This window comes from Scyliorhinus canicula, chromosome 18 (assembly GCF_902713615.1).
Source record: "Scyliorhinus canicula chromosome 18, sScyCan1.1, whole genome shotgun sequence".
Taxonomy (NCBI): Eukaryota; Metazoa; Chordata; class Chondrichthyes; order Carcharhiniformes; family Scyliorhinidae; genus Scyliorhinus; species Scyliorhinus canicula.
Genome location: NC_052163.1, coordinates 131,346,261 through 131,634,618, shown reverse-complemented (window position 1 = coordinate 131,634,618; position 288,358 = coordinate 131,346,261). Strand labels below are relative to the sequence as shown.

At 46.3% G+C, this 288,358-nt stretch overlaps 2 protein-coding genes across 7 annotated transcripts; both read right to left on the bottom strand.

Annotated features, from left to right (window-relative positions):
• Positions 1–53,884: 53,884 nt before the first annotated feature.
• On the bottom strand, positions 53,885–198,068 carry LOC119952965 (casein kinase I-like). 2 transcript variants are annotated; one of them, XM_038776610.1, is made up of 13 exons: positions 197,950–198,068; positions 143,823–144,254; positions 129,467–129,507; positions 126,912–126,981; positions 114,598–114,746; positions 112,760–112,994; positions 108,129–108,214; positions 101,709–101,793; positions 97,118–97,266; positions 94,651–94,731; positions 84,248–84,352; positions 71,862–71,968; positions 53,885–57,068 (listed from the first exon to the last, which is right to left on the bottom strand). In XM_038776610.1, exons 2-13 carry the CDS (start codon positions 144,004–144,006, stop codon positions 57,014–57,016), a joined length of 1,347 nt encoding a protein of 448 aa, XP_038632538.1. In that variant the 5' UTR covers positions 144,007–144,254; positions 197,950–198,068; the 3' UTR covers positions 53,885–57,013. The 2 variants fall into 2 exon arrangements, with proteins under 2 accessions (XP_038632538.1, XP_038632537.1); XM_038776609.1 differs by lacking the exons at positions 129,467–129,507; positions 143,823–144,254; positions 197,950–198,068 and having other exon boundaries at positions 97,118–97,263; positions 126,912–126,976.
• Positions 198,069–217,150: 19,082 nt separating this feature from the next.
• Positions 217,151–267,103, bottom strand: LOC119953301 (secretory carrier-associated membrane protein 4-like). Of its 5 annotated transcripts, XM_038777429.1 has the most exons (8): positions 267,038–267,055; positions 255,730–255,752; positions 242,202–242,249; positions 239,659–239,787; positions 227,575–227,731; positions 227,368–227,469; positions 222,706–222,823; positions 217,151–217,481 (listed from the first exon to the last, which is right to left on the bottom strand). In XM_038777429.1, exons 3-8 carry the CDS (start codon positions 242,206–242,208, stop codon positions 217,305–217,307), a joined length of 690 nt encoding a protein of 229 aa, XP_038633357.1. In that variant the 5' UTR covers positions 242,209–242,249; positions 255,730–255,752; positions 267,038–267,055; the 3' UTR covers positions 217,151–217,304. The 5 variants fall into 5 exon arrangements, with proteins under 5 accessions (XP_038633357.1, XP_038633356.1, XP_038633358.1 ...); XM_038777428.1 differs by lacking the exon at positions 255,730–255,752 and having other exon boundaries at positions 267,038–267,103; XM_038777430.1 differs by lacking the exon at positions 267,038–267,055 and having other exon boundaries at positions 255,730–255,768.
• Positions 267,104–288,358: the final 21,255 nt, after the last annotated feature.

The window sequence follows — 288,358 nt, the reverse complement described above, 5'->3', positions numbered from 1 at the left end:
GGAAAACACAAATGACAACACCCAGGCTGGGAAAAAAAAATTAACTGTGTTCTAACCCAACCGGAGGTCGTGGGGGCAACAACCTCAGAGGCCCAGTGGCCTCAGGATGGGGGGACGGAGATAGATCCCGGATTCACTGGGACATAAATACCCCAGCCCGAGTGGGGACAGGCGTGGGAGACACTTCAGGGAGGAGGAGTTATATTGAGTAGGTGAAATAAATATTGAGTTTTCTAACAGTAATTGCTTCCGTGTGGTCGCTCGCTGGGAACTTTAGAAACTGGATTTGTCTTTCATAATTTCATTAGTACTTTCCCACTTTTAGATTTGCAGACACTGGGCATCATTCCAGAAACAATATACACAGAATGTGACTGGAATAAATTCATCTGAGTACATGGAGTCGTATCAGTAAATGACTGTGTTCGGTAAGTGAGTGTGATTCCCTCTGGCAAAGCCATATACTACCTCCTCTGACCTGAAACAGACATGCACTCTGTCTTCCTCTTGAACATGTCAGTTTCTATGCTTCCTTTCCTATGAAAGCTATCTTTGCTGTCTCTGAGCAGTTTTCAGAATTAGCAGAGTCACATCACACCCCCACACATTGGGGGCAGCAGGGTAGCATGGTGGTTAGCATAAATGCTTCACAGCTCCAGGGTCCCAGGTTCGATTCCCGGCTGGGTCACTGTCTGTGTGGAGTCTGCACGTCCTCCCCCTGTGTGCGTGGGTTTCCTCCGGGTGCTCCGGTTTCCTCCCACAGTCCAAAAGATGTGCGGGTTAGGTGGATTGGCCATGCTAAATTGCCCATAGTGTCCTAATAAAAGTAAGGTTAAGGGGGGGGTTGTTGGGTTATGGGTATAGGGTGGATACGTGGGTTTGAGTAGGGTAATCATGGCTCGGCACAACATTGAGGGCTGAAGGGCCTGTTCTGTGCTGTACTGTTCTATGTCTATGTACACCGCTGGGAAACATTTTCACATGGCATTGCTGAATCTTATCTGATCCTTACTTTATCTTCCTGGGGGATTTTCACAGTAACTTCATTTGAAGCCTACTTGTGACAATAAGCAATTTTCATCTTCCAGCTCAGAATGTTACAAATCAGTATTTCAGAAATGATTGTTAGGTTTGTTGTGTATTCAGAGGGTCTTTGATGTTTCCTCAGAAGCTGCCTTGTAGCTGAACAGAGGCACTTCAAAAAATATTTTATTAAGGCATTTATAGTTTTAACAATTTTAACCATCAGGTATCAAAAGGAACTAAACAAGATAAACAACTCACCCAACCAGTAACAAACCCCAGCCAACAAACAGGGCCTCCTTCCCCAGACCCCTTCCACACCGCTGTTAATCCTGCTATAGCTACTCAGACTAGCTAACCAGTCTGCTACAATCCACGTGGTGGGTGTGATGTGTTTCAATCATCCCTGTGTACTCACTTAGTGTCTCCACTGGAAAGAGGAAGATCATGTGTGCTGTGTCCTTATATATGGGTTGGTGTAATGCCCCCCTGTGGTAGTGTCACCTCTGTGTGTGTCTTGAATGCCCATTGGTCATGTCCTATCTCACTGACCTATTGGTTGACTGTCTGTGTGTCATGTCTCTGGTGCTTCCTCTAGTGTCTAGCTAGTCTACATGTATTTACATTAACCCCTTGTTTATTTACAGTGATGCATATCACCACAGTAACCTCCTGACGTTGGCTGCCAGATGCCTCCCCTTCACCAACCCCATCTGGTCCTCCCCTATCGCCCCTAGCACACAGTCCCCTATTCTCGAGGCCAAGATCTCTGCCAATAATTTGGCATCTACATTTAGCAGGGAAATCGGTCTGTATATTGCTCCGGGTCTTTCTCCCGCTTCAAAATGAGGGAAATCGAAGCCTGCGACAATGTCAGTGGGAGCACACCCAACTCTCTTGCCTCGTTAAACACCCCATTGACCCCTGCTGGGTCCAACACTGAGTTCCCTCTTTCATCCTTTACTTTCCCAATCTCCCTTGCCGCCTCCTGCTTCCTCAACTGATGCGCTAGCATCCTGCTCACCTTCTCCTCGTACTCATACACCTCCCCTCTTACCCTTCTCAACTGCCCCACCGCCTTACCCATGGTTAACAGCCCAAACTCCATCTGCAGCCTCTGCCGCTCTTTTAACAGCCCTTCCTCTGGGACCTCTGCATACCTCCTGTCCACCTGCAAGATTTCTCCACTAGCTTTTCTATCTTCACCTGCTCCGCCTTCTCCCTGTGTGCCCGAATCAAAATAAACTCCCCCTTGACCATTGCCTCCCAAACCCTACCTGCCGAAACCTCCCCCGTGTCATTAATCTCCACATACCCCCGGATGGCCTGCCTCACTCGCGCCCACACCCCATCCTCCACCAACAACCCCACATCCAACCTCCATTTCAGGCGCTCCCCCACCCGCCCCCCTGCTTCGCTCACCCGCAGGTCCACCCAATGCGGGGCATGGTCCGACACCGCTATTGCCGAATACTCAACATCCACCACCCCCGCCAGCAACGCCTTATCGAACACAAAAAGATCTATTGGCAGCACACCTTGTGCACATGGCAGAATGAAAATTCCTTCTTCCTCGGTCTCCCAAATTTCCATTAGGCCCCCATGAACCCCCTTAGCTCCTTCGCTGTTGCCGACACCCTCCCCGACCTCGAACTTGACTGATCCAGTCTTGGATCCAGAACCGTATTAAAATCCCGACCCCCCCCCCCCCCCCACCATAATTAGCCGATGTGAGTCCAGGTCGGGGATCCTCCCCAGCACCCACCTCAGAAATTCAACATTGTCCCAGTTTGGGGCATAGATGTTCATTAATACCACCGACCACTGGCATCCCCTCCAGTTTCCCACTCACCATAACATACTTCCCCCCCAGAGTCCGCCACTATACTTTGTGGGCAGCAGGGTAGCATAGTGGTTAGCACAATTGCTTCACAGCTCCAGGGTCCCAGGTTCAATTCCCGGCTTGGGTCACTGTCTGTGCGGAGTCTGCACGTCCTCCCCGTGTGTGTGTGGGTTTCCTCCGGGTGCTCCGGTTTCCTCCCACAGTTCAAAGATGTACAGGTTAGGTGGGTTGGCCATGCTAAATTGCCCTTAGTGTCCAAAATTGCCCTTCGTGTTGGGTGGGGTTACTGGGTTATGGGGATAGGGTGGTGTGGGCTTGGGTAGGGTGCTCTTTCCAAGGACCGGTGCAGACTCAATGGGCCGAATAGCCTCCTTCTACACTGTAAATTCTATTTAAATTCCCACTTCAAATGCCACCTGCTTATTGATCAACATCGCCACCCCCTTCGTTTTAGAATCCAGTTCCGAGTGAAATACCTGCCCAACCCAAGACAGAGATAGATAGGTTCTTGATTAATAAGGGGATCAGGCGTTATGGGGAGAAGGCAGGAGAATGGGGATGAGAAAATATGTGCCATGATTGAATGGCGGAGCAGACTCGATGGGCCGAGTGGTCTAATACTGCTCCTATGTCTTATGGTCTTATGGTCTTTTACTGAGGGGAAAGCATCCAGTGGAGACCATATGGGTGGAACTGAGGAACTAAAAAGAATCTAAAGCTGTAATGGTGTAGTCTATCGACCCCGAGGGAGCTGGTCTGAGGTGTTAGATTGTATAAAGGCAGAAATTAAGCAAGTGTGTAGCAAAGGCAGAGTAGCATTAATGGGGGATTTCAACTTACACACCGACTAGGAGAGACTGACAAGCACCTGTCAGAAAGGTAGTCGGCTGGATTCTCCGTAGCCCAACGCCAAAATCGTGATCGGCGATCAGGTGGAGAATGGATTCCAACGCCGGAATCGGGGCAGGCAGTGGTTTGACGCCAGTCTGCGATGCTCAGCCCTCTCCAAACCGGCATCATCGTGATGCCGCCGTGCACCATTGCAATGTCGTTGCCGAGTCATCAGCCAGCCCACCCGCAATGCTCCGACCCTGATGGGCCGAGTTCCTGATGGCATGGGCCACATGTAGTCCCAGCGGTTGGGAACCTGGTGTTCCAGCTGCGGACAATGTCCAGCGCTGCCACACTCATCTGGGATCCGTCCACTGGCCAGGGGGCTTCTGCTAGGGCTGGGGGGACTGGCGGGGGTGGACAGGGGGTGAGCTGTGGGGTCGGGGTTGGCAGGTTAGGATTCCAGCACAGCCAGCGCGACCTGTGCAGGACATCAGCCCTGCACATGTCCAGCCCCGGACCCGGCGATTCTCCGGCACGATTCATGGGTGTTTCACGCAGTGCCAGTGCTAGCCCTTCACCGGTACCGGAATCGGTGAAGGGTTCGTGCCAATTTTCCGTCAGTGTTGAGAATAACCCTGAAGATGAAGCTGATATATACAGTTTAAACTATATCAAAATAGGAAAGGCACTTCAATAATAATTGTGGCCATGGTAAATGGTCAGCTGCTTGAATGCAGGTGGACGGGGGCCTCTGCTACAGTTGTAGGTGAGCAAATGTATCATTACCTGTTAGGTGGGATCCATGAGCACAATGCTCGTAAACTAACTCAGTCAGCTCAATCACTCCTAATACTGGGATTCCAAGGGTCAGCTCTGAGCGGCCAGGATGGTTGGAGATGTTTCAAATTAACAAAGGAGGCCTTAGGAAGAAGTTTTTAAAAAGTATCACGTTGGGCAAGATACAGGGCCATGAAGCAAAGATTTAAGTGGAGCCAGAGACCACGTCCAAATCTTTTAGAGATTGACCCATCCCCGATGCCTTAAACTAGAAAACTGAGTCTGAACTCAAACCATTGGAAGGATTAGCTATCATCAAACCTGTACAGTTTTCGGAGTGGGCGGTTCTAGTCGTGCCAGTGGTGAAGCCAGATGGAACCATCAGAATATGTGGAGACTACAAACAAACTGTGAATCAGGCAAATTGGACCGGTACCCAACACCAAGAATTGAAGATTTATACAGCATATTAGCAGGAGGGACTGGTTTAGCTCACTGAGCTAAATCGCTGGCTTTTAAAGCAGGCCAGCAGCACGGTTCGATTCCCGTACCAGCCTCCCTGGACAGGCGCCGGAATGTGGCGACTAGGGGCTTTTCACAGTAACTTCATTGAAGCCTACTCGTGACAATAAGCGATTTTCATTTCATTTTTCAACTTATGCCAAATTTGATATGAGTCATGTGTACAAATAATTAGAGTTAGATGAAACATTCCAGGGAATTTGTTACCATATATACGAACAGAGGCTTGAATGAATATATCCAGCTACCCTTCTGAGTCTCATCTGCTGGTGCGATACTCCATCTGACAATGGAAAGTTTACTACAGGACCTACCCAAGGTGGCTGCCAACTAGATGATGTACTAATTACAGAAATGTCTGAAGAGAAGCACCTCACAAATCTCAAAGAAGGTTTAAAGAGATTTAAGAAGGCCTGAATAAGGCTGAAATGAGAAAAGTGTACCTTACAGGCTCAGGAAGTGACGTACTTGGGATTCAAGATGGACGCCAAAGGCTGCACCCGATGGAGGAGAAAATCAAAGTGATTAAAGATGCACCCCCCCCCCCCCAAAAAAAAACATCAGAATTGAAATCCTTCTTAGGAACTGTAAACTATTCTGGTGGATTTATTCCCAATCTCACCACATTGTTGGCACCGTTACACACTACTCAAGAAGCACCAAAGATAGTGTTAGAAAGAGCAAGAGAAATAAGCCTTTGAACAAGTAATAATTATCTCTATTATTGTCACAAGTAGGCTTACATTAACACTGCAATGAAGTTACTGTGAAAATCCCCTAGTCACCACATTCCGGCGCCTGTTCGGGTACACTGAGGGAGAATTCAGAATGTCCAATTTCACCTAACATCACGGCTTTCGGGACTTGTGGGAGGAAACCGGAGCACCCGGCGGAAACCCACGCAGACACGGGGAGAATGTGCAGACTCCACATAGACAGTGACCCAAGCTGGGAAGCAAACCCGGGTCCCTGGCGGTGTGAGGGAACAGTGCTAACCACTGAACTGTCGTGCCACCCGTTTAATTAGCTTTACAGTCATCCAGTTTCTTGGTCCATTTCAACCCATCAAACAAGTTCATTCTTACCTGCGATGCGTTTCCTTACGGAATAGGTGTAGTTTTGACCCATAAGATGGAAAATGGTGCTGAATTGCCTATCACCTGACCAGTGCTGAATAATCTTATTCTCAAATAGAAAAGGAGGGACTGGTTGTGATATTCGTAGTCAGAAGATTCCAGTAATATGTTTGTGGACAGAATTTCTTAGTCATTACTGACTACAAACCCCTGTTGGGGTTATTTAGGGAGGACCAGGCCATTGCCCTCATAGCGAGGGTCCAACACTGGGTTCTACTGTTGGCCAGGCTACCACATTTCGACTGCAGTACTTTGAGCCATAATCCTCTACCTCAGCCTCCACCAGGAACACTGGCGATTGTTCGTGCAAAAGGACCCCTTATTGTCCCGTGTTATGCTCCTCTTGCTCAATGTGGGAGCTCAGGGACATGGCTGATGTCTCTGGCTCCTTCATGTGCGGGAAGTGTGTCCAGCTGCAGCTCTTGTTAGACCGCATGATGGCTCTGGAGCTGCGGATGGACTCACATTGGAGCATCTACGATGCTGAGGAGGTCGTGGATAGCACGTTTAGCGAATTAGTCACACCACAGATTAGGATTGCTGAGGGAGAAAGGGAATGGGTGACCAAAAGGCAGAGAAAAAGCAGGAAGGCTTTGCAGGTGTCCCCTGTGGTCATCTCCCTCCAAAACAGGTATACAGTTTTGGATACTGTTGGGGAGATGGCTCACCAGGGGAAGGCAGTAGTAGCCAGGCTCATGGCACCGTGGCTGGCTCTGCTGTACAAAAGGGCAGGAAAAAGAGTGGAAGGGCTATAGTCATAGGGGATTCAATTGTAAGGGGAGTAGATAGGCGGTTCTGTGGTTGAAAACGAGACTCCTGAATGGTGTGTTGCCTCCCAGGTGCACGGGTCAGGAATGTCTCAGATCGGCTGCAGAACATTCTGAAGGGGGAGGGTGAACAGCCAGTTGTCTTGATGCATACAGGCACCAATGATATAGGTAAAAAACAGGATGAGGTCCCACAAGCAGAATTTAGGGAGTTAGGAGCCAAGTTAAAAAGTCGGACCTCAGAGGTAGTAATCTCAGGATTGCTACCAGTGCCACGTGGTAGTCAGAGTAGAAATGAAAGAATAGGCAGGATGAATGCGTGGCTTGAGAGATGGTGCAGGAGGGAGGGGTTCAGATTTTTGGGACATTGGGACCGGTTCTGGGGGAGGTGGGACGACTACAAATTGGACAATCTACACCTGGGTCTGACTGGAACCAATGTCCTTGGGGGTGCTTTTGCTAACGCTGTTGGGGAGAGTTCAAATTAATGTGGCAGAGGGGTGGGAACCAAATGAGGAGGTTAGTGGACAGTAAAGATGTAGTAACTGAAGCCTGTAAGGAACTAGATCATGAAGTCAGAGTGACTAAGGGGAAGAGTAGGCAGGGAGCAGATGATGAACGCAAAGGGGCTGGTGGTCTGAGGTGCATTTGTTTTAATGCAAGAAGTGTAGTAGGTAAGGCAGATGAATTTAGGGCTTGGATTAGTACCTGGGAGTATGATGTTATTGCCATTACTGAGACATGATTGGCAACTAAATATCCCAGGATATCGATGCTTCAGGCGGGATAGAGAGGGTGGGTAAAAGGGGTGGAGGATTTGCATTGCTGGTCAGAGAGGATATCACAGCTGTGCTGAAGGAGGGCACTATAGAGGACTTGAGCAGTGAGGCAAAATGGGCAGAGTTCAGAAATAGGAAGGGTGCGGTAACAATGTTGGGGCTGTAGTACAGACCTCCCAACAGCAAGCGTGAGATTGAGGTACAAATATGTAAACAGAGTATGGAAAGGTGAAGGAGCAACAGGGTGGTGGTGATATGAGATTTTAATTTTCCCAACATTGACTGGGATACACTTAGGGTGAGATTCCAACATCGGGAGACTAAGTCCCAAAGCCAGAGTGAAACCCAGTGTGTCTCACTCCGGCGTCGGAGGCCACTCCTCGCCCCCTATTCTCCCACCCCCGGGGGGCTAGGAGCGGCGGCGCGTCAATTACGCGCACCGGGCCTTGGCGCCGCATGAAAGCGGCGCCGCGTAAATGACGTCAACCGCGCATGCGCGGTTGCCGTCCGCCCCGCGGGCGCCCCGCAAGAAATCCCGGATTGATATTACGGGGCGGCGGAGGAAAGGAGTGCCTCCTTCAGAGAGGCCGGCCCGCCGATCGGTGGGCACCGATCGCGGGCCAGACCTCTTTTGAGGCACCCCCCCGGTGCTGGATCCCCCCCCTCCCCCCCACAGGCCACCCTGACAGCGTTCCCGCGCTGTTCCCGCTGGCGGGAACACGTCGTATTGGGCAGGCCGCTCGGCCCATCCAGGCCGGAGAATCGCTGCTCGCCCGTTACAAATGGCGAGCGGCAATTATCCGAGCGGCCAGCCGTAAATCTCACCGTAGCGGTTTGGGGGGGTGGGAGAATCGCATGTGGGTGCCAGGGCGGCGTGGCGGGACTCGCCCGGTGCCCCAGCAATTCTCCCACCCGGCGTGGGGGGGGGGGGGGGGGGAATTGCGCCCTTAGTGTCAGAGGTTGAAATGGAGCAGAATTTGTAAGGAGCATCCAGGAGAGTTTTTTAGAGCAGTATGTAAATAGTCCAACTCGGGAAGGGGCCATACTGGACCTGGTATTGGGGAATGATCCCGGCCAGGTGGTTGATGTTTCAGTCGGTGATTACTTTGGGAATAGTGATCACAATTCCCTAAGTTTTAGAATACTCATGGACAAGGACAAGAGTGGTCCTAAAGGAAGAGTGCTAAATTGGGGGAAGGCCAACTATACCAAAATTTGGCAGGAGCTGGGGAATGTGTATTGGGAGCAGCTGTTTGAAGGTAAATCCACATTTGATATGTGGGAGGTTGATTAGAGTGAAGGACAGACATGTCCCTGTGAAAATGACGGATAGGAATGGCAGGATTAGGGAACCATGGATGACAGGTGAAATTGTGAGACTAGCTAAGAGGAAAAAGGAAGCATACATAAGCTCTGGGCGACTGAAGACAGACGAAACTTTGGACGAATATCGGGAATATAGGACCAATCTGAAACGAGGAATCAAGAGGGCTAAAAGGGGTCATGAAATATCTTTAGCTAACAGGGTTAAGGAAAATCCTAAAGCCTTTTATTCATATATAAGGAGCAAGAGGGTAACTAGAGAAAGGGTTGGCCCACTCAAGGACAAAGGAGGAAAGTTATGCGTGGAGTCAGAGAAAATGGGTGAGATTCTTAACGAGTACTTTGCATCGGTATTTACCGAGGAGAGGGACATGACAGATGTTGAGATTAGGTATAGGTGTTTGCTTACTCTAGGTCAAGTCGGCATAAGGAGGGAGGATATGTTGGGTATTCTAAAAGACATTAAGGTGGACAAGTCCCCAGGTCCGGATGGGATCTATCCCAGGTTACTGAGGGAAGTGATAGAGGAAATAACTGGGACCTTAACAGATATCTTTGCAGCATCCTTGAACACGGGTGAGGTACCGGAGGACTGGAGAATTGCTAATGTTGTCCCCTTGTTTAAGAATGGTAGCAGGGATAATTCACGTAATTATAGACCGGTGAGCCTGACGTCAGTGGTGGGGAAGCTTCTGGAGAAGATACTGAGAGATAGGATCTGTTGCCATTTGGAAGAAAATGGGCAGATCAGTGATAGGCAACATGGTTTTGTGCAGGGAAGGTCATGTCTTACCAACTTAATAGAATTCTTTGAGGAAGTGACAAAGTTAATTGATGAGGGAAGGGCTGTAGATGTCATATACATGGACTTCAGTAAGGCATTTGATAAGGTTCCCCATGGTAGGCTGATGGAGAAAGTGAAGTCTCATGGGGTCTAGGGTGTACAAGCTAGATGGATAAAGAACTGGCTGGGCAACAGGAGACAGAGAGTAGTAGTGGAATTGAGTTTCTCAAAATGGAGAACTGTGACCAGTGGTGTTCCACAGGGATCCGTGCTGGGACCACTGTTGTTTGTGATATACATAAATGATCTGGACGAAGGTATAGGTGGTCTGATTAGCAAGTTTGCAGATGATACTATGATTGATGGAGTTACAGATAGTGAGGGGGACTGTCAGAGAATACAGCAGAATATAGATAGATTGGAGAGTTCAGCGGAGAAATGACAGATGGAGTTGAATCCGGGCAAATGCGAGGTGATGCATTTTGGAAGATCCAATTCAAGAGCGAACTATACGGTAAGTGGAAAAGCCCTGGGGAAAGTTGATGTACAGAGAGATCTGGGTTTTCAGGTCCATTGTACCCTGAAGGTGGCTGCGCAGGTCGATAGAGTTGTCAAGAAGGCATACGGCATGCTTTCCTTCATTGGAAGGGGTATTGAGTGCAAGAGTCGGCAGATCATGTTACAGTTGTATAGGACTTTGGTTCGGCCACATTTGGAATACTGCGTGCAGTTCTGGTCGCCACATTACCAAAAGGATGTGGATGCTTTGGAGAAGGTGCAGAGGAGGTTCACCAGGATGTTGCCTGAGAGGTTGAGTAGATTAGGATTATTTTCATTAGAAAGACGGAGGTTAAGGGGGGACCTCATTGAGGTTGACAAAATCATGAGAGGTATGGACAGGGTGGATAGCAAGTAGTTTTTTCTCAGAGTGGGGTCTCAATTACTAGGGGTCACAAGTTCAAAGTGAGAGGGGAAAAGGTTAAGGGAGATATGCGTGGAAAGTTCTTTACTCAGAGGGTGGTGGGTGCCTGGAACGCATTGCCGGCGGAGGTAGTAGAGGCGGGCACGATAGCGTCATTTAAGATGTATCTGGACAGATATATGAACGGGCAGGAAACTGAGGGATACAGATCCTTAGAAAATAGGCAACAGTTTCAGATGGAGGATCTGGATCAGCGCAGGCTTAGAGGGCCGAAGGGCCTGTCCCTGTGCTGTAATTTTTCTTTGTTCTTTGTCACGATTCAAGAACATGGTTCTTCACAACAGTGGTTAGCACTGCTGCCTCTCAGCGCCAAGGTGGCACCCTACTCACTGAGAAACATACTCAACCTTGTGAGACCCACCATCTCCAGCAGGTAACTTTTAATCAGTTACATTATCTGTCAAGGAACTGTCAGAAGCACAACTTCACCTTGTGCATCAAGTGTTGCCCTAATATTTGTTTGCAAAAGATCAGTGTGAAGGTGCTGCACTAGAGAAAATCCCAAATGTGGGCAGCTCAGCTTTTAAAATAAACAAAACCCCATATTCCTTGATACTCCAATTTGAGGAGGCAGCCAGATTTACAGGCAGATAGCAAAACACAGAGGCAGATGTCACACACACGCCAGCACGGTGTTACCGGCGTTACTGTACATGCTGCTGCTTGGTGCTTACACTACCTGGGCCATGACCAGTCCACATTACTGTGAGAGAACAAATCCAATAACACACAACTTCAAAAGACCAAAGTCAGGATTAAACTGACAAGATACATCAATTACCAACTCCACAAGTTCAATTAACTTTTAAAGCAGGTGATGCATTATATTTTGACCATATTTCTATCCTGAAATGGGGGGGGGTGGATGGGCATTGACACGGAGAATCTGGTCAAACAGTGTCAAATAGAGCAACACTTGGCATCTGTGATCCGTCCACATTGCTCAGGGTTTTAGGGATATTGGGTTCTAAATACTGGGACAATTTAAGGGTTAAAGCCTGGGGTTATAGTGCAATGGTCATGTTTTTAAAAAGGATTTTCTTTTGTAAATGCCCGGGACCTTCTAGGAAACACCAGATGAAACTGACCAGAGGAATGTGGATTGACTGCAGAAGTCCCTCGGGGGGGGAGGGGGGGGGTTAATGTGCTTTTAGCCTGCAGAGATAATGGGCGGGGTTCTGTGTTCCTGAGGATAAGTGTTGACGTCGTCGTAAACGCCGTCACATTTCTCGACGGCGTCAACATGCCCTCAAGAGCAGAAATTCTATTCTGACCCCTACAAGGGGCCAGCACAGCACTGGAGCGACCCACGACGCTCCAGCTGCCGATCCCTGGCTTCAAACGAGCACCGTGGGTCTGCGCATGCACAGTGGCACCGGCGCCAATGCACGCATGCACAGTGGCTCCCTTCCTCGCGCCCGCACCGATGCAACATGGCATAGGGCTACAGGGGCCGGCACGGAACAAAAGTGGCCCCCAGCCCAACAGGCCGGCCCACCGATCGGAAGGCCCTGATTACAGGCCAGGCCACAGCGGAGGCCCCCTCCCGTGGTTGGACACCTCCTCCCCCTCCACCAGGCCGCCCCCAGATGCATCCACGCCAAAAGTCCAGCCGGCTAAGAGCAGGTGTGAAGGCGCCGGCGGGACTCGGCTTTTTTAGCATTGCCGCTCGGCCCCTGTAGAGCGGCCCCTGACTGGCGCCATGGCAGCCGAATGGCGCCAGTTCTCCGCTCTCCGGAGAATCGGCGTCGGTACGCGCCGGTCCCGTCGATTCTCCGGCCCGGCCCCGGGGTTAGCGAATCCCGTCCAATTTGTTTTTCAGTTTGGGGAGATGAGATCATTGCTAGGTGGAGTCCAGGAATGCAGAGGGGTAGTTAGTTTTTTTGAGAAGCTTTGGGAGAGAGAGGAGCTGAAGTCTAATCTGCCTCACCCTGAGTCCACAATTCTCTAACAATAGGATATTTATAAAAGAGTAATAATATTTAAAGCAGAGCAGTCTTGGCTTGGGTTAAGGAAGAGGCTGAAACAACCCAGTTGAAGCAGCTATTTGAAGGTATTCAGCCAGAGTCTGATGCTTATACTGTTTTATAAAGCAAATATAACTGTATGCCACGTTGATTTTAAGATAGATTGAGAACAGTATATTTCTTTTGCTGTTATTTTATGAGAAATTGAATAGTAGTGTTTAAGGGGTGATTGTAAGCTGTTATTTTCGGGTGCGGAGGTAAAGAGTTGAATATTGTATTCATAATAAAATTTTGTTACCAAAGTCCTATTTCTTCACGCAATTCTTTGAGTGAATCATTCTTTCCGCACAGTCTTACAAATAAGCTAAAATATTGGCGTTTTGGCCCCGTTCCTAGCCACTGTTGTGCTCTGGTCTGGTCTGGAATCATAATACTTGAGAGATGCCAGGTCGCCCCTGGGGAAGACTGCACATCGGCTTTGCTGGCCCATTTATGGGCTCCATGTTTGTGCATATCATTGATGTCACTCCAAATGATTGGAAATGAAGTTCACAACCTCATCAGCAACGGAAGAGAAATTGCGACTGACATTCGCCACACATGACTGTTTGGTCTCAGGTAATGGGACTACTTTTACAAGTGAAGAATTCCAACATTTTATGAAGACCAAGGCGTTCAACATAGTCTAACTGCTCCCTATCAGCCTGCTTCAAATGGACTGGCTGAGAGAGCCGTCCAAACATTCCAGGCTGCCGTGAAAAGCTGCCACTAGACACTCCCTCACTACACCACAGGAGTCTCACCCACCGAGCTGCTAATTTGAAGACGCATTAGAACAAAACTGGACCTAATATTTCCAAATTTGGCAGTGAGGGTGGTGGCTAAACAAAACAAACAGAAAAGATACCACAATTCAAAGAAGGTTTAAAGAATATTTGTGGTGGGTAATTTTGTTTGTGAATAATTTTGGTACTGGCCCGAATTGAGTCCCGGGAATGGTTGTGTCCAATAATTCCAAACAAATATGTTGGACTTTAACCGAGTGTTGTTAGACTTCTCACTGTGTTATAAAGGTAGACGTTCAAGGGAGGAGGTTAAAAAAGCAACTGAACACTTGAGGAGAGAAACACACCAAACTAGTGAGACATCCTGGCCCCAGTGGACTTGTCAGCGAGATGGATGCGGATGACGTCATGCGGCAGGAAGCTGCCCAGAGGACAAACTCAGTATTGTTCCAGGGGAAACTGAGAAAACTACCTCCATGGATAAACCTTCACCTATCGATAGTCAGCCTGTTGAGGGCCAAGCTTGTCACCTCTACTGCTGAAGCTCCCGGTGGTGAACTGTGTCGCTCTCAAATAATTAAGAAGTCTCCTGACTGACTTACCCTATAAGAGACTATTTTCAGAGCCACTTGTACATTTTTGAAAATAGTTCCTTTGTTATTTGAGAATGTCAATCAAGGACTTAAAAGGGAAAGGATGTGGTAGTGTTCCCTTTTAAGGAGGTGTGGCCCCAGAGAGTCATATGACCTAATCGACCAATGGGGCTGGAGCGTGTGAACCCTGGGGGGGGGGCGTGGGTTTACAGTTAGGAGTTTGGTATATGGTAGCTTTTATTTCTCTCTCTGCATATAGTTTCTTAATTTAATGTGTCATTCATTTATTGATCCACCTGGTGGTCGATCGTCTATCAGGAAATTACAAAGTTGCACTTTCAAACCTTGACATGGTCTTCTACAGTTTGAGGTAAAGCACTCAAGCCCCAGCATTCCTAGGATTGAGTGGGGGAGGCCAGAAATTTCCGGCTTCACTAAAGAAATTCAGTTTTAGGATGTGAAGTAACCGCTGTGTTCATAAGTAGCAGCAAAGGAGTTAGGACAGGGTGATGTAATCCAGCTGTAATTCTGACTTCCTCCTTCCCACATCGCTCCTTGACATATGACCTTGTTCATAAACTACAATTTACCAGGGCACATTTATCAAAGCGAAAACATTTGATTATAGGACATTGCTCAAATGTTGGCCATATCTTGGGACTCAGTGCAAGTATTGCAAAAGCAAATTTTATCTGGGAATATTATGTCTTCTGTGTTGGCCTTGGAAATGATTCTTTATCAACACAATTCGACTAAGCATGGAGGCTACAAAGTGGGATCCTTATTAAAAATTATCTCACTCAACATTGAATGTTATTGCAGGAAGGTGATGAAGAGGATCAGTGAGTCAGGAAAGCAGATCATCAGGCAGTATTAGGGGTGAACAAACTTTCCCATCATGATCTTTCCAGACCACTGAACCCGGGTACACCGTGAAATATTTCCCAGTAATTCGATCTAAGCATGCTGTGATGATTTAATGATGCGATGAAGGAACATTGTTCCTTGCTACAGTCAGAGCTGGAACCAAAATTCACAGTCCAAACAATAGCAGAGAAAGTGACCACTGTTCTCACTTTTACACCTCTGGCTCATTTCAAGAAACCACGGGGACAATTTTCTGTGCATTTCACAATAAGGTAAATAAACAATGCAGTCTTCACAAAATGAGACAGTTCCTAGACACAGCTGATATTATTTTATTAGTGCCGCAAGTGGGTTTACATTAACACTGCAATGAAGTTACTGTGGAAATCCCCTAGTCGCCGCATTACGGCACCTGTTCGGGTACACAGAGGGAGAATTCTGAATGTCCAAATTACCTAACAGCATGTCTTTCAGGACTTGTGGGAGGAAATCGGAGCACCCGGAGGAAACTACGCAGACACGGGGAGAACGTGCAGACTCCGCACAGACAATGAACCAAGCCGGATATCGAACCCGGGTCCCTGGCGCTGTGAAGCAACAGCGCTAACCACTGTGCTACCGTGCCACCCATATGATTCATGTGACCATCAAAATTGTAATTCTCAGGAGTTGTATCAGCTAGTGATTGTACCATTGGGGCATTTCACAACTCAAATATAAACCGCTAACAACTTCCAATCTCTTAATGGGAGCACATTTACATTGACAAGCACAGCTTTTTACACACATTCATAAGCTCTCATGATGCTTAGGTAGTTCACTACACCAGTTCAACGTCAGTAGCAAGTGCAAAGAACAGGTGGTCGCTGGGTGACAGAGGATTCTCACTACTCCCAGAGTTTGATGCCTCTTCATAGACCCCTGAATGGTGCAGACGATATCTACAATGGAACATGGATAAGAATTGAACAAGCCATGGAATACTATAAAGAATGAAAAATAGATCCAGGACTATCTTGAGGTAAGCGTTCAGCATCAGTTCATGAATTATGGTAGCATGTTGCAAGATCCACAACTTACATTCAGGAAAGGAATGAGTTGGATGTTCTGGAGGACACAAGAGGGTTAATTTTGAGTCAATTACATTGTTACAGTTAAGAGAAACAAGTGGTCGATATTATTTTGAGTGCATATAAATAGGGGGCAACCAGTGTGGAGGGGGACAAGGAGAGGGGAGCATCCGACCCAACTGTGTATCCCTCTACTGCGGCTACGTTGGCAACTGGGTGGCCTTTGAGAGGGAGCATGTAGTGTCTAAAGGCCTTCCACAAGCGGTGGCTCAGTGGGGGTGGAGTGTATCATTAGCCCTGGGAATTATATTTTAATTTGGTTTTGTAAGTTTATTTTTGAAATGTTGATTTTTTTTTTTCTAACTTCAGACCTTCCGTGAGCGGTGGGCACCATGGGAGCTGGGGTGCGCCATCACCCACGAATGGGATTTTGGTTTAGTTAGGTCAGTTTCCTTCTACGTTTTTGTCTTTGCTTTCGTGCCCCACCAGGGGCTGTTATCCCTATTCATTAGTTTATTTTATTGAATAATTGTTTTATTATTAAAATAGATTATTAATAGGAGATGGCTGGACTGGGTGGGAGGAGAGACTGAACAAGTCAATAAACTCTCAATAAAAAGAAATTCGGTCCCTTTTTTCAGCCTCACCAATCAGCTTGGATCCTATTAACAAGTGAGCGTGATAATCGTACAACGTGATAACGTTAACAAGTGAGCATGATAATCGTACAGCGTGATAACGTTAACAAGTGAGCGTGATAATCGTACAGCGTGATAACGTTAACAAGTGAGCGTGATAATGGTTCAGCGTGATAATGTTAACAAGTGAGCGTGATAATCGTACAGCGTGATAACGTTAACAAGTGAGCGTGATAATCGTACAGCGTGATAACGTTAACAAGTGAGCGTGATAATCGTACAGCGTGATAATGTTAACAAGTGAGCGTGATAATGGTACAGCGTGATAACGTTAACAAGTGAGCGTGATAATCGTACAGCGTGATAATGTTAACAAGTGAGCGTGATAATCGTACAGCGTGATAACGTTAACAAGTGAGCGTGATAATCATACAGCGTGATAACGTTAACAAGTGAGCGTGATAATCGTACAGCGTGATAATGTTAACAAGTGAGCGTGATAATCGTACAGCGTGATAACATTAACAAGTGAGCGTGATAATCATACAGCGTGATAATGTTAACAAGTGAGCGTGATAATCGTACAGCGTGATAATGTTAACAAGTGAGCGTGATAATGGTTCAGCGTGATAATGTTAACAAGTGAGCGTGATAATCGTACAGCGTGATAACATTAACAAGTGAGCGTGATAATCATACAGCGTGATAATGTTAACAAGTGAGCGTGATAATCGTACAGCGTGATAATGTTAACAAGTGAGCGTGATAATGGTTCAGCGTGATAATGTTAACAAGTGAGCGTGATAATCGTACAGCGTGATAACGTTAACAAGTGAGCGTGATAATGGTACAGCCAACGCTGTGGACACAGGCCTGAGAAACAGGGAGCTGCCATCCACGCTGCTGGCCACACAAGTTCTTCTCTGCTTTATTTTAACTTTTTTTTTCTGTGTTACCCAAGGGCTAAAACATGCAGGCTGCTGCAGAATACTTTGCACCTGTTGAGGTGGAAGTTGTTTTTCTTTCAGAGTATCCAAGCCCTGGGATGAATATAAGATTGAATTCTTGTCCATGGCAGCCTGGGCTTTGCAAAGACAATGGATTCTGCGGGGTGCTAATGGAGTGCTTCCATGTGCTGCCTCTGTGTAGATAAACAAACTTTGAGGCACAATTAGCAGCTTCTCCTCCTTCTTGGACAGTCCCTCAGCATTGAGGATGACTTGTTACCACTCCGGGGAGGTGGGTTCTGTGGCAGCTGAAAAGTCCAATCCTCGATCCGCAGACTCTGCCACAGGTTTGGCAGGGGGTGCATGATGAGGTGGGTGGCTGGAACGCTCTGCATTCTGCGCTCTCCTTCCACTGTTTACGATTTCCCTCCATGTGCTTCACCCTGTGACGCTCGAGGTGATTGGCGCCTTTGTGGATGCTTTTCCTCCGATTCCCACATGTCGATGGGGATATTGCATTAATTCGGGAGGCTTTCAAAGTGTCCTTGTAGCATTTCCTCTGCCCTCCTGGTGATCGCTTGCCCTTGCAGAGCTCGGTGTAGAGCACTTGTTTTGGGACCTTTGTGTCGGGCATGGCGGGCAACATGGCCCGTCCATTGCAGCTGGCCGAGTGTGACCAGTGCTTCAATACTGGGGATATTGGCCTGGGGGAGGATGCTCACGTTGGTGCGCCTACCTGCCAGTGGATTTGCAGGACTTTGCAGAGGGAGCGTTGGTGATATCTCTCCAAGGATTTGAGGTGTCTGCTGGGCATTGTCCATGTTTCTAATGCATACAGGAGGGCAGGCACCACAGCTGCTCTTCAGACCATGAGCTTGGTGTTTCGTATAAGGTCTCGATTTTTGAATACTCAGTTCCTCAGGCATCTGAAGACTGCACTGGCGCATTGGAGTCTATGTTGAAATTCGTCGTCAATGTCTCCTCGCACCGAGTGGAGGCTCCCGATGTTTGGGAAATGATCCACATTGTCCAGGGACTCACCTTACATCTTGATGGTCGGGGATCAGTTTAGTGTGGCAGGAGCGAGCTGGGAGAGAACCTTTGTTTTCCAGATGTTTAGTCTGAGGCCCATTTTCTCATATGCCTCAGTGAACGATGGTTTGTAGCTCGGCCTCTGCGCACGGACAGGCATTGTGCAGCTTGATGACAGAGGCTGGGTGATCTTGGTTCTGGCCTGAAGGCTTTGGAAGTTGGAACAATTTCCCGCTTGTTCAGTAGGTTAGCTGCTCTCCAGCGGGGAGCTTCGGGGTGACGGGGTGGAGTGTTGCTGCAAGGAAGGTGGATAAGAACGTTGGTGTGACGACGCAACCCTTTGTGACCGCAGCTTATACACGATTTGGGTCTGTGGCGGATCCATTGGTGAAGATCACGGCTTGCATGTCATCGTGAAGAAGGCGGAGAATGGTGACAAATTTCTGCGAGCTGCCAAATATGAGATGTTCTACAATCCCGCATGGTTGACAGAGTCTGTGTGAGATCAAACCACAGCATGTGCAGAGGTTGATGCTGCTCCCTGCACATTTCCTGGATTTGCCGCGTGCTGAGGATCATGTGCATTGAACCTCTTGATGGGCGGAAGCCGCACTGAGACTCAGGGAGGAGTCTTCAGCCACTGGGAAGAGGTGGTTGAGGAGCTTCTCACAATAAACTTTCTCATGGCGGAGAGTAGGGAAATCCTGCTGTAATTTCTGCAGTTGGACCCGTCTCCTTACTTGAAGATGGTCACCATTAACGCATCTGTGAGATCACCCAGCATGCTTCCTTCCTTCCAGACAAGGGTAATGAGGCTGTGGATTTGTGTCCAGAGTGCCTCTCCGCTACATTTTAGTGTTTCTGCAGGAATTCCATCTGCTCCAGTGGCCTTGTTGATTTTCAGCTGTGGGGTGGCTTTTTTAAACTCACAATGAGCTGGGATTGCTCAGCCTGGGGAGCGTGTTGCGGGATGGTGGCGGGGAGCGTGTTGCGGGATGGTGGCGGGGAGCGTGTTGCGGGATGGTGGCGGGGAGCGTGTTGCGGGATGGTGGCTGGGAGCGTGTTGCGGGATGGTGGCTGGGAGCGTGTTGCGGGATGGTGGCTGGGAGCGTGTTGCGGGATGGTGGCGGGGAGCGTGTTGCGGGATGGTGCGGGGAGCGTGTTGCGGGATGGTGGCGGGAGCGTGTTGCGGGATGGTGGCGTGGAGCGTGTTGCGGGATGGTGGCGGGGAGCGTGTTGCGGGATGGTGGCGGGTAGCGTGTTGCGGGATGGTGGCGGGTAGCGTGTTGCGGGATGGTGGCGTGGAGCGTGTTGCGGGATGGTGGCGGGGAGCGTGTTGCGGGGATGGTGGCGGGGAGCGTGTTGCGGGAGTGGGCGGTGAGCGTGTGCGGCTGGTTGCGGGGAGCGTGTTGCGGATGGTGGCGGGGAGCGTGTTGCGGGATGGTGGCGGGGAGCGTGTTGCGGGATGGTGGCGGGAGCGTGTTGCGGGATGGTGGCGTGGAGCGTGTTGCGGGATGGTGGCGGGGAGCGTGTTGCGGGATGGTGGCGGGGAGCGTGTTGCGGGATGGTGGCGGGGAGCGTGTTGCGGGATGGTGGCGGGAAGCGTGTAGCGGGATGTGGCGTGGCGCGTGTTGCGGGATGGTGGCGGGGAGCGTGTTGCGGATGGTGGCGGGGAGCGTGTTGCGGGATGGTGGCGGGGAGCGTGTTGCGGGATGGTGGCGGGGAGCGTGTTGCGGGATGGTTGCGGGTAGCGTGTTGCGGGATGGTGGCGGGGAGCGTGTTGCGGGATGGTGGCGGGTAGCGTGTTGCGGGATGGTGGCGGGGAGCGTGTTGCGGGATGGTGGAGGGGAGCGTGTTGCGGGATGGTGGCGGGGAGCGTGTTGCGGGATGGTGGGGGGGAGCATGTTGCGGGATGGTGGCGGGGAGCGTGTTGCGGGATGGTGGCGTGGAGCGTGTTGCGGGATGGTGGCGGGAGCGTGTTGCGGGATGGTGGCGGGGAGCGTGTTGGGATGGTGGCGTGGAGCATTGCGGGATGGTGGCTGGGAGCGTGTTGCGGGATGGTGGCGGGGAGCGTGTTGCGGGATGGTGGCGTGGAGCGTGTTGCGGGATGGTGGCTGGGAGTGTGTTGCGGGATGGTGGCTGGGAGCGTGTTGCGGGATGGTGGCGGGGAGCGTGTTGCGGGATGGTGGCGGGGAGCGTGTTGGGGATGGTGGCGGGGAGCGGTTGCGGGATGGTGGCGGGGAGCGTGTTGCGGGATGGTGGCGGGGAGCATGTTTCGGGATGGTGGCGGGGAGCGTGTTGCGGGATGGTGGCGGGGAGCGTGTTGGGATGGTGGCGGGGAGCGTGTTGCGGGATGGTAGCTGGAGCGTGTTGCGGGATGGTGGCGTGGAGCGTGTTTCGGGATGGTGGCGGGGAGCGTGTTGCGGGATGGTGGCGTGGAGCGTGTTTCGGGATGGTGGCGGGGAGCGTGTTGCGGGATGGTGGCGGGGAGCGTGTTGCGGGATGGTGGCGGGGAGCGTGTTGCGGGATGGTGGCTGGGAGCGTGTTGCGGGATGGTGGCGGGGAGCGTGTTGCGGGGAGGTGTTGCGATGGTGGCGGGGAGCGTGTTGCGGGATGGTGGCGGGAGGTGTTGCGGGATGGTGGCGGGAAGCGGTTGCGGGATGGTGGCGGGAGCGTGTTGCGGGATGGTGGCGAGGAGCGTGTTGCGGGATTGTGGGGGGAGCGTGTTGCGGGATGGTGGCGGGGAGCGTGTTGCGGGATGGTGGCGGGGAGCGTGTGCGGGATGGGGGCTGCGGGGGTGGCGGGAGGGGGTGGGCGGGAGCGTGTTGCGGGATGGTGGCGGGGAGCGTGTTGCGGGATGGTGGCGGGGAGTGTGTTGCGGGATGGTGGCGGTAGCGTGTTGCGGGATGGTGGCGGGTAGCGTGTTGCGGGATGGGGGCGGGGAGCGTGTTGCGGGATGGTGGCTGGGAGCGTGTTGCGGGATGGTGGCGGGTAGCGTGTTGCGGGATGGTGGCGGGGAGCGTGGTGCGGGATGGTGGCGGGGAGCGTGTTGCGGGATGGTGCGGGGAGCGTGTTGCGGGATGGTGGAGGGGAGCGTGTTGCGGGATGGTTGCGGGTAGCGTGTTGCGGGATGGTGGCGGGGAGCGTGTTGCGGGATGGTGGCGGGGAGCGTGTTGCGGGATGGTGGCGGGGAGCGTGTTGCGGGATGGTGGAGGGGAGCGTGTTGCGGGATGGTGGCATGGAGCGTGTTGCGGGATGGTGGCGGGGAGCGTGTTGCGGGATGGTGGCGGGGAGCGTGTTGTGGGATGGTGGCGGGTAGGTGTTGCGGGATGGTGGCGGGGAGCGTGTTGCGGGATGGTGGCTGGGAGCGGTGTTGCGGGATGGTGGCGGGGGGCGTGTTGCGGGATGGTGGCGGGTAGCGTGTTGCGGGATGGTGGCGGGGAGCATGTTGCGGGATGGTGGCGGGGAGCGTGTTGCGGGATGGTGGTGGGAGCGTGTTGCGGGATGGTGGCGGGTAGCGTGTTGCGGGATGGTGGCGGGAGCGTGTTGCGGGATGGTGGCTGGGAGCGTGTTGCGGGATGGTGGCGGGTAGCGTGTTGCGGGATGGTGGCGGGGAGCGTGTTGCGGGATGGTGGCGGGAGCGTGTTGCGGGATGGTGGCGGGGAGCTGTTGCGGGATGGTGGCAGGGAGCGTGTTGCGGGATGCTGGCGGGGAGCGTGTTGCGGGATGGTGGCGTGGAGCGTGTTGCGGGATGGTGGCGGGTAGCGTGTTGCGGGATGGTTGGCGGGGGGAGTGTTGCGGGATGGTAGCGTGGAGCGTGTTGCGGGATGGTGGCGGGAGCGTGTTGCGGGATGGTGGCGGGGAGCGTGTTGCGGGATGGTAGCGTGGGAGCGTGTTGCGGGATGGTGGCGGGGAGCGTGTTGCGGGATGGTGGCGGGGAGCGTGTTGCGGGATGGTGGCGGGAGCGTGTTGCGGGATGGTGGCGTGGAGCGTGTTGCGGGATGGTGGCGTGGAGCGTGTTGCGGGATGGTGGCGGGGAGCGTGTTGCGGGATGGTGGCGGGGAGCGTGTTGCGGGATGGTGTCAAGGGCGCTTGTGTCGAAGGCTGTGAGTTGGTTGAGGAGGTCCTCGAAGTTCTCTCTCCTGCAGGAATTGACTGCTTCTCTGTCTTTGATGAGCACCTCTCTGTTTTTGGCTCTTGGTAGGGTGGGTCCCTGGGTACACGGACCATAGATGGTTTGATTGTACTGAAGAAGCCGCGCATATTGTGATTGTCGATGAGTTGCTGAATCGCCTGCGCTCTTTCCACCCACCATCTGTTCTTTAGGTCGCGGGTTCTTTGTTGCTCCTCGGCCTTCCGTTGTCTGTCTGCTTGTTTCCTCTCACTCGAGTTTGTGAAATGTTTTCCCCTTCCTCCTGTGCACAATGTGGAAGTGGAATCATGAATCCTCTTTTGAAATGAGCCCTCACTAACTCACTGTCATCCAATAGCTTTTTTTCTTTTGAAAATTCTTTTTCTTGTACTTGTGTCTGTTGCGTTCAACCAGATGATTCACTGATGCCCCGTTATATATAATCTCTTCTTGTCACGAGTAGGCTTCAATGAAGTTACTGTGAAAAGCCCCTAGTCGCCACATTCCGGCTCCTGTTCGAGGAGGCCGGTACGGGAATTGAACCCGCGCTGCTGGTATTGTTCTGCATTACAAGCCAGCTGTTTAGCCCACTGTGCTATACACAGAACACAGAACATTACAAACTGTACAGTGTCCAAGTATTTACTTGAGTTATTTTTATACTTGGGGCAACAATGATTTCCTTGGAACTCAACGATATTTCTCCCAACCTTGCTCCCGATGGATGAGCCTCAAATCCATGGATGGTTCCTTCTTCTGCTTCACAAAATCATCGTCAAAAGGTGTTCTCCCGTTTTTTATTTACTGTCTCAATCTCATCGCCAGTTTCTCTTTTGTTAGATTCTTTGTTGTAGCTGCGAATAAAATCAGAGATAATAATAACAATCATTATTGTCACAAGTAGGCTTACATTAACACTGCAATGAAGTTACTGTGACAAGCCCCTAGTCGCCACATTCCAGCGCCTGTTCGGGTACACAGAGGGAGAATTCAGAATGTCCAATTCGCCGAACAGCACATCTTTCGGGACTGTAGGAGGAAACCGGAGCACCCGGAGGAAACCCACGCAGACACGGGGAGAACGTGCAGACTCCGCACAGACAGTGACCCAAGCTGGGAATCAAACCCTGGTGCTGTAAAGCAACAGTAACCACTGTGCTACCGGGACACCCACGTTGAGTTTGTATAACATTGTGCAAGGGGTTTATTTACAAGTGGTTGCTTAAACAGGTACAGCTTGAACTCCACAAAAGTTCGGAAAACATTCTGATGACGTCATTGTATTGGCAGGGGGGGTGGGACGCAATGCAGGAAGTCAGAGGGTAGTAAAGAGGGGACAGAAACAGAAGCCAGTAAGGAGACAAGTGGAAGGCAGATAAACAGATTGAACTGCCTAGTATGGCAGGGGAGTGGGAACCAGAGCAGTAGGTCAGTGGGAGAAATAACTGAGGGAGAGCTACAGACTAAGGCCAGTAAGATTAAGAGGAAGAGCAGGCAGGGAGTGGCTGGTCAACACAGTGGGGCTGGTGGGCTGAAGTACATTAGTTTCATCACGAGGAGTATTTCAGGTCGGACAGATGAATTTCGAGCTTGGATTAGTGCGTGGAATTATGATGTTGTTGCTATTACAGAAACTTGGTTGAAAGAGGAACGGGATTGGCAACTAAACATTCCAGAATTTAGATGCTTCAGGTGGGATGGGGGGGGGGGGGCACACAGGGTGGGGAAATTGCATTATTGGTTAAGGAGAATATCACAGCTGTGCTGAGGGAGGACACCTTGGAGCAGTGTTCTTCAAAGTCGGGGCCAGGACCCGCGGGTGGGTCACAGGCGGGTGTCGGGGTGGGTCACAGGCGGGTGTCGGGGTGGGTCACAGGCGGGTGTCGGGGTGGGTCACAGGCGGGTGTCGGGGTGGGTCACAGGCGGGTGTCGGGAGGGTTGCGGAGCCGTTGTCCGCGGCGCTCCCAATCACGCAAATCCCCGCACAGCCGCCGGCTTTTCATAACGCCGGCTGCAACCGGCCGCAAACATGTTGAAAATAAAAATTTGGCCACATTGCGCGTGATGATGACTCCGCCCTCCACCCCTTGAGGGGAGCTATAAAGAGCAGTCGCCCTAACAGACCAGTCACAGGCAGGCACTGTTCTAGTTGATTAAAGCCACAGTTTACTTCTACTCCTGGTTTTGTGTGAATTGATGGTCACATCAATTTAATCAATTACAACGCCACAATGGAATCGGCCCTCAAACCTGACCGACTGGAACTCGATCCGCAGGCCGTGGAGGCAAAAGAGATTTTATCGGACTGGCTTCGCTGTTTCAAGGCCGACCTCGCCACCTCCTCCTCGCCTTCCACCTCCGACGAACAGAAGCTGAGTCTCCTCCACGCACGGGTGAGCCATCAAATCTCTGTTCAACTCGAGGAAGCCTCCACCTATGCAGACGCCCTCACAATGCTAGAGCGCCTCTATGTAAGGCCCGTGAACGAGGTTTACGCGTGGCATCTCCTCACCACTCGCTGCCAGCGTCCCGGGAATCGCTGGAAGAGTACCTACACAATCTCAAAGTCCTTCCACGAAGCTGCAACTACCAGGCCGTTACGGACACTCAACATATGGACCTCGCCAGTCCTGGACTCCTACGTGACTGGAGTCAGGTCCAACTACGTGAATCAGCGCCTACTCGATAAAGGTGCCCTGGACCTGGAAGAGACGGTAAAATTAACCTCCTCTCTGGAAGTAGCCAAAGCCTTAACGCGTTCCCGTCCGATCACGTGACCCCCTCGTGGACCAAAGAATACCCCAGGCCTGTGCCGCCCGGCTGCCCGCCCACCACGGGGGGCTACCCTGTTATTTCTGTGGCCAGCCTCAACACCCCAGGCAGCGCTGCCCAGCCCGGAACGCCAACTGCAGTGACTGCGGGAGAAAAGGACATTTTGCTAAAGTTTGCCCAGCCAGGTCCAAAAACTCTAAATCGCAGGCCCGACCCTCAGACTCACAGACCAGCAGATCCCGCAGTGTGGCAGCCTGTCTGCCAGCTTCGCCACCCCGGACGCGTCATTGGCTTCGTGCTGTCCATGGGGGCAGCCATCTCCAAGCCAGCACAACATGTGTGACTCACAGGGCCCGCCATCTTGGCCATCCTCACCCACGCGGCCCACCACATGCGATTCATGGGAGCCACCATCTTGGCCGCCATCTTCCTTACCGCCCGACACATGCGAGCAACGGGGGCCGCCATCTTGGGACCACCCCAGCACCTCCGACCACGCCGGCTACCCGCAACTCAGCGCGGTCACCCTTGACCATTCGCGACCCAAACACCTCCGGAGATCTATGATGACCATTCGGGCAAACAGACACAAAACGCCCTGCCTCTTTGCCTCTGGGAGCACAGAGAGCTTCATTCATCCGGACACGGCAAGACGCTGCTGGTTCCCAATCTTCCCGGCGCATCAAACCATCTCCCTCGCCTCCGGGTTGCACTCGGTGCAGGTCCGAGAGTGCATTACCGCAACCCTCGCAATACAGGCCGGCGAGTACACCGATTTTAAATTATATGTGCTCCCCGAACTCTGCGCTCCTCTTCTATTGGGACTGGATTTCCAATTTAACCTCAGGAGCCTCACCCTGAAGTTCAGCGGGCCCCTACCCTCACTCATCGTTTGTAGCCTCACGACCCTGAAGGTCGACCCTCCCCCGCTCTTCACAAACCTCACCACAGACTGCAAACCAGTCGCCACCAGAAGCAGGCGGGGGGAGTGTGAGGGGGAACAGAGGAAGCGGGGGGGGTATGAGGGGGAGCAGGGAGTGGCGGGGGGAGTGTGAGGGGGAGCAGGGAGTGGCAGGGAGAGTGTGAGGGGGGAGCAGGGAGTGGCGGGGAGTGTGTGGGGGAGTGTGAGGGGGAGTGTGTGGGGGAGTGTGAGGGGGAGTGTGAGGGGAGCAGGGAGTGTGAGGGGGAGTGTGTGGGGAAGTGTGGGGGGGAGTGGCGGGGGGAGTGTGGGGAAGTGTGTGGGGAAGTGTGAGGGGGAGTGTGAGGGGGAGTGTGTGGGGGAGTGTGAGGGGGAGTGTGAGGAGGAGTGTGAGGGGGAGTGTGAGGGGGAGTGTGAGGGGGAGTGTGTGGGGGAGTGTGTGGGGGAGTGTGTGGGGGAGTGTGAGGGGGAGTGTGAGGGGGAGTGTGTGGGGGAGTGTGTGGGGGAGTGTGAGGGTGTGAGGGGGAGTGTGAGGGTGTGAGGGGGAGTGTGTGGGGGAGTGTGAGGGGGAGTGTGAGGGTGTGAGGGAGAGTGTGAGGGTGTGAGGGGGTGTGTGAGGGGGAGTGTGAGGGGGAGTGTGTGGGGGAGTGTGAGGGGGAGTGTGAGGGGGAGTGTGAGGGGGAGTGTGTGGGGGAGTGTGTGGGGGAGTGTGTGGGGGAGTGTGTGGGGGAGTGTGAGGGGGAGTGTGTGGGGGAGTGTGAGGGGGAGTGTGAGGGGGAGTGTGGGGGAGTGTGTGGGGGAGTGTGAGGGGGAGTGTGAGGGGGAGTGTGAGGGGGAGTGTGAGGGGGAGTGTGTGGGGGAGAGTGTGAGGGGGAGTGTGAGGGGGAGTGTGTGGGGGAGTGTGAGGGGGAGTGTGTGGGGGAGTGTGAGGGGGAGTGTGTGGGGGAGTGTGTGGGGGAGCAGGGAGCACAGAATGTTGCTGCATGCGGACGATCTGTTGTTATTTGGTTCGGACCCATTGGAGAGTATGGATAGGATCTTGGGAATATTGGAGAGGCTTGGGGCCTTCTCTGGGTATAAGTTGAATGTTGGAAAAAGCTTTGGAAGTGATGCCGTTGTTGTTGCCGTGATGCAGGAACCACAGGTTGAAGCCGGGGGAGATGGATGGGATGTACAGGGAGGGAGACGGGACTCGAGAGGGTGAGAGACTTGTATCTGGGGGGGTAGTTTGTGGTCTTGGATGAGTTGTGGGAGAGGTTTGGGATGCTGAGGGGGAGTGAATTAAGATAAATGCAAGAAAGGAGTGGAGGGCATTTGCAGGTTTCTGGGCTTTGGCCCATTGGATCAATTGCTGCTCCCGGATGAGTTGGGAGAGGGTTGGGTCGGGGATGTATATGGGTCGCTGGGGAAACAGGTGATGAGGACCAAGTATGGATGGGAGGGGTGTCTGTGGTGTGGTGAGTGAACTCAACCTCCTCCTCCACACGGATGAGCTCGATTCACTTCAAGGTAGTGCACAGGCTGCATATGACTCGGGCGAGGACGACTGAGTTCTTTCAAGTGTGGCCGATGAGTGTGAGAGGAGCCGGTGATTGTTCTGGGGTTGTGAGAGTCTGGAGAGGGACTGGGAAGCGGTGTTTGGGATGTTGTCCAAGATTGTGGGAGTGGAGGTCAAGCCAGACCCAATGATTGATTAATTTATTGTCACATGTACCGGAATACAGTGAAAAGTATTTTTCTGTGGCCAAGGGAACGTACACAGTTGACAAAAAGAATAATCGACAGAGTACATCCACAAACAGTGATTGGTTACAGTGCAGAACAAGGGGCCAAACGAAGCAAATGAGCAAGAGCAGCATAGGGCATCGTGAATAGTGTTCTTACAGGGAACAGATCAGTCCGAGGGGGAGTCGTTGAGGAGTCTTGTAGCTGTGGGGAAGAAGCTGTTCCGATGTCTGGATGTGCGGGTCTTCAGACTTCTGTATCTTCTGCCTGATGGAGGGGTCTGGAAGAAGACAAATCCTTGGTGTGAGGGGTCTCTGACAATGCTGTCTGCCTTCCTGAGGTAGCGAGAGGTGCAGACAGAATCAATGTGGGGGTGGCAAGCTTGTGTGATGTGTCGGGCTGAGTTCACCACACTCTGCAGTTTCTTGCGATCTTGGGCTGAGCAGTTGCCATACCAGGCTGTGATGCAGCTGGATAGGACGGTCTCTATGGTACATCTGTAGAAGTTCGTGAGAGTTGATGCAGATATGTCAAATTTCTTTAGCTTCCATGGGCAGCAGAGACATTGTTGCGCTTTCTTGACTGTTGACGACGATGATGGCGATCCTTTGGGTATCAGAAATGCCTGGCTGCTGGAGGGGAGGGGAACTGATGCTGTGGCCTTTGCCTCTCTAATTGGCTGGTAAAGGATGCTGTTGAATTGGAGGGCGGATACTCCACTGGGTGTGCTGACTTGGCTGCGGGACTTGTGTGACTTTCTCTAGTTGGAAAAGATCAAATTTGAGTTGAGGGGATCGGAGGAGGTTTTGAGGCAGGGTAGGATTGTTCATGACAATGTTTGAGGAATTGTTTGTCATGGGGTGGGGGTAAAAGTTGTACATTGTGGCTTGCAAGGTGGTTGAGTGTGTTGTGTATGTAACTGCTCTTTTTACACACGTTTGCAACAAAATATATATTTTTTTAAAGTCCTGTCCCTCACTCAATCATGACTCTGTGATAACAATAATATAAAACTCCCTTTGTGTTAATCAACGCCCGCAGTCCATCGGCTTTATCTGTAAGACCCCTTCTATTAGAACATAGAGTGCAGGAGGCCATTCAACCCATCAAGTCTGCACTAACCCACTTAAGCCCTCACTTCCACCCTATCCCGGTAACCCAATAACCCCTCCTAACATTTTGGTCACTCAGGGCAATTTAGCATGGCCAATCCACCTAACCCGCACATCTTTGGACTGTGGGAGGAAACCGGAGCACCCGGAGGAAACCCAAGCAGACACAGGGAAAATGTTCAGACTCCGCACACAGTGACCCAACGGGGAATCGAACCTGTGACCCTGGCGCTGTGAAGCCACAGTGCTAACCACTGTGCTACCGTGCTGCCCATTAAAACAAATGCCATCCAGCCATGCCTCAACAGGTCTCTCTTCATTCTGCCTACCAGACCAACTTGCTTTTTCTTTATTTGGCTGTGCAACACTTCCTGTTGTACCTCCTCCACTCCATCACCCACTCCCTGCCAAATTCATTGTATTATGACTCAATGTTTCACGTTACTGTTGACGTCAGTAAAAGTCCCCTAACTGCAATTGTGAGTTTTTTTACTCGCCGATTCCTTTCTGCCACTTTGCAAAATATTGCACTGGTGAATACGGCAACTGTACTGTGACATTTGAAAGAACTTTTACAAAAGAAAAATGCATTTGATCAGTTGGAGTCGGACCCATAGATGACACTGCTATTTCATCTTCCAGATCAAAATTTTTCCTATACTACCTCTAGAAACTTTTCTTACTTTAAACAAGAAATCATGGTGAGTAGTCACCTGCTTCAGCACCAAGTATTTAGTAGCTTTCATAACTTTTTTGAACTATTTACAAGTAAATTAAAATCAAAGGCTGCCCTCTCCTGCTTCCACGGTGAAATGCAACCTCAGCATGTGGCACCTGTCAAATGGAAACCGTCTCAAATTCATGTTTAGAATGAGCTGGTCTGAGGACAAGAACAAAACACAATTTGTAGCATCACTGCTCAACAGATTTGGATGAAAAGGACACTATCCTCTAGATCTCATCTTTACAATCTTCTCACTTCAGTATCTAATGGTTTCTTGAATGTGTTCAGCATCTCAGCCTCAAATAGCTTTCCCAGCAAAGGCATTTTCCAGGTTTGATCCGTGCTTTTTTGCTCTGCCACATCAGAAGACATTGATTTGGGTTTCTCTAATATATGATCTATCTTGGGACTTCCTTACAGTCTCCTCTGAGATATGTCATAGCAAAGCTAAAGATCTGTAGCGTAATTTGTCGTACTTCAAAGCTCCAAAAAGACTGGGAAAACTGGACCAGTTTATTTTGAGAAAATATTGAGCACAAAGAGTTTGAACATCCACATTGCATACATGTCCAAATCTTCTGCCAAGAACATGTTAATCGCAACGTAGGAGAGTTGAAACATTTTTTCTGAAAGTTACCTGGACATTGAAATGTTTTAAGAGTTTCAGCAAGTGGTTGAATAAAATCTATCCTGGATCAATTTTCCTTTAAAAGATTGAAGGGTGTTGAGGTGAGAAACAATATGCATTTCATCAGCAAAGAAATGCATTTATGCCCACAACCTTCCCTCAGAACTGCCTTTAATTAACTGGGGAAGAGGGAGTGAGCAGGAATTGGCCTGCGCCGATCCAGATCCGTTATCTAAACTTGTCGCCTATTTTCCAAGGATCTACTTCCCTCTGTTCCCCGCCCGTTCATATATCTGTCTAGTTGCATTTAAATGATATCGTGCCCGCCTCTACCACCTCCGCTGGCAAAGCATTCCAGACTCCTATTTATTGACTACAGCTCCGCCTTCAACACCATAATCCCAGCCAAGCTCATATCAAAGCTCCAAAACCTAGGACTTGGCTCTCCACTCTGCAACTGGATCCTTGACTTTCTGACCAACAGACCACAATCAGTAATACCGGTGCCCCGCAAGGCTGCGTACTTAGCCCCCTACTCTACTCCCTGTACACACACGACTGCGTGGCAAAACTTGGTTCCAACTCCATCTACAAGTTTGCTGACGATACGACCATAGTGGGCCAGATCTCGAATAACGACGAGTCCGAATACAGGAGGGAGATAGAGAACCTAGTGGAGTGGTGTAACGACAACAATCTCTCCCTCAATGCCAGCAAAACTAAAGAGCTGGTCATCGACTTCAGGAAGCAAAGTACTGTACACACCCCTGTCAGCATCAACGGGGCCGAGGTGGAGATGGTTAGCAGTTTCAAATTCCTAGGGGTGCACATCACCAAAAATCTGTCCTGGTCCACTCACGTCGACGCTATCACCAAAAAAGCACAACAGCGCCTATTCTTCCTCAGGAAACTAAGGAAATTCGGCATGTCCACATTAACCCTTACCAACTTTTACAGATGTACTATAGAAAGCATCCTATCGGGCTGCATCACAGCCTGGTATGGCAACTGCTCGGCCCAGGACCGCAAGGAACTTCAGAGAGTCGTGAATACCGCCCAGTCCATCACACAAACCTGCCTCCCATCCATGGACTCCATCTACACCTCCCGCTGCTGGGGGAAAGCGGGCAACATAATCAAGGATCCCTCCCACCCGGCTTACTCACTTTTCCAACTTCTTCCATCGGGCAGGAGATACAGAAGTCTGAGAACACGCACAAACAGACTCAAAAACAGTTTCTTCCCCACTGTCACCAGACTCCTAAATTACCCTCTTATGGACTGACCTCATTAACACTACACCCTGTATGTTTCAACCGATGCCAGTGCTTATGTAGTTACATTGTATATCTTGTGTTGCCCTATTATGTGTTCTCATGTATTTTCTTGAATTTTGTTTAATTCCCTTTTCTTCCATGTACTAAATGATCTGTTGAGCTGCTTGCAGAAAAATACTTTTCACTGTACCTCGGTACACGTGACAATAAAGAAATCCAATCCAATCCAGTCACCCTACACCCTCTACGTAAAAAATGTTCCACACACATCTCCCTTAAACTTTCCCCCTCTCACCTTGAAATCGTGACCCTATGTAATTGACACCCCCACTGTTGGAAAATGCTTGTTGCTATCCACCCTGTCCATACCTCTCAATTTTGTAGACCTCAATCAGGTCCCCCCTCAACCTCCGTCTTTCCAATGAAAACAATCCTATTCTACTCAACCTTTCTTCATAGCTAGCACCCTCCATACCAGGCAACATCCTGGTGAACCTCCTCTGCACCCTCTCTAAAGCATCCACATCCTTCTGGTAATGTGGCGACCAGAACTGCACGCAGTATTCCAAATGTGGCCGAACCAAAGTCCTATACAACTGTAACATGATCTGCCGACTCTTGTACTCAATAGCCCATCCAATGAAGGCAACCATGCTGTATGCCTTCTTGACCACTCTATCGACCTGCATTGCCACCTTCAGGGTACAATGGACCTGAACTCCCAGATCTCTCTGTACATCAATTTTCCCCAGGACTCTTCCGTTGACCGTATAGTCCGCTCTTGAATTGGATCTTCCAAAATGCATCACCTCGCATTTGCCTGGATTGAACTCCATCTGCCATTTCTCTGCCTAACTCTCCAATCTATCTATATTTTGCTGTATTCTCTGACAGTCCCCCTCGCTATCTGCAACTCCACCAATCTTAGTATCATCTGCAAACTTGCTAATCAGACCACCTATACCATCGGCAGATCATCTATGTATATCACAAACAACAGTGGTCCGAGCACAGATCCCTGTGGAACACCACTAGTCACCCTTCTCCATTTTGAGACACTCCCTTCCACCACTACTCTCTGTTTCCTGTTGCCCAGCCAGTTCTTTATCCATCTAGCTAGTACACCCAGAACCCCATGCGACTTCACTTTTTCCATCAACCTGCCATGGGAAACTTTATCAAACGCCTTACTAAAGTCCATGTATACGACATCTACAGCCCTTCCCTCATCAATTAACTTTGTCACTTCCTCAAAGAATTCTATTAGGTTTGTAAGACATGACCTTTCCTGAACAAAACCATGCTGCCTATCACTGATAAGGCTATTTTCTTCCAAATGTGAATAGATCCTATCCCTCAGTATCTTCTCCAACAGTTTGCCTACCACTGACGTCAAGCTCACAGGTCTATAATTCCCTGGATTATCCCTGCAACCCTTCTTAAACAAAGGGACAACATTAGCAATTCTCCAGTCTTCCGGAACCTCACCCGTGCTCAAGGATGCTGCAAAGATATCTGTTAAGGCCCCAGCTATTTCGTCCCTCGCTTCCCTCAGTAACCTGGGCTAGATCCCATCCGGACCTGGGGACTTGTCCACCTTAATGCCTTTTAGAATACCCAAAGCCTCCCCCTTCCTTATGCCGACTTGACCTAGAGTATTTAAACATCTATCCTTAACCTCAACATCCATCATGTCCCTCACCTATTTCCCCTGACTCCACACGTAAATTCCCTCTTTTGTATTTGAGTGGGCCAATCCTTTCTCTAGTTACCCTCTTGCTCTTTATATATGAATAAAAGGCTTTGGGATTTTCCTTAACCTTGTTAGCCAAAGATATTTCATGACCCCTTTTAGCCCTCTTTATTGCGCGTTTGAGATTTGTCCTACTTTCCCGATATTCCTCCAAAGCTTCATCAGTTTTAAGTCGCCTCGATCTTATGTATGCTTCCTTTTTCATCTTAGCTAGTCTCACAATTCCACCTGTCATCCATGGTTGGAAATCTTGCCATTTCTCTCCCTCATTTTCACAGGAACATGTCTGTCCTGCACTCTAATCAACCTTTCCTTAAAAGACTCCCACATTTCAAATGTGAATTTACCCTTAAACAGCTGCTCCCAATCCACATTCCCTAGCTCCTGCCGAATTTTGTTATACTTGGCCTTTCCCCAATTTAGCACTCTTCCTTTAGGACCACTCTCGTCTTTGTCCACGAGTATTCTAAAACTTATGGAATTGTGATCGCTATTCCCAAAGTAATCACCATCTGAAACTTCGACCACCTGGCCAGGATTATTCCCCAATACCAGGTCCAGTATGGCCCCTTCCCGAGTTGGACTATTTACATACTGCTCTAAAAAACTCTCCTGGATGCTCCTTACAAATTCTGCTCCATCTACGCCTCCAACACTACACAAGTCCCATTTAATGTTGGGGAAGTTAAAATCTCCCATTACGACCACCATATTGCTCCTACATTTTTCTATAATCTGTCTGTATATTTGTACCTCTACTTCATGCTCGCTTTTGGGAGGCCTGTAGTAAAGTCCCAACAATGTTACTGCACCCTTCCTATTTCTCAGCTCCACCCGTTTTGCCTCAGTGCTCGAATCCTCCATTGTGCCCTCCTTAATCACAGCTGTCATATCATCTCTGACCAGTAATGCAACTCCTCCACCCCTTTTACCTCCCTCTCTATCCCTCCTGAAGCATCTATACCCTGGGATATTTAGTTGCCAATCTTGCCCTTCCCTCAATCAAGTCTCAGTAATACCAATAACATCATATTCCCAGGTACTAATCCAAGCCCCAAGTTCATCTGCCTTACCTGCTACACTTCTCGCATTAAAACAAATGCACCTCAGACCACCTGTCCCTTTGCGTTCATCATCTCTTCCCTGTCTACTCTTCCCCTTAGTCACAATGAGTTTATTATCTAGTACCTTACTGGCTTTAGTTGCTGCCTTTACTGACCTCTAACTTCCTAATCTAGCTCCCATCCCCCTGGCAGATCCTGCCCATACCCACTATCATTATGGAATTGTCCAAAACTGAAATTGAACTCGTTTTAAATCTTTGGAGATTTCACTAGGAGCAAACTTGCATTTTATCAAATGCAAAATACTGCAAATGCTGGATTCTGAAACAAAAACAGAGAACGCTGGATAAACACAGCAAGTCTATCAGCAACTATTCGGAGAGAAACAGTTAACATTGTGTCCTCTGTCTCTACTGAAACGAAGGACAATAGGTTAGAAGTCTAGGAGCTTTAACAAAAAGTAGCAACTTTTAAGAAATGCCAGAAGGCCTGTGTATGGAAATAAAAATAAAAAGGGGGGGTTTAAGATGAAGGAGAAAGGTGATAATTTGAAGTTGCTGAACTCAACTTTGATTCCCGAGGGTGGCAACATGCCCAACTGGAAGATGAGGGGCTGTTCCTCTCGTGCCGTGGCTTCACTGGAACATTGCAGCAGGCAGAGGACAGACATGTGGAGCAGGACGGTGAGTTAAAAGCTCAACTCACACCTACTGCCTCTTTGAAATCTTCTGTCAAGAATGAAAGAATTTGCATTTGAATTGTACCATTTATAACATCAGGATGTCCCGAAGCGACTTCCGGTGGTGGCGATGACGTAGGAAGCCGCACATTTGGGAGCTCCCGTTTTAAACGGACTTTTTGGCTCTTTTTAGAGCCCAAAACGGAAATTTTTCGACGTCTCCCGGTGGGAGGTGTGCTGATCGACTTTCCCTGCAGTCCATGACTCGAACTCGGAGTGGAAAGGGGGAAAAAACGTCAGCAGCTCCCCAGAAAAAACAGGGGAAGGAATCCAAGATGGCGGCCGGCGGAGCTCCAGAGGAGTGGAAACAGTGGGCCCAGGAGCAACAAGCTGCTCTCCTGCGCTGCTTTACAGACTTCAAGGCTGAGGTACTGAGCTCTCTGCAGGAAACGAACAGAAGGCTCTCGGACATTCAGACGACCCAGGGTGCTGCCATCAAGGAGTTGCAGATGCAGGCCACTGAACGAGAGGAGGAGGCCGGGATCCTCGTGAGTAAGGTGGAGGGGCACAAGGCACTCCACAAGAAGTGGCAGGAACGCTTCGAGGAACTTGATCACAGCATGAGGCGGAAAAATCTGCGGATCTTGGGCCTTGCGGAGGGGGCTGGAGGGGTCGGACCTGACAACCTACGTGGCTACGATGCTGAACTCGCTAGTGGGGGCCGGGTCTTTCCATCTGCCCTTGGAGCTGGAGGGAGCCCACAGAGTACTGGCCAGGAGGCCTAAGGAGAATGAACCCCCGCGTGCGGTGCTGGTGAGGTTCCACCGGTTCAGTGATCGGGAGTGTGTGCAGCGCTGGGCCAAGAAGGTGAAGAGCAGCAATTGGGAGAATGGGGTAGTACGGATCTACCAGGATTGGAGAGCGGAGGTGGCTAAGCGGCGGCCCGGGTTTAATCGGACGAAGGAGGTGCTTTACAAGAAAAAGATAAAGTTCAGAATGTTGCAGCCCGCGCGCCTGTGGGTAACTTATTCGGACCGGCATTATTATTTCGATTCCCCGGAGGAGGCGTGGGCCTTCGTGCGGACGGAGAAACTGGACTTGAACTAGGGGTTGGGGGTTGCAGGGTCGATTGTAATACTTTACTGATGGATTCTGCTGTTGCTGTGTTCTCTTTTTTTTTGTACTTTTGAAATTTTGATATGGGTATTTATGGGGGTGTTGTTCTGTTATGTTTTTTTTGCTGTGGGGCATTGTTTGAGTTTTGTATCTTGCGGGGAGGGTTGGGGGGGTTTGTTGTATCCTATGTCGGGTTGGGGGTATGGAGTGGGGCTGGTATTTGGGAGCTGCGTCAGAAGGGTGTGGTGGGGCAGGGCGAAAGCGCGGGCTTTCCTCTGGTTTCCCGCACTGCGGGGCTGGGGGGAGGAGATGATGACGGGGGAGGCGGGGCCTTAACTGGTTCTTCCCCGCGCTGGAGCGGTGCCTGGAGGAGGGATAGATTGGGGGATGATCCCACTTTGGGAGGGGTCGGGTTATTGGCGGGAGTTTCCGGGGTCAGCAGAAGTTAGCTGACCCACGGAAGAACAATGGAGGACGGTTCGCGGCTAGGAGGGTTCCTAGCCTGGGGGGGAAGGGAGGGGGGGAAAGGGTTGTTGCTGGTAGGGTCAGGAAGGTGGGGGCCGGGGGGACAGAGGTGACGTGTTGTCGCTGTGGGGACTGGGTCGGCAGTCGACGGGCTATGGCTAGTCGACGGGGGAGGGGGGGGGCGGGACGCCCTCTGATCCGGTTGGTCACCTGGAATGCGAGAGGATTGAATGGGCCGGTGAAGCGGTCGAGGGTATTTGCTCATCTGAAGGGGCTAAAGGCAGATGTGGCAATGTTTCAGGAGACCCACCTGAAGGTGGCGGACCAGGTCCGTCTGAGGAAGGGATGGGTGGGGCAGGGTTTCCACTCTGGGTTGGATGTGAAGAACCGGGGAGTGGCGATTCTGGTGGGGAAAAATGTGTTGTTTGAGGCATCGGAGGTGGTGGCGGATAAGGGGGGTAGGTATGTTATGGTTAGGGGCAGGCTACAGGGAGAGAAGGTGGTACTTGCTAGTGTATATGCCCCAAATTGGGATGATGCGGGCTTTATGAGGCGTATGCTGGGACGGGTCCCGGATCTAGAGGCGGGAGGTCTGATCATGGGGGAGGGGGGGGGGGACTTCAATACGGTGTTGGATCCTTCACTGGATCGGTCCAGCTCTAGGACAGGTAGGAGGCCGGCGGCGGCCAAGGTACTGAGAGGGTTTATGGACCAGATGGGTGGGGTGGATCCATGGAGGTTTGTGAGGCCGAGGGCACGGGAGTACTCTTTCTTCTCCCACGTACATAGGGTCTACTCTCGGATAGACTTCTTCGTGGTGAGTAGGGGACTGATTCTGAGAGTGGAGGATGCCGAGTAGTCGGCCATTGCAATCTCCGACCACGCTCCGCATTGGATAGAGTTCGAGATGGGGGAGGTGCGGGACCAGCGCCCGTTGTGGCGGTTGGATGTGGGGTTGTTGGCGGAGGAGGAGGTGTGTAGGAGGGTCCAGGCAAGTATTGAGGGGTACCTCGAGGTGAATGATACGGGGGAGGTTCCAGTGGGGGTGGTCTGGGAAGCCCTGAAGGCAGTGATTCGTGGGTAGCTGATATCCATCCGGGCACACAGGGAGAGGAGCGAGAGGAGTGAGAGGGATAGACTGGTGGGAAAGATGCTGGAGGTAGACAGGAGGTACGCAGAGGCACCAGAGGAGGGACTGTTGGGGGAGAGGCGCAGCCTGCAGACTAAATTTGATTTGCTGACCACTAGAAAGGCGGAGGCACAGTGGAGGAAGGCACAAGGGGCAGTGTACGAACATGGTGAAAAGGCGAGTAGGATGCTGGCTCATCAGCTCCGCAAGCGGGATGCGGCTAAGGAAATTGCTGGAGTGAGAGACAAGAGTGGGAATGTGGTGCGGAAGGGGGTAGAGGTGAATGAGGTCTTCAAGGACCTTTATGGGGAACTGTACTGATCGGAGCCAACGGGGGAGAGGAGGGGAATGGAGAGGTTCCTCGACGGGCTTTCTTTCCCGAAGGTGCAGGAGGAGAAGGTGGAGCGGTTGGGGGCGCCGATTGAGCTGGAGGAGCTAGTTAAGGGGATCGGGCAGATGTAGTCAGGGAAGGCACCGGGGCCGGATGGGTTCCCGGTGGAATTTTATAAAAAGTTTGTGGACCTAGTGGGCCCCTTGCTGGTGCGGACACTTAATGAAGCGTGGGAAGGGGGGGACTTTGCCCCAGACGATGTCGCGGGCGCTGATCTTGTTAATTTTAAAGAGGGACAAGGACCCCCAGCAGTGTGGCTCATACAGGCCCATATCTCTCCTTAATGTGGATGCCACGGTGCTGGCAAAAATCCTGACCACCAGGATAGAGGACTGTGTGCCAGGGGTTGTACATGAGGACTAGACAGGTTTTGTGAAGGGAAGGCAGCTGAACACGAATGTGCGGAGGTTGTTGAATGTCATCGTGATGCCGGCGATTGAGGGGGAGGCAGAGATAGTGGTGGCGCTGGATGCGGAGAAGGCCTTCGATAGAGTGGAGTGGGGGTACTTATGGGAGGTGTTGGGGAGGTTTGGATTTGGTGAAGGGTTTATTAGATGGGTAAGGCTGCTATATGAGGCCCCGATGGCGTGCGTGGCCACGAATGGGAGGAGGTCGGAGTACTTCCGGCTTTACTGAGGGACCAGGCAGGGTTGCCCCCTGTCCCCCTTGTTGTTTGACTGGCAATCGAGCCGCTGGCGATGGCGTTGAGGGATTCAGAGAGGTGGAGAGGTTTGGTGCGAGGTGGGGAGGAACATAGGGTTTAGTTGTATGCCGATGACCTGTTACTGTATGTGGCGGACCCGGTGGGAGGGATGCCGGGGGTGATGGAGCTGCTAGCTGAGTTTGGGACCTTTTCAGGTTATAAACTAAATTTAGGCAAGAGTGAGGTGTTTGTGGTGCACCCTGGAGACCAGGAGGAAGGAATTGGTAGGCTCCCGCTTAGGCGGGCAGGGGAGAGTTTTAGGTACCTGGGGGTGCAGGTGGCCAGGGACTGGGGGACTCTTCACAAACATAATTTCACCAGGCTTGTAGATCAGATGGAGGAGGAGTTCAAGAGGTGGGACATGCTGCCATTGTCGTTGGCGGGGAGGGTGCAGTCCGTCAAAATGACGGTGCTTCCGAGGTTCTTGTTCCTCTTTCAGTGCCTGCCCATCTTTATCCCCAGGGCCTTCTTTAGGAGGGTGACTAGCAGTATTTTGAGCTTTGTGTGGGCACATGGGACTCCGAGAGTGAAGAGGGTGTTCCTGGAGTGAGGGAGGGATAGAGGCGGGCTGGCGCTGCCCAACCTTTTGGGGTACTATTGGGCGGCCAATGTGTCAATGGTGCGTAAATGGGTGATGGAGGGGGGAGGGGCGGCGTGGAAAAGAATGGAGATGGCGTCATGTAGAGGTACGAGCCTGGGTGCCATGGCAACGGCGCCGTTGCCGCTCTCCCCCAAGAGGTTTACCATGAGCCCGGTGGTGGCGGCGACCCTAAGAATCTGGGGACAGTGGAGACGGCATAGGGGGGAAACAGGGGGCTCGATGGAGGCTCCATTGGATGGCAATCATCGGTTCATCCCAGGGAACAGGGATGGGGGATTTAGGGGGTGGCAAAGGGTGGGCATCAGTAAATTGAGGGACCTGTTTATTGGTGGGAGGTTTGCGAGCCTGGGGGAACTGGAAGATAAATTTGGGCTTCCCCAAGGGAACATGTTCAGATACTTGCAGGTAAAGGCGTTTGCTAGGCGACAGGTAGAGGGATTCCCTTTGCTGCCCTCGCGGGGGGCGATGGACAGAGTGCTTTCGGGGGTGTGGGTCGGAGAGGGGAAGGTGTCTGACATCTATAAGGTAATGCAGGAGGTGGAGGAGTCGTCAGTGGAGGAGCTGAAGGCTAAATGGGAGGAGGAACTCGGGGAGCAGATAGAGGACGGGACTTGGGCGGATGCCTTGGAGAGAGTCAACTCTTCCTCTTCGTGTGCGAGGCTTAGTCTCATCCAATTTAAGGTGCTGCACCGGGCCCACATGCCCGGGACTAGGATGAGTAGGTTCTTTGGGGGTGAGGACAGGTGCACCAGATGTTCGGGGAGTCCAGCGAACCACGCCCATATGTTCTGGGCATGCCCAGCACTGGAGGAATTCTGGAAGGGGGTGGCGGGACGGTGTTGAGGGTGGTTGGATCCAGGGTCAAACCAGGGTGGGGACTCGCGATTTTTGGAGTTGCGGTGGAGCTGGGAGTGCAGGAGGCGAAAGAGGCCGGTGTCCTGGCCTTTGTCTCCCCAGTAGCCCGGCCAGCGCCGGCCCTAGGGTTGCTGGCGCCCCGGGCAAGCTGAACTTCGGCGCCCTTGGGGGGGGCGAGAGGGGGGCGGGGCCGAGAGGGGGGCGGGGCCGAGAGGGGGGGCCGAGAGGGGGGGGGGCGAGGGGGGGGCGGGGCCGAGCTGAGGGGGGGGGCGGGGCCGAGCTGAGGGGGGGGGGGGCCGAGAGGGGGGGGGCCGAGAGAGGAGGGGGGGGCCGAGAGGAGGGGCGGGGACCCGGGGGGGGAGCGGACCGAGCGGGGGGCGGACCGGGGAGCGGACCGAGCGGGGGCGGACCGGGGGAGCGGACCGAGCAGGGGCGGACCGAGCGGGGGGCGGACCGAGGGGGGGCGGACCGGGGGAGCGGACCGAGCGGGGGGCGGACCGAGGGGGGGCGGACCGGGGGAGCGGACCGAGCGGGGGGCGGACCGAGGGGAGGCGCCCTGGGGGAGGGCGGCCACCGCGCATGCGCTGATTGGCACAGGCCCAACTGCGCATGCGCGGGACCCGATTTTTTGGCGCCCCCTAGCACATGGCGCCCCGGGCGACGGCCCGTGTTGCCGGTGCCTTGAGCCGGCCCTGAGCCCGGCGGAGGATCTTGCTGCAGTGGAAGGATGCGAGGCCCCCAAGTGTGGAGACCTGGATCAGTGACATGGCGGGATTTATAAAATTGGAAAGGGTCAAATTTGCCCTGAGAGGATCAATACAAGGGTTCTATAAACGATGGCAGCCTTTTCTGGACTTCCTGGCTCAAAGATAGGTATCTTGGTCAATAGCAGCAGCAACCCGGGGGGGGGGGGGGAGGGGGGTGTTCCTTATTGTAGTTTCTATTATGTAACTTAATATTGTGTTAATTTGCGTAGTTGTTAATATGCTGTGTTGTTCATGGAGGTGGGGCAAATGTTTATGATTGCTAATATTATTGTTATTTTTGGTACTTTATTATGGTTTGTTGTTGTATAAATTCAATTATTTTTTTAAAAAAGGATGTCCCGAAGCACTTCTTAGCCAACAAATACTTTTGAAATAACAATAATACTTTTAATTAGTGTAACAAGTAGGCTTACATTAACACTGCAATGAAGTTACTGTGAAAACCCCGAGTTGCCACATTCCAGCGCCTGTTCGGGTCACAGAGGGAGAATTCAGAATGTCTAACGGAGCACCCGGAGGAAACCCACGCAGACACGGGAAAAACGTGCAGTCGCTTTTGCATTTTAGGAAACCGATTTACACAAAAAGGTTCCACAAGCAGCAAAGTGATAACGAGCAGATAATCGTTTTGTTGGTTAAGGGTCAAATATTTCTCTCCAAATGGAGAAAATCAAATTCACCATCCGAGGATCAGAAGACGGCTTCCACAGAACGTGGGAGCCATTCCGGGACCTGTTTTGTGGCCAACGAACAAGAGGAAGAATAGCCAGGAAGCCAGGAACCAGGGGAAAGCAGCCAAAGCATGAGAGAGAGAGATAGGCCGGGAGGGAGGGGGTGTGGGGGGTGGGGGACAGCTAAACCTAAGAGGAAAGAAAGGTGAACCACGGAAAGGGGGGGGGGGGGAAGAGATAGGGAACAAGAGAGGAGAACCAGGGAGGTGGGGGGTGAGGCAGGGAAATGAGAGCCGGAAGGAAGGCACGGGATACAATAACGAACATGACATCTCCAGGAGTAGGGAACGAGGAGAACGAAGACGAAAGACGGGAGGAATGGCAGAAGCAGAGGTGAGCGCGAGACAGCAGCGAGATCCGTCCGACAGAAGCAAGCAACAACAACACCAAACCCATTTGAGTATTGCCCACTGTAATTGTTTCTCCGGCACCCGAATGTATATTTGCCTCCCCAGTCTCCCCCTTTCCCCCCGCAGTCGCCTACCTATATGTTGTAAATAATTTACCCAGGTGTACAGAGTTGCCGCTGTCGAGCTGGTGCACAATACCCTACCAGTTATTCTATTTTATTTTTTACTGTTTTTTTTTTTACTATTTACTATTTTCTCTTTGGTATGTTTGGGTGTGCCCTTCTCTTCTATATATGTGTGTATATATATATGTTTCTTATCCTGTGTACATAACGGTAAATACACTTTGTTCATAAACCCAATAAAAAACATTTATTTTTCAAAAGGGACAAATATTGACCAAGATACTCAGAGAATTGACATGTTTACCAACAAGACTATGTTCTATGTTCTATTAGGCAAATGGACGATAAGGGAATAGTGTAGAGGGACTTTAGAGGGGTTTCACAGGACGGCGCAACATCGTGGGCCGAAGGGCCTGTACTGCGCTGTAATGTTCTATGTTCTAAGACTATGGGATCTTTCATTTCAGCCTCAGTTTGAATGGCTCTTCTAAAAGTTGCACCTCTGACAATGTAACACTTCCTTAGCAACGCAGTGATGTGTCGACATAAATATGTTCTCTATTCTCTCGATGGGATTTGAACACAATGTTCAGATAGGGGCCAGCATGGCACCTCTGAGCCTTTTGGTTTGAAATTTTGACAGACCCTGTAAGAAAAGTTGCAATTTATGAAAGTACAAAATCAAAAAATCGATGACCCGACTAGTTTTAGAAATTGATGACTATTTGGAAGCCGGAATTTAGCAATCTAAAAAACATGAGGCTGCATCAAAGTCCAGTTGCAACAATTTTGCAACAGCCCTCCTGCCTGCATCAGAAGGATATGTTTAAATCCCACTCCAGAGACTCGAGCACAAAAAACTAAGCTGATACCAGCTTTCAGATGGCATGTTAAGCCCAGTCCATCTCAATTGGATGCAGAAGATCCCATGACACAATTTCGAAGAGGAGGAGAGTTACCTGTGGTTTCCTGGCCAATATTTATCCCTCAATCAACATCACAAAAATAGATTGATCATCACCACATTGCTGTCTGTGGCATCTTGCTGTGTGCAAGTTGGCATTTCAAACGTACTGCACTGGCTGTAAAGGGCAGCACAATAGCATAGTGGTTAGCACAAATGATTCACAGCTCCAGAGTCCCAGGTTCGATTCCCGGCTTGGGTCACTGTCTGTGCGGAGTCTGCACATCCTCCCCGTGTGTGCATGGGTTTCCTCCGGGTGCTCCGGTTTCCTCACATAGTCCAAAGATATGCAGGTTAGGTGGATTGGCCATGCTAAATTGCCCTTAGTGTTGGGTGGGGTTGCTGGGTTATAGAGATAGGGTGGAGGTGCAGACTTGGGTAGGGTGCTCTTTCCAAGAGCCGGTGCAGATTCGATGGGCTGAATGGCCTCCTTCTGCACTGTAAATTCTATAAAATTCTATGAAAGCATTTCGAGTTGCCTTGAGGTTGTGAAAGGCACTATATAAATGCAAGTCTTTCTTTCTTGCTTTGCATTAACTTCAACTAAGGCGTAAAGAAAGGTTGATGGACTTCCAGTGGCTGCCATGGTGTGAGTGGTGGCACATTTGGGTGGCTCCTGCTTGTGGTGGTGTTTTTGGACCTTTTCCCAGGATAACAGGTGGATGTGTTGATCAGAAAAGGAGCAGGAGGGATGGAAGGAGAGAATGTCCCTCCGGTGGATGGATTTGTGCCAGGGGTGATAGGGGAGGACCAAACAGTTTCATGAAGGGCCGGCACCTGGTGGCCAACATTAGATTATTAAATGTGACAATGATGTCCTCCGAGGGATGGGATGTGGAGGGTGTCATCGATGCGGAAAACGCCTTTGATCGGGTAGAATGGGACTATTTGAGGAAGGTTCTGGGGCGGTTTGGGTATAGTTTTGTAGACTGGGTCCGTCTGCTGTGCAGGCACCGGTGGCGAGTGTGCAGATAAAGTGTGCAAGAGACCCTAGGTGTTCAAGTGAAGGCAAGATCTAGCAGAGGGCAGCAGAGCAGAGCTACTGATTGGCTGTTCCGGGGAGATTTGCATACGTGCAATGCGGTCAGCGTAATTTGAAGGTGGTTTGTGGAGGGGCTGTTGTCAAGTGAGTTAAACCCGAAACACTTCCTCAGTATCCCCCCCCCCCCCCCGCCTCTAACCAAAAAAAAACAACCGTGGTTGTTGGGAAGGTAAGTTTATCTCTTAAAAAACTTACCTTGAAGGGTGACATCACAGCAAAGCAGTAACCTGATTGGCTGGTAAGGAAAGTGCTCCAATTAGCAGTAGCTGGGAGAAATTTAACTCTGTGCGTTGGTAAATATTGTGATTGTAAGTAAAATCCTTATTCCTTTCATTTATTCATTTTTTGATACTTTATTTGTAATCAGTTAAGGTAAAGTGTGAAAATGGCGGGAGATCCCAGACCCGTGTTATGCTCCTCGTGCTCAATGTGGGAGTTCAGGGACGTGGCCGATGTCCCTGACTCCTTCATGTGCGGGAAGTGTGTCCAGCTGCAGCTCCTGTTAGACTGCATGACGGCTCTGGAGCTGCGGATGGACTCACTTTGGAGCATCCGCGATGCTGAGGAGGTTGTGGGTAGCATGTTCAGTGAGTTAGTCACACCGCAGATTAGGATTGGTGAGGGAGACAGGGAATGGGTGACCAAAAGGCAGAGAAAGAGCAGGAAGGCAGTGCAGGTGTCCCCTGCGGTCATCTCCCTCCAAAACAGGTATACCGTTTTGGATACTGTTGGGGGAGATGACTCACCAGGGGAAGGCAGTAGTAGCCAGGCTCATGGCACCGTGGCTGGCTCTGCTGCACAGAAGGGCGGGAAAAAGACTGGCAGGGCTATAGTCATAGAGGATTCAATTGTAAGGGGAGTAGACAGGCGTTTCTGTGGTCGAAAACGAGATTCTCGAATGGAATGTTGCCTCCCGGGTGCTCGGGTCAGGGATGTCTCCGATCGGCTGCAGGACATACTGAAGGGGGAGGGTGAACAGTCAGTTGTCGTGGTGCATATAGGTACCAACGGTATAGGTAAAAAATGGGATGAGGTCCTACAATCAGAATTTAGGGAGTTAGGAGATAAGTTAAAAAGTAGGACCTCAAAGGTAGTAATCTCAGGATTGCTACCAGTGCCATGAAACAGTCAGAGTAGAAATTTAAGAATAGTCAGAATGAATACGTGGCTTGAGAGATGATGCAGGAAGGAGGGGTTCAGATTTTTGTGACATTGGAACCGGTTCTGGGGGCGGTGGGACCATTACAAATCGGATGGTCTACACCTGGGCCGGACTGGAACCAATGTCCTAGGGGGTGCTTTTGCTAACACTGTTGGGGAGGTTTTAAACTAATGTGGCAGGGGGATGGGAACCAGATTAGGAAGTTAGAGGTCAGTAAAGAGGCAGCAACTAAAGCCAGTAAGGTACTGGATAATAAACTCAATGTGATTAAGGGGAAGAGTAGACAGGGAAAAGATGATGATCGCAAAGGGACAGGTGGTCTGAGGTGCATTTGTTTTAATGCAAGAAGTGTAGCACGTAAGGCAGATGAATTTAGGGCTTGGATTAGTACCTGGGAATATGATGTTATTGGTATTACTGAGACTTGGTTGAGGGATGGGCAAGACTGGCAACTAAATATCCCAGGGTATAGATGCTTCAGGAGGGATAGAGGGGGAGGTAAAAGGGGTGGAGGAGTTGCATTACTGGTCAGAGATGATATGACAGCTGTGATTAAGGAGGGCACGATGGAGGATTCGAGCACTGAGGCAATATGGATAGAGCTAAGAAATAGGAAGGGTGCAGTAACATTGTTGGGACTTTACTATAGGCCTCCCAAAAGTGAGCGTGAAGTAGAGGTACAAATATGTAGACAGATTATAGAACAATGTAGGAGCAATAGGGTGGTTGTGATGGGAGATTTTAACTTCCCCAACATTGAATGGGACTCATGTAGTGTTGGAGGTGTAGGTGGAGCAGAATTTGTAAGGAGCATCCAGGAGTTTTTGAGAGCAGTATGTAAATAGTCCAACTCGGGAAGGGGCCATACTGGACCTGGTATTGGGGAATGATCCCAGCCAGGTGGTTGAAATTTCAGTTGGCAATTACTTTGGGAATAGCGATCACAATTCCATAAGTTTTAGAATACTCATGGACAAAGACGAGAGTGGTCCTAAAGGAAGAGTGCTAAATTGGAGATAGGCCAACTATAACAAAATTCGGCAGGAGCTCGGGAATGTGGATTGGGAGCAGCTGTTGAAGGGTAAATCCACATTTGAAATGTGGGAGTCTTTTAAGGAAAGGTTGATTAGAGTGCAGGACAGACATGTTCCTGTGAAAATGAGAGATAGAAATGGCAAGATTAGGGAACCATGGATGACAGGTGGAATTGTGAGACTAGCTAAGATGAAAAAGGAAGCATACATAAGATCGAGGCGACTCAAAACTGATGAAGCTTTGGAGGAATATCGGGAAAGTAGGACAAATCTCAAACGCGCAATAAAGAGGGCTAAAAGGGGTCATGAAATATCTTTGGCTAACAAGGTTAAGGAAAATCCCAAAGCCTTTTATTTGTATATAAGGAGCAAGAGGGTAACTGGAGAAAGGATTGGCCCACTCAAAGACAAAAGAGGGAATTTATGCGTGGAGTCAGAGGAAATGAGTGAGCTTCTTAATGAGTACTTTGCATCGGTATTCACCAAGGAGAGGGACATGATGGATGAGGCTAGGGATGGATGTTTAAATACTCTAGGTTATGTCGGCATAAGGGGGAGGTTTTGGGTATTCTAAAAGGCATTAAGGTGGACAAGTCCCCAGGACCGGATGGGATCTATCCCAGGTTACTGAGGGAAGCGAGGGACGAAATAGCTGGGGCCTTAACAGATATCTTTGCAGCATCCTTGAGCACGGGTGAGGTCCCGGAGGACTGGAGAATTGCTAATGTTGTCCCTTTGTTTAAGAAGGGTAGCAGGGATAATCCAGGGAATTATAGACCTGTGAGCTTGACATCAGTGGTAGGCAAACTGTTGGAGAAGATACTGAGGGACAGGATCTATTCACATTTGGAAGAAAATAGACTTATCAGCGATAGGCAGCATGGTTTTGTGCACGGAAGGTCATGTCTTACAAACCTAATAGAATTCTTTGAGGAAGTGACAAAGTTAATTGATGAGGGAAAGGCTGTAGAGGTCATATACATGGACTTCAGTAAAGCATTTGATAAAGTTTCCCATGGCAGGTTGATGGAAAAGTGAAGTCGTATGGGGTTCAGGGTGTACTATTTAGATGGATAAAGAACTGGCTGGGCAACAGGAGTAGTGGTGGAAGGGAATGTCTCAAAATGGAGAAAGGTGACTAGTGGTGTTCCACAGGGATCCGTGCTCGGACCACTGTTGTTTATGATATATATAAATGATCTGGACGAAGGTATAAGTGGTCTGATGAGCAAGTTTGCAGATGATACTAAGATTGGTGGAGTTGCAGATAGCGAGGCGGACTGTCAGAGAATACAGCAAAATATAGATAGATTGGAGAGTTGGGCAGAGAAATGGCAGAGTTCAATCCAGGCAAATGCTAGGTGATGCATTTTGGAAGATCTAACTCAAGAGCAGACTACATGGTCAATGGAAGAGTCCTGGGGAAAATTGATGTACAGAGAGATCTGGGAGTTCAGGTCCATTGTACCCTGAAGGTGGCAACGCAGGTCGATAGAGTGGTCAAGAAGGCATACAGCATGCTTGCCTTCATCGGACAGGGTATTGAGTACAAGAGTCGGCAGGTCATGTTACAGTTGTATCGTACTTTGGTTAGGCCACATTTGGAATACTGCGTGCAGTTTTGGTCGCCACATTACTAGAAAGATGTGGATGCAGGGTGCAGAGCAGATTCACCAGGATGTTGCCTGGTATGGAGGGTGCTAGCTATGAAGAAAGGTTGAGTAGATTAGGATTGTTTTCATTGGAAAGACGGAGGTTGAGGGGGGACCTGATTGAGGTCTACAAAATTAAGAGAGGTATGGACAGGGTGGATAAGCAACAAGCTTTTTCCAAGAGTGGGGGTGTTAATTACAAGGGGTCATGATTTCAAGGTGAGAGGGGGAAAGTTTAAGGGAGATGTGCGTGGAAAGTTTTTTACGCAGAGGGTGGTGGGTGCCTGGAATGCTTTACCAGCGGAGGTGGTAGAGGCGGGTACGATAGCATCATTTAAGATGCATCTGAACAGATATATGAACGGGTGGAGAACAGAGAGAAGTAGATCTTGGAAAATAGGCAACAGATTTAGATAAAGGATCTGGATCGGCGCAGGCTGGGAGGGCCGAAGGGCCTGTTCCTGTGCTGTAATTTTCTTTGTTCTTTGTTTATGAATAGGGAGTAAATAGAGGGATGCGGACCGAGTTAGGGCAGAAGGTTTTTCTTTAGTTCGGGCATCACGATCGGCACAGGCTTGGAGGGCCGAAGGGCCTTTTCCTGTACTGGGCTTTTCTTTGTTCTAAAATGAGTGAGCATCATCGGGGGACGAGACGGGGATGTCCACTCTCCCCATTGCTCTTTATCTTGGCAATGGCGTAGAGGGACTGGCAGGGGATAGTACCGGGGGGGGGGGGGGGGGGGGTGGAGCATAGGGTCTCGCTTTGTGCTGACGACTAGTTGCTGCATATTTCGGACCCATTGGGGGGAATTATGGGGATATTAGAGGAATGTGGCTGGTTTTCGGGGTATAAATTGAACATGGGGAAGAGCGAGGTCTTTCTGATCCAGGTGAGGGGGCAGAAGAGGAGATTGGGGGAGCTTTCAGGTATTCAGGCCGCGAGAGTGGGAGCAGCTGCACCAGTTATATTTGGCTTGGTGGTAGAGCAGATAGGGGATTTAGGAGGTGGGATGCTCCCCCATTGTCATTGGCGGGGAGGGTTCCGACAGTAAAGGATAACGGTTCACCCGAGGTTTTTGTTCGTATTTCAGAACCTCCCGATTTTTATTCCCAAGTCATTTTTTAGAAAGGTGAACACGGTGATTTTAGGATTTGTGTGGGCAAAACCCTGTGGGTGAAGAAGGTGCTTCTGGGGGTGGGGAGGGGAGAAATGGTGGCTCTTCTAAACTTAATTTACTACTGGGCGACAATTATTGCAATGGTCAGGAAATGGGTACTGGGGGAGGGATTGGTGTGGGAGCAGATGGAGGCAGCCTAATGTAAGGGCACGAGTTTGGGGCACAGTTAACCGGCGGCCAAGTACTCCACAAGCACCTGTAGTGGTGGCAACAGCACATGGGATTGGAGGGGGCATTGGTGTGGGCACCAATTTATGGCAATCACCGGTTTGCTCCGGGGGGGGGGGGGGGGGGGGGGTTGTGGATGGGGGGTTTTGGGGGTGGCAGCAGGCAGGGATCGAGCGGTTTGGGTATCTGTCTGCACCATGTTCTTGAAAATACAGAAAAATGTGTCATTTGGAACATGGAAGTCTGGCAATATCTGGTCTGAGAGGATACAGGGAAAGATCCCACAAAAGGTTAATAGCAGCTGCAAAGAGCAGGATTGTAAAATGCAGATTATCAAACACACAGGTTTCATGTGGTAAGCTAAAACAATGGCTCACACCTTCATGGAATGTAACTATCTCAGGAAGTATCTGGAAAGGCATGAATGAGAGTTTCAATTGACGAATGTTTAAAACAGGCAGGTCTTTCAGTTAAATTTTAGCATACAGCTAAAAGCAAAGTCTCACACCTTAATTGAAATAAACTCTTAGTAAACAGCTGGAAAGGATGGAAGATGCTCAGTCGAATTTGGTGTAAATTCTAAAGTGCAAAATTCTATGGACATCAAGTCAATTAAAAGAAAATTGGAGACGACCTGTCTACGGGAGACACAATTTGAAGTCAAAATCAAAGGCAAAGTTATGAGCTGGGGACAATTGGAAAATTAAGCGATTCGAAAGCACAGAAGTGGAAGTAACACCTATTGAAACCAAAGGAACTTTGAACATCACAAAGGATAATGTAATCAGATCTGAGGTGACGTTATGCCCAAAATGAATAATTAGTTGTATTCAAATGTTTACATCAAAGATACTTTTTAACAATCAAAGGGAAATAAGTTAATTTACAATAAGGCTCTAAAAGCTTAATAATTGTTAGAAAGAGAATATAAACCCAGGGAGCAGCAGCAACAAGGACAGAGCAAAGAAAAACAGCAACAGGAGAGAAGGGGAGGAGAACTCAGAGAGAGAGAGAGACAGAGAGAGAGAGAAACTCGGTCATGGGAAAGACAAGGCAAGCAGCCGAGTTTAAACAGTTATACATCTAAGGAAGACTAATTTAAACAGGAGTCAGAGTCAGCTTAGAGATAACTAGCAGAGTTAGCTCTTATAGCTCAGTACATGGATCAACAAGACACAGCAACAGAGCTAACCAGCGAATACATCCCAAAATGACCAGAATTCAAAGAAGATTGATTGTCAAGGTGGGCCTGAAGGTCCCTTCAACCAACAGGAATAATCCAGAAGCAAGATCTTTTTACCTTTCTGTAAAGAAAGTGTTTGCAGCTTTTAAAAGAAAAAATATAATAATAAAATAACTTAACTTAACCTGAAAAAGTGGTTTATTCCTGAAAGTCTACGTTACTTACTTAGCAATGCAGGACCCAGGACATCGATGCTACTAAGTGGTAAGTAGATAAAATCTTCGGTGAAGGTATGGGTTATACCGGGGGATAACTTGAAAATATAGTTTGACCTGAATGGCACCCACCGAAGCCTGCATCGGAGTCAGGGAGTGAGAATCCCTGTTCACCATTTAGAATATTGGCCCTTTTTGGTATAGGGGGAATTCTAAGAATAGTGGTGTGTTTTCAAAAACAGTTTATAGACGGGGGCTGTCTGTGCTCGGAAGAGTTGGAGGAGGAATTTGAGGTTCCGTTACCTGCAGGTGAGGGACTTTGTACGATGGCAATTATCAACCTTTCCGCACCTGTTGCCCCAGGGGCTGCAAGATAAGGTGGTGTCGAAAGCGAGAGTAGGGGAGGGGAATGCATCAGAAATTTATCAGGAGCTGATGTACTGGGAAGGAGCCCTGATAGGGGAGGTGCAGTGGAAATGGGAGGAAGAGGTAGGTAGGGAGCTGGAGGCTGGGTTATGGGAGGATGCCCCGAGGAGGATTAATGAGTCTTCATCCTGCGCTAGGCTTAGCCTTATACAATTTAAGATGGTCCACAAGGTACGTATGACTGTGACTCGGATGAGCAGGTTCTTTGAAGGGGCAGAGGACGGTGTGGGTGGCGTGCGGGAGGGCCCGCCAATCATGTCCATATGTTTTGGGCGTGTCCGATGTTGGTTGGTTTTGGGTGTGAAGTTATCCGTGGTGTTAAAATTTATAATATAAATGCCTCAATAAAATATGTTTCAAAAAAAGGTTGATTACCTTAAACTCAAGGACAAAATATCAACATTTATTATCAAACACAAATTATGTACCATATTTGCGCTTTGGCTACGATAGTATATATCGGATTAAAACAAAACAAAAAAGACCTCACTGTTGGCACTTCATGTTTAATGGCTTGGGGCCGCACGGTGGTGTAGTGGTTAGCACTGTTGCCTCACGGCACTGAGGTCCCAGGTTCGATCCTGGCCCTGGGTCAGTGTCCGTGTGGAGTTAGCACATTCTCCCCGTGTCTGCGTGGGTTTCATCCCCACAACCCAAAGATGTGCAGGCTAGGTGGATTGACCACGCTAAATTGCCCCTTAATTGGAAAAAAAATAAATGGCTGCTAAGAAAAGTTTAATGGCAAAATTCAGTATCAAGCCTACATGGATGTAATTTAGTTAAATCACATGCTTACCACAGCAGAAGAGCAGGACAAGGTTGGTCAGTGGAGGAGGAAATGTATTAATCCATTAAACACCTTTATTGACCACGTCTCACAATGTATACCCATGCATTGTTATATGTGCTAGTTTCATATTGCGGCGATGCCGGCGTTGGACTGGGGTGGGCACAGTAAGCAGTCTGACCCAACACCAGGTTAAAGTCCAACAGGTTTGTTTGGAATCACTAGGGGCTGGTTTAGCTCATTGAGTTAAATCGCTGGCTTTTAAAGCAGACCAAGCAGGCCAGCAGCACGGTTCGATTCCCGTACCAGCCTCCCCCGACAGGCGCCGGAATGTGGCGACTAGGGGCTTTTCACAGTAACTTCATTTGAAGCTTACTCGTGACAATAAGCGATTTTCATTTCACTAGCTTTCTCAGGCGCAGCTCCTTCCTCAGGCGAGTCACCAGATGAAAGAGCTACGCACCGAAAGCTAGTAATTCCAAACAAACTGTCGGACTTTAACCTGGTGTTGTAAGACTTCTTACTGTGCAGTAAAATGCAAAAATGTAGCTAATTACTGTAAATATTTAATCCAACTGGATAGTTTTGTAACATTTCAGAACGTTTAGTTAATACAGCAAGGTGTTTAACATCTCATAGAATCACAGAATCTACGGCACGGAGTCAGGCCCTTTGGCCCATGCCAACCACAAAGCCCATCTAAGCTGCATTTGGCCCATATCCCTCGAAACCTTTCCTATCCATATATCTGACCAAATGCCTTTTAACTGTTGTCAATGTCCAGCTCATTCCATACGTACCATCCTCGGTGTAAAAACGATGCTCCTCGGGTTCCAATTAATTATTTCTCCTCTTAGCTTAAACCTTTGCCCTCTAGTTCTTCATTCCCCAACACTGGGGGAAAAGAAACTTGAGTGCAATCACCCTATCCATGCCTCACATGATCTTATTCACCTCTATAAGATCTCCCCTCAGTCTCCTACGCTCCAGTGAAAAAAGTCCCAGCCTGTCCAATCTCTATAACTCATCAATCCTGGCAACATCCTTGTAAATGTCTTCTGCACTCTCTCCAATTTAATAACATCTTTCCTATAGCAAGGCGGCCAAAACCGAACACAATACTCCAGGTGGGGCCTCACCAAAGTCCTGTACAACTGCAACATAACTTCCCAACTTCTAAACTCAATGCCCTGACTAATGAAGGCCAGGATGCCAAAAGCCACCTTCACTGCCCGATCTACCTGTGATTCCACCTTTAGAGAACCGTGCACCTGAACTCCAAGATCCCTTTTCCACGATGCTCTCTAAGGTCCTACCATTCACAGTGAAGGTTCTACCTTGATTTGACTTTCATCTGAATGAATAAAAAATGAAACACACAAATATGAATTGCTTGGATTCCCTTTATTTGGTTCTTCTCACTTATTACAGTCACCAAAATTAATGACAGCATAATAAAATTGCTCATGTGCTTGTTGTGGATAGGGACCATTTTATGTCACGTAAGTGTTAAATTACTGGGCAGCTTACAGAATGCACAGTTCAACCTTCTCAGTTACAGTGCCATTCTGAGCAGTATTGTTTATCACAAAAAGGTTACAAAATCCGAACCTAAACATTAGTATACATTTTAACTGTCACAATAATATCCATCATGATAAATTGCATTCCGGCCAATAACAGACCAATCCTAGCAGAAAAGGCAGCGGCTGAATTTTGCAAAACATTGCACAACATGCTGGTAATGCCACTGTTACCATGACATCATTTGTGACTCCTCTTTCTATCCATTAAGTGGAAATGGAGATGATTCACAGTCAAACTCTTGGTCATTTCTGGCAGCTTAAACTGCTCACATAAATTTTTGAAAGTCTATATACAACAGTAAGTATTAAAATAAGGTATGACCGTCAACAGCCCACCAAGCAATAGGTTTATATTTTTAAAGATACTCTCTGTTCAGCACTTGAGTCAGTTTCTCTATCCAAGGGAAAGTAAACATTGGCTGTGCTGAATTGAGATCACCAGGATGAAAGTGCATGTTTTAGGAAATTACAAAATCAGTTCTGCCTTCTCTCAGGGCTGGTCTATAATATCTATCTGTAAATTAGTTTATACTTCAGAGTGGGAATTTAATAAAAATACAACTGTGCAACACTAGCCTCAGCTGAAAACCTTTGGGCAGTCTCACATACCTGACATGTTGAATTCTCCATTTTCAGAAAAAAATGTAAAAGTTCACAAGATATTTGTGAACACAAAGCTTAACATTATTTCAGAAAAATACAATAAGCATAATTTTCACCGAAAATTTCTTCATATTTTCACTTGTGGAAAGGACCAGCAAATTAGGTTTCAGGAGTGCTTTAGCCATATTGGCCAAACCAACCCTCTGAATAATCAATGATACTTTGGAAAGAAAATTTTTTAATGCAAGAGTTATTTCAGTTTATTTCCATACAAAAACCATCACTTAGTACTGTAGCTTTTTCATTAATATATTATGATGCAAGCATATCAAACAATGTTTACCATGGAGACCAGGGCTAACATTTTGTTCCTGTGTTGCCCTCTTTGTATCTCATTGGCAAATGGACACTATCCACAACATTTAAGCATTCAATTTTTTTTTTAACCAACTAAAAACTGAATATTACAAATAAAATGCTGCACATGGTTGTGGATGAGTGTTTCTCTGCAGCAGAAATAGTCTGATTACTGCACCAACAGAAACAACTTCAGTAAAGATGACTCACAGTAAAGGATGTAACCTAGAAGCTGAGTTATGTGCAGGACACCAATGGTTCACTCTAGGTAGAAGTTCATAATCCAAGTTTTACTTGTACCTACAGTTACCGAGAATCTATTGAGATGGACAATCAATCACCAGCTCAGTCTGGTCAGGGGTCCATTTTAAGTACCCTAATTTCCTGAGAAAAACCTGCAGCTTTAAAATAAAAGGGAAATAGAGTGGGTCCTAAAATGGTGTAACATTTTTAATGAAATGTACTTCAATGTAAAAACAATGGATTTTCGAAATAAAATTGTGCATAAAATCTTTGTGGTTCGACATACCAAAGATATGGTTATCCGAACAGCTTACAGCACATTGAAAGCAAGGATGAAGCTGGTAACTGGTAAACCTCTGAAATCAAGATTTACTTCAAATTAATTTCAATAGCTGTGGCTTCCAATTGAGAAATTGAGGTACTTTGTCACTAAGTTTCCATGAAAGTCATTGAAACCTGAAGAATTCTCCTAGTTGTCTGATGGGCCTGACTTAATCACGAACAACTCTTCTTACAATGAAAATTTCATGATTTCTCAGAGTCCTTTTGTTTACTTTTAACTCAACAAGCTGAATTAGCTCAACAATTTTGTCTAGAAGCATTCCAAAGTGCTTTGCTGTAAACTTGCTAATGCCAAATGCTTTGAAATACAATATCCTTGCCTCTTACCTTGAGTTCCTTTGAGTACTGGTGACAAAACTTCAGTGATCTCTCATTCTATGGCATGACTAAGACTGAAGCCTCCAATTGTACAAAACCCTTCCCCTATTGACTGGGTCACTTTGCCTAGATCCAATATAAACGGTGTCTCCATAAAAAGACCATTCACCTGTGCTGTGTCTGAAGTGCCCCTTATCGCATAGTCCAGCTGCTAGAATTCAGACGATGACCATCCCCTGTTTATATAAGGCCCTCGTGTCATCTGGATCTCAAAAGTTCAAACTAGATCTGAATTTGAACAAATTTCAGTTTTTTTCTGTGAACGATCAAGTCCTAACTCTACCCAGTTTAATAATGTAACTGCTTCATTTACATTTTTGCAAACATTATTACATTTAAAAACATGCTATGTTTCCTACCATTTTTGTATTCCCTTAGAAAGGTACATTGAAACAGTTTTCACACAATCAGATCCAAAAGCTCTTACATACAGTTATTGAAAGTGCAGTTAAAAGGTGAGGAAAGGCTACAGAGAACTTCCTCATCCCAACAGTACCCACCGACAGTGACTAAACCACGCATTCAGGTTGATCAAAACAAAAAGGGAAAAAAAGAAAAAGATGATTGCATGACTTGCAATTATAACACTGGAGATGAGAATGGGGCATGTCTTGAGTTGAGTTTCAAATTATATCAGCAGCTTCAAAAATCTTGAAGTAATTGTTGCTTTTTCGTTCTGGAACTTTTAAAAAACTTGAGCTCGACACTGCCTTGATCCCACTTGGAGAATTAATGCTACTTAATGCAGATTTCAGGTGTTAATTTCAAAGACGATGCTTTTGTGGATTCCCACAGAAAAGGAAGTAAAAACGTTTGCATGGTGCATTTGCCAAGTCCACTAGTATGAACCTCACAGGAGAAAAGAGTACCAATGTGAAAGGCCCAAAGCGCTGGACAGAAAGGTCATGATCTTCGACAACAGCAGATGCCACAAAAGGGATGGATTTCTGAATTTATCACTGTAAAGTTGCAGAACACACTTGTAAATCTCACAGCAGTTTCCAGAGTCACTTATGGCGCTGAATAGTTTTCCTCTTCCGCCTCTTGAAGAAACAACAGCACCTTAAAAATGAAATGCACAATTACTTCATGAATAAAAAAAAGTCTCCTCTGCTAAGGTTTGGTAGACTGCAAAAGAACACATTGTGCCTGTTGGTATCAACCAGCACTAGATTGCCACCAGAATCTGACTCTCTCATTTCTACAGGAAATGATGGTGATTGAAGATGTCATAGAGCCATAGATGTTTACAGCATGAAAACAGGCCCTTCGGCCCAGCTTGTCCATGCCGACCAGTTTCTATCACTAAGCTCGTCCCACTTGCCTGCATTTGGCCCAGATCCCTCTATACCCACCCTGTCCATGTAACTAACTATTTTTTTTAAAAGGGAAAAATTGTACCCGCTTCTACCACGGCATCTGGCAGCCCGCTCCAGATGCTCACCACCCTGTGTGTGAAGAAATTTCCCCTCTCATCTCTTTTGTATCTCTCCCCTTAAATCTATGCCCTCTTGTTCCAGACTCCTCTACCTTTGGGAAAAGATGTTTATTATATCTTGGTAATGGCCAAAATAGAAAAGTGAACATAGTGGATGGTGGATTTTATTTCTGGTCACAGACATGTTTAGGTTTTAATATATTTATGAAGGATAAATTAACTATCACACAGACAGAGGAAAAGCAGCTTTATACATTACAAAACCTTGTGCTTACTAACATGATACTAATGTGAAAGAACCTATCATATTTCTGCTTTGGGCATGGAGTGCTCTCTTCTCAAAGCAGACCGAAAATAAATCTGCCTTTACTGTTAAAAATGATGCAAACACCATAGCTTCACCAGAATAGCCCCACTCAATTTTTCTCAGATTGTGTTGACTTGTGAGCAAGTTTTATGTTACTTGTGCCCACTAACTGCTGAGTTAAACTATTGCAATTAATTTTACATTGGATTCATATAACCACCAGAAAGGGGAGTTTCATCTCATCAATCTCATGCCAGAGGTTAAAGGAGTATAAACATTAACCCCACTGACACACCAAATTCTGTTTCTTTACCAATAATAAAAACTATTTCACAAAGAACATACTAATTAACAGTGTCAGATGTAGACATTTAGAACATTGACCAGATATTCCATATCAGATTTTGATGTGTACAAGACATTCAATATTGAATGAGAAACAAGATAGAATCATAAAATTTACAGTGCAGAAGGAGGCCATTCGGCCCATCGGGTTTGCACCAGCTCTTAGAAAGAGCAGCCTACCCAAGCCCACACATCCACCCTATCCCCATAACCCAGTAACCCCACCCAACAGGAAGGGCAATTTTGGATACTAAGGACAATTTATCACAGCCAATCCACCTAACCTGCACATCTTTGGACTGTGGGAGGAAACTGGAACACCCGGAGGAAACCCACGCAGGGAGAACGTGCAGACTCCACACAGACAGTGACCCAAGCCGGAATCGAACCTGGGACCCTGGAGCTGTGAAGCAATTGTGCAAACCACTATGCTACCATGCTGCCCTAAAGATAACCCAAGAGTTTATTTGGAAAGTAATCAACGGTGATATGGTTAGATCTGTCTTGGGATACCCACACAGGTAAATGCCCTGCACCTTCACTAACATGTTGAACAGTTAGTTTATTGCTACTTTCACCATGTTTGGCCAAATCGAAGACTGATTCCCAAGTGCAATAGGCACCTTTCAGCCCAAAATTGACTTGCAATAAAATTATTATTCAAAAACACCTGTGAGTGGGCAATTCAGGCTTTAGTTTTCCCCCTATTCTTACAGGAAAGTATCTATTTTCACTAAACATTTTCTTTCGATAGAACAGCTGAGATGGAACTTTAGTATGTGGGAGAATAATGCTACGAACTCACATCCCATGATACATCAGTGTGTCACTGTCATTGTGAGTGTACCTTTAAGAAATGGGTGTTTATCAAATAGCTGCAGTGATGTCAGAGTGTGGGTGGAACTGGACTGTCTGTATGTTTTACTTTCGCTTTGGGTTGGCAGCTACAGGGTGTGTTTGGTTTTGTTTTGCAGATTGGGAGCTGCATCCAGAGAAACAAGGTGTAATTCTGATTTCTTTCTGCATGAAAGAAATGTCTTCAAATCACTTGCTGCTTTAAGTGATAACTGCTCTCAGTAGAGAATTTAAACCTGATCTCTGTGTTAAAGAGGTTATTTGTCTTATGGATGTTGTCAGGAAAGATTAAGGGTTACTTATAGAGTACTGTATTCTTGGGGGGGGGGGAGTAGTTATCTTGATAGTTGCTAAGTTGTTTACTGTGTGTTTATAAAAATGTTAACTGGATTTCATAGAATAAACATTGCTTTTGTTTAAAAGTACTCTTAGTTCTCTGTTGCATCACACCTATAAAGTGGGCCCGTGTGTTCCCCATAACTACAATCTATTAAAAGTTGTGGGTCAGGTGAACTCCATGATACACTTTGGGGTTCTCTAAACCCTGGCCCATAGCAGTCACATGCATTGAACCACCAAACCTATCCTTTTGTGGCTGTATGTTTAAGGAAGTCTATAATTTCCCATAGAATGGGGAGGGAAGAATTACATGACGAGTGATCCTAGACCATACTGAACACAGCCACAACTGGGAATAATTTTTAATAATGACGAACTCTCAATAGTCAAAATGAATTAAAATGGGAAAGGAGGAGAAACGTTCTGAAGTAATAATCTTTCCAAAATGTGATTCATGCCCAAATATTTCAGAGAGAAATTCAAAAATGTTGAAGTTTTGCGGGTGTCCTAGATGGTCCACATTACAACACAATTAAATTGACTTCATTATCAAGACATGGAGCCATCAAGAATCCCCACCTGTGACCAAAGTGCTGTGAAGGTTGAAATTGGTCTAATTTCTGCCGCAAGTACAGATAAAAGTTTTTGGATACTTGGAGTAAACCACATATTTTGATTCAAGAAGTGAGGAGGAGAAAAGTGGTTCAGACCCAGTGCCTGAATAACTGACTTGAGCTATTTAGAATTCTACACCTCCAACATCATTTCACCTGCAAAACACAGAACTAAATGACTGATTTGCTCGTAAGCCATTTATAGCTCAAACAGATTGGAGATAGAATCCTCAATCCCTCTCTCTTCCCCCTCTGCTCTCTTTAATGAACCCATTCCATTCTGAATGTGCAGATTCTGATGAGCTCTGTTGTAGAAAACATGTCATTGTGTAGATTAGCAGGAACAGAATGTAATACAACTGTTACTGATGGAGTCTTTGTAAAGCTGAATATATTAAATACAATCAGCTTCGAGTGCAAAATGTATTTTGTGGCTTTCAAAACACACTTATTTGCAATTATATTCAAAAATGAATTGCTGTCCATTTTTAGCACAAAATGTCATTGTCAAATTAATAAGCTTTTGCAATTGGAAAAAAGCTTCAGAACCACGTACGTGATTTGTCTTGGATATAAATCCTGTGCTAGGACACCCTGGGCTAGGTTCCAACGTCTCTTGACCTGGAGTCACAAACTATTTGAATTGACCAATAATTCTTAGTAAAATACCCAAATGTTTAGTCCTTGGCTGCCCAATGAAATGAATGAAAATCGCTTATTGTCACGTGTAGGCTTCAATGAAGTTACTGTGAAAAGCCCCTAGTCGCCACAATCCGGCGCCTGTTCGGGGAGGCTGGTACGGGAATCGAACCGTGCTGCTGGCCTGCCTGGGTCTGCTTTAAAAGTCAGCGATTTAGCCCAGCGTGCTAAACCAGCCCCAAATAATTAGTCACCAGGTTTGTAAATTTAGCACAATTATTTTTTATTTATGACAATAATAATGAAATAAGCATTAAAAGGAATTAAATGTTATGTCACAGACTTTTCATTAATAAATAAATAAATCACAAACACATATCCATCCATCCCCATTGTATAAATTCCCTTCCAAATCTCTACTGAGGTAAATAGGCAAATTTAGAGTACCTAATTATTTTTGTTTCCAATTAGGGGCAATTTAGCATAGCCAATCCACCTACCCCGCACATCTTTTGAGTTGTGGGTGTGAAACCCACGCAGACATGGGGAGAACGTGCAAACTCCACACGGATAACGACCCCGGGCCGGGATTCTAACCCAGGTCCTCAGCGCCGTAGTCCCACTAACCACTGCGCCACATGCTGTCCCGGGGTACTCTAAATTTATAATTAATATAATTATAATTGTAGGTAGCAGATGAGGAGCGTATCAGCAATGATAGAATGGTGGAGCAGTCTCGATGGGCAGAATGACCTAATTCTGCTCCTATACCTTATGAACTTATCAGCCACGATAATAATGAATGGCGGAGCAGGTTTGAAGGGCCAAATGGCCTCCTCCTGCTTCTATTTTCTATCCATGCTTCTATGTAAGAGGCACTATGGGCCTTTAAAAGGATGTGGGTTAATCAGCCGTTTGCATGCTGTCACTTCAGTCATTGCTGTCCTAATCAGGATTAGTTGATGAAATGCTATTATGTATATTGTCCTTCAAAACAGGCATTCTCTGGGAAATATTTGCAACTGAAGTCAACGGCAATTAACCTACAAGAGGCTGTAACAAATTACTTTTAGAAAAGTCCAATTCGCTTTTGTTACGTGAGGGAGATATTAGGAAATTGGGTCCAGAAATGAAACTCCAATGTAGCAGGCAACTTAGGGCTTAAACAGACTGAGGGGAAATACAACTTGCTAGTATAGAGTCAGAGGGATATGCCCACACCTGTGGTGTTACACTGTCCCAGTCAGACATAAACTCATGAATGGAAATACACAGGATACCGCAGATCCATTCCTGTCTGACCAGATATTAGCCCATTGCAGAGTCTCTGATGGCCTCTTTGTCTGTCAATGGGAGGTTGGTTGCATATCAATAGCATGGCTATGTCTTTTGTATAAACTGGAATGGGCAATCAAACAGCCAAGATAATGCTGATGGGTTCAAGCCTGGAAACACCAGCAGAGTGTCTTTGATTGAGGGGCTGGGGGAGCTTAGAGAGAGAGAGCGAGTGCGCGTGCATGCTGTGCTGAAAAGATACAGAGGTGAAGACTTTGGAAACCGACCGAGAGATCATGAAAATTGCCACCGAGGCAGGCTTTGGAAAAGGGTTCTGAATGAATGTCTCCAACAGAAGAAAAATTCCATTGTAAATGCAAATATTGCCGTTGTCTGCTGATGCAAGTGACTGGAGAGCTGCATGTTCTGGAAAGTGCTGTTTAATGGGAACTAGTGTGTTAAAGTTAATAAACTACATGTAATCTGCTACTGCTAGGGTTGAAGTTTAAAAGTTTAAATATTGTTTCCTTTTGTTTTAATAAAGTTTGTTTCTAAAATAACCAAGCTCTATTTCTTATATTATCACTCCCAGAATGAATCGATCTTTCCACACCGTCTTAAAACTTGAAAACGTTTTGGCTCTGATTCAGTCTCTCTGCTGAGAGCTGACCAGGCGTCAGTAACACTCTCTTCTGATTTGCTGACTTCTTTCCTATCTTTGGAAGAATTACTTGCCATCTGTTCAGGGTCAATTAGTGACAAGTCTATTTGGCAACAGTTGTTTATCGTTTCTTCAAAGTCAGAATCCCAATCGGATTCAGAACTCTTGTCTGAATCTTCATCACTGTTATTACTATGAGACTCTCTCTCTTTTGCTTTTCCGGGCTCTTTAATGCTTTTCCCTCTCTCTCTCTAATACCAACCTCATCATTTCAATTTCCATTTGAAAGGCTTTTCCTTTTTGCTGCATCTTCATTTCTTTTTCTTGCATCTCTAATTGTTTCATTTGTAACTAGATTTTAGCTAATTCTACTGATTATTGCCATGACCCAGGCTGTATTTATGGTATTTCTTTCAAATTTAAATGCTGAGCAATCACTTCAGTTAACTCTACCTTTCTAACTTTAGCTGGCGCCTTCACCTGCCAATTTGACTAGCTTGTCTTTCCAAAGCTCTTGTAAATAAATCAAAGACAAGTTGCCAATCTGAAGAAAAATTTTAGCAGCTTCCAGAACCTTATATTGCTACAAACCTGGTGTCTCCTTTTAATTTATATTGTAACCCAAACTCCGCCTTCCAAAGATCCCGGAACCGAGTCTTATAAATTATAAATTATGCCATGGCGCCCTGGGCTAGGGTGTGGTCAATTTCAGCCCCTTGACCAAGAGTCACAACACAAGTAAATTAACCATTAATTCTTAGAAAAATACCCAAATTCTTTGGCCCTTGGCTGCCCAATAATTACAGTCACCAGGTTTGTAAATATAAACACAATTACTTTAATTGATAACAAGAACCATAATGAAATATGCAGCAAATACAACTGGTTAATTACTTCCTAATTTCTAAACCCCCACTTTAACTTGCCCCCACCCCACACGACAAACTAACACAGAGTGGAAGAGAGGGGAGAAAATAATACAAAAATAAGTGGTGTGATTCTCCGTTAGCCGATGTCAAAATCAGGGCGTGCGATTGGGCGGAGAATAGCTTCCGACGCCAAAATCGTAGCAGGCATCGGATTGACAACAAACCGTGATGCTCAGTCACCTCGAAAACGGAGTCAATGCGATGCACGCAGTGCGCACTTTAAACACCATTTCCATATCATTAGTGGACCCACCCACGATTCTCCGCCTCCGATGGGCCGAGGTGCTGTCAAACATCGTGAACCTGGCGTGGTAGATGCTGAGAGAGACAGTAGTGACAGTGCCCAGCACCGCCATACTTCGCCGACAGTCGTGCCGCTGGCCGGGGAGCTTCTGCCAGGACTGGGGGGAGTAGTGGGGGGTGGCCAGGAGGTGGGCTGTGGGGTCGAGGTGGACGGGTACACAACACTATTACCGCAGCCGGCAAGGCAGCCATGCAGCTGCGCATGCTGCTGACAGCCTGTTTTAAACCTGGTGCCCTGGGTCGTCTAGGTGACCTCCCATGTCACCCCCCTGGGTGCCCTCTGGCCTCAGCCGATCCATCAGCTGTATGTGTGCTCCAGCACAACCTGCCCATCTTTTCAGCTTCGATCAGTGTGCGTGAGTGTGTGTGGGGTGGGTGTGTGTGCGTGGTGGGGGGGGGGGGGGGGGGGGGGTGTATAGTTTAAGCACGGCTACAGCTTGTCAGCCCTGCGAGTGTCCATCACGGACCCGGTGAATCCCGCACTGCTTTTCAAGGGATTTGATGGTGTTCCACGCGGAATTGGTGCAGGTGCGGTGCCGATTTTCCTGAAATAAAGGTCCACGGATTCTCCGTTGGTGTCAATACTTAGTCAGCAAAATGGAGAATCCAGCTAAAGATTTTTTGTTTCAGATGGTTGTTTCATAAGAACATAAGAACTAGGAGCAGGAGTAGGCCATCTGGCCCCTCGAGCCTGCTCCGCCATTCAATGAGATCACAGCTGATCTATTTTGGGCAAGGAATTTCATAGATTCACAACCCTTTAGGTGAAGAAGTTCCTTCTGAGCTCAGTCCTAAATCTACTTCTCCTATTTTGAGGCTACGCCCCCTAGTTCTGCTTTCACCCGCCAGTAGAAACAACCTGCCCGCATCTATTCCCTTCATAATTTTATATGTTTCTATAAGATCGCCCCTCATCCTTCTAAATTCCAACGAGTACAGTCCCAGTCTACTCAATCTCTCCTCGTAATCCAACCCCCTCAACTCTGAGATTAATTTAGTGAATCTCCTCTGCACACCCTCCAGTGCCAGTACGTCCTCTCTCAGGTAAGGAGACCAAAACTGAACACAATACTCCAGGTGTGGCCTCACTAACACCTTATACAATTGCAGCATAACCTCCCTAGTCTTAAACTCCATCCCTCTAGGGATGGGCCAACAAGGGGCGAGGCCACATTGGATTTGGTACTGGGTAATGAACCCGGCCAGGTGTTAGATTTAGATGTAGGTGAGCACTTTGGTGATAGTGATCACAATTCGGTTATGTTTACTTTAGCAATGGGCAGGGATAGGTATATACCGCAAGGCAAGAATTATAGCTGGGGGAAAGGCAATTATGATGCTATTCGGCAAGATTTAGGATGTATAGGATGGGGAAGGAAACTGCAGGAGATGGGTACAATCGAAATGTGGAGCTTTTTCAAGGAACAGCTACTGCGTGTCCTTGATACGTATGTACCTGTCAGGCAGGGATAAGTTGTCGAGCAAGGGAACCGTGGTTTACTAAGGAAGTTGAAGCACTTGTCAAGAGGAAGAAGGCGGCTTATGTTAGGATGAGACATGAAGGCTCAGTTAGGGCACTTGAGAGTTACAAGTTAGCCAGGAAGGACCTAAAGGGAGAGTTAAGAAGAGCGAGGAGAGGACACGAAAAGACGTTGGCAGATAGGATCAAGGAAAACCCTAAGGCTTTCTATAGGTATATCAGGAACAAAAGAATGACTAGGGTAAGATTAGGGCCAATCAAGGATAGTAGTGGAAAGTTGTGTGTGGAATCAGAGGAGATAGGGGAAGCGTTAAATGGATATTTTTCATCAGTGTTTACACTGGAGAAAGACAATGTTGTCGAGGAGAACACTCAGGTTCAGTCGACCAGGCTAGATGGAATTGAGGTTCAAAAGGAGGAGGTGTTAGCAATTTTGGAAAATGTCAAAATAGATAAGTCCCCTGGGCCAGATGGGATTTATCCTAGGATTCTCTGGGAAGCCAGGGAGGAGATTGCAGCGCCTTTGTCCTTGATCTTTATGTCGTCTTTGTCGACAGGAATAGTGCCGGAAGACTGGAGGATAGCAAATGTTGTCCCCTTGTTCAAGAAGGGGAGTAGAGACAACCCTGGTAATTATAGACCTGTGAGCCTTACTTCGGTTGTGGGTAAAATGTTGGAAAAGGTTATAAGAGATAGGGTTTATAATCATCTTGAAAAGAACAAGTTGATTAGCGATAGTCAACACGGTTTTGTGAAGGGTAGGTCATGCCTCACAAACCTTAGTTTTTTGAGAAGGTGACCAAACAGGTGGATCAGGGTAAAGCTGTTGATGTGGTGTATATGGATTTCAGTAAGGCGTTTGATAAGGTTCCCCACGGTAGGCTATTGCAGAAAATAAGGAAGTATGGAATTGAAGGTGATTTAGCGGTTTGGATCAGTAATTGGCTAGCTGAAAGAAGACAGAGTGTGGTGGTTGATGGCAAATGTTCATCCTGGAGTTCAGTTACTAGTGGTGTACCGCAAGGATCTGTTTTGGGGCCACTGCTGTTTGTCATTTTTATAAATGACCTGGAAGAGGGTGTAGAAGGATGGGTTAGTAAATTTGCAGATGACACGAAGGTCGGTGGAGTTGTGGATAGTGCTGAAGGATGTTATAGGATACAGAGGGACATAGATAAGCTGCAGAGCTGGGCTGAGAGGTGGCAGATGGAGTTTAATGTGGAAAAGTGTGAGGTGGTTCACTTTGGAAGGAGTAACAGGAATGCAGAGTACTGGGACAATGGCAAGATTCTTGGTAGTGTAGATGAACAGAGAGATCTCGGCATCCAGGTACATAAATCCCTGAAAGTTGCCACTCAGGTTAATAGGGCTGTTAAGAAGGCATATGGTGTGCTAGCCTTTATAAGCAGGGGGATTGAGTTTCGGAACCACAAGGTCATGCTGCAGCTGTACATAACTCTGGTGCGGCCGCACCTGGAGTACTGCGTGCAGTTCTGGTCACCACATTATAGGAAGGATGTGGAAGCTTTGGAAAGGGTTCAGAGGAGATTTACTAGGATGTTGCCTGGTATGGAGGGAAGGTCTTACGAGGAAAGGCTCAGGGAATTGAGGTTGTTTTCGTTAGAGAGGAGAAGGCTGAGAGGTGACTTAATAGAGACATATAAGATCGTCAGAGGGTTAGATAGGGTGGACAGTGAGAGTCTTTTTCCTCGGATGGTGATGACCAACACGAGGGGGCATAGCTTTAAATTGAGGGGTGATAGATATAGGACAGATGTCAGAGGCAGTTTCTTTACTCAGAGAGTAGTAGGGGTGTGGAACGCCCTGCCTGCAACAGTAGTAGACTCGCCAACTTTAAGGGCATTTAAGTGGTCACTGGATAGACATATGGATGAAAATGGAATAGTGTAGGTCAGATAGGCTTCAGATGGTTTCACAGGTCGGCGCAACATCGAGGGCCGAAGGGCCCGTACTGCGCTGTAGTGTTCTATGTTCTAGCAATGAAGGACAAAATTCCATTTGCCTTCTTAATCACCTGTTGCACCTGTAAACCAACTTTTTGCGACTCATGCACTAGCACACCCAGGTCTCTCTGCACAGCGGCATACTTTAATATTTTATCATTTAAATTATCCCTTTTGCTGTTATTTCTACCAAATTGGATTACCTCACATTTGTCAACATTGTATTCCATCTGCCAGACCCTAGCCCATTCACTTAACCTATCCAAATCCCTCTGCAGACTTCCAGTATCCTCTGCACTTTTTGCTTTACCACTCATCTTAGTGTCGTCTGCAAACTTGGACACAATGCACTTGGTCCCCAACTCCAAATCATCTATGTAAATTGTGAACAATTGTTGGCCCAACACTGATCCCTGAGGGACATCACTAGCTACTGATTGCCAACCAGAGAAACACCCGTTAATCCCCACTCTTTGCTTTCTATTCATTAACCAATCCTCTATCCATGCTACTGCTTTACCCTTAATGCCATGCGTCTTTATCTTATGTAGCAATCTTTTGTCTGGCACCTTGTCAAAAGCTTTCTGGAAATCCAGATATACCACATCCATTGGCTCCCTGTTATCTACCGCACTGGTAATGTCCTCAAAAAATTCCACTGAATTAGTTACACACGACCTGCCCTATATGAACCCATGCTGCATCTGCCCAATGGGACAATTTCCATCCAGATGCCTCGCTATTTCTTCCTCGATGATAGATTCCAGCATCTTCCCTACTACCGAAGTTAAGCTAACTGGCCTATCATTACCTGCTTTTTGCCTACCTCCTTTTTTAAACAATCTCCCTTCTCATCCTCTGAAGGACCAATATTTACCTTAGCCACTCTTTTTGTTTTATATATTTGTAGAAACTTTTACGGTCTGTTTTTATATTCTGAGCAAGTTTACTCTTATAATCTATCCTATTCTTCTTTATAGCTTTTTTGGTAGCTTTCTGTTGCCCCTAAAGATTTCCCAGTCCTCTAGTCTCCCACTAATCTTTGCCACTTTGTATGCTTTTTACTTCAACTAGATACTCTCCCTTATTTCCTTAGATATCCACGGTCGATTTTCCCTCTTTCTACCGTCCTTCCTTTTTGTTGGTATAAACCTTTGCTGAGCACTGTGAAAAATTGCTTGGAAGGTTCTCCACTGTTCCTCAACTGTTTCACCATAAAGTCTTTGCTCCCAGTCTACCTTAGCTAGCTATTCTCTCATCCCATTGTAATCTCCTTTGTTTAAGTACAAAATACTAGTGTTTGATTTTACCTTCTCACCCTCCACCTGTATTTTAAATTCCGCCATATTATGATCGCTCCTTCCGAGAGGATCCTAACTATGAGATCATTAGTCAATCCTGTCTCATTACACAGGACCAGATCTCGGACCGCTTGTTCCCTCGTAGGTTCCATTACATACTGTTCTAGGAAATTATCGCAGATACATTCTATAAACTCCTCCTCAAGGCTGCCTTGACCGACCTGGTTAAACCAATCGACATGTAGATTAAAATCCCCCATGGTAACTGCTGTACTATTTCTACACGCATAAGTTATTTCTTTGTTTATTGCCTGACCCACCATAATGTTACTATTTAGTGGCCTATAGACGACTCCTATCTTTTTCGCCTTACTATTCCTGGTTTCCACCCAACTCGATTCAACCTTATCCTCCATAGCACCAATGTCATCCCTTACTATTTCCCGGATGTGATCCTTAAATAACAGAGCCATACCACCTCCCTTACCATCCACTCCAGAAGCTACACCACCTCCCTTACCATCCACTCCAGAAGCTACACCACCTCCCTTACCATCCACTCCAGCACACTGTCCTTCAAACCAGGCTATCAGGTTAATATTTCTGCTTTCCTGTATATAATGGGTTTCACTGTAGATTCATTCAGGTCTCTGCAGTTTCAGAAATACAACCACTTTTCTGGGGAAGACACTCCCTCCTCCCCCCCACCCAACCAGTGTCAAGGGACCCAACTTTGTTTTCCTTAGGTCTCTGAAAATCATCCCACTCAGGCAGGATCCAATCACCCACCACCTGTTGCCAGGCAGAATATGGCCTTCTGGCCAATTCATTTCCCACCAGCCACCCAATCGAATCGAGTCCCACCTCACCCATTGCTTGAAAATTAGCAGCATATACTATGTTGCAACTTTTTGAATGCCTCATTCACTCTGCTGCTCGACTTAAAGATAGATTTCCATTAAGCGTCCATGGATCAAATAAATAAATAAATATTCTTGATTGTCACAAGTAGGCTTACATTAACACTGCAATGAAGTTATTGTGAAAAGTCCCCAGTCGCCACATTGTAATTGCTAATATGGAAAGATGTGTCATTTGAAACATGGAAGTCTGGCAATATCTGGTCTGAGAGAAACATGAGAGGATACAGGGAAAGATCCCACTAAGGGTTAACAGCAGCTGCAAAGAGCAGGATTATAAAATGCAGATAGCCTTAGTCAAGCAGGCTGAGCAAACACACAGGATTTTTGTATGAAGCTAAAAACAATGATTGAAATTAACTACCTCAGTAAGCATCTGGAAAAGCATGGATGAGGGTTTCAGTTGAGCTCGGTGATAAATGTAAACCTTTTAAGTTATAACCAAGTGGATTTTTAGCAGTATGCTAAAAGCAATGATTCACAACTTCATTGAAGTAAAATTAGGTGTGAAATTCTGCTAACACCAGGTAAATTAAAGATAATTGGAGACTATCAATCTATGAGAAACATAATTTAAAGCCAAAATCAAAGTCAAAATTATGAGCTGGGGACACAATTGGAAAATAAAACTATAGAAATGACAGGAATTAAAAGTAACACCTCTTGAAATCAAAGCATTTTGAATATCACAAAGGAACTTTGAACATCACAAAGGAAACAATGTAATCAGAGACCTGAGAGGTGAGGTCATATCAAAATGAACACTTAGTCGTGTTAGAAAAATTTAGATTAAAGGTACCTTTTTCAATTCTAGTGAAATAAAAGTTACTTTACAGTAAAGTCATAAAAACTTCATAACTGTTAGAAAGAGAATATAAACCCAGAGACCAGGGCAGAAACTACCAGAACTCAGAGAAGGAGAGAAGGAACAAGAGAAGCAAGCAGAGTCAGCTTACAGTCAGCTCGGTTATGGGAAAGGGACAGAGCCAGTAACCCGAGCTAAAACAGCTAATACATCTAAGGAAGACCAGAAATTAAAGAGGAGGCAGAGTCAGCTCAGAGATATCCAGCAGAGTCAGCTCTCACAGCTCGGTACATGGGAAAGATAGGACATAGCAACCGGGCTAACCAGTGAATACATCTAAAGAAGACCAGATTTTAAAAAGAAGATTGATTGTATTTGGAGACGACCTGTCTACGGGAGACACAATTTGAAGTCAAAATCAAAGGCAAAGTTATGAGCTGGGGACAATTGGAAAATTAAGCGATTCGAAGCACAGAAGTGGAAGTAACACCTATTGAAACCAAAGGAACTTTGAACATCACAAAGGATAATGTAATCAGATCTGAGGTGACGTTATGCCCAAAATGAATAATTAGTTGTATTCAAATGTTTACATCAAAGATACTTTTTAACAATCAAAGGGAAATAAGTTAATTTACAATAAGGCTCTAAAAGCTTAATAATTGTTAGAAAGAGAATATAAACCCAGGGAGCAGCAGCAACAAGGACAGAGCAAAGAAAAACAGCAACAGGAGAGAAGGGGAGGAGAACTCAGAGAGAGAGAGAGACAGAGAGAGAGAGAAACTCGGTCATGGGAAAGACAAGGCAAGCAGCCGAGTTTAAACAGTTATACATCTAAGGAAGACTAATTTAAACAGGAGTCAGAGTCAGCTTAGAGATAACTAGCAGAGTTAGCTCTTATAGCTCAGTACATGGATCAACAAGACACAGCAACAGAGCTAACCAGCGAATACATCCCAAAATGACCAGAATTCAAAGAAGATTGATTGTCAAGGTGGGCCTGAAGGTCCCTTCACCCAACCAGGAGGGCCCAGAAGCAAGATCTTTTTACCTTTCTGTAAAGATAGTGATTGCATCTTTTAAAAGAAAAAGAAAAAATCTAATAGTAAAATAACGTAAAAGTTTTAACCTGAAACAGTGGTTATTCCAAAGTCTACTTTACTTACTTAGCAATGTGGGACCCAGGATCGATGCTACTAAGTGGTAAGTCGATGAAATCTTCTGTGAAGGTATGGGTTGTACCGGGGGATAACTTGAAAATATAGTTTGACCTGAATAGCACCCACCGAAGCCTGCATCGGAGTCAGGGAGAGAGAATCCCTGTTCACCATTTAGAATGTCCCCCTTTTTGGTATAGGGGGAATTCTAACAATAATGGTGAGTTTTCAACAACAGTATGCAGAGGGAGAATTCAGAATTCTCAGCTGGTACGGGAATTGAACCCGTGCTGCTGGCCTTGTTCTGCATCACAAACCAGCTGTCTAGCCCACTGAGCTAAATGTGCCTTGATAACAGCAAAAAAATAAAGAAAGGGGAATAAAGAAATCAACAGGCTGGACCCTGACACACAAGATATGATGTATCACTCTTCTTTTCAAAGCATACAATAATTAAGAACTTTCATTTGTTTAATATTCAAAAATAAAAGAAATCTTGTTGAAGGTTAGGAGAAATTCATACTTGGTGTTATCTGCCACTTCAATCTCTGCCGGGGCAGTGATGGGTGCATTGGAGTGTCCTGCTGTGGGGTCATCTGTGTTAAGCTCTCCATTTGTTGAACTCACCACCTTAAAAAAGAATACAGGAAATAATTTGAATAAATGTGTAATTACCTACTACTTATTATGTATGATGTCCTGTATATTCAAAGAATCGAGAAAAAAAGTCCTGCAAGTGATGAGTCCAAATCACCCAAAGTTTCACAACTATTCTCATACCCAAGAGACGGACAAATCTAATTAAAAACAGAAACTGCAATTCCAATCAAAACAACCAGAAGCACCCATTGTTAATAACAATCTGAGATCAGATGGAAGTGTTGCAAAAATAATCAACATTAGTCAACTATCAGTATTTAACAAACGCTGCGCAAAGATCAGCAAAGAATATTTAAAAGCTACACAGTAGCGATGAACATCTCATGGATAGATGTCTATTTACTTTAATCAATTTATGATATATCTATTTATGTTATATCCATTTCTGATACTAGCATGTACAAAGAAAATATAACTTCAAATCGTAACAACAGTGTTTCCTGCCTTCAAATCTATTTTTAAAAAAATATTTTATTGCTGCCTGCAAATCTTGATGTGCCAAATTCCTGATCTGAACTCTGTTGTTGTGAGGAATCACTTGTGAAGACCAGAAAACCTCTAGCGATGGAGGAGGAATTCGGAGTGGTCAGTAGATTTGGGCCAGCTGGTAGTTTTTTAATACAAGAGAGGATGCCGAACAACAGTAACTCCAGAGGCTATAAGGAGACAAAAAACAGGAGAAACAAGCAGCCTTTACAGCAGATGCACGAGGCGAGAAAATATCACAGGCCATTGACGAGTACGTTACTAAGAACCGGTACGGGGAGGTCTTACCTTCCACGCTCTGAGGCGCTGAAGGCTGTAATCAGGGGTGAATTTATTGCTTACAAAGCACAGAGAGATGTGGAAGAGAGGGTGGTAAGGCAACAGATAGTCGACTCCATACTGGAGGTAGATCGGCGATACTCCGGGGCTCCGACTGTAGAGCTCCTGGCAGAGAGAAAGAAGCTACAAATGGACTTTGACCTGCTCTCCTTGAGGAAAGCAGTGCACCAACTACGCCAGGCACAGGAAACCCTGTACAAACATGGAGACAAGGCTAGCCACCTGCTAGCTCGCCAGCTGAGAAAGCAGGCAGCCACAAGGGAAATAGCCAGATTAGAGACAACAGAGGCAAACTTGTAACGAAGCGGAAAAGGTCAGCGAGGCATTCAAGACCTTCTATCCAGGGCTCTACACCTCCGAGCTCCCGGTAGGGGAATTGGGGGTGAAGCAGTTAATTGATGGACTGGATTAACTAGTTGTAGGGGAACATAGGAAACCAGGACTGGAAGCACCACTAGAACAGGGATAAGTCATGGACAGCATCGACTCTATGCGGTGGGGAAGACGCCGGGGTCAGATGGATTCCCGGCGGGCTTCTACAAAGAATTTGTGGCAACACTAGCCCTGCACTTTCTGGAGATGTTCACAGAGATGCTGGCGAGGGGGACCCTGCCACCTACGCTAGCACAAGCATCAATCTCTCTGAATATACTGGCCAAGATCTTAGCCAAGCGACTGGATAACTGCGTTCCAGAGGTGGTGATAGAAGACCAGATGGGATTTGTTAAGGTAGATTGCGAACATCAGACACCTGCTAAACATGCTATTGACCCCACCCAGGGAGAGGACACCAGAGTGCTGGACTCAGAAAAGGCCTTTGACAGTCGAACGGAGGTAACTCAGAGGTACTGCAGCAATTCGGGCTTGGAACAGGGTTCACCGCCTGGGTGAAACTCCTGTACAGCACTCCGATGGCGAGCGCATGGGGGAACACCACCAGCTCTAAGTACTTCCAGCTGCACAGAGGCACAAGGTAGGGGTGCTCGCTGTCCCAGCTGCTGTTTGCCATAGTGATCAAACCACTAGTGTTCAAACCACTAGCGATCAAACCACTAGTGATCGCGCTTAGGGTGGCAAATAATTGGAAAGGGACCTGGAAAGGAGACAGAGAGCACAGAGTCTTGCTCTCTGCGAATGACCTGCTCCTCTGCGGCTCAGACCCACAAAGCAGCATGGAGGGAACCATGGTGCTGTTGAAAGAGTTTGGAACCTTCTCAGGCTACAAACTCAACCTGAGTAAAAGTGAGATCTTCCCGGTGAACCTGCAAAGGGGAGGGGAAGAGCTGGAGGGATTACCATTTAAATAGGCCCTAACCAAATTCTGGGGATCCAAATTGCCCATGACTGGACACAAATCCACAAGTGGAACTTGACCAGCCTGACAAGTTAAGGAGGACCTGCAGAGATGGAGCCCACTCTCCCTGGCGGGGAGGGTGCAGATGATCAAAACGATTGTACTGCCCAGCTTCCTCTTCAGATCCATACCGATCGACATCCCCAAGGCCTTCTACAAGTCAGTGGTGTTTGTGTGTGGTGGAGGGGAGGTGGGGAATCTAGGATCCCCAACAAAGTTCTGCAAAGAATGGAAGCCATTCACCAATCTGTTCCAAGACCTGTTTGGAGCCAACATCCAATAAGCCAGATGGGGGAATCTATAGAAGAACCATAGACACAAACAAAAATAAAGGGGGCGGGGGGGAAGGAAACAAAGAGGCACAGAACCCAACTATACCAACCACATAACAGTATACAGAGCACCACGCCACCCCAACAGGTCCGGGCAGGGAGTCCAGGAGGAAAGGGGGGAGTTGGGAGCAGGAGATCTAACCAAAACTAGGCACCTGCTGAAAAACATAAAATTGTAACTGATGTATATAGCGAATAGTAACCAATGTATGTCGTTCCTGTGTGTTTTCACATTCATCTTCGCTTTGTATAAAAATAAAAACTCTCAGAAAAACATTAAAAAAGAGAATAAATTATTTGTGGCACCATTAGCAATTCTTAATCAGGTAGATTTAAGTTATTTGGAGGCGCCTTGTTCATTCAATAAAATTTGAAAAGGGGGGACCAAACTTCAGATTCTTCCCATTTACATAAACATAAGAACATAAGAACTAGGAGCAGGAGTAGGCCATCTGGCCCCTCGAGCCTACTCCGCCATTCAATGAGATCATGGCTGATCTTTTGTGGACTCAGCTCCACTTTCCGGCCCGAACAGCATAACCATTAATCCCTTTATTCTTCAAAAACTATCTATCTTTATCTTAAAAACATGTAATGAAGGAGCCTCAACTGCTTCACTGGGCAAGGAATTCTATAGATTCACAACCCTTTGGATGAAGAAGTTCCTCCTAAACTCAGTCCTAAATTTACTTCCCTTTATTTTGAGGCTATGCCCCCTAGTTCTGCTTTCACCCGCCAGTGGAAACAACCTGCCCGCATCTATCCTATCTATTCCCTTCATAATTTTATATGTTTCTATAAGATCCCCCCTCATCCTTCTAAATTCCAACGAGTACAGTCCCAGTCTACTCAATCTCTCCCTGTAATCCAACCCCTTCAGATCTGGGATTAACCTCGTGAATCTCCTCTGCACACCCTCCAGCGCCAGTACGTCCTTTCTCAGGTAAGGAGACCAAAACTGAACACAATACTCCAGGTGCGGCCTCACTAACACCTTATACAATTGCAGCATAACCTCCCTAATCTTAAACTCCATCCCTCTAGCAATGAAGGACAAAATTCCATTCGCCTTCTTAATCACCTGTTGCACCTGTAACCCAACTTTTTGTGACTCATGCACTAGCACACCCAGGTCTCTCTGCACAGCAGTTTGTTTTAATATTTTATCATTTAAATAATAATCCCTTTTGCTGTTATTCCTACCAAAATGGATAATCTAACATTTGTCAACATTGTATTCCATCTGCTAGACCCTAGCCCATTCACTTAACCTATCCAAATTCCTCTGCAGACTTCCAGTATCCTCTGCACTTTTTGCTTTACCACTCATCTTAGTGCCATCTGCAAACTTGGACACATTGCCCTTGGTCCCCAACTCCAAATCATCTATGTAAATTGTGAATAATTGTGGGCCCACGCACTGATCCCTGAGGGACACCACTAGCTACTGATTGCCAACCAGAGAAACACCCATTAATCCCCACTCTTTGCTTTCTATTAATTAACCAATCCTCTATCCATGCTACTACTTAACCCTTAATGCCATGCATCTTTATCTTATGCAGCAACCTTTTGTGTGGCACCTTGTCAAAGGCTTTCTGGAAATCCAGATATACCACATCCATTGGCTCCCCGTTATCTACCGCACTGGAAATGTCCTAAAAAAATTCAACTAAATTAGCTCCAGATAATATGGGTAATCAAATTCCCAATATGTCACTGGTCTTGGTTAGATCATTAGTAGAAAGCTCATCAGTGCTGGAAAACTGGACTGCTTTAGCTCTAGCAGACAACCTACGCTTAGAACAGTTAGTTGCATCTCCATCTGCAGAGCTGGTGTGATGCACGCATGCAATGAAAAATTTTTCTGAAATTAATTTCTTGGTAGTTTCATTTTTAAACATAAGCACAGTGTTAGGTTTTCATGCATGCCAAACATCAGGTGATTTATCCACCTTCAGACCTTGCAGCTTCTCCAGCACCTTCTTGTTAGTCATAGCCACGACACTCACTCTGACTCATTGAAGTTCTGGTATGTCACTGGTATCTTCCACCGTGAAGACTGATTCAAAGTACTACTCAGTTCCTTGACCATATCTTTGTTCCCCATTATTACTTTTCCAGCCTCATTTTTCCAGTGGTCCAATGTCCATTCTTGTCTCTTGCTTACCTTTTATATGTCAAAAAACTCTTGAAATTGTCTTTAATATTACTGGCTAGCTTGCACTCATATTTCATCTTTCCACCTCATTGCTTTTTTTTAAGCTGTCCTCTTCTTGCTTTTAAAAGCTTCCCACTAATCCTCGCCACTTTACTTTTTCTTTTACGCTGTCCTTGACTTGCCTTGTCAGCCATGATTGCGTCGTGCTCCCCTAAGCACGTTTCTTCCTCCTTGGGATGAATTTCTGTTGTGTCTCCCGAATAACCCCAAAAAACTCCTGCTATTGTTGTTCCACCATCTTCCCCTGGAAGGCTCCCCTTCCAATCAACTCTGGCCAGCTCCTCCCTCATGTCTTTGTATTTGCCTTTATTCAATTGTAATACCATTACATCTGATTCCAGCTTCTCCCTCTCAATTGGCAAGGTGAATTCTATCATATTGTGGTCACTGCCTTCATGGGTTCCTTCACCTCAGAGAAATCCTCACTAGCTACAGGTGATGTCCCAGAGGGCTGGAGAATAGCTAATATTGTTCCTTTGTTTAAGAAGGGTAACAGGGATAATCCAGGAAATTATAGGCTGGTGAGCTTTACGTCAGTGATAGGGAAGTTATTTGAGAAGGTTCTTCGAGACAGGATTTACTCCCATTTGGAAGCAAATGGACTTATTAGTGAGAGACAGCATGGTTTTGTGAAGATGAGGTTGTGACTCACTAACTTGATCGAGTTTTATGAGGTGCTGAAGAGATTGATGAAGGGCAGTGGATGTGATGACAAGGTCCCTCATGACAGATTGGTGCAGAAGGTGAAGTCACACGGGATCAGAGGTGAGCTGGCAAGGTGGATACAGAACTTGCTCCGCCATAGAAGGCAGAGAGTAGCAATGGAAGGGTGCTTTTCTGATTGGAGGGCTATGACTAGTGGTGTGCCGAAGAGATCAGTGCTGGGACCTTTGTTGTTTGTAGTATACATTTAGGACAGAGGTGAGGAGAAATTTATTTACGCAGAGTGGTGAGCCTGTGGAATTCATTACCACAGGAAGTCAAAACATTGTATGGTTTCAAGAAGCAGTTAGATATAGCACTTAGGGCAAAGGGGATCAAAGAATATGGGGGAAAGTGGGATTAGGCTATTGAGTTGGATGATCAGCCATAGGGTAGCAGTGGAAGGGTGCGTTTCTGAATGGAGGGCTGTGACTCATGGTGTTCCGCAGGGATCAGTACTGGGACCGTTGCTATTTGTAATATATATATACATATAAATGATTTGGAGTAAAATGTATTCAGTTTAATTAGTAAGTTTGCGGATGACACAAAGGTTGGTGGAATTGTGGATAGTGATGAGGACTGTCAGAGGATACAGCAGGACATAGAGCGATTGGAGACTTGGGCAGAGAGATGGCAGATGGAGTTTAAGCCAGACAAATGTGAGGTATTGTAAAGTCTAATACAGGTGGGAAATACAGTAAACAGCAGAACCCTCAAGAGTATTAACAGGCAGAGAGATCTGGGTGCACAGGTCCACAGATCACTGAAAGTGGCAACGTAGGTGGAGAAGGTAGACAAGAAGGCATACGGCATGCTTGCCTTCATCAGCCGGAGCATTAAGTATAAAAATTGGAAAGTCATGCTGCAGCTGTACAGAACCTTAGTTAGGCCACACTTGGAATAGAGTGTTCAATTCTGATTGTCACACTGCCAGAAGCATGTGGAGGTTTTGTAGAGGGTGCAGAAGAGATTTACCAGGATGTTGCCTGGTATGGAGGGCATTAGCTATGAGGAGAGGTTGGAGAATCTTGGTTTGTTCTCACTGGAACGAAGGACGTTGAGGGGCGACCTGATGGAAGTCTACACGATTATGAGAGGCATGGACAGAGTGGATAGTCAGAAGCTTTTTCCCAGGGTGGAAGAGTCAATTACGAGGGGGCATAGGTTTAAGGTGCAAGGGTCAAAGTTTAGAGGAGATAATAATCTTTATTAGTGTCACAAGTAGGCTTTACATTAATGCTAAAATTAAGTTAGTGTGAAAATCCTGTGTGAGGGACTTTTTTTTTATATAGAGGGTAGTGGAAGCCTGGAACTTGCTGCCAGAGGTGGTGGTGGAATAGTGACGTTTAAGGGGAATCGGGTTGGTAGCGGATCCCAAGGAAAGGAATTTGTGGAATGCCTACGAGATGGTTTTTTGGGAGCAGTTGAGGTAGAGCCCACTAGGGAACAGGCAATTCTGGATTTGGTGATGTGCAATGAGGCAGACTTGACAAATACACAAATTGGATGGGAATAGAGGGATACAGACCCCGGAAGTGTAAAAGGTTTTAGGTTAGACAGGCTGCATAGTCAGCGAAGGCTTAGAGGGTCGAAGGGCCTGTTCTGTGCTGTACATTTCTTTGTTCTTTAGTTCCCTGATGAAGTCTGCCTCATTACACATCACCAAATCCAGAATTGCCTGTTCCCTAGTGGGCTCTACCTTAACTGCTCCCAAAAAACCATCTCGTAGGCATTCCACAAATTCCTTTCCTTGGGATCCGCTACCAACCTGATTTTCCCAGTCCACCTGCATATTGAAGTCCCCCATGATTATTGTAATATTGCCTTTTTTACATGCCTTTTCTATCTCCTGATTTATTTTCTGCCCCACATCCTGACTGCTGCTAGGGGGCCTGTACATAACTCCCATCAGGGTCTTTTTTTCTTTGCCATTCCACAACTCTACCCACACAGAAGCTACGTCATCTGACCTATATCGCTCCTTGCTATTGATTTAACTTCATTCCTTACGAACAATGCAACCCCACCCCCTTTGCCCATCTGCCTGTCCTTTTGATAGGACATATATCCTTGGATATTTAGATCCCAGCCCTGATCCCCTTGCAGCCACGTCTCGGTGATGCCCACAACATCGTACCGGCCAATTTCAATGTGTGCAACAAGCTCATTTACCTTGTTTCATATATGGCGCGCATTTAGGTACAACACCCTTAGTCCTGCCTTGACTGCCCTCCCACTATTTAGTTTAAAGCCCCATCTACAGCCCTAGTTATGCAGTTCAGGTGGTGGCACAGTGGTATTGTCGCTGGACTAGTAATCCAGAGACCCAGGATAATGATCTGGGGACCCGGGTTCAAATCCCACCGCAGCAGATGATGGAATTTAAACTCAATAAAATATTTGGAATGTCTAATGATGACCATGAAACCATTGTCGATTGTCGGAAAAATCCAACTGGTTCATTAATGTCCTTTGGGGAAGAACATGTGCCGTCCTTACCTGGTCTGGCCTACATGTGACTCCAGACCCACAGCAATGTGGGTGACTCTTAATTGCCCCCTCAAGGGCAATTACGGATGGACACAGCCTGCGCTGCCCACATCCCATGAAATTATTTTAAAAATGAATTTTCAAGGACTCCCAGCATGATTCAGGCTAACGCCATCCAACAGTCGATTGCTGTCTCTCTCATCCTTTCTAAAGTGAGATACCCAAAATCACCATAGCTACTATTTTTACACAGGAGCATTGTCGGACATTGCGCCCCTGGAAGGATGTCAGCAATTGAGAGAATGCTGAAAGGATTTACACAAATGGTTTCAGATGAGAGACTTCAGTCATGCGAATAGATCAATGAAGCTAGGGGCAGCAGGGTAGCATAGTGGGGCAGCATGGTAGCATAGTGGCTAGCACAGTTGCTTCACAGCTCCCACACACCAGGGTCCCAGGTTCGATTCCCGGCTAGGTCACTGTCTGTGCGGAGTCTGCACATTCTCCCAGTGTCTGTGTGGGTTTCCTCTGGGTGCTCCAGTTTCCTCCCACAGTCCAAAGATTTTCGGGTTAGGTGGATTGGCCACGCTAAATTGCCCTTAGTGTCCAAAAAATATTAAGTGGGGGTGACTGGGATAGGGTAGATATGTGGGCTTCAGTAGGGTGCTCTTTGTAAGGGCCGGTGCAGACTCGATGGGCCAAATGGCCTCCTTCTGCACTGTAAATTCAACGATTCTATGATTTAGAGAAGGTCCAGAAGAGATTTTATAGAGTGGTTCAAAATCATAAGGGACCTGCACAGAGTAGATTGAGTGAAACTGTTTCCATTGGGTGTAAGAGTCAAGAACCAGGGGATACAAAATTTAAGTGTTTGGTAAAAGCAGAGACGGTTTGGAACAGCGCCCTCCTTCCCCAGTACTGGTGCCAATGCCCCTCCCAGAAGAATAACAGAAAATTCACCACATAGGAGTTTGCAAAGAAACACTTCAGCACAATTGTGGAAACACATTTCAACAGGTGCGGTTAGTTTGTTGACTGTGCCAGGTGAACAGCAGATGGAAGCACAATTTAGTCAGCTGTAGCAATTTTCCTCAGAGAAAGTGATTTCCAACTGATGTAGGTGATTTTCAGCAGTTTCGAGCATCTTTTGAGGCGGCAGAGGGAGATCTGAAAAGTCATCTGAGGAAGGAGCAGTGCTCCGAAAGCTAGTGTTTGAAACAGGCATGTTGGACTTTAACCTGGTGTTGTAAGACTTCTTATTGTGCTCACCCCAGTCCAACGCCGGCATCTCCACATCATGACAAAAAGGGAGATTGCCCTAGTGTTTTGCAGGTTTGTAAAACAAACATATTGGAAAAGGTTGAACAAGGCACCAAAAATAAATGCAGCTGGGAATACAGATCACCATCATTACCCTGTCAGATTGACAGTCTACACACAGGAAATCACAATTTGTCAGCACTTATCAACCGTAGCTCAGTGCTAGCTTTCACCTCTGGAACAGAGAAAGCAAATTCCAGGTTCACTATAAAACAAACACAACCCATGCCGATGCTGTAATGCTGAGGGTGTGTTGTACTGTTGGAGGTGCTGTCTTTCTGTTGCAATATTAAACCAAGATCTCATCTATGCTCCAGTGAACCCAAAAAATCCTATGCCAATCTCTTGAGAAGCAGATTTCTCTCCAATATTCTAGCCAATCCTCATGACTTAACCATCAATATTCAAACAGATTCATCTGCCATTTATCTCACTGTTGTTTGTGCGATCTTGTTCTAATGGACACTGCACATGCAGTTACACTTCAAAATAATTAGTTGACTCTGAAGTGCTTTGCAATGGCCTGTCAAGCAAGGCACTATATTCATGTATCCCTTCTTTTCAGTACATCTCAAGACATTGACCACCTCGGCTTCAATGTGCACATGCATATTTAAAATTATCAAAGCGTACAATGGATTCAAAGTTATTGGTGTAAGATTCAGAATGCACATTCTAATGCATGGTCACACTTTGGTTCAAAAAGAAGATGGTTAGTACTGGGAGGAAACATCCGGAAAGATCCAAATATACAACACCGTTCATAATCAGCAAGTGACAAATATATAGATTACTAACCGGCTTATTAGAAACAGTGAATGGAATTGAGATTCAGATCAGCCAAAATCCTACTAAATTGCAGAACAGGCTCCAGGTGCTCAATACTACCTCTGTTCCTCTGTGAAGATAGTAATTTTGGTTTATTTTGGGTATCTTACTTTTGGAAGGATGAGTCAGCAATCGAGAAGATGCTGAAAGGATTTACGCAAATGGTTTTAGATGAGACACTCCAGTCACATGAATAGATCAATGAGGTTGGGATTTAGAGAAGGTTGAGAAGAGATTTTATAGAGGTGTTCAAAGGGGCCTGGACAGAGTAGACCAAGAGACTGTTTCCATGGGGGTGGAGAGTCAAGAACCAGGGGCCACAAAATCAAAGTGTTTGGGCAAAAGAATCAGAAGGGACGTGGAATCATCAGAGAATTCCTACAGCGGAGGAGGCCATTCGGCCCATCGGGTGTGCACTGACCCTCCAAAAAGAACACCATACCCAGGCCCATTCCTTGCCCCATCCAATCTTTTGCGCATGAAGGTGTGATTTATCATGGCCAATTCACCTAACCTGCACACCTTTGGTCTGTGGGAGAAAACCGCTCACCCGGAGAAAACCCACGAAGATTCGGGGAGAATGCGTAAACCACACAGACAGTCACCCAAGCTCGGAATCGAACCCGGGTCCCTGTCGCTGAGAGACAGCAGTGCTAACCAATGCCACCGCACTTGTAAAAAAAACCATTTGTTCCCGGCAGATATTAGGATATGAAATGAACTGCCCGAAAATGTGAAGGCAGATTCAATTGTGTGCTTCCAAAGGGCATTGGATGGCCATCTGAAGAGAAACAAAATGCAGGGTTACAAGGAAAAGGTGGGGCTAGCTGAATAGCTCTTAGAGATCCGGCAGAGACACAATGGCCGAATGTTCTCCTTCTGCGCTGTAACCATGCTATGATTTTAACCCCTAAACCATCCCAAGAAACTTCAGCAGAGGTCCATTTTAATTATAGCCCAACACCTCAAATGAATTCTGTTATCATAGAATCCACAGCACGGAGACTGGCCCTTTGGCCCAAACTGGTCCATTCCAACCAAAAAGCCCACCTAAGCTAACCCCATTTTGCCTGAGTTTGGTCCATATCCCTCTAAACCTTTCCTATCCATGTATCTGTCCAAATGCCTTTTAAATGTTGTCAATGTCCCTGGCTCAACCACTCATTCCACCTACGTAACACCCTCTGTAAAAAGGCTGCTCCTCAGGAACTCAATATAAATCAGACATTGAACCTAGAGCCTTGCTGGTTCATATTTAGGGCAGGTTATGATACTGCTCGCTCTTTCAATGTTTGACAATTAGGGATCTTGGCTAGCTGCACAGATTGCTGGATTGTCAACCATTTGGTTTACACCAAAATCTGAACAGAAATCCAGAAGTGTGGCATATTTGGTTTTCTCCATTTCACTAATTTTAGTAGATTAATAGATTAGCAGCACTCTGATACCATACAGTAAGAAGGGCAGCACGGTAGCATGGTGGTTAGCATAAATGCTTCACAGCTCCAGGGTCCCAGGTTCGATTCCCGGCTGGGTCACTGTCTGTGCGGAGTCTGCACGTCCTCCCCGTGTATGCGTGGGTTTCCTCCGGGTGCTCCGGTTTCCTCCCACAGTCCAAAGATGTGCGGGTTAGGTGGATTGGCCATGCTAAATTGCCCGTAGTGTCCTTAAAAAGTAAGGTTAAGGGGGGAGTTGTTGGGTTACGGGTATAGGGTGGATACGTGGGTTTGAGTAGGGTGATCATGGCTCGGCACAACATCGAGGGCCGAAGGGCCTGTTCTGTGCTGTACTGTTCTATGTTCTAAGTCTTACAACACCAGGTTAAAGCCCAACAGGTTTGTTTCAAATTACTAGCTTTCGGAGCACTGCTCCTTTCTCAGGTCCGGAGCATTTAGCAGTCTTACTCTGCTCACCCCAGTCCACGCCGGCATCTCCACATCACTAATACTATACAGCTGTGTAACCAACTACTTATTACCACACAGTTAAAACTGAGTATCATAAATAGATTACATTATGAACTTCACAAGAAATCCAATTATAATGCAGAATTAAAAATGGAGAATACAAATGCTAGGTTCAAAGAAATTAAATTTGTTTGCAAGGATGGCACATCAGCTTTATAAGCAACACACCAAAGTATGGTTAGAATGTGCAAGCAACGCAGAGAGTACCTGTACGGAACCTCCGAGTTTGTCTGATGCCAGATGTGTTCCCAAATGTTGTGTACTGGGCTGACAGCTGGATTGAGGGTCCCAAGCTCCATTGCGATCTGCCAACTGCCCATGTTAAAAAGGGAAAAAAAAAAGAGAAAAAAAACAAAACAAAAAAAAACACAAAAGTAAGGAGAGAATCATGCTCAGGCAAGCAGATACAGCAATTATATAAAAAGCAAAATTAGTAAATCTGCCAAATTAAAATTGCAAAGTGCATTAGAAAATAAGTGACAGTGAAGATGACAATGAGTTGAGGCAATATCAGTGAGCGAACAGAAAATAATAATGGTTAAGGTGCAAGAGCAATTCTAGCATAAAGAGAAAAAAAACCCGACCTCCATAAAAGCAACCCATTTATTATCCCTAGCTTTAGAACTCTTTTTAGGGTTTGGAAAAGCTTTCACTTGCCAACGTGTCTTTGTATAGAGTTGGCCAGCCAGAAAAGACGCGGTAGGAAAATACTGGAGCTGTACATAATAATTAACGTGCTAAATAAAATAAGTTTTGTTTTTCTCTATAACTTGGTGTGGACTCCTTTCGTTGCCCCTTACAAAAGAGATCTATCGCCTTCTCCCACTAAACACCCACGTTCCCCTGTTAGCCAGTATTGTAAAGTTCTCTCTCTTCTGGTGTTGCCCCTCCCTCCTTTAAATAACAAAGAACAAAGAAAAGTACAGCACAGGAACAGGCCCTTCGGCCCTCCAAGCTCGTGCCAACCATGCTGCCCATCTAAACTAAAATCGTCTACACTTCCTGGGTCTGTATTCCTCTATCCCCATCCTATTCGTTTATTTGTCAAGATGCCCCTTAAATGTCACTATCGAGTTTATTCAACCGCTCCTCATAGCTAATTCCCTCCATACCAGGCAACATCCTGGTAAATCTCTTCTGCACCCTCTCTAAAGCCTCCACATCCTTCTGGTAGTGTGGCGACCAGAATTGAACACTATACTCCAAGTGTGGCCTAACTAAGGTTCTATACAGCTGCAACATGACTTGCCAATTCTTATACTCAATGCCCCGGCCAATGAAGGCAAGCATGCCATATGCCTTCTCGACAATTTTACAACAGTGGAGGATAATAAGTCATCAACTCTCTCCTCAAAAAAGCAACCTTTGGCCCATTGTCCTTGACAAACTAAACTCTAATCTCCAACCCACCTTTCCTTTCTGAAGTTCTTGAATGTGTTGGTGCCAAGCCTATTGCCATCTTTTCTGGAACACTGCTTGAATGCCTCCAATCAGATTTTTGCCCCTGCCATAGTACCAAAATGACTCTTACCAGAGGCCTTATGGGACAGTGACAAACGAACTTTTACTCTTCGTATTTCTCGACCAGCTAAAGGCTTTAACATGGCTGACCAAACCATCTTCCTCCACCGCCTCTCTACTGTTGTACTGCTGGGTGGGACTGCTCTCATGTGGTTGCCTCCAGAGGGACATTATTTTTCTTCTGCCCACTGTCCCTCGGTGATATCATCCAAAAGCAGAGCTAGTTTTCACCTGTAGGCAGACATCATCCAGCTCTAGCTCACACCTCTCAACTCCTCCACTGTTGTATACCTGTCAGGCAGCTTATCCAATAGTACTGGATGAGCGGAAATCTCATCCAATTAAATATCCAGAAGACTGAAGCCATTGTTTATGGTCCCCAACAGTCCCTGGCAACAGTCTGAGATGAAGTCAGCCTCTTCTTTGGCATCATATTTGACCCAGAGATTAGCTTGTGACCTGATATTCAAGCTATCACGAAGACCGCCTATTTCCATCGACACATCAGCCTACTTTGCCAGTTTCATTTCTTCTCCTCATTCATGCCGTTGTTACCTCTAGACTCAACTATCCACTTGCACTCCTAATCAGAACTCCCAAGTTTCCCCTCAGTAAATATGAGTCATTCAAAACACTGCTGCCCAATGCCCTCAACTCGCACAAATTCTCATTCACCTTTGTGCTCAGTGACTTACAATGGCTCCCGCTCAAATTAAATCTTGACTTTAAAATTCTTACCCTGGCTTTCAAATCCCTCCATGGCCTTGCCCCTTCCTATCTCATGTCATCTCCTCCAGCTCCACAACTGTGTGAGGTGCCTGCGCTCCTCTCATGCTGGTTTCTTGTGGATTCTCAATTTCAATTGCTTCACCATTGGTGCCTGTTCCTTAAGCCCCAAAGTTCCAGAATTCCCTCCTTACACCTTCCTTTCTCATTTAATATGCTCCTTAAAACCTACCCTTTTTGAGCAAGCTTTTAGTTACTGACCTAACCTCCTTATGAGGCTCGCTCGATATCATCCTTTGTTTTATGATGCAGCATCTTGGGACATTTAATGACATTACAGGTGATACAATACTTGTTGCTGCTGTAAATTGTTACTATGTTCCAAATACACTGCCATATAATCTAAACTTGCAATATTAAAAGTATATTTCGATCAAGTAGCAAATGCGATCAGAAAACAAGTGATCGGATTAAGTGGGTCACTTTTAAAGCATTTTGAATAGATACCATTTAGATATATTTTTACTGATAGCCCACTAAGCTTTTACAAAGAACACAGCACAGGAACAGGCCCTTCGGCCTCCAAGCTTGCGCCAATTATGTGCCCTATCTAGATCAACCGCCTGTATCCTTCTATACCCTGTCTGTTCATGTGTCTATCCAGATAGGTCTGAAAGATCACTAGCGTATCTGCCTCAGCCACCTCACTTGGCAGTGCATTCCAGGCTACCATTTCCAAAAAAGGCCTCTAACTGCTCACTATATCTATGTCCCTAATAATTTTATAAACTTCTATAAGGACACCCCTCGCTCCATCTCAATCCCAGTTTATTCAATCTCTTACTCATAGCTAATACCTTCCATACCAGGCAACATCCTGGCAAACCCTTTCTGTACTCTCTCCAAAGCCTCCACGTCCTTCTGGTAGTGCGGTGACCAGAATTGGACACAGTATTCCAAATGTGGCCTAACCAACGTTCTATATAACTAACATAACTTTTGAGCTTTTATACTCGATATCCCGTCCTGTGAAGGCAAGCATGCCATATGCTTTCTTTATCACCATTTCCCGTAGCAGCCTCCCCGGACAGGCGCCGGAATGTGGCGACTAGGGGCTTTTCACAGTAACTTCATTGGAGCTTACTCGTGACAATAAGCAATTTTCATTTTCATTTCATCTGTGCTGCCACTTTTAAGGGTCTGTGGGCCTGCACAGATCTCTGTGTTCTGCCATTTATTTTATAGCTCCCACCTGAATTGGATCTACCAAAACGCATCACCTCGCATTTGTTCGGGTTAAATTCCATCTGCCATTTCTCTGTCCAATTTTGCAGCCTACCAATATCCTGGTGTATTCTCTGACAAGTTTAATGTTTTGGTTAAAAGCAACAATTTCAATGCAAGTCTAACCATGAATATGAATTTGAAATTTATACTCACTTCTGCTCTAAATCAGGACAGATGCTAAACAGAATTAAAATGACGAAGGGTTTAAAATAAAACTAGTAAGCTACTGCTGGATTTAAACTCCAGCTTCTTCATTTGTCTTCTATTGTGTTTAATCTCGAGTATATCATAATATAGTCAAATGGAACATTTTTAGAAAATGGTAATGTTTTTAACTTTGAATGTTATACCTACACTGTCCATTATTTATTTAGTCTCTTGCCCCTTTTTAAGCCCCATTTCTCTTTCAAAACCTTTTGCTTGTCTACAGATTGAGCTGTAAATTCAGAACTCAAAAAGTGACAACCGAGCATACATCTGGAAAACATCCTGAACAAAAGACTTACAGTCAAGGTCACTGAGTCAAGGTGATTGAACCAAGTTGAACTCCATCTGATGATACTGGATGTCAGAGTTTTTTTGTGACTTGTGTCACACGGAGGAATCATACTCAATGGTTTCATTCAATGGTTTTGATGTATGAAAAGCAGATATGGTTTAAACATCATGGTTCAAGCTGCAGCTATTATAATATTTCCCGATCATCTGTAGCTAACTGTTTTGAATCAACTATTCAGCTTTGTTGGCCCACAGTTACAGTTATAAACAGCTGTAAATAGTTGGAAGTATGAACACGATTTATCTACATTTTAAATGCCAACCTCTTTAAATGTAACTTAAAATTAAAGCACATTACAAGCTATAATAAAGGGGCTGCACATTACCACTTAGTTACACTCTAGCATTATGGATCAATTCCGGCTGACCTCACATCAACTGTTTGGATCCTTCCTGCCCCATGAAACAAGGTAAACAGAAGCTAATGTCCAGACAAGAAAAGATGATTTAAAAACCATGAACATGATTCAACTGAACCCCAACTCGGGAATTATATTTATTCTCAGACCCAAAATACCAAACATGTAAATTTGCACCTGAAAGATTAACAAGGCAGTTTATTCTTGCTCTGTTTTTGACATTTCACTGATGCAGTCCCATTCTGCTCGCATTCAAAATGAGTTACAGCCACCACAGAACTGTTGCTTTCATAATCGAGAGGTCTCATAGGAAATGACGCCACAGTCCCAGAGAACCACAGGCTGCTCTCCCATTTGAGTGTAAATGTTGACCATAACAGCTGTTCACCAGTGAGACACAGAAATAACATATCAGCCATTGGGGTCGGCTATAATCTTACAGGAGGAAAACTGAACTCTTTTTAAAATTAGAATCACCGTGCACCTGGCTCTATCATCATTCCCGTACCAGCCTCCCCAAACAGGTGCCGGAATGTGGTGACTAGGGGCTTTTCACAGTAACTTCATTTGAAGCCTGCTTGTGACATTAAGCCATTTTCATTTTCAAAACCAGAATGAAAAACCTGCCCCACACACCCTTTGCGCAGCCTCGTCTGATCCCAGATACACAAGTGTCTTGTTAAAAAAAAACTACATCCGAATTTAAGTTCTTGAGGTGAGCAAATGCCCTCAACCCTCATCACTAGGCCATTCAAACCCTTAACGTTCCAGGTGACCAAATGGATTGGAGGTCTCCTACCATCCCTTTTTCCAGAGTCAGCCATTCCCACCAAGAGAGATTTCCCAAGGGATACCGAAAGGGTAAAGCAAAATCCACCCAAGAGGCCATCAAGCCAAGTCAATAGACTGGACATGGTCAGCAAACCATCCCCAACCCCTCCCAACAACACCATTATCATTAAATGTGACCACATCAAATGTGAATAAGAGAAAGGAAACCAAAGATTTGCCCTAATTCTAAACCTGCATTTAACAAAAATCAAACAAAACCTCTCAGCTCATTATCTAAAAAAACATTACAATGAGCTGCAGCAAACCCTCCAAAACCACTCCAATTAATTAACTCCCCAGTTAGCAGGGAGACTCCCACCTGGAGAAAGAGGAAAATAGATAAACATAACTTTGATAAAGAGATGGGAGTCCCAACAAGTTATTAGCAACAGAATTGTCCACACAGGGCCCGGTTACATTTCACAAGGTCCTCGCTCCTTTTTAGCTGGCTGTACAACGGCCGTCCTTTTATACTAGCGCTGGGTTAACTTCGTCTAACGAGCACAAAATAATCATCCCAGCTGGATGAGCTCTGTGCAGGTTATTACAATAACAAAATAGCAAAACCCCATTTAACTTGTGCACCCCACCAGCGATTAAATGTTGTATCGAACAACAACATTGAAAAAAGGGAAGTTATATATTAACACAAGAACCCCACATCGTACAGAACCCCAATTCTAATCGAGGACTGTAAGAACTTAATCCCAAACACAAGAAAAAATATGAAATACAAACAATACAACATGTCCGTCGACAGAGTCAAAAAGCAAATTACAATGTGGCCAACTTGCGCTTTTTAACAAGAGTCCGCAACTCTGCCATGTCAAAAAACGTATTTTCCCTCAAATGTTACTCTGAGACGAGCTGGAGAGACCATCCCGAATCAAACTCCACTTTTGTCCAGCACGGCATTGACTGCGTTGAACGCAGGTCTTCTTTATGCTGACTCCGTGCCCACGTGATGATATAACCTGATGATGGACATAGAACATAGAACGATACAGCGCAGTACAGGCCCTTCGGCCCTCGATGTTGCACCGACATGGAAAAAATCTAAAGGCCATCTAACCTACACTATGCCCTTATCATCCATATGCTTATCCAATAAATTTTTAAATGCCCTCAATGTTGGCGTGTTCACTACTGTTGCAGGTAGGGCATTCCACGGCCTCACCACTCTTTGCGTAAAAAAGCCACCTCTGACCTATATCTATTACCCCTCAATTTAAGGCTATGTCCCCTCGTGCTAGCCACCTCCATCCGCGGGAGAAGGCTCTCGCTGTCCACCCTATCTAACCCTCTGATCATTTTGTATGCCTCTATTAAGTCACCTCTTAACCTTCTTCTCTCTAACGAAAACAACCTCAAGTCCATCAGCCTTTCCTCATAAGATTTTCCCTCCATACCAGGCAACATCCTGGTAAATCTCCTCTGCACCCGTTCCAAAGCTTCCACATCCTTCCTATAATGAGGCGACCAGAACTGTACGTAATACTCCAAATGTGGCCGTACTAGAGTTTTGTACAACTGCAACATGACCTCATGGCTCCGGAACTCAATCCCTCTACCAATAAAGGCCAACACACCATAGGCCTTCTTCACAACCCTATCAACCTGGGTGGCAACTTTCAGGGATCTATGTACATGGACACCGAGATCCCTCTGCTCATCCACACAACCAAGAATTTTACCATAAGCCAAATATTCCGCATTTCTGTTATTCTTTCCAAAGTGAATCACCTCACACTTCTCCACATTAAACTCCATTTGCCACCTCTCAGCCCAGCTCTGCAGCTTATCTATGTCCCTCTGTAACCTGCAACATCCTTCCGCACTGTCTACAACTCCACCGACTTTAGTGTCGTCTGCAAATTTACTCACCCAACCTTCTGTGCCCTCCTCTAGGTCATTTATAAAAATGACAAACAGCAACGGCCCCAGAACAGATCCTTGTGGTACGCCACTCATAACTGAACTCCATTCTGAACATTTGCCATCAACCACCACCCTCTGTCTTCTTTCAACTAGCCAATTTCTGATCCACATCTCTAAATCACCCTCAATCCCCAGCCTCCGTATTTTCTGCAATAGCCGACCGTGGGGAACCTTCTCAAACGCTTTACTGAAATCCATATACACCACATCAACTGCTCTACCCTCGTCTACCTGTTCAGTCACCTTCTCAAAGAACTCGATAAGGTTTGTGAGGCATGACCTACCCTTCACAAAACCATGCTGACTATCCCTAATCATATTATTCCTATCTAGATGATTATAAATCGTATCTCTTATAATCCTCTCCAAGACTTTACCCACAACAGACGTGAAGCTCACCGGCCTATAGTTACCGGGGTTATCTCTACTCCCCTTCTTGAACAAAGGGACCACATTTGCTATCCTCCAGTCCTCTGGCACTATTCCTGTAGCCAATGATGACATAAAAATCAAAGCCAAAGGCTCAGCAATCTCTTCCCTGGCTTCCCAGAGAATCCTAGGATAAATCCCATCAGGCCCCGGGGACTTATCTATTTTCACCTTATCCAGAATTGCCAACACTTCTTCCCTACGCACCTCAATGCCATCTATTCTAATAGCCTGGGTCTCAGCATTCTCCTCCACAACATTATCTTTTTCCTGAGTGAATACTGACGAAAAGTATTCATTTAGTATCTCGCTTATCTCCTCAGCCTCCACACACAACTTCCCACCACTGTCCTTGACTGGCCCTACTCTTACCCTAGTCATTCTTTTATTCCTGACATACCTATAGAAAGCTTTTGGGTTTTCCTTGATCCTACCTGCCAAAGACTTCTCATGTCCCCTCCTTGCTCGTCTTAGCTCTCTCTTTAGATCCTTCCTCGCTTCCTTGTAACTATCAAGCGCCCCAACTGAAACTTCACGCCTCATCTTCACATAGGCCTCCTTCTTCCTCTTAACAAGAGATTCCACTTCTTTGGTAAACCACGGTTCCCTCGCTCTACCCCTTCCTCCCTGCCTGACTGGTACGTACTGATCAAGAACACGCAATAGCTGTTCCTTGAACAAGCTCCACATATCCAGTGTGCCCAACCCTTGCCGCCTACGTCTCCAACCTACACATCCTAAGTCATGTCTAATGGCATCATAATTGCCCTTCCCCCAGCTATAACTCTTGCCCTGCGGGGTATACTTATCCCTTTCCATCACTAACGTAAAGGTCACCGAATTGTGGTCACTGTCTCCAAAGTGCTCACCTACCTCCAGATCTAACACCTGGCCTGGTTCATTACCCAAAACCAAATCCAACGTGGCCTCGCCTCTTGTTGGCCTGTCAACATATTGTGTCAGGAAACCCTCCTGCACACATTGTACAAAGAACGACCCATCTAATGTACTCAAACTATATCTTTTCCAGTCAATATTTGGAAAGTTAAAGTCTCCCATAACAACTACCCTGTTACTTTTGCTCTTTTCCAGAATCACCTTCGCCATCCTTTCCTCTACATCCCTAGAACTATTAGGTGGCCTATAGAAAACTCCCAACAGGGTGACCTCTCCTTTCCTGTTTCTAACCTCAGCCCATACTACCTCGGAAGAAGAGTCCCCATCTAGCATCCTTTCCGCCACCGTAATACTGTCCTTGACTAGCAGCGCCACACCTCCCCCTCTTTTGCCCCCTTCTCTGAGCTTACTAAAACACCTAAATCCCAGAACCTGCAACAACCATTCCTGTCCCTGCTCTATCCATGTCTCTGAAATGGCCACAACATCGAAGTCCCAGGTACCAACCCATGCTGCCAGTTCCCCTACCTTATTTCGTATACTCCTGGCATTGATGTAGACACACTTCAAACCACCTACCTGAACACTGGCACCCTCCTGCAAAGTCAAATCTGTGCTCCTGACCTCTATACTCTCAATCTCCCGTACCCCAAAACTACAATCCAGGTTCCCATGCCCCTGCTGAATTAGTTTAAACCCCCCCAAAGAGCACTAACAAATCTCCCCCCCAGGATATTGGTGCCTCCCATAAAGTCTTAAAACATCATCAAAAGGTCTGTTGGATAAATGACAACAGAATGTTGCATGCTGAATAGGCAGAGTAAAAGACAAGTGTATGCTAATACCAGGTAAGTGACCCTATGTATTTTCCAGCAGAAAAAGGAATGCAGATCAATAGCAACACAGTTGCTTGTGTGTGATAGCATGTAAATACTTGTATGTTTCAATACGCACAAGGACATAAGAAATAGGAGGCAGTGGCTCTCTGCCCATGGAGTCTGCTCTGCTATTCAATAAGATCATGACCTCAGCTCCACTTTCTTAGCTGCAATGACACAAATATCAAATTCTGAAGTAGCACTTATTAATTTGAATTTGACCAAATATTACTTTCGATATAGTACGTGGAATTCCTTACTGTAACCTACTGCATAGAAATCATCATCGCTGAGCTTCTCCCTTGTATGGCTAGAGTTTCACTGCACAACTTTAATTGTCTGTCATAACAATAATTTTGTTTCCTGGATTGGATTCTACTCTAACAACGATTTTTGAAATATTCGCACACAAGCAAAGATTCCATCTCAGGCACCAGTATTCTGCTAGGACTGCAGTACAAATAAAATTTGTACTGAGCACATATTGATAGAATTGTGCTGGTGAAAACCAAATACAATACAAAAGCCTAAAGAAACATTTATTCACCGGATGAGCAAAATACTGACAAGCTTCAATTCGTTACTCATCCCAAGGTGCTGCTTGTGAGCATTTATCTTAAGCAATTCTTTTACAATTCAGTCAACCCAAGGTTTGGGACTAGACTCAGAGAGTAACAGATTCTCTTCCCTGAAAAGATTTGCAAACTAGTTGAGATTTTATGACAATTCAACAACTGTCATTGTCATTCCTTTCTGTTGCAAGCCAAAAAATAGATTATTGTGTTGAATTTAGTTTCGCAATTCACCATGCTAGGATTGAACTCTCAACCGGAGTTACTACAGGCCCAGTAACAGAGCGGTGATATTATCCTCCACCACTACACTATCAAATCTCCTGGTGTGGCATTATCATGAAAACAGTACAGGAATGTAACAGTTGAGACTTGGGAGTTTCAAGATTTGAAAGTATTTTACTACACGTCACTAAAGCAAATTTCAAACTGGCAAAACCAGTTGCTGGTGGAAACAGTGAAGTATACTATTTATTGCGAACACCCCCAGTTCATATACTAGTATAGTTACCAGGCTGTAGCCATACATTTACCAAATTCATGAATTCTTCCAACATTGAAATATTACATGGAAGCTCCCACCGCTATGAGGAAAATATTCATCAAGTTCTTACCTGTTTGGTTTGTTGTGTTGCTTTATCGCGGTTGGGTGGCGAGAGTGGTATGTCAGCGTGGATTGAACCAATAGGAGTTGGCTAAAGTTAATGAAAAAAACTTGCATTAAAAAACTCCTTTTTCTGTTATCATTGTTGTGGGTCTTAGTTCAGACAAGTTACAGGAAAGAGCAATGTTTAGCCCTAACTTCAGGAAAGTGGGTTACAAGCAAGGCTTGGATTCTAGCTTTCAAGGGGGAATGTAAGAGGGGGTTTTAGAGAGGGTAAAAAGAACAGACAGGAGTTCGAACTGAGGGGAAGCTCGGAGGGGTTCTACAAGTCATGGGCACTATTTATTATGCACTTTCAAGAACTGGATAACATTGAACATTAGTTGGGGGGGATGGGTGGGAGGGTTGGGGGGAGGGAGGTATGTATATTAAAGATGACTATGGGTAATCCCCGATTCCTTTTTGTCATTTGTTTATGTTAGCATGTGGGGTGATGTCTGGGGGTTGGTGGGAGGATGGGATCGTTGTTATTATTATGGGGTTTGACATATTTGTTGTTGCTTATTGTTTGTTGTTGGTGGATGTAAATTCGGGAAAAAATGTGAAAAAGGAGAATAAAAATATTTTTAAAAAAGAACAGACAGGTTTAATCTTTTATTCTCTTTCAAATTAAATCACCATAGGTAGAAAATGGTAAATGGCAAGTTAAAGATGAAGAGTTATATTATGGCATTGAAAATGGCCGGAGGAGAACTAAAAAAATGATTTTTAGCTTAAAAGAACGTCAGCTACTCGGACAGGTGCAAGGCCTAGTTTAGAGGAGTTTAGAGATGTGCGATGCAGGTTTTTTTTCCCCCACGGAGGGTGATGAGCGCCAGGAATGCGCTGCCAGGGGAGGTTTTGGAGGCAGATACATTAACCGTGTTCAAAAGGCATCTAGACAAATACGTGGATAGGATGGGTATAGAGGGAAACGGAACTCGGAAGTGCTGACGGTTTTGGCCAAGGGTGGTGTCACGACAGGTACAGGCTTGGAGGGCCAAAGGGCCTGTTCCTGTGTTATACTGTTCTTTGACATTAGAGGTATTGGTCCAGATAGACTTACTGGTGATCTGACAGAGGTCTATACAGTAATTAAAGGGGTTGGTAGCATCCCTGTGGCTCGATTATTTCAGTTTAAACATATTCGGAAGGATCAAGGAAAGTTTAGACTATGTAAGAACAGGAACAGACTGGATGTTAAGCAGTTTTTTTTTCCTAGACAGCAGTGGGCCTCAAGAATACATTAATTGCTATTTGGTGTGGTGGGTGCTGATGCCCATTATACCCTCAAGAGGGAGCTGGATCATTCACAAATGGGGCAGACACAGCATTATAAATGTTTTTCTATGTAACACTTGGCCCATGTAATGTCCTGGACTAGTTTGGCCATCATGGTGCGGGACAGGTTTTTGGGATAAGCTTCTGTATTCACAGCATAGGTAAGAGGAAGTGGAAGGCAGCACGGTGGTGCAGTGGTTAGCACTGTTGCCTCACGGCGCCGAGGTCCTAGGTTCGATCCCGGCCCTGGGTCACTGTCCGTGTAGAGTTTGCACCTTCTCCCTGTATCTGCGTGGGTCTCACCCCCATAACATAAGATGTGCAGGGTACATGGATTGACCACACTAAATTGCCCCTTAATAAAAAATATGTAAGAGGAACGGGAGGCCAAGGACATCCTTGGGGATCTGGAGGCGGTACTACCGCTCCTCCTGGCCCATAGGTAATGCTATAATAGCTGGTTAACGTCTCGAGCCAGTAACTCCCCTCCCTTTTACCACCAGGTTAAGTCACACAACACCTGTAAAATAAGTGGATGCCTAATGCAAGTTCATCAAATGAAGTTTTTCACCTTTCCATAGCAAACCTGCTGCCATTTATGCAGCAGCTTAGGGATGCGTTCACTTAAAAAAAAGAATCCTGAAGGCATCAACTCTTGCTGGTTATATTTCTATGCATATTGATTGTTCCCTGATATATTGCCAAGTTCTTCATACGCGAATACAGACAGCAAATACCAGCAGGTATTCAAGTGAAAAGGGCATTGCTGCTGATCTGCAAGCTGATGTATGCTGGGAAGGGTTTACTCAATAACCATCAAGAGTGAGAAACCTTGAGTGGCCTCCCTCTCTCTAACTCAAAAGTACCAGGGTAAATTATAGTGTCTTCCCCTTTACCCTGGTTAAAACTAGCTAATGTAGCAAAGACTGAGTTTGACCTGGCAACTTGCTGTTCTGTATCCCTCAGCTGCTTTCCAACCAGAGCCGCAATAGGAGTGAAGTTAAAATCAGTTATGGATCGAAACTAGGATTTGTTTTTTTAAAACCAGCTGTCGCATATTAAATGGTTCCCTATTTTTTTTGCAGTTTTTAGGGGTTCAGCTTACAAGACAACTTCATCAAGTTTGAAAGCCAATTGAAAATTTGTAGAATACTTACTAGTGGTTTGCCAACCCAGTCATATTCGTAATCAAACACAAAGCCATTTCTATCAAACAAATCAGTGAAGAGTTTTCGCAGGTATTCATAGTCTGGTTTCTCAAAAAAATCAAGTCTTCGTACATAGCGGAGGTACGTTGCCATTTCTTCTACAAAAGAAGGTGATATTAAATTGAATTTTACACCTCATTATATTCATTAGTTACTTTAAAGAAAAAGGACACTCCAGGAATAAGCAGAATCAGTGGACCATTCCTATTTAGAAGCATTTCAGCTGTATTCTATTGATCCCTATTCCATCTATTTCAGCAGTTAAAAGTGAAGCAGAGACACTACATTTATGTACTATGGATGCCTTTGGAGTCCATGTCTTAATCTTGCTCCTTAGTTTGTCTTTAAATCAAATGAAACCCATTTGTCTTCTTTTCACTTTCTAAAAGGACACATTCCATTTCTGTCTTGAGCACACCTCAAGTATAATTACTTAATCTTTACCTAGAAATGAAAATATTCTGGGAAACGTACTAACCACAGATAACATTTACTCTTCCAGCCCTCCAAGTCTACATGGCAATTCAAAAGGAACAATAAACAAAGCTTACACAGTGTTTGCTTGGTTCACCTTGGTAGCATTCTCACATCAGTGTCACAACCGGAGTCCAAACCCAATTCTAGGACCTGAATGCCTAACTAGGCTGACTGAGAACTTGGTCTAATATGACTTGATGAGAGTCAATATGGATGCGTAAAGGGAGTTGCCATCTAAGTAACCTAACTGAATCTTTTGAGAATTAATATCTTAGATAAGGGAATGTCCATAAATGGCTGGAGAACTTAATAAGTACTTTGCGTCTGTCTTCACAGTGGAAGACATGAGTAATATCCCAAAAATTATAGAGGGTCAGGGGGCTGAGTTGAGTATGGTTGCCATTACAAAAGAGATGGTGCTAAAAAAGCTAAAAGGTCTTAAAATTGACAAATCTCCTGGCCCCGATGGGCTACATCCTAGAGTTCGGAGGGAGGTGGCTGAAGAAATAGCGGAAGCGTTGGTTGAGATCTTTCATAAATCACTGGAGTCAGGGAAAGTCCCGGACGATTGGAAGATCGCTGTTGTAACCCTCTTGTTCAAGAAAGGATCAAGACAAAAGATGGAAAATTATAGGCCAATTAGCCTAACCTCGGTCGTTGGTAAAATTCTAGAATCGATCGTTAAGGATGAGATTTCTAAATTCTTGGAAGAGCAGGGTCGGATTAGAACAAGTCAACATGGATTTAGTAAGGGGAGGTCGTGCCTGACGAACCTGTTAGAATTCTTTGAGGAGGTGACAAGTAGGTTAGACCAGGGAAACCCAGTGGATGTGGTTTATCTGGATTTCCAAAAGGCCTTTGATAAGGTGCCACACAGGAGGCTGCTGAGTAAGGTGAGGGCCCATGGTGTTCGAGGTGAGCTACTGGCATGGGTTGAGGATTGGCTGTCTGACAGAAGGCAGAGAGTTGGGATAAAAGGTTCTTTTTCAGAATGGCAGCCGGTGACCAGCGGTGTCCCACAGGGTTCAGTATTGGAGCCGCAGCTGTTCACCATATATATTAATGATCTGGATGATGGGACTGGGGGCATTCTAGCGAAGTTTGCCGATGATACGAAGTTAGGTGGTCAGGCAGGTAGTGCTGAGGAAGTGGGGAGGCTGCAGAAGGATCTAGACAGTTTGGGAGAGTGGTGCAGGAAATGGCTGATGCAATTCAACGTGGGAAAATGTGAGGTCTTGCACTTTGGAAAAAAGAATCCAAGCATAGACTACTTTCTAAACGGTGAGAAAATTCATAAAGCCAAAGTACAAAGGGATCTGGGAGTGCTAGTCGAGGATTCCCTAAAGGTAAACATGCAGGCTGAATCTGTGATTAAGAAAGCGAATGCAATGTTGTCATTTATCTCAAGAGGGTTGGAATATAAAAGCAGCGATGTGCTACTGAGCCTTTATAAGGCTCTGGTTAGGCCCCATTTGGAGTACTGTGTCCAGTTTTGGGCCCCACATCTCAGGAAGGACATACTGGCACTGGAGCGTGTCCAGCGGAGATTCACACGGATGATCCCTGGAATGGCGGGTCTAACATATGATGAACGGCTGAGGATCCTGGGATTGTATTCATTGGAGTTTAGAAGGTTAAGGGGAGATCTAATAGAAACTTACAAGATAATACATGGCTTAGAAAGGGTGGACGCAAAGAAACTGTTTCCGTTAGGCGAGGAGACAAGGACCCGTGGGCACAGCCTTAGAATTAGAGGGGGTAAATTCAGAACAGAAATGCGGAGACATTTCTTCAGCCAGAGAGTGGTGGGCCTGTGGAATTCATTGCCGCGAAGTGCAGTGGAGGCCGGGACGCTAAATGGCTTCAAGGCAGAGATAGATAAATTCTTGATGTCGCGAGGAATTAAGGGCTACGGGGAGAATGCTGGTAGGTGGAGTTGAAATGCCCATCAGCCATGATTGAATGGCGGAGTGGACTCGATGGGCCGAATGGCCTTACTTCCACTCCTATGTCTTATGGTCTTATAAATAACATCCATACGGACTTCCAAAGGGCATTCAATAATATTTCAAACAAGAGACTATTGGCATAAATAAAGTGCATGGCATTGGATGCACCCCATTGACGTAGGTAGAGGATTGGTGAGAAGGCAAAGTATGGTCTCATTAAGGGTGTAATTTACAGCGGTCCTTCTGGATATGATCCAGGGCCTTAGCTTTTCACTATATCAATGGATTAATGCGAGGAATAGAGTTGCATATCCAAGTTTGTTGTAGGTGGCAAAACATGCAGCTGGTGCCAGAAAACTGAAAAGGGTAATTGATAGATTAGCTGAGTGGGCAAAATTGTGGCAGATCAAATACAATTTTGGTGAATGTGAAGTCATCCATTTTGGACACAAGAAATATAGGTCAAGGTGTTTTGTAAATTGTAACAATCTGAAACTATGGAGATCAGAGAGACAAAGGGTCGAAGCACAGAAATAACAAAGTTGGTGGACAAGTACAAATAGTTGAAAAGACTATCTCAAAAACGGCTGGACTAGAAAGGGGTGAAAGTTATGGTTGTATAAAGTTCTCGTTAGACTGTATCTGGAAGGGTGTTGAATTCAGGGTGTTGCACCTCGGGAGGATATTAGCTTTAGAAAAAGTTTGACACAGTGTAATAACTTGCACGTGGCATGCCGGAGATTCATTTAGCGGAGGATGATTGTTACCTTGTCCTGATTGACCGGGAATTAACCATCACCCGCTGGATGAATCTCAGGCATGCCACATGCAGATTAGTAGACCCTTCCCGATGAAGGTTGCACTGTTATCGGACACCAACACTTGGGGATTCCATGGGCACTGAATGTGTGCCTCAGCCGGTCTACAGTTGCCTTCGTGGTCACGGTCTGCACCTTGTGGACCTCAAGATACTTTGGGGTCCACCATGACGAGGAACATCACCCCCTTGAATGGACCGGCAAAGTCTGTGTGGACCGGGACCAAGGTTTACCAGGCCACTCCCAAGCGTGCAGAGCAGCAGGTTCTTCTGGGGCCTTCTGGTTCTCCCGGCAAGGGCCACAGTTTTGGGCCACCTTCTCAATGTTGGCGTCTATCCCGGGCCACCAAACGTAGCTGCGGGCAAGCATCTTTATCTTGGATTCCTCCAGAGGTCTTGTAGCAAAGGCAAGCGACCGCTTCCAGGACGTCCACCTGTATCCCCCATAACAAAACGCCGTCCTCACTGGCAGCACCGGGATTGTCCTCACTGGACCAGGAATTAATCATCCCTAGCTGGATACACATAGAATCATTGCAAGGCTAAATAGGTTAAATTCTGAAGACAGGTGCATTGATCAATTCTGCTCCCTTGTGCATAAAATGTAAGAATGGATCAGACTGAGGTGTTTGAAATGATTAATGAATTTGAAAGGATAAAGAAAGGGAAGCTACTCCTCGGGTGAGAGCCCTGAATGAGAAAACTTAAAATTATAGATAGACTGTTCAGGAGTGATGTCAAGAAGCAATTCTCTCTAACACGTCCACATCACCCCATCCAAAACTACTGTTGAGAACTGACAACTGAAAGTGGCAAAACTAAGACCAATAGATGGTTATTTGTCAAGAGTATTAAGCAAAATGGCAGCAACACAGATAAAATGGAGTTGAAACTCAAATCAACCATAATCTAATTGAATGGTGGAACAGGCTCGAGATGCTGAATTGGCCTAACCCCTGTTCTTATGACACTCCTATTGTGTCAGAAGCACAGCCTTTTGAACGAGATATTGAACTTAAGAATGGTCTGCTTAAGGGGACAAAACACTCCTCATATCTTGGGAAACATTTCTCTCTCCACTAAAACAGGCTTAATCACATTGACGTTTGATGAATTTTACCATGGACATAATAACTGGTGCATTCCCTTCATAACTAGTGACACCACTTCATAGTAGTTAATTGTATCTGAAACACTAAGATGTGTGAGCGACATAGTAAGGCATTATGTTAATGCAGGGCTTTTCATTCTTTGCAGAGGTAGTATTAGGTCTAATAGAATAAAAAAGGATTCAAACCTGGGAAGTTGTCACATAAGACTTCAACTGGGGTAGCTCGTTTGGTGTCACCTATTTTCTGGTACCTTTCTTTTAATGTGTCAGCCTATAACAAACATAATACAATCATAGATATAATTAGATACAAGTTAAAACTAATCGAACACCCACAAATACCTGATATTAAGCAAGATCTTCCATTGCAATTGCTCAGTCACAGCATGTGCTAAAGTGCAACATCTGAATTGTGATGACGAAAGTGCGACTGGAAGTAGTGCACAATCTATATGAAATATGCACTATACAGAAGGTCTTTCACAGATGGTGGATAGATATTAGATAAGTAATTTTGAACTGTAATATTTAATTTTTAGTTATTTCATCTACAAGACTAGAAATTATTTTTGGCAATGTTAGCAAACAAATGTTTGCTCAATGTTCCTCGAGTATGTTTAATGTGAACACAATCCTGCTTGAAGCAAATATATTGACATCAAACAACACCATGGACAAGTTTGGTCGCCTCGTGGGGAAACTATAATTTTTTTCAATTCATTTACAGGATGTGGGCTTCGCTCGCTAAGCCAGCATTTATTGCCCATTTCAAGTTGCCCTTCAGAAAGTGGTGGTGAGCTGCCTCTTGAACCTCTGCAGTACATGTGGTGTAGGTACACCCACTGTGCTGTTCGGGAGGGAGTTCCAGGATGTTGCCCCAGCGACAGTGAAGGAACGGACGATATATTTCCAAGTCAGGGTGTTGAGTGACTTGGAGGGGAATCTCTCGGTGGTGAAGTTCCCAGGTATCTGCTGTTCTTGTCCTTCTGATGGTAGTGGTCATGGGTTTGGAACATGCTGTCCAAGGAACTTTGGTGGGTTACTGCAGTGCATCTTGTAGGTGCTACACACGGCTGCCACTGTTCGTCGGTGGTGAAGGATTTGAATGTTTGTGGAAGGAGTGACAATCAAGTGGGCTGCGTTGTCCTGGATGGTGTTGAGCTTCGAGTGTTGTTGTGTTGGAGCTGTAATCATCGAAGCAAGTGGAGAGTATTCCATTATACTCCTGACTTGTACCTGTAGATGGTGGACAGACTTCACGCCGGGGTAGGGGTGTGTGTGTGTGTCAGGAAGCGAGTTACTCTCTGTAGGATTCTAGCCTTTGGTACCACATTATTAATATGGCTAGTCCAGTTCAGTTTCTGATCAATAGTAACCCCCAGGATGCTGGTTGTGGGGGATTCAGCGATGGCAATGCCATTGAATGTCAATGGTGGTTAGATCCTCTCTTGCAGGATGTGGTCATTGCCTGGCACTGGTGTAGCGCGAATATAATTTGCCACTTGTCAGCCGGTGACTGGATTTTGACTAGGTCTTGCGGCATTTGGACATGGACTGCTTCATTATCTGAGGAGTCACGAATGGTGCTGAACATTGCTGTGCAGTCATGCGCAAACATCCCCACTTCTGACCTTATGATGGAAGGGACATCATTAATGCAGCGATAAAGAAGAATATGATGTAAAACAATGAATGGTGGCTACTCAGACATTCAAACATAATACAGCAATGGTGGTTATTGGGACACACAGAAGGCCAGTTATAGGTCAACAATACTTTATGTTATAGTGTACTCTACAACAAATCATAGAATCCGTACAGGAGGCGGCTATTTGGCCCATCAAGTCTGCACCGACCCACTGATAGAGCGCCCTACCTAGGCCACTCCCCTGTAACTCCACCTAATATTTGGACACTAAGGGGCAATTTAGTATGACCAATCCATCTAACCTGTACACCGTTGGACATTAATATTTGACGATGAACATTCAGAATGAAATTAACCTATTGTACCTGAATTTCATTAATATGGGAGAACACTTCATCATGGAGAAATGAATCGGATGCCTTATTCTGGTTTTCAGATGAAAACTATAGGTGTACCAAGACAAGTTAAAAATGCATATCCACGTAAAAAAGTGTTCTTTTAAAAATGTGGACAACAAATTAAAAGAACGGAGGAAGGAAGGTTGTTGATGAAGCAGCTGAAGATGGTTGGGCTTAGGACACTATCCTGAGGAACTCCTGCAGTGATGCCCTGGAGCGGAGATGATTGGCCTCCAACCACCACAACCATCTTCCTTTGTGCCGGGTATGACTCCAACCAGCGGAGAGTTTTCCCCCTGATTCCCATTGACTCCAGTTTAGCTAGGGTTCCTTGATGCCAAACTCGGTCAAATGCTGCCTTGATGTTAAGCGCAGTCACTCTCACCTGACCTCAGGCATTCAGTTCTTTTGCCCATGTTTGAACCAAGGCTCGGTTAAAGTCCAACATGTTTGTTTCAAACACTAGCTTTCGGAGCACTGTTCCTTCCTCAGGTGAAAGGAAGATGGAAGGAGCAGTGCTCCAAAAGCTAGTGTTTGAAACAAATATGTTGGACTTTAACCTGGTGTTGTAAGACTTCTTACTGCGCTCACCCCAGTCCAACGCCGACATCTCCACATCATGAACCAAGGCTGTAATGAGGTCAGGAGCTGAGTGGAACCCTGGTGGAACTCAAGCTGAGCGTCCGTGGCAGGTTATTGCTGAGTAAGTACCACTTGATAGCATTGTTGAGGACTCCTTCCATCACTTTGCTAATGATGGAGAGTAGACTGATTGGGCGGTAATTGGCTGGGTTGGATTTGTCCTGTTTCTTGCGTACAGGACACACCTGGGCAATGTTCCACATTGCCGGGTAGGTGCCAGTGTTGTAGCTGTACTGGAACAGCTTGGTTAGGGGTGCAGCAAGTTCTGGAGCACATTTCTTCAGTACTATTGCCGGAATATTATCAGGGCCCATGGCCTTTGCAGTATTCAGGGCCTCCAGCCATTTCTTGATATCACGTGGAGTGAATCGTATTGGTTGAAGACTGACATCTATGATGCTGGGGACCTCTGGAGGAGACCGAGATGGATCATCCACTCGGCATTTCTGGCTGAAGATTGTTGCGAATGCCTCAGCCTTGTCTTTTCCCCAGATGTGCTGGGCTCCTCCATCATTGAGGATGGGGATATTTGTGGAGCCTCCTCCTCCAGTGAATTGTTTAATTGTCCACCACCATTCACAGCTGGATGTGGCAGGATTACAGAGTTTAGATCTGATGCGTTTGTTGTGGAATTGTTGAGCACTGTCAATTATTTGCCGGTTATGCTGTTTGGCTCACTAGTCCTATAGCGTAGCTTCACCAGGTTGATACCTCATTTTTCAGTGTGCCTGATGTTGGTCCTGGCAAGCACTCCTGCACTCTTCATTGAACCTGTGGTATGCATAACTTTGAATGTGGAAGGAAATCTTAAAAACCAACACAATTTATTTCAAAATCATGAGAGAAGAGGAGTTTTCCCTCACAAAATTGACAATTATTAATATACAATTGGTTGGTACAAACTGTAAAACAAACATCTATTTCTGCATGGTGGCTGCAAGAAGCACTGGATAACCAGAGGGGTCTGAAGGGATAGCTCTGGCATCTGACATTTAAACAATTGGTTTCAAAAATCAAGAGAATACTGTTGACACTGAACTTATTGCCCATCCCGTTGCTCCAAAAAGGCAATAGTGGATCCTCTTCTTGAACTTCTGCAATGCACATGATGGTGATGCGCCAGAATTCCTGGTCTTTGATCCAGTGATAATGAGGCGTAATTTGGAGATGGTAGTGTTCCCAAAACATTGTTACCTTGATCTTGTCTTTCTCTATAATAGTGGTTCCAGGGCTAGATGCTTGCATGGTGAATTACTACAATGCTTGATGCAGCTAAAATATGCCTGCAGTGGAGGAGGTAGATATTACATTGTCAAGTGCCAAGCAAATGGACTACTGTCTCCAGGATATTCTTGAGATTTACATGTTATTGCAGCTGCATCAAGGCAGGTGGCGAGAATGCCATCAAACTCCTGGCTTGTATCTTATAGAGAAAAAACCTTAAAAAAGGTCAGAGCATCAACCACAAGTCACTCCACCCTTTGTAAGTGAGAGTGGTACCATTGAATCCCAGGTGTTGGACTTTTATGTTGCAAATGGTTACAACCTTGCATTTACGATGTGCCAATGTCACCTGCCATTTTTCAGTTAGAACATAGAACGATACAGCGCAGTACAGGCCCTTCGGCCCTCGATGTTGCACCGACATGGAAAAAATCTAAAGCCCATCTAACCTACACTATGCCCTTATCATCCATATGCTTATCCAATAAATTTTTAAATGCCCTCAATGTTGGCGTGTTCAATACTGTTGCAGGTAGGGCATTCCACAGCCTCACCACTCTTTGTGTAAAAAACCCACCTCTGACCTCTGTCCTATATCTATTACCCCTCAATTTAAGGCTATGTCCCCTCGTGCTAGCCACCTCCATCCGCGGGAGAAGGCTCTCGCTGTCCACCCTATCTAACCCTCTGATCATTTTGTATGCCTCTATTAAGTCACCTCTTAACCTTCTTCTCTCTAACGAAAACAACCTCAAGTCCATCAGCCTTTCCTCATAAGATTTTCCCTCCATACCAGGCAACATCCTGGTAAATCTCCTCTGCACCCGTTCCAAAGCTTCCACGTCCTTCCTATAATGAGGCGACCAGAACTGTACGCAATACTCCAAATGCGGCCGTTGATTCTTAAATACCTCTAAAATGGCTTAGCAGCCGCTCAGTTGAAGGGCAATAAATGCCGGCCTTGCCAGTGACACCGCATTCCATGAAAGAGAGAAAAAGGTGCATTGTGGTCATATTACTAGATGAGTAATCCATGGGCATAGACTAATAATCCAGAGAACATAAATGGGCATATAGGTATTTAGCTTAATTAGTAACAGATATTACCCAGAAGGGACAAAGGCATAAAAAATGTAATTATGAACAAAGGATGTTAATAGGAGTGTACAGCTGCAATTGTCATTAAGGATGGGTGTTCATGAATCTAATGGCATTCTTTTGAAAATGGTCACCAGACTTCAAAAATAAACAAAACCTGAAAGATCAACTAATCTTCTGATTTTCATGATTTTATAAAAATATTTGTTTACTGGCCTTCTCAGAACAGTCCTAAAAAAGTATCTTTAGTAATGTGCATCTGCATGTAATCAAGGTTGTAAATCAGATTAAAGGATTTGCAATTCATTTTCGCATTCTCAATTTTTCAACATTAAAGAGAGAGGGAATAGAGATCATTAAAAAATCACTGATTAAAAATTGACATTGTGTTTCAGTTTCAGAAATAGCAATTCTATTTAATTCTGGGAATCAAAGTTCAAATTCTCCAAATCAAATACAACATATCATATACATAGAATTTACAGTGCAGAAGGAGGCCATTCGGCCCATCGTGTCTGCACCGGCTCCTGGAAAGAGCACCCTACCCAAGGTTAACACCTCCACCCTATCCCCATAACCCAGCAACCCCACCCACACTAAGGGCAATTTTGGACACTAAGGGCAATTTATCATGGCCAATCCACCTAACCTGCACATCTTTGGACTGTGGGAGGAAACCGGAGCACCCGGAGGAAACCCACGCAGACACACGGGGAGGATGTGCAGACTCCGCACAGACAGTGACCCAAGCCGGAATCGAACCTGGGACCCTGGAGCTGTGAAGCGATTGTGCTATCCACAATGCTACCATGCTGCCCAGGTAAAAGACTCGGAGGAACAACTGTTGAAACGAAGCTGTGATTAAATTAGGGTAGCTAATGGCAAATTGAGTCCCACCCTTGGAACTCCCTCAAAGCAAGGTTTGAATCTAGAATTCTAGATTTCCATCTATTTTAGTAGGATGGTTTGAATGGAAAATAATCACTTCATCAGAAAGAGAAAGAAACCGGAAGGTAACTCAGCCCTGTGCGGTTCTTAGTATGAAACTTAACAGCAGTACCTCGGAAGAAGTGCCACCTGCTCATCTCCTTAGCTGTACTAGCCTAGCATACCCAAAGGAAGGGAAAAGCAATTTAGAAACACTAACTGATGCCATCACCTTGAAAGACATTGAACGGTTGTGCACTTGTCCAAAATTGTGGTTGTTGACGAGATACCGCCTCCGCAGATGTGCAGAAAGTGCTCTCCCCAGTTTTGTGGCACAAATAAATTCGGCCATTCAGAAATGGAGGCAATCATATTAATATTTAATTTCTCTCCCCTGGAACTTAAGCCAAAATTGTTAGCTTGCTGAGATTAATACTTTCAGTTTTAGAATGATATAGGCAATCACTCAGCAGCATAACATGGAAAATGATACAGGTTTAAGAGGGTATAAAACAGAAATTTACTGCAAAAATGATTTAAAGCATTATTTTGATACTTTCCATGAAAAAAACCCAACTACTGAATTTAGTAAATGTAATGGGGTATACAAGAGAAAGATCACTTACTTACACGGATGGTGTAAATCTGTCAGACTGAAATTTCACTCACCTTCAGACCTTGCCAAGGCAAACTACCACGCAGGAAGTACATAAACATATGACCTAGTGCTTCGAGGTCGTCCCTTCGACTTTGTTCTATAAAGAAAATAACAATCAAGTAAACTCACCTCAGCAACATTAACATCCAAGTTGTCAAATTCCATTATGTGTGTAATATAGGATACGGGGAACAGGTTAGGCAGGTGGATTTTAGATCAGGAACAGATTGGCCATGTCCCGATTGAGTTGCGGAGCAGCTCAAACGGCCGAATTGCCAGCTTTTGCTCCTAATTCCTATGTTCCTAGGAAATTTAGTCATTTGTCTAAGTAATGTTGCATTTTTCAGACAGGTTTACATAATTATATTTTTGCTGGGGTATGACGAGAGAGACAGAGGGATAATTAGTTACAAACGTATTAAAAAACAACTTCTCTCCATTATACATAAAACTATTACAGCTGGAAATCAGAATTGATGCAGGGTGGAAGTCAGAAACAAGAAAGGAGCAGTCACTTTATTGGGAGTTTTTTATAGGCCCCCCAATAGCAGCAGAGAGATGGAGAAACAGATTGGGCAGCAGATCTTGGCAAGGTGAAGTAACAGAGTTGTTGTCATGGGTGACTTCAACTTCCCTAATATTGACTGGAACCTCCTTAGTGCAAATGGTTTGGATGGAGCAGATTTTGTCAGGTGTGTCCAGGAAGGATTCCTGACTCAATATGTAGATAGGCCGACTCGGGGGGAGGCCATATTGGACTTGTTGCTCGGCAACGAACCAGGCCAGGTGTCAGATTTTCAGTGGGAGTGCATTTCGGTGACAAGTGACCACAACTCCTTGACTTTACCATAGTCATGGAAAGGGATACAAACACACAGTATGGGAAGGTACTTAATTGGGGGAGGGGAAATTATACTGCTACTGGTCAGGAACCGAGTTGCATAAATTGGGAGCAGATGTTTTTGGGGAAATGCACAACAGTAATGTGGGGATTGTTTAAGGAGCACTTGCTGCAAGTGCTGGATAGTTTTGTCCCACTGAGACGAGGAAGGAATGGAAGGTGAAGGAGCCTTGGATGACAAGAGGAGCTTCTCGTCAAGAGGAAGAAGGAAGCTTACGTAAGGCTGAGGAAGCAAGAATCTGGCATGGCTCTAGAGGGTCACAAGATATCCAGGAGGAACTCAAAAATACACTTGGGAGAGCTAGAAGGGGGCATGAAAAAGCCCTGGCGGGAAGTATTGAGGAAAACTCCAAGGCATTTTACATTTGAGAAATAAGAGGATGATCAAAGTGAGAGTAGGGCCGATCAGGGATAGTGGAGGGAACTTGCACGAAGAGTCTGAGGTGGTGAGGGAGACCCTAAATGTATATTTTGCTTCAATATTCACAAGTGAGAGGGACCTTGTTGCTCGTGAGAATAGTGTGAAGCAGGCTAACAGGCTTGAACAGGTTGATATTAATGAGGAGGATGTGTTGGAAAATTTGAAAAGCATCAAGATAGATAAGTCCTCTGGGCCATACGGGATATACCAAAGGTTACTACGGGAAGCGAGGGAGGAGATTGCTGCGCCATTGGCAATGATCTTTGCGTCTTCACTCTCCACTGGAGTAGCACCGGATGATTGGAGGTAAATGCTGTTCCCCTGTTCAAGAAAGGGAATAGGGAAATCCCTGGGAATTACAGATCAGTCAGTCTTATGTCTGTGGTGAGCAAAATACTGGAAAGGATTCTGAGAGATAGGATTTATGATTATTTAGAAAAACATAGTTTGATTAAAGATACTCAGCATGGCTTTGTGAGGGGCAGGTCATGCCTCACAAGCCTCAATGAACTCTTTGAGGATGTGACGAGACACATTGATTAAGGTCGGGCAGTGGATGGGGTGTATATGGATTTCAGTAAGACATTTGATAAGGTCCCCCATGGTAGGCTGGCCGAAAGAAGACGCCGAGTGGTAGTGGATAGACAGTATTCCACCTGGAGGTCAGTGACCAGTGGTGTCCTGCAGGGATCTATTCTGGGGCCTCTGCTCTTTGTGGTTTTTATAAATGACTTGGATGAGGAAGTGGAAGGGTGGGTTAGTAAGTTTGCCGATGACACGTAGGTTGGGGGAGTTGTAGATAGTGTTGAGGGCTGTTGCAGGTTGCAACAGGACATTGAAAGGATGCAGAGCTGGGCTGAGAAGTGCCAGATGGAGTTCAATCTTAATAAATGTGAAGTGATTCATTTTGGAAGGTTGAATTTGAATGCTGAATACAGGGTTAAAGGCAGGATTCTTGGAAGTGTGGAGGAACAGAGAGATCTTGGGGTCCACATACATCGTTCCCTCAGGCCACCCAGGTTGACAGGGTTGTTACGAAAGCATATGGTGTGTTGCCTTTCATTAACAGGGGGATTGAGTTTAAGAGCCGCGAGGTTTTGCTGCAGCTTTATAAAACCCTGGTTAGACCACACTTGGAATATTGTATCCAGTTCTGGTCGCCTCATTATAGGAAGGATGTGGATGCTTTGGAGAGGGTGCAGAGGAGATTTACCAGGATGCTGCCTGGACTGGAGGGCATATTTTATAGGAGTTACAGTGCAGAAGGAGGCCATTCGGCCCATCGAGTCTGCACCGGCTCTTGGAAAGAACACCCTACCCAAGGTCCACACCTCCACCCTATCCCCATAACCCAGTAACCTCACCCAACACTAAGGGAAATTTTGGACACTAAGGGCAATTTAGCATGGCCAATCCACCTAACCTGCACATCTTTGGACTGTGGGAGGAAACCGGAGCACCTGGAGGAAACCCACGCACACACGGGGAGAATGTGCAGACTCCGCACAGACAGTGACCCAAGCCGGGAATCGAACCTGGGACCCTGGAGCTGTGAAGCAATTGTGCTAACCACAATGCTACCGTGCTGCCCTACATATCTTATGAAGAAAGGTTGAGGGAGCTAGGGCTTTTCTCACTGGAGCGAAGAAGGAAGAGAGGTGACTTGATAGAGGTGTACAAGGTGACGAGAGGCATGGATAGAGTAGATAGCCAGAGACTTTTCCCCAGGGCAGAAATGGCTGTCACAAGGGGACATAGTTTTAAGGTGATTGGAGGAAGGTATAGGGGAGATTTCAGAGGTAGGTTCTTCACACAGAAAGTGGTGGGTGCGTGGAAAGCACGGCCAGCAGAGGTGGTGGAGTCAGAGTCATTCGGGACATTTACGTGACTCTTGGGCAGGCACATGGACAGCAGTAAATTGAAGGGGTGCAGGTTAGATTGATCTTAGATTAGGATAAATGATCGGCACAACATCGTGGGCCGAAGGGCCTGTACTGTGCTGCACTGTTCTATGTTCTATTATCCTACTAAAATCATAGGCAGTTAGGCATTTGAAACTACAGTCCCCAAATCTACTGGAAGTTGGTAAGGATCACTCTCGTCAATGAGTTATCCCTCAACCAAAATGTGACTTTACATAGCAATTTCTGGTATTAGTACTGTGCAAAATCAAACGCTACTGTAATGTTCTCCTGCGTAACACTAAATAAAAAACCTGAGACAATGTGGCATAGACCAGGTTTATTAAAAATAAAAATGAACAGCAAGGTCAATAATGCAGATCCTATTAGAACACAACTGTAACTCGTTCCAACACAACTATTTCTACACTTGGTAAGAATTACACGTGTTTGAGAATACAAATGGCAAGAGAACACTTTTTTTTTGGTGAGAATGGGTGAAGACGCGATGACTGATTTTGAAAAAAATTTTAGAGTACCCAATTAATTTTTTCCAAGGGGCAATTTAGCATGGCTAATCCACCTAACCTGCACATCTTTGGGCTGTGGGGGCAAAACCCACGCAAACACGGGGAGAATGTGCAAACTCCACACGGACAGTGACCCAGAGCCGGGATCGAACCTGGGACCTCGGCGCGTGAGGCAGCAGGGCTAAGCCACTGCACAACCGTGCTGCCCTTTGTCTGATGTTGATGGAAGGAGGAAAAGGATTTTGAATGAAGCCTTCCAAAAAGCAGGATCTGCTGATCAGGACAGCTTTACATGAAGGGACTCAATTACTTTCCTCTACCCAGTTCTAATCAAAGGTTTTTGTTTGATGAGCTGAATAATCAATTTGTGTAAAATATATGATCAATTGACTCAACAGTCAGCTGTAAGCACTGATCTTGAGTAATTCCCAATGAAAAAAAAAGATGCTAAATAATATCCAAAATCTTTGTTTAAATCATGCTAAATGCATTCAGAGTGCATCAGCCAAGGGACAATAAAAGGAATCAATAAAAACATTGGTCGAGGGATAAATTGGCGGGTAGTGCCGATGGGAGAGGAGCGGGCTTGTGCAGTATGGTACGATTGAAGTATTGAATGTACGTGGATGTTTGCACATTTTTGCTTTCTTTTTGTTGATGTCTGTAACTATTTACAATGCCGAAAAACTACCTCAATAAAACTGTTTGTTAAAAAAAAATAAAAACATTGGTCAGGCAATCACTGATGTTAGCAATGATAATATCTTGAATTTTGAAGCTATGTTGTAGAACGATCCCAGTGTGTCTGGTGAGAGGAATCACTTCTCACACAAAGACATTTCTTCAAAAATCTGTATTTCCGTTTCAAATCATACTGATAAGAAATTACCTTTGCCTAGGTGTGTGTTTATGCTCATATATCGTGCAGTGCCGGTTAAGCTCTTGTGCTCTCGGTATGGGATGTGCTTTTTGGTCTCTGGGTCAATGTATTCCTTGGCAAGGCCAAAGTCTATGATGTGAATGGTATGTTGCCGCTTGCTCCCTGGTCGACCAACTAAGAAATTCTCCGGTTTAACATCTCTGTATATTAAACTTTTGCTGTGTACAAATTCCATCCTTGTAATCTGAAAAGACAAGGCAAAAATGTGGATTAGGCAGTTACTTCAACACGAAGGTTCAATTAAAATTGTGCAGAAACTTCAAGTTCAAGCGATTCCATCATTACAATAAACAATAAACTAGAATAGCTTTAAAGGAACAATTAAGATTAAAATTAAAAATTGTCTCTTTTTATAACTTTTTCCTCCATGCTCCAATTCTTTGGCTTGCAGTCTCTGTACAGCTCATTCACAGTTTGATATAACCCTTGGATACTTCCTCATATTTTGAAGGAACATGATACGCCTTGATCTGTTTGGCTCCAGCCCCTCCCTAAGAGCACCCTCGACCGCACCAGTATGACAGATTTTCCACCTTTCACACTAGTTACCCTGTGATAATTGTTAGCTTTTCAGACGGGAGAGCTGAAAGCCCATTGACTAAACAATTATGTTACCCAGTTTCCACAAGTATAAACTTAAGCAACAAGGAGACTTTTTATGAACATGCATGTGGAGAAGCAGTTCTTTAATTATAGATCGAGATGCACTTCAGAGAATTTCTACCTCATTTATGAATTTAGAGTAATATTCTCCATTTTAAAGACTATATTGCTTCCACCTTAGAATCCAGCTACTTAGGTGCAGAAAATAGCAACTGGTGACAAAGTTGAACTTGCAATATGCATTGTTACATATTAATTCTCAGGAGCAGCAAGGATCAAAGATAAATGGAAGGACTGGTGTACAGTTGGTACAAGTTTCACCCCCGAGAAAAACAGTGATTAGATTTAGAATAGAATGGAACTTTGAGGCAACATATTTGTAGGCTATACAAGAATTAACTGTTGGTTCAAGAATAACAGTATTCTTATGGGCTTTTCTATATTTTGCACTCAGGGAATTAGATACATTTGAAAAAGAACATCTAATCAAGTAATTAAAGGACAAGGTTAATTGTAAGGGCCATAATTTTGATATAAAATATTTGTCACACTTAAAACGAGAGTTATTATAATCACACATATAAAGGTCCTACCATCAGGGAATTTTTGGTTTAAATGAACATTATTTCCATGGAGATTTGCTAATAGCTTAATATTCACTTTTTCCATCCCTAATCCATGTAATATAATCTGCTTGACAAAACGCTAGCTTTTAGGCTGCCTCTCATCAACAATTTCAAAATAGGGCCAAAGGAGACTGGAACAACATCCGTCAGCATATTATACCTCTTTAAACATTGGAATTGTGTGACAATGCAGTAAAACGTATTTCCCTTCCATAGCTTCAAATTCCACTATTACCATAGTATATTGTATTTTACAAAATGTACTCTTCTGCTTAGTTGTCCTTGGAAAAAAAAGCATATCTTACAAAAACAAAATCTGTATGTGGGTAATTGTACATGAAAACACACACTTCAGAGCCCACACATCCAATATCTTGTAAAAAAAAGATACAGTATGGATGGGTGCCACTTGAGAAGCTGAATTTTCCTCTTTAATATCTGCCACATCAGATCATAATTTAGCAAAATGTACAATATTCATTTGTCATTTATTTACTTAAGTTTCTATGAACAGAAATTGACCGAACAAATACCAATCATTTGGTTAATCACACTTACCAACTGTATAGCTATCATTAATACGGTTTTAATAGAAAAAGTTCGATCACAAAGATCAAATAAATCCTCCAAACTAGGTCCCAGCAATTCTAGTACCATGGCATTGTACTTTCCACAAGGGCCAAAGTAGTAAACCTGAGGAATTCCCTCTGTTTTCAAAAGAAGTAAAGAATACACTAATGAACAAGTTCCACTTCACAAAATGAACATCACATTAGTACACAAAAAACAACACTAGAAGGTGCATAATGTCAAGAGTTTACTGAACAGCTCACAATATCTAATGCAGAGATATCAAGATCGTGGGCTCCAGTTTCTGAGTGTCACTCTTTCAGATTTGACAAAACCAAAAGTAGGTACATTGGAGGCAAGGACAACACCTTCCAGGTTGAGCCACATGCAATAAGGGTGGTTCGAGAAATGGTCAAATGCAGCTTCACCGGGTTGCATCTGGATCCTGTTTTATTTTTTAAACTCTCTTTTTTGGATATTTGACCCATATTCTTAATCAAACAGATGTTTGGGGATTTTCAGGACCATCCCCAGGATTGTGCCATTTGCGTCTTTTACAGGTTTTGGCAGAGCTCGTCAGCTGAGGGAGGGCAGGTCTGGTCTGAAAATAAAAGCTACAAGAAGTTACTAGAGCAAGTTAATTGCTTACATTCCCACTGAGTAGCTGCAAGCAGAATAAGACGAGGAGAACAAGTATAGAGGCTGAACTAGATTGATTCCAGGGATAAGGGTTGTTTTGAGAGGAGAGATGGAGTAGAATGGGCCGACACTCTCTGATTTTGCTGGTCAAAGAGTCTCAGGAAAGGGGACAGGACATTAAGTCTGAGATGAGAAATGTTTTCATTCACTGGGGTGTGAATCTTTGAACGTCTCTATCAGAGAGGACGTATGCTCAGTTGATGAGTATATCCAAGACAGATTTCGACAGATCTTTAGACATTAAGGCAAGCAAGAAACTGGGGATGGGGAGGAAAGTGGAGTTGATGTAGAACATTATCTCACTGAATGGGGAACCAGGCTTGATACACCACATAGTCCATGCCTATTGCTTATGCTTTTTGTGCATATATACTGAGCATATGATAAACTAAATCAAATTTTCTCCTGAGAATTCTGACCTATTTTCACAACCTGATTGATATTGCATCAGCAACATTTCACAGAAAACAGAGGACGTGAAAAAAAGAGGGAAAATAAATCATCAGCAACTTCCACAGAAACCAGTTTAAAAATTCTGCATACAGCACTTTAGCAAGTATATATAGAAATGAGCACTTTGCTAATAAACTTAACAATTTGCAACAACATTAATTTTAGCTTCTGAACGATTTACCATTTCAAAAATAGTAAACAATATGAACCAGCATTTTGTAATGCTTTATACATCCGCTTAAAATTGAAAGATTTTAGAATCTATCGAGACAGTTTTTCAGATTGAGTTGAAAATTTTGAAAGTTGGTCAGATGCTGTGGGTGGCAAGGACAGGGGAGAATTCCACGTTGGAACCCTCGTCATGATTCTGAGTATCTACACCGAGTGTCACTGAGCCACTCTGGTGGGCTGGCCAGGTTGCACCAAGTTAACTGATCTCAAGCGGGGAGAGCAAAGATGCTACAATTAGCCTCAATATGTTTCAGACTGGAAGGAACATTCAGGCAGAATATACTTATTCACTAAACACTGTTCCCTTGATTTTTAGGAGGCTACCAACAGATAACAAGGTTCGAGATATTAAGCATGGCTAGGAATGTTGTTCATTCTCTACATCATGAGGCAGAAACCAAAGAAACATACGAGTGGTACAGCAGGAGATAGCACAGACAGCAGTTGAAAAAGTGAGCAAAGGTCACTATGATTGCTGTCTGGTTTAGCACTAACGATGCTACACTGTATTTCCGGAGTTGAGAAAAAATAACAGCAAAACACTGACACCAAAAGTGCAGTATAAATTGGGGCATTATAGATATAATGGACATCTAAATCCCTCTGCACCTCTGAATTCTGTAGTCGTTGGCCGTTTAAGTAATATCCTGCTTTTTTTCCTGCCAAAGTGAACATCACATTTTCCCAGTGAAACAGTCCATCAGATAAGAAATCTTTTAACACTCTTTATTATCAGGGCTTGCACCCTAAATTTATCAGTTCTTTTAAAAGCAAATTACTGCGGATGCTGGAATCTGAAACCAAAAAGAAAAACCTGGAAAATCTCAGCAGGTCCGGCAGCATCTGTAGGGAGAGAAAAGAGCTAACGTTTCGAATCCAGATGACCCTTTGTCAAAGGTCATCTGGTCATGCTGAGATTTTCCAGCATTTTCTTTTTGCTATCAGTTCTTATTATGGAAGTTGTTAATTGAAAATTGAAAATCGCTTATTGTCACGAGTAGGCTTCAATGAAGTTACTGTGAAAAGCCCCTAGTCGCCACATTCCGGCGCCTGTCCGGGGAGGCTGGTACGGGAATTCCTGGATCAGTAGTGAAATCTGACCTTGTTGGGAACTTTACTGGAGAAGTAGTGGCCTGAAGTGAGCTGATAAAGGTCTTTAAGATTATGAAATGGTTTCATAGGATAGACCTAGAGAAGATTCACCCAGTTTCAAGTGATACCACATTTAATAAAGGATAGACTGCAGAACTCGCTCCCACAAGCAATTGAGGCAAACAGCACAGATACATTTACGGCGAAGCTAGATAAACATGAGGGAGAGAGGTATAGAAGGATATGTCGATACAATTAGATGAAGGCTGGGTGGAAACCTGTGTGGAACATTAGCAATGGCGTGAACCAACTCACTGAATGAACTCATTCGGTGCTGCAAATACCAAGAACAACTAAGGAAAACAGAAAATACTGGACAACCTCAGCAGGCCTGAAAGCATCTGGGTATAGAGAAGGTAGCTAACCTTTTGAGTCTGGGTAACTCTTTACTAAAGCTGAAGGGAACTGGAAATAGGGTTAGATTTGTTGGTGGGATGAGGAGGCTGGACAGAGGGCCAGCGATTGGTGGAGACGGACAAAGATCACGTGGACAGAAAGACAAAGGGAATGTAAATGGAGTGATTAAGGCTGAGAAGGGAATGTGTTAATGGCAGAACAAAGGTGAGCAGTATCAAAGGACAACAAGGAATAGGGAACAGATGGTTCAAGTGGGGTGGGAGAGGGGAGTGGGGGAAAATGATGAGGGGAAAACAAATCGATAATAGAAATGAAAATGAATTAACAGAAATAAAAATGGGGTGCGGCAGAGGAGAGTTCACAGTCGGAAGTTGTTAACTTGATGTTAAGTCTGGAAGGCTGCAATGTGCCTAATTGGACGATGAGGTGTTGTTCCTCCAGTTTGCGCTGGGCGTGAGAGCAGGCCGCTGAGTTGAAATGGCAACGACAGGAAGGTCTGGGTCCTATTTGTTATGCTCTTGACGTGCCATAAGCTGCTTCCTTGATGTGCACTCTGACAAGGAAGGTTCAGACTTGGAGATAGCTTTAACACATTTATTGGACTGTTAACAATTCTCCTACTTGGATTCGACTCTCCTGTTAATCCTGCTATAGCTACTCAGATTGACGAACCAGTCTGCTACAATCCATGTGGTGGGTGTGATGTGTTTCAAATCAACCCTGTGTACTCATTGAGAGTGTCCACTGGAAAGAGGAAGATCATGTGTGTTGTGTCCTTTTATATGGGTTGGTGTAATGCCCCCCTGTGGTAGTGTCACCTCTGTGTGTATCGTGAATGCCCTTTGGTCGTGTCCTATCTTACTGGCCTATTGGTTGAATATCTGTGTCATGATGTCTCTGGTGCTCCCTCTAGTGTCTATCTAGTCTACGTGTATTTATATTAACCGTGTGTATTTACAGTGATGCATATCACTGCATCCCCCCTTTTTTCGTGTTACATATTTTCTGTACAGTGTTAAAGAAAATTTAACAAAAACTGGTAGATAATTGATGCTATGTACAAGTTATGATAACAGTGATCATGAAACAATAAGTCCAAATCATAGGTATGAGTCCAAAATTCTTTAATTATTATGGTCGAGTGTCTTTCTTGTTTGGTTGGTGAGTTGGTGATGTTGATGGTGGCATGTCCTTGTGAACGCCAACAGTGTCCCTGTGCGTAAGGAACCAAGAAGTGGTCAAAGCACTTAGTTGTCTGATTTGGAGTCTTTTTTTCTTTCGATGCTTGTGGTAGCGATGTATGCAATCTGTGTCGTCCTGCCATGGTATGTCATTGTACTGAGCTGAGCAGTAACAGTGTCCCTCATGGGCAGAGTTGTACCATGTCGTACTAGTCATTGTTCCATTGGTGTTGTTTTTGTCGTGCTTGTTGTCGACATTGTTGCCTTTGGTATGCTTCTTGTTATTGTTTTTGATGTTGCTGTTGTGTTGGTTGGTTTTGTTGTCGTGTTTGCCGTGCTCAAGGACCACATTCTGTGGATAATACGAGTCCTTCACACAGTTTCGTGTCAGCGTGCTTTGTGGCATCTGCTGTTTCCTTGAGCGTGCGTCATTGAGTTTGCGGTGCTCCCCGTCTGGAGTCATGTCTGGCTTACTTGAATCAGCTTTGGCTTGTGGAGGCTCCCCGTCTGGAGTCTGGTCTGTTTCACCCGAGTCAGTTTTTGGCTCCTTGATGCTCCCCGTCCGGAGTCATTTGAGGTTTACTTGCATCTTTTGAGGTTTCTTGATGCTCCATGTCCGGAGTCAAAACTTTCAGGAATGCATTTGCTTGTTGAGAGGCTCGGGCGAATGAGTTTGAAGTAACGTGGTGTCACCGGAGTCACCAGTACTCTCACTGTGATTGTCGAGTGCCCCTGAACACACTAGCTGAGGTATGTCATGTTGGCACATCTGGTATGGGAAGTGGGATGCCGTCGTCACTTGTCACACATACAGTGGGTATAGCCTCAGTAACTTCTTGTTGTTCACTTGAGCTGGGTAGACTGTCAGAGTCTTATTCTAGTTCACTGGAGCGTGGTAGACTGTCATAGTCTTCTTGCTGTGCACTTGAGCATGGCAGACTGTCATAGTCTTGCTGTTGTTCACTTGAGCGTGGCAGACTTGCATCGTCTGCTGCTGGTTGCTCAGAGGAGGTTGCTAGGCCTTGATGGTCTTGTTCATGCAAAGATTGCGCTTTGGAGTCTTGCGTTGCTTCTATCGTGGAGGCTGTCCATGAGCTCGCTGTGGAGTCTTTCATCGCTTTCTGTGTGGAGGCTGGGACCCTTCGTGGTGCGTGGATCACTCCCTGTCTCTTGGTTTCAGGTCGCAGCATAATCCTGCACTCACGAGTCGGGATGTCATATATGCTGGGCTGAGGATTCCCCAATCCGAAGAACTCGTCGTCGGGATGTTCAATGTACAACACGTCTAGTTGCGGTTTGGATTTGGTACTGGGATAGCCACCTCCCAAGGTGAATTCTTCATCTGAGTCGTTGTCTTCCAAGACCATATCATCACGTTTTGTGTCAGAGCTGGCATTGGGCTCGCGATGTCCAAAGAAGAATTCATGGTCTGAGTCATAGTCTTCAAGGACTGTATCATTTCTTTAGGCGGTGCTAACTGCTTGTTGCAGGGTTCTGCGGAGGTTACTTTCAGCTACTGGTTGAATTTCAGGCATTGTGCTGTCGTTCCAGTTGAAAGAATCAGGTTTTATGGTTTTAAATTTATTTTTTCGTGTTTTGGGACATTTCCCCTTTAAATGGGCATGGTCCGGTTCCTCTGACGTCAGAAAGCGTGTGATGTAGGTCGTAGGAAGCGATTGCGCATGCACAGATCGCTGTTCCTTTACTTGGGGCCTTTTTCTCAACTGCGCATGTGCGGCTCCTTTTCCAAGATGGCCACCAATCAAAACTGCAGATTTCTTCAATGGAAAGCCTACCTTCGCCTCGTGGTGAGTTTTGGCGCCTCTTTTACTGTTTTTTTTGTATGTTCCTCGCAGAATTCTTGGAATTTGTCCAGAACTGCCTGGAAGTCGCTCTCCTTTTGCCCCTTTGAGTATTTGAAGGTGTGGAAGATTTTAGCAGCTTCTGGACCCTCGATGGTAAGTAGAAACTTTATTTTCTCTGCATCCGCCACGCCATCTCGGTCGGACGCTACCAGGTAGATCTTGAATCTCTGCCTGAACCAACGCCAGTTTTCACGGAGATTGCCTTGGTACCTGAGCTGCTGTGGAACCGGAATCTTGAACATCATCTTGCCTGGCTGCTGTTGCTGGTTGTCACTGTTTGCTGAGTTGTAACTATATGGATTTAAACAGTCCACTCCTGGGTACCATGTTTTGTTATGCTCTTGGCGTAGCATAAGCTGCTTCCTTGATGTGCACTCTGACAAAGGAAGGTTCAGACTTGGAGATAGCTTTAACACATTCATTAAATTGTTAACAATTCTCCTACTTGGATTCGACTCTCCTGTTAATCCTGCTATAGCTACTCAGACTGACGAACCAGTCTGCTACAATCCACGTGGTGGGTGTGATGTGTTTCAAATCAACCTTGTGTACTCACTGAGAGTCTCCACTGGAAAGAGGAAGATCATGTGTGCTGTGTCCTTTATATATGGGTTGGTGAAATGCCCCCCTGTGGTAGTGTCACCTCTGTGTGTATCGTGAATGCCCACTGATCGTGTCCTATCTTACTGGCCTATTGGTTGAATGTCTCATGATGTCTCTGGTGCTCCCTCTAGTCTAGTCTATGTGTATTTACATTAACCCCTTGTGTATTTACAGTGATGCATATCACCACAGGTCCCACTTGCAGATTGACTGAAGGTGTACTGCAAAGCCCTCACCCATTCTGAATTTACTCCTTGCCCATTGTCAAATGAAATTATCCAGCAAGAATGGGAGAACTCGGTTGGAAAAGAATCAGATTAAATTGGGCCGAGGTTAATCTCATGAAAGATTGTGAATCAGGCCTACTCAAAATCTCGAAGAAACATGCCACTGTCTTCAACGGGAGGCACAAAGGATATTTCAGCAAAGTTAAAGATAAAGGAAGGAAGGCTGAAATGCTTAAAGGCTAGGTCTGTGCTTTACGCAATCAGACCCAAAGTAGAGGCGGAATTAGAATAGCTGGTCAGAACAGGAGTCCTTGAACCCGTTAACGTGAGTGAGTGGGCTATGCTGATCAAATTCACAATGAAATAAAGATGCTTCTGTTACGCATTTGCGACGATTTTAAAGTCACTATTAATCCTGTACAGTGCGCAGAGCAGTCCCCTCTACCCCCGATTGATGACATTTTTCACTGGGTTAGCTGGAGACCAACATTGCAGTACAACGTCAATCAAGCAAATCTTCAAATTAATGTGGGTCAGAATTCACAATAGTTATTGATGATTGTGACTCAAAAAGGGTGATTTCGATACAAAAGATTACCATTTGGCATAATTTCAGGGCCAGCATTGTTCCAACGGGCTGTGGACTAAATCTTAAATGAATTAGTCCAGTGTTACCTGGATGTCATCGTGGTTACTGGGAAAAATGAGGAAGAACATCTCCACAACCTAGATTCCATACTCCAGAGATTAGAAAATGATAGATTAAGAATCCAAAAAGGCAAATGTGAATTTTCCCAATCTTCAATTAAATATCTGGGTCATGTCATCGACGCCAAGGGACTGCATAATTCGTCTTTGAAAGCTGACACACCTGCACCTCAAAATGTCAACCAACTTTGATCTTCCTAAGGTTTACTAAATTAGTACGGAAGGTTTATCCCTAATCTGGCAACTATTAGGAGAGAGCTCACCTGATGAAGGAGCTGTGCTCCAAAAGCTAGTGATTCCAAATAAACCTGTTGGACTTTAACCTGGTGCTGTAAGACTTCTTACTGTGCCCACCCCAGTCCAACACCGACATCTCCACATCATATTAGTTTAAACCCTCCCCAATTGTTCCTTGGTGTTTCTCAACTCTACCCATACATCTTCCACGTTGTCAGAGCTAATATCCCCCCTCTCTATTGCGTTAATCTCCTCTTTAACCAACACTGCCATGCCAACCACCTTTTCCTTTTTGTCTGTCCTTCCTAAACAGTGAATATCCCAGGATGTTCAATTCCCATCCCTGGTCACCCTGCAGCCATGTTTCGGCAATCCCAATTATATCATACTCGTTTACGTCTATTTGTGCAATTCATCCGCAATATTTCAAATGCCCAGCGCGTTAAGGCACAAAACCTTTAAGCTTGTCTAGTACCCAATATTTTTCCACTGTGGCCCTGTTTGAATCTGGCTCTTAGTTTCTCTGCCTATCACTTTTCTTATTCGCCTATTGGTCTTTTGTTTTGTCCTTGTTTCCTCCTCCTCTGACTTCCTGCAAAGGATTCCCATACCCCTGCCATTTTAGTTTAAACCCTCCCCAACCACTCCAGCCAATACTCCCCCTAGAACATCAGTCCCAGAACTGCCGAGGTGTAACCTGCCCAGTTTGTACAGGTCCCACCCTCCCCCAGAACTGGTCCAAACTCCCCACGAATCTGAAACCCTCCCCCTCACAATCTCTTCAGCCACGTATTCATCCGATATATCCTGCTATTTCTACTCTGACTAGCACGTGGTACTGGTAGTAATCCTGAGATCACTACCTTTGAGATCTGACTTCTCAACTTTCGTTAAAGGTAACCAGAGAACATGGTTCATTGTCTAGACGTTTGAGTCAATTCCTGCTCATGTGATCCAGGCACGCTGATGGTTAAACGTCAACTACGCACAGTATCTAATTTGCCCAAACCACCCAAAACAAAATAAACTGTCGAGAAAAAGCAGCAGGATCAAGTCATATGGCGGGAGAACAAGGTCAAACATCGTGTTTTTCATCAGGGTGAAGCAGCTTTGGCAAGAAATTATGCCACGAGTGAAAAGTGGATTTCTGTCACCATTTTAGCACAGACAGGACTGGTCTCCGACACCATACAAATTCCGGATGATGTAATATGGAGAACACATGTCACCAAAAGTTGATCCACAAGAACCAATCCGCCAGAGGCAGAATCCAAATCTAGCTGTACCAAGAGACCACCTGGACATTCCCAAGAACCCGACACCAACTGAACCAAGTGGGGCGAAACAGAACGTCAACTGCGAATCATACACCGAGTCAACCACAGGTCACTGCGTCAACTCCGGTTAAGATAACCGCTGATGACACATACACCAAGCCAATGACACCAGATGTTGCAGCAAGTATCAAAAAAGCAGATGGCTGAGGATCGCAGACAGCCACACAGAATAGGACAGCCTCCAGAACGTTTGACGTATTGACTGTTGTTGATGATTGATTGTTCATGTTGCTAATTGATAGTCAATGTTATAGTGCTTATTGTGTCAGGAACCTCGATTTAAAAGGGGAGGAAATGTTGTGTATTCTGTGGTTTTAGCGTTTCTTCACAAGCAGCCTTGCAGCTGAACAGGGGCACTTTAACAATGTTTGTGTGACGTCATTGGCCGTTTGCACAGGCAAACAGGCAGTCTAACATTAGTGTTAACATCTTCTAAATAAAGCTCTGTTTAGGTTGAACCTTCAATGCCTGCAGACTCCATCTTGAATCCAGCACAATATCCACCCGATACATCATTACTTCACTACTTTCAAGTAATTTAACATGCAGATAGCTCTTTGCAAACAGAAAGCAATCAGAATTTTCTATTAATCAGATCTTTAGGCTTTGCACATGGAAAGTCAGGGGAAAGGCAACCCCTCCTCGGCCTCTGATTTATCACGCTGCCTTTTCATCCAGCTAAATACTGAAAAGACAGGAATCATTGTCTTCTGACCTGCCACAAATTTCACTGCATAGCTGCCAACTCCATCACACTCTCTAGCCACTGGCTGAGGCTAAACTAAACTGTTCGCAACTTGGGATCCTATTTAACCCAGAACTCAGCTTCCGACCCCATTTCTTCTCAGTCACAAAAATCGCCTGTTTTTATCTCAATAATATTCATAGAATCACAACAGTGCACGAGGCCATTCAGCCCATCAAGTCTCCATCGACCATCTGAAAGAGCAACGTACCTCTGCCTCTCTCCCGCCCTATACCCGTAACTCCACTTAACCTGCACCTTCCTGGACACCAAGGGCAATTTTATCATGGCAAATCCACCCAAGATTCCAGTCTTAGGATGCTCCTTCAAATCTCCACCAAGTATCATGGAATCATAGAATTTACAGTGCAGAAGGAGGGCATTCGGCCCATCAGGTCTGCACTGGCCCTTGGAAAGAGCACCCTACTTAAGCTCACACCTCCACTCTATCCCCGTAACCCAGTAACTCCATCTAAATCTTTTTGGACATTAAGGGCTATTTAACATGGCCAATCCATTCAACCTGTACGTCTTTCGGGACTTGTGGGAGGAAACCGGAGCACCCGGGGAAACCCACGCAGACATGGGGAGAACGTGCAGATTCTGCACAGACAGTGACTCAAGTGGGAATCAAACCTGGGACCCTGGAGCTGTGAAGCAACAGTGCCAACCACTGTGCTACCATACAGCCCAAAACCATGTTACAAACGCCATATTAAAGTAAATTAACATTGTAATTTTTCAAAAAACAGAATCTCAGAGGGTATTGTAACACATTATGGATAAATTCTAACTTTGCTTTCAAGTATTGTGTTGGTTCAGTTCCTTATTGGATCATTTGTGTTTTGTATATTAATTGTAATTGAACATAATCAAACAGTTTCAGCACTTGGCAGATATTTGCTGTCCTATACTGTTTTTTATTAGACTGGTAAATAATTGGTGGGAATCCCTGATGACCTTGTGTGTATTATATATCGCCATTAGAAGAATTGTGTATTTTGAAAATATTATTCCAAACATGGTACGGTAAGGACACATCACACATTGGAACTGATAAGAGAAGAGAGAGAATGTCAAGAATAGTATTTTAGGAGTTGTTATTTTATATTTTCTCTAAACACTGGTGACAATGGATTCCTTGCGTAACCAACTATTACCCTGTAATAAAAGGTGGAGGAAACAATACAAGAGCTCAAGGGTTACTTGGAGCGGATGCCTAAAAGTCTACCACCAACTGCCAGATAATTGAAAACCATGTTTACAGGGAAAGTCAGATTGAAATCAGGGAAACATTAACATAGAACATAGAACAGTACAGCACAGAACAGGCCCTTCGGCCCTCAATGTTGTGCCGAGCCATGATCACCCTACTCAAACCCACGTATCCACCCTATACCCGTAACCCAACAACCCCCCCTTAACCTTACTTTTTATTAGGACACTACGGGCAATTTAGCATGGCCAATCCACCTAACCCGCACATCTTTGGACTGTGGGAGGAAACCGGAGCACCCGGAGGAAACCCACGCACACAGGGGGAGGACGTGCAGACTCCACACAGACAGTGACCCAGCCGGGAATCGAACCTGGGACCCTGGAGCTGTGAAGCATTTATGCTAACCACCATGCTACCCTGCTGCCCAAATTAGGGGCTTTAGTAATCAAAGGTGGTAAATTTATGGTTGTAATGAACACAGACCAGATAAGAACTCAGATGAAATGCAATCCTGGAGGCAATACATGAATATTTGAAAGGAGAATTCTTTAGGTTGCAGGGGGTAATTATCCTAGAAAAACACCAGGGATGAAATCAGAATAAACTGACAAGAATGGAAAGGGAAGTCATGGAAAATATTAATAGGCAGATGGACACACAATTCTAAAATGGACAGGCAAGGCACTTGATTGGAAGAACTAGAGTCAAACAGAGGAAATTCATGGGTTTTAAGTTTTCCTCCCAAAAGAATTTTGCCAGCAACCAATATTGCGATTGAGATACATCTGATCAATCATTCCTTCACAACCTTTAGCACACAGATGAGTATTTCCCCCAAACAGAAAGCAATTATATTCTATTAATCAGATCTTTAGGCTGTGCTCATGCAAAGTCAGGGGAAACCAAACCTCTCCTCTGCCTCCGATTTATCATGCTGCCTTTTCACCCAAACTAATATGGAGAAGACAAAAGTCGTCGTCTTCTGTTCCCACCACAAAATCCACTGCCTAGCTTCTGACTGGAGATCGGGCGCTTTCAGAGTGGTATGGCCGCAGGCTCCTAGCTGCTGATGCGAGGGCAGTTACTCTGGGTTCATATATTTTCCTTCTCAAAAACAGTAAATACAAACCATTGGACAAAACCAAATGTTCAAAAACAAAAATCAACATTTTTTTTAAAACAAAAATATCTAAGGTACTAATTTTGCAACTTATTACTATACAAAAGACAGGCATTTCCAAACAACTGACTCCATTACGAAACAATTGTACACGCACTCATTTCCTACCTGCATTTCCTAGCTGTTTGTAGAATCTGTACTCCAAATGAAGTTGTGGAGCCCTGGATTTTATAGGTTCCTAGGAAACGTGCAAAATAAATAATAGTGCTACCGTTTGAATTTGTTAAATGTAACAGTTTTCAAGTTTATTCAAGTGACAAAGGATTACTTGGGCGGCACAGTGGTTAGCACTGCTGCCTCAGCTCCAGGACCTTGGTTCAATTCCAGCCTCGGGTTACTGCCTGAATGGAGACTGCACGTTCTCCCCGTGTCTGTGGGGGTTTCCTGCGGGTACTCCAGTTTCCTCCCACAGTCCAAAGATGTGCAGGTTAAATGGACTGGCCATGCTAAATTGCCCTTAGTGTCCAAAAGGTTAGGTAGAGTTACTGGGATAGAGTGGAGGATTGGGCTTAAGTGAGGTGCTCTTTCCAAGGGCCGGTGCAGACTCGATGGGCTGAATGGCTTCCTTCTGCACTGTTGATTCTATGGAAAATTAAAAGCTTGCATTTCCCTAGCAGGTCAAATTGGCTTGATGTCAAACTTCAATCAGCAACGACTGGTGATGGAACAGTCATGTTTCTCCCTTTTATATCTTCCAGTAGAAAGACTTTTTTTTCTAAAATGCAAATAAATGCTGGAAATGGTCTGCGGCAATGGGAAAAGCCAACTGATTTAACAGCAAGAGAACAGCATGTTTGTTCTCAGTGCTAATTAAAAATGTTATATATGTTATATATTGAAATGAAATGAAAATCGCTTATTGTCACGAGTAGGCTTCAATGAAGTTACTGTGAAAAGCCCCTAGTCGCCACATTCCGGCACCTGTTCGGGGAGGCTGGTACGGGAATCGAACCGTGCTGCTGGCCTGCCTTGGTCTGCTTTAAAAGCCAGCTATTTAGCTCAGTGAGCTAAACCAGCATTAGCAATAAGTGAACCTGTTAATTATCAAAATATACAATATGCCCTACCAGAATGCTATGAATCAGTGACATAACAGGTCTAACTTCAAGTGATTATGGAATTAATTGCTGAGCAACACTCCAATAGGCATTAGTTCTGACTGGAGAGCTGAACTCTCCGGTGCACTGAAAGTTGTTTTGGAGGCCTCAGGTTGCTATTCAAAATGGGGTCCCGATCTTTTTTCTGCACTGGTGAGTTCCGGCGAGCGATGCTCCCCACTGTAAAAAACGGGGCTGTGTGTGTCATCGGCCACGCGTTCCCCATTCAGGCCCCTTATTCAACCCGGGTCGCGTTGAATAGTCACGTGTTTCTCAGCACTGCAAGTGCCAGGAAACATACGGCTAAATGCGCTCGCTCGGGTCTATGTTCCCTAGAATCGCGCCCTTTGTCTCTATGACTCTATTAACTGCCCTGAGCTGCCACAGATGGAAGCTACACTTAGTAGTTTCATGATGACTGTTTACATAGTGTGGTACCAGAATCATGAGGCTACACTAGAGGAGTGGTAGATTCCCTCCCCTCAAGTACAAATGGCTAGGTTTGGAGATAGCTGGCATCAAAAAGAAACTCAAATTAACAGATTTAATGACTTCAGCTCACAACATATCACAGGTTGATTTGAACTCAGGATCACTAGATTGCAAGTCCACTACCAGGACCAGTCTACTAGAATCATAGAATTTACAGTGCAGAAGGAGGCCATTCGGCCCATCAAGTCTGCACCAGCCTTTGGAAAGAGCACCCTACTTAAGCCCCCACCTCCACCCTATCCCCGTAACCCCACCTGACCTGCACATCATATTCAGTCTACTACATTTTCAGTCCTGAACAAGGTGCATAATTTCCAAATTTTTCAAGTGCATCATCCTACAAAATTAAAGGTGAGCAGATTTAAAGCATTGGCAAGTTTTAGAAATACCTGCACATCATATTCCGAAAAACACAACTTGATTACATGTATTGCTCAGAATATAGTTTTACTGCTTTGTAGAATAATACCAGTTCCTTCCAATGGTGAAAAATGAGAGGAGCAAAATGCTCCAAGGTATTATAAAATTAACTTTAAAATCAAGAATAATCCTGGAGTGTTTTCGAAAACTCAGATGACAACATTAAATTGAAAGTATAAGTATGGTTCATCAGCATCATCCAAATTTGAAAGTACATCACCGGCTGCTGCTGAATCATTTAGGTTGAACTGTTCATTTTTTAAAACAGGTCAAATCTGTGGGAAAGTTTAATTTTTTTGGCACTGGAACATACAAATTATCAATTCATGCTTTCTTATCTGTAGTAATCATTGGTTTTACTTCACTGTGAGCTAAGAATATTAGTTCAGTACACATTAAACACTGGGTCATGGATTTTTAGCCTTTCTTTTCATTCATTCACTTGGCATTAATATAGGTATGCAACTTCTCAGCATTTGTTCAAATCAAAATAGTATTAACATTCACTTCCAAAATCACCAGTTGATGGATTTAGGGTAATTGCTTCTATTTATAACGACTGCTACTATTTATAACTATTGCTGCTATTTCTAAGTATTGCTGTCTTAATGTGTGTATTATACCCAGAATGTATGGAAAATAAATACAACTTACCAGTTTAATGGCCACATATTCATTTGTGTACAAATTCTTTCCTGGATGAAACAGATGAACAGCACAATAAGTTTAAAAGAAAAGATGATAATTGAACAGCAATGCATTAGTGCTATTAATTCAGATTGACATGTAAATTCCTTTGTAATAATGCTTTAATTGTAGAAAAACATACAAGTCAAATGATGGGCTGGAGTCTGGGATAGGTAGAACAGTTTTCTTCAGTGTAATTCAACAAAAATTAACCAGACCAGTTCAAAAGATTGAGGAATTTTAAACACAAATTATATTCCATGCAAATTGAGTTTCCACAATTATATACAACCAGTGTAAAAAACATTGTCCACAAAACTGGTCACGCTCTCAAATCTAATTTATCATCATTGTGAATTTCCACTAATTGCACCTGTTTGAGGCTATTTAAGACTCGTAATTTCAAGCTTTTTTTTCAGGTACGAGGATAACACTAAACGCATTGAAAACATTTAAATAATGGTCCATATTTTACCGTGACAGTCCTCAGTGTTCAAAGTTATTACTCTGTGAAACTGACAGTAACTGCTGCTGTCAAAATATGTACAGTTAAAACCAGGAATCTGTAAATTGTATTGATTTCCCCACCTCTCCACAGGGTGCACTATTAAAATACTCACATATGGGAATCTATTAAAATTACCAAATTAACATAAACATCCACTTTTTAACATCACTTATTTAAAAGTTGCACTTCAATGTATGATGTGTACTGGATTTTTAAGTGCGCCAAGTCAGAATTACAGATTAATGAGTCCTCTGCCTTAAAGCTAAATTTATGCTTGTGTAATGTTTAATTTCACAATTCCATGAATGTTTGTTCACATTGCAGCTTCTACACTAGTCCCACACGTATGGACCAGTCTTCATTTCAATATCTGTGAAATTAAATAAATGAATGAGAAAACCTGCTTGCTGCTTTTTGGTCTGCTGAATGTGAGAATTCTTTCATGTAACTGGCTGCTTTGCCTATTTGAAATCATTATCACTTCACCCAGACGTCTCCTTTAGGAGGTGCCAGAATGAAACTGATGTCAATAAAAATAAATAAATAAACAAATAAATAAATAAATATCCTTTATTTCAATGCTCCTACGGGTTCTGCCATTTACTGTATAATTCACAGCATTGACCTTCCAAAATGCATCACCTCACATTTGTCAGGATTGAACTGCATCTGTCATTTATCTGCCCAACTCTCCAGTCGATCAATATTCTGTGACAGTCCCCTTCACTATCTGCAACTCCACCTATCTTAGTGTCATCTGCAAACTTGCTAATCAGACCATCTACATTTTCCTCCAGATTATTTATATATATTACAAATGAGTGGTCCCAGCATGGATCCCTGTGGAACACCACTAGTTACAGATCTCCATTCTGAAATGTTCTCTTCCACTGTTACTCTCTGTCTCTTGTTGCCAAGCCGGGTCTTTATCCATCCAGCTCGCACACCCCGAAACCCATGAGACTTTATCTTTCGTACCAGTCTGCCATGAGGCACCTTGTCAAAAGCCTTACTAAAGTCCATGTAGACGACATCCCTCATCAATTAATTTTGTCAACTCCTCAAAAATCACGATCAAGTTGGTAAGACATGACCTTTCCTGCACAAAACTATGTTGCCTATCACTAATAAATCCATTCGCTTCCAAATGTGAATAAATCAGGTCCCTCAGTATCTTCTCCAACAGCTTCCCCACCACGAACATCAGGCTCACCGGCCTATAATTATCCCTGCTTCCCTTCTTAAACAAAGGGACAACATTGGCTATTCTCCAGTCCTCTGGAACCTCGCCTGTGGTCAAAGATGATGTAAAGATATCTGTTAAGGCCCCAGTTATTTCCTCTCTTGCCTCCCATAGTAACCTGGGACATATCCCACCCAGCCCAGGGGACTTGTCTACCTTAATGCATTTTAAGATACTGAGCTGTACTTTTCTTTGTTCTTTGATATCGAACACATCCTCCTTCATTATGCTGACATGTCCTAGAGTATTCACACACCCGGAAACCTCACCATCCGTCATGTCCTTCTCTGTGGTGAATACCGATGCAAAGTACTCATTAAGGATCTCACACAGTTTCTATGACTCCATGCATAACATCCTCCTTTGTCCTCGAGTGGGCCCACTCTTTCCCTAGCTACCCTTGACCCTGTTTGCCAATGACATTTCACGGCCTCTTTCAGCCCTCAACTCCCCGTTTGAGTTTATTCTTACTTTCCCTATATTCTTCAAAGATTTTGTCTGGTTTTACTTACCTAGACCTTATCCATGCTTCCTTTTTCTTTTTGACTAGTCTCTCAATTTCCTCTGTCAGCCATGATTCCCGAATCCTGCTATTTCAATTCTGCATTTTCGCAGGGACAGGCCTGTCCTGCACTCTAATCAACTGGTCTCTAAAAGAAAACAGCCACTCCCAATCCACATTCTCAAGCTCGTGCCGAATTCTGTTGTAGTTAGCTTTCCCCCAATTTAGCACCCTCACCCGAGGACCACTCTTGTCCTTATCCGTGAGTATTCGAAAACGTATGGAATTATGATCACTATTCTCCAAATATTCCCCTACTGAAACTTTGGTCACCTGGCCAGGCTCATTCTCCAATACTAGGCCCAGTAAGGCCCCCTCTCTGGTTGGACTATCAACATATTGCTTCAAAAAGCCCTCTTGGATACATCTAACAAATTGCTCGCCATTGGAACCTCTGGTACTAAGGGAGTCCCAGTCAACATGGGGGGAATTAAACTCACCAAGCACAACAACCCTGCTATTTTCACATCTTTCCAGAATCTCACTACATATCTGTTCCTCTGCATCCTGCTGGCTGTTGGGAGGCCTACAGTACAACCTGAACATTGTGATTACACCCTTCCTATTCATGAACTTTACCTATAATGAAATGAAATGAAAATCGCTTATCGTCACGAGTAGGCTTCAATGAAGTTACTGTGAAAAGCCCCTAGTCGCCACATTCCGGCGCCTGTCCGGGGAGGCTGGTACGGGAATCGAACCGTGCTGCTGGCCTGCTTGGTGTGCTTTTTAAAAGCCAGCGATTTAGCTGTGTGAGCTAAACCAGCCCCTATAATGCCTGACTGCAGGATCCCTCCAAGATATCCTCTCTCATCACAGCTGTGATATGTTCCCTAACCAGGGCTGCAACTCCCCCACCTTTTCTGCTACCCCCTCCGTCTCATTTAAAACATCGATATCCCGGAACGTTAAGCTGCCAGTCCTGACCCTCCTTTACCCATGTCTCCGTAATAGCAACAATATCATAATTCCCAACATTAATCCAAGCTCTACGTTGATCCGTCTTACTGGTTATATTTCTTGTGTTGAAGCAAGCACACTTTAAACCTCCAGACCCACTGAGATCAACAACTTCCCTCAGTCTGCTCTCCTTCTTTGCGATATTTGTCTCAGTCTCAAGCTCTTCCCCAGTCTCTACACTTGCTGGCCTGCTGCTCCGGTTCTCTCCCCCCGCCCCCCCCACCTTCTGCTATACAATGGTTGCATGATTACCCTTTGTAAATCAGTGACAGCACTGAAGTCAGCAAATCCCACAGGTGAAGTCTATGGACATCAGACTATTTAAAATTGCATCATTTTATGTTGACATTTTAAAAAAATCTATAAATTGAATATTTCTAAACTAAATATCTTTAAAATATATTTCAAAAACATTACAAAGTGCTTCCGATACCATATATTTTTTGATCCCAAGTCAAGTTAGTTTTCTTATAATTAATTAATATATCTACTCGTAAATGATTTTAGGGATCAGGCTCAACTGCCTTTCTCACAAAATATTTCAAAAAAGACTTTTGAAAACAGTGTCCCTCTCTGTAGAACAAACTATGTTTAATTATTACACATACGGTACTCATATTATACAAAACTCTAAAGCCCAAGCTAAAACTATTCTTTAATCCAGTTACTATCCATAAGAAATAGTGAAGTTGCTTGATACTTTTTTTTGAGGACAACTGTCGCAACTTCAGCCAGTAATCTATAATTTTATTTCAGTACTTTGAACAGTTTTCTCAGCACGGTAGCATAGTGGTTAGCACAATTGCTTCACAGCTCCAGGGTCCCAGGTTCGATTCCGGCTTGGGTCACTGTCTGTGCGGAGTCTGCACATCCTCCCCGTGTCTGCGTGGGTTTCCTCCGGGTGCTCCGATTTCCTCCCACAGTCCAAAGATGTGCGGGTTAGGTGGATTGGCCATGATAAATTGCCCTTAGTGTCCAAAATTGCCCTTAGTGTGGGGTGGGGTTACTGGGTTATGGGGATAGGGTGGAGGTGTTGATCTTGGGTAGGGTGCTCTTTCCGGGAGCCGGTGCAGACTCGATGGGCCGAATGGCCTCCTTCTGCACTGTAAATTCTATGATTCTCAAAACAAATTTTAAATGGAACAAGTAATTAAGCAGAGGAGAAAGAGACCAGTCTATTAACCAGTAACCATGTTAATTGCATGTTCAAGAATTATTTGCAACTAGCTTTAAACATCAGTAAATGTGCAAGACCCAATTTGTAATGTTGCTTACAGATGCGTTCTCGGTAATAATATCGGGCACATGGTGGTTAGAATTGTTGTAGGGAAACAAAGGTAGTTTTAACATAGAACATTACAGCGCAGTACAGGCCCTTCGGCCCTCGATGTTGCGCCGACCTGTGAAGCCCATCTACACTATTCCCTTATCGTCCATATGCCTATCCAATGACCATTTGAATGCGTTTAGTGTTGGCGAGTACACTGCTGTTGTAGGCAGGGCATTCCACGCCCATACTACTCTCTGAGTAAAGAATCTACCTCTGTCATCTGTCCTATATCTATCTTCCCTCAATTTAAAGCTATGTCCCCTCGTACTAGACATCACCATCCGAGGAAAAAGGCTCTCACTGTCCACACTATCTAATCCTCTGATCATCTTGTATGCCTCAATTAAGTCACCTCTTAACCTTCTTCTCTCTAACGAAAACAGCCTCAGCCTTTCCTCACAAGATCTTCCCTCCATACCAGGCAACATCCTGGTAAATCTCCTCTGCACCCTTTCCAATGCTTCCACATCCTTCCTATAATGTGGCGACCAGAACTGCACGCAATACTCCAAATGCGGCCGCACCAGAGTTCTGTACAGCTGCAACATGACCTCATGGCTTCGAAACTCAATTCCTCTACCAATAAAAGCTAACACACCGTACGCCTTCTTAACAACCCTCTCAACCTGGATGGCAACTTTCAGGGATCTATGGACATGGACACCTCTCTCTGCTCGTCCACACGACCAAGAATCTTACCATTAGCCCAGTACTCGGTCTTCCTGTTATTCCTTCCAAAATGAATCACCTCACACTTTTCTGCATTAAACTCCATTTGCCACCTGTCAGCCCAGCTCTGCAGCTTATCTATGTCCCTCTGTAACTTGTAACACCCTTCTGCACTGTCCACAACTCCATCGACTTTAGTGTCATCTGCAAATTTACTCACCCATCCTTCTATGCCCTCCTCCAGGTCATTTAGAAAAATGACAAACAGCAGCAGCCCCAAAACAGATCCTTGTGCTACAACACTAGTAACTGGACACCAGTCCCAACATTTCCCATCAACCACCACCCTTTGTCTTCTTCCAGCTAGCCAATTTCTGATCCAAACTGCTAAATCACCCTCAATCCCCAGCCTCCGTATTTTCTGCAATAGCCTACCGTGGGGAACCTTATCAAACGCTTTACTGAAATCCATATACACCACAGAGATATATATTTGTATTAGAAATAAGGTATAGTTTGAAGTGTGATTAATTTAATCTTTCTGCGCCTGGAAGGGTAAAATCTATAGTTAGAGATGTTTATATGCAAGAGGGTTGGTTAAGCTCCAACTGTGTTTCCATTGTGCTTAGAGAGGGCTACAGCGTGAAGAGTAAACAAATAGGCCAGTAGAGGTATGCAATGTTAGTTAGCAACTGGAGGCCTTGTAAGGTAGAGAAGGATTATTGAATGCAAAAAGCTAAGACATAGACATAGAACATGCAGTGCAGAAGGAGGCCATTCGGCCCATCGAGTCTGCACCAACCCACTTAAGCCCTCACTTCCACCCTATCCCCAGAACCCAATAACCCCTCCTAACCACCAAGGGCAATTTATCATGGCCAATCCACCTACCCTGCACGTCTTTGGACTGTCGGAGGAAACCGGAGCACCCGGAGGAAACCCATGCAGACACGGGGAGAACGTGCAGACTCCCCACAGACAGTGACCCAGCGGGAAATCGAATCTGGGACCCTGGCGCTGTGAAGCCACAGTGCTAGACACTTGTGCTACCGTATGCTAAAGGACATTAACTTAGGTTCAGAGCAGAGTGCATGTATTTGACCACAGTCATCTTGTGTGCTTAGAATAGATTGTGTTAATGAGACCGTTGTACATCAAGATTTACTTTGTAATCCATGTTAATCTTTATATCTGTGTGTATTTGTTGAGCTGAAGGGGGAGTGGAGGAGTATTGTATAATAATCAAACTTTTCAGGTTTAAGAAAATTTTTTCTTGTTGTTAAAACTAACAATCCTGTGGCTCTGATCCTCCACGGTTTACAGAAAAAGTAAAAGTTACGGTCTTTTGAGCCAGGATTCCATTCTGGGATCTTCCTGGCCAGTATAACGGGATCATAACAATGTGCTGAATGGCTCTGAATTTGTAGAAGATGTTTAGTATGCTAACAGGGATGAGGGGCTTTTGATAGGTGGAAAGAACGAGAGAATTCGAGACTCTCTTTACTTGAAAATAGAAAGTTAAGAATTATACATGTCAACTTCTGGCGGTTGCCATGGCTGAGTGGTCACACATCTGATGGCTCCCGCTCGAGGTGGAATGTTTTGAGGGGGTGTTGCTGATGTGAGTTGCATGAGCACTGAGGAATTGAAGTACTCCACCAGTGGAGCTGGATTATGGCTTACCAGACGTGGGGTATAATAAGAAGCGGTAGCTTGAGCAAAGCTATATTCGAGGTGTTACACAGGAAAAGACGGCAGAGGGTGCTGGGGCATCGTTGCCCATCCAGTGGCTTACCAAACAACTTGTGGACTTTTTGAATGCAAGTCCCAGCAGCAGAGGCAGGAGGCCTCAGAAGACCTGACAAAGGTGATGGAGCCGCTTTGGGCAGCTATTGAGTGGAGCAGAGGCTGGAGGGGCAGGGTCTGGCACTCCAGAAGGTGGAGGAGTCGAGAGGGGAGCATGAGGACTGGCTGGCTTCGTTGGAGGTGGAAATTGTGCCCATGGCGGAGAACCAGAAGAGGTTGAGGGAGAGGGTGGAGATCCTCGAGAACCGTTCCAGGGTGCAGATTCTCCGGATTGTGGGGTGGCCTGAGGGGATTGAGAGAACGCATGCCACAAAGTCTGTGGCGTGTAGGTTGGAGAAGTTGGTGGGGGAGGGATCTTTGACCATCCCCCCCCCCAGGTGGATGGAGCACACAAGGGGCTGAGGAGGAGGCCAAGGGCGGGGAAGCCACAGAGGGTGATGGTGGTGAGGCTGCATCATTTTCTTGACAAGGAGAAGATACTGAAGTGGGTGAAGGAGACACAAAAGTGTACCTGGGAAGGAAACATGCTGAGGATCTACCAGGACCTGGATGCGGAGTTAGCCAAGTGGCGGGCTAGTTATAATCGGACAAAGGCTGCCATCTAATAATAATAATCTTTACTGTCACAAGCAGGCTTGCACTGAAGTTACTGTGAAAATCTCCTAGTCGCCACACTCTGGCACCTGTTCGGGTACACTGAGGGAGAATTCAGAATGTCCAATTCATCCAACAGCACGTCTTTTGGGACTTGTGGGAGGATTCCGGTGCACCCGGAGAAAACCCACGTAGGCACGGGGAGAACGTGCAGACTCCGACTTGACCCAAGCCGGGAATCCAACCTGGGGCCCTAGAGCTATGAAACAACAGTGCTAACTACTGTGCTACCGTGCCGCCCATACAAGGAAGGGGTGAAATTTGGGGTGTTATATCCTGCTCATCTGTGGGTCACACACCAGAATAGAGAGTTTTATTTTGGCATGTCGGAGGTGGATGAATTTATTAAGACTCCATGGACTGGGAGGTGTGGAGCACACTGATCTTTGGAGATGCTATTGTGGGTTTACACGACAGGCTGATTGTTGTATTTAATGGATTTTTAAAAATTTGTTCATGGGATGTGGGCGTTGCAGGCTGTGCCAGCATTTATTGCCCATCCCTAATTGCCCTTGAGGGGGCAGTTAAGAGTCAACCACATTGCTGTGGGTCACAGGTAGGCCAGACCAGATGAGGGCGGCAGATTTCCTTCCTAAAGGACATTAGTGAACCCGATGGGATTTTACGACAATCGGCAATGGTTTGATGGTCATCATTAAACTTTTAATTCCAGATTTTTTTTTAAAATTCAAATTTCGCCATCTGCAGTGGCGGGATTTGAACCCGGGACCCCAAAGCATCACCCTGGGTTTCTGGTTTACTAGTCCAGTGACAATGCCACTATGCCACCACCTATCGGCGATTGCAGTCTTTGGGCTGATTTGCGGGTGGTGCAGGAGGCAGCTCAACTGTCGCAATGGAGGATGGATGTGGGGTGCTGGCGGACAAGGGGGGGGGAGGGGGGAGTGAGAGGGTGAGAATGGCCATCTGAAATTGTGGAGCTGAATAATACAGGGGAGGTTACTGCCTCCATGCTGTGGGAGGCACTGAAGGCGGTGATAAGGGGGGGGGGGGGGGGGGGGGAAGAGAGATTTATATAGAATCAGGTGCATAGATAGAGACTGGTATGGGCTGAGAGGCTGAGGATGGTGGAGGACATCCTGAGGATCGACCGGAGATAATTAGTGGCTCCTGAGGAGTCGTTACTAAATGGGAAGCGGAGGCTCCAGATGGAGTTTGGGCTGATGTCCACTGGATAGGCAGTGGGACAGTTGAAAAGAAACATAGAAAATAGGTGCAGAAGTAGGCCATTCGGCCCTTCGAGCCTGCACCACCATTCAATATGATCATGGCTGATCATGCAAATTCAGTGTCCCACTGCCGCTTTCTCTCCATACCCCTTGATCCCTTTAGCCACAAGGGTCACATCCAGCTCCCTCTTGAATATATCCAACAAATTGCTGTGACCGATGCTCGTTGGGAGATATAATGAGTCAATGGTATGGGGGAGCTTCCCCCACGCTGTCACAGGCTTCTATATCGCTCATTTTAAAGAAAGATAAGGACCCAGAGCAGTGCGGATCATACCGCCTGATTTCGCTGCTGAGTGCGGATGGGTTGTTATTAGTGAAGGCGCTGGCGTCGCGGAGGATTGCATGCCAGGGGTGATAGGACAGGACTGGATGGGGTTCATGAAGGGATGGCTGCTGTTGCCGAATATATGGAAGCTGCTTAATGTTATTATGATGCCCTTGGACGGCCGAGAAGTGGAAGTGGTGAAGGCAATGGATGCGGAAAAGGCATTTGATCGGGTTGAATGTGCGCATCTGTTTGAGGTGCTGGGGCAGTTCGGTTTGGGCAGGGGTTTATTGATTGGGTTTGGCTGCTGTACAAGGTGCCTAAGACAAGAGATCGGGCAAACATGGCCAGTTCAGATTATTTTGGGCTACACACAGGATGCAGAGCTGGGCTGGGCTGAGAAGTGGCAGATGGAGTTTAACCCTGACAAGTGTGAGGTTGTCCATTTTGGAAGGACAAATATGAATGCAGAATACAGGGTTAAAGGTAGGGTTCTTGGCAATGTAGAGGAGCAGAGAGATCTTGGGGTCTATGCTCATAGATCTTTGAAAGTTGCCACTCAAGTGGATAGAGCTGTGAAGAAGGCCTATGGTGTGCTAGCGTTCATTAGCAGAGGGATTGAATTTAAGAGCCGTGAGGTGATGATGCAGCTGTACAAAACCTTTTGTAAGGCCACATTTGGAGTACTGTGTGCAGTTCTGTTCACCTCATTTTAGGAAGGATGTGGAAGCTTTGGAAAAGGTGCAAAGGAGATTTACCAGGATGTTGCCTGGAATGGAGTGTAGGTCTTATGAGGAAAGGTTGAGGGTGCTAGGCCTTTTCTCATTAGAACGGAGAAGGATGAGGGGCGACTTGATAGAGGTTTATAAGATGATCAGGGGAATAGATAGACTAGACAGTCAGAGACTTTTTCCCCAGTTGGAACAAACCATTACAAGGGGACATAAATTTAAGGTAAATGGTGGAAGATATAGGAGGGATGTCAGAGGTAGGTTCTTTACCCAGAGAGTAGTGGGGGCATGGAATGCACTGCCTGTGGAAGTAGTTGGGACCTTCAAGCGGCTATTGGATAGGTACATGGATTAGGGTAGAATAATGGAGTGTAGATTAATTTGTTCTTAAGGGCAGCACGGTAGCATTGTGGATAGCACAATTGCTTCACAGTTCCAGGGTCCCAGGTTCGATTTCGGCTTGGGTCACTGTCTGTGTGGAGTCTGCACGTCCTCCCCGTGTGTGCGTGGGTTTCCTCCGGGTGCTCCGGTTTCCTCCCACAGTCCAAAGATGTGCAGGTTGAGTGGATTGGCCATGATAAATTGCCCTTAGTGTCCAAAAGTCTATGATAATCTATGATTAACCTAGGACAAAAGTTCGGCCCACCATCGTGGGCCGAAGGGCCTGTTCTGTGCTGTATTTCTCTATCTATCTATCTACCTTGCGAGGCAAGGATGCCCGTTCTCCCTGCTGCTCTTTGCGCAACGATAGAACTGTTGACAATGGTGCTGAAGGGGTCGAGGGGGATTAGGGGGTTCGAGGGGGATTAGGGGGTCGAGGGGGATTAGGGGGTCGAGGGGGTCGAGGGGGATCGAGGGGGTCGAGGGGGATCGAGGGGGTCGAGGGGGATCGAGGGGGTCGAGGGGGATCGAGGGGGTCGAGGGGGATCGAGGGGGTCGAGGGGGATCGAGGGGGTCGAGGGGGATCGAGGGGGTCGAGGGGGATCGAGGGGGTCGAGGGGGATCAGGGGGTCGAGGGGGATTAGGGGGTCGAGGGGGATTAGGGGGTCGAGGGGGATTAGGGGGTCGGAAGTGCCTGGCAGAGAGTTTCACTGTACACATGTGACCTCCTGTTGTACATTTAATAGGAGCTTTGATAGAATTAATGGGATTCTGGGTGAGTTTGGCTGCTTTGAGGCATAAGCTGAATATGGGGAAAAGTGAGGCGTTCCCAGTTAATGCATAGGGACAGGAGAGGAGGTTAGGGGAATTGCATTCTGGGTGGTCGGGATACAGGTGCCGTGGAGCTGGGCACAGCTGGTGCAAGATGAATGGGTTGATTTTGAGGTATCTATGGACGGGGAAGGTTCTGCGGGTGAGGAGGATGTTCTTGGAGAGGGATCAATGCAATGGCTGGGAAATGGGCAGTGGAGGAGACGTCAGTTTGGGGGCGGATGGGGGCTGCCTCGTGTAAGGGGACCAGCCGGAGGGCACTGTTGTTGGTGCCACTTCCGATCCCGCCGGTTCGGTACTCATCGAGTCTGGTGGTGGCATCGGCACTGAGAGTTTGTGAGAGGGTCGGTGGGGGCCGAAGTGTGAAGGGAAGCATTGCGGAGGATGTCTATGCCTTTGTCTCCCTGATAGCCCGGAGATGGATTTTGTTGCGTTGGCAAGATGTGGAGCTACGGATGAGTGTTTGGCAGAATTTTTGCATTTGGAAAAAGCCAAGTTCACTTTTTGTGGGGGGAGGGGGGATCACTTTGAGGATGGAAGCTTATCGACTTCTTTATTGAGTTGTCAGCAAGAGCGGGGAAAGAGTTTGCTTTTTGTTTGGCGGGGGTAGGTTGCTGGGTGGGAGGGGTTTTGTTTTGTACTTTGCCGCAGTTATATATATATATATATATATATATAAAAAATATCAATAAAATGTTTTTCAAAAAACATTATACATGTCAAATGGCTAACAACGTGTTCAAGGTCATTTGAAGGACTTAAACATTCATGCTGAATTGATCAGTACAAAAGAATGGATCTACTCGATGAAGTCACCAAGAAAGATGATTTCAGAAAGGGAATGCAGGACAGAATGCACTTAATTAAAAGTTACACAATTCGAGATCCAGTGATTCAAGAGTGTTATAGTGAAAACCAGGAACATATGGGCAAAAATACAAAACTTGACTTTGCATGAATTCACAGTTGTGAATTCACATGTGCTGGAAATTTTGCAAAGCATCAGATGTTTAAGTTCCCTGGGCCAGACGGGATATACCCAAGGTTGCTACAGGAAGAGATTGCTGTGCCATTGGCGATGATCTTTGTGTCTTCACTCTCAACTGTAGTACAGGATGATTGGAGGGAGGCGAATGTTGTTCCTCTGTTCAAGAAAGGGAATAGGGAAATCCCTGGGAATTATAGACCTGTCAGTCTTACGTCTGTGGTGAGCAAAATACTGAAAAGGATTCTGAGAGTTAGGATTTATGATTATTTAGAAAAACATAGTTTGATCAAATATAGTCAGCATGGCTTTGTGAGGGGCAGGTCATGCCTCACAAGCCTCAATTAATTATTTGAGGATGTGACAAGACACATTGCTTGTCGGGCAGTGGAGATGGAGTATTTAATTTCAGTAAGGCATTTGATAAGGTTCCCCATGGTAGGCTCATTCAGAAAGTTAGGGGCCATGGGATACAGGGAAATTTGGCTGCCTGGATACAGAATTGGTTGGTCAAAAGACGCCAGCAGGTGGTAGTGGATGAAAGTATTCTGCCTGGAAGTCGATGACCAGTGGTGTCCCACAGGGACCTCTGCTCTTTGTGGTTTTTATAAATGACTTGGATGAGGAAGTGGAAGGGTGGATTAGTAAGTTTTCCGATGACACGAAGGTTGGTGGAGTTGTAAATAGTGTTGAGGGGTGTTGCAGGTTACAACAGGACATCGACAGGATGCAGAGCAGAGCAGGACTGAGAAATGGCAGATGGAGTTCAACCTAGATAAATGTAAAGTGATTCATTTTGGAAGGTTAAATTTGAATGCTGAATACAGGGTTAAAAGCAGGATTCTCAGAAGTGTGGAGGAACAGAGGGATCTTCGGGTCCACGTACATAGATCCCTCAAAGTTGGCACCCAGGCTGATAGGATTATTAAGAAGGTATATGGTGTGTTGGCTTTCATTAACAGGGGAATTGAGTTCAAGAGCCGCGAGGTTTTGCTGCAGCTTTATAAATCCCTGGTTCGACCACACTTGGAATATTATGTCCAGTTCTGGTCGCCTCATTATAAGGACGGTAGTGGATGCTTTGGAGAAGGTGCAGAGGAGATTTACCAGGATACTGCCTGGACTGGAGGGCATGTCTTATGAAGAAAAGTTGAGGGAGCTAGGGCTTTTCTCACTGGAATGAAGAAGGAAGAGAGGTGTTTTGATAGATTTGTATAAGATGAAGAGAGGCATGGATAGAGTGGATAGCCAGAGACTTTTCCCCAGGGCGGAAATGGCTGTCACGAGGGGACATCGTTTTAAGGTGATTGGAGGAAGGTGTAGGATAGGTGCTTTACACAGAGAGTGGTGGGTGTGTGGAATGCACTACCAGCAGAGGTGGTGGAGTCAGAGTCATTAGGGACATTTAAGAGACTCTTGGACAGGCACATGGACAGCAGTAAATTGAAGGGGTGTAGGTTGATTTCATAGAATTTACAGTTCAGGAGGAGGCCATTTGGCATATCAAGTCTGCACCGGACCTTAGGAAAGAGCACCCCACCCAAGCCCATGCCTCCACCCTATCCCTGTAACCCAGAAACCTGAGCCAACCTTCTTTTTTGGACACTAAGGGCAATTTATCATCGCCAATCCACCTAACCTGAACATCTTTGGACTGTGGGAGGAACCCAGAGCACCCAGAGGAAACCCACGCAGACACGGGGAGAACGTGCAGACTCCTCACAGACAGTGACCCAGCGGGAAATCAAACCTGGGACCCTGGAGCTGTGAAGTAACTGTGCTCACCACTGTCCTACCGTTCATAGATTCGGATAAATGGTCGGCACAACATCGTGGGCCGAAGGGACTGAATGTGCTGTATGTTCTATATTCAATACTCATGAATCAATCCCCATGTTTACAGTCTTGACAAAACTTATTTAAAACGAAGACAAGTGAAAATATGTACTCAACAAAAGAACAGCCAAACTGGGAAAGATTATGTAAATTCTGAGTTTACAAGTGCAACCTTAGTAAACAGGCTAAATACCAGTTCTCTGCAAGACTATACTTTAGATAGCAAGTTTGTAAAAGTCAATCATATAAATCAAATTCACTCACATCTGAAAATAAAAAGAAGGAATCAGCAATGTTGATGATTCTTACCTAGACGAAGCTCTCCAAAATTTCCACATCCTATCTTCTTCCCCACCCGGAAGTTGGGACCCACCATTAAGACTCCAGAGCTGGTCCCCGTACTCCGGCCACAGTTGGTTCCCCGCCCACCAGATTTTGACATCCTTCTTGTTTCTTCTGTGTCACCCCTCCCCCCTCTCTTATCAAAATCCATAAGTTTGTGATAGCCTGGCTTCTCCACGGTTACTTTGCCATGCAAACCAACAATGCCAAAACTTGGAATTTTAGAATGTCATCACGATTGAAATGGGCTACTACAGGTTTAGCACCACCAAAGGTCTTGACAAATCTTCCATTTTTGTCTTCTTCTGCACATTCTTTTAGAGATAACACATCCTTAAGTCAAATTGAAAACTGAGATGGAATAGCTGAAATCCTCCACCTTCCTTCTTTGGTGTAGACCTACAAAACAAAATTAATCAATGAGCATATTTTTTGATGACAGCAAAAAATTAAAGTCTCAATGTTAGTGAGCGAAAGGACTAAAATCTTTTCTGTTTCTTGTTATATTGGACTACTGTTGGAGAGGTTAAATAATGAGGTTGAAGTGAAGTTGATTAATGCTAAAACAAATACAAAGAAATGCCAAACACTCATACTGAAAACCTGAAATAAAAACAGAAAATGCTGGAAATACTCAGGTCAGGCAACAGCTATGGAAAGCGGAAGAGGGTTAGCATTTCATTTCAAATTATCAACCTGAAAACATTAACTCGATCAATGCTGAATTTGTAATGTATCGACATTTTAGGGGTATTTTTAAACGTTGGGAATGCTTGTCGTTTAAAACCTCTAGACAGCACATTAAGTGTGATTTCCATAGGTGAACCTGGTTTTGCTCCCAAAATAGGTAAGAAAATAGGGCGGTATGGTAGCACAGTGGTTTGCAATGTTGCTTCACAGCGCCAGGGTCCCAGGTCCAATTCCCAGTTTGGGTCACTGTCTGTGTGGAGTCTGCATGTTCTCCCCGGGCCTGCATGCGTTTCGTCCGGGTGCTCTAGTTTCCTCCCACAAGTCCCGGAAGACGTGTCAGGTAATTTGGACATTCTGGATTCTCGCTGTGTACCCGAACAGGTGCCGGAGTGTGGTGACAGTAACTTCATTGTAGTGTTAATGTAAGCCTCCTTGTGACAATAATAAAGATTAAATATTATTAGAATTAAAAGAATGTTCTGCTCTAAGATCACCACCAATTTCTCCCATCTGTTTACTGGCTACTGCAAAATACTGGAAACCAACATGTATAATTTTCCTTTTCCCTGTGAAAAAAGGCCACATGCTGCTGGATGCCTTACTTGGCATGGATTAGAATGCAGATGGGATCAAGCCTTTATTTGTTTCCATTCCACAGCACTGAGTATTAGTGCTCTAATGCTCTCAGGGTACAATCTAATTCTCATAATCCAAAGCAGCCAATCCAAATGATCTAAATTCATTTTTGACACTAAATTCCTACTTTGCAGCGTTGACTAATTCAGCTATTGGATAATCAAATATTTTTTCAAAACAAAGGGCTTTGAATCATCAGTGGGCTAAATTCATACGTTAGCTTTCCGACAAGAACCTAGGCACCTCAGGTTAGTTAAAGCAATTCCTGCTTTTACTGGTGCTATCGTCACGGCCAGTGCTCTCTGGATGCATGCTATAGTTGGTGGTGACATATACTGTGAGAAACTTCATCCCTAAAATGGGAGCATGGAATTCCTTCATGAAATTTCAGTGGGTGGGTGCAAAAATAAATCTCAGTTAAAATCCTTGAAAATGGCACGTGTACGTTTGAGTACTTAGCAACCAAGACTACTTCGTGAAGTTGTGCGTTACGTTTGACATTGAATATAATCCAAATTTGCATTTATCCCAAGGCAGGTTGGTTCAGATGTCAAGGATGATAGTCCAAGAATTGATCAAAGACATTTTAGTTGCATGCTTGGAAATTATTTTGGTCTTTGCTCCCCTAATGTTAAGGTGAATTTTGTCCAAGAAGATTTTAATATCTTCACACCAGTCTTTGGATGCTCCCTTCGACTCAAATCCCGGTTTCATCCAGCAATCAGGAGTGTGCATCTAAATGGAATCATCCTTCATTCCTCTGCAAGTTAGAATTGCCTTGCTCATTGGATAACATCAGTCAACAAGCTCTTTTAATACATTTAGATGTTAGGAAAGATATAATGTTCCCTAGTACATAGAACATACAGTGCAGAAGGGGACATTCAGCCCATCAAGTCTGCACTGACCCACTTAAGCCCTCACTTCCACCCTATCCCCCTAACCCAATAACCCCTCCTAACCACTAAGGGCAATTTAGCATGGCCAATCCACCTAACCTGCACGTCTTTGGACTGTGGGAGGAAACCTGAGCACCCGGAGGAAGCCAACGCAGACACGGGGAGAACGTGCAGACTCCACACAGACAGTGACCCAGCGGGGAATCGAACCTGGGACCCTGGCACTGTGAAGCCACAATGCTAGCCACTCAGGCTACCGTGCTGCCCACGAACTTACATTGTATTTACATTGGAATTGAACTTGCCCATTTTGGACCAACAAAGGATAGAGCAAAGTATTTTCTAAATGGAAAGAGGTTAGGTACAGTGGATGACTGGAGGGTTCAGGTCCATAGATCCTTAAAATGTCAGGAACAAGTGCAGAATATAATCAAAAAGGCTAATAGAATGCTTCTATAGAGGATTGGAGTATAAAGACACAGGAACTATGCTGCAGCTATACAAAACCCTGTTTAGACCCCACTTGGAGTCACTGTGAGCAGTTCTGGGTGCTGCACCTTAGGAACAATATTTTGGCCTTGGAGGGAGAGCAACGTAGGTTTACTAAAATGATACCTGGATTATCGGGGTTAAATTACGAGGAGAGATTACACAGATTAGGCTTGTTTTCTCTAGATTTAAAAGTTGAAGGGTGAGCTGATAGAAGATTATTATTATTATTATTATTAATAAACTTTTAGTGTCACAAGTAAGCTTACATTAACACTGCAATGAAGTTACTGTGAAAATCTAGTCCCCACATTCCGGCGTCTGTTCGGGTACACAGAGGGAGAATTCAGAATGTCTAATTCACCTAACAGCACGTCTTTCGGGACTTGTGGGAGGAAACCGGAGAACCCGGAGGAAACCCACGCAGAAACGGGGAGACTCCACACAGACAGTGACCCAAACCGGGAATGGAACCTGGGACCCTGGAGCTGAGCTAACCACTGTGCTACCATGCCACCCTATTATCTGGCCATTATAACATTGCTATTTCCTACATTACTACAGCAACTACATTATCAAAGTTCTGCAATGGTCGTAAAGTGCTTTGGAACATCGTGACGTAGTGAATGACGCATGATATATACAGGGTTTTTTAATACAAACTATTTGATAAGAATGACAATATGCTCAAACCCATTTGAGCATCTGTCACAGTCTGTGCTGGAATTCTTCTGTTATCTTCCATAAATGAAATAAACCACCGATCAACAATTGATCTTGTCGATGTAATCCTTGCATTGGCTTCTGTTCTATCCGCTGGATCTTTAAGATTACCTTGGATACATATGTAATCAATGTTAAGGCTTGATGCTCTTCACATCTCGTGGCATTTGTCTTTTTCTTTAATGGGATCACCAAACTCTTCAAAATGTCTTGTGGTCATTCTCCCTTTCACAAGTTAAATCAATTCCTTTGCCTTCTCTCCAAATCATTTCCATTACATCCTTCTACTTTTCCTGCCTTCAGTTCTTTTATAGCTCTAAATATTTCAAACTCCAAAGACCAGGTCCTAAATCATCTAATGAAATGTTGTTGTCATTCTCTGGTTCTAGTTATGTGGCTTCTCATCTCTATCATAGTGGTCTTCAATGTACTCTTTCCACCTATTCTTTACTTCCTCAGGCTCTATAAGCAGTGTGCCATCTCTCTTCCATCAATTAATCTTTGTGCTTGCTTACCTCTGCTTCCAGCCGATTCTCTTATTTTCTCGGTATCCTTTCTTCCTTCTTTTTTGTAGTTCTTCTAATTCCCTGCAATGTTTTCCTCACCAACACGGTCTTGCATGATCACTCCCCCCGTGGTTCATTGTTGAGTTTCCTATACATTTGTATACCTTCATTAGTGTCTTGTTCTTCCACATTTTTCTCTTGTCCATTTTCTTCTACATTTCCTCTGAGACCTATGATATTCTAGCTCTTTTCCTTTAACCATACCAATGTTTTCTTTAGCACTTTCTAAGGTGGCCCTTTTCAATCTATCCCGCTGCTCATTGCAATTGTTTTCTGAACTGTTGTTAACCTTGTCATGAGTGTTCCTGTAAGAAAGGCTTTGTCTGACCACATGGTTTGTAGTAGGGCTTCAGTGATGTCATGTGGGTGGAGCTGGGCTGTGGCTGTCAGGTGAGAGGGGGTTTAGTGTTTTGGTTTCACTTTCAGTTTGTTGCTTTGGATTGCAGGACGTTTCTCTATGTTTTTATTTTGAAGCTGTTCCAGTGAACTGAAAGCACATTGGGTGTGGGTGTGCAAACTGCCTTAGTAACCTCAAAGCTAGATTTGCTTTCTGGAAGGAGTTTTGAATCTGCTGGTCAGCGGCTGGACCAGAATCTCAGGGAAAGGAACAGTCCCATTCAAGTGAGATTACAGTGCGCTGGGCCACGCCCTTGAAAGGGGTTTTGGTTTTATTGGATTTTGTATTGAATTGGAACAGCTGCTAAGGGATTCATTAAGAGTTATATACATAGATTACTGTAGCATTGTGGTTTTTTTAATGTTTGTAATTGAGAGCAACTTCTTGCTAACGGTTTTATATATGTTAACAATATTCTTATAATAAACTTTGTTTAGTTAAAAGCGCCTAGGAGGGGGCAGCACGGTGGCACAGTAGTTAGTATTGCTGCCTCATGGCGCCGAGGTCCCAGGTTCGATCCCGGCTCTGGGTCACTGTTCGTGTGGAGTTTGCACATTCTTCCCGTGTTTGCGTGGGTTTCGCCCCCACAACCCAAAGATGTGCAGGGTTTGTGGATTGGCCACACTAAATTGCCCCTTAATTGGAAAAAATGAATTGGGTACTCTAAATTTTTTTTTTTTTTTTTTAAAAAGCACCTCGGAAGTCTGATGAATCACAGCTGAAGAAGGCTTTTGAGCTCATCCTCGCCAAATTCAACATAAAAGTTTTAGGTCAGGTGAGTTTCAGAATACACTTTGGAGTTTCTCAGCCCTGGCTCATAATAACCTCTAACTTTTTCTCTGCTACTTCGTAAAACTTTTCTCTATCCCACCTAAACCTTGGATTTAAATTTTTTGATTTTGATAAAAGGCTCACCAACAAGTACAGAAATGTGTCAGAATAGGTGGTTGGAGATCTATCGGTGAAGACAGTGAGATGTACAGACAAGCAGGCCCTAGTGGCTAGTATAGCACAGGATCTACAGATACTAATGGATAGAATGAAAGATAGAAAGATAGAAAAATAGAAGTGATAATAAGTTTACAAGATGAATATTAATGTAAAAAAGACAAAACGTTATGAAGACTGGAAGAAATAATAGTGGAAAGTAGAGGTCAAGATAAATGGTCAACAGCTGGAACAGGTTATCACAATTTAAGTGCATGGAAAGCATCTTGTCTGAAGATGGTTGGTCTCCATAAAGGAACAGCTAGAATAGCAATGGCAAAAAATACATTCTCCAAAGAAAGAATTGCTCATTTTAGGAATGAGGATTAGGATTGCATTATCAGACCATGATTTAGAATGGTCAGGGCTAAACATGGACCTTGGGAAAAGCAGACATCCAAAGTCTGTGAAATGTAGTTCTAGAGAAGGATGGACTGATTCAGTTAGAAGAGAACACCAGAATAATGAAGACATTCTCAGGATGGTGGTGGAGAAAAGATAGTGAATATCAAGCAAAGGCAAAGTGGGGGGATTGGCCACTTTCTAAAGCATGAAAGTTTGTTGAAGGAAGCAAGTGAAGATGATTGGAGGGATATAGACCAAGAGGAAGAAGGAGAATAATGATGTTAGTCAACTTAAAATTGAAAATGGGAAGCCCCAAGAACAGAAGAGAAAATGCAAGACCGATGTGTTATAGAGAAACAAGTAGAGGACCTATACTACTACTTGCATAAACTGCAATATTTAATGTTAAGTGAATAATAACTTAACATTAAACAAACTGCAAATCACTGAAATTCAGGTACATTACCGTCAACATTTTTTTCGTAAGATTGGAAGAGTAAATAAAACATAATACTCTCTTGTGGGGGACAAGAAATTATAATGAATGTATTCATCAGGTCAAGCCCAAACTGTCAAAGTACTGATGACTTTAGTGCAGGAAATATGAATTAGAAATAACAATGAAATATTTTGTAACTTTGTTATCCTTTTCAGAGATGAAATATATAATTTTTCATGGGTGTAGTCAGGATTCTCAATTTCTTCTGAAGCGTTTATAGCAACATTTATTGAAGTATTTTTAAAATGATTCCAAAAGATTTTCAGGTTCATCATGATGGTAAGCTGATAGTATTGTTAACTCACCTACAAATCATTAGGATACTGTACAGGGGCAGAGGAGTTCCAAGGTGGCTTTTTTTCTACAGTAGTCTTTTTGAATGCATAGAATTTAAGATTAAACAAATAAGGTTTCAGTGTGCAGTTGGGACATGTTGGAAGAAACTCCTACATCATGCAACATTTCCCTTTTGAAAGTTGCATTGTAAAGGTCAGCAAGATGAGGAAGCCAAGTTAAAAGCTGCTGAATTTCATTGAAAGGTGGTGTTTTTCCAATATTTGAATGGCATTCAGTATGTTTATACTACTCAACATGTATTCTATGGCAGCTGTCAGTCACAAACAACATCGACTGGATTGACTAGTCAACTAGTAGAAATTTAACTATAAAGTGATTATATATTCTCCCCTCAACGCCAACCTTTTTCTCCTGCCTGAAGGCACTGACATGCAAAGGTGTGGTTCTACAAATCGCAGCTACCTCCTTGTACTTCAATTAGTTGGGCAATCTTCTGGAAAAAGCTTAGACAAAAAACTATCGATTAATGGAGGTATGCTAAGCCCTGAGCTAAACCTAATCCTATCCACATTGAACATCCACACACATACACCTGACAGTAGAAGTGACTAACCAGCATTAGAAGTAGGAATCCATGCCGCTTAATTTTGACAATCCATATAATGAAATGAAAAATCAATGAGAACGAAGGTTTATTGCTTTATAGCCCAGGCCAAGGGCAACAAACTCAGTTCAGCCATTTAAGGGAGATCAGTCCCAATTTTCAATGGCAGAGTTATGGATAGTATTCAAGATCCTCAATGTGATCATACACAAAGAGATTGGGGGTGGCGGGGAGGCAACAAATAGAAAACGTAGCATTGAGTAAGATACATCTTCACAGTAGGCAACATGCAGCTTTTTCTTTGAGCACAGTTTTGAAGTGGGAGACGAAAAAAAATAACAGTACACCAGATTTTAACAAGTTAATTTGGAGGAAACCCCAAGCCTGTTTTGGCCAGTGTTAAACATGGAGACTTTGCAAGTGTTTGGCCCTAGCTGGAGAACTTTGCCCAAGTCGGAGTGTACATTTTCAGGATATGTAGGGTTTGGAACAGGTACAAAGGGAATTACTAGAATTCCAGACAGGAAACGGAATACATGTAGTTCCATGGGTTGATTAAAGAAATTGGGATTTTCACGTCAGAGCAGAGAGGGTTAAGGGCAGATTTAATAGAGGTGTTTAAAATCTTGAAGGATTTAATGTTTCCAGTGGTTAATGGGACGACAATCAGAGAGCACAGTTACAATGCGTCTGCCAAAGAATCAGAGATGACACAAGGAAGAATATTTTTTACACAATGAATGGGTAGTATTTGGAGTGCATTGGCCAAAAGGATGCCGGAGACAGACTCATTGACTTTCGAAAGCAAATTGGAAAAATACTTGGGAGAAAAACTGCAGCGATATTGGGAAATAGCAGGCCAGTGGGGTTGTCTTTGAAAGAGTCAACACTGACTCAATGGGCCACACAACCCCCTTTTTGTGCTGCAATAGTCGCCGATTCTCAATTAGTTACTTTCTCGTTATAGGTGAAACATGACATGGAGACCCTCAGGCCTCACATGAAGTAGGAAACCTATCAGAAATACATGGGTGCATTGAGATTTATCGTTCATTAATGTCAAGAACCAGAAAATTTAAATAGCATTTTTCTCATGAGTTGCCTCTGGCCTGAGCCACGGTCCTCTCCCCTCAAAGTAAGGAATCTGAATACGGTGAACACAAACCTACCTGGAAAGTATGCAATGCTGATAGAGCACACCCAACTCTGCAAGACAACCCCTCATACCATCGAGTTTGCTCAAAGGCTGCAAACACGAGAACAATTAAATCCCAACTTCATGGGGATTACAAAGGCACCTAGAATATAATTCCTTCCATTCCTGATCTACCAGTACTCTGTTAACCATGTATGACCAGGTATAGTAATGGAAACTGCTTTTTTAAACCAAAGTTAATGGCTAAGCATCAAGTCCTTCCGGCTTCCCGAAGCACTCAAGGTCAGAAACATGCATCATAAACACCACACTTCACCATTACCCCTGAGCTGCCCTCTGGACAGAGACAAAAAACGTAAGAGTAGCAAAATGACTAATGTCAACTTATTTTGTTCATACGTAACCAAGAAAAATAAACCCTGGTCAAGAATTCTTCAGTTTGTCATTAGACAATTAAAATAATCATTCTGTGGGGCTGTTTCTTAAATGACTGGTATCTTCAACATATTTTAGAAGCATAAACCAACATGACACATCTTTACGGAGTAGGTGGCACTACACATGGTCTCCGGCTTAATGCACAATATCAGTTCATTATGTCAAACATAGAAAATAGGTACAGGAATGGACCATTCGGCCTTTCGAGTCTGCACCACCATTCAATATGATCATGGCTGATCATGCAAATTCAGTACCCCACTCCCGCTTTCTCCTTTGACTAGACAAAATTAACTGGCTGGCCAATAAAACCCACTGTGAATTTCACATTGGCCCCAATCCCTGAACCCTCCCTCGGAAGCCAGATAGTGCGAGCTGCCACTCGCAAACGTCCGGTGTCCTTCCACACTGTGTGGAGGGGATTCCTGTAAGGGCGGCTGCTGCACACCCAGGGGCTGTTTAGCACACTGGGCTAAATCGCTGGCTTTGAAAGCAGACCAAGGCAGGCCAGCAGCACGGTTTGATTGCTGTAACAGCCTCCCCGAACAGGCGCCGGAATGTGGCGACTAGAGGCTTTTCACAGTAACTTCATTGAAGCCTACTCGTGACAATAAGCGATTTTCATTTCATTTCATTTTTCAATTCCCCGCCTGGACATACGGGTGGGCCTGTTGGCGGAGATCCCCACTGGAGGTCTTTCTGCAGAGGAGTCCATTCCCTTATCAGGGACCTGGGGTAGAGGGTGTTGCATGCAGCAGTCCCATGCAACCTTTGGTTTCATGGGTTCACAGACTCCCAAGAAATGTGCCTTTTTTGTGGCCTTGTGACTGTACCCCCTTTTCAGTTTATTAAAAACCCTTTTGCCAGAGTTTTGTTTTCACATCAGCCCCTTGCCCTTGATCTGGTCCACCTGGTGCAGAGAGGGACAGCGGTGGAAGGAGGGCCGCCTTGTCAACCTGCTCCCATAAATCGGTCTAGGCAGCAGCCGCCCAGGGGGTCTTCCGACCTAGCTGTGTGCCCCTCTCCGCATTCATGGCCGGGTGTCCCTAGAGAGGGAGAATTTTGCACTTTCGAGACATTCAATGGCCGGTGGGCACTGCAGGAGCTGGGTGCCTGATCGGCCTTCTTAAATCATCTTTTGTTTTGTGGTTTAAGTTTCATTTGTGATTTGCTTTTTGTATCAGGCAGTATCCTTTTAATTTGTTCCTCAGTTTATTTGATTTTAATTGGTTATTTGATTTATTCAAAATAGAAATAAAACCCACTGCCTGCACTTTATCCAACATAGCAAAGCTCAATGGAAACTTGGAAGAACAGCACTTCATCTCTCTAATATGAATTTTGCAGCCTTTTGGATTTCAGACCATAACCTCTGTCCCCATTCATTTCCATGTTTTGGGTTTACAGTCCTGCTTTTCCGTTATTTTACTGTCAGCTGTTCATCCTTCCGTCATCCACACCTACTCAAGACATCTTTTAGATCTTTACTTACACCTTCGGCCTTGCATTTGCAACCCTGCCATTCAATCTCTAATATCTTCCCACCCTCTCACAGACCTTCCCTCTCTTTTTTATCTTTTTCCAGTTCTCCCCACTTTCACTTGATTCAAAACATTACACTCCAACTTTTCCCTGTTCTGATTGACTTGCAATGTTTCTCTTCCCACACAGTGATATCCACAGTATCATAGATGCAATTGCCAGTCTTCAGACAATTTGATTCACTCCACATGATATCATGAAACAGCTGAGGCACTGAATACAGCAACGGCTCTGGGCTCTGACAATATCCTGGTTATAGTACTGAAGACATACTCCAGAACTAGCTGGGCCCGTAGCCAAGTTATTACAGCTACAACATCGGCATCTACCCTAAATTGCCTGGCTATGCCTTGTTCACAAAAAACAGGACAAAACCAATCCAACGATATACCACCTGCTGTCCTGCACCGCACCCCCATTATCAGTTTGCTCTCAATGATAAGCAAAGTGATGGAAGGAACATACATAGAAAATAGGAGTAGGCCATTTGGCCCTTCGAGACTGCTCCACCAATATGATGGCTGATCAAATTCAATAACCTGATCCCGCCTCCATCCCCCCAAATATCCCTTTGGCCCCCAAAACAATTTCTAATTCCTTCTTGAAATCACAACATTTTGGCCTCAACTACTTTGTGGTCGTGAATTCCACAAATTCACCACTCAGGGTGAGGAGATTTCTCTTCGCCTCAGTCCCAAAAAGATTTAGCCCTTATCCTCCAACTGTGACTCCGCCATCAGGAACATTCTTTCTGCATCTACCCTGTCTAATCCTGATATTGAAATTTATAAATTTCAATGAGATGCTCTCATGGATGGCACAGTAGTTAGCACTGATGCATCACAGCTCCAGGGTCCCACGTTCGAATCCCGGCTTGAGTCAGTGTCTGTGCCGAGTCTGCACGTTTCTCTCCATATCCTCGTGGGTTTCCTCCGGGTGCTCCGGTTTCCTCCAACAAGTCGCGAAAGACGTGCTGTTAGGTAATTTGGACATTTTGAATTCTTCTGAATTGTACCGGAACAGGCGCTGGAATCTGGCGACTAGGGGCTTTTCACAGTAACTTCACTACAGTGTTAATGTAAGCCTACTTGTGCCAATAAAGATTATTAAACTCCAATGAATATAATCCTAATCAACATAGTCTCTCCTCATATGACAGTTCTACCAACCTAAGAATCAGCCTGGTGAACCTTAACTGCACTCTCTCCATAGCAAGAACATGCTTCCTCAGATAAGGACACCAAAACTGCCCACAATACTCCAGGTGTGGCCTCACCAATGCCCTATACAATTGTAGCAAAACAGCTCTATTACTATACTCCTCTCACTCTGAAGGCCAACATATAATTTTCCTTCTTTACTGTTTGCTGTACCTGCGCGCTTACTGTCAGCGACTGTTGCACGGGGACACCAAGGTCTCGCTGAGTACCCACCTCTCAATTTACACGCATTCAAATAATAATCTGCCTTCCTATTTTTGCTACCGCGTGGATAACCTCACATTTAACCACATTATATTGCACCTGCCGTGCATATACCCACTCACAGCCTGTCCAAATCCCGCTGAAGCATCTCTGCATCCTCCTCACAGCTCACACTCCCACCCAACTTTGTATCATCTGCAAATTTGGAGATAATACATTTAGTTCCCTCCTCTAAATTATATATAATGCAAAGTTGGGGTCCTAGCACAGGTACCTGCGGTACCCCACTAGTCACTGCCTCCCAATCGGAAAAAATACCCATTTATTCCAACCATTTGCTTTCTGTCTGTTAACCAGCTTTCTATCCATCTCAAGACACAACCTGTAATCCCATGCACTTTAATTTTACACAGTAATCTGCTATGTGCGACCTTGTCAACAGTGCTATTATATTATCAACAGTGCTATTATGATATTATCAACAGTGCTATTAGGCAGCATTTACTCAGCGATGATCTGCTCAATTTAAGTGTTGAAAGTGCCATATAGCTCCAGACTGCATTATCGAGATCACATTATATCCTTGATTCAAGCAGGGACAATGAGTTGAAATCAAGAGGTGAAGTACAATTGACTGCCCTTGACAGCAAGTGTGGCAGTGAAGTCATGACAAAACTTAAGACAATAAGAATTGGGGAGAACAAGCTCCTTTAGGTGGCATCTTATCTAGTACAAAGTGGTGGTATTGACAGCCTATCATCTCAGCCACTGGACATTACTGCAGGAATTCTTCAGGATAGTGTCAGCTACTTCTCAATTCCTTCATCATAAGGTCAGAAGTGGGGATGTTTGCCGTTGATTACACAATGTTCATTGCCAATTGCAACTCCTCAGATACAAAGCAGCCTGGGCCTTTGTGCTGCAAGACCTGGACAACAATCAAGCTTAAACTGACAAGGGGCAAGTAACATTTGTGCTACACAAATGCCATGCAATTACCATTTTCAACAAGACAGAATATAACCATCTCCCCACAACATTCAATGGCATTACCATTGCTGAAGGCCCCACCAATGTCCTGGTGGGAGGTTGAAGAGGGGGTGTTATCATTGATTGGACACTGAACTGGACCAGCCATATAAATACTGTGGCTACAAGAACAGGGCAGCACGGTGGTTATCACTGCTACCTCACAGCTCCAGGGTTCAACTCTGGCCTCGGCTGACTGTGTGGAGTTTGCACTTTCTCCCGTGTCTGCGTGGGCTTCCTCCGGTGCTCTATCTTCTTCCCACAGTCCAAAGATGTGCAGGTTAGGTGGACTGCCCATGTTAAATTGCTCCTTTGTTTCCAAAAGGTTAGGTGGGGTTACTAGGTAATGGGGATACTGTGCTCTTTCCAAGGGCCAGTGCAGACTCGACAGGCCGAATGGCTTCCTTCTGCATTGTAAATTCTATGATTCTAAGATTCTAGACCAGAGGCTGAAAATTCTGCGGCAAGTAACACCCAAGCCTGTCCACCATCGAGCACAAGTTAGGAGTGTGATGGAATATTCTCCACTTACCTGGATGAATGCAGCTCAATTATGCAAGAAGCTCTATGCCACCCAAGATAAAGCAGCCCACTTGATCAGCACTCCCTTCACCACTGGTGCAGTGGCAGTACATACCATCTGCAAGATTCACTGTGCCAACTTGCCAGACTCCTTCGACAGCACCTTCAAAATCCATGAACCAAAAGAATGGGCAACAGATATATGGGAACATCATCATCTGAAAGTTCACCTCCAAGTCACACACCACTCCTTCACTGTTGCTGAAACTCCCTCTAAAACCTCGGTCGGTGTACCTACACCACAGGGACTGCAGTGCCTCAAGAAGGGAGCCCACCACCTGCTCAAGGGCAATTAGGGAGAAGAACAATAAATGGCCTTGCCATTAACATGCACATCCCAAGAATGAATTCTGAAGAAAAAAGATCTCTGCAAGAGACATAGGAGAGAGAGAGAGAGAGAGGTTAACATGAGAGGAAAGTGGAGAATTTGAACGACATGAAACTCAGGGTCATACTTGTGGATTGAGCGGAGATGCCCTGCAAAGCATGTACCAATCTGTGTTTGGTCTCCCCAATCACTGAATTATAGCTGTTTCATTAGCCAATGCAAACAAACACTCAAAATTTAAAGTTCTATTCAGAATGTATTATACTCCCAGCTTAGACCCTATGTACGGATACCAATGAACCCAGACAAACTAAAATTAAACTATTTACCTCATGCTTACCAAAAGGCCAGGATGGTTAATTGGGTTACTTAACAAATAATACATTGTAAGCTCAGTAATGGGCATAAATAGCTGCAAAACAGTTAACCAGCAGTGTACAGTTAACCTTTTTTTCCACAAAATTGCAAGTTGGACGGTTCAATGCTAGACACTACCTCCATTGTTGAAACATCATTAATTTGTTTTTAAAAACAAAGTAGCCAAATTCAAAGCTATTTCAACCTGGACACAGCTGGCATGACTAAAAGCCTATAAAATGTCATGGAATGCTGCAGATTTACAAAAATCATGCAGAACTTTCCCAGACCCTAAAACAAATAATCTGCTTCATCTGTGTCCCAATGATTCCCTTGTAAGTTTTATAACAAATTGCTTTCATAATTTCAGTTACCATCCACTCAAGTGCTTGCAATGTCCATTAAATCCACTTTTGCATGAAGATTTGAACAACTGAAATTACTATCAAGAAAACTGGCAAGTTTTAAAACAAGACTTATTTTGAAAATATCAATCCGATTGCATAAAAAGGCCAGGTGAAGAGAATATTGTTACACTGGTACCACTAGAAGACCCTACGGCACTGCTCACCTGAAGTCCAGAACTGGGGGCGTTTGAGAACTTACAATAGTCTCGCAGCAATCTAAACAATATCAGTTTGCACATCACTGCAATATAGCAAATGTACTGAGTAGTTTTATATCTAGAGGCATATAAATGTTGAACTTGGACAAGTGGTTATTTGGAGCATTGTACTCAACCTTAGGTAGTCTGTTATTGAAAGGATACAAATGGAAAAGGTGCAACATAGATCAATGTTGTCAGGATAAACGTTTACAGTTATCGCATTGGAATTTGGAGAAGACCATTTCAGCCTATTGCTCAGGAAACAGAATATGTCTACCACCATACACGTACCTGAACTGATTTCCTCACCAAATTCCTGTATAACCCCCTAAAATTCTATAAAGAATTTATGTATTTTCTTCCCCTTCATTCTAAAGATATAGTAGTCGAATTTTTCCTACATCAAACCTACCTGTTCACCATGCTAACCTATTATACTCTTAGTCTTTCAGAATTCTTTGTTGCAATTTGCAACTAACAAATTTCAATACTGAACCCTTAATTTCCAACAACAGTTCATTTAAATGTACAAACATGCAATGCAGATGCCTTTGGACTAGTCACGTATTTTGGATATATGTGTACTAGGACTGGAGAATCAGAACTGCTTACTGTCAGGAGGCCGAGGATTGCTACAAGTAAACTTTGACACAGAAACAAAAATGCTGGAAGTCAGAAATAAACAGAAAATGCAGGTCAGGCAGCAACTTTGGAGATCAGAGGAGATTATGTTTCTGGTGTGAACTCTTTGCCAAAGCTATTGTGATGAAAGGAATCCTTTATTCTCTTCCCCAAGATTGGAATACCATTTACTAATATACATCGAGATAGGACTTTTCAGGGCAGCACGGTGGCGCAGTGGTTAGTATTGCTGCCTCACAGCGCTGGGGGCCCGGGTTTGATCCCGGCCCTGGGTCACTCTCCGTGTGGAGTTTGCACATTCTCCCCATGTCTGCGTGGGTCTCACCCCCACAACCCAAAGATGTGCAGGTTAAGTGGAGTGACCACACTAAATTGCCCCTTAATTGTAAAAGATAATTGGGTACTCTAAATTTTTTTAAGACTTTTAGATTCTAAAAAGGTTATTTAAAAATTACACAGGAAGCTAGGATGTAAACAAGGAGGTGTGTACCATGTCCAAGATGCATGTTCTCCGTGTTTGTGTGGTATTCTCCAGGTGCTCTGGTTTCCTCCCACAATCCAAATATGTGCAGGTTGGGTGGATTGGTCATGCTAAATTTCCCCTTCGTGTCCAAAAGGTTAGTTGGGATTGTGGAATAGGGAGGGGGCCTAGGCAGGGTCGGTGCAGACCCGATGGGCCGAACGGCCTCCTTCTGCACAGTATGGATTCTGAGATATTTCAATACTTTACAGAATTTGAACTACTGCATTTACCCTTCTGCCAGCTCCAAGTTGATAAGTAGCCAAATGGTCACTGATCATCTGCACTTAAAAATATTTGACCTTTTGGATAATTTTGAGGTTAGGGTAAAAGGAGAGATGGAAAGGAACAATGAACCGACAAGGCAATATTGGGGAAATCAATTCAGCCTGATGTCATGCCCTGTACAGGCATGCTATGCTACAAACTTTCAGTCAATACTAAAAGCTATTAAGATGGCTTCTGCAAAACTTGTGATTTTTGCCATTTGAACAGTATCAAGTCTCTGGTAAATATTTAATTAAATATCGTAAGAAGTCTTACAACACCAGGTTAAAGTCCAACAGGTTTGTTTCAAACACTAGCTTTCGGAGCACTGCTCCTTCCTCAGGTGAATGGAGAGGTATGTTGCAGAAATATATATATAGACAAAGTCAAAGATGCCAGACAATGCTTTGAATGCGAGCGTTCGCAGGTAATTAAGTCTTTACAGATCCAGAGATACAGGTAACCTTAACGGGACATCCTTTCCTGCAGCGTGTGAGGTAGACAACGACTCGGCCAACGTTGTCTACCTCATACGCTGCAGGAAAGGATGTCCCGAAGCGTGGTACATTGGCGAGACCATGCAGACGCTGCGACAACGGATGAACGGACATCGCGCGACAATCGCCAGGCAGGAATGTTCCCTTCCAGTCGGGAAACACTTCAGCAGTCAAGGGCATTCAGCCTCTGATCTCCGGGTAAGCGTTCTCCAAGGCAGCCTTCAGGATGCACGATAACGCAAAATCGCCGAGCAGAAACATATAGCCAAGTTCCACACGCATGAGTACGGCCTCAACCGGGACTTTGGATTCATGTTGCATTACATTCATCCCCCACTATCTTGCCTGGGCTTGCAAAATCCTACCAACTGTCCTGGCTTGAGTCAATTCACACCTCTTTAACCTGGGGTTACCCCTATCACTGGATCTGTAAAGACTTAATTGCCTGCTAATACTCGCCTTCAAAGCATTGCCTTGCATCTTTGACTTTATCTATATTTTTTTTAATATAAATTTAGAATACCCAATTAATTTTTTCCAATTAAAGGGCAATTTAGCGCGTTCAATCCACCTACCCTGCACATCTTTGGGTTATGGGGGCGAAACCCATGCAAACACAGGGAGAATGTGCAAATTCTACACGGACAGTGACCCAGAGCCAGGATCGAACCCGGGACCTCAACGTTGAGACTGCAGTGCTACCACTGCGCCACCGTGCTGCCCTGAATTTGTCTATATATATGTTTCTGGAACATACCTCTTCATTCACCTGAGGAAGGAGCAGTGCTCCGAAAGCTAGAGTTTTAAACAAACCTGTTGGACTTAAACCTAGTGTTGTAAGACTTCTTACTGTGCTCACCCCAGTCCAACGCCAGCATCTCCATATCATAATTAAATATCGACATAGATGAGGGTACCTCACAGCCATTTCTGGAATTATAGATAGTATTGCTTAAGGATGGCCCAAGACATAAAGGCTATGGAGTTTCCACACTGCCCAAGTTTCATACTGGACTAAAGAGAAGATCAAAATTCAATGGCAACTATCATCTTCTCAATGGCCTCCTTCATCTAAATCTGACTGGGTGCATCTCAAGGATTACCCCAGTGGTCATGTGATAAAAGCTAGTTTCAGGGACTGTGCCCTTTTTACCCCAGGATCCAACAGGAGAATCAGAACCATCAGCCAAACAAAGAAGCAAACTCTGAAACTAGCTGCAAGTCAGCAGACAAAATATTTCCTCTGCTCCAGTTTCAAAGTTCACCCGAAAACCAACCTTCAAGATATTAGACTACAAGAAACCTCAAAACCTGCTTTATAAGACCCTTACTTCAACTTTAAACCATCAAATCTATTCAAGAAACCAGAGGCTTGCCATGTGGGAGACCGGATATCGTAAATCAGAGAATGAATTAACTGTAACTTGGATAGAAATAAAGATGGTGCACTTTTCTAATCTATGCAAGTGTGAGAGATGTTGCAGTAACTTAGGGTGAGAATAAATAACATTCTTTATTTAAAATGCACAAAAGCCTGCTACTGAATTATTCAATTGGAATATACACACCAAGTGTAAGAAAAGACAAACGTCTTTCCATATAAACAATGTTTATAGGCAGTGGGAGAGTACATACATTCTGTCTGACATTGGAGTCTTTATATTCTATAGGGAGAGGGGGTTGGGTGGGTTCTCCTCTGCATTTACAGCAGGACTATTACCAAAACATCTTAAGGGGATCATATTCCAGCTGAATTTTTCTGCTACTAACCTGTGTGTATATCACATTACAAGAATTACATTGGAATAATTAATAACCTTTAAATGCAGTGTTTAGGATCTAAGTCTTGCATAGGTAAAAAGTAAAGCACTGATTTTTTTAGTCTAAACACAAGTGGAAAATTTGGGTAAATCTGTCATTAATAATAACAGCATGCCCAAAAATAACACAAATTCAAAAGGTAACAGGAAACACTTGGGAGCTCTACCTTTGTGGAGGATAAGGGCTGAAACAAAACCACTATCCATAAGAAACAAAAACAGGTTTAGCACAAAAACTTAAAAATGGTTAAATTACACAGGCAAGCTATGTTTTCGAAGTAATGAGAAAAATGTGCATAATTTTAATTCTGAGTGAATACTACTTCTGTTTCCACATCTACTACCGCCACTTTGATCAGAAATATTAAGAGCCCTTTCTGAATATTCAAATAATTAGCCTCAAGAAATTTTGCCCAAACACATTTCCAGCAGTGTTTGTTCTTTATGTCATTTCCTGCTGTGATTCACGTTCCAGACAGGATGTATAGGTTCATTTCGAAAAAGGCCTGAAGGCAGATTTGCCCCTTAAGAGTCCAAAAACACTCTCTTCCTCATCCCCATCCCCTCCCTTAAAACTTCAATGCCCAATTAATATTATACTAATAACACCAAACTTTTAAGAGATGGCCTCTATGGGACATTTTTGGAGATCATTATACAAATGGTGTTGAACTCCAGCCTTTATCCCCAATTCCCAACAATAGAGGGAGTTTAGATTGACGGAACAGCAACAGTTAGTGCTAACATCCATAAAGTAAATGGTGCAGTTAGATGCTAAATTCCAGAACAAAAAAAAGTAATCTACTGAATATGAATTGCATTTGAAATGCAATAGTACAAGGCTTTAATTTTTTTTTCTTATAAATTCAGAGTACCCAATTAATTTTTTCTAATTACGGGGCGATTTAGCGTGGCCAATCCACCTACCCTGCACATCTTTGTGTTGTGGGAGTGAAACCCATGCATACACGGGGAGAATGTGCAAACTCCACAGTCTTCCAAGGTCGGAATTGAATCCGGGTCCCTGGCACTGTGAAGCAGCTGTGCTAACCACTGTGTCGCCAGACCACCCATAAGTCTGAATCTAATATATTAGATTCAATTTACCAATCAGGAAAACAAAACCCAAGTTCAATGCTTACCAGAATAAAGTTTCCTTTACCAACTCATGGAAAACACTTTCATTTGGATACTGATGCATGTCAGCTTAGGCTCTACTTAGATGTCACAAGGACCATTGACAACATTTTCTGAGGGGTGGAGGGAAGGAAGAGATATCATCGGGAAGGGTGTAAAGAAGCATTTTATAGATGAAACACAATCAAGTGCATAAAAGTGCTAATGTAGGCATATGCAAAGCAATTGTAAATCAATATTGGAAAAACTGGCAAATATTTTTTTCGAAAATTTAAAGAAGTTGGAAACACATTTCATGTCAAATCCATATTGGTGAGGGTGGAAACAAGTAAGGTTTTGGATTCATACACAATCTGAAATGCATATTTAAAATTCAGAAAGTAAATCACCAGCTGCATTTCAAATCACCCTGACACTGAAGTGCATATTATTGTTTTCATTTTCCATCTCTTGTGATAGGGATACAATTATGAGGCTTGAGGATTTTGTTTTCGAAATTTCTATAATTAATGTAGTGGAGATGATAATGTGGCCTGTTCTGAAGTCTGACTGCAAGCTTGGATGATTTGTTTTTTGGAGACCAAAGGGGGCCCAAATTGTTTTATTGGGAAGGTGGTGTAAGTTGGAGATAATGGCAGCAGCCTGCCTGTGCTCACAATGAATAGTCTGCGAGTCTCCAAAGTTCCAGAAAAGTATTGAGAATGTTGGATTGTAAACAGTTGCGCTTTAAACTGTCCATTTAATGAATGTGTATTGGGGTCCCAAGTAAACTAATCAGCATCTCCACCTGGATGCAAGGCTCATGTGATGCATGTTGCCATGGTGATGGGAAGGGTAGCAAGGAAGCCATTGTGACCAGGTTGCAAGTTTTCCTGAAATCTCACTAATTATCACAGACAGGTGACTGAGAGAAGGGGAGACATTCAGCCTCTAGCTTTTAAATGATTCACCATGCTAGAATGAATATGGCGGCTCACGTTTGGATTGAAAAGACCAAATTAATAAGGAGTTAAATCAAAGCTGGACAATTCGTCTAGCTGGCAATAGAGGGAGGACTTCCCTGCGCAATACTCTCACCATGAAAGGCATTTCGGAGATAAGTTACACCATCAGAAGCCAAGAATAATTTTGGACTGATTCCGGGAGAATTGTATATCAATCAAACATTAGTGTAACGTATACTTGATCGTGTTTTATTTGGTTGTGTTCGAAGTTCTGTTCTGCAGTTTAAAGTATAAATTGCTGACAAAGATAGTGTTCAGTCAAGATTGCTTTTACAATTTGTTACAGTAAACACTTTAAAACATGAAATCTTGCTGTGTCTTCTTTTCAGCTTAATTTCCAATTATCGGTCTCTTTGGGACCATAACAGTGGGAAGGTGACTTTTTTTTATTTCCTGTAATCCAAGATCAATTTGGTTAAATTTCCTGACTTGGAGATAAATGAAAAGTTAAAATAGCTGACACATGAAAAATAATTAACAATATTTTCTGAAAACAATTAAACTACATTGCCAAATTCTATATGCACACACAACTGCAACATGAACCCAACACATGCAAAACTATATGGTATTGGTCAATTCTTGAATACTTAAATACATAAAAATCAACATGGCAAGGAACTGATAATCAATCTGCATCCTAAGCCCAATGGGTACTCCATGTCAAATTTCAACTGTATCAACCATTCTAGTTACCAAAAAATGGTAAAATTGCCAATATCATAATCTGCCTTCACGCTGTAATTATCATCAACCTTCAATTGATAAGACATGTCAGGACATGAAGTTCAGTTATCACTTATCAACTGGACATCACACTATGTTGTCCCTTGCAAAGAGAATTCTACATTGGACTTTCCTACTTAATGTTTATTTGGGCATCAAAACCATCAGTATTGACAATTTTCAAACCATATGTTCCAGCAAGTCAAATAGAATTCAAGGTTTTACTTTCATAAAAATTCTTTTGGCTTTCAAAATCTTTTAAACATAATTCTAGTTGGTAGACTTCACCAAAACATTAAATGATCGAGGATTGTCTTCCTTTTCAGTGCTACTTTGATATTATGCCAATGGAGGGAGAATTTAAGAGCCTTTAAATTAAAATCATAGCAAGTTATGCCACAGTAGATTGTTCAGGGGAGACCATTTGGGCAGTGGGTCTGTGTTACCCCAAAATAATAATAATAATCTTTTATTGTCACAAGTAGGCTTACATTAACACTGCCATGAAGTTATTGTGGGAAGCACGGTAGCACAAGTGAATAGCACTGTGGCTTCACAGTCCAAAGACGTTTAGGTTAGGTGGATTGGACATGCTAAATTGCTCTTAGTGTCCAAAAAAAGAGGTTAGGAGGGGTTACTGGTTTACAGGGATAGGCTGGAAGTGAGGTCTTAAGTGGGTCGGTGCAGACTCAATGGGCCGAATGGCCTCCTTCTGCACTGTACGTTCTATGTCGATGTCTATGAAAAACCCCTAGTCACCACATTCCAGCGCCTGTTCGGGTAAATAGCCGGTACGGGAATTTAACCTGCGATGCTGGTCTTGTTCTGCATTACAAACCAGTGGTCTAGGGCTAAACCAGCTCTTTTATCTCGTATACAGAATTAAAATTAAACCTTATCCTGGCATGGAAATCTGGTTAAGTGTGACTGCAATAGGAAATTACGCACATTGTTGGCCTGATTTGTCAGCAGGTTGTTTTAATAGAGCAATTGAGGAGACTTGATGTGTTGTAGTTGTGCACTTAACTCACTTACACCCAGTTAGTTTGTACCCAAAATTACATCTGACACCAACAATTAGCAAATATAGAGGAATCTCCGAGACCACATAATGCATCACTTGGAACTACATAGCATCTTCATAACATTGGACTACTGTTACTGGACTCGGAATCTAGAGATCTCGACTAATGTACTGGAGAAGAGTACAAATCCCACCATGGGATATCCGAGAGTCTAAATCATTAATAAATTTGGAATAAATGGTGCTTTCATTAATAATCATCAGATTGTCTTTAAAACCCAGCTGGGTCAATAATGACCTTCAGGGGAGACAATTTGCCATCCTTAGAATCTGGCCTATATCTGATGATAATACTAAATTGTGCAGTCCAGAGGTAATCAGCAGATAACACCAGATAAGTTCAAAGAGCCGTTTATTTACCGCGGGGCTGTAGCACAAGTGTAACTGAGTTACAGCAAGTGAAAAAGCAAAATTCTCTCAGTTACAGTTGACTGTATATTCTTACAAAACCCATCAAGCTTTCATTCATTAGTGATGCAATTAGCTCATTACGCCCCTCCTTTAAGTAATTATTTTCTTCCCATGATTAGTAATACAGTTAGTTTCATAGCATAATAATTCTTTATCAAAAAGTCCTAAGGAGTGAATCTTCCCCGGCTGTGTTTTGTTCCCACCACAGATTCTCACAGACAGTCAAGGTGGTGATAACGCCTTCTCACAGGAACAATTCATTTCACAAAGCTGGTATACAAACCTGACATTCCATTTCCCATCAAGCTCTGATTTAACTTGACCAAACTCTCATTCCATTTCCCATCATGCTCTGATTCTAACTTGAGCCAAACTCTCAACTCCAAACCCACAGTAATGTGGTTTCACTCGCAAATGCCTTCTGAAATCGTCAGGCCATTCAAACTGCTACAATGAATATGCAAATATGTACACCTGAAATTAACATGAAGTCAACACTTCGAGCAGAGTTGGCCTTTGACATCAAGGCAGCATTTGACTGAGCATACTGAGAACGTAAAGCATAGGGCACATTCTTATAAACCAAAGAATAGAGTACAACAGTAAGGAAGTTGTACTAAACCTTTATAAATCATGGCTTGGGCCCTAGCTTGCACTGCGTCCCCAATTCTGGACACCACCTTTTAAGAATGCTGTAAGACCTCAAAAGAGGGTGCTGAGGAGATTTAATTGAATGGTACCAAGGACCCAGGATCTTCAGTTACAGAGATACCAAGGGAGTTGGGGTTGTAGACCTGGTGTAAAAGTGAAATGGAGATTTAATCAAGATGTTCAGAATCATGAAGGGCTGCGAGGAGAAACTCTAAAGGCAGAAGGGTTGGAGGACACAGATTTAAGATAATTGGCGAGGGGAGTGATCGAGTGATCTGGAATACACTACCAGAAAGAGAGGTGGAAGTAGATTCAATAACTTTCAAAAAAGGAATTTGATAAATATTTTAAGGGGGAAATATGTAAAGCTGTGGAGAGGGTGCAAAATAATTGGATAGATTTCTCACAGAGCTGGCACAGACACAATGGGCTGAATGGTACAACACAGAAAAAGGCCATTCTATGATTTTACGAGTACAGTATATATTTTTTTAAAAAGAGGTTAGGAGGCTGCAAAATGGCAATCCTTCTGCTCATGTATATTTGATGTAAAGAGGTTAGTGGTTGTCAGGTGTCAGTCATGCAGGCAGAATGGCAGGAGTTCCTTAGGGATACACATTTTCAGACCAACCGTCTTCTGCTACCCTGCATAATGACAGAAGTGGAACATTCGCTGATAATTTCAACATTTAATTCCATTCACAACTGGAGTGGGTGTAAGTGCAGCAAAATGCAAGAAAGGGAGGAGAGAGCGAGAGAAAAAGAGTGGAAAAGCTACAGTGCGGAGGAGAAGAGAGAGAAAGAAAAGGGATGGGGGGGGCGGAAAGAAGTGAAAAAAATAATCAGAAAGCTTTTCAGAAAAGTGAACACTACATTGTTTAGAAGCCAGGCTGCCTTTCCCACAAAGATTGTTCTTTACACTTAAACAAGTTATTTTTTAATGGATTCAAATGTTATCAATATAAATTCTAATCTAATACATACGTCCAAATATTATATAAGCGATTTCTAAACACGTGCTGTATATCATTTTATATGCGCAGCTGTAATGTGAAAACTCTTGATCACTGTCAAAATCACAAGAAAACCCAGGTACACTCAGCAAGAATACAGTGCACTTGAAAATGAGCCACCTGCAGCATTTTCCAACATCGTTCTGCCACTAACAATGAGAACTATCTGAACAGACAGCAATGCTAACATTTTAAGGGCAGTTCAAGTGGATACAGTACAAAAAGTGAACCAATACAGCAAGGCAACTGACCTCTCTCAATATTGTTGACTGTAAAAGTTACAGTTCTGACGCCACAGGCAGCACAATCCTGGAACCTCAAAGCAAAATGGCACTGTGCACTGGCTTTATTATTTCAAGGGATAAAAACATGGTAGGTACCTTAATCGTTTTTGAACTCATCAAACATGCATTTATACTTTGAAAGCAATAAGAAATTGCTTGGCTTCCACAGTATAACATTATCAATAATATGAATTCGACTGGATTTTCAGAAAATTGAGACAAACCTTCCAAGAAAAAATCTAACATCCTCAATGTCCTGCCCCACCTATGACGACACTAGCAAAATACGTCATTCATGCATTGGTGCTGTCTAACCTGCACTGAGACTACAGACAGTTTTCAAGTATTAGTAATCCAGCTGCAGAGGTGACTCAATCCTGCTTGGCCTTATAATGTCTTGTTTGTAAGTTTATGCTAATTTGTGTCGACCTGGAGGTTTGGAAAATGATTTATAATGGTATTTCTGCTTTGGCAAAATAAGTCATAAATCAGAACACAGACATGACTACAACTTAAAAATACATAAAATTAATTGCAACGTAGATTTAAAATTTGTGTGCAGCACCTGAAACTCCATGGCATGCATCTTTGCAGCCTGAATGTTTAGAAACAAAGTTTGTCCACACCCACCATAAGACCATCGCTCATTTTTGTGCTGTAACTCCAAGTGGAAGCTGAGGTGCCGAGACCGCACATCACTTCATTTGGGAAATTTGGAAACTTACTTTAAACTCTGTCCATCATCCAATATTAACAATACCCACCCAGGAGCATGCCAGAGTACATATAATAATCTTTATTAGTGTCACAAGGAGGCTTACTTTAACACTACAATGAAGTTACTATAAAAATCCCCTAGTCGCCACATTCCACACCTGTTCGGGTACACCGAGGGAGAATTCAGTTTGTCCAAATTACCGAACAGTACGTCTTTTGGGACTTGTGGGAGGAAACCGGAGCATCCAGAGGAAACCCACGCAGACACAGGGAGAACATGCAGACTCGGCACAGACAGTAAACCAATCCAGGAATCAAACCCAGGTCCGTGATGCTGTGAGTGGGTCCTATATTATCCTATTCTCAATCTTTATTGCAAGGAGTTGGAGGTGGCTGAGCCATTATCTCCAGCCGGGGCCATGGTCTGGGTGTCTAAGAGACGGCATGGTACAAAATAATGGTGTCTCATGTTTCAATCAATGGAATCCTGGAGACAGCTGATTTATCCTGCCTTATCCTTTCTCATCTCGAGCAAAATGGAAGACATCATTATCCTGCAATTTTTCAAGAATCCCGATTGTGACTCCCCATTGATTTGTTGTTGACTCCTCCTGCTGTCATTTTTCCTGTTTGGGGGGGGGGGGGGGGGGGGTGTGTAATGAGTGTGTTGGCCCGAACCATTGATTATCCTTATCCTGTTACTCGTGTTAATAAGATAATTTTGTGTCAATTATGGAATGTGAGATATGTGCATAGTTTTACTACTTTTGGTTATTGTGTCTTATAATCCTTGTGGCTGGGGAGGGGGGAGAAGAGAGAAAGTGACTTTTGGTCACCCTATCTCGTTTACGAATAAGAGAGGAGCTGGGGTGGGGTGAAAGGTGGGTGGATATGAAATGAAACGAAATGCAATGAAATGAAAATCGCTTATTGTCACGAGTAGGCTTCAATGAAGTTACTGTGAAAAGCCCCTAGTCGCCATATTCCGGCGCCTGTCCGGGGAGGCTGCTACGGGAATTGAACCGTGCTGCTGGCCTGCTTGGTCTGCTTTAAAGCCAGCGATTTAGCCCAGTGAGCTAAACCAGCCCCTGGATATGGTCGATAGGGTTAGTTTAATCCTCACAGGTTGAGGATCAAATTAAATGCCACCTGGGTACCAGCCTGGCACTGCCAAGGTGGCATTTTTTGCACACCCGCGCGCGAGATCAGGCTGTGGCCGTTTGGGGAGGAGGGGGGGGGGGGAGATGGGGAAGAAAGGTGGTGCACCCTCCTATGTTTTAATAATCTTTATTAGTGTCACAAGTAGGTTTACATTAACACTGCATTGAAAATCCCCTAGTCGCCACACTCCGGTGCCTGTTCGGGTACATGGAGGAAAAATTCAGAATGTCCAATTCACCTTACAGCACGTTTTTTGGGACTTGTGGGAGGAAACCGGAGCACCCGGAGGAAACCTACGCAGACACGGGGAGAACGTGCAGACTCCACACAGACAGTGACCCAAGCCGGGAATCGTACCTGGGAACCTGGCGCTGTGATGCTGCAACGCTAACCACTGTGTTATCGTGCCAACCATTTAAAAATAGTCCCTCGCCCTCTCGCTACAAACGAAGAGTTCCAGTGAATGGAACTCTCCGTTGTAAAAAATGGGGCTATGTGCGGCCTTGGCTGCACGTTCCCACTCAGGCCCCTTAATCACACCGAGTCACGTTGAACAGCCATGTGTTTCTCGGCACTGCAATTGCAGGGAAACACGTGGCTAAACTTGCTCGCCCGGGGGGTTTGCTCCTATTTTTTTCTGATAAACAATTTTAATGAGATATTTTTTGGCATTGTAAACAGTAAAATTACAGAACGTGAAAACAAAAGGACTGTACAATAAACAAAGTACACAGTGCAATTGCAGTAACCCGTCCTACCCAGGTCTGCATAACTGACCTCCGATACTACATTCCCCTAACCCCCCCCCCCCCCCCCCCCCTCCACCTGCTGATGATTAATTCTCCGCAAAGAAGTCAATGAATGGCTGCCACCTCCGGGCGAACCCTAACAACGACCCTCTCAAGGCGAACTTGATTTTCTCCAAACCCAGGAAACTCGCCATGTCTGACAGCCAGGCTTCCGACTTCGGGGGCTTTGACTCCCTCTATGCTAGAAAGATCCGTCTCCGGGCTGCCAGGGAAGCAAAGGCCAAAACATCGGCCTTTTTCTCCCCCCGGACTTCCAGGGCCACTGAAACCCCAAAAATCGCCACCTCAAGACCCATTTCCACCCTTGTGTTCAACACTCTAGACATGACGTCCTCGAACCTCTGCCAGTATCTCCTAAGTTTTGGACACGCCCAAAACACGTGGACATGGTCTGCTGGTCCTCTCAGACACTTTACACACCTGTCCTCTACACTGAAGAATCTGCTCATCCGGGACACTAACATGTGGGCCCGGTGGACGACCTTAAACTGAATCAGGCTGAGCCTGGCACATGTTGCAGTCCCATTAACCCTGCTCAGAACGTCCACCCACAGGCCCTCCACAATCTCCCCTCCCTACTCCTCCTCCCATTTATGCCTCAGTTCCTCAGTCTGCGTCTCCTCCGCCCCCATGAGTTCCTTGTAAATATCCGAGACACTTCCCTCCCCCACCCATCCTCTAGACACTACCCTATCTTGGATCCCCCATAGTGGCAAGAGTGGAAAAGATGGCACCTGCCTGCGCAAAAAGTCCCGCACCTGAATATAACGGAATTCATTCCCCGTCAACCCAAACTTGTCCTCCAGTGCCCTGAAACCAGGGATGCTCCCTTCCAAAAACAAATCTCCCATCCGCTCAATCCCCACCCTCCGCCATACCCAATAACCCCCGTCCAACCTCCCCAGGGCAAACCGATGGTTGTCACATATTGGGGACCAAACCGATGCTCTCGTTGCTCCCACGTGCCTCCTCCACTGTCCCCAGATCCGAAGGGTCGCCACCACTACAGGACTGGCGGAGAAGCGTGCAGGCGGGAATGGCAGAGGCGCCGTCACCAACGCCCCCAGACTGATGCCCCTACATGAGGCTGCCTCCATCCGCTCCCAAGTCGACACACCCCCCCCCCCACAACCACTTCCTTATCATGGCTATGTTAGCTGCCCAATAATAGTTGCTGAAATTCAGCAGTGCAAGGCCCCCTTCCCCCCCCAGTTCCGCTCAAGCATCACCCTCTTTACTCACAGGGACTTGCCCGCCCATACAAAGCCCAAAATGATCCTGCTTACCCTCTTAAAAAAGGAACGTGGAATGAAACTGGGGAGACACAGAAACACGAATAAGAACCTCGGGAGGACAGTCATTTTAACTGTCTGAACTTTCCCAGCTAAAGACAGCGGGAGCGCATCCCACCTCCGGAACTCCCCTGGCATTTGATCTACCAGCCGGGACAGGTTCAGCTTGTGTAGTCGACTCCATTCCTACGCCACCTGTATTCCCAGGTACCTGAAACTGTCCCCAACTAGCCGGAACGGCAGCTCCCTCAGCCGGTCCCCTTGGCCCCTCTCCTGAACTACAAACATTTCACTTTTTGTCATATTCAATTTATACCCCGAAAACCGGCCGAATTCCCCCAGGGTCGCCATGATTCCGCCCATCTCCGCCATTGGGTCCAAAACATACAAAAGCAGGTCATCTGCATACAATGAAACCCTATGCACCACCCCCCCCCCCCCCCCACCCTCCCCGAACCAGCCCCTTCTAACCCCCTGAAGCCCTCAGAGCAATTGCCATCGGCTCTATAGCCAGCGCAAACAGCAGTGGGGAGAGGGGGCACCCCTGTCTTGTCCCACGGTGCAGTCTGAAATAGTCGGAAGTCGTCCTGTTTGTCCTCACACTCGCCTCTGGGGCCTGATATACCTGCCTGACCCAGTCGATGAAACCCACCCCAAATCCAAACCGTCCCAGCACCTCCCATAAATAGTCCCACTCTACCCGATCAAATGCCTTCTCCGCGTCCATAGCCACCATTACCTCCACCCCCTTTCCCTCCGGGGGCATCATGATCACATTGAGCAATCTTCTTGTATTCGCCCCCAGTTGCCTACCTTTAACGAACCCTGTTTGGTCCTCCTTAATAACACTCGGCACACAATCCTCAATCCTAGTGGCCAAAAGCTTTGCCAGCAGTTTGGCATCCACATTAAGAAGGGAAATCGGCCGAGAAGACCCACACAACTCCGGGTTCTTGTCCCGTTTTAAAATCAAAGAGATGGTAGCCTGCGACACCGTCTTGGGAAGCACCCCTCTGTCACTTGCCTCATTAAAAAACTTAACCAGCAGCGGCCCCAATATCCCGGAGAACGGGATGCCTTACCTGACTGCATGGCCTTTAAGCCCTCTAATATCTCCTCAACTCTGATCGGGGCGCCCAGCCCTTCTACTAGCTCCCTGCTCACTTTTGGGAATGTCAGGCCGTCTAAGAAGCATCTCATCCCCTCCGGCCCCGTGGGGGGCTCCGAGCTATAAAGTTTGCAATAAAAGTCCTTGAAAGCTCTGTTCACATCCGCCACATCCCCTACCAAGTTACCGCCTCCATCCACCACTTTACCTATTGCCCTAGCCGCCTCCCTCTTTCTGAGCTGCTGAGCCAGCATCCTGCTGGCTTTCTCTCCATGCTCATATATCGCACCCCTCACCTTTCTGAGCTGCTCTACTGCCTTGCCCGTGGACACCACCCCAAACTCCGCCTGCAGCCTCCTCCATTCCCTCAAGAGCTCTGCACTCGGGGTCCTCGCATACCTCCTATCAATCTGCAGGATCTCCGCTAACAGTCGGTCCGTTTCTGCCCTGTCCATCTTGTCCCTGTGAGCCCGGATTGAAATCAGCTCCCCTCTCACCACTGCTTTGAGTGCCTCCCACACCACCGCTGCTGAGAATTCCCCCGTATCACTGACCTGTAAGTAGTTTTGTATACACTTCCTCACCCTCTCATACATCCCTTCATCCGCCAGCAGTCCCACATCCAGCCTCAGCTCCTTTCCCATTGCTGACAGTCTGCCCGTTTTTGAGCACAACTGGTCCAGGCCTGGATCCATATCTGTATTGAAATCCCCTCCGATAACCAGCTTGTGGAAATCCAGGTCTGGTATCTTCCCCAGCACCCTCTTTATGAAATCCGCATCATATCAGTTTGGCGCATATATGATGACCAAGACCACCTTCCTCCCTTCCAGCCTACCGCTAACCATAACGTAGCAACCTCCCCCATCCGAAACTGCACCCACTTGCTCACCAGAATCGCGACTCCCCTGGTCTTAGCTTCTAGCCCTGAGTGGAATACCTGACGAACCCAGCTCTTCCTCAACCTGATCTGGTCCGCTACCTTCAGATGCGTCTCCTGCAACATTATCACGTCCGCCTTTAAAGCCCTAAGATGCGCGAACAATTTAGCCCTCTTCACCGGCCCATTTAGCCCTCTAATGTTCCACGTAACCAGCCTAGTTGGGGGGCACCGTGCCCCCTCTCCTTTGCTGGTCAGCCATCCCCTTTCCTGGGCCAGCCCCTGCCCCGCGCCTCTGTAGCCCCGTCTCCTGGCAGTGCGGGAGCCACCAAATGTGTGGCCTACTCCTTCATGGTCACCACCGGAAGTCGGGTTTGCTCCTGTTTGGGAATATTGGGCACCTTGTCTCTCTGGTGCACAAGGGCTAGAGAATGGTCGAGTCTTGTGCCGTGGTGGATATCCTGTGGCACCCCCTGGGAGTCCCCCTTTTGTTGATTGCGTGAGTGGCCTGTTATCTTCTTCACTGGTGAATGTTGTCACCTGGTGGGATAGCCGGGTAGGTGTTTTTTCCCTCTTCTTCCCTTTCTTTTCTGCCTTGGAAGGCTTGGTGTACCTGGCAATATTTTGAACACCTTATCACTGTTGTCGGTTCTCTCTTCCTCTTCTTTTGTTCTAATTGTGGTTCTGCCTTATAATAATAATCTCTTATTGTGTTTGGAGTTTTGTTGCGTTATGTAGTATGTCTGTAACTCCCCATAGATCTGGGGGTTTCCTGGCATTTTATTTTGTTTTTTTCGAGGGTAGGAATGATGACTCCGTTCCTTGCTCCTGCATAGGTGCAGGTGTTCTGAAACCTGGAAGGAGAAGCTACGCTGGGTCATTGATGCAGTCAGTACTGCTGGAGTTGAGGGGATATAATGCTGTCGTGTTCTCATGATCTTATCCTGTTTCTCCCGCGATCTCTGGTGGGGCGATGGGATATTTCGTTTTGTTTAAAGATCGTATTAAGCAGTTTACCCGTTTCATACTGTGCGCGTGTGGGTTACAGCCTCTCCTCCTCCCCCCCCCCCCCCCCCCCCCACTACTTTGCTTTGGGTGCTGTATTATTTTGTAACTTTGTTGCGATGTTTTGTTAAAATATGTAAAATCTCAATAAAAGTCAAAGACAAGCTTTATCTACATTTATCAAAAATTCAGTGACAGCAGAAAGTTTCAAAACTTGTTCTGAGAGACTTTGTACAGCCAAGTTATTGGCTAGATGTCGATGTGGCCAAGAGTTGGTAATGCTGCAGATTGCAGTCACAACTAAGTATTTCTCATCCAAGATTTCAATAATGCCTGGCAAGCAAGAAATTAGTTTTTGCAGATAATTATTACAAACACCAAAGATAATATTAAATTATTTATTTGCCACTCAGCAAGATAATTGATTTCAGCACTGAACATTTTAATCACATCAGGCACACAGCATCAGTCCCAAACACTCCTAAATGATACACAGAACAAGTCACATGCGTATTAAAGGGCTCTCTATTTAGTTCCAAATCAGAACAGCATTCCTGCTGCATTTGTTAATAACATTTTTAAAACATATAACATCTGGAAGACACCAGATCTGTCAGCATCCGAAAACAGAAAAAAAATTATATTCATGGTTTGTATGTTGAACCTTCGGGGGATTGACGGAGAATGGGCAATTTAAAAAAGTTGGCAGTCGTGCAGTATTTTCCCATTTCCTAAACCAGCTACGCAGAAATGCAATGTTATCACAGTTTAGTACTAATTAGGGGAGAGCTTTGGCTGTTCACTGTCCTTGGTGATTTGTACTACCAACAAAGAGGTGACTATCATTCCATTAGCTGAGCTGGATCTCAGTTCAGATAACAGAGGTGTAAAACATGTGGTGTCTCCAGGCTAAAAGTTGGCAGTATGCAGCAGATTGCCTTTGGAAAGAAAATTAGCATATCATGGTCCATGAGCAATGTTTAACTTTGCAATGAACTCCTTTGATCTTTTAAATTTGTACAGGTTGTCAATTGATCCTGTTCACTACAACATTTTAATCTCAGTTGAGCCACCAAAAGGTGGTTAATTGCATCCTGCTGCCCCTTTCCAAATGCGAAAGGTAGGATATGTGGAAGAGAATAGTAAAAGGGGGCAAAATGAAATTCAATGGTGGGGGGGGGGGGAGGAGAGCCTAGAGGAGGTGTAAAATCCTGAAAATAAAAATCAGCTGCTTAGACAAAGGAGGGAATTGAATAGAAATAAATTTGGTTAGCAAGTTTGTAACAAAGTGGAGCTAGGTTTTAATAGTCCTGACAGTAGTGGAGGAGAAAATATAAGAATTGATTTGTGATCAGTTCAATTTACATATTAACGATAGCTGGTGACAGATTACATTATAACCTGTAGGTTCTCAAACTAGAACCATCTAAAATGCTCAAGTCTTTTACAATTGCTCTTTCTAGTCCCAGAATTGAACTGCTATCTTTAACTGCATAGTAATTTTTTTTTAATTCGTTCATGGGATGTGGGCGTCGCCGGCTGTGCCAGCATTTATTGCCCATCCCTAATTTGCCACTGAAGGGGCAGTTAGGAGTCAACCTCATTGCTGTGGGTCTGGAGTCACATGTAGGCCAGACCGGGTAAGCACAGCAGATTTCCTTCCCCAAAGGACATTAGTGAACCAGATGGGTTTTTACAACAATCATGTTGATGGTCATCATTAGACTTTTCAGATATTTTACTGAGTTTAATTTCCAGATATTTTACTGAGTTTAAATTCCATCAGCTGCCATGGTGGACTTGAACCTGGGTCCCCAGATCATTACTCTGGGTCTTGGGATTACTAGTCCAGCGACAATACTACTATGCCATCACCTCCCCCATAGTAATAGTAATAGACTAACAAAATCAAGGTCTAATTGTCTCTCACTCTTCAAAATAAAATAACTATCTAACTATCCATTCGCCCAAGGCTCAATGTTTCCAAAAGTGAGATTTGTATTCTTGGGTACAGAGACCAGTGGTGAAATGTTGGTCTGCAAGTGACTTCTACTCCAAACATGTTAACATTGATTAAATGGAGTTTAAGACTAGGGAGGTTATGTTGCAATTGTATAAGGTGTTAGTGAGGCCACACCTGGAGTATTGTGTTCAGTTTTGGTCTCCTTACTTGAGAAAGGATGTTCTAGCGCTGGAGGGTGTGGAGAGGAGATTCACCAGGTTAATCCCAGAGCTGAAGGGGTTGGATTATGAGGAGAGGTTGAGTAGACTGGGACTGTACTCATTGGAATTTAGAATGATGAGGGGGGATCTTATAGAAACATTTAAAATTATGAAGGGAATAGATAGGATAGATGCGGGCAGATTGTTTCCACTGGCGGGTGACAGCAGAACTAGGGGACATAGCCTCAAAATAAGGGGAAGTAGATTTAGGACTGAGTTTAAGAGGAACTTCTTCACCCAAAGGGTTGTGAATCTATGGAATTCCTTGCCCAGTGAAGCAGTTGAGGCTCCTTCATTACATGTTTTTAAGGTAAAGATAGATAGTTTTTTGAAGAATAAAGGGATTAAGGGTTATGGTGTTCAGGCCGGAAAGTGGAGCTGAGTCCACAAAAGATCAGCCATGATCTAATTGAATGGCGGAGCAGGCTCGAGGGGCCAGATGGCCTACTCCTGCTCCTAGTTCTTATTAAATGATTAAATTGAGTTTGAAATTTCAGAACAAATATTTTAACTAAATTGAAAGCATTATTACTCCTACACTCAGGAGTTCAAGTTGTGAATGGAAAAAATAAAATGTTCAGCCAAGCTAAAAATATTCTTCCAATTTGCAACTAATTCAACATACTGTCAGAGGTGTGAATTACTGTTCAGCCTAAAGGCCCATTTACAGAATTTAAACAGAGCAACTGGAAGATCACTCTACAGAGCAGAAAGCTACATTACAAAAACTTTTAATCAGGTGGTCACCAAGCGCTTCGTACATTCATAGAATGTACAGTGCAGAAGGTGGTCATTCGGCCCATTGAGTCACATTAGCCCCTGAAAGAGAACCCTACTTAAACCCACACCTCCACCCAATCCCCGTAACCCAGCAACCCCATCTAACTTTTGAACACTTCAGGGGAATTTAGCGTGAGCAATGAACCTACCCTGCACATCTTTGGACTGTGGGAGGAAACCAGAACACCCGGAGGAAACACAGGCAGACACGGGGAGAAAGTGCAGACTCCGCACAGAGATCCAAGCCGGGAATTGAACCCAGATCCCAGGCGTGTGAAGCAACAATGCTAACCAAAGTGCGACCGTGCCGCCCAAAATATTCCCTAATAAATTCCTTACCTTTCAGTATAAATAAGATTATAGTCACCGTTCTCCCTGTTCACAAGGCTCAATTACAAGAGGCTGTTTAGCACACTGGGCTAAATCGCTGGCTTTGAAAGCTGACCAAGGCAGGCCAGCAGCACGGTTCGATTCCCGTAACAGCCTCCCCGAACAGGCGCCGGAATGTGGCGACTAGGTGCTTTTCACAGTAACTTCATTGAAGTCTCCTCGTGACAATAAGTGAGTTTCATTTTCAAATGAACCTTCTTTAAATTCAGAATGGCAGAAACCAACTTAACACAGTAAACACCTGAAGTAATAGTGCAGCATGTAGAAGAACATAAATAGGGACAGGAGTAGGCAATTCAACCCCATGAGCCGGCTCCGCCATGCAATATCATTCGGATTCTCCACAACACTTCAACCCATTACTAATTAAAAATCTGTTTATCTCCTCCTTAAATTTACTCACTGTCCCAGCATCCTAAATCGCTGGCTTTGGACGCTGACCAAGGCAGGCCAGCAGCACGGTTCGATTCCCGTAACAGCCTCCCCAATCAGGCGCCGGAATATGGCGACTAGGGGCTTTTCACAGTAACTTCATTTGAAGCCTACTTGTGACAATAAGCGATTTTCATTTCATTTCATCCACCGCACTCTGGGGTTGTGAATTCCACAGATTCACGACCATTTGAGAAGTAATTTCTGCTCATTTTGGTTTTAAATCTACTATCCTTTACCCTAAAACTATGACCTCTCATTCTCGAAGACCCCACAAGAGGAAGCATCAGCTTTATGTTTACTTTGCCAATACCTGTTATCTTATAAACCTCAATTTGATCTCCTTTCATTCTCCTAAACTTGAGAGAAGACAGGCCAAACTGCTGAATCTCTCTTCATAAGACAAACTCCTCATCTCTGGAATCAATCTAGTGAACATCCTCTGAACTGCCTCCAATGCAACTACATTCCTCCTTAAGGGACCCAAACTGTGCACAATACCCCAGGTGCTGTCACACCTTGTACAGTTGCAGAAACACTTCCCTACTTTTATACTCTATTCCATTAGCAATAAAGACAAAATTCTATTTGCCTTCCTTATTATCTGCTAGCTATTTTTCTGCGATAAAATGGTGATTGAACTAGAAACCTGAATTGCACAAAATAAGAACTAGGAGCAGGAGTAGGCCATCTGGCCCCTCGAGCCTGCTTCGCCATTCAATGAGATCATGGCTGATCTTTTGTGGACTCAGCTCCACTTTCCGGCCCGAACACCATAACCCTTAATCCCTTTATTCTTCAAAAAACTATCTATCTTTACCTTAAAAACATGTAATGAAGGAGCCTCAACTGCTTCACTGGGCAAGGAATTCCATAGATTCACAACCCTTTGGGTGAAGAAGTTCCTCCTAATATGCAATTTAAAATGAAAATGTATATAGATTTTTATAAAATGTAAACTTACTGCAGTTATAAAGAACACCTGGGCAATGATATTTCAAGTAGCATGCTGTTTTTACAAGCCACATTTTTAGTTCAGAATTGTTCTGGCACTCGAACAGGGAGTGGATAAGGAAACAGCTAATTTTCCTTGTAATATATCAAAACATATGCCGCACTAAGCTGGTCTGGAATGCTTAAGTTGCTGTAAGAAAGAGCACAAACTTTCAATCAGTATTAACAAACCCTCACAGTCCTCTGCCGCGAATATCATATTACTATCCCATCCGACAGCTAAGAACAACTTCTGGAGCAGATGGAATTCCTGCAGAAACACTAAAATGTAGCGGAGAGGCACTCTGGACACAAATCCACAGCCTCATTACCCTTGTCTGGAAGGAAGGAAGCATGCTGGGTGATCTCACAGATGCGTTAATGGTGACCATCTTCAAGTAAGGAGATGGGTCCAACTGCAGAAATTACAGCAGGATTTCCCTACTCTCCGCCATGAGAAAGTTTATTGTGAGAAGCTCCTCAACCACCTCTTCCCAGTGGCTGAAGACTCCTCCCTGAGTCTCAGTGCGGCTTCCGCCCATCAAGAGGTTCAATGCACATGATCCTCAGCACGCGGCAAATCCAGGAAATGTGCAGGGCACAGCATCAACCTCTGCACATGCTGTGGTTTGATCTCACACAGACTCTATCAACCATGCGGGATTGTAGAACATCTCATATTTGGCAGCTCGCAGAAATTTGTCACCATTCTCCGCCTTCTTCACAATGACATGCAAGCCGTGATCTTCACCAATGGATCCGCCACAGACCCAAATCGTGTATAAGCTGCGGTCACAAAGGGTTGCGTCGTCACACCAACGTTCTTATCCACCTTCCTTGCAGCAACACTCCACCCCGTCACCCCGAAGCTCCCCGCTGGAGAGCAGCTAACCTACTGAACAAGCGGGAAATTGTTCCAACTTCCAAAGCCTTCAGGCCAGAACCAAGATCACCCAGCCTCTGTCATCAAGCTGCACAATGCCTGTCCGTGCGCAGAGGCCGAGCTACAAACCATCGTTCACTGAGGCATATGAGAAAATGGGCCTCAGACTAAACATCTGGAAAACAAAGGTTCTCTCCCAGCTCGCTCCTGCCACACTAAACTGATCCCCGACCATCAAGATGTAAGGTGAGCCCCTGGACAATGTGGATCATTTCCCAAACATCGGGAGCCTCCACTCGGTGCGAGGAGACATTGACGACGAATTTCAACATAGACTCCAATGCGCCAGTGCAGTCTTCAGATGCCTGAGGAACTGAGTATTCAAAAATCGAGACCTCATACGAAACACCAAGCTCATGGTCTGAAGAGCAGCTGTGGTGCCTGCCCTCCTGTATGCATTAGAAACATGGACAATGCCCAGCAGACACCTCAAATCCTTGGAGAGATATCACCAACGCTCCCTCTGCAAAGTCCTGCAAATCCACTGGCAGGTAGGCGCACCAACGTGAGAATCCTCCCCCAGGCCAATATCCCCAGTATTGAAGCACTGGTCACACTCGGCCAGCTGCAATGGACGGGCCATGTTGCCCGCCATGCCCGACACAAAGGTCCCAAAACAAGTGCTCTACACCGAGCTCTGCAAGGGCAAGCGATCACCAGGAGGGCAGAGGAAATGCTACAAGGACACTTTGAAAGCCTCCCGAATTAATGCAATATCCCCATCGACATGTGGGAATCGGAGGAAAAGCATCCACAAAGGCGCCAATCACCTCGAGCGTCACAGGGTGAAGCACATGGAGGGAAATCGTAAACAGTGGAAGGAGAGCGCAGAATGCAGAGCGTTCCAGCCACCCACCTCATCATGCACCCCCTGCCAAACCTGTGGCAGAGTCTGCGGATCGAGGATTGGACTTTTCAGCTGCCACAGAACCCACCTCCCCGGAGTGGTAACAAGTCATCCTCAATGCTGAGGGACTGTCCAAGAAAAGAAGGTTTAACAAAGTGGAAAGGGATAAAGACAGAATCTACAGCCCAGTCAGCTAAACAAACATCAGGGAGGGTAAGTTCCTGAAAATCAACATCAGGGACAAAGGCATGGGTTAAATTAAAGAGAGCAGGCATGGATTTGCTAATAAAGTATGTCTGTCTAACTTGATTAAATTCTTTGACAAGGCAACATAGAATATTGTTCAAAGTAGTGCAGGCGATGTATATGTGGACGTTTGCAAGGCATTTGTCACAAGCTGGAAGCCCAGGGAATTAAGTGGTATAGATATGAAATTGGCACAGTGACAGGAAGCAGAATGGTGGATATATGTTTAGCAAATTCCCTCCCCAATTTTTTGGGTCCATTACTCTTTTCTGACCAACTTAGACTTGGGTGAAGCTGATTAAGTTGTTTGCAGATACAAAGTTTGGCAAATTAATAATGATAGGCTTCAGGAAAATATGCACTTTTGGAGGACCAATATGGAGAGATCATATATTATAAATTGCACATTTTTCAAAAGTGTAGATGAGCAGAAAAACATTGAAGGCCATGTACATAAATCCTTAAAAGGTGACAGTGCAAGTTGATAAGTTGTTTAACAAAGCATATGGCTTACTTTGTTTATATACACTGTTCCAATTTATTTTTCCTTTTTTAAATAAATTTTGAGTACCCAATTTTTTTTCCCATTTAGGGGCATTTAGTGTAGCCAATCCACCTTCCCTGCACATCTTTGGATTGTGCTAATCACTGCACCACCGTGCTAGCCTTTGTTCAAATATTTTTAAATGAAAGAAATCCTGTTAGAACTTTATAAATCAGCAGTTAGTTAGGGCGGCACAGTGGTTCGCACTGCTGCCTCACGGCACTGAGGACCCGGGTTCGATCCCGGCCCCGGGTCACTGTCCGCGTGGAGTTTTCACATTCTCCCCGAGTCTGCGTGGGTCTCACCCCCACAACCCAAAGATGTGCAGGGTAGGTGAATTGGCCACGCTACATTGCCCCTTAATTGGAAAAAAAAAGAATTGGGTACTTTAAATAAATCAATCAGCAGTTAGGCCTTAGCTGTGACAATTCTGAGCACCACACTTCAGGAAAGGTGCAAAGGTCTTTGAAAGAATCCAGGAGGTTTACCAACCAGGGGCTGGTTTAGATCAGTGAGCTAAATCGCTGGCTGGTAATGCAGAACACAGCCAGCAGCACGGGTTAAATTCCCGTACCAGCCTCCCCGAAAAGAGGGGCCGGAATGTGGCGACTAGGGGCTTTTCACAGTAACTTCATTGAAGCCTACTTGTGAAAATAAGTGAATATTATTATTATTACCATGGATGAAGGACTTCAGTGATGAGGAGAGTCTGGAAACATTAAACTATTCTCCTCAGATAGCTGGGTAAGAGGGCGCTAGTGTGTTCCTCTATAGTGGCGAGACTTGAACAACATATGGTAGGCAGGAAAATAGGGCTGAACACTTGTTGCCTCAGACATATCCTCAGCATCTCTTGGCAGAACAAGGTGACCAATGCAGAGGTCATGGAGCATGTTAAATCCATCAGCATACACTCAATGCTGAGCCAACAATGTCAGCTCTGGTTCAGCCACATTCATCAGGTGGATGGATGACTGTCGTATATCTAAAGATCTTGGGAACATTAAAGGAATGTTAATTGCATCTCTCAAACTAAAAATTATGTAAAGTTTCAAATTAAGCAGACCAAGAAAAACAACTAACACCACTCATTTACTTGGGAGTACAATGAGCACTTTTAACTTTCTTTGTATGTTGTAAGTAATAGGAAATGATTGGCATGCCCCAAAACAGATCTTTGTATAGAAAGTAAATTGTGCTACTCAAAAAAAAAATGTTTGTGTTGAACAGAACCAGGCACTAGAAAATTGTTTTGTTCAGGAACTCTTTCTCTGTAGGGGCCTGCGGTTCACTCCTCCACGTGTAATGAGCTGGTATAAAGAAACAGACATGTACTTATTCTTCCAGCTGCATGCAAGATAGACTTTGAGAATTAATGTGCGATTCATGTATAATTTTCTTGGAAGTATAAAATATTTCAATTAAAATTTTGAATATACATTTCTTCCAGTAATAGTCAGCCCCAATTGTGTTTTCAAATAATTCAGATTCTTCAACATGTACATGTTTGGTCTTTTACATAATGCCCTTTTCCTGATTTGAACTGAAAGTGGCAACATATATACATGGACAGGTATGGATCTATTGGTTCAAGTTGCATTCCAACACCAAATGAACTTACACAGATTAGTGATCAGACAAGCGAGCTTCGTAGCCTCATTAATGTTCAGGCACAAGCACCTTTCCGAAAGGAAACATTCAACAAACAGAATCAGGATTCATGGGTGGCTTTTTTCTCCCAAACCCAATTCGTATTTTGGGTTTCCACTATTGTCTGGATAAGATCAACTAATTCAGACAAACCAAGAGTCCAGTAAGGAGCCTTATAGTCTGGTCTGGAACTATGTCGACCAAAAAACACATACACCCAATGAGTCAAGGGACATACAAGCTATGCAGCGAGAGTTTGGAAATATTTATGCTATAAATTAGAAACAAGCTTGCTTAAATATTTTGGAACTATATACTGTTATGACCCCCTGGGCTCGTGCGTGATCAATTTCAGCCCCACTTGACCCGGAGTTGCAACACAATTGAAATTAATTTCTTAGAACACCCAAAGTCTTTGGTACTTGGCTGCCCAATAACTACAGTCACCAGGTTTGTAAATTTAAACAATTAGCTTTACTAATAACAATTATTAAATATGAGCAAATGCAACAGGTGAATTATCTAATTCCTTACCCCCCACTTAAACTTGTCCCACCTTCTATACAAACACACAACAGACAAACACACCACCCTCCATATACACACACACCAGACAAACACACCACCCTCCATATATACAAACACCAGACAAACACACCACCCTCCATATACACACACAACAGACAAACACACCACCCGCCATATACACACACAACAGACAAACACACCACCCTCCATATACACACACACCAGACAAACACATCACCCTCCATATACACACACACAACAGACAAACACACCACCCTCCATATACACAAACACCAGACAAACACACCACCCTCCATATACACACACAACAGACAAAAACACCACCCTCCATATACACACACACCAAACACACCACCCTCCATATACACAAACACCAGACAAACACATCACCCTCCATATACACAAACACCAGACAAACACATCAGCCTCCATATACACAAACACCAGACAAACACATCACCCTCCATATACACACACACCAGACAAACACGCCACCCTCCATATACACACACCAGACAAACACACCACCCTCCATATACACACACACCAACCAAACACACCACCCCCCATATACACACACACCAACCAAACACACCACCCTCCATATACACACACACCAAACACACCACCCTCCATATACACACACACCAGACAAACACATCACCCTCCATATACACACACACACCAACCAAACACACCACCCGCCATATACACACACAACAGACAAACACACCACCCTCCATATACACAAACACCAGACAAACACACCACCCTCCATATACACACACAACAGACAAAAACACCACCCTCCATATACACACACACCAAACACACCACCCTCCATATACACAAACACCAGACAAACACATCACCCTCCATATACACACACACCAGACAAACACGCCACCCTCCATATACACACACCAGACAAACACACCACCCTCCATATACACACACACCAACCAAACACACCACCCCCCATATACACACACACCAGACAAACACACCACCCTCCATATACACACACACCAACCAAACACACCACCCCCCATATACACATACACCAACCAAACACACCACCCTCCATATACACACACACCAGACAAACACACCACCCTCCATATACACACACACCAACCAAACACACCACCCTCCATATATACAAACACCAGACAAACACACCACCCTCCAATTACACACACAAGACAAACACAGAGGGCAGAAGAAGGGTGTAATGATAATAAAAGTAAAAAGATAGAACATGGAACATAGAACAGTACAGCACAGAACAGGCCCTTCGGCCCTCGATGTTGTGCCGAGCATTGTCCGAAACCAAGATCAAGCTATCCCACTCCCTGTCATTCTGGTGTGCTCCATGTGCCTATCCAATAACCGCTTGAAAGTTCCGAAAGTGTCCGACTCCACTATCGCAGCAGGCAGTCCGTTCCACACCCTAACCACTCTCCGAGTAAAGAACCTACCTCGGACATCCCTCCTATATCTCCCACCCTGAATCTTATAGTTATGCCCCCTTGTAACAGCTACATCCACCCGAGGAAATAGTCTCTGAACATCCACTCTATCTATCCCCCTCATCATCTTATAAACCTCTATTAAGTCACCTCTCATCCTCCTCCGCTCCAAAGAGAAAAGCCCTAGCTCCCTCAACCTTTCCTCATAAGACCTATCCTGCAAACCAGGCAGCATCCTGGTAAATCTCCTTTGCACCCTTTCCAATGCTTCCACATCCTTCCTATAATGAAGTGACCAAAACTGCACACAATACTCCAAATGTGGTCTCACCAGGGTCATGTATAGTTGCAGCATAACCCCGCGGCTCTTAAACTCAAGCCCCCTGTTAATAAACGCTAACACACTATAAGCCTTCTTCACGGCTCTATCCACTTGAGTGGCACCTTCAGAGATCTGTGGACATGAACCCCAAGATCTCTCTGTTCCTTCACATTCCTCAGAATCCTGCCGTTGACCCTGTAATCCACATTCAAATTTTTCCTACCAAAATGAATCACCTCGCACTTATCAGGGTTAAACTCCATCTGCCATTTTTCGGCCCAGCTCTGCATCCTATCAATGTCTCTTTGCAGCCTACAACAGCCCTCCACCTCATCCACTACTCCACCAATCTTGGTGTCATCAGCAAATTTACTGACGCACCCTTCAGCCCCCCTCCTCCATGTCATTGATAAAAATCACAAATAGCAGAGGACCCAGCACTGATCCCTGTGGTACACCGCTGGTAACTGGTCTCCATTCAGAAAATTTTCCATCCACCACCACCCTCTGTCTTCTATGTGATAGCCAGTTACTTATCCAATTAGCCAAATTTCCCTCTATCCCACACCTCCTTACTTTCTTCATGAGCCGACCATGGGGAACCTTATAAAATGCCTTACTAAAATCCATGTATACGACATCAACTGCTCTACCTTCATCTACACACTTAGTTACCTCCTCAAAGAATTCAATCAAATTTGTGAGGCAATACCCTTCACGAATCCGAAGAAACTTTGTTCAACGTCGGTTCTTTATTTCCAGTAATGGTTTTCCCCTTACATTCATTCCGGTCTCTTCAGTTTCAGAAACACAGCAGCTTTTTTTGGAGAAAACGCAAGGTGGAGAGATAGAACAGGTCCTTCCCTCTGTATGTCCAATACTCCCAACCGTTTCCTCTGGCTCTCTGTAAACTATCCCACTCAGGCAGGATCCAATCAATGCCTGTTACCGGGCAGAATACGGCCTATTGCTAAGTCTGGCCACCAGAGAACCTATCGAACAGAGTCCCACTGATGTCTCTGGTGCTGAAATGTCTGAGTTCTGCTGTCCGAAGGCTGGTTTGGTGTACTATGTTGTGACTTTTGAATTCTTTACTTCCCCTGCGTGACTTAAAGATACATGTCCAAAGCATCCATGGATCAAAATGATAATGGCGAAAATAAAGAAGGGAATCAACAGGAAAGGCGGCGGCGCCGCTGACACACGGCGGCGCCGCTGACACACGGCGGCGCCGCTGACACACGGTGGCACCGCAGCAAATTGCCATGGTTCCTTCAAAATTACCTTCCAAAACTGTGATGTTTACATCCTAGAAGAACATGAGCAGCAGATGCTTGGATATATCACCACCTCCTAGTTTGCCTCCACATTACATGTCACCTTGACATCATTTCTTCACTGCCACTTACATGTAGATTGCAGTCCAAATTAGTTCACAACCACTTGTCCAAGGGCAATTAGGAATGGGAAATAAATGCTGCCCTACACAGTGATGCTCACATCTCAAGAACAAATGAGAAAAAAGATTTAGAGGTCATCACTCTCTCAAAAACAAAATTTACTTCATTACAAAGGCATCACAGTTTCTTATATTTCATCTCCATCCATACAACTAAATAGTTGCTGGTGACCATTCTTCTGCTTTGTAGGAAGGTGCCTGTCCTCTTTTCTCTCTGTTTTCAATGCATTAAATCACTGGGATTTTATTCCAGCCATTAAGAGGGAGTGCTGAGAATTAAGCAATTTACACCTTTCGGTTTTATTTTTTTTAATGGGATGACAAGCCCAAGTACAAAAAATTTATAATAAAAAAGTTCTTACAAAGTACGTGGATTCCTGTCATATCAAAGGTCAGAAATTTCAAGCTGCTACAAAACCAATTCATGCCATAATGTAATTTTGCATTAGTATTCAAACAAATTTGCTGCCGGAGGGGGTGGTGGAAGCAGGGACGATAGTGACATTTAAGGGGCATTTTGATAAATACATGAATAGGATGGGAGTAGAGGGATACGGACCCAGGTAGTGTAGAAGATTGTAGTTTAGTCGGGCAGCATGGTCGGCACGGGCTTGGAGGACCGAAGGGCCTGTTCCTGTGCTGTACCTTTCTTTGCTCTTTGTTCAAACATGGCAGAGATAGGTCTATATCTTGGAGCAGTTAGTCCAATGTTGGAATATACTCCGAGACACACCAAGGTGCATTTAGCGGGCAATGTTGGAAGAGAAGAGCAGTCAATTTGTAACACATCCAAATTGTCAAGCAAGCTATTTAACATCTGTACAGGAAAAGATAGAAGAAAGGACACCCATAAAATAGTGCGGCCACAAAGGAGTTAGAACTGACTTTTTAAACTGCACAATGGACTGTTAGTTTCGAAGTTCTGGATACATGAGGTTATTCCACTCCCCACAACCAGTTCCTAGAGCCAAACTAGCGATATGGGATTGAATTCTAAGTCCCATGGCTGGGGCAGGAACGTTGATGGTTTACCGCTGCGGAGGCCAGTGGGAAAACATGTTGTATCTTCCGGCTCCAACACTTTAATTATGCAACCAGCTATTTTGTGTCATATTTTGAGGTGAGGCAGGTCTGAAGGTGTCTAGTCTGCCATCGTAACGGTGCCATATCAACAAGGTGTCCAGCATCCCTGATCCACTATTGAAGAAAGATGGACCAGCTGAAAATGAAGATGGATCACCAGGAGCACTCCGAGACAGGAAGATGACCTCCTTCAGGACACCGAATCTGAAAGGTTCACCTGTAGATGTCTTCCCTCCCCCAATGCTGAGGTGTTTAGGATCCAGGGTTGCCAGCACTCTCCATACCAAACTCCAGAGGCAGCCCAAGGCATTGTTCAGCTGAATCTCCACATCTGTACACCATGCTCTTTTACTTGTGTCTCACATCGGTCCGGTGTGTCTTCCCACAGGCTTCGCAGCGAATCGGGAATGGGGGGGGGGGCAATCCAGACGGGCCTACATCACCATCCCATTAGTGGGATGCAAATCACTTTCACAGCGTCCACCAACAGGTCACCCAAGTCGTCATGAGGTCATTAGTGGAAGATCCCATGGGAAATTCACGCCAGCATTTAGTGCCTCCCACCAAATTCCCACCTGTTTCCCATCCACCATTCCACCTGCCAACAGGAAGCATGGGAGAATTCCGCCTTTATTGATGCTCTACAACTTATTTAGATACATTACAAACATTGGTCATTAAATATGCTAGAGTCATACAGCAGCAAAACAAAATCAGTGCAAATATTTCCCAAGGTTTGATCCTTTCTACATGATGCTCATCTGAAATATCGTTGTTTGACCATAATAGAAACTGAAATGTGTCCAGGATCCCATATGGCAGCAGAACATTTGCTGAGCAAATTCTCAAAGGTAAATTTTAAAATGGAAGTGCAACATTTCAGTTTTTCACAGCAGCGGGGCAACTGTGAAACATACTTCCCGGTGTCTTATAGGATTTAATTTGCTCCTTTCCTCTCTCCCTCACTTCAATTTACATACATAGTAGGATACATCTGTGTCAAGCATCTTCCCGTACATCTGTAGCATTAAAAATAGCTTTCCAGGATATGGCACTAGCACGTCTCTACTGCTATAAATCAATTTGGGTTCCAAAACATGCATTAATCATAAAAAGGTAATGTACGTTCAGTGCATTTAAATAAATAAAACAAAGTTGCTCGTCAGGCAATGCAACGGTCATGTACCCGAAGAAAAAATGCTGGAAAATCTCAGCAGGTCTGGCAGCATCTGTAGGGAGTGAAAAGTGCTAATGTTTCGAGTCCGATGACTCTTTGTCAAAGCTCAAGGTCTTTGTACCCTTTGTAAAAGGTCATGTAACCTTTTACTCACTCACTATTAGCATGTTTTGGCCATAACAATTGCACATCACTGAACATATCGGGGAAAGGTGCCCAGACACATGTCTTCTCTGATAATTGCCACCCTGCAAACAATTTTGAAATTTTAAAGAAGATCCTTCGGTGAGAAATTTCTCACTTATTAAGGTTATTTTTTTGGACAATGACAACAATGCTCCTTATGTGAATAGCCAGCCTTTCCAAAGGCCATCTTTCACTAAAATCAATTTGAGCTGTATGGCAAAATATCACAGAACTAAAGCAGATAAAACTGCTGGTGTGTGAAGCTGCAGCTCCCATTAGATTGTTTACCGATTGCAGAATAGGAGTCCTGGTAAAATATAAAATTAATTTGATTTACATTCTGCTACAGTTGTGAGGTTTAAAATGCTTATGTTTTGGAACTGTATCTTCTGAAGTCGGCCTGACTGCAAGCCTGGGTGGTTTCATTGTTAGAATCGCAGAATCACAGAGTGCAGAAGAGGCCCTTCGGCCCATCGAGTCTGCACCAATACCTGAAAAATAGTTGACCTACCTACCTAATCCCATTCACCAGCACAAAGCCCATAGCCTTGAATGTTACGACGAGCCTTTTTAAAGGATGTGAGGCATCCCACCTCTACCACCCTCCCAGGCAGTGCATTCCAGATCGTCTCCACACTCTGGGTAAAAAGATTTTTCCTCAAATCCCTCTGAAATCTCCTGTCCCTCACCTTGATCTCTAGTCCCCCTGTGACTGAGGGGTACAGGTACTCCACATCCACCCTGTCCATGCCTCAAGAGCTCCGCCTTCAACACCATAATCCCAGCCAAACACATATCAAAGCTCTAAAACTCTGCATGATCCTCGACTTCCTGACCCATAGACCACAATCAGTAAGGATAAAGAACACCACCTCCTCCATGGTAATCCTCAATACCGGGACCCGGCAAGGCTCCCTACTATATTCCCTATACACGCACGACTGAGGAGCAAAATTTGGCTCCAACCCCATCTACACGTTTGCTGACGACATGACTGTAGTGGGCCAGATCTCAAACAACAATGGGGCTTTGACAAAGGATCACCTGGACTCGAAATATTAGCTCTTTTATCTCCCTACAGATGCCACCAGACCTGCAAAGATTTTCTCTTTGGTTCCAGATTTCAGCATCCACAGTAATTTTCTTTTATCTAGTGGAGTGGGGCAAGATCAACAATTGCTCCTTCAATGCCAGCAAAACTAAAGAGTTCGCTATTGACTTCATGAAGCAATGTACTGTACACATCCCTGTCTACATCAATGGTGTTGAGGTGGAGATGATTGACAGCTTCAAATTCCTAGGTGTGCACATCACCAACAATCTGTCCTGGTCCACCCACGTCGACGCTACGATCAAGAAAGCCCAACAGCGCCTATACTTCCTCAGAAAACTAAGGCAATTCGACATGTCCACATTGATTCTTACCAACTTTTACAGATGCACCATAGAAAGCATCCTATCGGGCTGCATCACAGCCTGGGTATGGCAACTGCTCGGCCCAGGACCGCAAGGAACTTCAGAGTCGTGAACACAGCCCAGACCATCACATGAACCTGCCTCCCATCCACTGACTCCATCTACACTTCCCGCTGCCGGGGGAAAGCGGGCAGCAATATCAAAGACCCCACCTACCCGGCTTATTCACTCTTCCAACTTCTTCCATCGGGCAGGAGACACAAAAGTCTGAGAACACGCACGAACAGACTCAAAAGCAGCTTCTTCCCCGCTGTTACCAGACTCCTGAATGACCCTCTTATTGGACTGATCTGAGCTCTTCACACATCTTCTCTGCTGAGTAGTACCACACTTCTGCATGCTTCACCCAATGTCTGTGCGTATGTATTGACAGTGTATTTTATGTTTGCCCTATTATGTATTTTATTTTCATGTATGGAATGATCTGTCTGAGCTACATGCAGAACAATACGTTTCACTGTACCCCGGTACATGTGACAATAAACAAATCCAATAAATATGGAAGGTTTCAACACGTTATTCATGTTACTATACCAAGGAGGAGAATAGGTACTTAGCCATCATCCATAAGGAACCATGGACATTTCTCTGTTAGTGAAGGTATCATTTTATTTCTGATTGGCAAGAACTTGAGGAAGGGTTGGGTGAAGAAGAAAATGGAACTTAAGATGTGACATCCTAAAATGTTGAATATTTCATCCACCGGCCAACAAGGGCGGAATTCAATCTCTCCTATACATGCTGTTCCCCATCCCTGGTGTCTTCTTGCATCCATGTCCTATTAAACACACTAAATATTTAATAGATCCAGACTTAAAATTTCCCAAGCACTAGCTGTGTCTTTAGTTGGATCTAACAGCCAATTCCTGCAGTAGATGGTGTCAGGCCTCACAGCCTCAACTAAAAGCAGCAGCAGCTGAAACACAAGTGAAAGCTGGTGCGGATCGTGGTGCAGATTGTCCCAGGTCTAATAGGGGCAGCCGTCCACATGGCGGGCAAGGCCACCCAGCAGATGCCCACACACACACCAGATACGCCCACACACGCACACACCAGATACGCCCACACACGCACACACCAGATACGCCCACCCACACACACACACACACCAGATACGCCCACCCACACACACACACGATACGTCCACACACACACACACCAGATACGCCCACACACCAGATACGCCCACCCACACACACACACACACGATACGCCCACACACACACACCAGATACGCCCACACACACACACCAGATACGCCCACACACACACACACCAGATACGCCCACACACACACACACACCAGATACGCCCACACACACACACACCAGATACGCCCACACACACAACCAGATACGCCCACACACACACCAGATACGCCCACACACACACCAGATACGCCCACACGGCAGATACACCCACACAGCAGATACACCCCCACACACACAGCAGATACACCCCCACACACACAGCAGATACACCCACCCACACACGGCAGATACACACACCCACACAGCAGATACACCCCCACACACAGCAGATACACCCACCCACACAGCAGATACACCCACACACACACAGCAGATACACCCACACACACAGCAGATACACCCACACACACAGCAGATACACCCACACACACACGGCAGATACACCCACCCACACACGGCAGATACACCCCTACACACACAGCAGATACACCCACACACACAGCAGATACACCCACACACACAGCAGATACACCCACACACACAGCAGATACACCCACACACACAGCAGATACACCCACACACACAGCAGATACACCCACACACACAGCAGATACACCCCCACACACACAGCAGATACACCCACACACACACAGCAGATACACCCACACACACACACAGCAGATACACCCCCACACACACACACAGCAGATACACACGCAGCAGATGCACCCCTACACACAGCAGATACACCCCCACACACACACACAGCAGATACACCCACACACAGCAGATACACCCACACACAGCAGATACACACAGCAGATGCACCCCTACACACAGCAGATACACCCCCACACACACAGCAGATATACCCACCCACACACGGCAGATACACCCATACACGGCAGATACACCCACCCACACACAGTAAATACACCCACACACACAGCAGATACACCCACCCACACACAGCAGATACACCCACCCACACACAGCAGATACACCCACCCACACACAGCAGATACACCCACCCACACACAGCAGATACACCCACCCACACACAGCAGATACACCCACACACAGCAGATACACCCACACACAGCAGATACACCCACACACAGCAGATACACCCACCCACACAGCAGATACACCCACCCACACACACAGCAGATACACCCCCACACACACACACAGCAGATACACCCTCACACACACACAGCAGATACACCCCCACACACACAGCAGATACACCCCCACACACACAGCAGATACACCCCCACACACATACACAGCAGATACACCCCCACACACACACGGCAGATACACCCACCCACACACGGCAGATACACCCACACACAGCAGATACACACACTGCAGATGCACCCCTACACACACAGCAGATACACCCCGACACACACAGCAGATATACCCACACACACAGCAGATACACCCCCACACACACAGCAGATACACCCCCACACACACAGCAGATACACCCCCACATACACAGCAGATACACCCACACACACAGCAGATACACCCTCCACACACACAGCAGATACACCCACACACACACAGCAGATACACCCCCCCACACACACAGCAGATACACCCCCCCACACACACAGCAGATACACCCCCACACACACAGCAGATACACCCCCACACACACAGCAGATACACCCACACACAGCAGATACACCCACACACACAGCAGATACACCCACACACACAGCAGATACACCCACACACACACACAGCAGATACACCCACACACACACAGCAGATACACCCCCACACACACAGCAGATACACCCACACACAGCAGATACACCCACCCACACAGCAGATACACCCACCCACACAGCAGATACACCCACCCACACAGCAGATACACCCACCCACACACAGCAGATACACCCACCCACACACAGCAGATACACCCACACACACACACAGCAGATACACCCACCCACACACAGCAGATACACCCACCCACACACAGCAGATACACCCACCCACACACAGCAGATACACCCACACACACAGCAGATACACCCACCCACACAGCAGATACACCCACACACACACAGCAGATACACCCCCACACACACACAGCAGATACACCCACCCACACACAGCAGATACACCCACCCACACACAGCAGATACACCCACCCACACACAGCAGATACACCCACACACACAGCAGATACACCCACCCACACAGCAGATACACCCACCCACACAGCAGATACACCCACCCACACAGCAGATACACCCACCCACACAGCAGATACACCCACCCACACACACAGCAGATACACCCCCCCACACACACAGCAGATACACCCACCCACACACAGCAGATACACCCACCCACACACAGCAGATACACCCACCCACACACAGCAGATACACCCACCCACACACAGCAGATACACCCACCCACACACAGCAGATACACCCACCCACACACAGCAGATACACCCACACACACACAGCAGATACACCCACCCACACACAGCAGATACACCCACCCACACACAGCAGATACACCCACCCACACACAGCAGATACACCCACACACACACAGCAGATACACCCACCCACACACAGCAGATACACCCACACACACACAGCAGATACACCCACCCACACAGCAGATACACCCACACACACACAGCAGATACACCCACCCACACACAGCAGATACACCCCCACACACACACACAGCAGATACACCCACACACACAGCAGATACACCCACACACAGCAGATACACCCACACACACACAGCAGATACACCCACACACACAGCAGATACACCCACACACACACAGCAGATACACCCCCACACACACAGCAGATACACCCACACACACACAGCAGATAAACCCACACACACACAGCAGATACACCCACCCACACACAGCAGATACACCCACCCACACACAGCAGATACACCCACCCACACACAGCAGATACACCCACCCACACACAGCAGATACACCCACCCACACACAGCAGATACACCCACCCACACACAGCAGATACACCCACCCACACACAGCAGATACACCCACCCACACACAGCAGATACACCCACACACACACAGCAGATACACCCACACACACACAGCAGATACACCCACACACACACAGCAGATACACCCACACACACACAGCAGATACACCCACCCACACAGCAGATACACCCACACACACACAGCAGATACACCCACCCACACAGCAGATACACCCACACACACACAGCAGATACACCCACCCACACACAGCAGATACACCCCCACACACACACACAGCAGATACACCCACACACACAGCAGATACACCCACACACACAGCAGATACACCCACACACACACAGCAGATACACCCACACACACAGCAGATACACCCACACACACACAGCAGATACACCCCCACACACACACACACAGCAGATACACCCACACACACACAGCAGATACACCCACCCACACACAGCAGATACACCCACCCACACACAGCAGATACACCCACCCACACACAGCAGATACACCCACACACACACAGCAGATACACCCACACACACACAGCAGATACACCCACCCACACACAGCAGATACACCCACCCACACACACAGCAGATACACCCACACACACACAGCAGATACACCCACACACACACAGCAGATACACCCACACACACACAGCAGATACACCCACACACACACAGCAGATACACCCACCCACACAGCAGATACACCCACACACACACAGCAGATACACCCACCCACACAGCAGATACACCCACACACACACACAGCAGATACACCCACCCACACACAGCAGATACACCCCCACACACACACACAGCAGATACACCCCCACACACACACACACAGCAGATACACCCACACACACACAGCAGATACACCCACCCACACACAGCAGATACACCCACCCACACACAGCAGATACACCCACCCACACACAGCAGATACACCCACCCACACACAGCAGATACACCCACCCACACACGGCAGATACACCCACCCACACACAGCAGATACACCCACCCACACACACAGCAGATACACCCACCCACACACAGCAGATACACCCACCCACACACAGCAGATACACCCACCCACACACAGCAGATACACCCACACACACCCAGACAGACACCCACCCACAGACCCAGACAGACACCCACCCACAGACCCAGACAGACACCCACCCACAGACCCAGACAGACACCCACAGGCTGTGCAGCAACAATGGCAAACAGCTGCGGCAGCTGAAACGCCGCCGGCCTGGACACCAACTTTCCCAAATGGGTCAGAATTCCGTCAGAAACACACAGACCCCGACCCGGGGGGGGGGAGGCCGAGGCCTGGGGCCCGGGGGCAGAGCGATACCCCAGGCCGGAGACGCCGGTGTGAAAGAGGCCGCGCTAGGCGCCGGGGGGAGTGGGTACCTGTTGCTAGGCCGGGCCCGGCGCCGGGGCTGCCGCGTCCCTCATCCCCGCTCCCGCTGTCACTGCCGCCGCTCCGCCGGAGCCGGAGCCGGATCACTGCGCCTGCGCACTGCCCCGCCCCATTCCCGCGCCTGCGCACTGCCCCGCCCCATTCCCGCGCCTGCGCACTGCCCCGCCCCATTGCCACGCTTGCGCACTGCCCCCGCCCCATTGCCACGCCTGCGCACTGCCCCCGCCCCATTGCCACGCCTGCGCACTGCCCCCGCCCCATTCCCGCGGCTGCGCACTGCCCCGCCCCATTGCCACGCCTGCGCACTGCCCCGCCCCATTCCCGCGCCTGCGCACTGCCCCGCCCCATTGCCACGCCTGCGCACTGCCCCCGCCCCATTGCCACGCTTGCGCACTGCCCCCGCCCCATTCCCGCGCCTGCGCACTGCCCCGCCCCATTGCCACGCCTGCGCACTGCCCCCGCCCCATTCCCGCGCCTGCGCACTGCCCCGCCCCATTGCCACGCCTGCGCACTCCCCCGCCCGGCGGTGAGGAGATGGGGATGAAATGAAAACTGCTTCTTGTCACCAGTCGGTTTCAATAAAGTGAAAGCCCCTAGTCGCCTCATTCCGCCGCCTGTTCGGGGAGGCTGGTACGGGAATTGAACCCGCGCTGCTGGCCGGCCTTAAGCAGGATGGCAACAGCAGGTTAAAGTCCAACAGGTTTGTTTGGAATCAGCAGCTTCCCGGGAAGGAGCAGCGCTCCGACAGCCAGTGATTCCAAACAAACCGGTTTCAACCTGCTGGTGTCACATCTCTCAGTGACTCAGAGGGAGGCGCGCGGGGGGAAAGAGAGGCGCGGGGGGGGAAAGAGAGGCGCGGGGGGGGGGGGAAAAGAGAGGCGCGGGGGGGGAAAAGAGAGGCGCGGGGGGGGGGGAAAAGAGAGGCGCGGGGGGGGGGAAAAGAGAGGCGCGGGGGGGGGGGGAAAAGAGAGGCGCGGGGGGGGAAAAGAGAGGCACGGGGGGGGGGGAAAGAGAGGCGCGGGGGGGGGGAAAGAGAGGCGCGGGGGGGGGAAAGAGAGGCGCGGGGGGGGGAAAGAGAAGCGCGGGGGGGGGAAAGAGGCGCGGGGGGGGGAAAGAGAGGCGCGGGGGGGGAAAGAGAGGCGCGGGGGGGGGAAAGAGAGGCGCGGGGGGGGGAAAGAGAGGCGCGGGGGGGGGGGAAAGAGAGGCGCGGGGGGGGGGAAAGAGGCGCGGGGGGGGGAAAGAGGCGCGGGGGGGGAAAGAGGCGCGGGGGGGGAAAGAGGCGCAGGGGGGGGAAGAGAGGCGCGGGGGGGGAAGAGTGTCGCGGGGGGAAAGAGAGGCGCGGGGGGAAAGAGAGGCGCGGGGGGAAAGAGAGGCGCGGGGGGAAAGAGAGGCGCGGGGGGAAAGAGAGGCGCGGGGGGAAAGAGAGGCGCGGGGGAAAGAGAGGCGCGGGGGGAAAGAGAGGCGCGGGGGGAAAGAGGCGCGGGGGGAAAGAGAGGCGCGGGGGGAAAGAGAGGCGCGGGGGGAAAGAGAGGCGCGGGGGGAAAGAGAGGCGCGGGGGGAAAGAGAGGCGCGGGGGGAAAGAGAGGCGCGGGGGGAAAGAGAGGCGCGGGGGGAAAGAGGCGCGGGGGGAAAGAGGCGCGGGGGGAAAGAGGGGCGGGGGGGAAAGAGAGGCGCGGGGGGGAAAAGAGAGGCGCGGGGGGGAAAAGAGAGGCGCGGGGGGGAAAAGAGAGGCGCCGGGGGGGAAAGAGGCGCGGGGGGGGGGGGAAAGAGAGGCGCGGGGGGGGGAAAGAGAGGCGCGGGGGGGGGAAAGAGAGGCGCGGGGGGGAAGAGAGGCGCGGGGGGGAAAGAGAGGCGCGGGGGGGAAAGAGAGGCGCGGGGGGGAAAGAGGCGCGGGGGGGAAAGAGAGGCGCGGGGGGGAAGAGAGGCGCGGGGGGGAAAGAGAGGCGCGGGGGGGAAAGAGAGGCGCGGGGGGGAAAGAGGCGCGGGGGGAAGAGAGGCGCGGGGGGGAAGAGAGGCGCGGGGGGGAAGAGAGGCGCGGGGGGGAAGAGAGGCGCGGGGGGGAAGAGAGGCGCGGGGGGGAAGAGAGGCGCGGGGGGGAAGAGAGGCGCGGGGGGGAAGAGAGGCGCGGGGGGGAAGAGAGGCGCGGGGGGAAGAGAGGCGCGGGGTGGGAAGATAGGCGCGGGGGGGAAGAGAGGCGCGGGGGGGAAGAGAGGCGCGGGGGGAAGAGAGGCGCGGGGGGGAAAGAGAGGCGCGGGGGGGAAGAGAGGCGCGGGGGGGAAGAGAGGCGCGGGGGGGAAGAGAGGCGCGGGGGGGAAGAGAGGCGCGGGGGGAAGAGAGGCGCGGGGGGGAAGAGAGGCGCGGGGGGGAAGAGAGGCGCGGGGGGGGAAGAGAGGCGCGGGGGGGAAGAGAGGCGCGGGGGGGAAGAGAGGCGCGGGGGGAAGAGAGGCGCGGGGGGGAAGAGAGGCGCGGGGGGGAAGAGAGGCGCGGGGGGGAAGAGAGGCGCGGGGGGGAAGAGAGGCGCGGGGGGGAAGAGAGGCGCGGGGGGGAAGAGAGGCGCGGGGGGGAAGAGAGGCGCGGGGGGGAAGAGAGGCGCGGGGGGGAAGAGAGGCGCGGGGGGGAAGAGAGGCGCGGGGGGGAAGAGAGGCGCGGGGGGGAAGAGAGGCGCGGGGGGGAAGAGAGGCGCGGGGGGGAAGAGAGGCGCGGGGGGGAAGAGAGGCGCGGGGGGGAAGAGAGGCGGGGGGGGAAGAGAGGCGGGGGGGAAGAGAGGCGGGGGGGGGAAGAGAGGCGGGGGGGAAGAGAGGCGGGGGGAAGAGAGGCGGGGGGAAGAGAGGCGGGGGGGGGAAGAGAGGCGGGGGGGGGAAGAGAGGCGCGGGGGGGAAGAGAGGCGCGGGGGGGAAGAGAGGCGCGGGGGGGAAGAGAGGCGCGGGGGGGAAGAGAGGCGCGGGGGGGAAGAGAGGCGCGGGGGGGAAGAGCGGCGCGGGGGGGAAGAGCGGCGCGGGGGGGAAGAGAGGCGCGGGGGGGAAGAGAGGCGCGGGGGGGAAGAGAGGCGCGGGGGGGAAGAGAGGCGCGGGGGGGAAGAGCGGCGCGGGGGGGAAAGAGGGGCGCGGGGGGGAAAGAGGGGCGCGGGGGGGAAAGAGGGGCGCGGGGGGGAAAGAGAGGCGCGTGGGGGGAGAGGGGTGGGGGAGAGGCGCAGGGGGGGGGAAGGGCGAGAGGAGCCGTCGGGGGGGGGGGGGGGAGAAGAGGAGCCTGGAGGGGGGGGGGTGGTAAGAGGAGCCTGGGGGGGGTAGAGGACGTGGGGGGGGGGGGGGGGGAAAGAGGCCCAGGGGGGGGAAGAGAGAAGAGAGAGGGAAAGGGGAAAGGAGCGGGGGGGGGAAAGAGAGGGGGAAGGGTGGTGTTATTACTGTGTTGGGGGCTGGGGTTGAATTATTGTCACATGTACACATGTACCGAGGTTACAGTGAAAAGTATTGTTCTGTATACAGTCCAGACAGATCGTTCCATACATGAAAAAGACATACAATAGATACACAATGTAAATACACAGACATCGGGTGCGCACACGGAGTGTGGTGCTACTCAGTGGGGGACGGGTGGAGAGATCAATTCTTACTGGAGGGTCCAGTAAGATGTCTGACACCAGGTTAAGGTCCAATAGGTTTCACCTGATGAAGGGGCGTCACTCCGAAAGCCAACCTTGTGTTGGGAGTCTTCCTGTACCCACTCCAGTCCCAACAGCGGCATCTTCACATCATAAGAGGATCATTCAGGGCTCTGGAGACAGCTGACAGGAAGCTGTTTTGAACACATTAGTGCATGTTCTTTGTGTCTCCTGCCCAATAGAAATTCCCTGAAGAATATCTTTAGGTAATTTGGGGTTTTTTTGTGAAAAATGTGGTGAAAAAAGACACCCAGAAGGCGGCAGCTCTGCTCCAGTGAGCAGCTCGGGAGTTTCCAGGATTGGGGTGTTTCTGTGAAATGATCAAAAAGCCGAACTCTTCCCCTTGTGAAGCAATTTCCTTTCATCTTTTGGTCAGGACTTTTACTAGGAAGCTAAGTGAAGCCCCACTTTCCTCAATCACCTCCCCCACTACCCCACCCCAAGTGCTTGGCAGCACCACAACTATAAAAGGTGTAAAAGCAGAGTATGGAAATCAAGAAACTTACTTTAAAGTTTCCTTAAGGTGTTCAAAGAGCACAGTATGAACTGAAATTCAGGTATACTTTTCTAAAATTACTTTGTGCAGTTGATGCTTTCTAAGTCACAGATAATCACTTCTCGTCACAAGTAGGCTTCAATGAAGTTACTGTGAAAAGTCTCTAGTTGCCACATTCTGGCGCCTGTTCGGGCAGGCTGGTACAGGAATTGAACCCACCCTGCTGGCATTGTTGTGCATGACAAGCCAGCTGTTTAGCCCACTGTGCTAAACCAGCCTCAAATGGTGTTGATCTCATCTCTCTGATAACGTATGTCTGAGCGATTGCCCATCACAGAATCCATTGAACCCCTGAAAGAGCACCCTACCCACTCCTCTCTCCCTGCCCCCCCCCCCCCCCCCCCCCACAGCCATAACCCCACCTAACCTGCACATCTTTGGACTGTGGGAGGAAACCCATGCAGTCGGGGAAAATAATTAACTCCACACCGATAGTCACCCAAGGCCAGAATTGACCCGATACCTGGCGCTGAAGCAGCAGTGCTAAACACTGTCACCCTAATGTGTTTTGCACCATTCCTGTGCGATTCATCACTAAACACATTTATTGCACTTCAATCAGTCAATGCTGAACATTTAAGTTCCACCACGGCTGGTTACTGTTATCAAATACGTAACATTTATGAGCAGGATTTACACCAACTGCTAAGTTGCTAAAGGCCAGAGTGTAGACGGGCACAAAAACTGTACATGCATGACAAAAAAACTGCTGAGGAGCAGAGTGGAGGCATTCGAAGGCAGTTGATGTGGAGATGAAAAAAAGTTAGAAATATAAACACAGGCATTGAAGATGGCGGCCAATAAAGATAGTCAACAAAACAGAGCTTCCTTTGCGAAAGCATAGACACTCACTTTCCTTTCGCTCAAATTATTTTTCCCAATACCAGACTTGTATTAACTCAGTGGGTGCCACTTTATTAGTTGAGCAAAACACATTATTGAATAAAATAATTTGTCACCAGTTCACTATTCTAAATTTTCAGAGTATTTGGATTTGGTTAAAAAAAATAGGCTGCAATTATGGCAGAAATATCAGAAAAGCATGAAATGTGTACTGCATCCTTCTACACGTGGAATACATAACACAGGAGTTTCTTAAGTGGACAATCATACACTTAGCGAGTGATCGCCGAAGAAGGAAGACAACCCGTGGAATATATTACTACCTCTCAACCACTGGAATATGTATCTCACTCCCTTTGTTTCATGATGAAGCAGAATGTTCGTAACCTCTGTCCAATTTGACCAAGCTTAGATTCCAGACCCATATCCACTTCATGACATAGACCACCTCCTTCCACCTTCACCCATCGCTGCCCTTGCTTTAGCTCTTCCACAATTGAACCCATGTTTTTTCTTTCCTCCAGATTCGACTGTAAAGCCTCCGCTACCTGTATCCAAATTCATACCAAGTCAGACTTGCTCATGAAACCCATGCTCACTTTAATCTGCAATGGCATCTTGTTCATCATCTTGATTTTAACATTTTAATTATGCTCACATCTTGTAATGACCTCCTCTCGTCCCACAACTCCAAGAATTTAAAATTCATCTGTCTCTGATCTCTTCTGCATCCCAAATATCTTTCACCCCATCAGTGGTAGCCATGCCAAAAAGGCCCAAATTTCTGCCATTACTTTCCTAAATCTTCCTGCTCCTTCAACACCATGTTTTAAAAAAACAAAGCTTTTGGTTACCTGTTCTACTTTCTCCCCTTAGCTTTTGCAGGCCTGTAAAAGCTTGAAACATTTGCCTATGTCGAGGGAGGAAGCAGTCAGTACAGGGATCCCCTGTGGTCGTTCCCCTTAGTAACAAGTATACCCCTTTGGATACGGGGGGGGGGGGGGGGGGAAACTTACCAGGGGTAAGCCATGGGGTACAGGTCTCTGGCACAGAGTCTATGCCTGTTGCTCAGAAGGGGAGGGAGAGGAGTAGAGCACTAGTCATTGGAGACTCCATAGTTAGGGGGATAGGAGATTCTGTGGGAACGAATGAGACTCGCAATTGGTGTGTTGCCTCCCATGTGCCAGGATCCGTGATGTCTCGGATCGTGTTTTCGGGATCCGTAAGGGGGAGGGGGAGCAGCCCCAAGTCGTGGTCCACATAGGCACCAATGACATAGGTAGGAAAAGGGATAAGGTTATAAGGCAGGAATTCAGGGAGCTAGGGTGGAATCTTAGAGCTAGAACAAACAGAGTTATTATCTCTGGGTTGTTACCCGAGCCACGTTCTAGCGAGACGAGGAATAGGGAGAGAGCAGTTGAACACGTGGCACAGGGATGGTGCAGGAGGGAGGGTTTCAGATACCTGGATAATTGGGGCTCATTCTTGGGTAGGTGGGACCTCTACAAACGGGATGGTCTACACCTGGACCTGAGGGGTACCAATATCCTGGGGGGGGGATATTTGCTAATGCTCTTCGGGAGGGTTTAAACTAATTCAGCAGGGGGTTGGGAACCTGAATTGTAGCTCCAGTATACAGGAGGTTGAGAGTAGTGAGGTTTCAAGGTTGCAGGAGTGTACCGGCAGGCAGGAAGGTGGTTTAAAGTGTGTCTACTTCAACGGCAGGAGCATCCGGAATAAGGTGGGTGAACTTGCAGCACGGGTTGGTACCTGGGACTTCGATGTTGTGGCCATTTCGGAGACATGGATAGAGCAGGGACAGGAATGGTTATTGCAGGTTCCAGGGTTCAGATATTTTAGTAAGCTCAGGGAAGGTGGTAAAAGAGGGGGAGGGGTGGCATTGTTAATCAAGGACAGTATAACGGTGGCAGAAAGGACGTTTGATGAGGACTTGTCTACTGAGGTAGTATGGGCTGAGGTTAGAAACAGGAAAAGAGAGGTCACTCTGTTGGGAATTTTCTGTAGACCTCCGAAAAGTTCCAGAGATGTAGAGGAAAGGATTGCAAAGATGATTCTGGATAAGAGCGAAAGTAACAGGGTAGTTGTTATGGGGGACTTTAACTTTCCAAATATTGACTGGAAACGCTATAGTTAGAGTACTTTAGATGGGTCCGTTTTGTCCAATGTGTGCAGGAGGGTTTCCTGATGCAGTATGTAGACAGGCCAACAAGAGGCGAGGCCACGTTGGATTTGGTACTGGATAATGAACCAGGACAGGTGTTAGATTTGGAGGTAGGTGAGCACTTTGGTAATAGTGACCACAATTTGGTTATGTTTACTTTAGCGATGGAAAGGGATAGGTATATACCACAGGGCAAGAGTTATAGCTGGGGGAAAGGCAATTATGATGCAATGAGGCAAGAGTTAGGATGCATAGGAGGGGGAAGGAAACTGCAGAGGACGGGCACAATTGAAATGTGGAGCTTGTTCAAGGAACAGCTACTGCGTGTCCTTGATAAGTATGTACCTGTCAGGCAGGGAGGAAGTGGTCGAGCGAGGGTACCGTGGTTTACCAAAGTGGTTGAATCACTTGTCAAGAGGAAGGAGGCGGCTTATGTAAAGATGAGACGTGAAGGTTCAGTTAGGGTGCTCGAGAGTTACAAGTTACCTAGGAAGAACCTAAAGAGAGAGCTAAAAAGAGCCAGGAGGGGACATGAGAAGTCTTTGGCAGGTAGGATCAAGGAGAACCCTAAAGCTTTCTATAGGTATGTCAGGAATAAAAGAATGACTAGGGTTAGAGTAGGGCCAGTCAAGGACAGTAGTAGGAAGTTGTGCGTGGAGTCCGGAGGAGATAGGAGAGGTGCTAAATGAATATTTTTCGTCAGTATTCACACAGGAAAAAGACAATGTTGTCGAGGAGAATACTGAGATACAGGCTACTAGACTAGAAGGGCTTGGGGTTCATAAGGAGGTGGTGTTGGCAATTCAGGAAAGTGTGAAAATAGATAAGTCCCCTGGGACGGATGGGATTTATCCTAAGATTTTCTGGGAAGCTAGGGAGGAGATTGTTGAGCCTTTGGCTTTGATCTTTATGTTATCATTGTCTCCAGGAATAGTGCCAGAAGACTGGAGGATAGCAAATGTTGTCCCCTTGTTCAAGAAGGGGAGTAGAGACAACCCCGGTAATTATAGACCAGTGAGCCTTACTTCTGTTGTGGGCAAAGTCTTGGAAAGGCTTATAAGAGATAGGATTTATAATCATCCAGAAAGGAATAATTTGATTAGGGATAGTCAACACGGTTTTGTGAAGGGTAGGTCGTGCCTCACAAACCTTGAGTTCTTTGAGAAGGTGACCAAACAGGTGGATGAGGGTAAAGCAGTTGATATGGTGTATATGGATTTCAGTAAAGCGTTTGATAAGGTTACCCACGGTAGGCTATTGCAGAAAATATGGAAGCAAGGGATTCAGGGTGATTTAGCAGTTTGGATCAGAAACTGGCTACCTGATAGAAGACAAAGGGTGGTGGTTGATGGGAAATGTTCTGACTGGTGTCCAGTTACTAGTGGTGTACCACAAGGATCTGTTTTGGGGCCACTGCTGTTTGTCATTTTTCTAAATGACCTGGAGGAGGGCATAGAAGGATGGGTGAGTAAATTTGCAGATGACACTAAAGTCAGTGGAGTTGTGGATAGTGCGGAAGAATGTTGCAGGTTACAGAGGGACATAGATAAGCTGCAGAGCTGGGCTGAGAGGTGGCAAATGGAGTTTAACGCGGAAAAGTGTGAGGTGATTCATTTTGGAAAGAATAACAGAAAGGCAGAGTACTGGGCTAATGGTAAGATTCTTGGTAGTGTGGATGAGCAGCGAGATCTCGGTGTCCATGTACATAGATCCCTGAAAGTTGCTACCCAGGTTGATAGGGTTGTTAAGAAGGCATACGGTATGTTACCTTTTATTGGTAGGGGGATTGAGTTTCGGAGCCACAAGGTCATGTTGCAGCTGTACAAAACTCTGGTGCGGCCGCATTTGGAGTATTGCGTGCAGTTCTGGTCGCCGCATTATAGGAAGGATGTGGAAGCATTGGAAAGGGTGCAGAGGAGATTTACCAGGATCTTATGAGGAAAGGCTGAGGGACTTGAGACTGTTAACATTAGAGAGAAGGTTAAGAGGTGACTTAATTGAGGCATACAAGATGATCAGAGGATTAGATAGGGTGGACAGTGAGAGCCTTTTTCCTCGGATGGTGATGCCGAGCAAGAGGGGACATAGCTTTAAATTGAGGGGAGATAGATATAGGACAGATGTCAGAGGTAGGTTCTTTACTCAGAGAGTAGTAAGGGCGTGGAATGCCCTGCCTGCAACAGTAGTGGACTCGCCAACATTAAGGGCATTTAAATGGTCATTGGATAAACATATGGATCATAAGGAAATAGTGTAGATGGGCTTTAGAGGGGTTTCACAGGTCGGCGCAACATCGAGGGCCAAAGGGCCTGTACTGTGCTGTTATGTTCTAAGAGCAGAAGGTTGTGAAAGGTGGACTGCATAGGAATAGTCGGGTCTGAAGGTTGCAAAAGCATAGGTGAGGTTTCATTAGCAAATAAGTGGAGGTAGAGGAAGAAATGGGTGAATTCAGCAACAGATACACATCATACAGCTGCTTGGTTCTGGTTGTGGAGGTGCTGCAAGAACCTTATATCAGTTTCCAGCTGGTTCAATTTGATGGTCATAACAAGTGGGTGCAGATTGAATACAGCGGTTCATATCGGTTAGCAAAGGCAGTTTATTAACAATTGTAAGTTTAGGATTTTACAATAAAATATGCATTATTCTGACCACAAGATACTGTCTTGCCATAACTAGCTTTTTCTTAAATAAAACAATATATCGTTCCTTAAATGGGAATAATACTTTTTATGTTTAACATTTCATGCGTAACACATTAAAATCTTGAAACAGGTACAGTCCATAACAGGAACTTTTAAAAATATATTCAAATGAGTAAAGCTGTCAGTTATAAGAAAAATAGAATATTTCTAAGAAATTTAACAATCTCTTTTCAGTTTCTACTCTTTGATGATCAGACTTCTTAAAATACTTTTTTTTTTTTTTAAAAGCCACATTGATACTGACCATCGACTATCTGGAATATACTGACAGAAATCTTCTGTACAGCTGCACATTCAATTAAGTACTTTGGTAGTAAAGCATTCACATTAAACTACATCAATCAATCAGCTCCAAAGTGTCCAGACCATACAAAGTGATCTAGTAGAAGGTAACCTATCAATTTGTTGTACCACCTTTTGCATAACCCCCTGCTCCCCGCCTCTACAGTGAATTGAGGTGAAAAAGGTGTTAAAGAGAGACCACGAAGGAGGAAAGGGTAAAGAGCCAGACAACCCATTTCCCAACCTCAAACTCCCAAGTGGCAATGTCTGAGGTTAGAAGAAAGTTGTGTCTGCAGATTGTTGCGATGGTGAATTTTCTTTGTTACTATTTAATCTATTACTGCACTCTTAAGTATGAAACATTTAACAGAAAATGCATTAAAAACAGAGTATACAAGATGTATAAAATAATCTAAATAGTATTTCAGTTGGTACATCCAACGATAAATCCCTTTCGCAGCTTTGTATTTACATTTTATAGTAAGAGGTTGAACAAGTTACTATAACTGTCTAATGAAGATGGTAAAAGGAAAGGGAAGGAATCAAGAATTCAAACACTTTTAATTTTGATTTGCACAAATAACTTTTGTAAAAATTGCAGCTAAAAACTAAATAAAAAGCTGCTGCGGCCTTAAAGGGGAATGATCAATTAAGTTTTTGTCGCTAATACAAATAAACATCAAAAGCCAAAGTGGAAAATTTTATTTGAATTACTTGTTCGAACTTTGTACAATTAACAAAAATCCCTTTCTAAATATCTAACTCAGAACATGTGAATGAAATTATACTATTATTTGGCATGAAAATCAAACACTCTAGGAATGTCTGGTGCAAAAGTAGAGTTAGTCAGTGTTTGCTTTAAAGATTATTTTGATTTTAAATCTTTAAAAGTAGTTATCTTTAAAAGAAATCCATGCAAAACACAGAAAAACAACTGAAATTACTGATCCAAGTAAAGAATGATTAAAAAGGACTTAAAGCACATAATAAATTTTATTTACTTATATTAACTTTAAATAAAGCTGCATATTTTGCAAAGACTAACATTCTGAAAACTCATCAAACAGAGAAATTGACAACAATCTCTGTTTTTATTTATAGTAAGTCTATCATTTTAACTGAAAACAATATCAAACATTTTATTAGAGTTGTGCAAGTCCCTCATCACCAAGATATCTGACACCAGTCAAGATATTAGCAATTTACTTAGAATGGTTGTAGCATTCAAACTGAAATTCATTGAAAATTGTACTTGGGGATATTCAGCACTTTATCTCTCTAGTCTGTTCACAAATAAATGTGCAGTACTGCCTTAAATACAAAAGCAGAAAATAACAAAGTTGCATGGCAAATTTTAAGGAAAAGGATCAGTGTAATATATAACTTCAGTGGTGAAGTTTTATAAATATTTACACATAAATGAAAATTTTATGGGTACACTTTTCTGGAATGAATGCTTTAAAGTCCAGATCACCATTTTACTTTTCACACGTAAAAACACAGTTCAAAACATCAGGCATGATATGCCAAACAAATTAGTTATTGAATTTAGTACAAATTTTCTTTGAGCTAATAATAGAACCAGTGTACATATCCCAAAGACCTAACAGTACAGCATGCATGAGCCTTAACCAGGCAACATATATTAAAATTGTTTTTATTCCAACTACTCCTAACATATTAAAATTCTGGTTGGTTGCACAATGTAGTCGTTCAATCAGCTAACAAAGTGCATTTCTGCAAAGTAGGATTGGCCAAAATTTTCTTCCTTCATTTTACAAAAAGCATGCTATATAAAATGTTTCTATATTGTTCAGTCATGCAGCCCTGACCACGGAGCATGACTTATTTTAATAGAGCAGAGAATCCCAATGCATGGTATTTCAAAAATACGTTAATAGGATTTTTAAGAATAACAAAGCAGCTCTGAAAGTGTCCTGGCTTGTACAATTCAGAGTGGCAAAAAGCAGCATAATGATAATAATCATAATATTGAACAGGTTGAATAATGTTTGACGTATCAGGAACAACGCGCTAAACTCTGAAGTTGGCAGAACATAGCGTACTTTATAGCAAGAGGATTAGAGTACAGGAGCAGGGATTCCTTGCTGCAATTATACGGGGCCTTGCCGAGACCACATCTGGAATAGTTTTTGGTCTCCTTCTCTGAGGAAGGACGTTCTTGCTATAGAGGGAGTGTAGCTAAGGTTCATCAGACTGATTCCTGGGATGGCAGGACTGACATCTGGGGTGTGATCTGAATAGGGACAGAGTCTCATAACACAAGAGTAGCCCGGCACTCGGAGCACCAAAATACACTCTGCTATCTAACGCCCATCTGGGTAGATCGGGGGCTTCAGCGAGGAACTCCCTGACGAGGCCACACATAACCCCGTTTTTGGCACCAAGGAGCTCCGCTCGCTGTAACTCCTCAGTGCAGCCAGAGATCGGGACGCCATTTTTAAACAGTGCCCCAATCTCTCAAGCATCAACGCAGCCCCACGCCTGCGCAGGGGATTTCCCCCAGCCCGATCAGCGCTGTGCAGAAAATGACAGCTTGGCGCCAGTGCCCCTTCCAGCCTGCAGTGCCCCAGTCAGCTGGCAGTGCCACCTGGGAACCTTGGCACCAGCAGTTCCAGGATACCATCCTGCCCAGAGGACATGCACTGGCGACCTCCAATCCCTTCGGAGACCCCTACGAGTGCTGTTCCATCTGGTCCCCATTTATGGAGACCAGCACTGAATTGTAGTCATCCGAGGTCTCCAAGACGAGGGAGTTAGATCCCATGCCTTGGGTAGATCATGGGAATGCATATCAGAGTGAGACTATATGTGTCACTCTAATATGCAGATTTGCCAGAAAGTGATCCCGTCCACAGTGGGTAGGATTCACATTGTGACATCTCGCGACACCGCGTTAGATCTCACGAGGAATGGCGAGCTGGGTAGATCCCGTATGCGAGAACTACCGGTCGCATTGTGCCTCGCTGCTTTCGGCGCAACGTGACCGGTAAATCCCGTCTAAGAGGACAGAATGAGTTGGTTAGGATTATATTCGCTAGAGTTTAGAGGAATGTGGGGGTATCTCACAGAAATCTATAAAATTCTAACAGGACTAGACGAGGCAGGAAGGGTGTTCCCGATGGTGGGGTTGTCCAGGATAAGGTGTCACAGTCAGTAAACCATTTAGGACTGAGATGAGGAGAAAGTTTTTCATCCAGAGCGGTGAGCCTGTGGAATTTACTACCACAGAAAGGAGCTGAGGCAAAATCATTGCACATTTTCAAGAGGAGTTAGATATAGCTATATCAGGGGCTATATCAAAGGGTGGAAGGCAGGAACAGGTTACGGAGTTGGATGACCAGCAATGATAATAATGAATGGTGGAGCAGGATCGAAGGGCCAAATGGCCTGCTTCTACTTTCCATGTTAATGTTTCTTACATTTGAATAAAAAATTTGTATCTGGTTAGATAGCCGTTGGTGTGCATAAGTGTGAGCAAGTCTGTGTAAATAACAGGCGCACATACCTGCAAGTATTTCCAAAGCAACACACCAGATATGAAATATAGTAGCTGTTGTATTACAAATTTCTGTAGAAAGATCAATCAGCTCATTTGTTTTCCTACACATTACATTGAACATTTCATCTGTAACCAATCTCAGATCTACAAACATATAATTCAGTACTCATTTTAACTGTCCTGAGAATCAATGTATTGGAATTTTTCTAGGATAAATGTTTTCCACAGAAAGAATGTTGAAAATTGCTACAACAGACTATAGGGAATTACAGAACGCAAAATGTGTCAGCTTGCATAGAGAAACCTGGAGTGAAACATTTTTATTTTCAGACATAAAGCAAAAAGACCAAAAAAATTAAAACTTTTATGTTCAGACCATGAAATAGAAGGGGCGGATTCTCCGGTCCCTCAGCCGGAGTGTCTCTTGGAAGCGCACTGTTCGCTGCCGGCGGGATTCAACCTTCCTGCCGCTTGTCAATGGGATTTCCCATTGAAGGTACCCCCCCCCACCCCACGCTACCAGGAAACCCATGGAGGGGGGGGGGGGCCTCGCTTCCACAGTGGAAATCCAAACATGGCTAGGTTAAAAACAATTCCAGGCATCTACTTAAATTTTAATTTGAAAGTACTCCAGCATTTATTTAACGTTGATAAATAAAGCTGAGGATAGTCAGCCAAACACATTTGCTTAATGCATATTGCGCTCTACTATAATGTGGAATGTTGAGCATCATGTATCCCACCTTGTCCTAAAATAACCAACCAAAGTTAAACAGTAAGTTTCAAGTCTAGAAAACCACTCTGCTGATTCAATTAGACAATTATTGAAAACTACATTAGTATACTTGACAAAACATATTTCTTACATTTCCCTTTTATATAAAGTAGCACTGTGCATATTGCTAATAAAAACATAGTTTCATTAAGAAATTGAGTTCACAGCTCTTCCTCACATGTGCTTGTATTTGATGGCAATTTGAATATTCCAAAATTAAGTTATGGTTATTCTGTGCATTCCCAATGGATTCGAAGAGGTTAGCATTTGGGTTATTTTAACCTACTGCTACAGAATTAGGCTCATCAATTTACACTTGGATGCATATACTTTATTTCAAAATTAAACTTTGTAAAATAATGAGAACTGTTACTGTCATAAAGAATGGCAAAAGTTAATTTCCATCAGTTTTTACAAAAATGCAACTTTTGTTTGCAAATGGCGTTAATGTTGCTTACAGCATCAACAAAATGAGTAAGATCTTTCATAAATATCATGACACTTCAACAGATTGAAAGCAAGTTGTTTTACGCAGGCTGGGTATTACACTGATTTGCCACACAATCCAAAATGTTAAGATGCCGGCAAACATTTTGATTAACTTCAATTCTCCATGGTTGCTGCGTTTTAAGATTTTTTAAAAAGCAGCCTTGACAATGCACGATTTAGGTGATAAATACCTTCTCCATGAAATCACTGTACGCCCACAGCTTTCTTCCACTACTCAGCATCAATGCAGACAAGATTTTAGTAAAATGTCTCCTCATGAACGGTCTTTGGCAAGCAAGGTCAAAAGGCACAATACAAATTCAGGGTAATTTTAAAGCTTCTTCCCATTTTAAAACCTAGGCTTATGTGGCAATTGGCAAAATACATTTCTCCTTTAATTCCCAATTAAGGTTATTTCCATTAAGTTATGTCAGATGCTCATGCAAGAACTTAAACATAGAAAGCAAGCCTGTAATATTAGTCATCGACAGTAATGAAAATGTGTAGTTGTCTGAATTCTGATTCCTAATGAATAACATTTATTCATGCATCATTGTCATTATCCGACATCTCAGCCAACAAATTGTGGAATTAACTGGCTGTTCACAAACATTAATAAAGTACATAGGTCTCTACAACTCTCACATCAATGTCAAAGCAGTCCATGAATACGCGTGCTCACCAAATTACTAGTTAAATCCGATTCCTTGAACAGCTACAACATTCCTTGAACAGCTAGCCAGCTTACAACATAATGAAACTTATCTGAGCATGTACTTTAAAATGTTCCTCTTTTAAGCCTTCGTCCTTCCCAAAGAAATACAAGTAATCAGAAGCAAATGATTTTGTAACTTTCAAAATAATTTGATAATAGGGTCTTAGTCACTCTATGCTTGTTACATAGAAATTCCAATTATATCCAGTACTTGGGAAGCATTTCACGGTCTAAAAACCCAAAAGGAAATTTTTCAAGATAACACTAACCTCTTCCCAAACCCCAGTGTTGAAAACTAGGCATTCTGCAACACATTTCCAGTTAGAAACACTGTTATAAGGCACTTGCATCTATCAGGCTTTGGCAGCAACAGCATAATGACATTATAGGTGAATGCACTTGGGAAAATGATTCCAGCACATTTAAATAAAATGTTTAAAATATATGGTCAGTGCTGAGTATTTTGTTGGTCCCTTAATTGTTTTCTAATTGCAAAAAAAGCAAACAGAATGTAAATCCTTCCTTTATACTGTGTCAAAATGAAGCAATTCTCTAAAGATATGTAAGCGAATCAGCTTCAAAATGGTAGCTGCCATTGTATTAGTTCATTAGCTCCTCTTTATTCCCTTCTTATATAATTACAGTGGATGTAATCAGTTGGATTAACTGGCAAAGACAATCTTCATCCGCAGGAAGCATGCCTGCTATTGTTTCTATGTGAATTAGCGCTGGAGTCAATGCCTTGGAGAAGTTAGTGACACTTTTGGGAACAGTTTCCACATGTTGCCCACTAAATATCCCTAAAACAACCTACTCTTTTTATGAAGGTAATCCACTTCCTTCACATTAGTCTGACAGAAATAAGTCGCCAAAGAATGGAAAAGTTTTAAAATGCCTTCTAGTTAATTTTGGAACTCTAAGACTACGACCTTTATAATTTTCCGATGAGCAATAAACATATCTTTAAGATTTAAAATAGCTTCACAACTAAATGATGATGATTTGATTTTGTTTCTGATTTATGCAGTTATTTGGAATGCATGTAAAGGTCACTGCCTCTTCATGGTAAGAAGTCTTACAACACCAGGTTAAAGTCCACAGGTTTGTTTCAAACACGAGCTTTCGGAGCACTGTTCCTTCCTCACCTGAGGAAGGAGCAGTGCTCCGAAAGCTTGTGTTTGAAACAAACCTGTTGGACTTTAACCTGGTGTTGCAAGACTTCTTACCGTGCTCACCCCAGTCCAACACCGGCATCTCCACATCATGACTGTGTCTTCATGGCAGTTCATTGAGAATAACAATTACCAAATCTCAAATCACACCTCCAAGTCAACATTACAACATTGAACAATATCCTGGAATGTTTTGCATTTGAGGCCCAGAAAGATTGCATACATGGGTCTAAGGACCTTGTATTACATAATATCTAATTCAAACTGAAACTATTATAAAAAATCTTCACCGTATTCAACTTTTGTAGAATTTGAGGGTTCATGGGGTAGGTTTTTATTTCACTGTGACAATCTAGATATTGCCCAATAAAAATCAATAGTAATGTTTCAAGACTTTTGAGATATCAATGTAGTTTATATTGATGAATCGTCGATTATCCAATCACCTGTCATTTAGCATGTCTCCCATAAATATTTATGAAGATGGTGAGATTTTCCAAACAGGCACAAACTGTATTTTTCAAATTGCAGTTAATGCACCAAGTTTCAAGTGCTGTTCACTAAATCATATTTTAAGGCCAAACATACACACGGTAACTATCACACTGAATAAGAAAAACAATATAAGTAAACGTCACAGAAATAAAAGTTTGGTAAACAGTGTTGTCTTAGAACTTACATAAACAGTAAGTTAATGATTTATACCACAAAAGTGGCTTCATAATCAGTGTACTGCAATGTTTCAAGGAACAAACATATTTGCAACAGTGTCTCTCCCAACACTGTTACCCACATACCAACTATTAATTTTAAAATAATTGTTGCCATTATCTTTAATAGCCAAAACATTATCTTCCAAAGATAGTTTTGATTTGATGAAAGTTGAATATGAACCAGAAACCACCTACAACCCCGAACACCAAAAAGCCCCGGACATAGAACATACAGTGCAGAAGGAGGCCATTCGGCCCATCGAGTCTGCACCGACACACTTAAGCCCTCACTTCCACCCTATCCCTGTAACCCAATAAACCCTCCTAACCTATTTTTTGTCACTAAGGGCAATTTATCATGGCCAATCCACCTAACCTGCACATCTTTGGACTTGTGGGAGGAAACTGGAGCACCCGGAGGAAACCCACGCAGACACGGGGAGAAGGTGCAGACTCCGCACAGACAGTGACCCAAGCCAGAATCGCACCCGAGACCCAGGCGCTGTGAAGCCACAGTGCTAGTCACTTGTGCTACAGTGATAACCTAGTACTTGCTATTATGTCCCTTACTTTAAAAATTAAACTGATTCATAAATCAGATCATAAATGGTTCATAATCCTGGCCAAATACACGTTGCCTCTCATGGCACCTCTCCTGAGCACAAGAATATTAAGACTATTTTTGTTTAACTAATGTAAACTTTTATAATTCTGTTATGTTCAAGCAATGGCAGTAACTCTTTTTGTGGAACTTGCACATATTAAAATGAAATAAACGTACAGGAACTTTACCAATTAATGAGGTAATCTGTAAGTAAAGTTCTATCATAGAAAAGGCACGGGATACCTAGCAGTGATTACATTTGAAAAGTCCCTTTAAGCGTTTAGAACCCAATGACGAGTTCCAAAATTACTCCTGGGTGTCAATTTGAATAATAGATTTAACAAGGACAGTTTTAACCTTTTTGATGGCAAATAGCAAAGCAGACCATTTGTGGCCCATAAATCTTTAAAGTGGGGGGGAACACAAACTGAAGAAATTGTGAGCTAATCAAAGTTTAAACATATTCAATGGATTTCTGGAAATAAGATCAAACCCGAAAAGCAAAATACTGCAGTGTTAAAAATCGGAAATAAAAACAGAAAATGCTGGAAATACTCAGATGAACAGGAAGCACTTGCGGAGAGAGTTAGCACTTCATGTTAATGATCTTTCATCAAAGGTCAAACATTAACTTTTTCTCTCCAGTTACTTCCTGACCCTCGAGTATTTCCAGCGTTTTTTATGACACTGCTATATTTTACTGGTACAGTTCAATTGCTCTACATTTTGGTCAGTTTCTGGTGGGAAAAGAAGTCTAACTCTAGATCATGATCAGAATAAAAATAGAACAATGTAGCCACACACTACATTTTGGAAATATTCACATCCAATCTGATGTCTTTTTGAAGTCCAATTCCACAGCAGTTAGCACTGATCACAGACCTTAGTCTAAGAGACAAAAATGATGTGCACATAATACACAGGAAAAACAGGCAGAAAAGCCCTTTCCAATGCTACTACTCATGATTGAGGCCTTTGTAGTGTAGTTCCAATGAATTATGCTTTAACTTTTTTAATATGTAACATAATACCAGGCATTTACATTTTCTATTTAGAAATGTTAATTTGTGATTTCATGTAAAATTGTATCACAAAAAAATAGGTACTTTATTTTTGAAGATTGACATCCTAAGACCACTCATCACCACAAGGGTATCTTGGTACTGTGGGATATTGTGGTAGAGTATTACCAGTAACAGTATGAAATGCTGATTGGTTTACTGGGGGATTCTGCCACGTGCCAGCCTTCCATTCTTCTTGGGCCTTCTGAAAACTTCCACCACCACCCCGATAAATTTTATGCACCTATTAGATTAAATTACAACAGTAAATATAAAACACATTTTAAATCCGATTCCTAAACCTGCCTCTCAGCTTTTCACATTTTACAATGTTCCAAATGATTTGCAAACTCTGCCAGGTTTCCAGCAATCATGTTTAATGTGAGGGCAAATATTAATCAAATCAACACCCCCCCATGAAAAATTCTACTTGCTAATTGTCTTGATGTTTAACAAAGCAAAACATCACCCAATGGTTCAGATCAAGAGGCATGCAGGGAGTCAAAGACCAAAACGTCCTCCCTACCAAGCTATGAAATGTTGCACTGAAACATGGGCAGCAGAGTTTGGATGAGCTGAATAATAATGATAATCTTTATTAGTGTCACAAGTAGGCTGCAATGAAGTTGTGAAAATTCCCTAGTCGCCACATTCCGGCGCCTGTTCGGGTACACAGAGGGAGAATTCAGAATGTCCAATTCACTTAACAAGCACGTCTTTCGGGACTTGTGGGAAGAAACCAGAGCACCTGGAGGAAACCCACGCAGACACAGGGAGAACACGTGCAGTCTCCGCAACAGACAGTAACCCAAGCCAGGAATCAAACCCAGGTCCTTGGCTGTGAAGCAACAGTGCTAACCACTGCACTACCATGTAATACCGTACCAGCCTCCCCGGACAGGCGCCGGAATGTGGCGACTAGGGGCTTTTCACAGTAACTTCATTGAAGCCTACTCGTGACAATAAGCGATTTTCATTTTTTCATTCAATAGAGTGTGGAAGATGAAGGCCAGTCTGAAGAGATTTGGAATATTACTGTCAGTTAATGAAAGCATGAATGACTGTTTCAACAGATAGGCTGAAGCAGGGTTTGGATGGATGATTAAGTAGAGGAAAGAGAAAGATTGAAGAGGAAAAGCAGAGGCTGAATGAGGAGGAAGAAACACAGAAGCATGGAGGGAGCAAGAGATAGAGTCATAGAGGTTAACAGGATGGAAACAGGGCCTTTGGGCCAACGTGTCCATGCCGCCCAGTTTTTAAACCACTTATCTAGTCCTATTTGCCCGCTTTTGGCCCATATTTGGCTGTACTCATCTTACCCATATAAGTGTCTAAATGTTTTTTTAAAAGACAAAATTGTACCTGCCTCACTCACCACCCTGTGAACAAATTGCCCCACTGGACCCTTTTGCATCTCTCCCCTCACCTTAAATCTCTGCACTCTAGTTTTAGACTCTCCTACCTTTGGGAAAATATGTTGACTATCTATCTTATCGATGCCCCTCATTATTTTATAGGCTCTATAAGATCACCTCCAAGTCTCCTACGCTCCAGGGAAAACAGTCCCAGTCTATCTAGCCTCTCCTTATAGCTCAAACCAGGGTGGCATGTGGCACAGTGGTTAGCACTGCTGCCTACGACTCTGGGGGCACGGGTTTGAATCTCGGCCCTGGGTCGGTGTCCGTGTGGAGTTTGCACATTCTCCCCGTGTCTGCGTGGGTTTCACCCCCACAATCTAAAGACGTGCAGGGTAGGTGGACTGGCCACGCTAAATTGCCCCTTAGAACATAGAAAAATACAGCACAGAACAGGCCCTTTGGCCCAAGATGTTGTGCCAAACTTTTGTCCTAGATCAAGAACAAATCAATCTACACCCCAGCATTCTACCGTAATCCATGTGCCTATCCAATAGCCGCCTGAAGGTCCCTAATGTTTCCGACTCAACTATGTCCACAGGCAGTGCATTCCATGCCCCCACTACTCTCTGGGTAAAGAACCTACCTCTGACATCCCCCCGATATCTTCCACCATTTATCTTAAATTTATGTCCCCTTGTAATGGTGTGTTCCACCCGGGGAAAAAGTCTCCGACTGTCTACTCTTATCTATTCCCCTGATCATCTTGTAAACCTCTATCAAGTCGCTCCTCATCCTTCTCCGTTCTAATGAGAAAAAGGCCAAGCACCCTCAACCTTTCCTCGTAAGATCTACTCTCCATGCCAGGCAACATCCTGGTAAATCTCCTTTGCATCTTTTCCAAAGCTTCCACATCCTTCCTAAAACGAGGCGACCAGAACATGCACACAGTACTCCAAATGTGGCCGTACCAAGGTTTTGTACAGCTGCATCATCACCTCATGGCTCTTAAATTCAATCCCTCTGCTAATGAACGCTAGCACACTATAGGCCTTCTTCACAGCTCTATCCATTTGAGTGGCAACTTTCAAAGATCTATGAACATATACCCCAAGATCTCTCTGCTCCTCCACATTGCCAAGAACCCTACCTTTAACCCTGTATTCCACATTCATATTTGTCCTTCCAAAATGGAAGGACAACACACTTGTCAGGGTTAAACTCCATCTGCCACTTCTCAGCCCAGCTCTGCATCCTATCTATGTCTCTTTGCAGCCGACAACAGCCCTCCTCACTATCCACAACTCCACCAATCTTCGTATCATCTGCAAATTTACTGACCCACCCTTCAACTCCCTCATCCAAGTCATTAATGAAAATCACAAACAGCAGAGGACCCAGAACTGATCCCTGCAGTACACCATTGGTAACTGGGCTCCAGGCTGAATATTTGCCATCCACCACCACTCTCTGACTTTTATCGGTTAGCCAGTTTGTTATCCAACTGGCCAAATTTTCCACTCTCCCATGCCTCCTTACTTCTGCATAAACCTACAATGGGGAACCTTATCAAATGCCTTACTAAAATCCATGTACACTACATCCACTGCTTTACCTTCATCCACATGCTTGGTCACCTCCTCAAAGAAGTCAGTAAGACTTGTGAGGCAAGACCTACCCCTCACAAATCCGTGCTGACTATCCCTAATCAAGCAGTGTCTTTCCAGATGCTCAGAAATCCTATCTCTCAGTACCCTTTCCATTAATTTGCCGACCACCGAAGTAAGACTAACTGGCCTGTAATTCCTAGGGTTATCCCTATTCCCTTTTTTGAACAGGTGCACGACATTCGCCACTCTCCAAACCCCTGGTACCACCCCTGTTGACAGTGAGGACGAAAAGATCATTGCCAACGGCTCTGCAATTTCATCTCTTGCCTCCCATAGAATCCTTGGATATATTCCGTCAGGCCCGGGAGACTTGTCTATCTTCAAGTTTTTCAAAATGCCCAACACATCTTCCTTCCTGACAAGTATCTCCTCGAGCCTACCAGTCTGTTTCACACTGTCCTCTCCAACAATATGGCCCCTCCCTTAATTGGAAAAAAAAGATAATTGGATACTCTAAATTTATTTTTAAAAAATAACTCAAACCATCAAGTCCCGGTAGTATCCGAGTAAATCTTTTCTGCACTCTTTCTAGTTTAATAATATCCTTTCTATAATAGGGTGAGCAGAACTGTACAAGTGTATTCCAAGTGTGGCCTTAGTAATATCTTGTACAACTTCAACAAGACGTTCCAACCCCAGTATTCAATGTTCTGACCAATGAAACCAAGCATGCCGAATGCCTTCTTCGCCTCCCTTAGCCATGTTTCAGTATTAGCCATAATATCCCAGTCCCATGTACCCATCCATGCCCTGAGTTCATCTGCCTTGCCCGCCAGGCCTCTTGCATTGAAATAAATGCAGTTTAATCTGGACTTCCCTTGCTCTCTGCCCTGCTTTCTCAGACCTACTGTCCGTTCATGTTTTGTACATTCTTCCTGTGTTTTATTTCTCTTAGTCTCTGTGTACTATGGCCCTTTTTGATTTTGGTTGCTCTGCCTTTCACTTTTCCCCTTACTGCCTTTTGTTTCTGTCCCCACTTTACTTTCCTCTGACTTCCTGCATCGGTTCCCATTCCCCTGCCACATTTGGTGGATGGATGGTGCAGTGAACTAGAATAATGTTCCTAACCTTTTTAGTTAACATGCTTTGATTAGTGCCAGACCAATGACATGCAAGTTTCCTGTTAATTGACTCTAAGGGTCCCAAGTGAAGTGCATTTGTGAAAGGTCTTCTCTTTTGAAAGAAAATGTTTCCATCTCTCGACCTTTTGTGGTATATCACACACTACTGCAGTCAAGGTGTTAGCAATCTGCAATCTGTAACTACCTGCTCATGACGTAATCTGATTATTATTCAAAGCTTCATCTCCATGACTATAACTTAAAACTCAACATTAATGAAGCAGATGCAAACGCACACTCCTCTACTAGGTAATTAGGTTTATTTTTGCTACTAATCTATTGATTTGAGCAGTCTCAACCCTCTTCCTATTCAGCATGAGCCCTGGACACAACATGCATAAAGTGACAAACTTCATAAAGGGTTATTCAGAGTGACTGTTATGTAAAAATTCAAAGAAAAACTGTCCTTCTGAAATTAGGGTCACGGCACAGTACTGAGCAAAGTAGAGGGGGTTTTACTCTGCAATTAGCCATACTGTGCCAACCTAGGGAGCACATAATAGTTGGAAGATTCCAAACTAAAACTGACAACTTTGTGAGACCAAGTATAATACCAAACATTGCAACTTTTAAAAAGAGGTATTTACTGATTCTACAATGCATCGCAATGGACAGAATTCTTTGTAAACCTGGAAGAAACTGCATCATAGTTTAGGGGGCAGCAGGGTAGCATGGTGGTTAGCATAAATGCTTCACAGCTCCAGGGTCCCAGGTTCGATTCCCGGCTGGGTCACTGTCTGTGTGGAGTCTGCACGTCCTCCCCCTGTGTGCGTGGGTTTCCTCCGGGTGCTCCGGTTTCCTCCCACAGTCCAAAGATGTGCGGGTTAGGTGGATTGGCCATGCTAAATTGCCCGTAGTGTCCTAATAAAAGTAAGGTTAAGGGGGGGGTTGTTGGGTTACGGGTATAGGGTGGATACGTGGGTTTGAGTAGGGTGATCATGGCTCGGCACAACATTGAGGGCCGAAGGGCCTGTTCTGTGCTGTACTGTTCTATGTTCTATAGTGGTGTAGTCCGCTCTACTAGGTTATTAACTTTGATATTGGAAACACAGAAGAGACTCTAACATAAAAAAATTAAAAGTACCAACTTCTACAATTTGCTTTGCCAGAGTACTTAATTTTGCAAATCATTTTCTAAGGAATAAAAGGAACACGAAGAGTGGTTTCATCGACCGGTACAGAAATGTCCTGGTTGATAAACTTTAACTTTGTAATTCATTTGATTTGCTAGGAACATCCTGCAGAATGCGTACAGTAACTGTAAGCAGTGTATTCAGCAGCTTTTCTAATTCTCAGAGTAGTGGAGAGGGGGCTAAACTTACACGGAAAATGACAAGTGCACTCAGAATTGTGACTGCTGTGAACATGATCGCAGGGAACAGCATTACCACTCCAGCACCAACATTAACGGAGAAGAAACCTATGGCAGCTATCCAGCCACTGAAATAAAAAAGAAATATGGTTAGCATGTTATACATAATGATTTGTAAAGTTGGCACAGTACTCATTGCTGATTTAAAAACCCCATTTTTTCCAGAATGTTTTCTTTTTATTAATTCCAGAAACTGGGAGACAATCATAGAATCCCTACAGTGCAGGAGGCCATTCGGCCCATCGAGTCTGCATGGGCCCTCTAAAAGAGCACGCTACCAGGCCCAATTCCTCACTATCGACATAACCCCACCTAGGGGCAATTTATCATGGCCAATCCACCTAACCTGCACATCTTTGGACTGTGGAAGGAAACCGAAGAACCCGGAGGAAACCCACGCACACACTGGGAGAAAGTGCAAACTCCAAACAGACGGTTACCAGAGGTCAGAATCAAGCCCGGGTCTCTGGCACTGTGAGGCAACAGTGCAAACCACAGTACCACCGTGGCACCCCAATCTTAAATAAACTTCATAGAAGGAGATTTTGCTTCCTAATAGTTAATTGAATAAATTACTTTGCATTCACACTTTCAGGTCCTCAAGAATTCACTTCACTGCCAATGAAGTACTTTTGAAGCATCATCACGGTTACAACATGTGAAAAAGCATCAACTAATAACTACAAACAGTCCCGCAAACAGCAATTAAATAATCAGATCATCTGTTATAGGAAGAAACATAGGAACAGGAGGCCATTCAGCCCCTCAAGCCTGTCCCACTCTGCCATTCAATGAGATCATGATGTGAACCAACTCCATATACCCACTTTGGTCCATTTCCCTCAGTATCTTTGCCTAACAAAAATCTGTCAATCTCAGATTTAAAATTAAGAACTGTTCCAGCTTCAGCTGTTGTGTGTGGGAGAGAGTTCCAAACCTCTACCACCCTTTGAGTGAAGAAGTTCTTCCCAACATCTCTCCTGAATGTTCTAGCCCTAATGTTTGGACTATACCCCCTAGTTTTAGAATCTCCTACCAGTGGAAACAGTACATCTTTTATCTATCCTGTCTTTCCCTTTTAATATCTTGAATACTGTTATGGTATCCTGGGCAGGTACACGTTCAATTTCATCCCCACAGACCCCTGAGTCCCAACTTGTGTGAATGAACCAATAATTTGTATCTTTTCCTGAGATCTTCGACTCTCCACTGCTCCAATAACTTACAGGCACCAGATTTGTATGTAAAACATTTTTTTAAACTGTTTATTTATAATAAGAGAAGAGATAAACATGTAATGAAAATAATAGAACAATGGTCTACTAATCTGACTATTCCCCAAACCCCGTCCCACCCTCCACCCAGACACATACATGGCAGACACACAGTGGAGAGGATAGGAAAAAAAACAGGGATTAAAAGGGCTGAGATGAATCGTTGCTGCCGAGGTCGTCTTTCTAGTCGGCGATCTTGAAATCATTGGTTGGTTTGGACCAAATTGACACTCAGTCTCACCAAGATATTAGCGGAATTCTCTACCTGAGAGTTTACAGCGAGTTCACCATCTACTCTGCCTTTCAGATGCTCGTCTGGTCCTTGTGCAGGGGTTCCAGTGGTGGTATAGAGAGAGAGAGAAAAACGAGCCTGGACTTCAGGACTCTTTTTATAACATTGTCTATGAGTCTCTTGTTTCTGTCAGCAATCTTCCTCCGACCCGCCTTCATCACTGCCTCGCCTGTCCTTTAAAAGTCGATTGCCTCCGTCGGGGTATTGAAATGGTACTCCTTAGGGCAGCATGGTGGCGCAGTGGTTAGCATGGCTCCCTCACAATGCCAAGGTCCCAGGTTCGATCTCAGCTCTGGGTCCTTCTTCGTGAGGGGTTTGCACATTCTCCCCGTGTTTGCATGGGTTTTGGCCCCACAAACCAAAGATGTGCAGAGTACGTGGATTAGCCACACTAAATTGCCCCTTCATTGGAAAATATGAATTGGGTACTCTAAATTTATTTTTAAAAATAAATAATACTCCTTGCTCTGGCGCATGACACAGAGTCTGGCCGGGAATAGCATGCTGAGTCACACCCCACTTTTATAAAGTGCCGACTTTGCCTGATTAAACTCGGCCCTTTTTTTTGCCCCAATGTCCTAATAAATACGGATTCTATGTCCTTCCCATGTGCTCGCTTTCATCTGTCTCGCCCACCGCAGGATCCTCTCACGGTCCTGGTATCGGTGCAGCTTCACAATGATCGCTCTCGGCTGCTTCCCCACCTTGGGCTTTGGTCTGAGCGGCCTGTTGAGTTGTGGGGGGATGGGGGAAGCTGCCCCTCTCGACTAGGTTGCCCAGCATTTGGGCGATATAGGCCCTCGATGCCTTCCGGCAGGCCCACAATCCCCACGTTCTACTGTTGGGACCTATTTTCCTGGTCCTCGACCTTCCCCTTCAAGCTTCCCTGGGCTGCCACCAACTTTTTCACCTCTGCCTCCAGAGCGACAATCCTGTCACTCTGGTCTATCAAAGCTCACTTGAGGTCTTGAATTGTCCTCTCCTGCGCCCCCACATTCTTTCCCAGACCGTTGATTGTCCTATATATGGAGACCATCGCCTCCGTCACCACCACCCTTTACCTGGTTCTCGATTCTAATCGCCTCCTTCATGGCAACGAGCTCCTTCTTTAGGAAGGTCCTCCCATCCGTCTCCTGGTGGCGAGAGGGAGACTGATGCTCGAGTTGACGTTTTCCCTCTCTCTTGGGCGCCGGAGCCTCCTCACCTCGTGGGTCAGCCGGTTTGTCTACTCGTTGTTCATGGCCGTTTCCGCCACTTCTGCCATCTCTTCGGCTACTTGAGCTCCCATTCGCTGGCATTCTTTCCCCCGTTGTTCCTTTTCCTCAGTTGGGGTTGTTTAGTTATTGATTTTTCGGGCAACATTTGTCCATAAGTATCTTTTTTGGTTCTGGTTGGGAGGAGAGCCACCTGATGTGGGTCCACTCAGCACATCACCGCCACCGGAAGTCTCTATCCTTCCTACGTTGTGGTGTCCAAAACTGCTCAGAGTGACTCCAAGCGAGGTCTGACCAAGGTTTTGTATAGTTGCAACATAACCAGTCTGTTTATATTCCAATCCTTCAGATATAAAGGCTAGCATTCCATTAGCCTTTTTGATTATTTTCTGCACTTGATCCTGGCATTTTAAGTATCTATGTACTCGAACCACAAATCTCCTTGGCCATCCACTGTGCCTAAACTCGTTCCATTTAGAAAGTACTCCGCTCTTTCCTTTTTTGGTCCAAAATGGATAACCTCACACTTGCTTACATTAAATTCCATCTGACACTTTTTTGCCCATTCACCTAGTCTGTCAATATGTCCTTGCAATTTTATGCCATCATCTAGACTGTCTACGATGCCACCTAACTTTGCATCAACCGTAAATGTAGATATATGACTTTCTATGTCATCATCCAAGTCATTAATAAATAATGTGAACAATTGAGGCCATAACACAGATCCCTGTTGGATGCCACTAATCACCCCCTGCCAATTGGATTAATTACCCATTATCCCTACCCTCTGTCCGCATTGAAGGATGAATATTGACAAGGACAACAGTGCAACTTCCCTGCTCCGCTGTGAACAGCACATGGGAATTTTTGCATCCCAGACTGGCCCTCAGTTTCTTGTCTGATTGAAAGATGTGCCTCCAAACGATATTGCGCAGAAGTGTCAACTGAAATGATGTGTTCAGTCCCTGGAGTAGAGCTTGAAAATGCTACCTTCTGATTCAGTGTTGCCAATGAACCCAGGCTGACACTAATTGAAATATTACGACATTTAATTATCTTTGACTAAACCTTGATATTCCTTTATCTTAGAGTAGGATTTCCTGTGACACACTTCACTGCTGCGCTATCTCGTATCAGTATGTTTCAGTGGGTTTGATTATATATTTGTTTTGTTAATTTTCTATAATAATTTATTTAAATGTGCTTACTTACAATCTCCTTTAATGACTTCTGGTAAATGTTTTGCTGATCTGTTTACACTTGTATCAGTATCTATTTCTTCAGACAGGTTTACATTTGGTCATTGTTAGACATTCTTTTCTAGCCACAATATTACCGAATATAAACAGACCAAACAATAGTTGTTTGCAGCCTCTGACAGCAAGTGAAGACTTCACAACAAACTGCACTTGAAAGTTTTATTTTAAATTATCTGTTAAGGATAAACAAGATTATTAATTTTAACTACTAGAGATTTTGGTTATGTGATTTTGCCATCTTGTGGCAGGTATAGCACAGGGGCTGGTTTAGCACAGGGCTAAATCGCTGGCTTTGAAAGCAGACCAAGGCAGGCCAGCAGAACGGCTCAATTCCCGTACCAGCCTCCCTGAACAGGCGCCGGAATGTGGCGATTAGGGGCGCTTCACAGTAACTTCATTTGAAGCCTACTTGTGACAATAAGCGATTTTCATTTCATTTTCAGGTATGTAGTACTACATTAACACAACTCAAATGCTAGGCCATACGATACCAGTGGAAAAAGGTAAAGCAAAGTGATATAAATTGGGAAGGGTCTCCAATTATGCTTTCTCCATATTCGTAGGACTCACCAGGCTCCCCATCCTTTGAATCCAATTGCTTGTAGAGCTGCCAAAACAACCTGGGCAGCAAAAACGAAGAAAAATGCCATGAAGTTAAAAGAGCTATCAGATCTGTTGGAGGGAAAAAAAATAAAAAATACAACCTTGAAATATAAGCCAAGGGTCATCAGATTAGATTACTCAACATCCTTTATGTCTTCCATCACAAGTATTTACCTAAATGCTTTATAAATTGGACGAAGCCAGCAGACGTATGAACAGGGGCTGAAAAGAATTAGCCAAAGTATTGCCAGGCCAAAGTTGATAGCGCCACCTCCTGCTATTAGCCAAGCTAAGCAGCCTATTAAATTCACTGCTAGGGTAATGCTGTAAACTGAACACAAAGAAAAACTCAGTTAGGATATCACTGTGATCTGTAATCATTGTATATTATTACATAATTTTTTTAAAAAGAAACTTGTTGAGAAAGCCACAACTGAAAATAACCTAATAACCAAATTTGCAGCTTTGCCTAGGAAGCAAACCCCTCCGCTTTACGCTAATCTGCTCTTGCACTCTGCTTTTTGCTTGCCGAATATTGCACTCCCATTTGGGCTCGTCCGCCATACACTAATCTGGCTCATACTCAACTGCGCACTACTACACAAGCACACTACTTATATCCCATCAACCAGAATTCGACCGGCCACATTATATATTCAAACTGGATAGGGACGTGTCCTAAATCGTCAGCTACGTGGGCCTTGACACCAAACATCTGGCAAACAATGAGTTGTACTCAATAATTAAACTGGTAGTCTAGACTTTGCATGTCAGTGATGACAATTGTTCTATAATGGTTGGAAGTAACTGCTAAATCTATAAACTGCAGAGCCTGCAGACATTAAACGTCAACAATTGTGCAAGTGTCTCAGTTTTTGGTTCAGATTAATTGGTTCTACGCAAAATGGCTATTGTGTGTTGCTAATCTACTTGTTCAAAGTACACACACCCTTTTGATTGAAGAAAACAACACGGGCGGTATTCTCTGCTCCCGCTAAAAATCGGGATGGCCGTCGTGAAATCGGCCGAGCTTCACGACAGCCTCGGGGCCCGCTCCTCGCACCTAATTCACCCCCACCCAGGGGGCTAGGAGTGGGCCCCCGTTGTTCCTGGCCGCGACCTCGTCGCACCGGAAATGACGCGGAAACGGCGCTTTTCTGATGTCATCCGCGCATGCGCGGGTTGCCGGTTCCAACCCGCGCATGCGCGGGTGACATCAGCACGCAGACGGCACGAACCCGCGCATGCGCGGTGCCGTCTTTCTCCTCCGCCGACCGGCAAGACGTGGCAGCTTGATCTTGCCGGGTGGCGGAGGGGAAAGAGTGCGTCCATTTTGGACGCTGGCCCGACGATCGGTGGACACCAATCGCGGGCCTGTCCCCTCCCGAGCACAGTCGCGGTGCTCCCGTCCAAATCAGGCCCCTAGATTTTTTTTTTTTTTAAATTTAGATTACCCAATTATTTTTTCCAATTAAGGGGCAATTTAGCATGGCCAATCCACCTACTCTGCACATTTTTGGGTTGTGGGGGTGAAACCCACGCAGACACGGGGAGAATGTGCAAACTCCACACGGACAGTGACCCAGAGCCGGGATCGAACCTGGGACCTCAGCGCCGTGAGGCGGTTGTGCTAACCACTAGGCCACCGTGCTGCCCTTCAGGCCCCTAGATGACCCAAACGGGCATCTGGCGCCCGTTTCACGAATGCAGCGACCAGGTGTGGTTGCTGCCTTGGTGAAACGGGCGTGAAGGGCTGGCCGCTCGGCCCATCGGGCTCAGAGAATCGCCGTGAAAAACGGCGAGCGGCGATTTTTCTGAGGGGGGAGAATCCCGCCCCACATGTTTGACAATTTAGAAAAAACATTTTGTCATTTGGTAGTGCTGAACTAGAGTATGGCTGAAGAAAGAGACATGCTTTTGAAACTTTTCATCCTGTATTCATCAGGACAAATAAGCACTGCGAGTGCTGCTTGGTGAAACAAGGGTGGTTTTGGAGTTGGATGAAGTGGGGAGAAGGTGAAGCTAAAAATACTAACTGCAGAGCTCAGTCTCAGTCCAGGCAGAAGCAGAGCACAGCTAAGCTTCATAAATACCAAGGGGGAGCGAGAGAACAGATGATTAATCCTCCCATCCTGCGTGAGACACAGCCAGAGTGAGGGTGGGTATTGGGAATTTGGAACAGAGTGGGCAAAAGGTGCTTTCCACTTTTTTTCTTTGCTTTGTAATCTTCAGAGAGGTATCTTGCCCTGCTTCAGCAATAGAGGCTACAAGAGAGAGAGCTGGCTAGTAAGCAGTGGGTAATGTCAGCTAAGTATTTACTACTATTATCATTTATAGTTTGAAATGTCTTAGAGCGGTTACTGGATATTCTGGAGGGTGAGGCTAAACAGTGGTTTATAATTGGTAAGGGCGATATTTAGTAGTAACAAGAACCATGAAAGAAGCACCCGAGAGAATTGGATATAATCTGATATCAAGCACCTTGCAGAAGTTTTAATGGGGTATGTCATGGCAGGAGAGTGGTTTGCTCCTCGTCCTTCATGTAGGAATCCAGGAATATTTCCAGTGCCCGGGTGAGAATGTGTGCAGGAAGCATCTCTAGTTGTAGCTCCTGGGAGCCCAGGTTTCGGAGCTGGAGCAGCGACTGGGACACTGTGCAACATCCACGAGGTGGAGAGTATCGTGGATAGCATGTATAGAGATGGTCACACCACAGGCTCAGACTACACAGGCAGGAAGGGAATGAGTGACCACCAGGCAGAGCATAAGAGCTGGGCAGGTAGTGCAGGAATCTCCTGTGGCCATTCCCTTGCAAAACAGATATACCGCTTTAAATACTGTGGAGAGGAATGACCTCTCAGGGGAAAGCAGCAACAGCCAAATTTGTTACACCACAGCTGGTTCTGCCGCAGAGGAAAGGAGTAAAGGTGTGAGAATGCAATAGCTATAGGGTATTCGATTGTAAGGAGCATAGATTGGCGTTTCTGTGGCCGCACAAGAGACTCCTGGATGATATGTTGCCTCCCTAGTGCGAGGGTCAAGGATGTCTTAGAGCGGTTACAGGATATTCTGGAGGGTGAGGCTAAACAGTCAGTGGTCGTGGTACACATGGATACAAACAAACAGGTAATAAAAGGGATGAGGTCCTAAAAGCAGAATATACGGAGTTAGGAAGAAAGTTGAGAAGTCAGACCGCAAAGGTAGCAAACTCAGAATTAGTACCAGAGCCACATGCTAGTCAGAGTAGAAATAGCAGGAGGATATATCAGATGAATACGTGGCTGAAGAGATGGTGTGAAGGGGAGGGCTTCAGTTTCCTGGGGCATTGGGACCGGTATTTGCTAGAGTGGCTGGGGAGTGTTTAAATTAAAATGGCAGGGGGATGGGAACCTATGCAAGGAGTCAGAGGAGGGGAATCAAAGAGAAAATCAAAAAACAGAAAGGGAATAAGAAAAGTGAAGAGCAGAGAAACCAAGTGCCAGATTCAAACAGGGCCACAGCGAAGGATAGTGGGAACGGGACAAGTTATGTTATAAAGATCAGCCTCAAAGGCTTTGTGCCTCAATGCGCAGAGCATTCACAATAAAGTGGATGAAATAATTGAGTAAATAGATGTAAACAGGAATGATATAGTCGGGATTACAGAGACATGGCTGCAAGGTGACCAGAGGTGGCAACTGAACACTATGGGGTATTGAGTATTTAGGAAGGACTGACAAAAAGGGAAAGGAGGTGGAAATACATAGCTGGTTAGAAGAGGACATTAATGCTATAGAGAGGAAAGATATTAGCTCCAACAACGTAGAATCTGTATGGGCAGAGAAACACTAAGGGGCAAAAAACCTTAGTGGGGGTTGTATATAGACCCCCAAATTATAGTGGTGATGTTGGGAATGATATTCAACAAGAGATTAGAGATGCATGCGATAAAGGAACATCAGTAATCTGCATATAGATTGGATAAATCAAATTAGTCACAATACTGTACAGGAGGAATTCCTGGAATGCATATGGGATGATTTTCACAGTTTAGGAGGCCATTCGGTCCATCGAGTCTGTACCGACCCTCTGAAAGAGCACCCTACTTTAGCCCACTCCCCCATAACCCCACCTGACCTACATATCGTTCAACACTAGAGAAACACTAAGGGGCAAAAAACCTTAGTGGGGGTTGTATATAGACCCCCAAATTATAGTGGTGATGTTGGGAATGATATTCAACAAGAAATTAGAGATGCATGCGATAAAGGAACATCAGTAATCTGCATATAGATTGGATAAATCAAATTAGTCACAATACTGTACAGGAGGAATTCCTGGAATGCATATGGGATGATTTTCACAGTTTAGGAGGCCATTCGGTCCATCGAGTCTGTACCGACCCTCTGAAAGAGCACCCTACTTTAGCCCACTCCCCCATAACCCCACCTGACCTACATATCGTTCAACACTACGGGGCAATTTAGCATGACCAATCCACCTAACCTACACACCTTTGGACTGTGGGAGGAAACCCACGCAGACATGGGGAGAATGTACAAACTCCACATAGACACAGCTGGAATTGAACCTAGATCCCTGGTTTTGTGAGGCAGCAGTGCTAACAACTGTGCCGCCCTCTTGGCCAATATGGTGAGGAACCATCTAGAGAACAGACCATCCTAGACTGGGTACTATGTAATGAGAATGGAATTATTGGCAATCTAGTTGTGCGAGACCCCTTTGGCGACCACAATATGACAAGAATTTTTCATCAAGCTGGAGAGTGACGTAGTTGTTTCTAAGTCTAGGGTCCTGAATCTTAATAAAGGAAAGCAAGGTGATGAGGCGTGAGTTGGCTATGATCGATTGGGAAACGTTAGCTAACGGGCAGCACGGTGACATAGTGATTAGCATTCTGCCTCACAGTTCCATGGTTCCAGATTCAATTCTGGCCTTGGATGACTGTGTGGAGTTTGTGTCACAGGAGCCTCTTCACTAAAGTGCCATTCTGAAGTGAGTGTCTCTGGGATGGTGGACGGTGTTGGAAACAGCTGTGACAGAAAATCAGTGTCATCCTCCGACCCGAGCTCCGGGGTGTCCTGAGTCTCAGGTGGGGGGCTCAGCTGTCCGGGAGGCACCGGCTGTGGCACTGGCAGGGGGGCAGGGGACACCGGATGGACCCTGTGTTCCACGTGGCGCTAGCCCATTGGTGGTACCCTGCACCGATTTTTCTGTCATAAAAGTCCACACATGCTCCGCTGGCATCAACTCTTAGTTTCTGAAACTGAGAATCCAGCCCCATATCCCTATGCATGCGTGTAATTACTCCTGGTGCGAAGTATCCTTTATTCACAGCCTTACACATTAAATAAAATATTGGGGTTTCTGTCTGGTATCCTGTTAACTGTTGGGTCTGGTCTGGTATCATAATATTGTTGCTAGGTCTAAATCCTGAAACTCCCTCCCTAATAGCACAGTGGGGGTATCTACACCTATGGACTGCAGGGGTTCAAGGCAGCAGCTCACCACCACCTTCTCAAGGGCAATTAGGAATGGGCAACCAATGTTGACCTAGCCAGCGATGCCAAAATCCCACAAAATAAATAAAAATTACAATCCACTTGTCAACCAATTGTCTCTTGCAGTATAAATTGTTGTTCCCTTTATAATTGGTATTTATTCAGTTTATAAATTTAGAGTACTCAATTTTTTTTCTCCAATTAAGGGGCAGACATGGGGAGAATGTGCAAACTCCACACGGAGAGTGACCCAGCGCCGGGATCGAACCTGGGTCCTCAGCGCTGTAGTCCTAGTGCTAACCACTGCGCAACATGCCGCCCTCATGTGCAACTGTTCTGATGAGTGGAAGACAAAAAGCTTTGACAGCATGTCTCTTATTTCAACTATATTAAAAAATACTTTATTCCCTCAAGTAAGGTTCTTTTCGATTAAGCCACTCTTGTGACTTTAATAAGGACATGAAAGGATCTTCATGCACCCAGGAATAGTTCATCATGGAAAGGGGAGCAAGTATGCAAATTTGAACTGTTTGAACAGTTACTCTGAAGCTGCTAGACCTCAAACATCATGCTACAAAAAGGGCATGTAAATTTCATCCAGTTAGAATTACACTATCCTAATCCTGTTTTATACAAGGCTGGACTGGGTCAACAGCATTATCAGACCAGGAGAGGGAGTCCTCAATCTAGCATCTCCAGACAAGGAGTAAAATTGATGTTTTGCCCAAGTACAAAATTCAAATCAAAAACAGAAAATACTGGACAATCTCAGGAGGTATAACAGCATCTGTGCAGAGATAAGGGAGCTAACGTTTCCAGTCTGGATGACTCTTTGTCAAAGCTGGTGCTGTCAGACCTTCTGGGATTCTCCAGTATTTTCTGGTTTTGTTTCAGATTCCAGCATTCGCAGTAATTTGCTTTTACAAAATTCAAATCTTGTGTTTTGAACAAAAATAATTTCCTTTTCTTGAAAACTTTGGAAAGAGGAAGAATGGCACAGGTCTTTCAAAAGCTTGCCACAGATTGTATTCAATATATCCAAAAGTGAACAAAAGACCACCAGTAAAACTTTCAATCTATCCTCGAAACAGATATTTATCCAATAAAACAGAAAAAGACAATCGGGACGCCAATAAATTTAAAGACTTCCATAACATATACTAAACGGGTCAACAAACAAGTCTTTATAGGGTGAACTTGGAAATAAAAAAAGAGGCAATCACACTGCTGGGAATATACTTCAGGCCCCCAAATTGTGAAAGGGAGGTAGAAGATCAAATATGTAGGCAAATTTCTGCTTGTAAGAACAAGCGGGCAATAATAGTAGGAGACTTTAACAACCCCAATATCAACTGGGAATCAAACAATATAAGGGGAACTGAGGGAGAAAAATTCATGCAGTGCCCAGGAACTTTTTTTCTCCCAATTAGTAACAAACCCAACGAGAGGAGATGCAATTCTGGACCTCATCTGTGGAAAAAAGGGCAAGTGGGTGAAGTGACAGTTGGTGACCATATCGGGGATAATGATCACAATTCAGTATTACCATGGAAACGGACAGAGATAAAGCAGGAGTAAAGATTTTGAATGTAGAAATGAGAAGGGACTTGGCTGAAGTGGACTGGCCAGCACTGATAGAGGGTAAATCAATAGAGGGGTTGTTTAGCACAGGGCTAAATCGCTGGCTTTGAAAGTAGACCAAGGCAGGCCAGCAGCACGGTTCAATTCCCGTACCAGCCACCCCGAACAGGCGCCGGAATGTGGCGACTAGGGGCTTTTCACAATACCTTCATTTGAAGCCTACTTGTGACAATAAGCGATTTTCATAAATCAGTGGAAAACCAGTGAGAATCACGAAAAGGAAGGAACTTAAATGTACAAAGTAGGCATGTCCCCTCCAAAAACAAGAGTGATACTGCCAAATCTAGACCCCTCTAATTGTCTAGAGGAATATAGGAGAAGATCAAACAGAACAAGAAAGTGTACAAGAGGCATAAAGATCTAAGCACTGCAGATAGCCTAGACAAGTATAGAAAGTGCAGGGGACAAAGTCAAAAAGGAAATAAGAAAATCAAAGAGAGGGCATGAAAAAAGATTAGCAAGTAAAGTTAAAGAAAACCAAAGATGTTTTACCAATATATTAATGGTAAAAGTTTAGTTAAGAAAAAAGTGGGACCTATCAGAGATGAAAAGGGGAGGTTCTGTGTAGATGCAGAGGCTGTGGGAAGGGTTTTAAATTAATATTTTGTCTCTGTTTACAAAGGAAATGGATGATGCAGATATAGTCGTCCAGTAGGAACACTGAGTTACTGGATGGGATAATCATAAAGAGAGAGGAGGTACTCAAAGAATAGAAATCCTTGAAAGTGGATAAGCCGCCAGTGCCAGATGGATGGTTTCCGAGGCCTCTGAAGTAGGTCAGGGAAGTGATAGCAGATGCTCGGAGGATGATTTTCCAATCCTCAGTAGACACAGGGGAGGTACCAGAGGACTGGAAAAATGCAAACGTGGTTCCATTGTTTAAAAAGGGATCGAAGCAAATGCCAAACCATTATAGGCCAGTTAGTCTTATGTCAGTGGTGGGCAAATTGGTAGAAGCAATCCTGAGATACTATTAATTGTCATATAGAAAGGCATGGACTAGACAGGGATAGTCAGAATGGATATGTTAAAGGAAGGTCTTGCCTCACAAATTTGATCGAATTCTTTGAGGAAGTGACAAGGGTTGATGAAGGTAGTGCAGTGGATGTGGTGTACATGGATTTCAGCAAGGCATTTGACAAAGTTCCACATGGCAGATTGGCCAAGATGGTGAAAGGCCATGGGATACAGGGCAATGTGCAAACTGGATTAAAAGCTGGCTTAGTAAAAGGAAACAAAGGGCAATGATCGATGGCTGCTGTTGCAATTGTAAAGTTGTTTCAAGTGGTGTTCCACAGGGCTCGATGTTGGGACCCTTACTGTTAGAACATAGAACAGTACAGCACAGAACAGGCCCTTCGGCCCTCAATGTTGTGCCGAGCAATGATCACCCTACTCAAACTCACGTATCCACCCTATACCCGTATACCCTATACCCGTAACCCAACAACCCCACCCCCCCCCCCCCCCCCCCAACCTTACTTTTTTTTTACACTACGGGCAATTTAGCATGGCCAATCCACCTAACCCGCACATCTTTGGACTGTGGGAGGAAACCGGAGCACCCGGAGGAAACCCACGCACACACAGGGAGGACGTGCAGACTCCGCACAGACAGTGACCCAGCCGGGAATCGAACCTGGGACCCTGGAGCTGTGAAGCATTTATGCTAACCACCATGCTACCGTGCTGCCCCTTACTACCATGCTGCCCCTGTTATATGTTAACGATTTGGAAGCGAACATGGGAAGCATAATTGGTAAATTTGCAGACAACACAAAGATTGGCCAAGTGGTGGACAGTGTGGAAGTTAGCCATAATCACCAGAATGATATAGATGGGATGGTGGAGTGGGCGATAAAGTGGCAGACGGAATTCAACACAGAAGTGTGAGGTCATGTATTTAGGGAGGTCGAACAGTTATAGGGAGGGCACAATAAATAGGAATATCATAAAGGTCCCTAAAGACAGCAGTTCAAGTAGACAACGGTTGTTAGGAAAGCATATGAAATGCTCTCCTTCACTGGCAGAGGTATAGAATATAAAAGTAAGGATATAAAGTTTAAATTGTGTAAAACACTGGTGAGGCCACAACTGGAATATTTTGTGCAGTTTTGGTCGCCACATTACAGGAAGGATGTTATTGCTCTGAAGAGAGAGAGCAGAGGAGGTTTACAAGAATGTTGTCAGGGCTGGAAAAGTGTGGCCAAGAGGAGAGATTGGATAGGTTGGGGTTATTTTCCTTGGAACAAAGGAGGCTACTGGTGACTTAATTGAGGTGGACAAAGTTATGAGGGGAAGAGATAGTGGACAGAACAAAATTGTCTCCCTTGGAGGAGAATTCTAGAACCAGGGGTCATAGATTCAAGATAACACGAGGGGACATAGCTTTAAATTGAGGGGTGATAGATATAGGACAGATGTCAGAGGCAGTTTCTTTACTCAGAGAGTAGTAGGGGTGTGGAACGCCCTGCCTGCAATAGTAGTAGACTCGCCAACTTTAAGGGCATTTAAGTGGTCACTGGATAGACATATGGATGAAAATGGAATAGTGTAGGTCAGATAGGCTTCAGATGGTTTCACAGGTCGGCGCAACATCGAGGGCCGAAGGGCCCATACTGCGCTGTAGTGTTCTATGTTCTATAAGTGGCAGGAGGAGTAGAGGGGACATGAAGAAAATCTTTTTTATGTAGTGGGAGTCTGGAATTCGCTGCCTGAGTTGGTGGTGGAGGTAGAGACTCTGAACTCTTTTAAAGGTTCCTGAATCTGCACCTTAAGTGCTGTAAGCTACAGGGCTATGGACCGGGAGAAGGAAAGGGATTAGAAAGGGCACCTGGGTGTCCACCGGCTGGCATGGATAAGATGGGCCGAATGGCCTCCTTCTGTGCTCTAACTTTTCTATGGTCTGTAACATTTACACTGCACAAGGGCCATTTATGTAGCTTAGGTACCCACTAATCAGGATCCAGATGGAATTTCATATGACATGCTCTCAAATGAATTTACGACATCAATAAAGGTAGCTCACTGGGAAGACCGGGTATCTGAAATAGGCTGGTAAGCTCAAAATTAAATTTAACAATTATGTTGCGATACTGAAAATTCTCATCCCTGCTTTAAAATATATGCATGGCTGCACCCTCTTCCCATCGCTGTAACCTCTTTGAGCAGCACAGTTGCACGGTGTTTAGCACTGTTGCCTCACAGGTCCAGTGAACCGGGTTCAACTTGGGTGACTGTCTGTGTGGAGTTTGCACTTTCTCCCCGTGTCTGTGTGGGTTTCCTCCGGGTGCTCGGTATAGGGTGGATACGTGGGTTTGAGTAGGGTGATCATGGCTCGGCACAACATTGAGGGCCGAAGGGCCTGTTCTGTGCTGTACTGTTCTATGTTCTATGTGCAGGTTAGGTGGATTGACCATGATAAATTTCCTTTAGTGTCCAAAAGGTTAGGTGAGGTTATTAGGTTATGGGGATAGGGTGGAGGCGTGGGCTTAAGTAGGTGGTTTTCAAGGGCCAGTGTAGACTCGATGGGCCAAATGGCCTCCTTCTGCACTGTAAATTCCATGATTCTATGAGCCTTACAATTCTATAAGATATTTACGTTCTGCCAATTCTGGCCTCTTGCACATCCCTATTTTAGTTGTTCCAACATCGGTAGATGTGCTTACAGCTGTCTGGGCCCTAAGCTCAGATTCCCTTCCATAAGTTCTCCACCTTGCAACTTTTAATAAGTTCCTCAAAATCTGCCGCTTTAACCATCTCCCCTATTATCTCCTTATGCGGCTTGTCGTCAAACTTAGTGAAGCACTGTAGGACACTTTACTACATTAACGGCACTATAGAAATGCAACGTTCTACTCCAATTCGTATCTCCCTCCTCTGCAAGAACATAGAACATTACAGCGCAGTACAGGCCCTTCAACCCTTGATGTTGCACCGACCTGTGAAACCACTATAAAGCCCATCTACACTATTCCCTTATCATCCATATGTTTATCCAATGACCATTTAAATGCCCTTAATGTTGGCGAGTCCACTACTGTTGCAGGCAGGGCATTCCACGCCCTTACTACTCTCCGAGTAAAGAACCAATCTCTGACATCTGTCCTATAACTATCTCCCCTCAAATTAAAGCTATGTCCCCTCGTGCTAGACATCACCCATCCTTCTACGCCCTCCTCCAGGTCATTTATAAAAATGACAAACAGCAGTGGCCCCAAAACAGATCCTTGTGGTACACCACTAGTAACTGAACTCCAGGCTGAACATTTCCCATCAACCACCACCCTCTGTCTTCTTCCAGCTAGCCAATTTCTGATCCAAACTGCTAAATCACCCTGAATCCCATGCCTCCGTATTTTCAGCAATAGCCTACCATGGGGAACCTTATCAAACGCTTTACTGAAATCCATATACACCACATCAACTGCTTTACCCTCGTCCACTTGTTTGGTCACCTTCTCAAAGAACTCAATAAGGTTTGTGAGGCATGACCTACCCTTCACAAGAGCTTCTTGGCTATCGCTAATCAAATTATTCCTTTCTAGATGATTATAAATCCTATCTCTTATAAACTTTTCCAAGACTTTGCCCATAACAGAAGTAAGGCTCACTGGTCTATAATCCCCTTCTTGAACAAGGGGACAACATTTGCTATCCTCCAGTCTTCTGGCACTATTCCTGTAGACAATGATGACATAAAAGATCAAAGCCAAAGGCTCAGCAATCTCTTCCCTAGCTTCCCAGAGTCTCCTAGGATAAATCCAAGGAGCTACTCCGTTACTAAAAACAAGTCTTCTGCAAGGCAAACCAGGAATCCCATGGGTTGTCACACAAATGGCCTGGATGCCAATCATCAGACACGTTAATCAGGAACAGAAGAGTGCTGATAAAATAATAGATATTTTTCTTTCCCCTCCCCTCTTTTGTTCCTGCTAAACATCAAATTAACAAGGTTAAAGATAAGAAAAATGAATACACTCTGATATTGAAAGTGACTGTAGATAAAAGCATATATGAAAAGGAACCCAGCAAAAAACTTTATTCACTGCATTAGTTACATATGCCATCCTTGGAAAATATCATCCAGTTTTAAAAACAAAATAGCTCAACTTACAGATCCATAAATGGTAGATTCGCTTTACAAGAAGGCAGTGGTCTGCTGGGATCTCCTCTTCAAAATTTTGATAGAAGCAAGGCTTCAAAGGAATAAACTTTGGTAGTGGGGGAAAATTATTTGTTTTTTCTGAAAAAAAAGATAGTTGATCATGTGACAGTTACAAGTGCATTTACCTTCACAATTTATCATTGAGCATTAGACCATGTTGTGTCACCACAGCCTGCATATTTTTGTTTGTGTCAAACTACTGCTCAACATGACAGCCTTTTGCACAAGCTGTTCTTCAGCTCTTAACCTCCTGAGCACTCACTCTAAATTGACTGCTAGAGATCTAGTACAGACCAGATTCCTCCCATTACTACAATATCTTTATCCCACTCAAATGCCATGACCTAATTAAATTTAAAGACAATGTCTCTAATTATCTACTCCCAGAATTCATAACAAAAACCCATCAGCTTCTCCTTTTAAACACAAGCACGATTTGAAATAAGAATGATCTCACTTTTACAATATCTGAATTACACCTTTTTCAGCCACAGTCTGGCTTTCTTTTAAACCAAGATTTTTTAAATAAATTACAGCAGCAGATATATACACCCTAACCCAGGCTTTTTAAAACCATCACTGCACCAGACACATATAATACAATATATATATATATATATACACACACCAATTTCTCACACTCATCACAACAGCAATGTTGAAGGAATGGTTTTGGCTATTCACGTTGTTCTCTTAAACACCACACATTCTGGGAATTCAGAGCTTAGCAGGTTTGTGTGAATTTTAAAATGCCTGCTTTCAGGAAGCTCAAGGGTGTATCTCTATCAGCCAAAATATATATTTCCTGACTCAGGTTTAGCTCAGGGGAATGAGTCACCTTCAAATGAGTTAGATTAATAACAAGTATTACAGACAACTGTCATTGGCAACGAGGTTCAGTCTACTATTGGAAGGTGATCACTCTGCCAGAATTACCTGTTCCACCCGGTAAACACATTTCAGGTGGTTCTCAGGTCTTTGAACCACGACAATTATTTATTTGTGAAAGACCCCCTGGATACTCCTCGGAGTGTGGGTTGAAAAGCAAAGAGTGTGTATGATGAATTCCTCCCTCCATCCCCATCTGAACTTTGGAATTGATTTTGGTTCTACCAGGCAGTTTGCAAGCTAGGTGTACAGTGAGTGCTCATCAATACCAGATTTCACGTATTATTCTCGTGTCATAGACAGCTTCAAACTAAACAGCACGATCTCGGAGATCTGAGAGAAGTTTGAGGTGTCTTACTATTTTGGAACAGGGACTGCAAGTTAAAGTTCATAATCTGGCTCACAGCTTTGTTTGGACTAAATTGAAAACCTCACCATTTCGGTTTGCTGCAATCAAACACATTAATTTGGCAGTTTAGTCTGTTACGGAAGTGGCTTCACATAACTGATTTTAATCAGCGTTTGAAGTCCGATGAACAGGTATTGGAAATTTTCTGCATAAATATTCTTCACTTGGAGCATACAGATAATCACAAAAATTACAACATGAAAAAAGGTCAGTTCATGTTGGTGTTTATCTTCCATAAGAGCATACACTTAATCCCATGTACCCACACATAATCCCATGTACCCACCCTGTATCTATCTACACCCTTGTTCCTTCAACCACTTATCAAACATGTTCTTACATATTGGCAGGGTTCCCTGACAAAATTTAAGATACTCAATCCAGTGTCCTAATCTTCGGTGCAAAAAAAATTCTTCCACTGAATCTTCTAAATCTCTTTAATTTATTCTTTTATCCACACCATGAATTTTAGATGCTTCAACTACTGGAAACTCTTCTGATCTAACCTTTCCAGTCCTTCCATAATTTAAATTACTTCTATCCAATAAATGGAGTTCAAGTTCCATCTTGGTAGTTTGAAAATTGAATTCAATTAATAAAATGCTGGTGTCTCAAAATAGTGATCAGAAAGCTATCAGATCATCGCAAAAGCTCACTGGTTCAGTGATTCCTTGATCAAAAGAAACCTAACAATCTTACCTGTCCGGCTTAATGACGCGGTTTCAGTTTCACACCAATGTGACTCACTCTCAGCTGCTATCTGGTGTCGCAGAGTAAGACATTGAGTTGTACCGAGGACAATAAATGCAGTGAAAGGGAAGGAGGATAAGAACGAAAAAGCTTGTTCCTCGTTGAACTTTGCCTTTTAAAATTAGAACCAGATAATCGTATTTCTTCCAAGACTCTTGCATCTTCCAACCACTCAGTAAAGAGGACAGGCATATGACCGCCCAGGTTGCTCTTAGCAAAACGTTCAAGGTGAATGGAGAAGGATGTTATTGTTCCATCATTATGACAGATCATTATGCCCTCCAGTAGGTTAGTCCTCTCTATAACTCAACACAATGAGAAACCATCCATATGGGGTCCACCACAAAGTAACCCACGGTATATTTCTCCTTTATTGGTCTATGCTCCACATGTTTCAAGAGGATTTTCATGATTTATAATATCAGAGAATGTTAACAGAACCTACCAGTCATGTCTTCAGTTTGATGTAGTCTTGGGTATTGCTTTGTCAGTTCTGAAGAACAGAAAGCAACATTTAGAAAGTATGAATAAAACAAATTCATAATTTTATTTTTAAATAAGACATCATAGGAGCAGAATTAGGCTATTCGGCCCATCGAGCTTGCTTCACTATTCAATCATGGATATACTTCTCGAATACCTTGGGATTTTCCCTTACAAGGACATAGTAGAAAACTCTTTGAATTGACATTGTCCGAACGAAGACATTTTACAAAGGGGTTCAATGTTTTTATGATATATATATTAGAGATATATGTACAAGACCATAAGACATGGAAGCAGAATTAGGCCATTCGGCCCATCGAGTCTGCTCTGCCATTCAATCATGGTTGATATCTTTTTCATCCCCGTTTTCCTGCCTTCTCCCCCTAACCCCTGATCCCCTTATTAATCAAGAACCTATCTATCTGAAAGACACTCAGTGCTTTGGCCTTCACAGTCTTCTGCGGCAAAGAGTTGCACAGATTCACCACCCTCTGGCTGAAAAGATTTCTTCTCATCTCGGTTTTAAAGGGCCGTCGCTGCAGTTTCAGATTGTGTCCTCTGCTTTGAGCTTTTCCACCAAGTAGGAACATCCTCTCCACGTCCACTCTATCCAGGCCTCTCAGTATACTGTACGTTTCAATAAGAACCCCCTCTTCCTTCTAAACCCCAACGATTACAGACCCAGAATGTTCAACCGCTCCTATGACAAGCTCTTCATTCCACGGATCATTCTTGTTTTTTAAAAATTCATTTATGGGATGTGAGCGTCGCTGGCTAGATCAGCATTTATTGCCCATCCTTATAAGTCAGGTGGTGAGTGACTTGGAGGGGAACCTCCAGGTGGTAGGGTTCCCTGGTATATGCTGCTCTTGTCCTTCTAGATGGTAGTGGTCGTGGGTTTGAACGTTGCTACCTCAGGAACCTTGGTGAGTCCTCGCAGTGCAGCTTCTAGATGGTACACATGGCTGCCAATGTTCTCCGGTGCTGGAGGGTTTAAATGTTCTGAGGAACTCCTGCAGTGATGTTCTGGGACTGAGATGATTGACCTCCAACCACCACAACCATCTTCCTTTGTGCCAGGTATGACTCCAACCAGCGGAGAGTTTTCCCTTGATATCATACTCGGTCAAACGCTACCTTGATGTCAAGGGCAGTCACTCTCACCTCAGGCATTCAGCTCTTTTGTCCATGTTTGAACCAAGTCTGTAATGAAGTCAGCAGCTGAGTGACCCTGGCGGAACCCAAACTGAGCGTCCGTGAGCAGGTTATTGCTGAGTAAGTGCTGATTGATAGCACTGTTGATGACTCCTTCCATCACTTTGTTAATGATGGAGAGTAGACCGATAGGGCGGTAATTGGCTGGGTTGGATTTCTCTTATTCCTTGTGTACAGGACACACCTGGAACATTTTCCACATTGCTGGGTAGATGCCAGCATGGTAGGTGCACTGGAACAGCTTGGCTAGGGGTGCAGCAGGTTCTGGAGCACAAGACTTCAGTACTAATGCCGGATTATCAGGACCCATGGCCTTTACAGTATCCAGGGCTCACAGCCGTTTCTTGATATCATGTGGAGTGAATTGTATTGGCTGAAGACTGACATCTGTGATGCTGGGGACCTCTGGAGAGACAGAGAAGGATCATCCACTCGGCATTTCTGGCTGAAGATTGTTGCAAATGCCTCAGCCTTGTCTTTTGCACATGGAGGAAAAGATTGCAATACAGATTTTGGATCGGTGCGGTAGTCACAGGGTAGTTGTCATGGGTGACTTTAACTTTCCAAATATTGATTGGAACCACTATAATTCGAATAGTTTGGATGGGGCTGTTTGTATCCAGTGTGTGCAGGAGGGTTTCCTCACACAATATGTGGATAGACCAACAAGAGGCGGGGCCACATTGGATTTGGTACTGGGTAATGAACGAGCACAAGTGTTAGATTTGGTTGTGGGAGAACACTTTGGAGATAGTGACCACAATTCGGTAACTTTCACTATAGCAATGGAGAGGGGTAGGAACATACAGCAGGGCAAGGTTTATAACTGGGGCAAGGGTAATTACGATGCGATTAGGCAAGAATTTGGGAGCATAAAATGGAAACAGGAACTGTCAGGGATAGGCACAATTGAGATGTGAAGCTTGTTACATAAGAACATAAGAACTAGGAGCAGGAGTAGGTCATATGGCCCCTCGAGCCTGCTCCGCCATTCAATGAGATCATGGCTGATCTTTTGTGGACTCAGCTCCACTTTCTGGCCTGAACACCATAACCCTTGATCCCTTTATTCTTCAAAAAACTATCTATCTTTACCTTAAAAACATTAATGAAGGAGCCTCAACTGCTTCACTGGGCAAGGAATTTTATAGATTCACAACCCTTTGGGTGAAGAAGTTCCTCCTAAACTCAGTCCTAAATTTACTTCCCCTTATTTTGAGGCTATGCCCCCTAGTTCTGCTTTCAGTGGAAGCAACCATCCCACATCTATCCTATCTATTCCCTTCATAATTTTAAATGTTTCTATAAGATCCCCCCCCATCCTTCTAAATTCCAACGAGTACAGTCCCAGTCTACTCAACCTCTCCTCGTAATCCAACCCCTTCAGCTCTGGGATTAACCTAGTGAATCTCCTCTGCACACCCTCCAGCGCCAGTACGTCCTTTCTCAGGTAAGGAGACCAAAACTGAACACAGTACTCCAGGTGCGGCCTCACTAACACCTTATACAATTCCAGCATAACCTCCCTAGTCTTAAACTCCATCCCTCTAGCAATGAAGGACAAAATTCCATTTGCTTTTTTAATCACCTGTTGCACCTCTAAACCAACTTTTTGCGACTCATGCATGAGCACACCAGGTCTCTCTGCACAGCAGCATGTTTGATATTTTATAATTTAAATAATAATCCCTTTTGCTGTTATTCCTACCAAAATGGATAACCTCACATTTGTCAACATTGTATTCCATCTGCTAGACCCTAGCCCATTCACTTAACCTATCCAAATCCCTCTGCAGACTTCCAGTATTCTCTGCACTTTTTGCTTTACCACTCATCTTAGTGTCGTCTGCAAACTTGGACACATTGCCCTTGGTCCCAACTCCAAATCATCTATGTAAATTGTGAACAATTTCCAACCAGATTGCCAACCAGAGAAATACCCATTAATCCCCACTCTTTGCTTTCTATTAATTAACAAATCCTCTATCCATGCTACTACTTTACCCTCAATGCCATGCATCTTTATCTTATGCAGCAACCTTTTGTGTGGCACCTTGTCAAAGGCTTTCTGGAAATCCAGATATACCACATCCATTGGCTCCCCGTTATCTACCGCACTGGTAATGTCCTCAAAAAATTCCACTAAATTAGTTAGGCACGACCTGCCCTTTATGAACCCATGCTGCGTCTGCCCAATGAGACAATTTCCATCCAGATGCCTCGCAATTTCTTCTTAGATGATAGATTCCAGCATCTTCCCTACTACCGAAGTGAAGCTAACTGGCCTATAATTACTTGCTTTCTGCCTACCTCCTTTTTTAAACAGTGGTGTCACATTTGCTAATTTCCAATCCGCCGGGACCACCCCAGAGTCTAGTGAATTTTGGTAAAATATCACTACTGCAATTTCCCTAGCCATCTCTTTTAGCACTCTGGGATGCATTCCATCAGGGCCAGGAGACCTGTCTACCTTTAGCCCCATTAGCTTGCCCATCACTACCTCCTTAGTGATAACAATCATCTCAAGGTCCTCCCCTGTCATAGCCTCATTTCTATCAGTCACTGACATGTTATTTGTGTCTTCCACTGTGAAGACCGACCCAAAAAACCTGTTCAGTTCCTCAGCCATTTCCTCATCTCCCATTATTAAATCTCCCTTCTCATCCTCTAAAGGACCAATATTACCTTAGCCACTCTTTTTTGTTTTATATATTTGTAGAAACTTTTACTATCTGTTTTTATATTCTGAGCAAGTTTACTCTCATAATCTATCTTACTCTTCTTTATAGCTTTTTTAGTAGCTTTCTGTTGCCCTCTAAAGATTTCCCAGTCCTCTAGTCTCCCACTAATCTTTGCCACTTTGTATGCTTTTTCCTTCAATTTGATACTCTCCCTTATTTCCTTCGATATCCACGGTCGATTTTCCCTCTTTCTCCCGTCCTTCCTTTTTGTTGGTATAAACCTTTGCTGAGCACTGTGAAAAATCACTTGGAAGATTCTCCACTGTTCCTCAACTGTTTCACCATAAAGTCTTTGCTCCCAGTCTACCTTAACTAGCTCTTCTCTCATCCCATTGTAATCTCCCTTGTTTAAGCACAAAACACTAGTGTTTGATTTTACCTTCTCACCCTCCATCTGTATTTTAAATTCCACCATATTGTGATCGCTCTTTCCGAGAGGATCCCTAACTATGAGATCATTAATCAATCCTGTCATTACACAGGACCAGATCTAGGACCGCTTGTTCCCTTGTAGGTTCCATTACATACTGTTCTAGGAAACTATCACGGATACATTCTATAAAATCCTCAAGGCTGCCTTGACCGACCTGGTTAAACCAATCGACATGTAGATGAAAATCCCTCATGATAACTGGTGTACCATTTCTACATGCATCAGTTATTTCTTTGTTTATTGCCTGCCCCACCATAATGTTACTATTTGGTGGCCTATAGACTACTCCTATCAATGACTTTTTCGCCTTACTATTCCTGATTTGCACCCAAATGGATTCAACCTTATCCTCCATAGCACCGATGTCATCCCTTACTATTGCCCGGATGTCATCCTTAAATAACAGAGCTACACCACCTCCCTTACCATCCACTCTGTCCTTCCAAATAGTTTGATACCCTCGGATATTTAACTCCCAGTCGTGGCCATCCTTTAACCATGTTTCAGTAATGGCCACTAAATCATAGTCATTCACGATGATTTGCGCCATCAACTCATTTACCTTATTCCGAATACTACGAGCATTCAGGTAAAGTACTTATGTTGGCTTTTATACCTCTGTTTTGAATCTTAACACCTCGATCAGTAACCTCTCCTAAGTTATATTTCCTCTTAACATTTCGCCAAATTTTCCTTGTCGTTGAACCCATATCTTCATGTAACAACCTGTCGCATCGCTTACCATTTATGTTTTTACTTCCCGTTGTATTCCTTATCGTATTACTGGGCCTATTCACTGAGCTTCCATCAGTCACTGTACCTTATACTGTTGCCCTTTTTGATTTTTGACTATGGCTCCTCTGCCTTACACTTTCCCCTACTGCCTTGTTTCTGTCCCTGTTTTACTACCTTCCGACTTCCTCCATTGGTTCCCATTCCCCCGCCACATTAGTTTAAACCCTCCCCAAGAGCTCCAGCAAACACCTCCTCCCCCCCCCCCCCCCCCCCCCCCCCCCCAAGGACATCGGTTCCAGCCTTGCCCAGGTGCAGATCGTCCGGTTTGTACTGGTCCCACCTCTCCCAGAACCGGTTCCAATGCCCAGGAATTTGAATCCCTCCCTCTTGCACCATCTCTCGAGCCACACATTCAGCCTATCTATCCTGACATTCCTGCTCTGACTCTGACTCCACTCTGACTAGCTCGTGGCACTGGTAGCAATCCTGAGATTACTACCTTTGAGGTCCTACTTTTTAGTTTAACTCCTAACTCCCTGAATTCAGCTTGTCGGACCTCGTCCCGTTTTTTAACTATATCGTTGGTGCCTATGTGCATCACGACAGCTGGCTGTTCACCCTGCCCCCCCCCCCCCCCCCCCCCCAGAATGTCCTGCAGCCACTCGGAGACATCCTTGACCCAATCCTTGTTCAAGGAGCAAATACTGTGTGTGCTTGATATCTATGTCCTTGTCAGGCAGGGAGGAAATGGTCGAGTGAGGGAACCATGGTTTACAAAAGAGGTTGAATGTCTTGTCAAGAGGAAGAGGGCTTATGTAAGGATGAGAAAACAAGGTTCAGTTAGGGCACTGAAGGGATACAAGATGGCTAGGAAGGAGCTCAAGATTTGGCCCCACAAACCAAAGATGTGCAGGTTAGGTGGATTGACCACACTAAATTGCCCCTTAATTGGAAAAAATTAATTGGGTACTCTAAAAAAATTTTTTAAAGTTCTACAGTCCTACCACATCCCGCCGTAAATGGTGGTGGACAATTAAATAACTCACTGGAAGAGGATGCTCCAGAAATATCCCCATCCATGATGGAGGGGCCCAGAACATATGTAGAATATAGAACATAGAACTGCATAGTACAGGCCCTTCGGCCCACGATGTTGTGCCGAACTAGTCTGAAACTAAGATCAAATCAACCTACTCCCAATCATTCTAGTGCACTCCATGCGCCTATCCAATAACCGCTTGAAAGTTCCGAAAGTGTCCGACTCCACTACCATAGCTGGGAGTGTGTTCATGCCCCAACCACTCTCGGAGTAAAGAACCTACCTCTGACTATCCCTCCTATATCTTCCACCATAAACCTTATAGTTATGCCCCTTGTAACAGCTACATCCACCCGAGGAAAAAGTCGCTGAATGTCCACTCTATCTATCCCTCTCATCTTATACACTTCAATTAAGTCACCTCTCATCCTCCTTAGCTCCAATGAGAAAAGCCCTAGCTCCCTCATCCTTTCCTCACAAGACCTACCCTCCAATCCAGGCAGCATCCTGGTAAACCTCCTTTGCACCTTTCCAATGCTTCCTATAATAATTTGAACTATGGGAGAGTCTACAACGACAACTAGGTGGAAGAATTTCAAAATAAGGGGACTTCTATTTAAATTAAAGGCAGAGATTAGGAGGAATTTCTTCACAGAGGGTCATTAATGTTTGGAATTCTTTTCCGCAAGGAAGTCAGGGCTTTTGGGCAGGCTACAAAAAGTGAAGCAAAGGCCATAATCAGATAAGCCACGATCTTACGGATTGATGAGCAGGTTTGGTGGGCCAAATGGCCATTCTTGCTCCTCAGTCTTATGACCTGATTTACAGAATAAGTGCACCGCATAAGAAATCGGGTGATAGTTCCTTTCTGATTAAGACCATAGACCATAAGACATAGGAGCAGAATTAAGCCATTTGGCCCATCGTGCCTGCTCTGCCATTTAATCATGGCTGATATGTTTATCATCCCCATTCTCCTGCTTTCCTATAACCCCTGATCTCCTTCTTAATCAAGAACCTATCTATCTCTGTCCTAAAGACACTCAGTGACTTGGCCTCCACAGCCTTCTGCGGCAAAGGAGTCATTTGTGCACAGCAAGTGCCCACAAAATGTAATGTGACACAATCTGTTTTTGTGATATTTATCAAGAAATAAACATTGGCCAAGACACTGGGGATAAATTCCCTGCTCTTTGAAATAGCGCCGGGGGGGGGGGGGGGGGGGGGGGGGGGGGGGGGGGTGCAGACTGGGCCTCAAATTTACCATCTCATCTGAAAGACGGGTACCTGTCTGTGTGCAGAGGGTTTAACCTTCTCAAGGATGGATACCAGTGGTTAGCCACAGGTTCTGGTAGAATCCTGCAATGTCAATTGTGAGCTGTTCTTTGGCACAGTAACATTAGGTTCACTACAGAGGTCATTGCCTTTATCAGTACTTATGGTACCCTGCTGGAGTCACAACAGCATTTAAAATGAATGAAACTATACATATATACCGTATCATACAAATTAAAAAGCTTTTTGTCAGCAAACCACCAGCTAGGAAACTAATTTCCATTAAAATACCATGGAACAGATTTCACAATGCAATAACAATTTTCTCCAGTTATTGTAAAGGAGTAATCAATACAATTTTATGATCCAAGACAAATATTTTTAAAACATAATGGCTTCCAATTCACAGCACCCTATTGTGTTCAAATATCTTCATGGCTTTGTGTCCTTCCTCTCTTTGCAATCTCCTTTGATCCTCCATAAACCCTGCCATTTTCCACCTCGTTCTCCTCACAACATAGCCTTTGGCCACTTCACCTCAAAATCACAGATTTTGCGATCAGCAAAGAGAAGACATTCAACACTGATATTGAAGCAAACTGCCCACAAAGATCTAGCGTGGATTTCATCTTTGTCAACATTACATTCATTCTGGATCAGATGTTGATTTCTGGCTTCAGATAACGATGTCATCAAAGCAGGTTAAACAGCCTAGGTAAACAGTGAAGGCGGCTCACAGGCTGGATCATAAATCAGGAAGCAAAATGCATCCATTGACCTACCACCTTTAATAATTTTGCAAAAAGTGAAATAAAGATCAGGACCATACATATGAAATTAATGTCAACGCTGAACTATTGAACAAATATTTTACAAATCCAGAGTGTTTTAGAATAATTTTTCAATCAAAATGGAGAAATTTGATACTCAGGAAATATAAAATTAGATGTTATGGGGCAGTGAGGTTGTTCAACGGTAATTATGAATTATGCTGTCAAAATCCAGTTATACCTCGTTCTAATAGGTGTAACTTTTTCAATGGTTTTTAAAGCAAGACTAAGTGGAAGTTCAAATCAATTCAAGTGATTTCTAAAGAATTCAATTTCTGTGGATTTTAATGGCACCTCTGTGGAGGACGGGGTAATCACAAAGTGACTTCTGGATTTCCACATTTAATGTGCATTTGCAGACACCAAAACTGCTGTCAATTTTTACAGTTATGCACCAAATGCTGATCACAAAATCCAAATCTGCATCTTCTTCTGCTCAGTGTCGATTCTGGCCTGAGTTTGCCTCTGAAGTGCCCCGAGATGCAAGAGTCTTTCCTATTTATTTCCTTTGATCCCATTTACTTTATTTTATTATTTTTGGTCTGCGGGTCCATAATCGAAAGGTGCCTTTAAACAGAAGAATGCTTGCCAGGACAGTGTATTCCTAGGTTTTGTATTGTGGAGAGGAGAAACACACCCGTCAGCTCCAAGTGAATCTTAGGAACTAGTTCTGGAGTAAGTCAGTTTGATTGGCTGGTGGCAACCTGTGGGTTGGCCAATACAGTGTTCTGCCGGACAACAGTCAGTGATTGGCTCCTGCATGATGCTTTCTGAAAGACTTTGGCAGAAGTGTTTAGACCTTGGAAGGAGAAGGATATGTGGTGACAAGGGCAAGTCCACGACTCGAAATTGAAGTCACCACCATCGGATAGTAGAACAGCCAAAACTATCCTTGAGGATGAGGATAATTCTCAGAAAGTGTTTGGCAGGACTTTGTTAATTGAGACCCAGGAGGCAGACCCAGATTTATATGGATTAAAAGTCAGCTCTCACTGAACTTGAGGCAGAGGGGGTTCCAGTGTTCTGAGTTCGGAAGAGCAAGTGGAGACATCCTCATATCTGTGGACGAAAAATGAACAGTTGTTCATAAAACAGTGGTACCCCCCAAATGTTATAGGGAAATACTATGGGTAGCACATGAGATAACAATGACAGGACATGTGCGAATTCGGAAAACTCAGGCATCAGTCAACAGGCATCTTCTTGGCCACGACTAGATGTAGTGCAATTCTGTAGAACCCGTCATACCTGACAGATAATGGGTAAACCGTAACATGGGATTAAACTCAAACCTTTAGTACTCATACCAGTGGTTGAAGAACCATTTAATCGGGTATTGGTAGGCTGTGTAGGACTATTGCCTAAAACAAAGGCAGGACATCAGTACGTTCTTGTGGTCATGGATATGGCCACCTAATTTCCAGAAGCTATACCTTTGAGAACAATTGCAGCTAAGGTAGTCGTGGAAAAGTTGATGCAGTTTTCACACGCTATGGCCTACCCTGAAGAGGTACAATCTGATCAGGTCTAACTTGGTGTCTCAAATTTTCTAGGGCATAATTCGTAGTTTAGGTATCAAACAACTAAAGTCTACCACCTATCACCCACAAACTTGGAGAGATATCATCAGACTCTCACAGCCATGATTAGGGCCTCTTGCCATGAATATCCAAGAGATTGTGACAAGGGATTGGATTTTTTACTATTTGCTATCAGGGATTCTCCAGATGAATCTACTGGGTTTAGTTTATTTGAATTGGTCTGTGGCCATGAAGTACAAGGTCCATTAAAATTGATGAAAGAGAGGTTTCTAAAACAAAAAGACGAATCTTCAGCAGTGCATTATGTGTCCATGTTTCTGGAAAGACTCAAAGGAGTCAGGTAGCCCAAGAGCATTTAAAGGTTTCAGGAGAAAGAATGAAAATGCGGACAAACATGCCAGGTCCAGAACATTCCAAGCTGGAGATGAGGTACTGGTATGGTTGCTTTTGCAAACCTCTGAAAGCAAACTTCAGTGGCCTCTATAAGGTAGTTGGGAGGGTAAGTCCCGAAAGACGTGCTTGTTAGATGAATTGGACATTCTGCATTCTCCCTCAGTGTACCCAAACAGGCACGGAGAGTGGTGACTAGGGGGCTTTTCACAGTAATCTTGTTGCAGTGTTAATGTAAGCCTACTTATGACACTAATAAAGATTATTATTAAGGCAACTTACCTAATTGATATTCAAGACCTTAGGAAGATGGACTGATTATGCCACATAATTTTGTTGAAAAAATATCATTGCAGGGAAGAAAATAGGAAGGAACACGCCTGGAGTATAGTGGTCAATTCTGGTCGCCTACCAGAAGAATGTGGAGGCTTTAGCGAGGGTGCAGAAGAGATTTACCAGGATGTTGCTTGGTATGAGGGCATTAGCTATGAGGAGCGGTTGAATAAACTCGGTTTGTTCTCACTGGAACAACGGAGGTTGACGGGCGACCTGATAGAGGTCTACAAAATTATGAGGGGCATAGAGTGGATAGTCAGAGGCTTTCCCCAAGGGTAGAGGGATCAATTACTAGGGGGCATAGGTTTAAGGTGCGAGGGGCAAGGTTTAGAGTAGATGTACGAGGCATGTTTTTTTTTTTTGTTTTTACACAAAAGGTAGCGGGTGCCTGGAACTCGATGCCGGAGGAAGCAGGGACAATAGTGACATTTACGGGCCATCTTGACAAATACATGAATAGGATGGGAATAGAGGGATACGGACCCAGGAAATGTAGAAGATTGTAGTGTAGTCGGGCAGCATGGTCGGCACAGGCTTGGAGGGCCTGTTCCTGTGCTGGACTGTTTTTTGTTCTTTGATCAAGTATGTCAGATGATAGAAGTAGAAGAGGACAGAGATGGTAAGAGTGAGGTAAGTCGATAGTTCACAGAGCGATCCCTGTGATATGACTAGCAAATATGGTAATACTAGAACACTTGGATATTGAGTTTGCATACTTAAAGAGCAACAAAAGATCTCATAATGCTAGTGCAAAAGCATAACATTTGTAGGGACACACCAGGGTGCACCACACTAACTCAACATGATGGAGGTGGAGGTGACTCCAATCCAATAAAACAGCATCCATGTTGACTGAACCCATAGAAACAAAAATGGTCTGGTCCGCAGAAAACCAAACAGCGTGAGAAATTGAAGCCATATTGATAAGCAGACCAGTGTTGGCCGCCAAGGATTTTTCCAAACCCTTTAAAATGGTCATAGTTGCCTGCGACTTGGGGGTGGGAGCAGCATTACTACAGGATAACGAGTCAGGAAGAGAGAGGCCAGTGGGATGCTTTTCAAAAAAACAAAGTTTGTGCCAAAGAAAGTATACTAGCATTGAGAAGAAAGACTGAGCATTGCTGCTAGCCTTTCAGCATTTTGAAACGAATGTTCAGCATGGTAATAAGCAAAACCTAGTTTATACTGACCATAATCCGCTTGCGTTTGTGGAAAAATTTAAAATCCAGAATGCAAGATTGTTCCGTTGGGAGTTTATTGTTGCAACATTTCAATGTAATAATTGTGTATATTCTTGGAACGGACAATATTATTGCGTATGCATTGTCACAGGTTAAAGTATTGATGGGTGGCAGATGTAAGATTTGGGTAAACTTAGCTAATGGGAAATGATGGATGGACGTGTTTTGTGTCTCATACCTTAAGGCAGGCATCGTCAAACTCAGGGTCGCGACCCGCGGGTGGGTCGCAGGCAGGTGTCGGGAGGGTCGCGGAGCCGTCCATCGTGGTGCCCCCGAGCGCGCAACAGCCAGCTGTTAATAATGCCGGCCACGAGCGGCCTTCAAAATGGCCAGTAACAGGCAAAACAAATTTACACCGATGATCAGGCATGCATGCGCAGTGCGGCCGCATTTTTTTTATATGGTTGCAGCCTTTTTTGTTTTCAATTTCAGGGGCCAAAGGGACCCAAAACCATTTTCTCCATTTTTATAAGCAACAAACAAGTTAAAAGATAAAATGGTGGGTCACACAAGTCAGCCGGCGTGGGTCACGAAGGTTGGCCGATTGGTAAAATGGGTCCCCGGAAAAAAAGTTTGAAAAACACTGCCTTAAGGTGAAACATCCTTGCAATGTTTCAGCCCTCGAGGGAGGTGTGCAAAAGTCCTTCCTGTTTAATTTTCTACATTCACATTTATTTTATGTCCATGGACCCATAATCAGAACATACCTTTAAACAGAAGAATATAAAACTGGGTTTTATATTTTGGAGAGGAAGAACAGACTCTATGGCACTAAGTGAATCTTAGGAACCAGTTTTGGAGGAAGTCAGTTCGATTGGCTGACTGGCAAACTGTGGGTTGGCATGGGACTGTGTTCTGCCTGACATGTCAGTTTTTGGTTCCTGCATGATACTTTGAGAGCGCTTAGCAGAAATGATTAGACCTTGAAAGAAGAACACACTCTCTCTCTCTCACTGCTGAAGTAGAGAACCTGCTTTATTGTTGTAAGATCGATGAGTGTCTTGCTGTAAATAAAAATATGGATGGACAGAGAGAGAAAGTAGTTAGAAAGGGGGCAGTGGGTTGGGAAAGGGGCATTATAGATAGTCTGCTACATTTTTTTGACAGTTTAATTATAATACTGTACATAATAAAAGATTACTTGCAAACTTGGTGACTGCGGTTTATTGGGCTCAGCCAAGGTCCTCGGGTATTTTATAATAGCATCTAATTTCACTTGTGTTGTGACTCCAGGTCGAGTGGTGCTGGAATTGACCGCATACCCGCCCAAGGTGTTGTGACAATAGTGCTATATAAATGCAAGTTGCTGACACTGCCGTCCATCTAGGCAGGTTCAAAGCTCTAAATTTGAAGCGGGTCTCAAAGCCAAAGACCAGCAAGTATTGGTCTGTGGTTAAACTTATAATGGATCAATGAACACATTCCAATGTCAATGCATACTATTGATAGGTACCATATTGCAACTATTTATTCAGATTTAGCTACATGGTTCTGTGTCTGTCACCAGTTTGTGTTGTGGATATCTAAGTTATCAAATTTCTAGTTCTTTTAAAAAAGATCATTTTGGTGATTTTTGTTTACAGCTACTGATCCTGCTATCTCCCAGTGCTGTAACCTTAATAGACAATGAAATATAAACATTCTTCATCCACAGTTGCAATCCGTACCAACAAGCTTTATTAGTACAAAACAGCGATGACAAATTACTTACTTTTCTTCTACAGCTCAGATTTTCTGATGTTGAATATAAATATTCCTCCCAAAGTAATGAGGAACAAACAAAACACAAAGGACATAATTCGGACAATTTCAGTGAAAGTTGAGCTTTGTCATGTAATTGTTAAAATGCCCTTTATACTTTACACAATCAAAGCGCTGAAGCAACAGTCAAAGGGGCAAAGTAAATAAAACATTAATAATTAATATCATTATAGTAGGTGCTATAATGTAACGGGAGAAAAGCTTATTGCTGGTTATTTCAAGTAACGAGAGAAAAGCTTATTGCTGGTCTATGAATAATGCTCATGGATTTAGGGAATCACGTGTAGTGCTGTCTTTGTTTTTACTTTCCACATCGCCATAGATAATAAAAAACTTTTATACTTTAAGATTCTGATGGACCTTGAGAGAGCACACCAGCCTGACTGACAGATGACAATTTTGGGAGTTGTCTGTTCGTGTTCTATACCCTCAATATACAAATTTAAAAGGATGGATTTTGACAGGGCTTTAGAGGGTTGAACAATTAGGTCCATAGCGGTTGTAGAGTGAGAGTACAGAGGACTGGGAAGGTCAGCTCCTGATAGTGGCCATTACTCCAGAAAGACACAGAAAAAGCTAACTGATCAATAAACATAGTTGCACAGGATAAATTTCTCTTTTGACGATTTCCTAGCTTGCCAGATTAGAGACTGAAACATTGAAAGTAAGATGCAGCAATTTGAAATTGTACAAGTGGTTGATAGATACTATAGAAATGGACAATTCTGGCTTCCGGTGTGCACCATGGAGTGAGTGGTCACACACACGGCAGCTCCTGCTAAGATCACAGAAAATAGCTTCTTTTTTAAGCAATATGGAGTGGAATGTTTATGAAAAAGTATAGGTGAATGTAGGAGGAGTTTTTTCACCCAGGAATGATAGAAACAGTGTAGGATTTGGCTGGGACTGCAGCAGAGACAAAAGACTATTCAGCATGCAGGCGGGGGAAGGGCTGTGTTAGAGGACTCAAGCTGACCCGAGGGCCCTTATGAAAGCTGGATTCTAGCAGCAAAGGGAACAACTGGAAAAGATCTCACCAAGGGCTCTTTTAAGGGCCCGCAATGGCGCTGATTTGATTTTTCCCCAGGTGGGAACGCAGCCTCGGCGCTTGGCAGCCGATGGATGGGCTGGACTAGAAGTGGAGCGACCAGAAAATCAACTTTGCAGCAGAAGGTGCGAGGCAAAAAGGACAAGATGGCGGCGGGCGGGGAACCGGCAGCGTGGCAGCAGTGGGCGAGGGAGCAGCAGGAGCTGCTGCTGCGCTCCTTCCAGGAACTAAAAGCTGAGATCCTGGAGCCGTTGAGGGCATCGCTGGACAGGCTCGGGGTGACTCAGGCGGTGGAGATTCGGGAGCTGCAGCAAAAGGCTTTGGAGAACGAGGACGAACTCCTCGGCCTGGCGGTGAAGGTGGAGTCGCACGAGGCGCTTCACAAGAAATGGTTGGCAAGGATGGAGGAGATGGAGAACCGCTCCCGCCAGAAGAATCTGCGGATTTTGGGCCTCCCGGAGGGGCTGGAAGGTTCGGATTTGGGGGCCTACGTGGTCCTGATGCTGAACTCGCTGATGGGCACGGGGTCGTTCCGGGGACCCCTGGAGCTGGAGAGTGCCCATCGGGTGCGGCTACGGAAGCCTGGGCCGGACGAGCCACCCAGGGCGGTGCTGGTCCGATTTCAATGCTTGGTCGACCGTGAGTGTGCACTTCGTTGGGCGAAGAGGGAGGAGTAGTAGTAAGTGGGAGAATACAGAGATCAGGATTTACCAGGACTGGAGTGCAGAGGTGGTGAAGAGAAGGGCTGGGTTTAACCGGGCGAAGGCAGTGCTCCACAAGAAGGGGGTCAAGTTTGGCCTGTTGCAGCCGGCACGCCTGTGGGTCACTTATAAAGACCTCCAACTTTATTTTGACTCCCCGGAGGAGGCCTGGACTTTTTTTCCAGGCAGAGAAGCTGGACTTGAACTGAGGACTGGGGCACTTTGTACGCCGCCCGGAGGCTTTGTCCTTCTCTTTTTTTTAAAAAATAATTTTTATTGAAAGAATTTTTTACATGAAGATATTTATCCCAACTAACTATAAAATATTACAAAATATTCCCTCTTAACAAATATCCCCCCCCGCCCGAACTCGCGTGCGCGTTGTCCCTCCCCCCCTCCCCCAAAAACAAACAAAGCAACAATCAACATCAAACATGAACTGCGAGCAAACTTGCCCGCATTTCAACCGTAAATAACCCACCACAACCGTTGTTGCCACCCCCCCCCCCCCCCCGGGTTGCTGCTGCTGCGACCTCTGTACCCTATCGGCTTTGTCCTTCTCGATATCCTTTCGCTCTTTTTGGTTATATTGGACGATGTTTTTTTTTCTGTCTTGCCTTTTCTTTTCTGCTTTTCGGGACTGTTATCTGTTTACTTGGGTGTTTTATCATACCATGTTGGGATTTTTATTATTTCACTGGTTACGGGTTTGGGTGGGGTTCGCAGCCCTGTTGGGTCGTGTGCTTGTCTTCCCGCGTTTTGGGTCGGGGGGGGGGGGGGGGGGGGGGGGGGGGGGGCCTCTCTCCCGCGCTGGAGAAGCAGGGGCGGCATTGGGGGAATGGTTGGGGGACACTGGGGAGGCGGGAGCAGCCAGGGTCAGCAGGATTCGGCTGACTTATGGAAGTACAATGACCGGAGTTACGCAGTTAGGGGTAGCTTGGGGGGGGGGGGGGGGGGTGGGAAGAGAAGAGGGGGGGGGGGATACCGGGTTGCTGTTGGAATGGGCAAGAAGGAGCTGAAGCGTACAGAGGGGATCAGGATGGCGGTCTGTCGCTGTGGGGAACGGCCTGAGCTGGGGGCGCGGGCACGTGGCGGACTACGGAAGGGCGATGGCTAGTCGACGGGGGAGGGGGCAGGTGGCCCTCCGATCCGGCTGATCAACTGGAATGTGAGGGGACTGAATGGGCCAGTCAAACGGTCCCGCGTGTTCGCGCGCCTCAGGGGCTGAAGGCGGATGTGGCTATGCTTCAGGAGACGCACCTGAAGGTGGCGGATCAGGTCAGGTTGAGGAAGGGGTGGGTGGGCCAAGTGTTTCATTCGGGGCTGGATGCAAAAAACCGGGGGGTGGCTATTCTGGTGGGGAAGAGGGTGTCGTTTGAGGCGTCAAGTGTGGTGGCAGACAGCAGCGGGAGGTACGTGATGGTGAGCTGCAAGGGGAGCGGGTGGTGCTGGTCAATGTATATGCCCCGAATCGGGATGATGCGGGTTTCATGCGGCGCATGTTGGGCCGGATTCCAGATTTGGAGGTGGGGGGGCCTGATAATGGGGGAGGATTTCAACACGGTGCTGGATCCGCCAGTGGATCGATCCAGTTCCAGGACGGGTAGGAGGCCTGCTGCGGCTAAGGTGTTGAGGGGGTTTATGGACCAGGTGGGAGGGGTGGATCCATGGAGGTTCGCGAGGCCGAGGGCCAGGGAATTTTCATACTTCTCCCATGTGCATAAAGCCTACTCCCAGATCGACTTCTTTGTTTTGAGTAGGGCGCTGATTGCAGGGGTAGTAGACGCTGAGTACTCGGCGATAGCCATTTTTGACCATGCCCCGCATTGGGTGGACCTCGAGCTGGGGAGGAGAGGGACCAGCGCCCGTTGTGGCGCTTGGAGGTGGGGCTGCTGGCGGACGAGGATGTGAGTGGGCGGGTTCGAGGATGCATCGAGAGGTACCTGGAGGCCAACGATAATGGGGAGGTCCGAATGGGGACGGTCTGGGAGGCGCTGAAGGCGGTGGTTCGGGGGGAGTTGATCTCCATTCGGGCCCACAGGGAGAGAGGGGAGCAGAGAGAAAGGGAGAGATTGGTGGGGGAGATTGTGAGGGTGGACAGGAGGTACGCAGAGGCCCCGGAGGAGGGATTGCTGAGGGGGCGGCGCAGCCTTCGTGCCGAGTTCGACTTGTTGACCACCAGAAAGGCGGAGGCTCAATTGAGAAAGACTCAGGGTGCGGTGTACGAGTATGGGGAGAAGGCGAGTAGGATGCTGACACACAGCTAGGGGGATTGGTGGAGTTAATGACCGGGGAGGAAATGTGGTGCGGAGGGGTGGTAGACATTAATGGGGTCTTCAGGGACTTTTACGAGAGACTATATCGGTCCGAACCTCCGGCGGAGAAGGGGGGGATGGGGTGCTTTTTGGACCGGCTGAGATTCCAGAGGGTGGAGGAGGGCCGGGTGTAGGGTCTGGGGGCACAGTTGAGCTTGAGGAGCTGGTTTAAGGGATAGGGAACATGCAATCGGGGAAGGCACCGGGGCCGGATGGGTTCCCGGTTGAATTTTACAAGGCATTGGTTAGGACCTTCAACGAGGCGAGGGGGGGGGGGGGGCTTTGCCCCTGACGATGTCTCGGGCGCTGATCTCCTTGATCCTTAAGCGAGACAAGGATCCCCTGCAGTGTGGGTCATACAGGCCGATCTCACTCCTGAATGTGGACGCCAAGTTGTTGGCAAAGATCTTAGCCACGAGGATAGAAGATTGTGTGCCGCAGGTTATCCACGAGGATCAAATGGGGTTTGTGAAGGGGAGGCAGCTGAACACTAATATACGGAGGCTCTTGAACGTTATGATGATGCTGGCGGTGGAAGGGGAGGCGGAGATAGTGGTGGCGCTAGATGCGGAGAAGGCCTTTGATAGGGTCGAGTGGGGGTACTTGTGGGAGGTTCTGGAAAGGTTCGGGTTTGGGGAGGGGTTTGTCAGTTGGGTGAGGCTGTTGTATGAGGCCCCGATGGCGAGTGTGGCCACGAAGAGGTCGGACGGAGTATTTTCGACTATACCGAGGGACGAGGCAGGGGTGTCCCCTGTCCCCCCTACTTTTTGCACTGGCAATTGAACCCCTGGCTATGGCACTGAGGGAGTCAGGGGATTGGAGGGGGCTGGTCCGGGGTGGGGAGGAGCACCAAGTGTCGCTCTATGCGGAAGACCTATTGTTGTATGTGGCGGACCCGGTGGGGGGGAATGCCGGTGGTGATGGGGATTCTCCGGGAATTTGGGGATTTCTCAGGGTACAAGCTTAACTTTGGGAAAAGCGAGCTGTTTGTGGTACACCCGGGGGACCAGGAGGAGGGGGATTAGGAGGCTCCCACTGAAAAGGGCGGAGAGGAGCTTCAGGTACTTGGGGGTTCAGGTGGCCAGGAGCTGGGGGGCCTTGCATAAGCTAAACCTCACAAGGCTGGTGGAGCAAATGGAGGAGGAGTTTAAGAGGTATTATTGATCCTCACCATTTTATTCCAGATTTGACCTAATTAATTGTATTTAAATGCCACAGTTCCTGGGGTGAGAGTTGAACTCACGAGTCTGGATATTAACCCAGTCACATTACCACTATGCTACCGTACCCCTTGACCTTTTGCTAGGTTTTCAGACTGCTTTTCCCAAGTTGCAAACAAGTTGAAACTTTCTGGAGCTCAACATTTCCAACACCAAAACAATCCAATATGTTAGAAACTTTGCTCCTTAGCTGCTGAATCCATTCTTGCTGGTTGGATTTAATCAGGCTTAGCACATTGTCATTCTTATTCAATCTTCTGCTGCATTTTAAAACTTACATCCAGTCCATGAACAAGACTGCCATCACTCCAGAGTAACGCCCATCTCATTGTCATCCACCCACTATGTTAATGGTCACATTGTGCACAACAGAGTTAGCATGCGAGATTTGACAGTCAAGGAAATGGGTCAGCTAATATGTAGACAGAACAATTAGCAGTTACACCCTTTATTCAAAACTAGATTAATCAACGGAAAAACTATTTAGTAGAAGTTGGGGCCACTCATCTATCAGTCAGGGAAAATATAAATATATTATTCTTGTGCTGGCAAAAACAATGGTTTTATAAAATTATCTGCTTAACTGAGCTTCACCCACTTTCTTTGATAAGTGATAGCTTGATGGTTCAAAAAATTCACTACAGTATAGCACAAATATCACATGATTCAGAACTTGGGTGGCATTAGATATGACTCATTTGTTTGAAAAACACATTAAGTGCATCGCATGTACTAATTCCCAGTATTGTTACGACGCGAGAGGCCATTTGGTCCCTGGTGTCTGAACCAGCTCTCCAAATGAGCATTGTGACCGAGTGCCATTCTCCTGCCTTTTCACCATTCGCGTGCACGTTGCTTTGATTCAAACAATCAAAATGCCCTCTTGAACAGTTACTCCTCTACTCTGTCCAGCCGCCTCATGATTTTGAACACCTCTATCAAATTTTCTCTTAGCCCTCTTCTCTCCTAGGAAAACCATCCAACCTCATCCTTGGAACCATTTGCGTTAACCTCTTCTGCACTCTCTCCAATGTATTGACATTCCTCCTATGGTGTGGCACCATAATAGTACACAATACTCCAGCTGAAATCGAACTGTGGCTTGAATACATTCAGCAGAACTTCCATGCTCCTGTACTCTATCCCCTATACGATCTGCTTTATTAACTGCTCTCTCCACCTATCCTGCCACCTTCAATGATCTACACATATAATAATATTACTAATCTTTATTATTGTCACAAGTATGCTTACATTAACACAGCAATGAAGTTACTGGTCACATTTCGGCACCTGTCCGGGTACACAAGAGGGAGAATTCAGAATGTCCAATTCACCTAACAAGCACATCTTTCAAGGCTTGTGGGAGGAAACCAGAGCACCTGGAGGAAACCCACACAGATATTATACACCCAGGTCCCTTTGCTCCTGCACATTCTTAAGATATGTACCCCTTATTTTAGGTTGTCTATTTCCGCAGAATCTCAGAATTTTAACAGTGCAGAAGTGTCTGCACCAGCTCTTCAAACAAGCATCGTTACTCAGTGCCATTTCCCTGCACCCCTGCATTACTCCTATTCAAATAATCATCTCATGCCCTTTTAAATGTCTCAATTGAATCTGCCTCCACCACACTTCCAGGCTGTGCATTCCAGAATTGCACTACTCGCTGTTAGAAAAAGTTGTTTCTCACATCACATTTGCTGTTTTGCAAATTATGTTAAATCTGAGCCCTCTCATCTTGATCCTTTTACAAGTGGGAACATTTTCTCCCCGTCTACTCTGTCCAGCCCCCTCATGATTTTGAACATCAAAACTTCCCTGAGCCTTCTTCTCTCCAAGGTGAACAGTCCCAAACCTTCCAATTTAGCCTCATAACTGAAATTTTTCATTCCTGGAACCATTCTTGTAAATCTCTTCTGCTCTCCCTCCAATGCATTCACAACCTTTCTATAGTGTGGCACCCAGAACTGTGCACAATATCCCAGCTGAGGTCTATCTACGTCCAATGTAACCTCCTTGTTCCTGTACTCTCTGCTCCTGTTAATAAAGCAGGATAATGATACACTTCATACTGCTCTCCCCACCTTCCCCCCATATCCATCAAACCCTTCAGCCCCAAGAGTGATATCTAACTCCTCTTCAATCCAGATGTAAACAAACTTTCGCTCCAATCCAGCGGCAAGACTGAGTGCCCAACACCCCGGGGGGGCACAGGCACCCGGGGGGGGGGGGGGGGGGGGGGGGCGCGCACAGACACCCGGGGGGGGCACAGACACCCGGGGGGGGGGGGGCACAGACACCCGGGGAGGGGGGCACAGACACCCGGGGAGGGGGGCACAGACACCCGGGGGGGGGGGGGCACAGACACCCGGGGGGGGGGGGGGCACAGACACCCGGGGGGGGGGGCACAGACACCCGGGGGGGGGGGGGCACAGACACCCGGGGGGGGGGCACAGACACCCGGGGGGGGGGGCACAGACACCCGGGGGGGGGGGCACAGACACCCGGGGGGGGGGGCACAGACACCCGGGGGGGGGCACAGACACCCGGGGGGGGGGGCACAGACACCCGGGGGGGGGGGGGGGCACAGACCCCCGGGGGGGGGGGGCACAGACACCCGGGGGGGGGGGGGGGGGGCACAGACACCCGGGGGGGGGGGGGGGGCACAGACACCCGGGGGGGGGGGGGGGGCACAGACACCCGGGGGGGGGGGCACAGACACCCGGGGGGGGGGGGGCACAGACACCCGGGGGGGGGGGGCACAGACACCCGGGGGGGGGGGGGGGCACAGACACCCGGGGGGGGGGGGGGGGCACAGACACCCGGGGGGGGGGGGGCACAGACACCCGGGGGGGGGGCACAGACACCCGGGGGGGGGGCACAGACACCCGGGGGGGGGGCACAGACACCCGGGGGGGGGGCACAGACACCCGGGGGGGGGCACAGACACCCGGGGGGGGGGGCACAGACACCCGGGGGGGGGGGGCACAGACACCCGGGGGGGGGGGGCACAGACACCCGGGGGGGGGGGGGGGCACAGACACCCGGGGGGCGGGGGGGCACAGACACCCGGGGGGGGGGCACAGACACCCGGGGGGGGGGGCACAGACACCCGGGGGGGGGGGGCACAGACCCCCGGGGGGGGGGGCACAGACACCCGGGGGGGGGGGCACAGACACCCGGGGGGGGGGGGCGCAGACACCCGGGGGGGGGGGGCGCAGACACCCGGGGGGGGGGGGGGGCAGACACCCGGGGGGGGGGGCAGACACCCGGGGGGGGGGGGGGCAGACACCCGGGGGGGGGGGGGGGGGGCAGCCCCCCGGGGGGGGGGGGGCAGACACCCGGGGGGGGGGGGGCAGACACCCGGGGGGGGGGGGGCAGACACCCGGGGGGGGGGGGGGGCACAGACACCCGGGGGGGGGGGCACAGACACCCGGGGGGGGGGGGGCACAGACACCCGGGGGGGGGGGGGCACAGACACCCGGGGGGGGGGGGGCACAGACACCCGGGGGGAGGGGCGGGCACAGACACCCGGGGGGAGGGGCGGGCACAGACACCCGGGGGGGGGGCACAGACACCCGGGGGGGGGGGGCACAGACACCCGGGGGGGGGGGCACAGACACCCGGGGGGGGGGGGGGGCACAGACACCCGGGGGGGGGGGGCACAGACACCCGGGGGGGGGGGGCACAGACACCCGGGGGGGGGGGCACAGACACCCGGGGGGGGGGGGGGCACAGACACCCGGGGGGGGGGCACAGACACCCGGGGGGGGGGGCACAGACACCCGGGGGGGGGGGCACAGACACCCGGGGGGGGGGGGCACAGACACCCGGGGGGGGGCACAGACACCCGGGGGGGGGGGGCACAGACACCCGGGGGGGGGGGGGCACAGACACCCGGGGGGGGGGGGCACAGACACCCGGGGGGGGGGGGGCACAGACACCCGGGGGGGGGGGGCACAGACACCCGGGGGGGGGGGCACAGACACCCGGGGGGGGGGGCACAGACACCCGGGGGGGGGGCACAGACACCCGGGGGGGGGGCACAGACACCCGGGGGGGGGGCACAGACACCCGGGGGGGGGGGGCACAGACACCCGGGGGGGGGGGGCACAGACACCCGGGGGGGGGGGGCACAGACACCCGGGGGGGGGGGGCACAGACACCGGGGGGGGGGGGGCACAGACACCCGGGGGGGGGGGGCAAGACACCCGGGGGGGGGGCAAAGACACCCGGGGGGGGGGGGGGGGGGCAAAGACACACGGGGGGGGGGGGGCAAAGACACACGGGGGGGGGGGGGCAAAGACACACGGGGGGGGGGGGGCAAAGACACACGGGGGGGGGGGGGCAAAGACACACGGGGGGGGGGGCAAAGACACCCGGGGGGGGGGGGCACACAGACACCCGGGGGGGGGGCACAGGCAACCGGGGGGGGGCACAGGCAACCGGGGGGGGGGGCACAGACACCGGGGGGGGGGCACAGACACCGGGGGGGGGGCACAGACACCGGGGGGGGGGCACAGACACCGGGGGGGGGGCACAGACACCCGGGGGGGGCACAGACACCCGGGGGGGGGCACAGACACCCGGGGGGGGGGGCACAGACACCCGGGGGGGGCACAGACACCCGGGGGGGGGCACAGACACCCGGGGGGGGGGGGGGGGGGCACAGACACCGGGGGGGGGGGGCACAGACACCCGGGGGGGGGGGCACAGACACCCGGGGGGGGGGGGGGCACAGACAGGGGGGGGGGCACAGACACCCAGGGGGGGGGGCACAGACAGGGGGGGCACAGACAGGGGGGGCACAGACAGGGGGGGCACAGACAGGGGGGGGGCACAGACAGGGGGGGGCACAGACAGGGGGGGCACAGACAGGGGGGGCACAGACAGGGGGGGCACAGACAGGGGGGGGCACAGACAGGGGGGGGCACAGACAGGGGGGGGGCACAGACAGGGGGGGGGCACAGACAGGGGGGGGGGGGGCACAGACAGGGGGGGGCACAGACACCCGGGGGGGGGCACAGACACCCGGGGGGGGGGGCACAGACACCCGGGGGGGGGGGGGGCACAGACACCCGGGGGGGGGGGGGCACAGACACCCGGGGGGGGGGGGCACAGACACCCGGGGGGGGGGGCACAGACACCCGGGGGGGGGGCACAGACACCCGGGGGGCACAGACACCCGGGGGGGGGGCACAGACACCCGGGGGGGGGGCACAGACACCCGGGGGGGGGGCACAGACACCCGGGGGGGGGGCACAGACACCCGGGGGGGGGGCACAGACACCCGGGGGGGGGGCACAGACACCCGGGGGGGGGCACAGACACCCGGGGGGGGGGCACAGACACCCGGGGGGGGGGGCACAGACACCCGGGGGGGGGGGGCACAGACACCCGGGGGGGGGGGGGCACAGACACCCGGGGGGGGGGGGGGCACAGACACCCGGGGGGGGGGGGGGGGCACAGACACCCGGGGGGGGGGGGGCACAGACACCCGGGGGGGGGGGGGCACAGACACCGGGGGGGGGGGGCACAGACACCGGGGGGGGGGGGCACAGACACCGGGGGGGGGCACAGACACCCGGGGGGGGGGCACAGACACCCGGGGGGGGGCACAGACACCCGGGGGGGGGGGGCACAGACACCCGGGGGGGGGGGGGGGGGCACAGACACCCAAGGGGATGAATTCTCACCGGTTTTTTCCGTGTCAAAGTGTTTAATATAAAGAGCTGCCATTATTTACGCCCCCGCGCCCCCCGGTTTCCCCCCCGGTTTCCCCCCGGCCCCGGTTTCCCCCCGGCCCCGGTTTCCCCCCCGGTTTCCCCCCGGCCCCGGTTCACCCCGGTTTCCCCCCGGCCGCGGTTTCCCTCCCGCTCCGGTTTTCCCCCGGTTTCCCCCCGGCCCCGGTTTCCCCCCGGCCCGGTTTCCCCCCGGTTTCCCCCCCGCCTCCCTCCCGCTCCGGCCTCACCTCAGGAACCGTTAGCCGCCACCACCTCACGGGACTCGAACGAGAGTGCGCACGCGCCGGGACACGTCAGCGTCTTATTCCGATAACTACAACTCCCAGGATGCCGCGCAGCCGGCCATTCCGCGCATGCGTTTCAGCAGGAGGTTAAAGAGGGAATAGTGTCCTCGAGGCTGCGGGTTCGAGTCTCAGCTCCGCCGCCTGTCCCTCCCGCAGTCTAACCTCCCTATAGCTGTACGTCTCAAACGTGCCAAGGCTTTTCCCATTAGAATTAAGGCATATTGAGTTAAAAACGTAAACACTTACCACTCATAAAATGTTTACAGCTCAGAAAGAAGCCCTTGCACTAATGCTGCCCACACTGCCCATAAAACACCTATGTCCTCTCATCCTATTTTCCAGAAATTGGCCCGTCGCCTTGTTGGGGTTACGGGTATGGGAGTGGACCCTAGGTTGGATGCTCTTTTAAAAGGTTGGTGCAGGTTCAATGGGCAGAATGGCCTCCTGTGGTTCCTGCCTCCACCATCCTTTCAGGCAGTGAGTTTCCCACCACCTTCTGGGTGAAAACATTTTTCCTCACATCCTCTCTAGACCTCCTGCCCCTTGCCTTAAATCTATGCCCCTGCACAGGAGCATAGTGGTTAGCACTGTTACTTCACAGCACCAGGGACCCGGTTTGATTCCCGGCTTCACTGTCTGCAGAGTCTGCACACTCTCCCTGTGTCTGCGTGGATTTCCTCCGGACGCTCCAATTTCCTCCCACATGTCCCAAAAGACGTGTTTGTTAGATTAATTGGACATTCTGAATTCTCTCTCTCTGTACCCGAATAGGCGCCAGAGTGTGGTAACTGGGGGATTTTCACAGTACCTTCATTGCAGTGTTAATATAGCCATAAAGAGGAGATGCCAGCGCTGGACTGGGGTGAGCACAGTAAGAAGTCTCACAACATCAGGTTAAAGTCCATCAGGTTTATAAGAAATCACAAGCTTTTGGAGCACTGCTCCTTCATCAGGTGAAGTGGAGGCAGATTCAGAGCATACATATATAGGAGAGACACAATTGCAAGACAATTACAGATTGGAATGTGAAGAATAGTTGGAATGTGAGTCTTTACAGGTAAACAAATCTTTGCAGGAACAGACAGTGAGTGGAGTGAGTGATAATCACAGAATCAAGTTGTGAATTGTCTCAAGCCAGGACAGTTAGGATTCTGCAGGCCCGGGCAGTATGGTGGGGGTTACATGTAATGTGACATGAACCCGAGATCCAGGTTGAGGCATTCCTCATGCGTACGGAACTTGGCTACCAGTTTCTGCTCAGTGATTCTGCGTTGTCATGTGTCTTGAAACCACTGTGTCGTGGTCACCTCTACTGATACTGCCATGGACAGATGCATCTGCAGCAGGCAGAATGGTGAAGATGAGTTCAAGAATGATTTTTACTCTTGTTGGTTCCCTCACCCCCTTTCGCAGATCCAATCTAGCAGTTATGTCATTTATGATCCGGCCAGCTCGGTCTGTGGTGGTACTACTGAGCCACCCTTGGTGATGGACATTAATGTCCCCCACGCAGTGTATATTCTGTGCCCTTGCCACCCTCAGTGCTTCCTCCAAGTGGTGCTCAACATGGAGGAGTACTGATTCATCAGCTGATGGTGGCCGGTACATGGTAATCAGCAGGAGGTTTCCTTGCCCATGTTTAACCTGAAGCCAGGAGACTTCTTGTGGTCCAGAGTCAAGGTAGAGAACGCCCAGGACAACTCCCTCCCGACTGTATCCCACTGTGCTGCCACCTCTGCTGGGTCTGTGCTGCTTGTGAGACAGGACATACCCAGGAATGGTGATAGTGGTGTTTGGGACATTATCTGTAAGATATAATTCTGTGAGTATCTCAGGCTGTTGTGAGACAGCTCTCCCAACTTTGGCACAAGCCCCCAGACATTTAGTATGGAGAACTTTGTAGGGTCGACAGGGCTGGGTTTGCCGTTGTCATTTCCAGTGCCAAGACAGATGTACAGGGTGGTCCACTCAGTTTCTTTCCTTTTTATTGACTTTTATAGCGGTTTGATACAAGTGAGTGGCTTGCTAGGCCATTTCAGAGGGCATTTACGAGTCCACTACATTTCTGTGGATCTGGAGTCACATGTAGGGCAGACCAGGTGTGGACTACAAATTTCCTTCCCTAAAGGGCATTAGTGAACCATATATTTTTTTTACGACAATCAACAATGGTTTTATGGTAATTATTAGATTTCCAGATATTTATTGGATTCAATTTCCACCATTTGCTGTGGCGAGATTCTAACTCAGGTCCCCAAAGTATTATTCTGGGTATCAGGATCATCAATCCAGTGACAATATCACTATGCCTCCACCATCTTAATATAATAGTGCACTGAAACCCCTTCAAACTGTGCTAATCTATGTCCCTCTGGGCCTCAATTAATGAAGTCCTACCAGATACTCCCTTGGAATTATCCTCATTCTCAAGGATAGTTTCGGCTACCCTACCATCTGATTGTGATGTGACTTTAACCTCTGGTGGTGAACTTTGTTCAGCTGTTGCCCTGGTCACCACACACAACGAAAAATATATGGAATTTGTTCCTATAAATATTGTGTCTCCTTATTTTCCCTCGGACTCTCTGCAATCATGGGTGAAGCTACAACCTTCACTCCTGTCAAATCATTCCCCAAGTCTACTCCATCCACTGGTAACTTCTTAACCACTGTGACAACTACTGGACCTGACAATAACTCAAACTCCAATTGTACTTTATACAATGGAACTGGAATATAATCTCCACTTATCCCATTCACTAATACCTTAGCTTTCATTGAACTCTCCAGATGGAAACCAAATCCCTCTCCAGTAAGAGAGTTTGTGTAGCCCCTCCGTCCTTTAAAATAGTTATGGATTTGGCTACACCATTCAATGAAAATGGAGTATACCTTCCCCTTAGACAAAAAACCTGTATATCTTTCAGCTACCTCATTCATCGCACCTGCACAGCAACATTTACCTTGGGTCTCCTAAGTCTAGTTGGTACTACAGTCTTCTCTGTAGTATTCTCCACCCGCATTCCTTTTTCAGAATCCTCCTTATGAATCCCAACAAGTCCCATGGATTTTCCTCGCAACTTCCAACATGCTGAACGAACATGTCCCAGTTTATTGCAATGATTACACCAAGACTTTTGAGTCTCACCTTCGCCCTCAGTTACTTCCTTCCTGGTTTGAGGAGGGGCTCTCGGAGCATTCTATTCCTTACTTTGGCAACTTGCCTTCCTTTCACTCTCCCACTTCCTATCCTTTTCAAAATTGTGGGGGTGATGAGACAAAGGTTTAAATTTATGGAACAGTTCATAATCGTCAGCCACTATGGCTGCTTGTCTCAGCGTCATCGCCCTCTGGTGTTCAACATGGGTTCTTATCACAGGAGGCAGTGAATTCTTAAATTCTTCGAAGAGAATTATCTCTTTCAGAGTCTCATAGGTAGTTTCAACTCCCTAAGCTCCCTAAATATTAAAATTGTTCTGCTAACCCTTAAATCTGTCCTCGCGGTTTCCTTAAATTCTGAAACTGAACTAATTCATGTGCACCTTTTTTATCTCCCATCTTTATCCCTAGGGCCTTTTTTAGAAGGGTGACCAGCAGCATCATGAGCTTTGTTTGGGCGCATGGGACCCCGAGGGTGAAGAGGGTCTTCTTGGAGCGGGGTAGAGATGGGGGGGGGGGTTGGCGTTACCCAATCTCTCGGGGTACTACTGGGCGGCCAATGTGTCGATGGTGTGCAAGTGGGTGATGGAGGGGGAGGGGGCAGCATGGAAACGGTTGGAGATGGCGTCCTGTGGAGGCACAAGCCTGGGGGCCCTGGTAACGGCGCCGTGGCCGCTCCCTCCTATGAGGTATACCACGAGTCCGGTGGTGGCGGCTACCCTCAAGATTTGGGGGCAGTGGAGGCGACATAGGGGGGAAGTGGGGGGCTCGATGGAGGCCCCGTTAAGGGGGAACCATCGGTTCGTCCCGGGGAACATTGATGGGGGGTTCCAGGGTTGGCACAAAGCGGGCATCAGACAGCTGAGGGACCTGTTCATTGATGGGAGGTTTGCGAGCCTGGGGGAGTTGGAGGAGAAATTTGGGCTCCCCCCGGGGAACATGTTCAGGTATCTGCAGGTAAAGGCGTTTGCTAGGCGGCAGGTGGAGGGATTCCCTTTGCTTCCCGCGAGGGGGATGAGTGACAGGATGCTTTCGGGGGTCTGGGTCGGGGATGGGAAGATATCTGATATCTACAAGGTTATGCAGGAGGTGGAGGAGGGGTCAGTAGAGGAGATAAAGGCTAAGTGGGAGGGGGAACTGGGGGAACAGATCGAAGATGGGACATGGGCTGATGCCCTGGAGAGGGTTCATTCTTCCTCCTCATGTGCGCGGCTTAGCCTCATCCAATTCAAGATGCTGCATAGGGCCCACATGACTGGGACGAAGATGAGTAGGTTCTTTGGGGGCGAAGACAGGTGTGTCAGGTGTTCGGGGAGTCCAGCGAACCATGCCCATATGTTCTGGGCATGCCCGGCACTGGAGGAGTTCTGGAAGGGGGTGGCGAAGACGGTGTCGAGGGTGGTAGGATCCAGGGTCAAGCCAGGCTGGGGACACGTGATTTTTGGGGTTGGGGTGTAGCCGGGAGTGCAGGAGGCGAAAGAGGCCGGTGTGCTGGCCTTTGCGTCCCTAGTAGCCTGGCGGAGGATCTTGCTACAGTGGAAGGATGTGAGGCCCCCAAGCGTGGAGACCTGGATCAATGACATGGTGGGATTTCTCAAGCTGGAGAAGGTCAAATTCGCCCTGAGAGGATCGGTATAAGGGTTCTTTAGGCGGTGGCAACCTTTCCTCGACTTTCTGGCTCAGCGATAGGGTACTGGGTCAACAGCAGCAACCCGGGGGGGGAGGGGGGGGGGGAGTTGACTATGTTTGCTTATTTAATTTTAATTTAATTTATTTTTAAGTTCTCTTGTTGTTTATTGGGTTTTGGGGGGGGCGGGGGGGGGGGGGTGCGGGGGGGGGGGGGCGGGGGGGGTGGGGGGGGGTGGTGGGGGGGCGAGGTATATGCGTTGATACGGTCTTGGGGGTGTTACAGTTTTTATGGTGTTTTATTTTGGCTTTTCATTGTTTGTTGTTATATTTTCTGTAAAAATTTCAATAAAAATGATTTTTTTTTAAAAACTGAAACTAGAGGATTATCCGTCTGGTAATCCTCTACCACCTCTGGAACACATGGCTCCAAATGCAGCACCAACACCTTCGCTATGAATCTGGCATTGATATTCAGCAGAGAAATGGGTCGACCAGAACCAGAGTGTCGGGGGCAAGGACCCTGTGACAAGGAAATGTTAACCATGTCCACTATCAATGGTGTTAACTGGCTCATAAACCTCTTATAAAATCCGACAGGAAACCCATCAGGACCAGGTTTTTACCCAACTGCATCGATACAATATCTTTCAGAACTTCCTCTGGGCTCACCAAACCTCAAACTCCTTCTGCCTCTCTCTCTGCACCATTGGAAAGGACAATCCATCTAAAAATGGCGACATGGCTGACTTATCCTCCGGGGCTCTGTCCTATAGGGGTGCCTATAAAAGGGCCAAAGGCGCATTGACTTCATTTGGAGCAGAAACCAAACTGATGTCCAAGTTTTTAATTCGTATAATCTCTCTGAGCCGCCTCAGCCGCTGAGGTTGAAGGTGGTTGGCCTTCTCCCCATATTCATAAAAAATCCCCTTCGAGCGCCGGAACTGGTCACTGCCGTCTTAATGGGCAGTGAATTAAACTGGGCTTGCAGCTTCTTCCTATTTGCAAGCAGCTCCGGGGTGGGGTCAGATGAATATTGACGATCCGTCTCAAGCAGCACACTCACCAGCCGTTGTCACTTCAACCTCATTGTCCGATTTAAATGTGCTTTAAAGGAGATTACCTTATCCCTTACAACCAGTTTAAGGGCTTTTCACAGTGTGGGGGGAGAGTCAGAGCTGTTCCTATTTCATCAGGTATACTCCTCGATGATTCTGGGCATGTGCTCAGAAAACCCCTTGGCCGGCAGCAGTGCTACATCCACGATGGGCGCCGATTAGAATCTGTTTCCAAGGCCAAGTCCATGAAGTTGACAAGTTTTGAGTTGACAATTGCCGAGTATTCTGCTCTCCGCACTCAGGGTAGAAGAAATTAATCCTGGAATAAACTTCATACACATGGGAGAATAACGGGAATCCTTGTCCTGGGGTGAAAAACCACCAGGGGTCTGCCCCCCCCCCCCCCCCCCCAATCTGTTCCATTAAGGCCGGGAGCACCGTTGCCACCCCCGAGGGAACGAATGATCTAGGCCTAAATCGGCCTAGTTTAAGATCCAAAACACAGTAGAAATTCTCTCCAAAGATCAGCTGGTGTGCATCTACTCCAGGAATGGAAGACACCATTCTTTTAATGAATGTCACATCATCCCAATTTGGTGCAATTTTGGCCCTTTCGCAGTCTGGTCTGATCCGTTATCCACAAGTGGGTCTCCTGTAAAAACACCACACCAGCACTTAGATTCTTTAGATGAGCACAAACCCTCGACTTTTTTACTGGGCCACCCAACCCCCTTACGTTCCAGGTAACCACCCAAATTGGTCGCATCCCACCTCCCTCATCCCTGAGTCAGTTAGTTCCACCGTCAGGGTGTTGCCAAGTTCCTACTCAAAAAATCGGGCCTTGTAAGTGAGCGGCTGCCTTGCCGGATACACCCTCCCCACCCCCCACAAACCCAACTCCTTTCCTGTACAAGGCGGCCGTAGCGCAGTTGAAGGCCGCCTGCTTCTTTCCCATTTCGACTCCCACGTCCTGCTATACAGTACCCGCATGAGATTTCCTTCCCATCTCCAATTCTGATGATCCTTGGCACATTTCAGGACCCGCTCTTTCTCCAGAATATTACGGAAGCACATTAGTATCGCAAGTGGTGGCTTGTTGGGTCAGGGTTTTTGGCAAAGCGTGTACGGTCGGTTCTACCCAATTGTGGAGGAAATGCGGATTCACCCTCCTCCAGAATTTTCCAAACATTTGAGAAAGTTGGGTTTGGTCTCCACTCCCTCTGGCAACCTCACAACTCGAACTCCTAGTTTGGTTTCTGACTTTGTCAGTTTTAACCTTCAGCCTCCTGTTTTCAGCCATCACCACCGTTATTCCAGCTTCTAGTGAAGCAAGCGCTCATTAGGGCCTTTTCCACGCTTTCCCACCTCCCCTTGTTTTTATCACCCAGACAGGGCCCAGGGCTTTCCTCAAATGACTTACACAGGTTTTCTTTCATCTGCCTTCACTGTCGAAATGGATGTAAAATTCCTCAGCTAGCATGTCGGCCAGCGTGGCTGCAGCAATTGGAGAGGTGGCTGCAGCAATTGGAGAGGTGGCTGCAGCAATTGGAGAGGTGGCTGCAGCAATTGGAGAGGTGGCTGTCGCCATTGGAGAGGTGGCTGTCGCCATTGGAGCTTCCGCCATTTTGTCCATGGAAGAGTTGCGCGATGCCTCAGAGTCGGCCGATTATTTTCTGTCAGTGGGTTGTTTCTTCAGCATTACAGTGATTTAGAAATCCTTTATAAACAATAAAAAGCATTTTGGAGAAAGAATTTTCATAAAGAAACAGGCAAAATGGGCTCTAAAAAGCAGGTCCTGGTGGGAGTTGCGATCTGAGCGCCCTCACAACATGTGATGTCACCGGAAGTCCCCAAATTAGTTTAAAGCCGGCCCCCGAACAGCACTCCCTGCATTGATGTTCTTCTCGTTCCAATTCAAATGTAACCTGTCCAAATTGTACAAGTCCCACATTCCCCAGATATAGACCCAGTGATCCAGGAATCAAAAGCCCTCCGTCCTACACCATCTCTTCAGTCTCGCAATGGTCTGTCCTATCCTATTCCTACACACATTGGCACGTGGCACTGAGAGTAATCCAGAAATTACAACCTTTAAGGTCCAGCTTTTCAATCTGCTACCTAGCTCCCTAAATTCCTGTTTCAGGACCTCATCCCTCTTTCTACCTATGTTGTTGGTACCAATGTGACGCACAACCTCTGTCTGTTTGCACTCCCTCTTCAGGATGGCCTGCAGCCGTTCAGTGACACCCCTTACCCTAGCACCAGGGAGACAACACACCGTCCTGGAGTCATATCAGCGGCCGCAGAAATGCCTGTCTGCTCCCCTCACTATTGAGTCTCCAACCACTGCTACTCATCCACTCTCACTCCTCCCCCTTGTGCAGCTGTGCCCCCCACAGTGCCGTGAACTTGGCTCTATCTGCACTCCCCAGAGGAACTGTCACTCTCACTATTTTCCAACATAAAAATGGTTCTTGAGTGAGATGCACTCAGGGGCTTTCCTGACTACCTGTCTGACCCCTCTTCATCTGACTGGTGGCCACCCATTTCTTCTCTGACTGGACTTCCTTAAGCTGCGGGGTGACCATGTCTAAAAACTTGTCATCCATGTAACTCTCAGCTTAACGGATTCAACTCAGTGCCTCCAGCCGACACTCAATCTCCGAAACCTGGAGGTCAAGTTGATCAAATCAGTGGCACTTCCCGCACTCGGGGTCATCCAGACAGCACGGAGCGTCTATGAATTCCCACATGTTGCAGGAGGTGCATCACACAGGACTGAGCTTCTGGCCATAACTTTAGTTAAAAGACTCTTATCTTAAATTGATGTCCAGTAGAAATTTATTTCAGTTTTTTATTTAAAAGCTGCTTCATCCCGCTACTCAATCCTGCTGCTCCATCCCGCTACTCCATCCTGCTACTCCGACACATCGCTCTGACCCATCGCTCTGACCCATCGCTCCGACCCATCGCTCTGACCCATCGCTCTGACCCATCGCTCTGACCCATCGCTCCGACCCATCGCTCTGACCCATCGCTCTGACCCATCGCTCCGACCCATCGCTCTGACCCATCGCCCATCGCTCTGACCCATCGCTCCGACCCATCGCTCTGACCCATCGCTCTGACCCATCGCTCTGACCCATCGCCCATCGCTCTGACCCATCGCTCCGACCCATCGCTCTGACCCATCGCTCTGACCCATCGCTCCGACCCATCGCCCATCGCTCTGACCCATCGCTCCGACCGATCGCTCTGACCCATCGCTCCGACCCATCGCTTCGACCCATCACTCTGACCCATCGCTCTGACCCATCGCTCCGACCCATCGCCCATCGCTCTGACCCATCGCTCCGACCCATCGCTCCGACCCATCGCTCCGACCCATCGCTCTGACCCATCGCCCATCGCTCTGACCCATCGCTCTGACCCATCGCTCTGACCCATCGCTCTGACCCATCGCACTGACCCATCGCTCTGACCCATCGCTCTGACCCATCGCTCCGACCCATCGCCCATCGCTCTGACCCATCGCTCCGACCGATCGCTCTGACCCATCGCTCCGACCCATCGCTCCGACCCATCGCACCGACCCATCGCTCTGACCCATCGCTCTGACCCATCGCTCCGACTGATCGCTCTGACCCATCGCTCCGACCCATCGCTCTGACCGATCGCTCCGACCCATCGCACCGACCCATCGCACCGACCCATTGCCCATCGCTCTGACCCATCGCTCTGACCCATCGCTCCGACCCATCGCTCCGACCCATCGCACCGACCCATCGCTCTGACCCATCGCTCCGACCCATCGCTCCGACCGATCGCTCTGACCCATCGCTCCGACCCATCGCTCCGACCAATCGCTCCGACCGATCGTTCTGACCCATCGCTCCGACCCATCGCTCCGACCCATCGCTCCGACCCATCGCTCCGACCCATCGCCCATCGCTCCGACCCATCGCCCATCGCTCCGACCCATCGCTCCGACCCATCGCTCTGACTCATCGCTCCGACCCATCGCTCCGACCCATCGCACCGACCCATCGCTCCGACCCATCGCTCCGACCGATCGTTCTGACCCATCGCTCCGACCCATCGCTCCGACCCATCGCTCCGACCCATCGCTCCGACCCATCGCCCATCGCTCCGACCCATCACCCATCGCTCCGACCCATCGCTCCGACCCATCGCTCTGACCCATCGCTCCGACCCATCGCTCCGATCCATCGCTCCGACCCATCGCTCCGACCCATCGCCCATCGCTCTGACCCATCGCTCATCGCTCTGACCCATCGCTCCGACCCATCGCTCTGACCCATCGCTCTGACCCATCGCTCCGACTGATCGCTCTGACCCATCGCTCCGACCCATCGCTCTGACCCATCGCTCTGACCCATCGCTCCGACCGATTGCTCTGACCCATCGCTCTAACCCATCGCTCCGACCCATCGCTCCGACCCATCGCACCGACCCATCGCTCTGACCCATCGCTCTGACCCATTGCTCCGACCCATCGCACCGACCCATCGCTCCGACCCATCGCACCGACCCATTGCCCATCGCTCTGACCCATCGCTCTGACCCATCGCTCCGACCCATCGCTCCGACCCATCGCACCGACCCATCGCTCTGACCCATCGCTCCGACCCATCGCTCCGACCGATCGCTCTGACCCATCGCTCCGACCCATCGCTCCGACCAATCGCTCCGACCGATCGTTCTGACCCATCGCTCCGACCCATCGCTCCGACCCATCGCTCCGACCCATCGCTCCGACCCATCGCCCATCGCTCCGACCCATCACCCATCGCTCCGACCCATCGCTCCGACCCATCGCTCTGACTCATCGCTCCGACCCATCGCTCCGACCCATCGCACCGACCCATCGCTCCGACCCATCGCTCCGACCGATCGTTCTGACCCATCGCTCCGACCCATCGCTCCGACCCATCGCTCCGACCCATCGCTCCGACCCATCGCCCATCGCTCCAACCCATCACCCATCGCTCCGACCCATCGCTCCAACCCATCGCTCTGACCCATCGCTCCGACCCATCGCTCCGACCCATCGCTCCGACCCATCGCTCCGACCCATCGCCCATCGCTCTGACCCATCGCTCATCGCTCTGACCCATCGCTCCGACCCATCGCACCGACCCATCGCTCTGACCCATCGGTCCGACCGATCGTTCTGACCCATCGCTCCGACCCATCGCTCCGACCCATCGCCCATCGCTCCGACCCATCGCCCATCGCTCTGACCCATCGCTCCGACCCATCGCTCCGACCCATCGCTCTGACCCATCACTCCGACCCATCGCTCCGACCCATCGCTCCGACCCATCGCTCCGACCCATCGCACCGACCCATCGCTCTGACCCATCGCTCCGACCCATCGCTCCGACCCATCGCCCATCGCTCCGACCCATCGCTCTGACCCATCGCTCCGACCCATCGCTCCGACCCATCGCTCCGACCCATCGCACCGACCCATCGCTCTGACCCACCGCTCTGACCCATCGCTCCGACCCATCGCTCTGACCCATCGCTCCGACCCATCGCTCCGACCCATCGCTCCGACCCATCGCTCCGACCCATCGCTCCGACCCATCGCTCTGACCCATCGCTCTGACCCATCGCTCCGACCCATCGCTCCGACCCATCGCTCCGACCCATCGCTCCGACCCATCGCTCCGGCCCATCGCTCCGACCCATCGCTCCGACCCATCGCTCCGACTCACCGCTCCGACCCATCGCTCCGACCCATCACTCCGACCCATCACTCCGACCCATCGCTCTGACCCATCACTCCGACCCATCGCTCTGACCCATCGCTCCGACCCATCGCTCCGACCCACCGCTCTGACCCATCGCTCTGACCCATCGCACCGACCCATCGTCCGACCCATCGCTCCGACCCATCGCTCTGACCCATCGCTCCGACCCATCGCACCGACCCATTGCCCATCGCTCTGACCCATCGCTCTGACCCATCGCTCTGACCCATCGCTCCGACCCATCGCTCCGACCGATCGCTCTGACCCATCGCTCCGACCCATCGCTCCGACCAATCGCTCCGACCGATCGTTCTGACCCATCGCTCCGACCCATCGCTCCGACCCATCGCCCATCGCTCCGACCCATCGCCCATCGCTCCGACCCATCGCTCCGACCCATCGCTCTGACCCATCGCTCCGACCCATCGCACCGACCCATCGCTCCGACCCATCGCTCCGACCCATCGCCCATCGCTCCGACCCATCGCTCCGACTCACCGCTCCGACCCATCGCTCCGACCCATCGCTCCGACCCATCGCTCCGACCCATCGCTCCGGCCCATCGCTCCGACCCATCGCTCCGACCCATCGCTCCGACCCATCGCTCTGACCCATCGCTCCGGCCCATCGCTCCGACCCATCGCTCCGACCCATCGCTCTGACCCATCGCTCCGACCCATCGCTCTGACCCATCGCTCCGGCCCATCGCTCCGACCCATCGCTCCGACTCACCGCTCCGACCCACCGCTCCGACCCACCGCTCCATCCCACTGCTTCCTCACAGGTCAACCCTGTAGCTGTAATATAACTCTTATTATCTACATTTCTTGGTCGATTATATATATTGATATTTTATATTAGGACCTTCTCCCCGTTCTCTGAACTGCCAATTAAGCCACTTTATTCAAATGCTACTTTGTTTCAAAACTGCTCGGCTTCTTCCTGATATTTTTCTTAAATATAGCTTGTTTTCTTCTGTTTTTAACATGTTTAAAAGAGAACAAGATAATGACTTGAAGGAGAATCATTTGTAGGGAAATGGCAGGAGAATGGGATAATCGCTGTCAAGGAGGCAGAACCGGCTGAAAGGACTGAATGGCCTCCGTCTGCAGAATTGCAGCGCATTGTGTATCTTCCCAAAACATGTTTCCACCCAATTGCCATCCCAGCAGCTTTTGCCTGTTGGTGGTCAGACTATCTGAAAATGCTGTGTTTATAATTCCATGATTCATTGAGAAAATCTGTTAGAAAATGTAACTTTCGGTTGGAGCCAATGAAAGAAAAAGTACCAAGCTCTGTTTTATTTGCTCAGTCTTTCCCTTCTCTTTCCGCAGGGACCCAGCAAGTCACAAATCTTAAAATGGCTTTAACTCCACAAGGGAAGTGTGGCTGAGGTTGCTTCATCCTTTCTTTTTTTTCTTTGGTATCCAAACCAAACACTTACAATGTAATGAAAATATAATTGGTGTTACTTGTGTATGTGGGTGAAATCCCAGCCCAGTGATGTATTCACTCACCTCAGACTATTAACTTGTTCATAATTCAGAGGCTGGATTCTCCGCACCCCCCCCCCCCATCCCCCCCGAAAAGCAGTGTACTTGGGGAGTACGCCACGCAGAGTATCCACCATCTGAGGCCATTGCCAGAGGCTCGCCACGCTATTCTCCGCCCTGACCGGCTAAATTCCCGACTGTGCATTTCTAATGTGGTCCTGCTGTTCGGGAAACTCGCAAGGCGGCTGTGGATTCAGTCCGTGGCCGCCACAGTTGGGGGGCGGGTCAATCAGAGGGCAGGGGGGGCCTTATTTGGGACTGGGGTATTTTTGAGTACGCGGTCCGGATCGGGTGAGCGGCCCATCGGGGGCACTGTTTCCACGGTCCAGGTCCGCGATCTGAGTCCACCATGGAGCCCGGCACGGCCGCTGGAGGCCGTCATGCGCATGCATGACCTCTGACCCAGAAGTGCGGGGCGCTGTATCGGCAGCTTAAGCTGCAAGCTCCACGACAGCTCCCTGCTAGCCCCCTGCAAGATGGATAATCGATGCCTTTGGACGCCAGTTTTGCTGGTGTGAAAGACCAGTAGGGCGGTATTCTCCGCTCCCGATAAAAATCGGGATGGCCGTCGTGAAATCGGCCGAGCTTCACGACAGCCTCGGGGCCCGCTCCCCGCACCTAATTCACCCCCACCCGGGGGGCTAGGAGCGGGCCCCCGTCGTTACTGGCCACGACCTCGTCGTGCCGGAAATGACGCGGAAACGGCGCTTTTCTGATGTCATCTGTGCATGCGCGGGTTGCCGGTTCCAACCCGCGCATGCGCGGATGACATCAGTGCGCAGACGGCACGAACCCGCGCATGCGCGGTGCCGTCTTTCTCCTCCGCCGCCCGGCAAGGCGTGGTGGCTTGATCTTGCCTGGCGGCGGAGGGGAAAGAGTGGGTCCATTTTGGACGCCGGCCCGACGATCGGTGGACACCAATCGCGGGCCTGTCCCCTCCCGAGCACAGTCGCGGTGCTCCCGTCTCAATCAGGCCCCTAGATGCCCCAAACGGGCATCTGGCGCCCGTTTCACAAATGCAGCGACCAGGTGTGGTTGCTGCCGTGGTGAAACGGGCGTGAAGGGCTGGCCGCTCGGCCCATCGGGCTCGGAGAATCACCGTTGGCCGTGAAAAATGGCGGCGGCGATTTTTCCGAGCGGGGGAGGGGGGAATCGCGGGGGCACCAGGGGGGGCGTAAAAAATGTCGGGAGGCCCTCCCACGTGGGTAGCGGAGAATTCCGCCCCAGTTTTCCCGACGGCGTGGGGATTTTGTCCCTGAAATGGAAAATCCAGCCCCAGTTTCCTCGCAGCCGCTGCCTTCTATCTTGAACCATACCTTCCTGTAACATCTGCTCTTGGGCCTGGCCAAGATTGACATCCCAACACAAGTCCTAAACCAGTGTCTTAAATGAAAATATCTGATACTTGATGAACTCATACAGTTGGGTAGCTGGAAAATGAGGAGATAAAGACACAACCAAAGCACTAGGAAAATAGTACAATGGTCATAAATTCATTAGGGTGGAATGCTATCTGCAAAGTGGGAAACACAGTTCTAATTATTGACTACCTGTACTTTAACTAATATTTAATATAAATTCCCAACAGGGTGCAAAACAACTCCGGATCGACATGTATTGATAATGGGACTCTTGTTATGGGACCCTCTTGAATCTATAAGATCAATCTATGGTACTTCTGAAATATACTTTAACCACGGTCCGATCTTTAGTAAAAATAACAATAATATTAGCTTCTTCAACTCAAAGTTGGGGACAGACTTCCTTAAAGATAGCTCTGGTATTGGTGCTGACCACAAGGATTAGTTCTAATCGTATGGAAATGAAATGATGAAAATGACACTGAACTGCACGAAAATAAGTTATGATCACTTAAAAAGGAACTCGGATTGCAATTATAGAAAGCTCAGAACCACATGGAGGTTTTGTGATGCAGTGAGACTGAGGCCGGCTCCCTGAGGCCGGCTCCGGCTCCCTGAGGCTCCGGCTCCGGCTCCCTGAGGCTCCGGCTCCCTGAGGCCGGCTCCGGCTCCCTGAGGCTCCGGCTCCCTGAGGCTCCGGCTCCCTGAGGCCGGCTCCGGCTCCCTGAGGCTCCGGCTCCCTGAGGCCGGCTCCCTGAGGCCGGCTCCGGCTCCCTGAGGCCGGCTCCGGCTCCCTGAGGCCGGCTCCGGCTCCCTGAGGCCGGCTCCGGCTCCCTGAGGCTCCGGCTCCCTGAGGCTCCGGCTCCCTGAGGCTCCGGCTCCCTGAGGCCGGCTCCGGCTCCCTGAGGCCGGCTCCGGCTCCCTGAGGCCGGCTCCGGCTCCCTGAGGCTCCGGCTCCCTGAGGCTCCGGCTCCCTGAGGCTCCGGCTCCCTGAGGCTCCGGCTCCCTGAGGCTCCGGCTCCCTGAGGCTCCGGCTCCCTGAGGCCGGCTCCCAGTCATGAAGAGAGAGTGGGATCCAGCGAGTATTGGTGACCTGCCTCTAAAATGGAATCCACCAGCCTCTGCTCATTGGCTGCCACATATACACCCTGTAGAGAGCAGATTTCCTGCCTGGGGACTGCCTGAAGAGCCTCCCACTACTTGGAAGGGAGATTGAATCAGATGTATTGGATTTTATATATTCGCTCACAAAGGGTTTTTCTATCAACTAACAATGTAGTATCCAATCTCCAGAGTGGGCACTGGGTGGGGCCAGACTCCAGCAACAAATTAATAAAGTGCGGGTTTGGTCCGAGTTAACAATTGCTGAGTGCTTAGCCACCACCACTGAAGCAAGGAGAATTCCATCCAAAACAAAAAAATCAATAGGTCAATCTGCCCAATCCAGGGTCCAAAACACAATTCAGGTCCCCACCTAAAATAAGCTGGGGGGGGGGGGGGGGGGGGGGGAGAGTTAATAACATTTGTATCATCCCATTTGAGTGACCATAACAGCTGTTCACCAGTGAGACCCAGAAATAACATATCAGCCATTGGGGTCGGCTATAATCTTAGAAGAGGAAAACTGAACTCTTTTGTTAATTAGAATCACCGTGCCCTCTGGGTCATTTTGCTTTTTAATATTAAAGGTTACATAAACAATTTCTTGCAAGTCTTTCAGGTAAAGATGTGCTTATTCTAAAATATTCACCCTCAAAGGGTTAATTGGATGTTACAATAACATCCTGTGGGTTCAGTTTCCAATGTGGCCAGTTTTCAATTATGGATTGCCCCACTTAAGGGCCATTTTCTCTTTGAAATAATTTGTGTAGTGATGCTGAAAGCAGCAAGATCTCTAAAGCTCCACTCACAACCCTGAGTTTAAATCCTTTCTGTAGCTCCTATTAAACACTGATTCCCTCAGTGGGGAGTTTGCTAGGTTTTACTCAAGTCTAGCGCAGTTTAATACTGAAATGCTTCATTGAAATAATAGTGAAATAACTATTTGGAAAGCAGGAATACGAGGCTATGCACAGAGTGATATTTTCTACTTCCTTGCATTTGACGGGGAGTGCTTTGTTCACAGACAGAGCTGCTGCAAAATTCTTTGTAAATGCTCCTCAGTCTTCCCTCGTGTGAGTTTTGCTCTCCCAAATTGATATCCAAAATGTACCTGCACCAATAATAATCAACCTCCAGTGACCAGGGAGTGTACACAACTCACTTGGATTGGCCCACTCCCGGAATTTCAGTTTCCTCCCCCGGGGCTTGGGTAACATTTATTTTAGCAGCAGCCTGGTTGACATTTAACAGGACTCACTATGGCAATGGGCATCAAGCTGCAGATTATTTCTCCGTGGTACACAATTGCAGGCAATGTTTGATAGTATCCTGCCAAGTTTCACATGTGGTAGGTTGAGGAGAATTTTGAACATTTGCGAAGAATTTGAGTAATTTCATAAACAAGTAAATTTCCGCATTAATCCACAAAATAAAGACTTTTCTTTGCTCAATTTATCATGCAAGGTATTCTAATCTTGAAACTTTAACATGATTGCAACATATTTATTGGAGAGGGGAGAACACCTGTTTATAAAAACAAAGCTTTTTCCACTAAATGGTGTCCAACATAAAATGTAGGAACTGGAAACAGTGCAATACTATCATATATATATATATATACATACATACACGGTCATACATATATATTGTCAGACATATATACTGTCATACATATATTCTGTCATACATATATACATAATTATACATATATACTGTCATTTTTATATATATACTGTCATACAAATATACTGTCATGCATATATACTGTCATGCATATAGACTATCAAACATATACTGTCAGACATATACTGTCATGTATATATACTGTCAGACATACTGTCATACATACAGACTGTCAGACATATATACTGTCAGATATACTGTAATACACATATACTGTCAGACATATATACTGTCAGACATATAGACTGCCATACATAGGTACTGTTGTACATATGTACTGTCATACATGTGTACAGTCAGACATATGTACGGTCTGACATATATACTGTCAGACACATATACAGTCATGCATATGTACTGTCATACACATGTACTGTGATACATATATACTGTCATGTACATATACCATCAGACATACTGTCATACATATAGACTGTCATACATCTAGACTGTCATACATGTGTACTGTCAGACATATATAAAGTCATACATTTGTAGGTGTCATACAGATGTGCTGTGAGATATATGTACTGTCATACAGATATATTGTCGGACATATATACTCTCAGGCATATATACTGACATATTAATATATACACTGTCAGACATATTTACCTCAACATGCGAAGCTCCAAAATGAACATCACCCAATTCTTCCATTTGTGATTTCCAGATGCAAAGCATCACGCACCCACTGGGAGTGGATATAATAGAATGCCTTGGTAATTCACTCTGTGCACATTGTGACATTCTTTCACTGGTGCAAGTCCAAAGCCTACATTCATTGTATTATATTCGCAGCTCAGCTCATTCACATGACGTGGATAATGCATATAATTTACTTTGTATCAATCCTCCTCCTCCTTCTCCTCTTCCTCATATTTTGTGGGTTTTGTTGATCTGGAGTTGATTCACAAAGTTGGAATGTTTTTATTTCAGTTATTCCCTGTGAAAAGCATCCCAGACTCTTACAACCCTCCATAGTTTCTATTTGGAGTATCCAATCCACAAGTTCCATTGACAACCTCCCCCCATATTTGGGTCCATATGTTACCCCCCTTTCCCATTGAATTTGAGCTAATGGTCAGAATTTGCTGCATTTCCCCTTATATTATTTCAGGGAATATGAGCAGCGAGAGCTTTCCCCCAACCTCAGTGACTGTATTTTGAATACCATTTTGGTGTAATACTGAGTCAGTTGCTGCTGTGATGTCAAAGGAGCGTCACTGTCAGCTCATCACTGGAACTCCTCCCAACTCACTAGATTCTGCTTTCAGGATCTTATCCTTTTTTTTAACCTATGTCGTTGGTACTGATGTGTTCACCCTCCCCCTCTAGAATATCCTGCAGCCGCTCTGAGACATCCTTGATCCTAGCACCATAGAACATAGAACATAGAACGATACAGCGCAGTACAGGCCCTTCGGCCCTCAATGTTGCACCGACATGGAAAAAAACTAAAGGCCATCTAACCTACACTATGCCCTTATCATCCATATGCTTATCCAATAAACTTTTAAATGCCCTCAATGTTGGCGAGTTCACTACTGTTGCAGGTAGGGCATTCCACGGCCTCACCACTCTTTGCGTAAAAAACCCACCTCTGACCTCTGTCCTATATCTATTACCCCTCAATTTAAGGCTATGTCCCCTCGTGATAGCCACCTCCATCCGCGGGAGAAGGCTCTCGCTGTCCACCCTATCTAACCCTCTGATCATTTTGTATGCCTCTATTAGGTCACCTCTTAACCTTCTTCTCTCTAACGAAAACAACCTCAAGTCCATCAGCCTTTCCTCATAAGATTTTCCCTCCATACCAGGCAACATCCTGGTAAATCTCCTCTGCACCCGTTCCAAAGCTTCCACATCCTTCCTATAATGAGGCGACCAGAACTGTACGCAATACTCCAAATGCGGCCGTACTAGAGTTTTGTACAACTGCAACATGACCTCATGGCTCCGGAACTCAATCCCTCTACCAATAAAGGCCATCACACCATAGGCCTTCTTCACAACCCTATCAACCTGGGTGGCAACTTTCAGGGATCTATGTACATGGACACCGAGATCCCTCTGCTCATCCACACTACCAAGAATTTTACCATTAGCCAAATATTCCGCATTCCTGTTATTCTTTCCAAAGTGAATCACCTCACACTTCTCCACATTAAACTCCATTTGCCACCTCTCAGCCCAGCTCTGCAGCTTATCTATGTCCCTCTGTAACCTGCAACATCCTTCCACACTGTCTACAACTCCACCGACTTTAGTGTCGTCTGCAAATTTACTCACCCAACCTTCTGCTCCCTCCTCTAGGTCATTTATAAAAATGACAAACAGCAACGGCCCCAGAACAGATCCTTGTGGTACGCCACTCGTAACTGAACTCCATTCTGAACATTTCCCATCAACTACCACTCTCAACCACCAGGGAGACAACATACAATCCTGGAGATTCCTGCACTGCCAGCTTAGTCGTCTTGCTGTGTCTGGTGCGCACCCATTCCCTTTCTGCCTGTGGAGTCTGAGCCTGTGGTGTGACCACCTCTCTATACGCGCTATCCACAACACTCTCCGCCTCACGGATGCTCCACAGTGTCCCCAGCCACCGCTCCAGCTCTGAAACCTGGACTTCCAGGATCTGCAACTGGAGACACTTCCTGAGCACATACTGGTCCTGGGAACTGGCTTCCCACATGGCGCAAGGGGAACGAAACAAGGTTTTGAGCTCTCCTGCCATGACTTACCCCTTTCAATTAAAGCTTTGGAAGGTGCTTGATATCAGATTAGATCCAATTCTCTATGGCCCTTCTTTTCTTGTCCTCATTGCTGCCAATTGTAGCCCTTTCAGATTATAAACCACAAAATGTATTTTCAAACTATAAGTTGGAAAGACTTACCAGCCTTACCCGTTACTTACCAATCAGCTCTCTCCTTTGTAGCCACAGCTTCAGCAGGGCAAGACCCCTCTCTGAAGACTTAAAAGTTACAAAGCATGGAGAAAAAGCAAAAAGCACCTGTGCCCGCTCTGCACCGAATCCCCGCTCTGCCCCGAGTTCCCGCTCTGCACCGAGTTCCCGCTCTGCACCGAATTCCCGCTCTGCCCCGAATCCCCGCTCTGCCCCGAATCCCCGCTCTGCACCGAATCCCCGCTCTGCACCGAGTCCCCGCTCTGCACCGAGTCCCCGCTCTGCACCGAATCCCCGCTCTGCCCCGAGTCCCCGCTCTGCACCGAATCCCCGCTCTGCCCCGAGTCCCCGCTCTGCACCGAATCCCCGCTCTGCCCCGAGTTCCCACTCTGCACCGAATTCCCGCTCTGCACCGAGTCCCCGCTCTGCACCGAGTTCCCGCTCTGCACCGAATCCCCGCTCTGCCCCGAGTTCCCGCTCTGCACCGAATTCCCGCTCTGCACCGAGTCCCCGCTCTGCACCGAGTTCCCGCTCTGCACCGAGTCCCCGCTCTGCACCGAATCCCCGCTCTGCACCGAATCCCCGCTCTGCACCGAGTTCCCACTCTGCACCGAATTCCCGCTCTGCACCGAATCCCCACTCTGCACCGAATCCCCGCTCTGCACTGAGTCCCCGCTCTGCCCCGAGTCCCCACTCTGCACCGAGTCCCCGCTCTGCACCGAGTCCCCGCTCTGCACCGAGTCCCCGCTCTGCACCGAGTTCCCGCTCTGCACCGAGTTCCCGCTCTGCACCGAGTCCCCGCTCTGCACCGAGTCCCCGCTCTACCCCGAGTCACCGCTCTGCCCCGAGTCCCCGCTCTGCCCCGAGTCACCGCTCTGCCCCGAGTCCCCGCTCTGCCCCGAGTCCCCGCTCTGCCCCGAGTCCCCGCTCTGCCCCGAGTCCCCGCTCTGCACCGAGTCCCCGCTCTGCACCGAGTCCCCGCTCTGCACCGAGTCCCCACTCTGCACCGAGTTCCCGCTCTGCACCGAGTCCCC

What these genes read in the sequence shown, in the direction of transcription:
- LOC119952965 (XM_038776610.1), bottom strand. Translation starts at nt 144,006, where the DNA reads ATGGATTTTGATAAGAGAGGGGGGAGGGGTGACACAGAAGAAACAAGA. An exon ending in TTTTGGAGAGCTTCGTCTAG is followed by an intron (nt 129,508 to 143,822) that starts GTAAGAATCATC and finishes TGTTTCATCCAG; the next exon opens with GAAAGAATTTGTACACAAAT. An exon ending in AACTCGGAGGTTCCGTACAG is followed by an intron (nt 71,969 to 84,247) that starts GTACTCTCTGCG and finishes TTCTTTTTTAAG; the next exon opens with GTGGTGAGTTCAACAAATGG.
- LOC119953301 (XM_038777428.1), bottom strand. An exon ending in AATCTACCATTTATGGATCT is followed by an intron (nt 227,732 to 239,658) that starts GTAAGTTGAGCT and finishes CTTTGTGTTCAG; the next exon opens with TTTACAGCATTACCCTAGCA. An exon ending in GTGCACTTGTCATTTTCCGT is followed by an intron (nt 217,482 to 222,705) that starts GTAAGTTTAGCC and finishes TTAATCTAATAG; the next exon opens with GTGCATAAAATTTATCGGGG.